This window comes from Misgurnus anguillicaudatus, chromosome 10 (assembly GCF_027580225.2).
Source record: "Misgurnus anguillicaudatus chromosome 10, ASM2758022v2, whole genome shotgun sequence".
NCBI lineage: Eukaryota > Metazoa > Chordata > Actinopteri > Cypriniformes > Cobitidae > Misgurnus > Misgurnus anguillicaudatus.
Window position 1 is genome coordinate 26,936,585 of NC_073346.2, and position 220,085 is coordinate 27,156,669.

Genomic DNA, 220,085 nt, shown 5'->3' on the forward strand with positions numbered 1-220,085 from the left:
TTTCTTGATTCCACACCCACCTCTTCTTCACCAGTCAGGGACATGTTCTAAAACAGCATGCCTTTGCAGCCGTCACACAAAATCGCCATTGTGAAAAGAGTGAAAATGGCATTCTGGGATTTCTAGTGACAGCAGAGGTTAATGGCCAACGATGTCTCCACAAAGACCAACAAGGAGAATTTTAAACTCAGTCAAAGACAACATTCAAAGGTTTCTCCAATTAAATGTATTTAAATTATCATCCTAAATCATTCAAATAAAATAATATTTCATTATGTTGACAAAATTCAAGCAAAAGAGAAGCTTAAAGAGCCCTGCAGTCACAGACACCACAAATACATGGTGTTACAATATCAGGCCAATAAGCTGAATGAATAGTATAGAAAGTAGTACAGTATATACAGAAATGTATACATTTGTATATTGCACCTTAAGAAGTTTAAATATCATTTGTGCTGCTGTACGATGTCATTTTAATACTTTGCTGAACACATGCAAATACAATCTCAGCCCTCAAACCGCAGGCAGTGGTGTACTTTAGTTTCACAAATCATGGGGGATAAAACAGAAATATTAAGGATTGTTTTTAAAGTCCATACCAACTTCATAACCATCGGAAATATGATACACCTCACAATCAGTAATAAATTCATAAAACCTTATTTTCTACAGGGGGTCATTCAAATCAATATCTGGTACTATGTTATGAACCCTACAGCTGATGATGTCTTGTAAACCACACACACACAAAAAGAAAATAACAAAATATTAAATTACAATTTATTACAGGGTAACCAAACTACTTAGTAAATGTAGTATTGTCTCTAAGCATATAAATACACCTGAATGCATTTATGTTTGTGTAATGATGTAATCCAGTGCAGAATTTTTTAATAGATCTAAACTGCTCCAAGCATTCGGTGCTTATTTGTCCTTTCACAAAAGAGGGTAGATATTCTTATGGCACAAAGCACATTCCTCCTATTTCCCTCTTATAATATACATCCTATACACTGACCCTGTGGCAAAATAAACTTTTGACAATCAAAAAAATAACTTAAATTCAGAATATTATTTTATATCAAGTAATACCCCTCCTCACCATTGTCCAATCCAAATTCAGAATATATTTGAGCAATGAATAAGTCCTGGGGCTTAATGTCCAAGCATGTATTCAGTACAGTATATAGAATCCCTCTTATATTAAAATCCAGGTGTACAGGGCATGCAGTAAGTCCCAGGTATTGTTCATGCTGATATTGCCAGCATTCATCCGGAACATATTAACACAATCCGGCTCTACAGCAATTCTTCATAGAAGAGTAAATAAGCTTGAGAGTTAAGCACTCTGGATTCCGGTACAGTCTGTACATTGGTGTCGCTAACATAAACCCACTGACCCTGTGGAGCTGAACTGGCCTCTCTGGGACCTAAAAAAAAACATACACAAACACATACATCATTATTTAAAGTAACACAAAGGGGCCACAAAATCCCACAACCTTCTAAGACACAAAACCCGCATGAACACAAGAAGAGAAACAAAATAGATGTTCAGGAAGCCTTTCACAGTATGTATAGAGCGCATAACCTCACAACAATACAGCTTCGAGTTATAAGATGTTGTGATTAACTACCAGTGAGTACAATGGTTTTCCTCAACTTGGTCATCTTGTGCTGAATGATAGGTTTCTCCTTGAGCAGAGAGCGAAGATGAACAGATCTATACTGTACATCAACACCAAACAAATCCCGCTTGGCCTTTACCGAACAAGCAACAATCTTCAAGGCTGTAGCGAATGGGGCTTCAACACTTTGTTTACCTACAGTACATGTTTCCAGGAGTTTTAAAGGAAGCTATAATGAAAGAACATTTAATGAAAACTCGGGTAGGTAGATGTGGCTTTGTACCTGACTGGTTTCTTCGCGGCTCAGTTCTGCGCTGAGGGGTGCGGACCTTCACATAGGCGGCGTAGTGCCCCCCTCGCATCGATCCGCTGTGTTCCACAATGCCATACAAGCTGTAAAGCACACGCTCCCCCGACCCAAGGTTCTGCCACATGAATACAAAATCAATACACAGTGATACATTGGAGATTTTTAATTTACAGGTATTGACTGATATTTACAACTATGATCAGTACCTTGCAAGTGGCAGAACAAAAAGGTGCCAGGTCCAAAATAAGAGGAAAATCCACATGTCTATTAACTTTCCTCAGATTCATCCCAGCCTGAAAAACACAGACTGATCGATTAGTGCACGGGCAGATAAACAATGGAGGACAAAACATAGGACCTTGCTGACCACAGTTATAGATTTTCTCAGCAAACTTTTCTGTCTTTACAAGTATTGTATTGTGTGTTCACTATTCTTTGTGTTCAATGAGTTTTGATTTAGTGGTCCAAACGAAGATATAGTCCCTCACCTGGTGAAAGCGTTTCAGGTGGAGCGTGACCACTGGAGGAAGAGCGGAGATGAGCATCTGTTTACGGGCACTGGTGTAGACCTTCTCAGACCTTTTATCTGAAACACATGAAACATAAAACACTGGATATAAGAGGATCTATGTTAGAGCCAGATAAATATTTTAAGAAAAGGTATATCAGAAACATGATGATGCGGTTTCCCGGACAGGGTTCAGATTTAACAGCGACTTGGACTTAAACACAAACTATCATCAGGACTTACATTTAAGTAGTTTTAAGAAACATAACTTACAAAAACTATACTGGTGTGCATCTTGAGACAAAACAATGGCACTGATATAAAGATATGTCAGCACAAGGTGTTTTAAATGAAGGCAGCTCAAACATGCATTTAGTCCGCCTCTATGTGAACTGTTGATATAGGGTACACATTTGGTACGCTCTAAAAATGCTTGGTTGTTTTAAAGGGACACTTCACTTTTTTTAAAATATGCTCATTTTCCAGCTCCCCTAGAGAGAAACGTTTGATTTGTACTGTTCTGGAATACATGCAGCCGATTTCATGGTCTGGTGTTACCACCCCTAGCATAGCCTAGCACAATCCACTGAAACCGACCAGATCATTAGCATCGCACTAAAAAAACCCCATATTTTTCCTATTTAAAACTCACATACTAAGACAGACAGGAAATTAAAAGTTGTGATCTTCTAGGTCGACATGGTCTAGTCTCATTCTGGCATAATAATCAAGGACTTTGCTGCTGTAACATGGCTCCAGCAGGCGCAATGATATTATGCAGTGCCCCAAAATAGTCCCCTGCTATTGAAAGTTACCAAGGGAACTATTTTCTACAGAAGAGTCAAGTTTTAAATAGGAAAAATATCAACTCTTTGGTCATTTTTGAGCGCGATGCTAATGGTCTAGTCAGATTCAATAGATTGTGCCAAGCTATGCTAAAAGTGGTACCGCCCGACCCGAAGATCAGCTGAATGGATTCCAAAACGGTAATAATCAAATGTTTAACTTCAGGGGAGCTAAAAATCAGTCTTTTTTCAAAAAAGTGGAGTGTCCCTTTAAAGCTATGGTCTACGATTTCAAAGATTGTTCATTATTAATAACCTCGTTTAGATGATGGTTATGGTTCTACAGTAACATCCTAACAATATGAAGAGAAAAAATAATTAAAAAAATCCATTCAGTCTATTGGGTGTATGGTAGCAGATAAGTTGACCAATGTAAACTGTCCGGCTGGATAGCTTACATTGGTTAACTGCTCTCATCCAATCTCTGCTACATTTGAAAATCCACCTCGTGCTCGTGTCTCCACCCCATCACACACCACCCCGCCCCTCTCCTGCCTGCGACATGAAATTTGTGTCAGTGTATGGTAGCTAGCGAAGCAGCAACATCTCACTAATGGAAAAAAAATAAACGACAGCAGCAAGCAGCCCCTGCTTGTCCCTACAGTAAAGGTTGGAAGAAAAAGGAAGTCTGTTGAAGAAAGAGCAGAGGTTAAAAAAATTTGAAAAACGCCGGACTCTAAGTAGAATCAATATATGGTCCGCCATTGACCGTTGAAGCTTCAGGGAGATTTGGGGCTGAAAACCGACGCCGACACGGCAGACTTTTGTTGAACAGGTACGCACTTATTTATACTTTTATTGTGTGAGGTGTTACATAAATATCTTTTTATGAGTACATGCTGTCGTTCGGCATCGGAATGTTAGCCGTTTAGCATCGCGTATCACGGGTCAAAATAATTATATTTCCAAAGATTGTGTGAGGTGTTACATAAATAGTATTATAATCTGACTACATGCTGATGCTGCCGGTCGGCATCGGAATGTTAGCCGTTTAGCATCGCGTATCACGGGTCAAAGTAATTATATTTACAAAGATTGTGTGAGGTGTTACATAAATAGTATTATAATCTGACTACATGCTGATGCTGCCGGTCGGCATCGGAATGTTAGCCGTTTAGCATCGCGTATCACGGGTCAAAATAATTATATTTACAAAGATTGTGTGAGGTGTGTTACATAAATATGATATTATCAGTCTGACAACATGCCCATGCTGCCGGTCGGCATCGGAATGTTAGCCGTTTAGCATCGCGTATCACGGGTCAAAATAATTATATTTACAAAGATTGTGTGAGGTGTTACATAAATATGATATTATCAGTCTGACAACATGCCCATGCGGCCAGTCGGCATTGGAATGTTAGCCGTTTCGCATCGCGTATCACGGGTCAAAGTAATTATATTTATAAAGTCATTTCTTGAAGCTCATGAGGGGAAACGTATGCCAAACGTTGTTGTGAAAGTAAATAACGTCAATTACAATCATAATTGTAATTGTTCATTCCTTCAAGCCTTTATGTGTTTACTGCTCGGTAAATCTCTGTTCTGATGTTTACTACCAGTGATCACAGCTTAAATGAGTGACGTTGTTCAGGTCGTTTCCCAGGGGGAGGGATCAGGTAGCACAGAGGGGCGGGATGAGTTTTTTAAAACTTACTAACCGTCTCAGGCTTTCTAGACCGATTTTCAACATCGTAGACTACAGCTTTAACCCCTATGTATTGTTGGGGAAGTTTTCATCTACTGTGGCATGTTCTTGAGTCTTAATTTGGCCACAACTTTCTTTGTGTTTCAGCAAATGGCATGATTTTTGGTGACAAATCTTATATTGACACATATTTTAAGAAAATACTTTGAAATTTTTAAAAAACTCGACAATAGAATGTGGGCAAATTCACTACGCTTTCATGTTGTTCGGCATGAAAACATCCACTAACACGCACACAATTATATGCTGTTATACACCATATAAGTCCACTATGCTTTTTTTGCACAGGCCTATCTAAAGGGTTAATGGTGTCACGTGGTGATCAACAGTAAAAATTACAAATTTTACCTCTTACCAACAGGAAAAACCACCAACAATCAAAGATGCATGATTATTTGTTGTCATGGCTTTGCAATCAAAAAAATGACGTTATAATGGAAGTCAATCGAGAAAAAACAGCCATGAACAGTAAATGAAGGTGGAAAAAATAAAATCTGCTGCTGCACAAAAACTAATAATGCATCAAAGCCAATGTTTTTACTAATCTTGCCCAAGACTGCGATAAAAGGTAAACAAAAATCAAGTCCACATTCACTTTTTATAATAAAATTTAAGTCATTTTGTGTGTTTTTTTTCACCAAATCAGTGACATAATTTATAACTTGGCAAACAGTGTTAAAATCCTGGAATTTTCGTAAACATTTAGTAGTTTTGCATTTTTACAGCAGTTTAATTTAGTGGATTTTTCATCCCGAACAACACGAAAGTGTAGTGAATTTGTACAATGCACAAGGGTTAACCCAAATATTAAATTCTTTCTGAAGTCTGTGAAGAACATTTCAAGAAAGTTTTTTATATTGTACCTACCTGCATATGGTTCTTGCACATAAACAAAAGAAATAAAGACATTTCTGCAATTTTTAAGTCATATTCATTTGTATTAATATTCATTATGTTTTGCCAAATTGCTCAAAATACCAATAAACCTGTCCAGGATTAACTTTAAGACATCGGGACCCAACAGTATGTGTGTGTTACAGACAGTATTCTAACCTGCAGCACTACTTCTCTTCATCTGTCTCTGCCTCCTCTCTGTGCAGTTTTCACAAAGCAGTTTGTTGTTGCCCATTAGCAGCTCAACAGAGGTAAACTGGTGTAGACAAGATTGTACAGAGCATTCTTTTGAACTGGGTGTGTAGCTGTGACAAAGGGCTTGAAAGGCCCCTTGATGGAGTTGCCGATCCCTCTCCCTTTCCCGGTTCTCGGCCTGCTCATCAGGGCTGTGACTGACCGGTAAAGTGTCAGTGGAAGTGTGCACCAGGCCCAGCTTGGACACGGCGCTGACAAGCTGCTCTACGGCACCGCCCTGATGAGGTCTAAGTGAGGGTAAGGGAGTCGAGCCCGGGCTCAGGTTGGGTTTTGGATTGTGCGTTGCTGTGGGTGTAGTCGCAGAGGCTTTATCAGAGGTGCTACTGTGACCGGGTGTGGATGGGATTCGAGGGGACCATTCACTTTCAGAGGCCTCGCTGTCTGCATCATTACTGCTGTCCTGTAAGTTTGAATCCTTCTCGCTGCAGTCTGATAGGCTGCCCATTGTGTCAGACACTGGGAAACTGGCTAGGCCACGTCCAGCCACACAGAGCTCTTCCTCTTGTCGGCTAGATACAGAGTCTGCTCCCCTGTCATCGTGAGACGTGGACGAATGTCGACTCTGTGGTTTCTGATTGCACACACAGACATGCTTGCGTTTAATGCAAAATATCTTTGTCTTGCTTCAGCTATTAAATCTAATGTCTTAAACATTCACCAAATTTAGATTAAACACAAAAAAATACATTGTCATCATCGCCTATTTTACAATGATTTAGTTGACTAGTAGATATATAGAGGGGCCATTTCCCAAACAGGGTTTAGATGAATCCAGGACTTGGCCTTAGGTATATTATGACATTTAAAGGGGCACTCTACTTTTTTTGAAAATATGCTCATTTTCCAGCTCCCCTTGAGTTTAACAGTTGATTTTTACAGTTTTGAAATCCATTCGGCCGATCTCCGGACAATGATATTACGCAGTGCCCGAAAATAGTCCCCTCCCATTGAAAGTTACCAAGGGGACTACTTTCAGGCGCTGCGTAATATCATTGCGCCTGCTGCAGCCATGTAACGTCAGCAAAGTCCTTATTACGCCGGAATGAGAGTATAGTTCCTAGCCATATCTGACTAGACAATCGCAACTTTTAATTTTCCGTTGGTCTTAATACACAATGTTACTACAGAAGAGTCAAGTTTTAAATAGGAAAAATATCAAAACTCTTTGGTTATTTTTGAGCGTGATGCTAATGGTCTAATCAGATTCAATGGATAATGCTAAGCTATGCTATAAGTGGTACCGCCAGACCCGGAGATCAGCTGAATAGTTTCCAAAAGGGTAAAAATCAAATGTTTAACTCTAGGGGAGCTGGAAAATGAGCATATTTTCATAAAAAGTGGAGTGTCCCTTTAAGTAGTTTTTACAATCATACCTCACAAATATAATACTGGTGTGCATCTTGAGACCAAACAATGGCAGTAATAGTTAAGATATGTCGGTGCAAGATGTTTTTAAATTAAAACATGCATTTTAGCCTAAAACTAGGATAAGTTCTATTCAGGACACTGCCCCAGAATGTTTAATTTTAAATACATTCTTCATACAACTTATTTCATACTAATAGCTTTGCCTACCTGTCCACTCATCTTCCTATTGTTTCTATTGGTCTGTGAATGAGAAGTGTCATCCCCCTGGCTGACCAGAGCATCTTGTTCTCGTCCACTCTTCCCCAATCTGCCCGGGTTTGTGGGCTTGGACATCTGAAAAAGCATAAACTTTTCTTTTTTAGACAAACGTCAAGAGGTTCTAAAACCATAAACAGGGTCTGATTATTTACGAAATGTGATAGGAAATAGAGAAGTGTGGACACAACACTATGACTAGTCTTACCCTTTCCTCTATAATGGGAAGTGAGATGTCAATAAAGGCTTCCTTCACAGTAGAAATCTTAAAGTAAACAGTGCCGACATGTTAAATAGTGTAATTCCAAGTCTCCGTAACACATATAAAAAAATAAAGACAGGCAGTAATGAATATGTTGTGACCCTTTCTGTGAAATCTCAGTCTAATTGAAATGAGCAGGATCAAAGTTTGATTTCACTCCCAGATTTCAATATTTGACATGACCTTACTCAGTTATTATATAAAACTATAACATATGAGACTGGGACACACACTGTATTAAAGTATTGGTAAAAAAAAAAGAATGTAAATGAAGTTTTTATGGTTCAGCTGGCTTTTTATCTAAACATTGCACATTAGAATGCTTACGTGTTCACACTCTTCACACATTATGGTGCTGGTTAGCTCTCCAACGAAAATGCGATCAACAAAATTCATTTTTACTCCTTCCTTCCCATACGCTGTAGATCAAAGACATGTAAAATGTAAATATTTACATATATTCTCAAATTAAAGGCGGAGTGCACAATGTTTGAAAAACGCTTTGGAAAAGGAGACGGGCCGACTACCAAAACACACTTATAGCCAATCAGCAGTAAGGAGCTTGTCTACTAACCGACATCCTTGCCGGGGATGCGTATGTGTGGGGCGGGTCTTTTAAAAGAAGGTCCAGATTCTATTGGGGTAGGGGCGTGTTTGTTTAGGTGACTTCAAATATCAACATTGGCTTTCAAACATTGTGCACTCCGCCTTTAACAAAGCAGAAATTCAAGTAATACAATTATTTTAAAGGGATAGTTCATCCAAAAATCCAAATTCCGTCATCATCAACTCACTCTCATGTTGTTACAAACCTGTTTAAGTTTTTTGTTCTGATGAACACAAAGAAAGATATTTTGAGAAATGCCTGCAACCAAACCGTTCATGGACCCCCCCCACCTCCACACTATTCTTTCATTCTACTATGGAAGTGAATGGGGTCCACAAACCGCCCGGCCACAAACATTCCCCAAAACATCCTCCCCTATGTCCATCAGAACACAAAAAAACGTGTGTTTGTAACAACATGAGAGTGAGCAAATGACGACAGAACCCTAATTCTTGGGTGAACTCTCCCCTCAAGTATTTTTAGTGAAGTGAACACAAGCTGTCACTAGATGGCAATATTGCTTTGAGTGATGTGAACGTAGGTGACAGAAGCAGAGATGAAGCACCCTTCACTTGTCGTTTTGTCTCCTCGTCAGCCGTCTTCTCAGTGGGGTTGTTAAAGGCTTTAAGTATGCCTGCTTTAATCCGCTGTCAATGTAAACACAAAGTGATGCCATTTTGTCAGATAATAAAGCAGTTGCTCATTATTGTCATGTTCAAAACATAGGTGATAAAATCACATCCCATAATAGTAAAAATTGTGTATGTTTATTCTAATGAAACTCAATGCCACAACCCTTTGTATTATGTGTAAACACACTAAAATATATTATAGCACAAGGCCATGTGCACATGTACACATGGTAAAGGTCAAGATGTGAGCTGTACTGCAAGTATTTTATAAAGGCACATGTACTATACATATAAAGACTTAAGGCGAGCGTTACTATGTTTTTAATGACAGGTGACATGGTCAGTGACTCTGTTGGTGAGAGAGCTGTCGCTCGACACTGTCACAGTAAAGCACCAATCAATACATAATTGGCCGTGGTGGTGTGGTGACTATGGGCCTCGGCCGGTTTTCTCCATTGTCCCATCCCCACGCTCACAATGAGCTATTTAGGTCAAAAGTACGGCTAATCCCTCTCTTTCAGTTACTCAGCCCCCCAAAACCCCCTGTCTGTGTCAGACCACTGCAACACAAACTAATTAAATACAAACACGCACCCTAAAATAACTAGGCCACCACACACTCTTAAGAAGTTGAGCTCATTTAAGGAGTCATTCTTAGCATTTTCATTTAACAGCTAATTGGTGATAATTCATTGAGGTTAATTAGCATATTGTGAGCAGTGATCCTATTGGCTGATCAACATAAATATTGTGGTGTCCATGTTTGGTGACTGGTTTAAGAGCTCTCAGCTATGTTTTTGTTCAGTGATTGATTATAATCGCAGTGATCTTGATTTCAAAGTAGTTAAAAAATTGAAAAACACTTTTCACATACAGTGGGACACAGAGGAGTGTGATCACACAGAAAAATTACATTTTAAATTAAATTTGTGGCATTGATCACTTTAACTCATTTGTATAAAAGCTCAGATTTCCTTGCATCCATAGAAATGCACCAAAAATTATCTTTAAAACCATGCTGGGATTACATGGCTCATCAGGTTTTGTTTAAACTTGCAAATGCCACACCAGTTCAAACGCATCAGCTCATAGCAAACACAAAGAAACTTAGAAATTACTGTAAATTAATCTATTTAACCTTGCATTTAAACTGTTATGGTGATAATATATATAATAACAAATGTAATGCATTTATTTCATTAAAAGAAATCCAAGAACATTTTTTACTAGTAGTTTGAAACTAACTTTTGCTTATTTAGATCTTTTAAAATCTTACTTGAATGTATTGTTTTTACACCCCTGCACACTAACAGAAATACAGTTGTCTTAAAATTAGCCAAACACACATGCTGAGATAACAAGAAGCAGTTAAAGCATTAGTCAATATTCTTTAAAAAAATCCAGATAATTTACTCACCACCATCTCATCCAAAATGTTAATGTCTTTCTTTGTTCAGTCGAAAAGAAATCATGTTTTTTGAGGAAAACATTCCAGGATTTTTTTCATTTTAATGGACTTTAATGGACCCCAACACTTAACAGTTTTAATGCGGTTTAAAATTGCAGTTTTAAGGGACTCTAAACAATCTCAAACAAGGCATAAGGGTCTTATCTAGAGAAACGATTGTCATTTTTTGCAAGAAAAATAATAAATATGCACATTTAAACCACAACTTCTCGTCTTCCTCCGGCTGTGTGACGAGCCAGCGCGACCTCACGTAATATGTCATCACGTCAAGAGGTCACGGATGACGTATACGAAACTACGCCCCAATGTAGTATTTTTTGCATATTTTTTTATTTTTCTTGCCAAAAATGACAATCGTTTGGCAAGATAAGACCCTTATGCCTCGTATGAGATCGTTTAAAGTGCTTTAAAACTGCAATTTTAAACTGCATTTTCTTAACTGTTAAGTGTTGGGGTCCATAAAAGTCCATTAAAATGAGAAAAATCCTGGAATGTTTTCCTCAAAAAACATAATTTCTTATCGACTGAACAAAGAAAGACATCAACATTTTGGATGACATGGTGGTGAGTAAATTATCTAGATTTTTTAAAAGAAAATTGACTAATCCTTTAAGCCAGATTTCCTATGTTCTTCCTTTCCAAGTGTGGAGGGAGGGAAGGAGGGAGGCGGGTGGGGATGGAGCGCCATCACAAAGCCTCAGCAAGCAGCTGACTTGTTTCCCAGGGTGCACAATGAGGCCAGTCGCGCCACTTGCAAGGTTTCTAAGTGGCACAACTGTCCACATTCACGGGTCTGAATGGGCCTGACTGGCCCCGGGGCCCGTCACCCTATTCTGCACCCGCTTTCTTAGGGCAGCAAGGTCCACTGGTGGGGCTGCGTGGGTCTTGGCCCCTGGCGCTGCGGACATCCAGAAAAAGAGACCCACAAGCCAAGCCGACAAACCACAGAATACTAGAAGGACCGCACTACTCACTTACGACACGACAGGGGTCAGCCACCCAGAAAATGTCTTATTCTTTCATTCTGTGTGACTGCATTTTAGGTTCTCACACACTCACCTTGGTCTCCTCGACTCTCACCGAGTCCAAAAGGTAGTGCAACAACTCCTGACTGTCCTGTTGCTGGTAACCTTTAAATCGAGGAGCCCTGTCGACACACACACACACAGCCATAGAGTCAGAATGTATGTCACAACAAACACATTGATACCAGTGTAAATACAACCACAGGGACAAAAGGAGCCGAAGCCATGCAAACACCAATTAACCACACACAAAAAGCAATCTGCAGCTTATAGACGTCTAAAGACCAGAGAAGAATGAAGAAAATCTTCTCTCAAGGCCTTTCTTTGATGACTCTTGCCGTCTCTCAGACTGGTTTCAGGTACCAAGAGGCAGTGTTTTCCCAATCACAACTTTCATTCAACCAGCTGTGAGGTCAGTCGCACGGAGTCACGCATTCTTGTTCATATGAAAACAAAACAACACATACAAGTATTTAAAGCTCTCATTTAACGAATTACACACCCTCGAAAAAAAATATAAAATTTTCTGCAATTCAAGGCATTGAAAGTGCAGTCTTACTGTAAATGGACAGCGCCGTGTATTGGTATTTAATTTCCATACTTTAATATTTAATGAAGGGCCTCGCAAAGTAATGACAGCTATAAGTCGTTTTGTTGATAAAAGTGTAAAACATCACAACAATATTTTGAACAGTTAAAAGTTTTCTGAATCTCTTGCAGTCTAAGTGTAAAATCTTAATAATGAAAAAGCTTAAATTGCATAATAAACTTGTCCTTCAAGCGAGTTCAATGCCTCAGGCCCAAATTTACTGAAATTGCAGACATACAACAGAACCAGACAAGGCCAACCCAAAAATTCCAGATTGCCGAACATAAATCCGTTTGTCCTTCCTCCAAGTTACCTCTGTGGTAAATCTAGCAGAAAAATGTGTTGGGCATTTAGGAGTCATCTACTTCTCTTCTAGGCAAACCTAGGCCAGATGTTGGCCAGCTGTGATGGACCATATGGGCATCTGGAGGAGACCCTGTACCAACCTGTTGTGCAAGATTGGCATTAGGGTTGGATAGCTGGTCAGGGTGCTGCGAAGGGCATTTGGCCTGGTGATTAACCCAAGAGTAAAGGGGCAGGTCAAGGTGTTGGGTTGGCTCAGGACAGTTGTCTGTCGAGCTGCAAAGTAAGCTAGAAATGTGTATGAGTTGTGCAAGGGCAGGTTGGGTAAAGCTGATGAGGTCTGATGCTTTGTCTCGCTCTGTTTGACCATGCAGAACATCCAGCCACCGGCTTTAAACACAGGTCTGGAAAGCTTGTTAAGTCACATGACAAAATAATGCTAAAATTCACTAGCTTTTTAAACCTACAGCATTGGTTTTACAACACGAGCAAGTGCTGCTGATGTGCACTCTTGTGAATGCACATGCTATTATATATTAATACAGCTATTAAATGTATACAGTATATAACATGCTTCATTCTATTCTGATAACCAAGCATGAAGAACCATGCCAAGCTACTTAAAGTTTATTCGAAGCATTTGCTAAAACAATGCTGTACCAACTGAGCTACAAAGCAATTACGGCAACATTTATAGTTTAAATCAACCATTAATTTTTATTGTGTTCTCACTACTGTCAGGTTGAGGGTTTAAACGGTGTTTGGATCAGGCTGTAGAAAGACAAGAAGCGAGTGAAGGAGAGCTAATGGGTGAGAGGAGCTCTGGTGCGATAGAGGTACACGAGAGATAAGAAATGTTCTGGAAGCTCATTCCAGTGGAAGTGAAGGCTGAAGGAGCCTGTAGCGGTGGACCCAATATGGCCCTGCCACAGACGGACAGCTGCAACCACTAACACAATTAACAGCGGATGAGTTAGTACCAGACGCAAGGCAGCTCAATCGCAATGTTACACACACAAGCGTAACAACATCAATTCAATACGTGCATCTTACACTGAGCACAAAATACACACGGTTTTATGAAATATGCAGATTTGATCAGGCATACACTGATTTATTAGCTTCACTGCCTCACAATGCATCTATCTGTTCCCGTAGAGCCCTTCATTCACAGTGCAAAGGTCATGGGTTCGATCCTACTAAAGGTCACTTTGGACAAAAGGATCTTAAATGCATAAATCCAGCAAACAAATAATTGAGCAAAGATCATTAAAGGATTAGTCCATTTTCTTAAAAAAAAATCCAGATATTTCTCATTTTAATGGACTTTAATGGACCCCAACACTTAACAGTTTTAATGCAGTTTAAAATTAGCCTGGTCCAACCAGACTCTCGTACATTCATTTCATTTGTACAGAGAGTCTGGCCACTCTCCATTGCAAAGCGTTACTTCCGTTAAGGAGGGTCCATTGCTGAAGTTTAAAACTATTGGATCTGCCCAGAGTCACTCAGGATCTGCCAAAGCCAATCGCTAACGTGTGGTCGTGACGTATATCATGCACCGAAACCGTCTGGAAACAACAAGTCAGAATAATCAGACAAACAAAACTTAGCAAACCTGGTTCTTGCTCCGGCTTTAACTTCTGTATATTCGGCAGTTTTGCAACAACGGAGCGAATAGCTTTTCTCACGTCTTTCTCCGCTGCCATTACTGAACTACAACTCAAACTGACGCACGACCTCAACGTCATCGTTCTTAGCCACCCCCATCTGTTTGCTGATTGGTCCTGCAGATTTTTGCAGGAGAAAACGAAACTATACAGAGCAATCCCAGACGTACTGCTGAAGCGAAATGAAAATTAAGCGGAAGCACGTCGGAGGGCGGAGCCAGGCTAGTTTAAAATTGCAGTTTCAAAAGACTCTAAACCAGTGGTTCCCAAACTTTTTTTAGCGTGCGGCCCCCCTTGTGTACAGTGCATTTTTTCGCGGCCCCCCGAAAGAAAAATTATGACAAAAACAGTTTTAAAATGTAATATTTTAATTAAACAAAACATATAAAATTATACCTAGTGCTGTTGGTTAGTTGTCTTATTATTTTTTAGGTTTAATTACACAGAATTCATGAATGTATCTTATGTATCCTGCGACGCACCAGCGTGACCTCACGAAATACGCCATCACATCAAGAGGTCACGGGTGACGTATCGAAACTACGCCCCAGTGTTTACAAGTGTGGAGAAAGAGGACCGTTCTGATGTTGTTGTAAGTCGAATGATACTAATTAATGTCTTTATGTTATTTTATTGTTTAAAATGGTCCGCAAATGTGTGTTTCATATACCAGTATGTATACGTGACCTTTCGACGGCATTACGCAATTATGTGAGGTCGCGCTGGCGTGTCACAGGACCGGAGGAAGACAAGAAGTTGTGGATTAAAAGTGCATATTTTTTATTTTTCTTGCCAAAAAGACAATCGTTTCGCTAGATAAGACCCTTATGCCTCGTTTGGGATCATTTAGAGTCCTTTGAAAAGTGTTGGGGTCCATTAAAGTCCATTAAAATGAGAAAAATCCTGGAATGTTTTCCTCAAAGAACATAATTTCTTCTCGACTGAACAAAGAAAGACATGACATGGTGGTGAGTAAATTATCTGGATTTTTTTTTTATTTATTAAAAGTTTGTATTAAAAGTAAAATTAATAAAATATATGTTAAATCATGTTAAACACCCAAAAAGTACACACACACACACACAAAAAATGGAAAGGATGTCTTAAAAGATAAGGGCCGAACATTTTTAAAAGAAATTTTCCCTGAACTCCTCATAACTTAAAAAAGTATTTACTAGACTATTTATGAAAACCGTGCTGCAAAAATGAGTCGGTCAGAAATTATGACAGTAATGTAAAAACCATGAATATATTAACATATGAACATTCAACCGCTATTCCAACTGAAGAGCGACAGTGTGAACTATGCCGATTTGTGAAGGTTAGCCAACCCTAAGAGAGGTTATTTACCAAAGCATGTTTTAAAGCTACAACGAAAGGCTGCCTGTAAATTATCATTGCCTAAAGAAACCTTGACTTTAATTAAATTTACAAATGGAAATAATATGAAAGCTATGAAGGGTGTAGAATACAACTCTTGAAGCCGCTGCTCCTCTCAGCCTTCCTTTGGCAATTTGTTTTTTAAATCAGCACAGGTTTAACCTTCTGAGAAAGCATCTATACAACAGTAGCTGCGTTTCCATTATCCTTAAATTGCTCAAATTGACATTGCGAATAAAAAATACGGCCAATGGAAACACGTCAATTTAGCAAAAACTTCAATATATCGCAAAAACAGTTTGCATGAGGTGGTTTTTCACTTCAGAAAAGGTGTATATCACAAAACTGCAATGCAAGTCACCTGATGCAAGTAAGTCACATAATTATTATTTGAAGACGACACGGTATGTACTAAAGCCTCCCAGAAACATCTCAATCGTGTCTGCTTCCAAGTATAAGAGGCATTTCTTGTTTTCTTGCTTTAATATTTGTATAACACTCCATCTCTTTTGATTTAAAATAATGTAATATTTAGGGATGCTCCGATCAGGATTTTTGCAGGCCAATACCGATCAACGATTTGTTGTCTTCGTGATCGGCCGATACCAATGCTGATACCGATTTTTCAAAATGATATGCAAGCTCTTTGATGACTGTAACTTTTTACATTTTTTCTAGATAAATAATACCACAGATGTGGCCTTTGTTATATTACTTGCAGTAATTGGGTATATTATTGTTTTAATAGAGAATCAAATAAATTAGCACAACAAATATTTCTTCTTCAAAAAGAAATTTAAAATGCATTTAAAAAGGTTTATGTAAGTTAAAAGTAATGAAAATAAAATACTTCACAGTCTTTATTGTATGAATTAAATATACACGCATTCGTATGAAGTACAACAGTTCTTTAGTGAAGAGCAGACAGTTATTTTATCGAGAAATGAATTAGGTTACTGTAGCTTTAAGACGTGAGAGAGATCGCTCTGTACACGTGCACTGATGACAGGCTGCTTTGTGTGCGCGCGTCGGATGTACGCGAACGAGAGCAGCTGTGAGGAAATGAAAGTTTAAAGGCTCAAAACGCATGCAAATAATAAACGTTCGGCATGAGGATGCAATTGTCCGCAATAGATGTGTGTTGTACACGTTGTTTGATGGGGATGTGAAAACGCATCGCGCTGTTAGGACCGGAGGGCGTCCTCATAGAAAATACACATATCTCTGTAAAGGCAAAGAGAGAAATCCAAATCTGCACATCGCACATGAGCGACGGGTTATAGAAATGTTCGCACTGCGTAAAAATGGTCTCTAACAGCAGCCGCATTCAGAAACCCTATGATGACAAAAGTAAACAGAAAGATCGGCTCATGAGATCGGCAAATTTAGCGAGTACCAATCGAGTCATTTAATGACTTTATCGGCCGATACCGATCTGCATTTACTAGCATTCCTAGTAATATTACTTCCAAGAAACACCTATACGTTGTCGCTCCTAGGTATAAGGGGCTTTCCTTGGCATTAAAGGGCAACTATGGTCTGATTCACAATTTTACATTTCTTTTGGTGTGTAAGTGTGTATTAGCACATGTTAAGGATATCCAAAAGTACAAACCCCAAAGTAAACGATGACGTGAGTTATCGTCTCCAACGTAAATCTCTTTTCTTGGACTACACCAAACACGAATTCTAGGCAACAGTTTACTTCCTGGGATTGGTGACGTAGACAAGACCGACATTATCATAATTCCACCCGTTTGGACTCACAGCCGAAGTTAACTTCTGTTAGCAACCGAATTGAAAATAAAGTCAACATTTAGAAAATAACGCTAAAGTTTTGCGCAAATCTGCAATGGAAATGCAGCTACTAAAAGCAAAGTAAGAAGAACCTGTTTGTATGTTCTTAAAGTAGCATAAACCCTTTAAAAATGGATCTACATGGAGAATCTAAAGGAAATTAGTTAAACAGTACAAATTTGATGTCAGGATAACTATGCATGCGTGTTTACAGGCTGGGACCCTCACTGGCACCAGGAACAGTGTTGGTCGAGCAGGCAGTGCAGTTGACTTCTCTTTGGATCACTGCTGGCGCTGGTACCGCTCAGATCTGTCCAGCTGGCAGAGTAACCTGGTCCTCAATAAACCGTGCCAACAGCACTCAGCTGTGTAACACACACACACACGACTAGCTCTTCACCCATTTTATGGTTGTGGTGCTGGTCCCACCTTCAAAAACAGTGTCCTCCAAACCGCAATCTCTCAAAAGCCCTTCTGTCACTTTGCCCGAAATAGCAAATGTACAAAATGATGTGGTTTAAGAGCGGACCAGCAGATGTGACCCACCCCAGTCAACAAATGAATTAACAAACTGGATCTGTCCTGTCAAGGACATACTGAATCACACACAGATATGCCATGCTATGCAAGGCCCTCACTTGACCCCAGCTCACTGTATAAACCACTACTACACCTCTCAAATGCAGGTATCATGTGAATACTGGTGAGTGTACGTATGCGGTGCAGATGAGAGGTGTGCCGGAGATAGACTGGTTTGGTTTGTGCCAATGCGTTCACATGTTTAACACCAGAGTTGCGTCACAGTAGCACAAGCTTGTGTACTAAAGCAAACCTACAATTATCAGCCTTGAATCAGATATAAGTGGCTGAAACCATGATATCACACCAATAACCAACACATAATAACTTGTGTCATGTTTTGTGTGCATTTACCCCAGAACAAATTTATACACACTACTACACTTCATACATATACTCAAATGAATCTCTGTGCCAAAGGCTGAGATGGTGCCAGGTGAGCTGGATGCACATATGCAAACCCAGAGGTCTGATAAAGGCATAGTACCTGAGTTCATATCACAACAGCACCAGAGAGACACCCAACTGCCTGGCAGGCTCCAATCTGAGCCACCCAACCATTCAACATGTTCACACAACAGCCGGTGAACCGTTCAGCGTGCATTTGTTGTAAAACCAACTCACAAAAGCAGACCAATCAGCCGTTCACTAAATTTAAAGCATAACCTGGAAAATGCGTACAGTACAGTGCCTTTCAACTAGCAGTGTTTAGATTCAATCGTCTTGATGTAACATACTTAAAAAGTACCTTTCAATAAATATACTATGGCATTAAAAAAAATTTTTTTACCATGGTAAAAGAGCAATAACACCAAAGCACAAAAATCAAACAAATTATTATCGGTGCTGAGTCAAAGAAATATAATGGTGTAATTTTAAAGGGCGGTTTACATATCGCATCTTTTGCGCGCTCAAGTTCATTATTTCAAATGTAGGTGCGCGGTATGCGTGCTCATGAATGGAAGTGACACGGTCGCTAGTTTTTTCCAGGTGCGTCCGCACTGCATCGAGTTAAAAACATTTCAACTTTTCAGAATGACGCAAGCGCACCGCGGGGTCATGTGACAAGAACCAACCAACGGTCGCGTTTTACGTGCTTTTTAGACGCGAAATGTGTAGGGATGCACCGAAATGAAAATTCTTGGCTGAAACTGAAAACGGAAAAGAGGAAACCCGAAACACCTAAATAAATTATTATGCCAATTATTAGTACAAATGCATTTATGGCTATCCCTTTGTACTAACTTTACTAGGGGTGTGTAACGGATCACAAATCTCACGGTTCGGATCACATTACAGTTTTTGAGACACGCATCGGATTATATTTCACATCAGCAAAAAAGGGGTGGGGAAAAATCTAATAACAAATAAAGAAATTGCAAACATTTATAAAAATGAACAAAGTTGCACATTAATAAGGGCTAACATTAGTATTAGGTACAGAAATCAAATTAAATGAGTCATAACACTGTCTTTGTATTATTTTTAGAGCTACAGAAGTGATTTTCTCTTTGTCTTGGGTTGTGTGATTAAAGGCGGAGTCCATGATGTAAAAATCATCATATTGCATCATTGAAAGAAGGAAGTGCAATATCTTTGTTGAGGGAGTGAGACTACAAACACCCCTTTTCTTTGTCAAATAGGCACCAAATTCTAAATGTATATTACATTTCGACTACAAATATGATGCACTTTCAATAAAGATTAATGTTTCTACGGGTGAAATGCCCCTTTAACATTAATGACACAGACTTATTGAGGTTACTGTCTCTTTAAGACCAAATAAGCACAGACTGGTTTCTGACTGTAATCTATTCATACACTTAAGACATAAACAAATGTTTTTATTAGAAAAAGAATACTGTGGAGATAATTTTGTTTATATTTGTCCTGTCAATAATAGAACGATTTTATGTTCGCTTGTTTGCATCTCACTCGTGTGCGCACTATTGAGGGCACTTAAACGCGCGCGCACACAGAGACCGAGGGCGAATCCCAATCAGCGCAGCATAAAAACGTTGTTTTTCATTGCTTTATACTGTAGTCCATTAACATATATTTGCCGTATGAGACACATTTGCACGACTCTCTCTAAAGTTAACACATGAAGAGTTCTGATCTTTGAAGGGCAGATGATCACGTCTGGACCGGACACATTCAACCGCATGTGCCTCTGTGTGTACAGACAACTGCTCACTTTAGCGCCTTTTTGCGGTTATACATCCACACATACATGTTGCTTCAGACAAACACGTGCAGGTCGCGATTTCTGTTTGCGTCATCACAACATTTCGGCCATATTGTTTCGGTGATAAATGTCTTTTGGTGGCCTAATATTCGGTGCATCCCTAGAAATGTGAACCGCCCCGAAGGTTTTGCAGTGTGTATTTTTTAAAGGTGTGAGTGTAGTCATACTTCTGACAGAGTTGGTTGAAAAGGATCTTGGGGGAGATGGGTCCTTTGCCAGGCTCCTTAATGCTTTGAAGGAACAGGAACATGGCTGAGGTGAGGGGCTCAGGACTGGGCAATGTCACAGTTAGTGGGCCCTAGAAAAAAGCAGAACACATACGATGTTTGGCTGTATATCTATGAACATGAGGAGAGACTAATTTAGTCCATGAGCGGTGGGATGTAGAACATACCAAGTTATTTTCAGCAGAGGGGCAGATCTTTATTTTATGTCCTTTCTCCTTGACATCTTGAATCAGGTCATTCAGCATGTGAGTCTGAGAGAGATTCTACACCAAAATAATTTAAAAGTTGAAATCATTTCAATGCAATAATTTCTGTATTTTTTATAGCATCTTACACTGTAGTCTAGATGTTCATAGCAAATACCAAACTTAGCTGTAATGTGTGCGTTTTTTTGATCTAACATTGGTTCTCAGGATATTCTTTTCACGTCTCATTCACTTCCTCACTTAAATCCAGTTTTATTTAGATTTTGCCCTCAATTTTATAAAGTAAAAGTTTATAAAGTAATACATAAAAGTTCAGCATAAGCTACCTGCATCACAGCATTAAAGAAGCAAGTGTTGCCCAGGTTGCTGATGCCCTTGACGGGTATTAGTGTGCTGTTTGCTGGACTCTTTCCTCTCTGTTCAACATACTCTGTGGCTTCCTCTCTGAGCTTGATGATTTTAGAAGTCGATCCTAAAGACAGAACCAAATTCAGGGAATTACTAAATGCTAAACAAGTACAGTGAGGATGAAACAACATTAACATTTTTACTGATGTCAAAGGGCAAGTTGAGTAAAAACTCTACATGAGGATCTGTTCTGGACAGAACCTGGCCCAGTGTCTCCTGTCTGATTTTTTGAAGCAGAAATGGGTTAACATGCTGGGTAGCAGCTGGGAGAGGCTGCAGATGACAGCTGGATTAAAATACGCTGGTTAGGGAGCGTGGAGCAAACCCAGCTGCTCCCCGCTACAGCCAGGACTCTCTGCAGGAGCTTCTCGGCCCAAACGGCCAAACACAAGGCCCGCAGAGAGAAAAAAGGGGAAATATCTACACAAACACAGTAAAACTCAGGAGAAATGACGGGTGCATTGCTTTAAACACTTAGGAGACATGAAAGCAACCTGCGTGATAATTCTAAGTGAGTAGTCGGTCTGTTATATTGCTCTCAGAATCCCACAACAAAAAGCATGAATAACAACATGGGTACAATAATGTGACTTATTTTATAATATTATAAAATATAGATCATTTCAACAATTAGATTTAAGGTTAACACAAAACCTTTAGGGGTGGTTTCCCGTACAGGGATAGGACTAGGCCTTAGTTTAACTAGGATATCTAACTAGTTTTAAAAAACATGCCTTACTAACATTACTGGGGAAAAAAAACAAAGGGCACTGATGTATTTTAAGATATGTCAGTGCAAGTTGTTTTCAGTTTGGACAGCTCTTTTATATACATTTATTTTAGTCTAGGACTTGTCTAATCCCTGTCCGGGAAACCGCCCCACAATGTAATGGCTATGAAAGATTTGTGCAGAATATTTAGTGAGTATTATACACATTTTAATTGTTTACATCACAGACCATCATACTGTATTTACAGTACTTATATGCACCTATAACAATTTCTACTAGTCGTGGATATGCATGTGGCAATGCTGTATTTAAAATGTAAAATAATAAAATAAAAAGTCATTTAAAAAAGAGGGTAGATTTTGTTATGTAAACCTATTTAAACATTCTATACACATAGAAAGCAACGTATAAAAATATTCAATATGTTTGTAAATCTAATAGTTTTCATGCATCTGTTAACACGATTTTTATTTTTTTTTAATACATTTTGTTAAAATGATAGTAAACGCAGTATCCAACAAGGGTTTGTTAATGTCATAAAAATTACTCTTTTCATCTTTTTAAACTGGCACCATTTATAAAAGAGAACACAAATGGTGTTATGTCAAATGAATAACAAACAAAAATACTACAGGTACCACGGGCCCTGATGTCAGCTCACTTCTATTACATTTACAAGCGTTTGCATTGCTATTAATGTATCAGCAGCACCATTTTAGGAAAAAAAAAACATAAATGCACATGCTCCTTAACCAGCACAATCCTTAAGTTCAGGGCTTTCAAAATGGGTCGCACAGTGGGATCAGCTGGGTCCCACAAAGTCACTTGGTTGTTGTAACGAATGACACAAAAACGTTTTGTCCTATTAATGACAAAAAATGGCATTGGTTTTGATATCAGGTAGTTTGGGATAGCAATTAAACTTACATTCAATTCATACAATGACAATGAAAATATAAACAACTCTCTTAAATTTCTAATCGTATTTTTCTGCATATTTCTATAAAAAATATTTAGGTGGGTCCTGAGATAGATTATACCCATCTAAGTGGGAATAAAAAACGTTTGGGAACCACTGCAGTTAGATTTAGATTTGCAGATTTAGATAAGTATAAATTAGATTAAGATATAACTACAGGCTGCTATTTGAGTCAAATAACTTCTTAATGACAAAAGTAACTCATATCATACAGATGTTTGCAGGTTTTGTTCATATCTCAAGTCAGTTCTGCCGTCAAGTGTAATAATATGGCTTATTCTTATGCCCCAATTGCTTCATTCCTGCATGGATGACTTCTGTTGAAGAATGTAGAGAAAGCAGCGTTGTTTATGTAGGTGTGATGTTTATTTGCCCTAGTGTACATCGATTTCTGCATTGATCCGCAAAGAGCAGACAAACATTGTCATTCTGTATACAATTGAAAACGGTAGGTTAAAGGTCACCTTTTGGACAAGCTACACAAATCCATAGCACATATATAAACCATACATTAAGTGTCCCTATGCCGAATACAATCGACGGCAATAAGTACAAAAGGACGCTAACTTACAACTAAAGACTGTTAGACTGTGAATGCCTGTGTAGATGGAGATGTTTGGATGTCAATCAGGGTCAACTCAAGACCTGCCTTAGGCGAATCTCTGTAGGACAATACACCAAGAGGACAGTGAAAGCACGCAAGCTGACACATAGATGTGTCTAAGGTCGCAAAAGTGCTTTAGACACTTGTTACCTTCTCAGCCAATCACAAGCAAGTACCACTGAATGGTGGAAAAAGTCATTTCTGAGAACCAGAATGCAATGGGTGAATAAAACACAACACTACCTTTTACTATATATTTGAGACCAAACTGACATTCCTGCGTCCACAGCTTCAGCTTGTTCCCACCACCAATCCATATTGTTGCATTGCCACATTTAAGGGAATAGCTCAAGGTCAACACACGTTCTCTAATTCAGGAAATAAATTGGTTTTTCTTTAAGCAACAATGCTCTCCAGAGACCAAATGTTGGATGTAGATCCAAAGACGTCCGCTGTACAAACTGGCCCGGTATTAAGACATAACATGACAATGGCTTAATATGGAAAAATGTATCTAATTAATTCTGAAGTATTTTGCTTCTGATTTTCTCACAGAGGTTAATCAGGCATCAAAACAATAGATCGGAGCGCTGCTATTCCTAAGTGGACCCAAAAGCATCTGGAGCTCTACACAGAAACATCTGGAAGGTTGTCTGTGCCCATTTCTCCCATTTGGGAGGGGGCCCATATGTCCAAAAACACAGTAACGCAAACAAGTGTGGACAACAGCAATGCACTGTACAGCCTGTACAATGGGCAAATGGGAAAACAAGCAAAGGAGAGTGAAAACATTTTATCTTTTGTACATATTTTAAGGAATAAATGCAAAGTGGGAATGCCTATGGAGCAAAATCGCATCTGGGACCGTCGATCAAGGTAAACAATGTTCAGAGTGCCATCTGCCAGTGAGCCAGGGTAGGAGATGCATAGTGGGGATTGAGGGAGGTTAGGAGGAGGTGGGTGGGGGGACAGTGCCCTGAACAAACATATGGAAAAACAGACTTTTCCTCTCCCTGCAGCAGTTAGTGAAGGCAAATGTCAGCACGCACCACAGCCACGCTTGACTGTCCCGCACTCTGCACCACCACCTGGTTCTCCTTGCTCAGCCACCGAATATGGGCAGGAGTGACACTGTGGATCATGTCCCCGGGGCGGACTAAACGATGTACTCCTGCCCACCCAAAACCTCTCCAAACACACAAGTGCCAGAGAGAATAGGCTGCAGACATGTATATTACCACTAAAGAAAACTATGACCAAAAACCAATCCAGACTAAAACAACGTAAATTTAAACAGTAAACTTTACATTAGTTTGGCATTTTAAATGAATTATAAATGCCTTCTTTAATTTATCTATCAAGTCTGGCTTTTGACTATACAAAAAAAAAACACCTAAACCACACAAAAACTAAACATTAAAATGTAAAAGTCAAGAAAATTAAGTAAAACTAAACCAAATGAAATTCAAACCAAAAGGCAAAAATAAAATGTATTAGTTTAAAAGACAACAAAATAAGTGTACCTGGACTTCTGATAAACAATGCTGGGAGCCAGTATTAAAATAAGCATTATGCAATATACAGCAAGCTTTTTGGGTATATTTGAACAGCAAAAGCAGGGCTGTTTATCCAGCAAACTGGTTTCAAAGAAGCTTTCGGAGAAGAGTGAGGCATAAATTAACAGCACCAAATGTAATGAATTTGCTATTTATTCAAAAAGTAAAAGACAACTCTCCTCAGGCTGAAGATAACAAGCAGTCATGAGGAAGACCAAGCAACACCAAATGTCTTATTAATTTGCTAATTTGTTGTGACCACAGGGCATGAAAAACTGCACTGCATCGCCATCTGAGGCCAAAGCTATCTAATGTCTTGTTATTTTCAGTGAACACACATACCGGACTGACCTAAATATAAGAGCATTCACGTACCCAAGACAAACTGTCTTCTTTAATCAACAAGCTGTTAGACCCTCAAATATGTCCGATTTCATTTTATGTATTAAAATTTAATTTTAAATTTTGGAGCGGTGGTTTAAAATGTACAGCATGTAACTAGAGAACAAACATAAAAGGTATCTTGATTGACATGCCAACATTAAAGGCCAGAAGATAGGCCACCATGCTACCATTAGATTTGTTGTTTTTGCAATGTTATAGTAATCATATATAATTATTTCTCAGTCTCTTTATTAGAATACAACCAGAAAATACAGGAAATGTACACTCACCTAAAGGATTATTAGGAACACCTGTTTAATTTCTCATTAATATAATTATCTAAAAAAACAATTACATGGCAGTTGCGTCAATGCATTTAGAGGTGTGGTCCTGGTCAAGACAATCTCCTGAACTCCAAACTAATTGTCAGAATGGGAAAGAAAGGTGATTTAAGCAATTTTGAGCATGGCATGGTTGTTGGTGCCAGACGGGCCGGTCTGAGTATTTCACAATCTGCTCAGTTACTGGGATTTTCACGCACAACCATTTCTAGGGTTTACAAAGAATGGTATGAAAAGGGAAAAACATCCAGTATGCGGCAGTCCTGTGGGTGAAAATGCCTTGTTGATGCTAGAGGTCAGAGGAAAATGGGCAGATTGGTTCAAGCTGATAGAAGAGCAACTTTGACTAATAATAACCACTTGTTACAACTGAGTTATGCAGTAAAGCATTTGTAAAGCCACAACACGCACAACCTTGAGGGGGATGAGCTACAACAGCAGAAGATCCTACCGGGTACCACTACAAATAGGAAAAAGAGGCTACGATTTGTACGAGCTCACCAAAATTGGACAGTTGAAGATTGGAAAAATGTTGCCTGGTCTGGTCTACATTCAGATGGTAGAGTCAGAATTTGGCGTAACAGAATGAAAACATGGATCCATCATGCCTTGTTACCACTGTGCATGCTGGTGGTGTAATGGTGTAGGGGATGTTTTCTTGGCACACTTGCCAATTGGGCATCATTTAAATGCCACAGCCTACCTGAGCATTGTATCTGACCATGTCCACCCCTTTATGTCATTTATTGTCATGCAAACACAAATTAATAAAAATAAGAAACAACTGTAAGATATTAAAAGCAAAATACACACATACCCTACCATTATGAAATATGAAGTGAAGAGTGTAAAATAAGAATAAATAAAATCAACCCAGATGAAAAACCAATATCAGAAAATAAAGAATCAACTGCAGTACGCGCCGGACTCTGAAGCCTATTGAGTGCAAAACATTTTAATTTCCTCCAATAAAGCCACCCCAGCTGTGTTTCAAGCACAAGCCTGGCTCTCTGAGGTCAAGTCTCTTTCCACCCAGTCTCTGGTACTTGAGCTGAAGGCCTTTTTGGTGAGAGAGCGCAGTTAATAGATTTTCTTTCTTTTCCCTGCTGTTGTTGTGGAAAACTATTATGGATTCTGGAAAATTCTTGCTGGGGCTCTTTTGTGTCGTTGGTCTACGAGAAAAAGCGAATGCGACAATAGCCTCTGTCTCAAAAAAACCTGGCCTTCAAATATTACAGAAATGCAATTTCACCAGCTCCTCTATGCCAGCGCCAGTCCATTTTGCAGTCACAATGGCTGCCCGTTTCTCCCTCATTTAGCCAGCCTGCCAGGAACAATGAACAGGGAAGAATGGAAACAGGTAATTTAAAGAGCCGAGTAAGAAGGACGTGGGCTGGAGGTGGCACAACTCTGGCCCAGTACCACAGACCACCACCAGCTAACTTCTGGTCCTCACCAGAAAAATATCACCCAATGCGACTGGTTGTTGGTTTTCTGCTTTCTCAGTGATCATCGAGTTTACCAAAGTTATTACAGAAAGGGATTCATAACAAACATCAAATGATGAGTCGACCACTAAGTTGGCCTGTAATGAAACTTAAAGGTGTTAAAGGTCAAAGTAGGTAGGGCTACCTGTCTGGATTCAATGAACAGTTATATTAAAAAATATTTGGAGCAATAACGGCTATTTCACACAAGTTTAAAGTCCATTCTCACAACATTTGCCCTATCCCAAGACTCAAGAAGGAATCATGGGGACATGTGGCAGGGCAGGGGGAGGAGCAAATCCAGCATCCCGTCTTTACACAGCTGTAGCCGTTCTTCAGGGAATCCGGTCGGGAGCAGCACTCAAGCGCCTAATGGCATTAATGAACGCAGCCATGCGGCATTAAAGGAACTGGAGCACAGCTTCTGCAGCAAGACCCTGGCTGTGTAGAAACGTTACACAGCCCCTAGAGTAATGGGAGACCAGTCACACTGAGCTAAGCATTGCTGCACCAGAGCAGAAGGGCATGGACAGGCATAGAAACAAGCTGAAGAACTGTTAAACATCGCAAACTCAATGTGGTAGAACATGTCATTGAATTTCATAAGTGGTGCGCTAACACAAAAAAAACTTACGATACAAAAGCTGCCTCTTATATAAAATTTCCGTGGATGAGATTTTGAATCTTTTATAGCAGAAAACACCAGATGTCTTTCATGGTATTTAACTAACACTTGAATGAAGAGAATGAAGCTGACAAGCCTATCCACAGAAACCATGAGCGAGTGGTTCGACTATTGAATATAAAGCAGTTACTTCACAATTATCCTTCCACATTAACACATTCATATCTCATTCTAATACTGTACACTTGATAATACTTACGATTCGAACCAAGGCCTTCTTCATATTTCATTACAAAAAGCAAATAGGAAACAAAAGAAACACAAATAATAAATGGCATTGTGCAATGTTTTCTTTTGATTTTGTAGTGAAAAAAAATGTGACTTAATAAATTTTTTGACAGATTTCTTTGTTTTAACTGATTAAAAAAACCTTATAAGATTAAACCTTGGGCTTGGGCCAGTTTATGCTGGTTTTAACGTATTCCTGCCATTAATGCATAACCTCTATAACATATTTTTCATGAGAAATTAAAACTTGGGCTGGAGACTCATACAAGTTCCACTGAGCATTAAAACTATTAACATTTGTGCATGTGGCTAACAAACGTAATTAAAGGGGGTGATTCCATTAGTTGTTAAAGGCAGTAAAGCTGCTGTAATTCTCTAGGTGGTATCAGGGAGCTATAGCAGAGTGACGGGAGCCAGTTCTGGCTCAGAGACAAACCAAAAGGAAATCCAATAAATGTTTACACATATGCTTTTGGCTGATCCAGGGTATATATTTACATGCTCCAGCTGAGTGACAGCAACACTGACTGCAGTCTTGTAATATCAGAAATGAATACCAACAGGGTTCCCACTCCAAGTCAAATGTTAAATTCACTGACTTTTCCCTGACTTTAGCCCTACTCGGACGGGATTCGTTTTACAGGGGGACCTCTTAGAAAATGGTGCTTCTCAGAGGTCCTCTGTGTTTTTAATCCCATCTGAATTGGCCATGTCTGTGTTTTTCTCTGACGACCTCCGTAAGAATTCCAGAGCAATTTACCTACTGTTTTTCACCGAACTCAAAGGTCCTCTGAGAAATGTAATCCCGTCCGGATGCAAATGTCTGTGTTTGCCTGCAATATCTTTTGAAAACGCGGATGATTTCGTGTTTTGGCCAACATGATCTGCCGTATATTGTATTTCCTGAGTCACATTCATTCAGATATGGATGTTTTTTCGCATTCGGCAACATAAAATAATTAGATCAAGACGAGCTGAATATCAAACACTGTTAAGACTGGCCTCTGAAATATCATTAACGCTATAAGAAACTCTATTCAAAGTTGTTCAACTCCGGAATGGTAATGTTAATTAATAAAGATAATAAATTGTTATTAATCATTATTTCTTCATTTCTTTGTGTTTATTATAAGCAGACAGTTACATAAAACACGTAGGCTAATGTTACTTTAGTAGGATTTATATATTTTATTTTGATTTGTTCAAATTAAATTAATAAATTACATGTTCTGTCATAATTTTACATTTAAAGCAAAATATTAAACATTACAAACGCGCGTATCCAGAGCACATGGTCTTCTGCAACGCCCAAATGCATGAAACAGACACTCCCATCTCTGGAATAGCCTGCATCATTTTAATTCCGTCCTAATCGGTACATAAAATCAAAGACGTCCTGGGGGACACGTTGAAACTCAAACGTCGTTTGGAAAACTAATCCCGTCTGACTAAAAAGCTGATTTTCCGTGACCTATGTCAAGGAGGATGTGAGCCTTATGTAGTGTACAGGCTGAGTTTATAAAAATATAGCTTAAATGTGTAAAAATTAATAAACAGTGCCAATAAACAGCTGTTTAAATTCTAGTCAGCTGAAGCTTGGACCCAGGTCTTCCTTACTGTACGTTCACACCACCACCGACTTGAGCTTCCAAAGAAGCTCAGGCCGCCAGTCAAGGACGCTTGTCAAAAACTATGGGGAAGCTTGTTGATGCTTTGGTCGCTCTGAAGTCTATTTTCTCTGAACAAATGTTTTGGTAGGAAAGAAAGTTTACATTGTATGTTTCTCCGGAATCAGACAGCGAAAAACGTCTAGGCTATATTCCGATTGGTTGTTGGTGTTTTGCCGCTGCTTGTGGCTGAACCGCGTTATAGCTCGTTACCATAACGCTGAGCTTCTTTTAACTTTCTGATTGACGCTCTGGTCGCTCAAAACGTGACGGCGATGGATTTAACGCTCCTTGCAGCTGAGAGAAGCCAGCTTCCATTGTAAATGAATGACTTCCAGTAACTTTGGAAGCTCAAGTCTGCGGCGGTGTGAACATACAGTTACGTCACAAGTTAACAAGTGGATTACATTTTAAAGCAACACTAAAGAGTTTTTGCTCTTTGCTCCCCCTACAAGTTAAAAGCGTAATTGTCCATTACCACTGTCGTAAATGCTCTAGCATAGCTGGCTCTGATTGGATTGTATGTCTGCCGTAAAGCAAGTTTTTGTAGTTTTCACTCGAACTACAGGACCGTGACCCGACGGTTGGAAACTTCTTTAGAGCGGTTTTGGCCGATAGAGGGCTGCAAAGCGAATGTGAAAGGGCCGTTCACCCTGTTTCGAGTAGATGAATGCCTGAAACTTTTTGGAAACGTTATTTTAAGGTAAAAAAAACTCTTTGGTGTTGCTTTAATAAAAGGAAACTAAAATTTAAAGCAACAAACAAATCTCCCTGATATTCAATGACTTCTACAAAAGAATCCCTGACTGTCATTGTCTGGAAAATACTTTTTAAAATTCTATGATATTCCAGAAATTCCATGACCCGTGGGAACCCTGATGCAAGACAACCTAGAGCAGCTAAATTAGGGGGAAAGACTGAAATGGGTCTTTGCCGAGCAGAAGTTTTCCAAAAAAGATGGACCCTCAAAATGTATTTTTCATCCATTCTACACATAAGTAACTTTCTTGATGCCATTGTCAGTTGTACGGCACTGTTCTTTGAAAAGATGTTTTGTAACAATATGTATTGTGAAAAGTGGCATACAAATAAACTGTTCTGAACTGAATTAAACAGAATACAGCAGACTTTTATATGTAGTTTTATATGCCCAAAACTTGTACAATGAAATGTTTGTCTCTTCATTTTTTGTGAATAATGGTTCCGGCATGAATGTATATTGTCTCTATCTCAATATGTGACTCTGTCTGTGAAAACCTAGCTAAGGTTGGTTTTGTGAAGTAACTCAAATATTAAGGTGTACATTTAAAAAAGAATGCATTACTTTACTCGTTACTTCAGAAAAGTAATATTACGTAATGCATGTTACCCCCAACACTGATCAGGAGCATACAAATATTTTAGAGCTCCTATCTGGGCTTTCAAATTCTCTGAAAATTTTCAGGTTTCAATTTCCAGAGATGAATTAAGCCGAAGGTATACTAGAGACGTCCGCGTATGCACACCATGCGCATGACGTCATTTTCACCACCAAGAAGTACATACAGTCCGCGTACAACAGCGCATGCTACATTTCTTTACCTATCCTAAATGTTTGAATGTACTGTAAATGTCGCCAAATCAGTGCTGCCCTGATGGCCTGGTAGAGTAATAATTTGAACAAGAAATAATTTGTATTGTGTACATGTAGAACCCGCGCGTAGCCGCCATGAGTATACTTTGAAAGCTGTGGTGAAAAAAGTATACGCCGGCCTTTAGACCCTGCCCCAGTGTAATGACTGTCACTAAACTATCAGATAAAAATCAGAGCTGTTTTCCTTTAGTTAAGATTGAGACCACATTTTGAACTAGAATTACAGTACCTGAGGTGGCCTTCACGGAGTGCTTCTGGAGGAAGTCTAGAGTCTGAGCGAGAGCCTTCCTATTGCAGTGAGTGGACAGCTCTTCCTGACATTCAAAACACCTGTGATAGATAGCATTTGGAAGTTAATAAAATGAAAGTCATGATAATTTATAAGACTTATAAGAAAATGACAATTAAATGCTGCATCATAGAGGTGTTATCTTACCAGGCCTTCCATGTACTGAGGCTAATGGTGATACAGTGAGAATCAGAGTGATGGGCTTGCTGGTGTTTTGTGGAATGCTGAGTTTCTGCATGGTTACATCCCTAAAACAGTAAAATGACCTTATAATCTTTCTTCAGGGCAACTTAGTTACTCATGTATGTATGCGGTGTGTCAGGCAATTGCAAATAGGTCATTTTTACATTTTATCAAAATGTCAAAATAAAACACATGCATGTATTTTAGCTATAGATTAGTTATACATTATTATTACATTTCAAAATTAAAGTGCTTTGACGTAGATGCTGTGCTAGTGTGAGCTATGCCTTTAACTGCATGAAATGCTATACTATTATAAAATGATTTATTGTATTTATTATGAAACTTTTACCTGGAACCCACACTTGAGACACACAAGGATGTCATGTGCTCCTCCAGACTCCCCCTCAAACATCTTCCTTTCTTTGAGGCATTCATTGCAAACCGACCACAGGCTGCCTGTCACCGCTTTCTTCACTGAACTGAGATCCACAGCCCTGCTCACATGCTGACACGTCAGCCCTAGAAGCCAGAAGAACATAAATCTTTACTGTTGATCTCACACCTCTATGTGAGCATTCTTACATACATAACCTGTTATAACTGAAAAACCACAAGCATGTTAGATCCTGTGATGAAGGCTTGTCTGTGATTTTGAGTATCAAATGCCCCTTTAAGATCATAAGACATTACTTTAAATCTTTCCTTACCGCCAACCTCATCGGACGAATCTTCATCACGAGGCTTCTTTGGCTTGTTGGACCGCTTGGTCATGTCTGCGGTTTTTAAAGAGAAGGGGTCTTTCAGCCGCATTTGTATCTAGGGAAAAAGTTATTTTTTGATTGCGTTACTGAAGACTTGAGAACTTACAGTACAGTTGTTTGACAATAATTCCACTTTGTTTTTTGTACAAATTATTGTATTGCTACATGAGAACAAGGCAGGAATGTAATATACTGTATATATATAATAAACTCTTAAGATTTTCTAAGTTCTCTATTCTTGTAAAGGCAGAAACAACTATTAAGACTTATGAATCATCACTAGGGCCACAATATGTTGCTAGTAGAGTATTCCAACAAACTGCACGTGACAGAAAGTAAACAGCCACAAAAGTAAAACATGCAGATGATGAATCTCTAGATTGCGGTTTAATTTCACATACATTAGCCGTACAGACTCACAACAGCAACAGATAGTAGAGATATACGATAGAATGAATAAAAACAGAACCACAGCTTAGTTAAACAAACAACTGGCCCAGGCATACAACACATACACATAACGTTACAACTGGCTAATACAACACATCAGAATGTGCTAACTGACAGCATGTACCGGTTGGGAGGCCCTTCCTTATTCAGCATTAAGCCACATCTGTTTATAGCATATGGTTATTTGAAAGAACAGTTGCTACAAATGTCAAAAAGCCCTGGACTGACAGTCATAAGCACATCTCACCCCGTTTATATTCCCCTCCTCTCCAGGCTCGCAACCAAGTGACCGTCAGATGACAAGTGAAAAGCGAGGTTGGTAACTTGTAAATCCTTCCAAGTTTCTAAAAACGGGGGAAATACTGTTGATAATTTGATTGTTTAAGTGTTCAAGTAGGCACTTAAACAACTAGTAACTGAAAAATGCCGTAACACAACTATTATTTTGACTAACGGAGTTTGATAGCATAGTTGTTGGCATTTGAAGAACAGAAAGCACAAGTATTACATGGATCACGTGGTCGCATCCTCAGCGACGCACTACGGATGCTTGTATGGCCAAACTCGTTTGTATATCCACAATACGTGAGAGTAATAAATGTCATGTTTCTATACAAAATATGAGCAACAGTTGCATAATTACTTATATATTTAGGTGATTATTTAATGAGGGGAACTTTAAGATCGCCTAATATGATATTAAAGTAAAAAAACTAAAATATTTTTCTTTTAATTATTAATAAATATATATAATTATTAAATTAACTAAAAACGTAAAATATTTTACATTCACTGTGTATTTGGGTGCACATTTTTCATATTAATATTAAAATCCACTTAAAGGTCACAGCCATTATTAAATGACCCATGCCAAGATATCAAGTAGTCAGGGGTAAATTGAAAAAAAAAACATTCAAATAAACACTGTCTTCAGTCCAAATATGTAATTTAAAATAATTTTCATAAAAACAACCAGTTAACCACGCTGTGGTGTTCAAAAGAGTAACAGCGTACCTCACTGAGGGTCCTTTAAAATGATCCGTAGTTTTGCGCATGCGTACAGCAGTGAGACGGCGCAAGCTGGCACGTAACGTGAACTCGTGTTGTTGATATTAAGATACAACAAACAAGACAGAAGGAACATCGTCACCTCGCAGCTTTCACGACCATATATCCGAGCATGACATCAAATGTCTGCGCTAGGCTCACGAGGGGCGTTCTCCGAGTTTTAGCGAGCAGAAATGTTACTCCTGTCACAAGACCGCTGGCTTCATGCTGGATACATTTACGATGCGTACAGCGTGAGTGTTTCAAAGTGGAAGTCTGCATTTAAATGTTGTAGATTTTGTTGACATTTAACTTACTGATTATAAAAAACACTCCAAATATGCATTAATCACACGGTCCCATGTACCCAAAAGCTTTTGGTGTGTAAGCAATATTATTGTTCCTGTAAAGTAAACTGACAAGCGGAAGAGATCATCCTCTGTTGGTCAAGTGACGATGTTATCTTTCAGATACCCGTGTTATGCGTTACGAGCGTGGTGTATTGCGAAATTTCAGCTCATCGAGCCAGCCTTCAACAGACGTGTCATATGAGCAGCTGAAGAAACTGCTGGTGTCCCGGTCCGTTGTGGTTATAGACGTCCGTGAACCATGGGAACTCCGGGAGTACGGGAACATACCGGGATCCATTAACGTACCATGTATGTGTTTCCTATTCGCACGTCCTCTTGTTTAGATCCTTGTAGCCTACTTCAAATCTTTTATAGTTTTTAAGAAGCTTTCATTTTAAATAGTCACTATTGACTTTTCCTCTGATTTCTCTCATCGGCAGTGGCACAAGTAAATGGAGCTCTCCAGCTCAGTCCTGAGGAGTTCAAAGAGAAATATGGTGGAAACATGCCATTACAATCCCAAAGTATTGTTTTTTCCTGCCTAGCTGGTATAAGAAGCAAAACAGCACTGGAAACAGCAGTGTCTTTAGGATACACCAAGTGAGCATTCATTACAGAATAATAAAATGTGATACAGTTTTAAACAATGGGGAAATACAGTTTAAAATGTTTTTTACAACCCAGTATAGTCAGTCAGTCAGCTTGACTGACAGTAAATGTGCCATAACAGCTTCATAGTATAGTGATACCATAATGGACCATATTATCTAGATTTCAACAAAGGGTTTTAATACCATATGACTTACAATGTGTCAATTATTATTTAATTTTTTTGCCAAATGTGTTACTAATCCTCACTTCATAATTTTCTTTTTGTATTGTATGGCATTTTGTCTAATTGCTTTTTTCACTCCCATAGTGTCCTCAATTATCCTGGTGGGTGGAAAGACTGGGCAGAACATGAAATAATACAAACCAAAGAGTGATCCTCACGATATTGTCATGGTAACACTGTGAAAGGAATTTAATTGACCTGTATTAAAATCAGATTTAAGCCAAATCAGATTTTAATGAATGTGCCACTAAGACAGAATGGTTTGCCTGTATAGAACTGTGTTTTCCATTTTAAGCCTAAGAGATGTGAGCAGTGTGCAGTCCACAACGACATTTCATTTCACACATATTCAAATGAAATAGAAAGTACAGAGGCTTACAATGTGCACAATTCTGACTAATACAGTATGCATAGTGCTTTTGTACTGTTGCCTAATATAATTGTAATAAATATTTTGAGAAGAAAATCCAAATATTGTTTTTAAAAACTGAGTTTTATATACTTAAAAATAAAACTTTGACACTGTATTGTGTGTACTTATTTCAAAAATTGTATATCTGCCTTTTAGTATTGCAAAAACACCATAGACTTACAGGAAAAGAATGATTAGATTTCATATAACATAATATAATGAAGGGGTCTCCTTTGAATTACTGAGTCAAAAACTTCTCACAGCTTCTTCATATGTTGTTTAATAAAACAACAGGGACATCTCTAAATTAAAATGGAAATTTCTACATTTATGGTTGTAGGGTACATAAATTAGTAGCATATCTGGAAACAAAGATGAGCAGTGTAAACAATTGTAGTATTTACATTTTTATGTGAACTATTCCAGCTGTGTATGCTTAACAGTTTCACGCCTATACATAACAAGACCTTATTCTAGCCATACATCATCTGTCTGGCATTTCTTGTTTCTTCGTGACAAGGTACTACCATTAATCATAGAAAAATTTATCGTGTAGCAGGTTCATTTTTTTAAGCCAAGAGAATTTGTACCATGCACTGTAAAAAAAAAATGCAGCATAAAGTTAAAACAACTTGGTTTTGTAAGTCAATTCAACTAACTATTTTAAGTTTGGACATGCATATAAAAACAAGTTGAAATTGTTTAACTTAATTTATTAAGTTAAAGTAACATAAAAATATATGTTGAGATACACTGTAAAAAGATCTAACTTACAAAAAGTAAGGCAAGTGGCTTCATTGAATGTTTTCAGTTGGGTCACCTTTAAGCCTTTTTTAAGTATAATAAATACTGTACTTGCGTTGAAAAAAAATGCAGCACGAAGTTAAAACGACTTGGTTTTCCAAGTCAATTCAACCTACTATTTAAAGTTTTGGCTTAAAAAAAGTTTATATAACTTATAAATTCAAGTTGAAATTATTTAACTTAATTTTTTAAGTTAAAGTAACATAAAAGTATGTGTTGATTTGAAAAAATGCTGCAATTTGTTTTTACACACAACAAAATGGAGTTGAGATAACTTATAGTACTAGTATTACTCAGTTAGTTTAACTTACTTATCTTGTTACAGGTAACTTTTTATAATTGATTTATACTTCATATTTCTGTGAGAGTTGAGGGCACGTAACGTTTATTCAATCAATGAGCATCCCAGTTTCGTTTTGGGCAGCTCTAAAGTGCAAAATTCTTATAGTCTCATATTATGCAGTCTATGCACAAGCTCCAGTCTTCTGAACAATGGTAACTACAAAACTTAAAGAAAAAACAGAAACTCTTCTAAATAGCGAAGATAAATGAACATTAAACAATAACAAGTTTAACACATGAAATAGCGTTTAAATTCACATTTTACTCTCCAAATGCAGTCTCATGCAAAGTATGCTGGGAACTACGAATCTACTGCCTAGTTAGTTATTTTTACCAAAATCATTCTTGTAGTTTCAACACAAAATTATGAAGTTAATTTTCTTCTTAAAATTTAAGTGCATTATACATAATAAAATGAAGTTGAATTTACTCAATAATGTGTTCATTTAGAATTATTCAAATTATTCACATTTTTATGTTATTTTAAAGGTGGAGTGCACAATGTTTGAAAAACGCTTTAGAAAAGGAAGTCAGTCCGACTACCAAAACACACTTGTAGCCAACCAGCAGTAAGGGGCGTGTCTACTAACCGACATCCTTGCTGGGGTTGCATGTGTGGGGCGGGTATCAAAAGAAGGTCCAGATTCTTTTGGGGTAGGGGTGTGTTTGTTTAGGTGATTTCAAATGTCAACATTGGCTTTCAAAAATTGTGCACTCCGCATTTAACTTATTCAACATTTTTAATACAGTTTACTCATTTTATTTTTTGTTAAATCTACTAATGCTACATTTTTTGCAGTGTGAGCATTAATGGATGTGATAAAGTTGTCCAAATATATTAATATTAATATTTTAATAAAATCTAAGCAATATAACTCCAACAACCACAACAGCAAAAATAAAAATGAACAAGTTACTATGTCTTACTACTAAAGACACATGCCTTTACCAGAGCTGTTGTTTTTCCATTTGAGCACATTACTACTGGGATGACTAATGTACTGTAAATGAAGGAGATAGCAGAAGTAAAATAACGCCTCGGTGTTTAAGCTCATTTCGCACTGTTCACATCACAGAGAAATGCAGACCCAGCCTTCCTCCCACATGCTTGATAGCTGGGAAGAATCTCATAAATCAGGATCTGGTCAACATTTAAAATAAAACAACTTTGAACAGCCATGGTCTGTAATGACAAAAGATGGAACGTAGACAGGTTAATCTAATACAAACCCTTTAAAGAATACAAATGTCTTTAGGACCCCGATTAAAGGGCCCAAATCCAAGACTGCTGTAATTCCCACTTACATCCTTTAGTCACCTCAAGCATGAATTTCAGACAGGCCAGAAAAAAATGTAGTTGTTAATCCCCCTTCCATTTCTCATTTTTACACACATTCATCTAAATAGGGTTAAATTAATGTCTATTATTATCACATCTCTCACTGAGTATCTTTCTGCAGATTGACCTCATGACATCATTCCATGCCCCGTCTAGAAGCATGTGTAATTAAATCCCTTCAAATCAAACCACATCACATCACAGACTAATGGACACATGCTGCCTCATAACTTCACTCCATTCAACACCTCTCAAGACCCTGACAGATGTTTGAGCGACAGGCCCATTTCTCGATGCTGCAGAGGCTCAAAATTCCACAAGCATTGGCTCATGTTTGGGGCCATGTATAAGAAGCATGGACCACTAGACTAAGAGCGTGCATTTGTGAGCAGAGCTTTGCAGAAGATCAACACAGCAAAACCTAGAAGTCCAGAAACTCTAAAATGAGTCGCAGTTCTGAAAGGATCTCTTCCTACCGCCGGCACTTTGAGGATGCAAGCACCTCTTCTTTCCAGGTGAGGGTAAGCAGCCCCTCTCCCGTCAGACGGGATGCTGGGAGGTGCCGTTCAGCCAGCTACTCCCGTAGTGCCATAGCTGTCAGCAGCAACATGGCGGTGGGCCGCAGGACTATTTCATCCTCACGCAGCCGTCCCCTCATGAGCGGGTAAGCAATGCTTATTTGGTCTGGATAGAATCATGGGAAATGACACTGTATCTACACGGGATAAAGGGACAGTGGGACAAGGAAATACACCATACACAAACATTCCGGAAATGTTCTTTGTTGGGCTGTACATTCTTTAAAAAAAATAAATGCTAAACAGCACTAAAAGTTATTCACTGGCTCGTAATCATAGGGGAACCACTTTGAGTGAGTGGTTCTACATAGCACTTATATTGGTTCCCCTATATGATTACGAGCCAGTGAACCACTTTTATTTAGCACCTTTAATCTTTTAGAGTCCCATGGCTCCATAAAGAACCTTTAGCATCTGAACCTTTCCGTTCAACAAAAGGATCTTTATATTGGAGAAAGGTTCTACCGACCATTAAAAAATTAAGAAATAAATGCTCCTTTAGGAACCTTTGACTATAGGGTTTTGGAAACTAATGCAAACTAAATGGTTCTTCTGGCATTGCTGCGAAGAACCCTTTTTACCCTTAATCTGTAGAACTTTTTCCACTACAAAGAATCTTTTGTGCAAGAAAAGGTTCTTTGGATGTTGAAGGCTCTTTATGGAACCATAATAAACATTCTAGGAACTTTGTAAAGAGTTTAATATACAAAAATGCATTTATCTACCTGGAGAAAGTTATTATAGATAAAGTGAATAAGTTTTACCATAAAATCCATAAAAACTATTTTCATATCTTATTAAATATCTTATTAACATTTTTTGCTAGCCAAAAATACAAATAAGTAAATGTTGAAATTAATTGTACTATTAAACAAAAATATTTTAAACGTTTAATAAATCTAAAAGATTTATTTAAAACTGTGAAATATTTAAAATAATGTAAAAACATTACTACTAGCATTTTTACGTAAATTATTTTGATCTAGTTTGTTTAGATTTAGATATCCTCTGAGATTTTTTTAAATATCTAATTTTAATCATTCAATAATTTATTTAGTCTAATGTTTATTGTTCAAACATAGTGTCTACATTTTGCTTTGAGTTATTGCTGCGTTAGAAATCACACACAGTCTCTAAAAGACGCGAGTACTTTCAATAATTGTCAGCTAATAAAACCCAACATGAAAATGTAATGAATCTTTGTCACTTGACATATTATTCATACACAACCCAAAGTTCACTTCCCAAGTAAGTCTTACTTTTTTTATATATATAAAAAAGTTTTGTCCTGAAATAACATTAAATCTCTATTACAGTGTCGAAATGGGGGTCATCTGTGTTCGTAGAGGAGGTTCAGCTGTCGATCTCGATCAAGCTGCTGCAGAAAACCGTGAATTTCTCAGTACAAGAACCAGTGAGAAAAAAGAGATGGTCTTGCTTAACGACCGACTGGCAGCTTACATTGACAAGGTCAGGCACACCATTTTTTTTTTTTTTTGATAAACAAGGTCAAATAAATAAAAATAAATTAACATATTTTAACTTGCATTTTATATTTGTTTTTTTTTGCATTTGCTGCATTATGAACAATAAAATGTGACCTAAATAAGTATAAATATATTGCATATAGCTTAAATTGTTTTAATAATTATGCTCTTGCAAGTGGCTCTCGTTTTGATAGAATTTGTGTGATTTGGTCACGCGTGCGTGGGTCGCGCAGACTGGCAGTGTGGAAATGCCACTGCAGGCTCAGAATATAAAGCGCATTATTTGCACCTCTATGGATAGAAGCCATTCAAGAGCATACAGAGAAACGGCACATATCACTTATTGTGTTTTCAAATTCACTGTCAAAAAGGTCAGATCGCTGGAGCAACAAAATAAATTGTTGGAGACGGAAATCGAGGCCCTCCAGAATCGATATTTGAAGCCCACCGGCCTCCGCCTGTTGTACGAGGAGCAACTGAAGGAACTGAGGAGACTGGCTGACCAAATGAAAATGCAACGGGTAGATATTTTATTATTGTAGGACAATTTTAAAAATAAACAAATAAATTAATTAATTAAATAAATTAAAATAATGCGTTCCAGCTCAATTGTTACAGTATTGTGTTAGCAACGCTAATGTTGATCCATGGGAACACACATAAGCTACTGATAAAATAAATGTATACAGATAATCGCTTTGCATAAATGCGTCTGTCAAATGCATAACAGTTAAAGTAAGGTAAAAGTATACATAAAAATTAACGTTGTATAGATTAAGACTATTTTTACCCTTTAAAAAACGTCAGATCATGTGCTGTTTTGACATCAACTATTTTTAAGGACCATGCTGTGGCTGCAAAAGATGCTATGGCGGGTCAGCTGGAGATGATAAAGGTTAAATACGAGGAGGCTGTGGAGATGAGGAAGAAAGCCGAGCTCGACATCGAAGCTTTCCGTCCGGTCTGGTTCTTCTTATTTTATATTTCTTGTATCACAAAAAAGCGTGAAAGCACTAATGTTTTTATCTTATCTACAGGACGTGGATGCCGCAACCTCCACGCGCATTGCTTTGGAAAAGCAACTGGAAAACTTGGAGGTGGAACTAGAATTCATCCAAAGAGTATACAAAGAGGAAATTACATAACTATTGAATAAATTAACATACTTAAAAACTCGTGTTTTATATTTGAATCTAAATGTTTGTGTTCTTGAAAGGAAATCGATGACCTTATGAAACAGATTTACGCAGCCCATGCCACAGCTCAAGACGCTTACTCCCTTCCCGACCTGTCAGCCGCTCTCAAGCAAATCCAACATCAGTATGATGACATTGCGGCAAAGAATTTACAGGTGGGAAATATTATTAAATTGACTTTTTTTATTATATACCTTTAAAAAAAAGTAATTCATTTTTATTTGTTATGCTAATAAAAATGAAGTGGAAAACATATTGTTATATAGGTTCAGTTTACGCTAACAAAAACTATTTTTTTGTTTTTCTCTAGGAAATGGATTCATGGTACAAAAGTAAATTCGAGGACCTCAACAACAAATCGACAAAACATGTGGACAGGACTCGACTCATGAGAGAGGAAATTGTTACTGCAAAGAAAGATGTGCGTTTTAAAAATCTTTCTTTAACAAAGTGTAGTATGATGTGATGAAATTAAATTTGGTGGGAAATTACTATTAAATTGTATTCATTTTATTTATTTTTTATATTACAATTAAACATAGTTTTTCGAAAAAGCTTTTTATTTGAGTAATGTCAAAACTATCACATTAGAATTCGTTTAATTTTTTATTTAAACCTTTTTAGATTCAAAATAAGGAGCAGGACTTAGAGTCTTTGAAAATCAAAAATGAGGCTTTGGAAGCAAAGATCCGGGAGACTCAGGAGAAGTACAAAAAAGAACTACAGGAGCTCCAGGTGAAATGTCAAACAAACATGCTTTTAGCCTGTATATGCAAACCTTGGCACCAAATCATTTCAACAAAATATCTCAAGAAGCTCAAATAAAATATAGTGTTTTTTGTCAGGCAAGAATTGAAGGATTGCAGCTGGAGCTCAAATCTACCAAAGAAAAAATGGCTTTGCTTCTACGTGAATACCAAGAGCTGCTCAATGTTAAAATGGGCCTTGAGATTGAAATTACCACATACAGGTAAAATTACATATAGCCCACTGCTTTTAAAAAGAACCAAGTGTTGTTTCAACCCTTTCTCCTTAATGAATGTATACAGGAAGCTTATTGAAGGTGAGGACTCTCGACTGACTGCCATGGTGCACAGCATGCAGACCATGTCCATTATGAGTGGCAGTGCATGCGTTGCAGGAGCCGTGGGCACTGGAGTGGGGAGAGGTGGTCTTATTGATGGAATTGGTGATGGAGTGGGAAAAGGTCTTGTTGACGGCATCCCTGATGGGGGTCCGGGCACCTCTTCTGACTACTCTCAAGAACAGGCAGTGGAGATGACTGAGAGGAAGACTGTTCTCATCAGGTATTAGACATTCTGTCATTGCCATGCTCACTAGTTTATCATCCATGAGAATTTAAATCAAATAAAATTTTATCTTTCGGTGGACAAAACTGCTAACAATTTCTTCTTCAGAACAGTGAAAACAGAGGATGACACAGTGCAAAGCAACACACAGGAGAAAACTTATTCCATCTCTGGAGCAGCAGATGATGAAGAGTAGTGCTGTTACCTGCCCAAATTTGAATCCTAATTGTGCCCTAATGTGCCTTACAAATCATAAAATGTAACCTTGTGTTATGCGTTGCTTGACCACAACTGGAAATAAAGCTCTGAGCATCATGTGTTTTTGTGGGTTTGATTGTTTGCACCTATAAGTCTGTGTCTTTCCTTATGAAAGTAAAACATGTTGTACAAAATGCAGTCATAATCCAGAAATCTAAGCAAATGCTGTACAGCTCATAAATAAGCATAAAACAGGGAGTGTAAGTGTGCCACTATAGGCTCAGTCTATCACATTGATACTTTTGCCAAAGGGAACCCCAAGCCATCACACACACAGTACTGCCACAACATGAAGTCACATTTATTGTATGGCCCCATTCTATCCAAATCTGCCCTGTTGATCTGCATTTGATCTATCTTGATCGTTTTCCACAGGAACATGTCAAACACTCATAACCATGGGGTGAGATTTGCACTTAAACAAAAGCTATAGAAGCTGTACATTATGGGTAAAAGGGGCATGTGGCTGACATAAATGATCACAGATTTACAAAGAATGGCATGTGGTGTCGACACAGCCCTTGCAAACGTGGAAACACCTTTAACGCATTTTCAAATTATCATTGAATTATAGCAAAAAATAAATGGAGAAATAGTTCACAAAATACTGCATGGACACATGGATATTTAAATATATTAAAACCGTATATGTTTCTATACAGTACAGAACTCTGTTGATACTCAAAACAACTTTCAGGTCTGACCCGAAGCACTGACAAGACAGCTTTAAACTGCTCTTCATACATGTCAGAAGATGGTCTACGGCAAATGACAAATAAAAATGTTTTGAACTTTTGCCACAACATATCAAAGCTTGATATAACATACAGTTTTTGAAAGACATTAAATGGCTCAAAAGGTTTTCCCAGTGTGCAGGATGCATGTGTGACCTTGAAAACCCCACTTTAATGACTTACTATTTTTATACATAAAACCATCATACAAAAATTTAACATTTTGCAAAAAATATAGCCTTGATGTCTTTAATATTAAATGAGTATCAAATATTGAAATCAATGTGAAATCAATTAAACTTTGATGCTTCTAATCTCCTAATTAGATTATGAGACGTTATCCTGGATTTCACAGACAGGGTCACATATGTGGACTGACTGACCAGGATAAGAAATGTTATTTTATTTAGCATTCTTTCTATTTTTCATTTAATTAATTTAATATTATATACACTATGTATACAAATCTAATATTAACCTCAAAGTTATTTATTGATTATCACCAAGTAGTTATTTTCAGCCTTTGTTAGAATCAGGAGAAACATGGGCTCTTTTTGATTATAATTAATTGGAACAATTTCTTGTGAATCAAAATAAATTTGGCTGAACTCAAAAATAGGTAAAAACAAGTAATTGAGTCATTAACTTATAAACAGGCTATTGTAACATAGCAGCAGTTAATTTTCAACACTAAAAAAAAGTATGGATTGCCGCAATTAATTGTATTATTATTATTAACAACAGCAGTAATATTATAATACAATCTCATCCCAGTTTGTTATAGACCCCTAATGATTTTGACAGCTCAAAGACAATTCAGGGTCTTGAACATATCAGGTTAACCACTAATCTCTCATTACTACTTTAGTGTTGGTCATCATTTCCACAAGCTCATCCCACCTGAAACAGAGGCGCAATTAATGACCATAACTTGCCTTGGATTTTTTCACAGAAATGCACTGGACATTATGGAAAACCCAGAAATGTCAATCCTGCCTATTAATGAGGTGGGTACAGACAGTCTCTAGTGATCATTAGCATGCCTTTTGCCAGTCATGTAATGTGCATCACAGGCTATATAATTTGTATAGCTCATATACAGGAGGAAAAAATAAATTGCCTCATAAGTAGGCTACATGCGTGAATTATTAATATAATTAGCCGGCATTTGCTTGAATGGCTATTTGACCTTCACCATTTCAAAGACAGGAGCTATCCAAGGTCCTGCCAGGTCTTTACTTGCATCTTGTTTTCCATTAATGTGCTCAGCTCACAATGCAATTTGAAATAAACTTCAATCCAATGCATTCCCGTTTTTATTCTTTCTTCCTTTTCTATAATTATTTATTTATTTATTGTGTTTCCTATGTGGTTGAATTAAAAAATAGCCTTGAAACACGTACAGAAAATGGAATGTCTGACCAGGACTCGGTTTAATTTAGAAGCTGTTTAATCCTTGTTTGAAGTCAATTTCTCTCATTAAGCAAAAAATCCAGACCTTACTTACTACCTATTCATCATGTCTGTGAATTCCAGGCTAGTTTCATAATTATGAAATTAAGAGCAAGTTTGATTTCAATTAATGATTTCACTTTAATTTCAATATTTGGCATAGTCAATATCAAGATATATCAATTTATGTAGAGGATTTTATGTAGAAAACAGTAAATCACTAAAACAAGACTTAATCAGGGTTTTCACAGTCAGGTTCACATATGTTTCAGCATTATATGATAGATTTCCTTCATCTTAATGGCTTCAGCAGTCAATACAGCAGGCCCTCGGTTTATTCAAAATGTTTCAGAGAGTGAATTAAGAATGGACTTTTATCAATGGAATAACTAATGATCTGTCTGTAAGCAGTAAACTTTTTTCCCAGCGTCTACTCAAATGACTTCAAGAATCAAAAGGGCCAAACATTTGGCGCTCTTTAAAACCTGAGAAATTCTGTCACTTTCTGCATATGTTTTTAGTGCCTTAATCCCAATTAGGCCCGGCTGACACACAGATCTATTCATTGAAACCCTTCCCTGAATACATTTGCCTAAAAATGAACTTCGCAAATAGAGCTCGCGGTAAAGGCGTTCGACACCAGAGAGAATCGGATAGACTGAATGTTCATTCCTGCGCGTTCGGGTGAAAAAGGGTATGAATTTATAAGGTACACCGAAACATTTCAATTCAGACAAGTTTACACCCCATTATGCGAGCCCTTTCAACTCGGACAAGAGAGTTTAAGTCGGGGAAATTCGGTTCAAAAGGCAGAGCTAACTTTGTTCAGGCTTTGAATACTGAAACGAAGCAACCCCTTCCTTTTGAAAGCATTTAGAAATGTAAGCACGCATGAACAGAGTCGAATCGGTAGCCACTTATCTCCCCACTTTCTAATGCGACTTTGAATATTAGCCTGGGTTAAAATCCCAATCATGTCATCTGGTGGGACTCCCATACAAGCATAATTACTATTCAATCGCATCACTAATGTCCCACCCGCATCCCCTATCTGCGACGCAGCTGGTCCGTCCATTGTAAACCCTGCACTTTCCCGCAGCAACAGCAAGTAGGTTAAGCGCATTAAAATAGTCATTATTTTTATGTAACTTTAAATATACAAATTTGTTTATACATATCCAATATGTATAAGAAATTATACATTTTAGAAGATTTTTAAAACTTGTTGAACCTAATAGGTTACTTTAGTCCAAAAGTCATGGAAATATATTGGTTTTCTTTTGTTTCACTGTCACAGACACGATAATATAAGTGGGTGAAAATAACAACAAAGTAAGTTTTGTCTATTAAGGGACTTTGTATGGCAAAGCGTTTATGGTTGGCGTAAAAAATGTTTTAGGGAGCCTAGCCATTGTGCACTGTTTAGATAGAGGGGTGAACCGTTGGCATTCAAGCGCAGTTTGGACGCATGAATGGAATCCCCTGGTGGGACACTATCCCTTTAAACCACAAAGTTAGTGTTACTTTATATTCATGCTTCAGTATTTGGCAACCTGTTAAATCAAATCCCACATTTAGCTCGAAGTGCTACGCTGAGACCATGTCTTCACCACCTGACCAGCACTTCACAATTCGACTCTTTTCCTTTGATGAGAAGCGCAAGAAAGTTTCTGGAACGCTCCGCTTGGGTCCACAATATTGTTAAGAAATAAAGCCGCTACCATGTAATTAATGTGCCATTTAAAAGGCACCGAACAATACGACTGTTCAAGCTATTTGATTTCATTTAATTTTCCATCCCATTTGCTCTGAACACTGGTTTTGCTCCCAAAATCGAGCTTTTTGACCGCTCTCACCGTGCACCAATGAGCGCTTTGGGATGACGATGATTCACCCCTGCTTTTCCCCGTTAATAGAACAGAATAGAAACGTCCCCGTTTCCGCCTTGGTGAACAATTTATTAGCTGGACAACTTTGACTTTAAGACACAAGACAAGAATGAGAATCGGCCCGGCTGGTGTGAGCGCTGTAGAGGCCGAACCCGCTGTTGCAAAGCGGATGGGAACCAGTCACAAATGGCAACATTAATAAATAACCCACCACACAGCCGGCCTTTCCATGCGCCTATTCAAAAATTGTTCGCGTGTCGTTCACGCTCTTTGACTCATTAAGCAGCCAAAAGAGAGGGCTCCCGAAAGGACCAGTGGGGTACCTTTTCCTGAAGAAAGAAATCCCACCTCTGCATCTCTAATTACAGCGGAGTGTCATCGCGGAGTAGCCAGGGCAGAGGTTAGCAGGACATGTTCATGGCTTAAATTTATCGCCCACAAATTCTTGTTTCTATCCCTAGCCCTCTGTTCAGTCATTGAGGACCACGATCAAAGGGGTCAAATGAAGTTTTAAAACCGCTGGAAACAATGCAACTTCAAATGATACCGAAGGACCCTAGGTGAAAGCAATGGGTTTATCGCATGTCAGAACAGCAATACAGGATTTTTGTTTTAATTAGTAAATCTTGGCTTTGGCCTACCCTGAGAAACGTGTTATTATTTTTGCATAAAATATCCATTTAAGTAGCGGGATAAAATATAATAAAGTTATGATATTATTAAAGTTTTAACTGAATGACGCGTGTATAGACTGAGCAAACTTGGGTGAGAAAATATTGACAAAAACATTTTTAGTCATGTACAAGAATTCACGTTATGTGGAGGAAGAAGAGAAAAAAAAAATTTTCATTGCAGTATGCTTCATCAATATGGCCTTGCTGATTCATGACCTGTTGTCAAAAAGTGTGAAATGATAAGGTGGTGCTTATTTTAAAAGCTGTTACTTTTTGCTGGTTCTCCCGTTGAGTACCTGCCCGGTCCCAGCACGGCACACGCCGGGAGTCAATAGAAGTTAACAAGTCTCCCAAACATTCCTGCTCCTTTTGTTAAAACAGCAACAGACAATACAGCCAGAGAGAGGATAAAGAGCTTTGAAGTATATAAAACCTAAAAGGATGCAGCCAAGTAGATTTAAAGTAGTCACTGATTTCCAAAAACCGGTTTGTATAGGAACAATAAAAGGGGAGAGAATTTATGGAGAAATTATACAGTGGATTTGTCACTTAAAATATCGGAACTGTCTGGCGGACAAAGCCACATGCTGAGGATTAATGGTTGCGCCAGACCTTTGATTCTGCACTCTCTTTTCTCTGCCCTTGACAAATTGGATTTTGGGGATGGGAAGGTCGCAGGGCCTATTGTCTTTTGACCGTTTGGAGCGGTTCATTATGTGTGAGTGTGAGGGAAAGTCTCCATGTGACCATTTCTACAGCTGCTAAAAGAGCGCAACTCTCTCATCGCGCGCTGCTCGCCCTTGCGCATTAATGTGCTGAGGGGCAGCTTACCGCAACATAAGAAAAGCCGTATCACACACGCCACGGCGTCACTTGGCGGGCGGATATTAGTCTGTCCTCATCTCAGACTCTCTGCTCATCTCAATCAGTGTGCATGCTTGGTCTTCCTGGTTCTGATAGCGCCGCGCACGCAGAGCCAGCCATGCAAGCGACTCGGACACCCACTATCAGTGTGTTTGCCGAATGCAGCATCCCAGCAGGGCTGCGAATAGGACCAGTCCCGGGCATCTTCAAACTGGGAAAGTATGTTTCGGACCGCAAGGATGCTGGAGTCAAAAAGAAGGCAAGTTTGATTTATTTATGAACTGTCCATGAAGAAAGTTTATTGTATAAAAGTTGCTTAATTATGAGTTCTTAAGTCAAACTTTATTTATAAAGCACAACCGTAGATTATGTTTTACAGTAGAATATATTAACTATTGATCAATATTACACAAATTTTATATAACACAAGTTATAAAAAGCAATATGTTTAATTTACATAATAAACAATAAGGTAATAATATACAATGTAGATATTACAGACAGAAAATATGTCCGCATTACATTTTTATTTTTTATTTCGTTATTTTTTAAATACCTTTATTAAATATTAAATTAATATTTGCAAATGTCCCTGTTCATTTATTTTTATTTTATTAATTGTTCGAATAACTATGCACAACTGTAAGCTATTTTTATCTACATTTTTTTTTATAACTTTTAAAAGGCATAGCTATTATAGCTACATTTTTATTGTTTACTTAGTATACTGGTTAAAATGATATCTAAGCCTGATGTTGACCTGTCACTCTTCATAAAGCATCCTCGTATTAATTAGTTTGATCTGTCAGGTTGGAAACAATTGAGTTATGTTAGCAGGACAACTTGTCATTCTGTGCCTTAACTTAAGCGCCTTAATAGGGTGACCTAAGTTTTTGGGCGAGATTTCTCTCCTCTTAAAATTTTAAAGGCTTACGGGCTGGTTATTCAGACGCACTATGAAAAAGAAAGACAGCTTATTACACAATAATCTAATAATTAATCCAATTAAATTGTTATTAAACTAATTATGTAAAATAAAATGTTTATATAAAAAAGGCAATATTATAAAAAGTGTCCATTTATTTTACATTAAATTCGTTTTTTTTAAATATCTATCTAAACTATTAAATAGCTTTAGTTTTTAAATTTAGAACATCCGTAAATCATGGGGATTTAATAGGATTCATATATAAATGGTATTTACTTTGATAAATAAGTTGTAAATAGACTGAAGCTCTTTACGCTGTCTGATTCTGTGATTGATGCGCGTAAATGCAACGCCCCGGGCTATGGGCGATCATCAGGTGCAATCTCTGTGTCAAATGTCACGCTTTAATCTTTAATTTGTTTAAACAGAATAGAAATGCTTTGACACTCTTCAAATTCGTTTCTCATATCAACTCAATTATAACGCCTGTTCCTTGAAAATTATCGTTATTGTCTAATAGACCGAATAAAACCACATTAACGGGCTATTGTTTGAAATATCTTAGGATGATATAATTAATGAGCATAAAGAAGGGAAAGTAAAATATATTTATATTGTCTTCTTTCCCTTCTTTTACACATTAATTATATCATCCCAAGATATTTCAAACAATAGTCCCGGATTAGCATTGTAATAATTTTTTAACTAAACATTTTGATGAGATAAAATATTATAAACAGCTTTAAAAAAATATTATTCGATATAACATTCGATATTATTTTAAAATCGTAACTTTATTGAATAATTTGACCATTTACTTTACACTAAGTTAAATAAGGTTAAAATGTTAATGTTAAATTCTGTATTTGTAGATTCGCCTGTTAAGAGGGGAGTTTGTGGACGAGTCTGGCTGTCCAGTTCCTGATTGGATCGGGTTAATACGAGCGGCCAGAAACAGTCAAGAACAAAACCTCGAGGCAGTCTCCGATTTACCTGGAGGACAGGTGAGCGCAGACAGCAAAATCGAATTAATTAAATCTTGTTTATATAACCATTGCGATATATTTATTTATTAAATTTTCCTCATATTATTTCTTTTTTTAGATTTTCTATCGAGTGCCGAGAGAAATTCATCCTGGGGAAGAATTGTGTGTTTGGTACTCCAGCGCACTAGCACAATGGTTTGACATTCCTACGACTGCAACTCCGACGCATGACGAAAAAGGTAAGACGTGCATCATAATTTCGTTCAGGTATGAAATGTGTAATATTTACAAATATTTTTCATAAAAATGAAAAATACCGCCTTTATTTACATTTAATAAAACTACGTAGAAATTGTATCCAAACATTTAAAATATTTTATTAAATGATAATTAAATAAATATATTTTCCCCATCAAATAATAAAAACAATTTATGTCAAACGAAATGTCCAAGCAGAGGAAATGTTAAATGTGGAGTTATAACCAATACTGCCACCAGCAGAATCAAGGCTAATCCTATTAAAATCTAATTTAATAGGCTTAGCTGAGAATGATTCAGATTATCCGCTTTTACTTAATAAATCGAAAAGTCTGTCGTCTGGTTTATAACACACATTGATTGGTTCCGATTATTGAGCAGCGTTTAAGAGTAGGCTATACCTAATGTATTCATTGATGACTGATCATAGAACCAAAACTCCCGGCCTGTGGCAATTTCGTTTATTCACTAATAAATTAAAACTGTTCTCCTAAACAATCATTGGGGCCGATGCAGCTCAGTGAGGGGAAGAGGTTAACAAATGTCATCTTGTCATTAATATTCATGTATTCAAAAGCAAATAAATTCAAAAAAGGTGCTCTACGGTAAATTAGCTGGCTGGGTAAGGTATTGTTGGCTACTGAATACAAACTTTTATGTGGGATGTATATTGCCCTGATTTGCGACGCTGAACTGTGAGAGCTGCTCTCTGGCCAATGCACGGTGCGGTCCTTGACATACGCTTCCTATTCTCCAGCGTCAACAGATGGGCCAGCTTCATTGTTTTACGCGACTTGCGATTTCAAGCAACAGCTGCCGTCAATTCCACGGGAAAGCACACAGTGAAAGTCTATTCAGTGTATTGGTTTGTAAACGCCAGATTGGGCCGGCGCTTGCTCTTTTGATGGTGACAATAAACAACAGGGTTGTGCGGATTACAAAATCATTACATCTATATAATTGACCCCAGACTGCCCCTCTGGTGTCATGCCAACGTGACGAAGACATTTGTAACATTTATAAGCATGAGCGGCATTTAATGGCTTTTTCTTTTGCATCTTTCAGGTGAGGAGCGCTACATTTGCTGGTATTGCTGGAGAATATTCAAATACCCTAACACCCTGAAAGCTCACGTGCATTTCCACTGTGCATTAAGCAATGGCAAAAGCTTTATGAGCAACGAGCAAGCGAGAGGCACAGACAACTTCAACAGGTCTCCAAAATCTGGGGATATCCCAAATACTTCGTCTTCTCCAAGGAATGGCCACAGCACCTTGATGTCAGATTCTGCAAAACGGACATTGTCAACCTCACCCTTCGCCAACAAAGCGGGACTACCGAAAAAAAGGTCAGAGGAGCAGGACAGAGCCCTTGACATGAGTGTGACCTCGGCCCGGAACCCAGGACACATCGTGGGTCTCGGTGGGACATCATCTGTACTTAACAGTATGGGCTTTCATCCCGGGGTTCGTTCTGCTTTTAAACCAATGGGACTTTCAAAGATCTCCTCGGCTGAAGTGGCAAGAGATGAGCCTCATGGGAAGTCAAACAGCATCGGTTTCAGTAAACTGTTAGGAAGCATCAAGTCAGTGCGTTCCCTAAATGAACCTTTACCCAATGTGCATCCCTCAAAGTGCACGCATCCTATTGAGACCTCACCGCCTGTGATTCCTTGCACAAACACTATCCGTGGGTTTCCTTTACTGCCACATTATGAGGAGACCTCTGCTTTCAAACATGTAGACAGTCGCATGCACTCTGCGCTTTCCCCTTCAAGATACTCGCAACTACCGAGCGCGTTTCATTTTGAGAGGTTCCCTTTGCCACAGTTTGATGGGGGAAAATCATACAATGGAGACTGCAACATACCCCTCATGCCATTCACTGTTTACAATGGAGAGCTCCTTTATAGTTCGCCATACTATCCTCTAAAATTTCACTTTGGCAACCTGCTTAAATATCCAGACACCGTTTCCTATTTTGGTGCACCTGCTCTTAATCCAGATCTCAATTCAATAACGAACATCGACAGAGAAATAGCAATGCACACGCAACAGTTGTCAGAAATTTCCGTAGAGAAAAACCGTTCAAGGTTGGAGTCCATGCCCGCATCTAACCCAAGCTCAGGCAAACCCAAAAAGGGACATTTGTGTCTTTACTGTGGCAAACTATACTCTCGAAAATACGGACTAAAAATTCACATGAGGACTCATACAGGTTACAAACCTCTCAAATGTAAAGTCTGTTTTAGGCCCTTTGGTGATCCCAGCAATCTCAACAAACACATCCGACTGCACGCGGAAGGAAACACTCCATACAGGTGCGAGTTCTGCGGGAAGGTGCTGGTGCGCAGGCGCGATTTGGAGAGACACGTCAAATCAAGGCATCCAGGTCAATCTATAAAAAAATCCGATGACAAGATGGAAGATGTCTTTGAAGATGGTGAACAAAAAAGCGACAATGACAGCGACGTCGACGTTTGTTTTACAGATGATCAGAGCGACCAGGAATCGAGTAAAAACAACGATTAATGGACTAATTAAATTGAAATAGATTTAGCTCTTATACGTAGATAAATTATGCATGTACATAATGATTGTGAAATTAGGTGAAATTGTTTATTTTATAATTTTATTAAAAGAAGAAACAAGAAAAGACGCAGAAAAGCAACACATGGTAAATTAAATTCCATTAAATTAAATATGAATTCTGATAAAGAGACACTTGTGAATTTATTCCCATAATGTAATCGTTTATTGGATTTCAGCACCCCCATTGTGGAGCTGCACTTTATAAAGACAGGTTATTGGCATTAAAATAAGGTATATACCAACTTTGCTTCATTTATTTATATGTTGTCTGACTATTCCTATAAAACACAACAAATAATAATTACCTGTCAAATTCGCACTTTTTAGCATTGAACTCATTTTGTAAAATTGTATTTGCAAAAAAGCGGGCACCTATCATCAATAAATATGGTGTTTCAAAAAATGTGTTTATTTAGATAAACAAAATTGTAAAAATGTAATTATCACATAAATAACTGTTAAGTGAGAGCTGTGGGTTGTTTTGTTTATTAATGAATAAATAATGTTTATGATTATATTCCTCAACAAACCCAAATTTCTTTCATTGTCCGTTTGAAATAAAATTTAAATAAAAAGAATTCAAGTTTTGATCATTGATGTGTTAATCCGACTAAGATTATACTAGCCAGTCTCACGAAATTACGTACCTATATCCATGTGGAGGAAGCTGCGGGGTGATATTTTCAGGGTAGCAGCATGCACGCGGCAGTAAATCGTCTCGCGAAGACAGTGGTGCTACCTGAGAAGATTTGGCAGACAGGTGAAGCCTGAAAACCTGGCATGTGACGCAAAACAACACATTTTGAATGAAATACTTCAATGTTAGAATGTCGTTTAAGGTGGTTACAAAATAATAATATGTAAGAAATACGCGGAATTAATAACTGATGACTATGCGCAACCTTTTTTCATGTTAAGATTTAAAACCTTTTTTCATGTTAAGATTTAATTAAAAATGTAAAAAAAACATTATAATATTTTAAATGAATTTGCATCTGAACAATGATTTTCTAACATTTATGAATATTTTTAACGACAGATACAAAAATAATAAAAATCCAAATCGGCATGATAACACTAATTAGGCTATGTGTATGATATTTAACACATTGTGTGTCATTTCGTGCAAATTTGTGTAAAAATAAATAAAAGTGACAGCACAAGTTGTTTAAAGTAACACAAAATGTGATGTTCCAATAATAACAAAGAAATGGGTATATTTTGGGACAACGCATTGTCCCAAAACACTGATTTTGTTGTTTTTAACACATCCGTTTTAAACCCGCTGAAATGAACTGAATTCACTGATAGTAGTATTTGTTTGCTTAGGCATTTCTCAGCCACCCGAGACAAAATAGACAGGATAAAAACAGACACGTAGTAACTTTCGTTATTATTTGTCACTGTCAATATATTTTTAACATTTACACATTTGGCTGACACGTTTTAGCCAATGCAACATGTAAATAAATAATAATATATATGTATATATATGCATGTATGTATGTGTATATATATATATATATATATATATATATATATATATATATATATATATATATATATATATATATACAGAAATACCTACTGTTAGGATATGAGGATTTGGAGGATGATTTAAAAAAAAACAGCCGCCTCTATCCACACAGTATTATTTTTTTATTATTCCATTCTCTGGGTCTCTGCATTGGTTTGTCCTTGATATGGTGCATTCATCGTGTTCTCTGTGAAAACGCCTTGGCTCTCTTCACACTGTGGACAAACAAATGTGACTTTCTTTTTCAGTTCTAGGTTGTTACCAGTCGTTGCCTCTGTGTTTTCAAGGTACTGGCAACACTAAACAGAATGTTATGGCAGCAGTCTATGACCAATAATTTTTTGTGTCCTTTATGCTTTTATCCGGGTATTGTGGATCAAATTAAAGGGTATTGTTCACCTTTGTGTAATTAGTATTATGTAAATGAATACTTTTGTGCAGGATTACACTGGATAAAGGTTTTGTGAAAGTTTTTATAAGTATTGTCGTGGCCTAGTTGTTAGAGAGTCGAGCTTGTAATCCGAAAGTCACCAGTTTAAGACTCACGGCTGGTAGGTTGCAACTGTGGTGCCCTTGAGCAAGGCACCTTAACCCCAACTGCTCCCCGGCACTGTACCTGCCTGCACCACTGGGATGTGCTATGCAGAGGCCACATTTCGAGAATGGGTTGCATTACTTGACAAACGTCTCACTTTCACAATTTGTTCACTTGCTCATTTTAGTGTTAAAATTGAAAACTTTTGGAGCTGGTTGAATGATGACCTGCTCAACTCCTCCCCATTAACCCCCAACTCACCCACCCGCACCAGTGTTCAAATCAATTAGTGCCGTTTTTTACATGCACCAGAAAGATTGATTGAAAAAGAGACTTGGCTTTTCACACATTCTGGACAGAGCTATGGCAAACCTTTAACACATCAAATACAAACTTAAACTCCATCAAGCAAAGTGTGTAACTTGCACTATAAAGCAACATACATCTGTTAAATGGCATGCAAAGTATGTGAGAATTGAAGAATTTTATATTAATGACCTACGCAAACATGCTGGAGTTATGTGGCTCTCTAATGAAAACATCTGCTCTTATTATAATCTGAACCGATACCATAAATTTATAACAACTGTACCAAGCTGTAAACATAAAAAAATAAAGCACCAGGTTGCCTTCAATTATTCTTTTTACCATCTGATGCCAGTTTTGAAAGTACACACTCTAAAAAATACTGAGTTATTTTATTGAAACAACCCAGCATAGGTTAAATTACAACCCAATGGGCTGGGTTCATCCCTTTTTGACATTAAGAAATAAAAACATCAACAATATGCTTACCCACTGTGTGCCCTGTGCACTTTAATCCATTATAGAGGCTTTCAATTATGTCAGTGGGATTTATTATTTAAAGATTTGCTGTATGTCTGTGTTGTATATGAGCCACAAAATGCTAGGCATACACATCACAAAATACCATGTGACAATCTATCACTTGTTTGAAAGACATTACGTTCGCTCACAGAGCCTGCAAGACATAACAAAGCAGATATCCTGAAGCAAATTCACAGCATTCCCATGACTTTACCCATATATGTGGAGAACACAGGATTGGTTTCTAATCAAAGGTGCCTGCACTTTAAAATGTTCTGCACTTTAGTTTGAAAGCATGATGATTAGCTGCGATTCTGGTTAACAACATCTCATCTGTAACCACTTCTGATTCATCTTTGAAACATTCTTCAATCCCCATTCAACTTGCTCTCATTCCACATGCTTGCTTCATCAGAATACCAAAGTGCGGTGTAAAAAAGAAATAATTCTTGGGCAAATCGAGAGCAGCAAATAAACACTTTTGACAGCTATAAAAGAGTTACTTGCGCTATAGTATATCCTTGAAACAGTGATGTGCCATGCGTGCTTAAAGACAAGTAAGCGACAGAGGAGAGGAGAAATGAAAACAGGTTCAATGGTTTAGTGCATTTTGCATGCGTGCATTTGTTTCCACAAGCATCACAGACTGAATAGCTTTGGGTCAATGACAAAACAAGCACCTAAAACGTATTTTTACATAATCTTTTAAAAATGCATGTACAGTATTTTTTAACAATATGTTTAAAAAGTTTGTTTATTGAACATTTCAGTACATTTAATGATATTTTACAATATTTTTGATATTGCCATTCAAATAAATGTCAGATGGTATAACCAATTTGCCAGATACGTTTTAATGCGTTCCATTTGTCATGCTGGTTGTTTGTTTATTTGATAGTGGCACTTAAAATTATAATTCTGAGAATAGTTTGAAAGTGTAAAACAACTTTACTTTAAAACTTGAGAATAAATTTAAGAACTAATATATATATATATATATACATATATATATACATGTATATATATAATATAAAAGCATTAATAATTAAATAATTTTATTAAGCTAATAATTAAGATATAATAAAATTATTTAATTATTAATGCTTTTTAATTTCTTAGGGGCATTCATAGCAGTTGCACCCTTTGACTTTCTGGTTGCACCACCTGACCTCTGCAACGAATTTACATTTAAAGCAACACTATGTAGTTTTTTACCTTTAAATAATGTCTCTAAAATTATTTCAGTGTTAGAACAACTTTTAACTGGACGAATTGTACTGTTGCTGCAACCTGAGCAACCTCCTAGCTGCTACAAGCACACTCTGAAAGTGGCGGTGGAGGGTAGAGCACACAGCCCCACCCCTCCCCCTGCCTGCAGAAGAGTGTCTGATACCAGGCACTGTTGTGCTTTTCAACCACATGGGGGAGCTGTAAGTCATTTTTACATGGAAACTACATAGTGTTGCTTTAATAGACTTTTACTTGGATGCTGGTATAATCTTTTGCCTGTGATATTAAATTCATAAATATACTTTTTAATATAATTAAAATGCTTGATAAAATAGCTTTTTTAAGTTTAATATTGATTGTACCACTTGACACAGTAAGTCTACTAGCCTACTTATATTAAAGTAGGGGAGAGTGTCACACTTTTTACACTGTAAGTACCATACATCACAATGGTATATATCTCATACCAAATGAAAGAAGGAAGTTTTGGGCACATATGTTATATTCGTTACATTTTCATATCTTATCTCATTACGGAGTTGTAGACTGTTGAATAGAGAATGTTCACTTGTGCCAATTTGCCCCATCGGCGGGTAAGTTATCACACTATTATCTAAAACGAAGAACACAAATACTTACTTGTGATTATTGATTTACATTTTTACATATTAACTCTAGCTTTTCATACTGCACTAAACCCTGGGTAATCTCCGTTCTAAACCCTGCTTAGAATCAGGGTAAGCCTTGCTTTAGTGGGGTTAAAACTAAGACTCTTCAGAGATATGAAGCATGTTATACTACTATAAGATTAACATGAGATAGAAACATGTGTTATGGGAAAAGTTTAACTGTTAATTTGTATGGACAGTGCCCCACCTGCCATTTTACAAGTTTCAGATATCAAATAAAAAATCAGTTTTTATTATAAAAAATACTGAAAATGTATTTAAGCTAAGTAGGTTTTATAGAATAAAGTGACACGTCATAAATGTATAATGTTATTTTTACAGTACACAATGCCCCGGACACAAAAATACGCATGTCATGTCACTGACCCCTTTATTAAATTAATGCCCATAACGTGGGCAAGAAAAGCTCTCCGAGTTAAAGTGTGAACCGTACAATGTCGCGCCTATTTTAGAAGATGTAATAAGTTTTGATTGAATTTCACTGCTACTAAGAAAACAGAAGTACCCAACAGACCTGATTTGAAAACTAAAGCTTGCGCTCAAGAGACAACCTTGAGTCTAGATAAAAACAGAGAAAACAGTTTGCCTTTTCTGAGCCTGACTGAATGTTTAAAAGCAATTGATAAAACGCAGTGAGAGACAGTTAGAAGCTTAAGAGCACAGAGCCTTGGTTAGGTTTCTAAAGCTTTTGTTTGATCGCACGTCTTTGTCCGCAAGAGAGTCTGTGTGCTGGTGAAACATCTATAGGGTTCCAGGCACATGCCACGCTTTCTGTTTGTGATGTGCAGGGATGCTGGAGACAGATCTAGTTTGGGGTAAGACATCCACTCGTTTCTAAGGCAACCAGGATGTCAGTGCCTATCAGGATTAGAATATGCTCCCATAAGGAAATAATGGCCATTCTATGCCAATGGGGGAAAGCGTTGGGTGTGGAGCTGTTTTGCTGGCTAAACTCGATGGTATGCTCGAATAAAATGAGAGCAGATAATCTTTACCTCAAACATACAATTTTTAACTCACTTCCTTTTGCTTCTATACAGTGCTTTAAGTACACACAGGTTGTGGCTAAAACCAAGGCATATACCCAGTAGGTATCGATTCAGATGTTCCAGATCGATTCAATTTCGACTCACAAGCTATCAAATCGATTCGAATTCGATTCTCGATTCAATTCCGATTCTTGGCCCGATTTTTATACTCGATTTTCGATTCAACTCAATGAGTATAGATTATATAGAATATTATATTATATTAGAATATATTAGAATAAAGACTGAATGAATGAATGAATGACAGGCTCGCCTCTCGCTCCTTGGTAACATCGCGCAAGGAAAAAAAGAGGGTGACATCTAGTGGAGAAGACTAGTAATTAGATTAACGTTAATCTTACATTCAATGTTTGCGGAAATAAATATGAAAAAAATAGATTTGTGGGCTTTGAGAATCAATTTTGAATCGACCATGTAAAAAACACGATTCACGAAAAATCTTTTTTTTTTGCCCAGCCCTAATACCCAGTCAGTCAATGAAATAACAGACAGCATCTCTGTATTAAGGTTACCTCCTGTACCAGACTGATCTCCCGGAAAGTTGTGTTATAGTCACGCACATTTTTTATTTATTTATTCGTGTCCATGGCACGGAATTCACCTTATTTTTGTGCCTTGAGCACAAATGTCTTTTTCATGTCAGTCGCATACATTTCTATAAATAGTTTTTCATGTCCGTTGCATGACTTTCTTTTTCGTTTCATTTTATGTATTGTTTTCTCATTGTTTTCTCTTATTTCCTTACCATTGTCTCTTGGGGTTGGGATTAGAATTACTTTCTGTTACATTTTTAGACATCCTAACCCAAACTCCAACTCTAACCCCAACTCCAGGTGAGAATAGTTTTAAAAGCAAAAAAAAAAACATGTAGAAACCAATACATAAAAGTTCATCCTAACCCAAAACCCAAATCTAACCCCAAGCGACAGTGATTTAAAAAATGAGAAAACAATACATAAAATGACAAGAAAAAGAAAGTTGCGCCACGGACATGAAAAACTATTTATAGAAATTTGTGCTGGTGACACGAAAAAGACATTTGTGCTCAAGCCACAAAAAAAGCTGAATTTCGTGCCATGAACACAAATAAATTAATTAATCACATTTTTTTGTGACTATAACATGACTTTCCGTGAGATCATGTTGCCTGTACTATTTCCATCAAACCATGAACAAAGGATTGTGGGATATGAAAAGCATCTTAGCCTTGATGTCCTAATGCTATCTCATAGCAATTCATATAATGTGGCTAATTCGTACGACAGCATTCGTACATTTTTGTATGATTTGCCTTTGCCCCATCCCATTGGGGTTATGGGGAGGTTTCGTTATTGTTTATTTTTAATGATAATCAGATGTTATTTATACAAAACAGACAACTCGTTAAATACGTACAAATTCTGATGAGTTCTTTGTATTCTTGCTAAAAAGGCAACATTTGTCAGGTTTCAGACACAGTCACATTTATAATCCTTCTTATGTTCGTTCTTTATTCTACATTTCTTCTGTCTAATTGTAATCTTGCCTGCAAGGTTCCCTTGTCTTAATTTAGCCATTAGAGTTGTATCTTCTGTAGCTTATTAAAATCACAGCACACAGACACAAAGACATTCATCAAACAGACACACATACAAGCTCAGTCAGTACTGCATAAAACCACCAACATCACCTGGATGCCTTGTCACCTGCAAGGACAAGTGTCTCCTGCAAAGCATTTCCACATCCTATTATGAATATTACACGCAATCTCATCCCCTTTGACCCTTTAATAACTTTAAGCCTTTATCCATAATGATTTAAGTTAATGTAATTTTTCGAGGATAAAGTACTTTCTCATATCATTGCATAACGTGTGGAGACAGTAATGCACCATTCGCTCATTGTTCCTAGGAAAAATCAAGTTATGTCTTGCATTTCCTTATACATCTGTGATTTCTCTCAGACGTTTGAAACCGTTCTCATATAAACACTGGTAAAGGAATTCAAAATAGTTATACTTTTGAAAGAAATGCTCTATGTGTTCTGCGATGTGACTATTGTAGATGCACACATTGCGATGTCGATGCTAAAATTGTATATTGTGCAGCCCTATTCAAAATTAAACTGGTGTAAGCGCATACTTTTGCTAGAACTACCAGTGTAGTGTCCTTTCACAATAATGCCTGTAAAAGGCAATGAAACGAATAAAACTAAAAATTCTCTCCCACTCATTTTTCTTTATCTTATGCTTATGTCTAAACCATTCCAACGTTCTTTGCCAATAAAGACCGCAAGTGCACTGAACAAAAAAAGATACAAAAGTACCATAAACTGTACAGCAACAACCTGAAGATACATCCGTCAGAAGAGCAGAACAATTTTTTTCTCTCTCCTGGCATCCCTCTTGATCTGAGGTTATTGTTTATGGTGTGCGTACATGAGAGTGGATGTGACAGCTCTCAGGGTTTGAAGTTGATAGTCTGTATTCCTCGAGCAGGTAAACCAGAGGAGGAGCACAGGTAGAACACACACACACAGCTGGTCGCCACATCCAAGTGAAGGACATGGACATGAAGGATTTAACATGGAAACACACACACATACACACACAATGAATCTGCTCTTCTGGTTGTCTTGTACTACTCTATTAACCACGGCTTATTGTGTTTAGTGGTAGTGGTCAGTAACCCACAGTTCTTGTCCTTGAAGGTCACTGACCTTCTTTCACCCATTCACACCAATAGAGATCCATCAGATCCAGTTTTCTTCTCTAATACAATGCCAATTATCAAGGTCCTGTTTGAGATGTCTCCATCACAGCGCCGCATTAAGTTCCTCTGTTATGTCACTGGGCCGTGAGAAGGGAGCAATGCACATTAAAATTTGTGGTACACTGTAAAAAGTGAAAAGCTGGATCAACTTTAAAAAAAATCTACTTAAAAGGAAAACACCACAGTTTTTCAATATTTTGCTGTGTTCTTGCCTCAGCTTGGACGAGTTGGTACATATCTATCTTTGTTCAGTGCGTGCACTTAATCCTTGTATAGCGCGTTGTGAATGTGTTAGCATTTAGCCTAGCCCCATTCATTCTTTAGGATCCAAACAGGGATGAATTTAGAAGCCACCAAACACTTACATGTTTTCCCTATTTAAAGACTGTTACATGAGTAGTTACACGAGTAAGTATGGTGGCACAAAATAAAACAAGATTTTTTAAGCGGAGAAAATTGAGAACTACATTATATGGCGGAAGAGGACTTAGTTTGCAGCACTTTGACCTCGGGTGCAGTAATATTGACGGAAGTTTGAACGAAAGGGGGAGTGGTCAGGAGTGATGATGTTACTGCGCATCCAGGTCAAAGTGCTGCAAACTAAGTGCTCTTCCGCCATACAATATAGTTCTCATTTTTTTCCACGTAAAACGTTTTATTTTGTGCCACCATACTTACTAATGTAACTACTCATGTAACAGTCTTTAAATAGGGAAAACATGGAAGTGTTTGGTGGCTTCTAAAGAACATAGGAAGAACATAGTAAAATATTGAAAAAACTGTGGTGTTGTCCTTTAAAATGTCACTTTAGGTAAAAAATTAAATTTGATTTTTTTTTGTTAGATGTTACCACTTGAAGTATTTTTTAAGTTGATCCAATTTTTCACTTTTTACAGTGTAAACCTAAACTCACTGTAATAATTGTGACGATGCCATTGTGCATTCTAGTCTGGTGATGATGGCCTTCAATAGTTGTCCTAGCAAGAAACAAGCAAATGGCTCAATGAAATCACGATAGCAAACGCGCACGTAGAACGGCACAGCTCAAGTCTTGCCATCTCAGCAATAACCTAAAAAATCTGATACTTTACCTTACATACATCTCTAATCTAAAATGATTCAAATACAGGAGCACACCATTCACAGATCAACCGAGTTTAGATCCAGTTGCTCTATCACAACCTTATCTGTGGTGATCATGATGAGACTGCGGTACCTGCAGCTGTGTTCTGTTGGTATCCTCTTCATCATTCTCTGGCCTGCACAAATAAAAACATGCTAATCACAGCTCCGTCTCACAGACCCGGCTCTCACATTCAGCTGCAAATGAGGTCAGGCTTTGGCCCTTTCCCCTATACCCCTGTTTGATGTAGGCCACAATGAGAGGGTCTTCTGGGCCACAATCATGAAACCTTAGCAGGTATTGTGTGGCCGAAGCATACTGCATATAGATAATTACTGTGATGAAGAAAAGGTGCTATGAGGGGTGCATAGTGAACTGTAGCTCAGCTGTTTTGGGTTCGATCCTAAGAACACCTACTAATTAAATGCACAGAATGAATATCCTGTTAGTCAATTTGGATATGTAAATGTAGTGTGTTGTATACAAATTAGAGTGATTAAAGGAATAGTCTACTCATTTTCAATATTAAAATATGTTATTACCTTAACTAAGAACTGTTGAATCATCCCTCTATCATCTGTGTGTGTGCACGTAAGCGCTGGAGCGCGCTGCGACGCTACGATAGCATTTAGCTTAGCCCCATTCATTCAATGGTACCATTTAGAGATAAAGTTAGAAGTGACCAAACACATCAACGTTTTTCCTATTTAAGACGAGTAGTTATACGAGCAAGTTTGGTGGTACAAAATAAAACATAGCGCTTTTCTAAGCGGATTTAAAAGAGGAACTATATTTTATGGCGTAATAGCACTTTTGGGAGTACTTCGACTCGGCGCAGTAACACCTTCCCTCTCCCATTATGAGAGTGAGAAGGGGAGCGGACTTTTCAGGCGAGTCGAAGTACTCCCATAAGTGCTATTACGCCATAAAATATAGTTACTCTTTTAAATCCGCTTAGAAAAGCGCTATGTTTTATTTTGTACCACCAAACTTGCTCGTATAACTACTCGTCTTAAATAGGAAAAACGTTGATGTGTTTGGTCACTTCTAACTTTATCTCTAAATGGTACCATTGAATGAATGGGGCTAAGCTAAATGCTATCGTAGCGTCGCAGCGCGCTCCAGGGCTTACGTGCACACACACAGATGACAGAGGGATGATTCAACAGTTCTTAGTTAAGGTAATAACATATTTTAATATTGAAAATGAGTAGACTATTCCTTTAAAGCTGCATGATAGGTTGCACATCTTTCTAAAAAAAAGTTAAAAATCAACAAATATAATTATGTACATTAAAAAAATCTGTGTCATGCCTTACCTACACTACAGTAAGGCTACAAATGAAAAGTTTGATTCCAAAACGCGATAAACGATTTTTTTTTAAAATAGTTACCGCCAAAATCTGTATTGTATCTGGTCAGTATTAAAAATCCAATATCCACCATGTTATTCTGTCATCTTTTCTCCCTTTTTCCCAAAAGGCCATAAACGCCAGTCCTCCTTCTCTGCAGAATGCAATAAATCCGCTCAACAAATCACAGCGCACCATTTCACGCATTGTAAACAATAATGGCGGAACGTTCACGGAATCCTAGTTTTCCTCATCTACTTTGTACTTCGTGATCAACAAACAAACAAAAACAAAATAATACTTTGGTTGGCATTGATAAACCTGTGATGGTTTTCTGTGGCTAGGAAGAAACGTAAGCCATCAAAATCTAGTAATTTACGTGAGAGGCACTCGGGAAACGAAAAAATGACGGCTGTTGCTTGTTCTTACCATACAGCATCAAGCTTCTGTCATGCTAACACATTGACCCCAGGGGATCTTATGAAAAACTGTCCCTTATTTTACTCGAAGTCAACGAAAATCAAGCAGGACCAAAACATTTTACAGCTGATCACTGTCAAAAAAGTTCAGCGACTACGTCCCAAGGATGACAGCAGCAATGACAGTGTTCTTAATATGACAAAGTAAGTGTTTTGATTAATGCCATTAATGTTTATTTTTTTAATCAGTGTATAGCACTAGTCAACTTAATGAATAAACAAATGGCAAAGATGAATGCACATTTATATATTGTTTCATAGATTTATAGCATTTTGAAAAAAAAAACTTGACATGGAATTATTGCATTTTGCTGAAAAAATAATCAGTTTTTATAATAAATCTTTAAAAATCAAATTATGGATTTGAATATTTAATGCTATGTGAAAGTTTGTAACAGAAATAGTTGTTTTCATCTTGTCACTTTATAGAAAACACATTTTTACCGAAATTAGTCAAAATGGATTTATTGCGTTTTGAAACCAAACTCTTCAAATAATGTCATACATTTTGAGTTCTCATTGAAAGGCTTTCATTTACATTACATTCATGTATTTGGCAGATGCTTTTATCCAAAGCGACATTCAATGCATGAAAAGGTCTGTGGTTTATTAGTATGTGCATGACCTTTTGCGCTACTAACGCAAAGTAATTGAGCTACAAGAACATGCTACACAGTAAACATCTCTACAGTTTTCTTTACCTTATTGACTTTTCTATAGACGCTTTACATTTTAATTATGTGCACCAAACCCTCACCTTACCCACGAGCACAAAAGTGTTTAATGGAAATGTATTTACTTGTGGCCATGCTCTCTGTCAAAGTACAGCTAAAGCTGGGCTAAATGCGTTCTATTGATTTCCTCATTATATTCAGTCTAATAAACAGGTAGGCTGCTAATGTACCAGCAATTATAATCCAATTTAAATGAATCACTTTTCATTGAATGCTACTTTAGCTTTGTGTTACATTTATAAATGCTTTTTAGATGCTTAAATCAAAAGCTTAGACTGCATTTAAGGTATATATTTTATCATTAGAAGGACTGAACTCCTGTCTAGGTCTTGTCAGGACAAAAACACAGCTCATCAGATCTGATTTGATCCACAAACGTCAGAGCTTCATTTTGTCATGTTTTTAATTTTACTGTTAAAATCTGTCAACTCAAATGTTTTGCATTAAAATTTAGAGACACAAAGTTTAGATTAAAACTTTTTCTTTGCAAATTAATTTTAATAAAAGTTTTGTAGGTTCGTACACAAGAAAACATAAAATGGCTGAATTTAAAAAAGTGAGTGAGAAAAGCAAGCGAGTGACAGACAGAGAGATCTATTGGAGTGCAGTGGGCTATGAGACAGGTCTATTCACACAGATCTAAGCTGAGTGTCAGGTTGTGCTTCAGCGCACTCACCCGGGCAGCGGCTCATACACCACAAACACAAAGTTAACCAGTCAACTCCATTACAGTGCAGGGGGGCGTGCCCCAACCTGCCACTCCAAAGAAACCAGGCAGGGTGACAGAGAATATTAATTACCTTTAAATGAAGTGGAAGTCTTTTTATTGGATGTCTGGTGCTGGGTTTGTTATTGCTGGTTGAAAAGGCCGAACGATCCTTTGGTCTAACCGCCTTTGAAATGCTCTCACTATGTTCGGCAGGCTAAATTGCAGGCCTGACTTTTTGGGACTTTTCCAAAGACAAGTTCAATAAAATTCAATATGGAATCACTGTGCTTACAAAAAACTGAAGCAAGATTCTATTTAAATTTAAGGTTGTAGGATATCAAAAAAAACGTTATGCTCCTGATCGAAAACAGGGCGTTTTTTAATCACATTACAATGAAAATCTCAACATAAAATGTAACTCGCTCAGAAGGCCAAGAAGCAGATACATCAACATCTCCACTGCTTGTACCGTTCACATGGTTGTCTATAGACAGTTTCAGCAGTAACAACATAAACAAGCGGCTTTCGTGAAAAACACGTAACTTCAGGTAAACTCCACGAAGAATACATAACAACAAAGTCCATTTAAAGTAGTTTACTTGTATAACAAGCAAAATAAACAACACACAGATTACCTAGAAAACCAAAACATTTGTTATTTTCGACGAGGTATTTGTTCAAGAGTTCAGTTTAGCAACTCAGACCATTAAACAAACAGACACCGGAAGTTAAGTTCCGACCAGACGCGCAATTACGTCATGACACGAGCGTCCAATGAAACCGTCTATACGGTAAGGACAGGGCTTATTCTAGTCCCAGACTAAAATGCTATTTTGAGCTGCTGTAATTTAAAAACACCTTGTCCTGACTAATTTTAACAAGATGCACACCTGTAGCGTTTTTTGTAAAGGTATGTTTGTAAAAACTTCTCAAATGACCTAATATAAATAAGGCCTAGTCCTGTATTAGCCTAAACCCGATCTGGGAAATTTTCCCTAGATGGTTAATCTAAATGTCAGTTTTTGAAAGGGTGAATGACTGAACATATTACCATACATCCAAGCTCACCTAAACACCCCTCCCCAAATGATAGTGGACATCTCACTGCCACAGCTCAATGTCCATCATTACAAACACACTGATTTAATTGCTCAGACTCCTCAAGTGAGAGGAGCAAACAAAGGCCCGGACTCTGTTCTTAAGATGACGTCTGGGTTTCAGTGTGTCTGAATGAGATTACATATTAATCCTACCAATGGAAAAAGAACATGCTACAGGTAGCCTTTTAAGCATCTTTTGTAAGAGGCCTTTTTTACACCTCTTTTCTGACCAGTGAATAGACTCCTTTCCTCTCCTTTTTTATTCTGTTTCGCTCTATTGAAGAAATTGTTCCCTAAATACATGCTATTAGAATATGTGTATAGGTGAGTAATAACTTATTAGTTGCAATTACTGGTCATCTATTAGTGGAGAATAATAGGCTGATTAGCCGCAAAGCCTTTTAACTTCAGAGGAAGTAATTTAAAGGCAGCTCTCCTTTCACAAAAGAAGAAAAGAGCTGCTCTATGAATGATACACCCGCCTATTGTACAATAGCGGGAAAAAAACCCCATCATAATAGGATAACCAGGATGCCGCATAAAACCGATACAATCAATAGGAAAACGCATCCGTATAATTTTCGGGAAATATACTTCAGTGTGCGAGACGGGCTGGGTACAAAATGTATGGCTACCGCACTGCGGTACAGGTTGACAATGCAAATGCAAAAAGCATGTCTGCATCCTTTTTGCACAATGGGAATATCTACAATATCCAACTCTGATTTAACTTTAGTGCTCGTTTCAAAAACTGCCTGGTATTCTCGTACTCGGTAATAACTAATTATGCAAAGCACAAAAATGAAGCCAGCACCTTTCAGAAGAAACAATGACAAATCCTTCACAGATTGTTTCCGGAGACCTGTCTTTGTGCTCCAAGGCCATCTCCTTACCAAAGACTACAATCGTTTCAGGTAGAGACCAAACATTCTTTATCAATAAACAACAGCAAACAGACTTGAATTGGGATATTATTTGTGCTTCTGCCATTGTATTGTAAGAATGCAAAATTTGCTTAAAATAAAAGTGCTTGACTAATTCTGCATAGTTTACAACTTTAAAAACTTTAGAGTAGAAGTTATGACATTATTTGTAGCACCTATCAGATGTCTTACAAAGATGATTGCGTTGGAAAACAGATTTTAAATTTGTTCAAGGCTAAGTGTGACACCGTTCAGTGTTTCAGATTTACATTTTTGTTTCATAGTTCAAAAAAGACAGCCAAGATAGTTAACTAGCATAGCTTGGATTGAAATGAGTAACTCTTCTTGTTGAAATGTATTTGGCAGTAATGTATGTTTCAGGGTTCCCACACCTTAGTTAACTTCAAATTCAAGGACCTTTCAAGGACTTTACAGGTCCAATACCCTCAAATTCAAGGATTAAATATGGGGACACATTTCAAGTGAGATCAAGATTACATTGTGTTACCTTTTAAGATACATTGTTATAGTTCCCTTTCGAGGGAACTCACGCTGTGTCACTGCGGTGACACTTTGGTGACTCCTCCAGGGGTAAGTGTGTCTTAATGCGTATATCAAATTCAATCAATGGTGAGGCTTAACGACGAAGACAGGGTGAAGCGGGAGCCAGGAAATATATCGCTATCTATAATATTGCCAAAGACGACGTTACAGGGATGCAGGAAGTATGGCAAGGGAGACAGCGTCTCGTTCCCTTCTCAGGGAACAACAGTTACATACATAACCCGAGACGTTTTCATGTGTTAAAGCATTTTGGTATGAATCAACATTCCCATACAGAAGATATAAGCACTTAAAGTGAACAGTTTAGCACGTGTGATTAAAAGTCTATGATATTTTTATGATATTATCCTACACTACACAGGGAATAATATGGATAAATTTTTTCACCCCAGAGTTGGCTCAAACATTCATGAACCCAACCCGATGGGTAGTTATTTAACCTATGCTGGGTTGTTTTAACCCATTGCTGGGACAAATATAAATGTTTTCTGGGTTAATTTAACCCAACATATCTACAATTAGATATGTAATTTTGAGATTGATGATCAGTCCAAAAACTGCTCAACAGCATCTACAAAAATGGTCACCTCTCCTAGCAGTAGACGCCTGTCTCAAGTCCTCAATGCACACAGGCTCCTTTATATTTCCCTTCACCATTTGTTTTTGTTTGTGTTCACTGTGGCGAAGGACACAGCTGATTTTGACAAGAAGCTAATGATTACACATGCACTGGAGTGATATGACAGTGTGCCCTGCTGGCATCCATTGTGAGATCGTCTGCAGATGACAGGGCTGCCTGTTGCACCAGCTTCACAAACATGGCTTAGCCTACTAAGCGTACCAAATACAACATGCATACTAGCCTACTGTGTATAAGGCTGTATTTCTATTATGTATAATTATGCTGTGTTAGCTGCAAATGTACTTTTTAAGTTGCCCTTACAGCCTAAAGATGCTGTCAGTGCTTGATCAGTTGGTCAGGAGGCGCTTCATCGTGTGTAGCCCATCAGTTTACCAATTTCCTCAGCGAGTCACTCCTGCGATGCACTCAACTGCCAAGTACCGCCGGCATGTCCATTCACACACACGCAACTGTCTGTCGGAGGGCTCGCAATTCCCCCTGATGGTCCAGTTTTGATCTCACGGCCGGTAATTGCTGCGGGAAAGTGAGCCACTCCAGATGAATGGAAAAGGAACATCGGTGTCCGTGATGTTGGATGCACCACGCTCAGGTAATAGCCTCTCTTTTCCAGACCCTGTTGGCCTCTTGTACAGAATGGGAGGATGAAAGTGCTAAGAGATGTAGGAAGAGGTAAGGTACGAGTGGTAGGGGGGTCAACAGGCTCTGCTCGGAGACTGGCAAACCATAATTACCTGTAATGAGACTTTTGTTTTGAAGTATTAGGAAGATATTCTTGAAGTCACCCTGGCTGATTGGAAGAAGTGGCACCATACGGGATCCTAGGACCCTTTTCGATTATGATTTGCGCTTGGCGTAATTACTTTTGAAGTCTCAGTAACCCACTCTGGCTTTTTCCGCAAAGTGTTCCTCCTGAGCTGCCCGCGAAACTCTTCACGCTCAAGAAAACAGCTGCAACACTTTGATATTTTTTAACTATCATTTCACTTAATGGGTTACCCTGACAACTGGCCTGAACTGAGGTTAAGAAGAGTAAAAGATAAGAGTCAGACTATTTTCTCTTGGAGATTTCTTTTATAGTAACTTGCCATAACCAGTTGAACTCCTTTTTAACTGGCAACTTCTTGAGGTACAATGGGACCCAAAAGTCAAAGGTTGAAAAATAGATATTTACATTTGAACCTGGAGATAGATAGAGTTTAAATGTAAATGTTTTTACATAAAATGAAGGAAAAATATTTAGGGTTCTGTAGTATTTAAAGGTCACTATTGAAATGTAAACAAAAAACCCAAATGAACATCTGTAACTTTACTGCTTTACCATGAGATGCAAACAGCTGCAGGAGGCAAAGGGTCTGAAAGGGTCGTTGCACCGTTTATTTTGGTAAGGTAGGTACGCGATATGTTTGTATTGAGATGGATTCAGATATTCTACTTTGATGAAACGTTGTGTTGCTTATGAAATTTGTGTTCGTTTACGGATTAGCATAACGATATAGTTACTACGTCTACACAACCGAAAGTGTGCTTAAACTAATTCTGATGTAAACCAGTTGTTTATGTTGGTTATTTTGGAAATGTTATTCACTTTGTACTGCAAAGTTTTCTCACTGGTGAATGAGACATGAGATGTGACCGTCTGATCTATGCGTGTTCATGTGTTTTGAAAGAGGCGTGACTTTGGATGGCGATTTGAATGGAGGGTGGGATCGTGATTTCATTGCTAGGCGGCTACCGTTAGCATTTTTCAAAATGTGAAATTCTAAAAGAAGGGTTTGCTACATTTTTTGAGTAATGAATTAAAATGTAAAACAAAAGGGTCATACAAGCAACATTTTGAAAATCTGTGAAAATATTTTAATGATAAAATCGTTGAAAATACTATTTTTAAAAAATTGCATGGAATTAAAAGATTCAAAACAGACATTTCTCTCACAATCCAAACATATTAGATGCCACTGTGTATTTTATTAATTAACTGTAGGTCACAGTAAAATAAAGATTACTGACTTGTAATAACATTTTATGGTACACTGGTTGCAAACAGTTTAATCCGACTACCTGGATTCCAACAATGTGATTCCCTAAAATTCCATTATTCCTAGTTCAGAGATTCCATATTGTTCAACAGATTGATGTTCCAGCTGGCTGTCATGGCAGTGCCCCAGATTGTCTGTTTAACACTTAAACCACATTTTTAAACCTCCCAAATAAAGCTTCTGATACAGATTTATATTTTATGTTTTAAATGGGTGGGTTGTTAATCGTTTAACCAATTTAACTCTGTGGACCCTGTACCAAGTCCAGAATTAATTATTATGACTTAATATAAAATATTCCTTTAATTTTTAATGGTCTGTCATGGACCCAGTACCACATATGAGATACTGTTTGAAAGCTACTTTCTGCAGATATGCAGCACTTTGACATATATTTTACTGTAAGAAAGTTATTTACACTTAATTTACACTATCACCCCCCCCCGTATTTTTTTATATAATTTAATATTCACATAATTTCATATTTTTCAAGTATGACAAACATGGACAAGTCAAGCTCTCACTCTCATGGATAAGGCTACGTTATTTTTGTTCTATTATCATCACATATCCAACAATCGTCGAATGAATAATAAGGTTTTAAACTTTTAAATTAAGTTTATGAAAACAATAACCTCATGGCTGTGCGCTACAGTGATTTAACAACAGCTGAAGTGGTTGGGGATACAACACTTTACTACACGGTCCCTAATAACATAACTGTAAAAAATATTTAATTCACAACAGATATATGTTAGTTAGCTAAAATAAGATAATACAAATGTAAAATAAAAAAGTGACACACAGCTATTTTCTGCCAAAACACAAGCAGTCTAAACGTCACGTGTACACCTTATAAGATAGAGGAAGAGGAGAAACACAGAGAACGCAATTGCCTGATGATGACTGAAACCCACTTCTAAAGGACACTTGAACAACTGCAGGGATGAAAAGCTGCTCTATTTTTCTGAAAAATGCAGCGTACTGAAGGGCATTACAGTGGTTAATGAAAAGATGAATAATTTGTAAATGAAGCATGATTGCCTTCGCGGGGAGCGTGGGGTCTGTTTGGTCAGGGGTCTCAGGTGGGCTCGTGAAAGGAGGGCTTTATGTCTCTACAGGAGAGGGGTATTCAAACTCAAACCGCTCCTCCCGCACTATAACGTTCAAGAGATCAGACCACACCTGAGAGTTAATGTATGACCACACAGCGCACAACCCATCCCAGAAGCAGGTAGCAATGTTCTGCCTCTAAACACACACACACATGCACACTTCAATGGCAATCTCCAAATTGGTAAGACTAGTCTCCCTTGTGTATTGTAGATAGTGAAAAGTTACGGTGAAAAGGCCTCAAGAAAGAGTATGTATATGCGTGTGTGTGCGCCATGTGGGCCGGTTCCCATTCCCCACTCAGCAGGGCGGTTCATTAGCATTCCTTTGTGCGTGCATAAAGGGCCACGGAGAGCCACCTATTCTGCGGCTGGACTTTACCAGCTGCCATCCAGGGCTAGTCCTCATTAAAGCCCCGCTGTTCGGCTGAGAACACCACCACATGTTCCACACGCGCCCGCTCTCATCGGCACACACGCCGGCGCAAGCGACCGAACCAAAGAGAATTTCACACACCAAGCGCTCAATCGTGTTCGCACACAGGCCCGCACACTCCACCAGAAAAGGCTCTATTGTGCAGGCCTACATCTCCATATAAACACAAGGTGATCATGTCTCACATGAGCTCCACGCTAACCAATACACACCATGAGAAAGTCTACACACCGCGGCTCAGGTTCAGAACCCCGCAGATGGATCTATTCAACAAACGGCCATCGGTGTAATTGCTGTTGGTGAATAATTGTAAAGAAGATAAAGCTGGTGAACACGCATGGTGAATTTGATTGCATGAGGTATGCAAACAAGATTATTAGGAGATAAATGTATTTTCAGCTCGGGGATACCAGCATGCAGACCCTTTCAGCTTATCCTTCCAATTCACATCTTTATCCCTTTATCGCTCGGCCTTTTTGAAGACATTTCAAACGTGAATGCTTTAATGCTAGAAAAATAAGACGAATTTATATGACCTGGGCTCACTCTGGGAAACCTCTGAGGAAACGGGGCCACATGTGAGACCACATGCTTAGACTGGTCTTATGAATACATTGATAAGAGTTAATTTGGAATTGAAAGTCTTATGAATTCTCATATTTCTCAATCGAAAGTGAATACAGGGCATGAAGTTTCTAAAATGCCAAGCGCAATAGCTGAAACAGGCTAATCTGTAAAAAGGCGATGTATTTTAGCCCTTTTCTTGAATCAAATTGGTGACCTTCCACACAGACATCTTTCTGAAAGACCTGGAGGAACCAAAATCATGGCCTTGTGTTAAATTAACCATGTGCATGACTATGTACGTAATATGCTTTAAAAGAGAAAAAAAATCTGCAATGAGATGAAGGAAACCTATAAAAGAGGTATAAAAAAGACATCTGTAGATTATGTATGTGTGTTGATTGAATACGCTGAGTGGCATGACATATCCTTCCTGGAGGCAGATCAGAGCCTACGGCAAAATGCTACACCTGTTTCACAATATACTGTAGCTTTACAATATTTCACAGAAACAAACACACACAGATGTGTTTCACTTTATCGCATAGCTTTTCATTTCTACCAATCTTCACACAAACCTGTTGAAATAAAAAATTGAAAAGACTTATTATTGAGTTCATTTAATAATCTTCTTAACACAGAGAGAACCACCTAAATGTTCTCAAGCTGTTGCTTTCATTTCACTACTTTTCGCAATAAAATTGAAAGGAAAACTGCAATTTGTTTTGGAATATTGTGGTTTTTTTTTTTTTAACTTGTCTGTGAGCTTCATTATTTAAAAAAAAAAATGTATGTGCCTCATAATCTTTAATCAAAAACGTAAATCTCCTTCCCTCCTCGAAACGATCTCTCTTTACTTCCGGTCATATGGTATGGCAGGTGGGCGGGGTCCAGGAAAAGATTGCAGCGATTAGCAAATAGCAACATGACTCAACTTCAAACAATCTAATCAGTTATCGATGGACGAATTCAAGTCCAGTCCTACACTGGTAACACTTTACAATAAGGTTCATTAGTTAACTACATTAGTTAACATGAACTAATTATGAACTGCACTTCTACAGCATTTATTAATCTTTGTTAATGTTAATTTGAACAATTACTAATACTTTATTAAAATCTTGCTAACGTTAGTTAATGCACTGTGAACTAACATGAAAAAAAAACCAATTAAAACCTTTATTTCTATTAACTAACAATAACAAAGATTAATAAATACTGTAACAAATCTATTGCTCATGGTTTGTTCATGTTAGTTAATACATTAACTAATGTTAACTATGAACCTTATTGTAAAGTGTTACCCCTACATTTTTTTTCATTTTAGAAGCACTTAAAGGAATAGTCTACTCATTTTCAATATTGAAATATGTTATTACCTTAACTAAGAACTAGACGAGCAAGTTTGGTGGTACAAAATAAAACGTAGTGCTTTTCTAAGCGGATTTAAAAGAGGAACTATATTTTATGGCGTAATAGCACTTTTGGGAGTACTTCGACTCGCCTGAAAAGTCCGCTCCCCTTCTCACTCTCATAATGGGAGAGGGTGTTACTACGCCGAGTCAAAGTACTCCCAAAAGTGCTATTACGCCATAAAATATAGTTCCTCTTTTAAATCCGCTTAGAAAAGCGCTACGTTTCATTTTGTACCACCAAACTTGCTCGTATAACTACTCGTCTTAAATAGGAAAAACGTTGATGTGTTTGGTCACTTCTAACTTTATCTCTAAATGGTACCATTGAATGAATGGGGCTAAGCTAAATGCTATCGAAGCGTCGCAGCGCGCTCCAGCGCTTACGTGCACGCACACAGATGATAGAGGGATGTATCAACAATTCTTAGTTAAGGTAATAACATATTTTAATATTGAAAATGAGTAGACTATTCCTTTAATTTCACTCGGATATACGTCACTACAAGAAAAACAAGACAATTGCTACATCCTTTCCATGACAACTTTAAAAACATTTTCTGCTCCAATCCGTAACTTTTGCCTCTCTCTATTGCCATCTCAATTTGAAACACAAAACTTCAGGTTGCCTTACATACTTACATTTGCGTATAAATTTTTTTAAATTAAAGGTCCAGTTCTTTCTGTGTTTTTGAAGCTTTGATTGTGTTTACAGTGCGCAATGTAACGTGTGTTCATGTTTCACGTGTAAAAAAAATCTGTATTTTTCACACAATTTACTTATCCTTGTTCTATGAAGTACCTCCTTCAAAAATAGGTATCAAGTTCTGATTGTTCAGCTTGTTTTGTGTGTTGTGATTCGATAGCAGCTTAGCTTGCCGTTAGCTTAGCTAGCGACTGATGTATTGGGCGGAGTTTATTCAAAAAACTGTTCTAGTGATGTCATTAAAGCAGGAAGTAGAAGGCTGGAGTCCAAAATGGCCGTTCGCTGTAGGCTTTGAAAGGCGAATTCTGTTAAAGAAAATATATCGCCTGGCTGTGAACTTTGAGCTTCATCATTTTACAGGTATTACTTGTGCTATTATAACAACGTTACACACTAACGTGGGTTTAAAAAATGGGATCAGGAAGAACATAACCTTTAATAAATCTGTTAAACTACTAAAAAGCATTCCTTCTGCTGGAAAAATAGTTCCTGACCGATCAGGGACAAGAGAATGTTTCACATCTTTACATTGCTAAGAGTGGTTGCTAATGTGCGATTAATACTTTTGCATAGGACCTATGATATAGCCTATGCCATAAGCAGCGCAGCAGTTTTTATTTAAATTTCTGCGTTATTGTTTGTCTAAATACATTACACTTGCTTATAGGTAGTGTCCACAGGCATGTTACAGTATTGTGGCAAAAGCCGACGAAGCAGTGAATTGTGTACATTTTTAAAAAAGCATCAGCAGTGATGGAGACTGTGGAGAGTTCCTTCCACACACAAACACAGAAAATTACAAGAAAAATACCATTCAACACAACCTCATACTAGTGTCAAAAAGAAAAGGATCCATTCGCTCTGAGGTCTAGCCCCTAAACCTCATCTAAACCAACCTGTTAAAATCTGCATGATAAACACGTGCCGTCTGCTAGCTTCCCAGAGCCGTGTCTCACCATCCACCTGCAGTGGGATCTGGAACTGACTGGCAGGCCTGAACAAAAGTGAACCACTGAGTGCCCTCGACAACTCAAACCGCTTCACCCTCAAGGACCATTGATTGACAGCACATGTTAGCGACACCCATTTAGAGTGCGTTAGCACAGCCAAAAGAGATGACAAATTAGGAGCGAGGACAAACCGATGGAACAAGAGGAAAATTAGGGATTATTATAGCTGAACCACACCCATTAATAAAACGTGGGCAGGCCTCTATAATCCCCTGCAAGTAGACAATGATTGTTAGAGCATGAGAGGAGCCTGAAGCCTATGTTTTAACCTGGCCAGGGAAGAGAAATCCCTCTTATTCTCAGCATGTGAATGACTATCCTATTAGCTGGATGGTTTTGCTAGGCCTTACATAGCAAGGAGCTGCCTTTGTCAGCCACCGTCTCCTTTGTGCATCGGGCCCCTTGCGAGCATGCAATGGGATTCACACCGTTGAGAATGACACCTCCCCATTTTCATGTGTAGCCCTTTCAAAGGTTCTCATACATTTGTCTGTTTTCTCAATAATTGAGTCTTGGTTATACATCTATTTGTATGTGGGCAGGGTGTAAAATTTACTTTTCTATTGACCAGACAGTTTAGATACAATTTTTGAAGTTACCAGAAAATACACTCAGTAGTTCTACTAGACAAATCTGATATGCAATTTTAATAATCAATTTTATGTTTTTATTACATTTTTTTTATTTAAATAAAGGCTTCCTGTTTCCCCTCCCATTCACCCTCATGTTCTCGAATGCATTTAAAGTCTGTGAACCAACCAGAAACTTTTCAGCACACAGTACATTTGTTGTCAAAGTTATCCTTAGTTACTGTATACATTGTCTGACTCGTATTACTTGTATAGATGATCTGTAAATAAATAATCTATGAAAAATAATCTGTCACATTTTAAATTTCATGGTTAAAATGTTGCATTGCATTTTGGATATGACTGTGAAATGTGAATGAGATCAGGAGCATCTTAGTTTCAGCTTCAATTTTCAATCATTGATTTCACTTTAATTTTAATATTTGACATGGCCTTGGTAAATATTAAAGGTATTAAGGTTATATTTTCACAGAATGTTCTTTACATTAAGTAGAAAAAAATATATGTAGAAAACAGTAAATCTACAAAAAATGACTTTAGAAGAAAAAGCTGTATTTTTTTAAATTAAAAAAATACAGTAAATAACACAACTTTGCAGTTAAAACTGTACAAACTATGGTGGCTTTTTCTTTTTCATTACAGACAAGTTTTTAATTTCACAATTTTTACCTGTATTTTTTGGTTAACTTCACAATTCTTAACTGTGAATTTAATTACCTGATATATTTGTCTGTTATTATAAATCTGCTTTGTACTTTATAATATACAGCTTACCACAATAACACGTGGTAAAATGGACGGCCACATGCCAATTCATAGTTTATCTTAAGCGGCTGTTTCCATAGATCATTGTCAATACATGTAGAGATGGTTGTTGCATAGTGTCATTCACACAAACACAAAACACCATGATGGTAACAAAGTGACATGAAAATACATTTATTACACAACAGCAAGTGTAACACAAAATCCCCTAATGTATGTAACTAATAGAAATGCAAGAGGAAACAATAACTTCAATGAAATATTAAATGTAAAGTCTCACATTGTGGGAATGTCCTTTTACCAATGATCACTGTAAATTTAATGGTGACTTGTATTTTTAACTTATAGAAACCATAATTATATCTATAATGTCAAGATATCTCACAGTCATTAACATAAGATTTTTTCTTTATCTTAATTTTTTTATTAAACCAAAGCTTGTTCCTAAATTAATACTTTTACGAATTTTCAGCAGACTGAAAAGTAAAATGTAAAATATTTCCCGAGGACAAATCGTCACATGGAAATGTGGTTAAAATGAGAGAAGCATTTTTAATTCATAATAGCAGACTGCTTTAAAATTTACAGTTATTACCAACTCTTATCCGAATATTACGCAGTTTCAAGGACATTATAAATGAGCCACCGAAATGTGCTGGTGAAACAAGGCAGGGAGTGACCTGCACTGCTAGTCTATATCAAGGCCAAAACCTTGAGAAAAGAGAATTAAGAAAAGAATCTCTGTGCATTCAAATTGTTCATAGCTCATCTCTCTCTCATACACATTCTTTCAGACTATTTTTCCTACAAACACATGCATACACAAAACAAAGACTTTTCAGTCTCTCTATACAAACAGGAATAACTACAAATCTTTAAATAGCTATTAAAAAGCTAGGATTATGAATAGGTATATCGATAACGTGTGTCAAAGTGTAGGTCACTCTTATCTGTGAACTGATCCTCCACTTAGCTATAAACCAGCTAAACCGGATGTTTATCATCATGTGGCCTGATCGAAAGAGAAATGATAATGTAGACATACCAGCTAATGAAATTTAGGAAGAGGATAGTTTATTTAGCTGACTATGACATAACCGCACATGCTCTTTGTCAATTTTCAACATTTTCTTAAAGGGACAGTAACAAAAAAAATCTGTAATTTCCTTATCCCTGTGCTTTTACAAAACCACATTAATTTCTGTCCTCCATGAAGACAAAAAGCCAAGGTTAAAAGAATGTTACAGATCTAATCTCAATTTACTTTCACTGCATGAGAGCAGCATCAACATTAACAAAATTTCAGTTTGAGTTCTTTGGATAAAGTCTGAGGCTGAAAAAAATGTCAGAATTATCAAATTTAGGTGGACGACCCCTGGACATACTGGTGTACCCCACCTGCTTACTGGGGAAATATCCTGTAAAACGGTCCTAATATGAGCCTTTAGGTTCAGATTTACATTTTGAAATACTTTGAGATACTAATGCTGTATGTATTTTTCAGGTATCATAAGCTCTCTTTGGAACTAATATGTACCTCTGAGGTACTAATATGAACTCTTTAGGGGCAAAGCTGTACTTTGAAAGGGGACATATCATGAAAATCTGACTTTTTATGTTTAAGTGGGTCCTCAGTGTTTCTATCAACCTAAAAAATGTGAAAAAGATCAACCCAGTAACTTAGTTTTGGTAAACCATTGTATGCAAACATGTGAAAAAATAGGTAATTGAAATTCTGCTCCCCTTTTGATGTCAGAAGGGGATAATACTGCCCCCCTTAAAGGAAAACTTAGATGAATTAATACATACCTATCTTTTTTCAATCCGTGCACTTTTAATCATGTACAGTGCTTCGTGAATGTGTTAGCATTTAGCCTAGCCCCATTCATTCCTATGGCTCAAAACAAAAGTTTTATTTTGTGCCACCATACTTACTGGTGTAACTACTCATGTAACAGTCTTTAAATAGGGAAAACATGGAAGTGTTTGGTGGCTTCTAAATTCATCCCTGTTTGGAGCCATAGGAATTAATGGGGCTAGGGTAAATGCTAACACATTCATGAGGCGCTGTACAAAGATTAAAAGTGCACGCATTGAAAAAAAGATGCATCTAATATTAGGTAAGAACATAGTAAAATATTGAAAAATGGTGGTGTTTTCCTTTAACCTGCACTATCCGACCACAGCACTGCCATTTAGTGCAGAGATCAGCTCATTTTGCTTACACCTACAAAGTGGAAATTTTAATATGCTATAATAAATTATCTATATGGCATTTTGAGCTACTTTGGGACACCAAATAATTATTTTACATCTTAAAGTCTTGTGAAATGCTCCCTTTAAATAGAGCGCATAATATTTTGATAATTCCAGGTAATATGATGTCCAGGTAATGTGATGAGTTCTGGCTGCTCTAATAGTCGTGACAGTGGGAATGTTTGGTGAAAAAGACGCTCTTCTTTTTATAATTTTTTTTTTCTGTGGAATAAAAACTACCCCTCCCCACCATATTATTTGCCTGCAACTAATTACTTTAATGACATCCCTGCAGCTCAGTCATCGTGCCATGAGCAAAAGAAGGCTGACCACAAAATAAAAGTTCAATGAAGGCACATGGAGGACACAATCATCTCATTAAAAGATCCAGAGTGGAGGAAAGGGGAAAAGCATGGAAAAGGCTGTTTCTCACACACGATGCATGAGCCCATTAGAGGAAATATTATCTGGGACACTGTGTGTGCCATGAGACAGTGGATGATGTAGACTACTTGCAAAGCAGTAAATTACTTGGAGATATTTTAAAATGTGCCAATAGTAGGTTTATCTAAACCATAATGATCTAATTCAATGTTCTCAATACCCAATGTATGAGGATGCATCTTATTACTGGCCTCCATAGCAATGAATGCGACAGCTCCTAAAATCGCAGCAGACGTGGTGAGCGGTGAATTGCGCAGGGGCATTGATATCCACAGCTGTTCTGTTTCATATCTGCTCGCAGGGACAGAGATCCAGGATTTACCCTCACTGTCCAACCCTTACCTCCACAAAAACATACGGTTAATGTAATTTGATTTCAATTGGTCCTGAAAGGTAGACGGCAGGCTTTGCTGTAACAACAACGACATCCACGCGCTTCACCAGGCTTTCACGTCAGAGGGCATTGCTACGATTTAATTATTAATATGTAACTTTTTTATTTCACCACAGCAAGTCATTGTTTGGCTTTACAGTCTCGAGCTGGAGCGCATGCAAGGCTCCCTTCCTGTAGGGTGGAGGGTAACCGAGGGTGTGCATGAACATGGGAGGTATTGAGACATTGGAAGTCATTTATTTACATTTTACATCTGCATAATGAGCCAGGCAGCCAATGACGGGGGAAGGCTGGCCGGAGACAGGGTAGCATGCCTTCGGATTTAATGGCTATGCGAAGGAAACTTCCAATGCTTTCTGACATCTCTTATAGCAAAATAAATGTGCTCTGGGTCAGGGAGTGTCTATTATGAAAATAAGAGACGAACAAGTCAATTATACTTCGCTGACTGCATCGCCAGGGGTCCTCATTAGAATGATCAGGAGGTCCGTGCTGCTGTGTTCCTCTTTCCTATGTAGCTCCTGATTAAGCTACGGAGAAATGACAGGACCCTGTTCTTCAGTTTCTCATCTCTAAAAGATGGAGTGCATCTGTACAAACGTGTTCACAGAGTGGAATCAAATAGACACATGCAGATACACAAACAAACCTCAAAAGTTCAGTGTCTTCCGAGACGGTAAAAAACTGTTGACGGGCTGGGATAAAAAAAAGTGCCAGACGCAGAATTTAGAGGTCAGAAAGCTGATAGCGTCAAAAATCACGATGCATTCAGGAAACGTTTTTGGCAGGGAATGTTGAAAACTGTCATGCACAGCCTGGATTCATGGCCTAAGGTGAGTAGGCGGGGCGATGCGATGGATCCAAAAGAAAAGCCTGCGGTTTGGTGGGCGGATTTGTGCACACTCTTGCCCGCATGGCTGGGCCGTTTCTCAGGGCGAAGAGCATTGGATCTATTGACAGTGACAGGATCTATGAAGACAGGGTGCAGGCAATGTAGCTTGTTCTTTCTAGTTCTTACATCGTGCGCATCACGGTTACCAAGTCCAGCCTCTGAGTAATTCATTTGAGTGTTTACGCAGACAGATAAAAAGCTCTTGTAAACTCGCTGCATATAATAAGGGTGGGAAAGTATCTTTAAAACAATCTGAACAAGCTAATTTTTATTTGGTGTATCTCTCAACATTATTACGGTTAAGGCCAAACGCTGACACTACAGACACTTATATATGCACACTGCATCTTGTACATCTGTCTTTCTTTGAATACAGCTTTGATAAAAACACATTAAACTGATATGAATGAATTAAATTACAAAGTTACAGTTCAATATGTCTGAATTTCTTTGTCTCATGCTCTGCATTGTCTGCAATGCTTTGCATTCAACTGCATGACAGCCAATGTCAGTTCTGAATACAATTTTTTATTTCCTTCCTTATATTTTTAAAAGAAAAGTATAAATTGAAACGGCTCCCAACATATTGTTTGCATATGTCTTTCAAACAGCATATTTGTTCTGGCACCAAATGCACTAATAATATAGTCCCCCATAAATTCGTCTTTCTAGGGGTTTTTAAAAGGGCCTTGCTCTTGTGTTACCTGAAGAAAGATTAGCGTGTGTATCTGGACAACCCAAAGCACATGTATCTCATGCGCATGAACAAAATGACAAATCATTCATAACCTTTTATGCTTTCTTGCAGACTTAGTACAATAGCTCAAGGCTACGCAAATACACGTCTTGACCTCAAGTTACCAAATCATGCAGAATAAAAATGAATATACTCTGCTGCTCTATGACTTCATACAAGAATATTTTTTACGATAATAGGAAATTCAATTGTGTCTTTCTCAAGTGTACTTCTTGAAGTAAGAGCCACCGTGTGCAATTGAACCAACTTTAACCAGCATTACAACCTGTGTCTCATCATGATAAAAGGCTTTTTAAGTTGAGTTGATTTGACTGAATGGCAGTTTTTTATTCAGTCCTGCAATTCAGGAGGTGATATTTAATTAGTGAACTTAAAATAAGCTCTCTATAAAAGTGCATTTTAAAATAAAAATATATATTTTTATATTATTAATTTAAAATCAAGCAAAATGGGCACATATAAAACTTTTTAAATAATGCATTTTAAACATAAATAAAAAGTAAAATGTAATAATTAATTAAGATTATTATTACTGGTTAATATATTTACAATAAAATAATTTTAAAATTATTTATATAAAATACATTTCTATAAAATTCTTTATTGTTATTCATGCATCAAGATCAGCCTGCCCAGGTCACAACTTATTTAATGAGGAAAGCAAAATCATCTTTTATACTCCACCTACGCTTGCGTTTACACCTCACAGACCAGAGAACCAACCTGGAGGGGAAACGCACATGCATTCATAATCTCCCAAGAGTGCAGTTGTCACAAGGAGGACAGAGAAATAAACAGTAATCTCTGTAATGCGGAGCATCCACTGTGGACTAACTTTTCTTAGAGTCACTCCAGGCCAAAGTTCTGTCTCTGCATGCAGTTCTCTCAAGCTGGGTAAAAAATGCTACAAATAAAGAACAAACTAATGCCAACATTAGCAATGCAACATCCAATGCAGCCAGAAATACAAAGGAGGAGGACAACAAACACCTCCTGGTGAGCAGAGGAGGATTATTAAGGAAAAGGTTTCTCATCATTTGGCTCAAAAGTGTAACTGTTGTTTCACTTATTTTTTAAAGAAATAATGTTCTTGTACATACACTCTTAAAATGCTGGGTTATAACTTTTTTCACCCACTGGGCCAAAAGAGACAAACCCAACATTTGACCCAACAATGGGTTTAAAATAAATAACCCAGCATTTTGGGTTGAAATAACCCACCACATGTTAAATTACAACCCAACAGGTTGGGTTCGTCCCTTTTTGACCCAATGCAGAGTTGAAAATAACCCAGCATTTTTAGAGTGTATAAAAATATATACAATATTCAAAAGAAATAAACTGCAGAGAAAGCAGCATTCCTTTCCTTTACATATGAGTTTTGTCTCAAATAAGGAAAACTGGTGATGGTCTATCCTATCAACAAATATATTTCTATTTACTACAGCAGACCTTAGTATCAATACGTGATACAATGAGTTACAAGCTTCCCCCTGGTGTCATTTTATAAAAATAAAAAAACTGGACCCAATGTTTGCAATCTAACAGCATTGCCCTGCAGTAAACAAACACATCAATAACTTTTGTGTGCCATGTTGGTGTTTGATAACTGAAACATGTTTGATTTTCTGACTTGCATTGTGCAAATTAAATTAAGAAAGGTTTTCTAACTTTTATTACGTCATATTCATAAATGTATTAGTGATAATATTGATATTAGAGATATTAATAATCACCCGTTTCTGTTAATTTTTATTGTTTTGTGTTATGCTATTTAACACATTATGTGTCATTTTGAGTTGATTTTGTGTACAAATAAATAAAAGGGTTGTTTTAAAACAACACAAAATGTACTGTCCTTAACTAGACACAAGATGTGTTGTTTGAACTGTTTTAAGAGTGTGTTTCTAACATAAATTATAAAAATACATTTTTAATGTTATTTATTTTTTATATTTTTGCCTGAAATGGTCTGACAAACACAACATCACAACTACAATCTGGATGAAAATGAAGGTTTGTCAGATAGAAAGGCTTATGAACATAGTACAGTGCTGTGCGTGGTACAAAGCACACCACTGCAGTCTCTATTTATTTATATACAAAAATTCATTATCATTACACATTTAAACTGCATTTACTGCCCAAACCACACACACACACACACACACACACACACACACACACACACACACTTAATTTACTTATTTAAATAAGGACTTTACAAATTGTAGACTTAAATACTCATAGACTTTTATTGTTATTGTTTAACAGAAATTTCTGTATTTTTAATAATTAATAAAACTTTATTTACTATATTAGTATATAGCGTTTTTACAAATGAGGACGCGTTTGTCAGCTTTTGCTCACTTTTGGGTACACATTTCTTCTTAAAATATAAGATTAACCAATATGATACACACACAGACACATACGGGTTTTTATACGGGGACTTCCATAATGGTTTTCTATAATGGTTTTTATTCGGTTCAAACTGTATGTTGTATATCCTTCCCCTAACCCAATCCCTAAACCTACTGAAAACTTTCTGCATTTTAAGATTTTTAAAAATCATCATTCTGTACAATGTTTTAAGATTGCTTACCTGTGGGGACCTCAATTTACACACCCACAGTGATATAAGTGCCCATGAGTAGGGGTGTGTTCTGGTTGAAGTCCCCACAGGGATACAAAACATTCCACACACACACACCTCATACACACACACACCTCCTCATGTCCTATAAATCCTACCCCAAAAAAGGGGTTTCCTCAACAAACTAATTTGCAACCTGATCGGAAGTCTTTGTCCGTGACTGTATTTACTGCACAGCAAAGGTATTTATCCAGCTTTGTGGTTGCGGTCTAGTGGTCCTGTGTAGAAAGCTGTCTGGTCCAGATTCTTTCTAGACATTTAACTCTGTTAATGGCCTCGCTGCTGCACCAAATTGCCCTTCTCTCCGCTCCGCCACACAGCCGTGAAGCTGATATGCTCTAATGTAAATATTTGGACCTGCACCCCTGCCCCCTCCGAAAGGACAAGGGGAGCTTTTTAATTGATATATTGCTCTCAAACTGTTTGAGGTTTTTAAAGAAGAGGTGGAAGCCACAAGCAGAACAAAAGGTCACACAGTAGAATAGTTTTTAAAGTAGTGCTGATATGCACTTGACCTTATGTGAGAATATTCGTCTTTCTACTCCTCTAGATCGCAGGATGATATGACCTGGTTTGTCCCAACAAGGTTCAACTCAGGGACAGGACATAACAAACAAGTGACAGTGAGAAAATGAGGGTCATGGAAAAGGTCTACTATAAAGATCTCAACCAGCCACTACAGAAATGCTATTGCTTTTTTTTGAAGTTTTACAAATGTAATTTCTGAAAGGCTTTGAGAAGTTTATTTGGGGTCAGGCAGATAATTTGGTGCCTTGTTTTAAAGAGTTCTCTTAAGGGTGAGATCGACATGGTTTGGGGCATCTTCTACTTTTTTATTAATAAAATTTTTTTATAAACAGCATTGTTCTGATGAATAAGTGTAATATTTGTTAAAACTATTTTAAGGTGTTGATATTAAATATTTCAACATATGTGACCCTGCCTGTGAAAACCCAGCTCAAGTCATTTTTATGATTTACTGTTTTCTAAACAAAATCATCCTATATAAATGTAAAGAACATTCTGTGAAAATATAACACTGATATATTTAACATGAGGAAGGCCATAATATTCAAATATTAAAATCAATAACGAAACTCTGATCCTCTTAATCTAATAATTAAATCATTAGACACAAATGGGTGATTCTCGCAAAATTAGACTTGCGAGGTGTCATGAAACATTTTGATAATAAAAGTAAATGCTATAAAAATAATATACAGTTACAAACATCTCTTCATGTACTATTTTGAACAGGATTTCAAATGAGATAATAAAAACCAATTTTGTTGTTTTTTCCACATTTAAGGAAAAATTTTCATTACCACGTGTCCATTTCTGGATTTGGGTTCTTTGACATGGAAATATTAAAAAATCTAAAAAAAAAAAGCTTGTTATAAAAGCAGTGCATGTTATACTATAAACATTTCAGTAAAGAAACATGTGGTGTTTGGTGATCATTGGTAAATGTATAGTGACAATAATAAGGAATATAAATGTGTCCAAGACCAATTTTCTCATCCTCCATAACAATTTCAATCATTGTTTAAGCCCTCAAGGAACTAACATTTTCAAAAAAACAATTGTTGGAAGGGACATAATTGACTGTGACACTCAAGATGGCTACCAGGTAAGCAGTTCTTATTTTTTCTCTCCAGATAAAAGTTAAAATTGTGTTTGTCATTGTACAGACAACTTTTTAGTTCTCATTACCGAAACACGTAATTTTGTAAGTTTGTAAATCAGTCCCTCCAGAAAAACGCGATTGTGCAATCGCGCGATATATTGCATAATCAGCCAAAGTCCGCATATTTATGCGGGGCTGCATTTTTTCCAAATACGACGCACTTTCACCGCATTAATTACATATTTCCGCGCACAAAATTTGCGGGGCTTGCTTGATTTCATAATCTCCGCATTTTCGTAGCAAAAAGTCACATATATATTAGCAGAAAGTTGAAAAATGTTGCATTTACTTCCCAAAAGCGCAGCCGTGTCCTCTATTGCCATGGGAACGTTATGAAGTGACGTGATTATGTGACGTGAACATCATTGCAGCTTTTGCAAGTTTCCGCAGTTTTTGCAAGTTCTGCAATTTTCGCAAATTGCCGCAATTCCATCACATAAATTGCATAAATATCCTGCATATTCCATCGCATTTTTTAAGAAAACGTGCAGCAAAATCGAGGATTTTTGCCCGCAACAATCACAAAAAACTATTTTCTGGAAGGACTGGTAAATGCATATATTTAATGTACTATCATGTTGCGGTAATGATCATTTTTGATAATGATAATCTAAAAAATTTAAATAACTTTATAGGAAATATTTTTTTAAATCCTCCAAAAATAATGATTATAATAAGTTCGTAAGAAGAAATCTTATATGTGCAAAAAATTGGCTTGAAGGGCTTTTTAAAAATTCTGATGCATGGAACCTTCTAAATCTGGATTTCGTAAGAATCATCGAGTTAGGGTCACACGTTGTATTTTTTAAATAATAGAGTATTATAATAATTAATGGAGCCTAGAGCGACTGCCACCATTGTCAACTGTTCATGAAACACCTCCTCTGGGTAATCTAGGTCAAAGTGTCAGAAGACTCATTTGAGGCGTGTTGCTTGGGATCGCCTTCACACCTCTCCGTGCTTGGGCTAATAGACCATAATTACCAAATTTACTGGTCAGTAATTCAATTGTGGTTGTTTTTTTCCTCTATTTGCTCCAGTGAGTTTTGGAGCTCTCGCCCTGCACTAAGTGTCATGTCCAATCAACCTGGTGTGAGACGAGACCCAATTAGCATTGTGAGACGAAGCCAGAAAAAGGGGCCTAAAGGGTACATGTCCTGAGGACATAACTGAATGAGACACCAGCTTTCATTTGGTTCTTCATAACAAGTGAGATTCTTGACGATACAAAGTAAAGCCAAAGATGTTTATGTACTCATTCTATTAATATATTGTTTGAACACTTGAGACATTTACTATCTAAATTTACAATACAGCAGGGACATGAAACAACAACTTTTGCTTAAATAGTTTATGAAGAGATCCGAAACTAATTTCTAACTAAGCTGCCTAATTCCACAAATTTAGCAGCTGTGAGATTTAACACACAAACCTGGTCAGTTTAGTTAAACGGTTACCAACACCTTACCATAAATGTGTTTGTATAAGAAAGCCAAGTTTTTCAAAACCTGCTCTGAGCAAGTGCTCCAAGCATCTCACTCTCTATTATTCTAATAATCTTTATTGCAGTGTTGAGTCACGGTAGGAAAGACCTCACATCACCTCAGGTCAGTCCACATTCACAGCCTAAACTTCTAACCCGATATGATCCTCCTGGCTAGGTTAAATGGGGCACCAGAGTTCCAACCCGCATCAACCAGCCCAGCGTATTAGTACCATTCAGAGCCAATAACTTACGAACCAAGTAGCGAGGTCTATCACAGGGACTTGCTTAAATGTAACGTGGCACTGCTGGGCCAAAGACCTGCCTTAGTTTACCACTGCCTTAGGTCATGGCCTATGAGATCTCTGACCAGTGTTTTTTGCCCCAGGTCATCCTCAGCCGGACGACCCAGAAACCAGCAACACCGCCACTGTAATACATAACCCACTTCAAAACAAGTGGCGGATGTCAGTAAGGGCATTTACGAATGAACTCTTCAGTGGAGCTGGCAAGACCTTACGAGCGAAGAAAAGGCTGTGTTGGCTTCTTAGCTAGAAGCACCTGCTACAACATACAGTGCTTTCTCTCTCTCTCACTTTTAAAGTGGTACTTATGTCCAAGCTCATGTTTAAAGAGAAGCGATGTGCAAATTCATCATTCAACACCTTTGCTGAGTATTTTCGCCATAAAATCGGAGATGGTCTTAATCCTGGAGTTTAAAATCGCCTTGATTTCCAAGTCACAAACATGTAACTAATCATATCAATACAGTAGATATGCATGGAACGTATCGATCAGTAGTTCCAGTTATATATATTTTGTATGGATATGCCGCATAGACTCAGTGCTAAAATTATTGCAGCACAGCTGCTCCAGCTCTGCTGCAACTTACTATTTTCAACTTACATTTCAACTTACTATTATTTATCTTGACTAGAGACGCGTTGTTTTAACTACAGGTGAGTTGTTATAACTTATAAAATTAAGTTGACTTTTCTCAACTATATTTTATAAGTTGTGACAACTCATCTCTGTTGACATGACTTGTAAATCTGAGTTGATTTAACAAAAAATGTTAAGGCAGCAAAGTATTTTTTAGAATGTAGCAGTTATGTGTCTGAAAATGCAGCATCTATTTAACTTATATATCTATGGTCCAAGGTGGTGCAAAAGAGTGGAGGCAGGGACAAATTTGCAATAGAACCGTGTATACTAAATGAGACAAGTGAGTAGAGTTACATTCAAGCAAAACCATAAAGAAATTACTGTAACAGGTAAAACTTTTATATATGCTATCATAATGCTCAAAGATGAGTTTTAAAGGGGATATATCACAAAAAATCATACTTTTTCCATGTTTAAGTGCTATAATTGGGTCCCCAGTGCTTCTGTCAACCTAGAAAATGGAAAAGATCAACCCAGTAACTTAGGTCAAAATAGGTCATTGAAATATTGCTCTCCTTGTGATGTCAGAAGGGGATAATACTGCCCCTTAATCTGGACTATCCAACCACGGCACTGCCATTTAGTGCAGAGATCAACTCATTTGCATTTTAAAGGACAGACCCCGAAACGGCATATTTTTATCAAAACCTAAAAAGTGGCAATTTTAACATGCTATAATAAATTATCTACAGTAAGGGAAAAAAGTATTTGAACACCCTGCTATTTTGCAAGTTCTCCCACTTAGAAATCATGGACGGGTCTGAAATTGGCATCGTAGGTGCATGTCCACTGTGAGTGACATAATCTAAAACAAGAAAATCCAGAAGTCACAATATATGATTTTATTTTATTTTATTTTTTAATTTATTTGTATGATGCAGCTGCAAATAAGTATTTGAACACCTGTATATCACCTAGAGTTCTGACCCTTACAGACCTGTTAGTCTGCCTTTAAAATGTCCACCTCCACTCCATTTATTATCCTAAAGTAGATGCACCTGTTTGAGGTCGTTAGCTGAATAAAGAAACCTGTCCACCACCCCATACAATCAGTAAGAATCCAACTACTAACATGGCCAAGACCAAAGAGCTGTCCAAAGACACTACAGACAAAATTGTACACCTCCACAAGGCTGGAAAGGGCTACGGGGAAATACCAAGCAGCTTGGTAAAAAAGGTCCACTATTGGAGCAATCATTAGAAAATGGAAGAAGCTAAACGTGACTGCCAATCTCCCTCGGACTGGGGCTCCATTTAAGATTTCACCTCGTGGGGTTTCAATGATCATAAGAAAGGTGAGAAATCAGCCCAGAACTACACAGGACGAGCTGGTTAATGACCTGAAAAGAGCTGGGACCACAGTTTCAAGGTTACTGCTGGTAATACACTAAGACGTCATGGTTTGAAATCATGCATGGCACGGAAGGTACCCCTGCTTAAACCAGCACATGTCCAGGCCCGCCTTAAGTTTGCCAATGACCATTTAGATGATCCAGAGGAGTCATGGGAGAAAGTCATGTGGTCAGATGAGACCAAAATATAACTTTTTGGTCATAATTCCACTAAACGTGTTTGGAGGAAAAAGAATGATGAGTACCATCCCAAGAACACCATCCCAAGAACACCATCCCTACTGTGAAGCATGTGGGTGGTAGCATCATGCTTTGGGGTGTTTTTCTGCACATGGGACAGGGCAACTGCACTGTATTAAGGAGAGGATGACCGGGGCCATGTATTGCGAGATTTCGGGGAACAACCTCCTTCCCTCAGTTAGAGCATTGAAGATGGGTCGAGGTTGGGTCTTCCAACATGAAAATGACCCGAAGCACACAGCCAGGATAACCAAGGAGTGGCTCTGTAAGAAGCATATCAAGGTTCTGGCGTGGCTAGCCAGCCTCCAGACCTAAACCCAACAGAGAAACTTTGGAGGGAGCTCAAACTCCTTGTTTCTCAGTGACAGGCCAGAAACTGATCTAGAGAAGATCTGTGTGGAGGAGTGGGCCAAAATCCTTCCTGCAGTGTGTGCAAACCTGGTGAAAAACTACAGGAAACGTTTAACCTCTGTAATTGCAAACAAAGGCTACTGTACCAAATATTAACATTGACTTTCTCAGGTGTCCAAATACTTATTTGCAGCTGTATTATACAAATAAATTTAAAAAAAACCATACATTGTGATTTCTGGATTTTTTTTAGATTATGTCTCTCACACAGTGGACATGCACCTACGATGACAATTTTAGATCCCTCCATGATTTCTAAGTGGGAGAACTTGCAAAATAGCAGGGTGTACAAATACTTATTTTCCTCACTGTATATCCCAACATACATACTGTATGCTGCTACTCCTCCTTAAACACCACAACTGGATGTTGAAATGCCATCAACTGGTAAATTAAACTGGAGAAACTGCAATCACACATGTACTGTCCATCACCAAGCTTCTATAATTTTGATATTATGCACCTACACAGGTCTATTATTGTTATGACAGCCTGGTGATCCCAGAGGCCAGTTTCAATTAAGCCGCTAGGTGTTTACAGGTATTGTGCGGGACTTGTTGTACTCATGTAGACGGCGCTCTCGGCTATTGTACCAGGCCACAATGGTTAATGAGCCATCTACCCATGAGCACCTAGCAGAACAAATAGACAATGTGCTCTTCTCTCCTACAAAACTCTCTCATCTAACACATACACACAGACAATACGCTCCACCTCTACCACCTAACACACCAATCTAAGACCGACTACTGTAAATATAGGCCACTGTGAGATCTCTTATTTGATCTCTGTTTGCATTTCAACATCAAATAAACTGACCTAACCTTCTTCTAGGTCCATTTAAATGGTAATGTGTAGCAGGGACTGGTCTGGAAGGCCATTCTTCTCAAGGTCAAGAGGGTGATCAGATGTGCTTCCTCCGGGTTAGCACAAGACAACAAATGTGATCTTAAAAGACCAATTGCTTTGTGACCTGCATTTCGGCTAGTGTAAGATTGCATAAGAGATGCTCTGACCATGACTGATCTCGAGTCATGGAAGCTCTTTAACTCCAGGTACGTGGTGGACACCACTGACAATAGATGTTTCAAGCAAGTTAAGAGTTTATTAACAGTGCAAAGATCATGGGTTTGATATCAGAAATAACACATGGCACGCTAAAAAAAAGTATACCTTGAATGCACTGTAAGATGCTTTAGCATCTGTTAAATTTATAATTTAATAAACATTAAATAAAAGAAAAACGCACACATATATTAACATTCTTCAAAAAGTCTTTCTGGTTGGCTCACTGGGTAGCTCACGTGATGTCAGAACTACAAATAAGTGCATGCACCCTATCTGAGCAACTCCAGTCACCCCTTGAGCAGGTAAGGGGATAAAACGCTGCCTGGATTTACATGCCACAAGTGATGCAGAGAAAGAGCCACCTCGCTCCACAGTGCCACATCAAAGCAGACCAGGTTATTAACAGGGCATGAAGAGCACTGGAGATCTCACTCATACCACACACACTACCTCTGCCTGATCTCACATGAACACACACACATAATATATTTAAGGTCTAATTCTGACATTAATATGAGGCTCTGTCTGCCGTCAATGCCCCTCATAATTCATTAAGCAACTTATTGGGCAAAAGATTCAATATGCATGTTAATTTAATGGGGTTTTTGGTTAGGGGAAAATGATTAAAAAAGCTTTGATGTTCACAAAACTTGGCAGTCAATCATTTTGCATTGAATTACGGCATTAATAAAGAATGGAAAAACAATTGGGAAAGCTATTGTTTCAAACACATGCATGTTAATGCGCTCTATTAGAATGCATGTAATCGTTTGAAAACCATTAAAGCAGTCCAGCTCGTATTCTGTACAGGTGATTTTTTGCGCCCTTTGTCTTCTAACCTGCTGCTAGGGTTAATCTGATCACATACAGCCTAAGTTGTGTAATGTAATACAAAGCTTTTATGGTTACAAAACCATTCACTATTCAATTCACACAAAAAAAGTCTATAAACCAAAAAGAGCTTTACCAGTAAACTTTAATCCCATAAAGCTTAGGGGCAACTTGAACTTTCACAGGCAAGCATGCCCATAGCAAGAGCATGTCAACAGGTTAGAGCAATGTCCTCCCTTACTGATTCAATTAACATGCAAAGCAAACAAACTCTGATGAGGCTGTTAAAACCGATTTAAAAGATGACAACACGATTATATTTTACGAAATCTGAGAGTGGAAGCAAGCTGACATTTACAGCAGAACAGAAGTGATAGATTGAGGTCAGATGGAAGAACGTGTCTTGGTTTGTCGCATTTTCAGCATGTGTTGATCCATCTGGAGTCATGGAGGCTGGATAATCAGCACAAGCCACACGAGCATGTGCCGAAGGTTTAGGAGCGGGAAATGTGCAATGTGCACCATGCTTTTGCACAGACAAACCAACATTTTTGCCCCACTAAACATCACAGTTACTTTACACAAACTGAGCAGCATAGTGATATGGAAGAGCAAACTGTATGTGGTAATAAGGCCTCTTGACTCTATATTAATATTATCAGTTTTACTAATTCAGTTTTTGGTTAGAATCATCCTGCAGTTTTAAAGCTCATCTTTCAAGTACAATACAGTATAGTACAAATACCTACAGTACAATGACATCAGCTGGGACAGGCAAACAAAACATGGGCCTTTTCTCAATCCAAAGGCTGCAGCCTGCCCTACGGAGGTCGCATATGCAGGCTGCATACGTCATCAAGCCTGGTTTATTAAAGTTAACTGAGCATTACATTCGCAAGTAATACGCATATTAAAACTATTTACGAATAAATAAGAATTATGGTCAACTTTATAATTGTTAATAATCTAAAATAAGACTTGATGACGTATGCAACCTGCAAATGCAGATGCGACCTCCGGAAGGTGCAGCCCTCTCGGATTAAGAAACGGTGACCATGGTGGGCTTGGTGAAAAATACTTTTTTAAATGGATAGAGATGCAAAATCAAGCAATTAAATCTATTTCGATACCTTTTTTCAAATATGACCGACAATATCACCAAAATCAGCTTTTGAAGTCGAGGACACATTCGTGATAATGACAACAAATTTACCGTCAACTGACGTGCTTAATTGCTTCTGCCATGTTTTCTCACGGACACGGTCCAACATTGACAACTTTCCACACCGTCATTTTGAAGATCGTCAAGTGGAAGATGGAAATTTATTAGGACAGACCATCAAACCTTGATTTCGACCTACCGAGGAAACGATGTATATCTCAGTCAGGCAGTTCCTAGGACACAAAACAACACGGTTGTGACGTCACAACATCTACCCAGTAGAGGTACGTTTGTAAACTTTATGGTTTTCTTCATTCTACAGTAGGCCAAAATTAAACAGAGTATTAGGGAACTGTACAAACTGTTAAAAAAAGCTACAATTACCTGTTATGTCTATGATTATGACTGGAAAAGTATCACGTTAGGTCACTTGAGAGCACAGCACGGATCCCCAAAGAGAGAGGAAATTAATTAAACTCGACTCTACTTCGTGCTCACACTTGTCATCTTGTATATCAGGCTTTCAGCACACAAAGCGAGCAGCCTGTTTCAATTAACAAAGCTGCTGTCAGGACTTTCACTAGCGCGTGCTCTCCGTGCGCGGTACCCGCCTGAAACTACAAAGCTGTCGGAAAACCTGCGCGCACCATTGCATTACAAGAGAAAACCTGCGCGTGTATCTTCACACACTGTGCACTGACAAGTCGGGAAATATTAATCTTTAATAAATACGATGAAATGGGTCATTGTCAGAGTGCCAAACTGCAATAACTTCCCAGTTTTAAAGACGGGTATTTCCTTTAATTAAGTTAATCGGAATTTAGTTTATGGTGAAGGAGGCCTATCAATATAGTTGCTTAAAAGTCCTTATAATTAACATAACATAACACTATAACTTAATATAAGTGTACTATAAAATTACATTAATTATTATAATTTCATTACAAGTCATGATAATGAAAAAAAAAATCATATTATGAAACTGACCATATTAGATAGAAAAAAGTATTACGATATATTTTTGTATACAATACTTAAAGAAGTGTTTTAGATGTTATAAAATACGTTAAACTGGTTGACTAAACGCTTGTATATTTAGCATATTTTACAAAGCATCGACCAACACTTAAAGCTGGCAAAATTGACAGCACATGCCATCTACTGGTGAGAAATCAAATCAGTTTTATCTTTTTTGCATGTCCAGCTGATGGTTCAATGTAGTCCTTTTTTATAACAAGAAAAAGAGCCTATGCATGAAAGTGGAATTTTATTTTACAGTGAAATGAATAGGAAAAATGCATTCGGTTCTCACCTCTACATTATTACTAATGGAAATAAATAAGATATTTAAATTAATCTATTATAGCAACTACAAATTATGTTAATACATACACATGGATTTCAAGTAAAATGAAATGTAAACATGATAACATATTAAGAGGAAATACATTTCTACATTTAGCTCATGATGTTTACAATGTAGTTAACTTTTGTGTTGGTGTTAAGAGCAGTAGAATAAGTCAAGTGCCATAACTGTTGTTGTTGTTAGGTTGCTAAACTGTTGAGGTGGAAGTAACAAGGTCAAACAATGTCACACTGCCCACAGCAGACAGTCACCACTTGCATAGTCCAGAATAATATTTAGCATTTAAGAAAACTGGTAATTAGAAAAAATAAAAAAAATTCTCATACCCTTTTTAACAAAAGTTTAAATGGAACATAGTGGGGGTCTTGGGCTTAAAGCCTCTAATATAAACAAAGACAATTTTTTAATCGTTTTATCTATATTATAAGATAACATTATATTAACATGTCAACAAATAAAACAGAACTCGGTCAATGGCAATGTATTGCTTCACTGAAATCACTTACAATAACAGTTTGTGAAATATTTTATCGAATACTGTTGAAATGCATGGTGACGACAGGCTATGTTGACACTGAAACACTGTTATTGACATGTATTTTTGTACACATGAATTGGTCTTTTCCTTTTGGCAAGCATGGGGGTTGAGTTTCCAGCCATTGCTGACAGGCATGCTTCAGGTCAGACGCGAACCCTGTCTGTCTCTGGTCTGGTCTAAATATTGATCCCAATTTTTTTGAGCTGAGCTGGCAGCAGACCCCCTCGATCTCTGCCCGTCTGGTCAATGAACCTACACTTTATGCTGATCAGATGCCATCAGCTTTATTATTACTGTAGGTCCAGCACACATCAGACAATCCCAAACTGTTATTAAAGATTTCTGCACATTAATTTCTCTTTTTTGTAAAAATGATTGTGCAGTCTGTAGCATGTAAATTCCCTTATCAATGAACCCTTGTGCCTCACAGCCCCAAAACATACAGCAGTGTACATTTGCAGTTATCTTACATAGTGGATTCTTAAACAGTTTTTTCTTTTAAAAACTGGAACAAAAGCGTGGAACAATAGAGAAAACTGCAAAACATTTAACATCAACTTATAAATAAAAATATAAAAATACTGTGCCATTGATTGTAGATTGTAAGCAATGGCGTAAATAATTTATTTGTCCTTAAACATTATTAATATTATTATGTTTTTAAATGTTTGTTTTCTTTGTGCACACTATAAAATAATGCACTATGAAATCCCCCTTATAGCATTTAAAACAAACTTGACATGCAGGGATGCTGCTGTGAAAACAATTACTCAAAAGAAACAGTAGAGGGAGCAACAACATCACAATGCACAATAAACCAAGCAATATAATAACATAGGTTTGCTGCAAAAAGAGTAACCATGCATATTAAACATGCACACTTTAAACATCCTGTTTTACCCGTTTTTTTTTTTTTTTTTTTTTTTGCAACAGCCTGGAGAAAACATTTGTGCACCTGTTACTTTTTTTGAGTCTTGACTGTGTGTAATTGTGGGATTAAAAACTGGAACGTGGCTGAATCTCCCGTTCCACACTTGGCATGCTGGGTGTGTCCCGACAAACCAGTCTGTGGCGAAAATGTCCGCTAAACAGAATATAGATGAAGGGATTTATACTGCTGGCTGCGTAGCTCAGGCACACCGATAGGTAGTAGCAGGTGTGGTATGCTAATGATGGACGAGGTACACTCAGGTTAACAAGCTGAAGCACATGGTAGGGCCCGACACTGACCAGGAAAACAGCCACAAGAACCAGAACCATTTTAGTGAGGCGGACGATACGTTCTCGAGGCAGGCTGGTGCTATACCTGAAAGTGTGCAAGACAAAAGAACATAGGTCAAATGTAGCCAAAATCCTAAGTAATGTTCTATCTATCTATCTATCTATCTATCTATCTATCTATCTATCTATCTATCTATCTATCTATCTATCTATCTATCTATCTATCTATCTATCTATCTATCTATCTATCTATCTATCTATCTATCTATCTATCTATAACTCTTAAGTATTTAATAAAACCTGTGTTTAAGTTTTTATACCCACTGCATAACTATAACTTGAAGTGGACATCTATTAAATACAAGTTTACAGTACATTTGGCAGGTGCATTCATCCGTTAACTTGCTGTGAAAACAAGGTATACGTTTTACCAGTTTATGTGTTCCCTGGAAATACATTTTCATGCCCTTGGTGTTTGTAGCGCATGCTTTGATAAAGCAACCTTGTAAATTAATTGCGAATTTTTAAGATTCTAGCTTGAAAGGATGCTGTCATATACAGTGCTAGCAGTAATGAAGATTTATTCACCTGTGAGCCTTTTTATTCTTGCGATACATCTTCCAGGTGTAACACAGAATCAGTATATAGCAGGTGAAAATTAGAGGTAATGGCAGAAAGAAAGAGGTCACGGTTTGGTAGATTGTGTACCTAAAAACACAAAGGCCTGTCAAACGTATAATGTCAATCTGGGTAAAATACACATAGATAAACCCTTAAAGGGAAAGTTCACCCAAAAATGAAAATTCTGTCATCATTTAATCACTCTTTTGTTGTTACAAACCTGTATAAATGTCTTTGTTTTGATTAACATAAAGTAAGATAATATTTTTGAGCCCCATTCACTTCCATAGTATTCTTTTATCCTACTATGGAAGTGAATGGGGCTCACAAACAAAATATCTTCCTTTGTGTTTATCAGAACAAAGAAATTTAGTTTGTAACAACATGAGAGTGATTAAATTATGACAGAATTTTAATTTTTGGGTAAACTATCCCTTTTATCCTTTCTCATGTTCACTTATTATTTCAAATAAAGATTAATTGATTGTTTAGAGTGCCAAATTTGCGAATTTCTGAACTTTCTAAAAATGATAACAAGAAATCAAAAATTTATATGGCACAAAAGAAGCATTTATCTGCATTTCTCTCATTTTTCCTATCCTTTAATTTTTTTAAGAATTGTTGTCAAGGACATCCGATTCCAAAAATGCTCTTCTCCGTAGCCTACTGCCAGGTTTCATAAAAAACCTTCAACATCCACAGAACCATGTTGTACAAACGGTTATAGACTATATAAAGGTAAAAAGATAAAAAGTTCTTCTATGGCATCACTGAAACCGGACGGCCAAAAGTGCAAGACAGACTAACATCAAAGCAGCACAACTGTACGGTTATTAAAATAATAAATGATAAGAGATGGGATAATGCACAAGTTAAGCAGAACCACTTACCAGAGCACCTCTTTAGGAGAGACCAGGTTCAGTGAGCAGCTTTCCAGTCCATCCCTAAAGCGGATAACTTTGGAGTGGATCCAGGCTGGTAGGACCATTACGAGGGAGGCCGCCCATACGAAGAGGTTAATACGAATTGTCCTCGATCTGGTTCTGAGGCTCAACAGGCGAAATGGATGAACAAGGGCCAGGTATCTGGAGTAAATAAATAAAATGTATACCGGTATGCATAATATAAACTTTATTGCCAGACCATCAGAGAATAAGTGTTAGACAACATTTTGTGATTGTATATTATTGTTTACATATATAATTCAATTTTTTTATAGTTTCTATAATAATTGTACTTGACTTTTGCTAATGTTTTTAAAAATCTGTATAAACCGACTTGTTTTCAAAGGAAAAAGTAGCAGGGAATGAGTCCACTGGTAAACAGTGTATGATGAAAAGGTTTTGACTTTATTCGTTTAAAATTGTCTTTTTAAACCCAAAAATAACATTCGTTAAAAGAATACATTGCCAAAGGTTCCTGCTGATATTGGGATATAAGGTTGAATATGGAAAGTCAAATGCCAAATAATTGCGCCAAGTGCGCCCTCTTGTGGTTTACTAACTGCCTGGCAGATCAAAATCACACTGTTGCACTTACAGTATAGTTTTGGCTGAAAATACAAATATTTGTACTGCTTATTTCAAAAACATATTTAAAATGTATTACAGACTGCTGAATGGATTATTTGCAATGCAAACAGTAAAACAATTATAATACACCCTATTCATGATACAGAACCCTAAACTAATAACCCTTCCTGACATGAACAAAATGCCTGGGGATACATATAACATTAAAAAGCTATTTCTTGTTTGACAACTGGCACCAGTGGCCTTGCTGTACCCCCTTCATTGAAGATTTCACAGCATGAGCAGTTAATCTTGGTGCAAATTTTAAATTGAACATCAATGATTCAGAGAGGTCATTTCACTTTTTGTTGAATATTTATAACAGTATGAATAAGTATTAATAATCCATATTAGAATAAAAATGAGTAGCAATCATTTTTCATCACACGAGGGTGCACAACACCTGCTTGACTCTCGGCTCCAAGCACCTCATTAGAATTTTATTAGGAAAAATCAATTTTGATCGACCCCAACTCTCTCTCTCACACTCACATTTTGGGATTTCCGTAATCATTTACTTCCCCTCATGTCCAAAACAGAATGAGATTCTTTGTAATGTGGTGCACAATTCCAAAATTGTAAAGGATGCTTTTCTTTTGACCATACAAATGCCAAAAGATATTTGTGTCTTTTAAAACTTTTTTAACCCTTTTTTGGCTCACACGGTTTAAAGAAACATGATTCTATTAGGCTACTCTTTGTGGATGATTCAACCATAATATGTCATGATTTAAGGTAAATAATGTGAAGAAAAAGCCTTTGAATTGGAAAGAATTGCATAAAGGATGCTTTGCAGACAAAGCCCGGCACTGGATAATTATGTATTTGATTTCAAACCTGTCCAGGCTCATAGCAGTCATGACTGCAGCACATGCCACCTGGTTGCAGTTATCCAGAGAGGTGATGATTTTGCAGAGGGTGCTGCCAAAGACCCAGTGTCCTCCACGTGCCCACTGATGAATCAGAAAGGGCATGACGGTCACGTGAACCAGGTCGGCTACAGCCAAGTTACCCACATACACATCTGGTACGGTCTTTTTGGCTGACCTGCATTAAAGACAAAAAAGAGCTTCTTGTAGGAATGCAGAAAGAGTCAAGAGAGGCGTAAGAAATAAAACTGTTGCAAGCAGCAGTACACATGTCTGCATAACATCCAAGAACTCATGGGGACTGAAACATTTAATTTTTATGAATTTTGAAGGTCATGGTTCATATGTATTGTTTCATATTAGATGGATGGACAAGGTCGTGGGTACGATTTCCAAGGAACACTTAATAAAGCACTATAGTATTGGTTAAAAGTGTCTACCAAATGCATAAATAGCTTGTCTTGTTATCTACCTGTATGAGTAAATGGTTAAAGCTAAACAAAATACTAGACAGTTTTATATTTCACCAACCTGCAAACCTACCTTAAAATAGTGACCAGGACGAGAACATTTCCAACAAGCCCAGTGGAACACAGAAATCCAACAAACGCGGGAAGGATTTTGGTTTCCGTGAGGTGAACAATATTATAATAATCATCACTTGAATATCCAGATACGTTCTCATTAGTGTTTGATCCATTGTCCAATTTGAGCGTAAAGTTCCAAACAACAGGGTCCAACTCCACCATGGCGAAAACGCAGAGCTGGAGGCTGCTGATGGGTTTAACAAATCATTTCCTTTTCATTCTGTACGAAAAGAAAGCTGTGAAACCTTACAGTATCCCTGGCACTTAGATTTTTATGACAGGTCGATTTCAGCATCCTCCTCACCGGCACTGCGCACTGATGTCTCCACTTATGCCCGTGCGCGCATCGTCTCGCGCGCTGCCCATGACGCACTCCATATGTCGACAGGTTGCCTACAAAATAGCTACATTTAAAGGTCTCTTCGCAGTGTTGAAACAGTACTAAAAGAGATTTGGCACTGCTAACTTTATTAACAAAATAATGATTCACAAAATATAAACATCCCTACATACGCACAGTGTCTTTTCTGCCATCATAATATTAAAAATTCTAATTTTCATTCATTATTAGCAAAATATAGTAGGAATTCAGGTAGATTGTGATACTTTTGACATTGAGATGACTGGCCAAAAACTATCCCTATCTACCTGAAGTCACCCTAGCACAACATACTGACGCATTCTCCTTAAGAACGCTCTTTTGGAGGAGAAACGCTTTTTAATACCCTCATAGGACTGCATTAAACCTGCATTGAAATCTTCTTTTGTTTCTTTCAATAAGCACAGGACTGCAACGTTTATTGAACACAAAAACTCCCTAGTTACTACTTTAATGGAGATGTCCTAATGAAAGGTAAACTCTTGCAGTGTTACCTTGGTTACACCTACATAAGGTGTTTCACAAGGGCACCATAAAGAATACATTCAATTTAGATCACAACCTTCTGCCTTGTTTATATATCAGCATGTAAAAGATTATAAGAGATAACTTTTTTTGTTCCCACACAGAAATCTGATGTATTTGAATATATACAGGTATATCGCAATATAAATCAGATTTATGTATTGACTGCAAGATATATTTATATATAAAAAAGATGAAAAGCCTTTGGTATGTTACCAAAGACTCCTTAAAGATCTATAGATCGTGTATTATATGTTCTCACCCACACTGAGAATTTCTTTGACTTTTCTTTAACATAAATCTGTAATTCAGCACCTTATTGACACAGCAGCAATACTTGCATACTTCATGTTCAAACACTGTAATTTTTCACTGTAGGCATGATGTAAACGTGCAGAGGAAACAATGAAGATCGTGGCATTCGAGTTGGTCTATGTGAACTCCATACAGTATGTGGTGAGTGTTCTTATGAATCATACACCAGCACTATAGATCTAACTTAAGCTGTTCGGTTAAGTGCTACAGATAAATGTAATCGAGGTAAAGGGAGGAAATGAGCATGTGTGAAAATAGGACAAAATGCTGTACATCTGAATCTGTCCTCTTATGAACATTTTTTATCAGTGCACTGCACAGCCTTTATCAAACACACCAGCAGGAATACATTTCCTTAACAAAACTTTGGCATGCACTGTGGGGATTTATATTAAACTGCTGTATTAGTAAACTGACCACCACAATGTTGTAATTGCTTATTTGCACTGTTGACAGGAAATTAGCATGAAGCAATGTACTGCTTTGATAATGAAGTATGGTCATAAGTAAATAAGCTGCCTATAGATATAGTGTAGGTGAAAGACCATTATAGAGAGACAGTGTTTTATAGCTCAGCTTTGCATTCCGTTTTGTTTATTTTAACTAATAGTGATTACTAAAATGTAAGTTTAATCAATTTGAAATTACAATTAATTAAACTTTCATAGTGATGTGAAGAGTTGCTATAAATTATAAACATTATAAAACAATATATTTATTTATTTTATCATTTATACAACTCTAAGTAATCAAGAAAGTTGAAATGAATTGTAAATTTAAGTTAATTACTCAAATTAACTTTTATGCAGAAACACACACCAACAGATTTGTTTAATAGACATTCACCAGCTATTTGGGTAAACATAGCCGTTGGATTAAATTAACCCAGAAAATGTTCACATTTGACACAACAATGGGTTAACACAATCCAGCAATTTGGGTTGAATTACAAACAAACAGGCTGTGTTCGTCCTTTTTTGAGCCAGTGCAGTGTTGTTTTTTTTTTGTGTATCCTAGGTTCCTATTTCTCTAACTCAAGCATTGTATTAGCAATGCAAAGCTCATGGGTTCAAGGACACACATACAGTAAATCAACACCAATGTATAGCTTGAAACCACTATACACCTTAAAAAATCCTGGGATATATATTTTTAACCTAGCATTGGATCACAAAGGAACAAACCCTCTGTTATATTAAATAAACCCAGAAAATGTTTATATTTGACCCAACAATGGGTTTAAACAACCCAGGATTTTGGTTTAAAACAACTCAGCATGGGTTAAATTACAACCCAACGGGATGGGTTCGTCCCTTTTTGATGTTTTAATGTAATGCATTTAACCTAACACTCACACAAACTTGTTTACATTAGACTTCATTTGACCTAATACTCATACTCAGCAGGTGTTTCACTGTGAATGAAAGGTTGCGTAATTAAAAAAATCCTTGCTGAGTACAAGAACAACAAAGCAGCACATCACAGAGTCTTGCAACAAAGATATTACAGATAAAAATTCTTCTCTTCTTCTAAATACAAGACCTATTACATCCCATTTACTTGTAGCAAATAAAGGAACCACACAAAGGCTTTTTTGCTTAAGTGACTTAAAAGTGTATCCAAAGTCTACAGTGCATTTAATCTATACATTTCTTTATTCTAGTATGCGTGTTCCTTGAGAATCGAACCCATGATGTGCATTGTTAATGCAAAGCTTAACAAACTGCACTACAGAAGCACATACCTGTATTGATAAAAAGAACCGTTTTATTTTCAATAAATACCAACAATCGATCCCAGCAACTATGTCTGTCAAGCTTTGGTGAAAAATAGTGGAAATGTTGTAGTTTGTAGCTCTCGGGTATCTCAATTTTTAAATGTAAAAATATCCCTGCAATTAAATTCATATGGTGAATTGCTACAAGACAATAAAAACACCACAGTCGCCTTTGACTTGCTCACTGCATGGGGTACCAAACAAAAAACATAAAATCTTTCAAAAAGGTTTTTCTATTCAAAACAGTGACTCTGAGACATATACAACACTATAACTGTACATTAGGATTTTCCATAAAGTTGGTAAAACAAAGTGAAAGGCTCTACAATAAAAAGTGATTAAAATGATTAAAGTGTCTTGATAAAAATATTTTAAATCAATATGCAGAATTATTAGGGGTTAGCTTAGCTATCTTCTCTGACCACATGTTCAGTGGAACCTTTCAACCTGTAACCTATTCCACACTATGAGAAAAATGGTCCCTAGCTGTCACTAGGTCTGTACCCTTTCAATAATTACACCTTTGCACCTAAAGAATTTATAGTACCTTAAAGGTGCAGTGTGTAAATTTTAGCGCCATCTACTGGTGAGGTTGAAAATTGCAACCAACGGCTTATTCCACTGCTCACCCCTCACTTTTGAAACACATAGAAAAGCTACGGTAGCCGCCACTGGACAAACATGTCATCGTCGGAGACAACTTGGTAAAAAAATTGTCCGTTAAGGGCACAAAATGGCGACTTCTATGTAAGGGGACCCTCTGTGTATGTAGATAAAAAGGTCTCGTTCTAAGTTAATAAACACATAACGGTTCATTATGTAAGGTCTTTATACACCACTGATAATATAGTTTTGTATATTATTTTGAATTTCTGTCAAGAGATCCTTCTAAAAATTACACACTGCACCTTTAACAGTGCATATTGGTACCAAAAGTTTGCATACAGTATCTGTACCTACTTACCATTGTCCATTTGTTAGTGCAAGAATGAGAAAAACTAGAATTCCTACCTTTCACATCATATACTGTGGTAAAACATGTCAACTTTATAAACATCAATACATTTAATAATTTAGCAGGCACTTTTATCAAAAGCAATACTAGCAGTACTGCTACACCAAATCATCAGAGTAAACCAGGGTTGTATTAAAGGGGTCGTAAACTTTTTTTTTATTTTATTATGTTCCTTGATGTCTACTTATGGAGAAAAACATAAAAATTTAAGTAATTTATGACCATTTTCCACCATGTTTTCATCCTCTGACTAAAACAGTCTGATCTGTGTTTCCCTTTAAATGCGTTCGTCTGGCTTTGTGCCCCACCCACTTCTATGATTGACAGCCTGCTGCTCCTACTGCAGTTTCACTGATACACCTTCTCAAACGCATTGTGCGTTTATTTATCTCGACCACACGAAATGAATTCTAGTACCACACAATCTGTTGAATGAATTGTGCTAGTATAATTTTTAAATGAAGGTTAAATTGGCATACACTGTAAAAAGTAAAAGTTGGATCAACTTAAATAAAATTACTTTAATTACTTTCCAACTGACATTCATAATATGAGCATGTTCCCATAACTATGTTCCTACATTCATCCTTAATAATGAACAATGTGCACCAAATTAAATATCACTGACGCATAGCAAAAGTTTCTTAAATAAAATAAAACAAACAATATAACAATGCTCAAATCCAGCCTGCATTAGAGTATATCCCAATCCAATTTTTACTCCTTGATCTCTTTAATTAAAGTCTAATAAAAGCCTGTGCAGCAACTGGGACAGATGAGTCATATTGGAAGCTTACAGTAGTTCAAAAACTCTATAGGTACTTACAGTATACTACTTATTAAACATTATATTATTCTGTTAGATTATATATCCAGTGAATGTTGTAATGAGAGACACAACCTCAAATATATGATAAAAGACTTAAACATTTTATTTAAAATATTTTTGGTTTGCAGATAGGTTAATAAACACTCTCATTTGCACATTTCAAACGAATACATTGTGAATAAATCTCATTGTGGTTTGTGAAGGTGCTGTAGGGTTAAAGTTTGCAGGTCTGAACAGTCATGGCGTTCTCAGGCCAGCTGTATGAGTTGACTGCAAATTCTTCATAGTCTGTGCTGTAGACGAGCGAACGAACGAAAGCCTCTTTATCCTGCGGCTCCGGGTAGACTGTTGCCAATTTGTGTTTATAGGCGTATTCCACAATCTGTCAAGCAAGGTGCATGTAAAACAATTACGGTAAAGCTGACACAGAATCTGTATTTTGTAGTTACATGAATTAAAGAAAGCAAATGATAAAAGCTGAAATGTCATTGAGATGTCATTTACAATTTGAGACCATTTTGAGTTCTCACAAACCTTCACAGTCAACCTGAAAGAAACATCCCGAATGTTACTGAGAGGAGGATACAGACGTCCCTCTTTGAGATGCTCCTCGGTCACCAGCTCAGCAATAGTCTACGGAAAAAAACAGGCAAAACTGATGATTATAATTAATCAGAACTAAAAACACTCAATTATACTGAACCCACATATTTAAAGTTTAAAAAGTTTAAAGCTAATTAGTTTCTTTGACAACCTTGCATTTAGTATTCTGCTGTTGTCCAGTTGTTTACAGGCGTGGGTTGTTTAGATTAATAAGCGGGTTTGTTTAGTCTGTGATTACATCAAGAATTGACAGGAGACAAAAACAATTACTAAAAGCTTTATCTCTCTAACAGAGGGTTTGACTCTGAGGTACAGAATACTGCATGGTCTATCTATCTATCTATCTATCTATCTATCTATCTATCTATCTATCTATCTATCTATCTATCTATCTATCTATCTATCTATCTATCTATCTATCTATCTATCTATCTAGTCTGCCTGTCTCTATCTGTCTATCTATAGTCTATTTATCCCTCTATCGATCGATCCATCTATCGATCGATTCATCTATCTTTCCATCCATCGATTCATCCATCCATCCATCGATTCATCTATCCCTCTATCGATCAATCCCCCATCAATCGATCCCCCTATCGATCAATCCCTCTATTGATCCATCTCTCTATCGATCGATCCCTCTATCCATCCATCCATCTATTCATCCATCCATCCCTCTATCGATCCATTCATCTATCCATCGATCCCTCTATCCATCCCTCTAACGACCGATCGATCCATCCCTCTATTAATTGATCCCTCTATCGATCCAGCCATCTATCTATCCATCCATCCCTCCATCGATCAATCAATCAATCAATCGATCCATCTATCAATCGATTCATCCCTGGATTCATCCATGCATCGATTTATCTATCCCTCTATCGATCCATCCATCTATCGATCCATCCCTCGATCGATCCATCCATCCATCTATCGATCCATCCATCTATCGATCCATCCATCTATCGATCCATCCATCTATCAATCCATCCATCTATCGATCCATCCATCTATCGATCCATCCATCCATCTATCCATCCATCTATCCATCCATCCATCCATCCATCCATCCATCCATCCATCCATCCATCCATCCTCCCATCCATCCATCCCTCAATCGATCGATCTCTCTATTGATCCATCCATCTATCAATAGATCCCTCTATCGATTCATCTATCGATAGATCGCTCTATCGATCCATCTATCTATCCATCTATCCCTCAAACTATCCATCTATCAATCGATCCATCCATCCATCTCTCTATTGATCCATCGATCAATCCCTCTATTGATTGATCCCTATATCGATCCATCCATCTCTCTCCATCCATCCCTCTATCGATCTATCCCTCGATCCATCCATCCATTCATCTATCATCCCTCTATCGATCCATTCATCCCTCTATCGATTGATCCCTCTATCGATCCATCCATCCATATATCGATCCATCCATCTATCGATCCATCCATCTATCAATCCATCCATCATCTATCGATCCATCCATCTATCGATCCAACCATCCATCTATCGATCAATCGATCCATCCATCCATCCATCCTCCCATCCATCTATCCATCCATCCATCCCTCAATCGATCGATCTCTCTAGTTATCCATCCATCTATCCATAGATCCCTCGATCGATTCTTCTATCGATAGATCTCTCTATCACTCCCTCGTTCCATCCATCTATCCCTCTAACTATCCATCTATCAATCGATCCATCCATCCATCTCTCTATTGATCCATCGATCAATCCCTCTATTGATTGATCCCTATATCGATCCATCCATCTATCTCTCCATCCATCCCTCTATCGATCTATCCCTCGATCCATCCATCCATTCATCTATCATCCCTCTATCGATCCATTCATCCCTCTATCGATTGATCCCTCTATCGATCCATCCATTCATCTATCATCCCTCTATCGATCCATCCATCCCTCTATCGATCTATCCCTCGATCCATCCATCCATTCATCTATCATCCCTCTATCGATCTATCCCTCGATCCATCCATCCATTCATCTATCATCCCTCTATTGATCCATTCATCCCTCTATCGATTGATCCCTCTATCGATCCATCCATTCATCTATCATCCCTCTATCGATCCATCCATCCCTCTATTAATTGATCCCTATATCAATCCATCCATCTATCTCTCCATCCATCCCTCTATCGATCAATCCCTCTATCGATCCATCCATCCATCCATCCATCCATCCATTCATCTATCATCTCTCTATCGATCCATACATCCCTCTATCGATTGATCCCTCTATCGATCGATTTATCCATCCATCCCTCTATTGATCGATCCATCCATCTACCTCTTCATCTATCCCTCTATCGATCAATCCCCCTATCCATCCATCTATCATCCCTCTATCGATCCATCCATCCCTCTATCGATTGATCCATCTATCGATCCATCCATCTATCTATCAATCCATTCCTCTATTGATCGATCCATCCATCCCTCGATCGATCGATCGATCCATCTATCTATCCATCCATCCATCCCTCTATCGATCGACCCATCCATCTATCCATCCATTCATCTATCTATCCATCATCCCTCTATCGATCCATCCATCCCTCTATTAATTGATCCCTATATCAATCCATCCATCTATCTCTCCATCCATCCCTCTATCGATCAATCCCTCTATCGATCGATCCATCCATCCATTCATCTATCATCTCTCTATCGATCCATACATCCCTCTATCGATTGATCCCTCTATTGATCGATTTATCCATCCATCCCTCTATTGATCGATCCATCCATCTATCTCTCCATCCATCCCTCTATCGATCAATCCCCCTATCCATCCATCTATCATCCCTCTATTGATCCATCCATCCCTCTATCGATTGATCCATTTATCGATCCATCCATCTATCTATCAATCCATTCCTCTATTGATCGATCCATCCATCCCTCTATCAATCGATCCATCCATCTATCTATCCATCCCTCTATCGATCGACCCATCCATCTATACATCCATCTATCTATCTATCCATCATCCCTCTATCGATCCCTCTATCAATCCATCCATCCCTTGTTCGATCAATCCCTCTATCCATCCATCCATCCATCTATCTATCATCCCTCATCGATCCATTCATCCATCCCTCCCTCTATCGAATGATCTCTCTATCAATCCATCTATCTATCCATCCATCCCTCTATTGATCGATCCTTCCATCCATTCATCCATCCATCCATCCATCCATCCATACCTCTATCGATCGATCGATCCATCTATCTATCCATCCCTCTATCGATTGAACCCTCTATCGATCGATCGATCCATCCATCCATCTATCCATCCATCCATCTATCCATCCATTCCTCGTTTCATCAATCCCTCTATCGATCCATCCATCTATCTATCTATCCATCCATCTATCAATCAATCAATCAATCGATTCATCCATCCATCAAACCATCCATCCATTTATTTAGTAATTTTCCTGTTTTCCATGTTCTTTTTCATGTAAATTTGCATTGAGACAATGCAAGATTATAAAAAGTCCTATATAAATAAACTTAAATTGAATTGAATATATTGGTCTTCCACCTGTCTGTCTGCCTGCGTGCAGGTTTATCTATCTATATGTAAATTTAAATGTAAAAATGTATTAGCATTAAATAAACCTCATGAAAATGACTAAAGAATTTTTTACTTGATACAGTATACCTTAACTCATGTAAGATCAACAATAGACATTCTGGGGTCCCAAATGGCACAAAAATTGGAGACCAATTCTGCCCTACAAAGGCAAAAGACCTTAACTCGCTAGAGTGTGAAACTGAGAAAAATGACTTTAAAGTTTAGACTTATAGTGAGTTTCAGTTGTCAGTTAATTGCTTCTTCATTTTTATTTTCTCGAAAAAACATAAAATTGACTCAAGATACTAATGCAAATAATAAAGGAGGTCTTGAATGTCTCAAAAATATCAAAAATATGCCTTTGTAGGGCAGAATTGCTCCAGCCCTACAACTGACGGTTCAGTCGAACACTGACCAACTGCACAGCATCATGTATCACCAGAAATTATGGAGAAAGAACGATTCTGCCCCTGCCCTTTGAAATTCTCTCTTCCATGACTCATCTACAGACCACAGGAAACGTGATCCAACCCATGCTGAGAGAACATCAGTCTCTGAGTAAGAGCTGCTCTCTGAGAGCATAAAGCCTTTGAGTGGAACTCAAAAATTTTCTTTACATTTATCAGCAAGTGGTCCTGTTTCCTCTGCTTTCAATGCCGAAATGGACAGTTTCAGTCACAACAGGACAACGGCTGACCGGGATTTAAATCGTCTCTCTTGTTTAGACCGTCTAATGCAACCGACTAATGCACCATCTGACTGATCTTAGGTGAAGCATGGCACAGCTTCCCAGATAAGTTTAACAGACTATGACATGACAATGAAACAGTCACAGCACATGAGATTAATGCGGGAAAGAGGTGGGAAAAGCTGAGTTTAGAAGAATGAGAAAAATAGGAAAAAACACAAAAGCAGTCATATTTGCATGGGCATATTTGTAGCAATAGCCAATAATACATGGTATAGGTCAAAATATTTGAAAAATCATTAGTATATTACAGATTTTCTCCATTGGTTTGGCTCATTTCTTGAAACAGAAATTACATTCTCAAAACTCTAAGATCATTTGGCAAAACAGTCTTACAGTTTAGCTCAACACTATAGCTCACTTGCAAAAGCTCATTTATTTCCCAAAACTGTTCACTCATGCTTCAAAACTAAATTCCTTTCCCATATAAAGCGTCAGTGCCACAAAAATGGCAAATATCCTTCTCAATTGCTTTGGCTCATTTCTTCAAACAGACTGGACATTCTCAACACTCTTGGGGCTCTATCTTACACCCGGCGCAATGCAGCGCAATGCGCAACGCAAGTGTCTTTCGCTAGTTTCCACCCTAATTTTCACGTTTAGCGCCGCGTTGTTTAAATAGCAAATGCATTTGCGCCCCCTTTGCGCCCATGGGCGTTCTGGTCTGAAAACGAGGTGTGTTCAGGCGCATTGTTGGCGCGTTGCTATTTTGAGGCAACTAAAATAGACTACGCCATTGACCAACAAAAACCTGGTCTAAAGTCTAAAGTCAATGGCGCAATGTGTTTTATGTTATTTAAAGAGCGCATTAGTAATATGCGCCTATAAACGAGAGGACAACGCGGGTTTGCTTATCACAAAGTACATGAATGCGCAGCAGCACAAAAATACTTTTAAATATGAAAGATTAAAGGATTGAATGTAAAAGATTATTATTGAGTCTCTTGGACATAAATGAGGACTAATTATGAGACATTAGAAGGCGCAAAGAGCTGCTTCACCTGCAGCCTGGTAAGTAAATAAATGCTTTGCTTTAAACAAATGCATCTGTTTTTAAATGTTTTTTTTAAATGCTACCTCACAGATTTATTATATGATGACTCTGTACCTGTGGATATGGTGAGATGAAAAACATTTTTAAGTAATGCTTATAAAAACACTTTGCTAAAAAACGCTGTCCAAAGTGCTGAAACGCGCATAGAGCCGTTTGTAAATTCTTTATCTCCTGTTTGTTACAAATAAAGTATTTTTAGAGTACAAACCTTATCTTACATACTTGTAAATTATTTTTGGATGATATTGGATAGCCATACATTTAAAGCAATTACAAGCCTGCTTTTTACTTCCATGACTAAAAGAAAACGGGTTTTAAAGGTTTTAATAAAAAATAAAAATTTCAATACAAGTGAAAACCAACACAATTATTTTAAATTAATCTTAAACTGGGGATCTTCTTCCTCCACTTAGTTTTTCAGTTTACAAAGTCCGTCAGCTAAATAGGGATTAGACATAGTGCCAGCGCAACTTGCTTTTAAAGGGAATGAGAGCTGTGACTCTCATTGGTTTACTGCACGTTACGCCCAAAATACTCCCATTACAATAGGACCTACCCTTTTTGACCATGCGCTCGGCGCAAAAACCATTTTTCCCGTCGTTAAATTAGCAAAAGTGGATTCGGACACGCCCATTTAGAGGTTGCGCTGTGCGCTTTAAACAATGCGCTTAGATCTTAAAAATAGGCCCTTGGTGCTTTTGTCAAAATAACGTGGATGGTTCGGCACAACACCACGGTTCACCTGCAAAAGCTCATACCTCTCAAAAAACAGTTCACTCATGTGTCAAAACTAAATATCCTTTTGATTTAAACAGTCAGTGCCCCCAAAATGCTTCGTCCCTTTGGTATTGTGTAAGCACTGCAAGTCAAAATGTTTAGATGTTTTGTCACTATGGCGAGTACCATTGAAATATCCCTTATGTCCATCTTTCCGTCTTAGCGCCCAGTCCTTTATTGACAATGGTTACTATACTGTTTTTTGTCTAGCTAACAGAATACAGTTGTGTATAAAACAGAAAAAAGAATTTTAGGGTAAGAGTAGCCTCCAAGGTTTGACATCACACATTGCACTCATACTGTCAAGGAAATTGTAACCACTATTATTCCCACAAAGTAACTTCCATACATCAGAGTAAAAAGAACATATATATATAGCATAATATTCTGTAATATAAACACAAAAAAAAAATATGCAGCCTACATAATTCTTTACTGGTCGCTGTCCTCACCCTCCTGGCCATCCACATGCTGCTGTCTGTCTGGCCACAGATTCTCGTCCACATCACAGTGTATATTCTCCCTTGCGATGCAACAAGGGAAGAAACAGCATGCATGTCGCAACCATCCCCTACACTGATCTTCTGTAATATCCTCACACACTGTGTTCATTGCATGGAGCAGGGACCTCTGATCTTGACCCGATGCTCATACATCCCACCTCCAAGCGGAGAAAAACTCATTAGGATTGAGGAAAGGAGAGTAAGGTGGTAGGAACACCATGACCATCCTTGGATGAGTAGTGAACCAAGCCCTGATGAGCCGGCCACGGTGGAAATTCACATTGTCCCATACATTGACATATTGTGGTAGAGGCCCTACGAGACCTCTCTCATTTTTAGGGATCAAATCAAAATGAAGGCAGTACTATAAGATGAGGAGCTTCTGTGTATAGTATGGGCCAAGACTGGGGATGTGAGTGGCCACATCATTCTCAGATATGGCAGCACACATAGTTATATTGCCCCCTTGCTGGCCTGGGACATCCATCGTGGCCCAGTGGCCAATAAAATTACGGCCACGTTTTCGGCCACGTTTTCTGCCCTAAGCCAGCTTCATCTACAAACACGAGGATGTGAGTGGTCTCATTTCCTTCCAATGCCATTATTCTCTACAAAAACGTAAACTCCTCCTTCGTTAGTCAAGTTTTAGTTTCACCTAACTGTCAATTGCTGTAATAAATGTATCAAATGTTCAAAGGATTCATGGTATTCATGATATTATGTTCTTGACTCATTTTGACAATTGAACAGACTATTATGCATGTGATGACTTATACATGAAATTACGCTGACACATTTTGGAGCGAACAACCATTAGACTGAGAATCAACCACTAAGTTTAGATCAACAAGATCTATTCACTTGGAAATTGTGCTAAATGTAGGCTTCATTTGCAAAGATGTACTGAGATATTGATAGATGTACTTAGACATTTGCAATTTGATAAAATAAATGAGAAATTCAATTATGTTGCGAACAATTGCCAAGTGGTTTGGAGGTTTGTTGTTTTGAGAATGTAATTTCTGTTTCAAAAAATGAGCCAAACCAATAGAGAAAAACTGTAACCCACACTGGCCGTGGGCGGGCCCTAGGGGTGTATCTATGGGTTTCTTTACTTTGTTTCAAATATTCAATCAACAATCATAAACTTTGCATTATTTGAAAGCTAAAACATTCAAAATTCATGTTCTGAGCTTGTTTTTGCCATTAATACACTGGAGTCAAAAGGATTAAATGAAATGCAGACGGACCGCATATTATTATGAATCTCTGTACTTATATATATATATATATATATATATATATATATATATATATATATATATATATATATATATATATCTTGTCCTATGGTTCTGATCATTTCAGACAAATCATTTGTCCAATCAGATAAGGTTTAAGAACTTAAAATGTCCTGGAAGCGCACATTGGGTAAGCGAGGTGTCTTTAGCGCACATCAGCCTTTGACTGATTTATGCCAAAACGATGCCAGCCAATGCAAAGCCAGCAAAGTTTGGATGGACAGGGGTAGAAACCAATCATGAAACGATTACAAGGATTCAAATTAAACCACAACATGGTCAGACATTCAGTTTACCTATATGGTGTCCCCAGATGTTTGACATGACAATTCATACATTTCAAGTCATTTCATGTATATTTTACCTCTGTTCCTATACCTATCTGAGTTGTTATGCCTTTTGGGCAAGATATGTCAAGTGTCTAGTTTCAAACAAGGCCAGAATTATAAATATAGACCATGGAGTTAAAGAGCTGCAGCCGTTTTAGTTTGGGCTTGTTGTTTTTCAGAAAATGCTCAAAAATAGGGATGCCAGTATAACAGGTTAAGTAAAGATAATGTTTCATAAAGATATTTTGTAAATTTCCTACTGTAGATATATAAAAATGTATCATTTAATATTAATATGTGTTGCTAAGGACTTTCATTTGGACAACTTTAAAGCCGATTCTCTCTTTTTTTAACCTAAATATTTATGCGATAAAATATATTATCGCCTAAATATTGTCCTATCTTAAAAATACATAAATAAAAAGCCTATTAAAGGATTAGTTTATTTTCTTAAAATAAATCCAGATAATTTACTCACCACCATGTCATCCAAAATGTTGATGTCTTTCTTTGTTCAGTCGAAAAGAAATTATGTTTTTTGAGGAAAACATTCCAGGATTTTTCTCATTTTAATGGACTTTAATGGACCCCAACAGTTTTAATGCAGTTTAAAATTGCAGTTTCAAGAGGAATCTAAACGATCTCAAACGAGGCATAAGGGTCTTATCTAGCAATTTTTGGAAAATATATAAAATAATATGCACTTTTAAACCAGAACTTCTCGTCTTTCTCCGGTCGGTTGACGAGCCAGCGCGACCCCACGCGATACGCCATGACGTCAAGAGGTCACAGATGACGTATGCGAAACTACGCCCCAGTGTTTACAAGTGTGGAGAAAGAGGACCGTTCCGACGTTGTTGTATGTCGAATGATACTAGTTAATGTCTTTGTGTCAGTTTATTGTTTAAAATCGTCCACAAATGTGCGTTTCACATGTTACACGTGACCTTTTCACGGCATTACGCAATTCCGTGAGGTCGCGCTGGTGCGTCACACAACCGGAGGAAGACGAGAAGTTGTGGTTTTAAAAGGACATATTTTTTATTTTTCTTGCCAAACTTGACAATCGTTTCACCAGATAAGACCCTTATGACTCGTTTGGGATCGTTTAGAGTCGTTCGAAACTGCAATTTTAAACTGCATTAAAACTGCTAAGAGCTGGGGTCCACTAAAGTCCACCAAAATGAGGAAAATCCTGGAATTTTTTCCTCAAAAACCATAATCTCTTCTCAACTGAACAAAAAAAGACATCAACATTTTGGATGACATGGTGGTGAATAAATTATCTGGATTTTTTTTTTATAAAATTGACTAATCCTTTAATTCAGCTTTCAGATGATGTAATCAATAAAAAATACCCTTATGACTTGATTGGTGGTCAAGGATCACAAATAAACAAAATAATAGAATGACCTATAAGACAGATGAGTCAGGTATGATATATTAGCTCTTTCTGCTTAACAAAAATCTATGATAGTGAGCAAAATAAGTCTTTTGAGATACAGAGCCCACTAATCTTCTTTCTCTTTACTGTTGAAAAAAGACGTCACAAACCTCTCATATCTGACAAAATACCAAAGTCTGCAATCGTGTTTTTAACAGTTTTAAAAACTGAAAGATTTCTCATCAAATTCATATTAGACCTAAGTATCTGAGCTTTGCTTTCCACATCAACTTTACAGCTTTATACTTTCATGATATATCAGCAAATGCCTCATTTACTCGATATGTCAAAAAACATTAACTCCATTAAATCTAAGTTATGAAGGAGCAAACGCTGAGCTACAGTATACAATTCCTCATATGAAGCAGGTGGCTATAAAGACTTAAAGAGAGATTAGTAGAAATATAAAAGGATTTTACTGTATCACCTCAGCCGTAACAAGGAAAATATCCTCAGGAATATGTCTCATAGCACAAGCGGTGACCCCCAACCCCACTCCAGGAAACACATAGGCATTGTTGCCCTGACCAGGGTAGAACTTTCGGCCATCTGGAAGGGTAACAGGATCAAAAGGACTCCCGCTAGCAAATATACCCCTGCCCTGAAATGTAAAATACAAACTGTACATAAAAAACAACCTTTTTACTTTCTCACACAAATAAACACCTCTAAAATTACCTCTGTAAGTGTGTAACACTGCTCAGCAGTACATTCGGCTTTGCTGGTGGGGTTGCTCAGAGCGAAGATAATTGGTCTCTTGTTAATGTTTGCCATAGTTTTAATGATCTCCTCAGTAAAAGCCCCCGTGATGGCCGCCACCCCTGAGGAGATAAATGGAGAGATATGGTACTTGTAGATTTTAGCACTGTTATCAAACCCGAGTTCGATTTCCACCTCCTCGCTTTAACACAGCAGGACATTTCATTTGTTTGCTCCATATTCTACTATTTATGTTCATTGTAAGTATCAGCATGATGCAGACGTTTACCACTTTAAGTGTGGACTTCACACAGTACAGACCCAGAATTACTACGCAATATGCAGTATATACAGTACAGTATATTTTTATATACCAATTATAGCAGTAGGCTTCAGTTCCTTCACAACATCCTCAAGCTTCCTCATTTGTGCATGTTCATGGGCAAACCTCTCTTTCTCATGGGTGAGGTTATCACGACCCTGTAGGAGATAAAGAGGGGAAGACAAATTGGGATTATCAATGTATGCAAGTCATACTGCACATATCAGACAGAGAACTGATTGTTTAATACTTCAGATAGTTGTAAGCAAGAAAAAGCATCATACAAGTGCCTTAAATTTACAGTGATTGCATTACACAACAAACTCATTATTGTTTAAAGAGACACAGTTCAACTATCAGGTTCAAATTACTTTGGGAACAGAATTTTTAATAATTGGAAAGAAAAATTAAGCTATTTCAAGAAAAGGTTTGCATCCTGCACTTGTTTTTTACTCTTTGGGCTCTATCTTACACACCCGCGCAATGCAGCGCAATGCGCGACGCAAGTGTTTTTTGCTAGTTTCCACCCTGCGCAATTATCATTTTCACGTTTAGCGCCACGTTGTTTAAATAGCAAATGCATTTGCGCCCCCTTTTGCACCCATGGGCTTTCTGGTCTGAAAACAAGGTGTGTTCAGGCACATTGTTGGCGCGTTGCTATTTTAAGGTAACTAAAATAGACTACGCCATTGACCAACAAAACCTGGTCTAAAGTCTAAAGTCAATGGCGCAATATGTTTTTTTGTTATTTAAAGAGCGCATTAGTAATACGCGCCTATAAACGGGACGACAACGCGGCACATTACATGAATGCGCAGCAGCACAAAAACGCTTTTAAATATGAAAAATTAAAGGATTGAATGTAAAAGATTATTATTGAGTCTCTTGGACATAAATGAGGACCGATTATGAGATGTTAAGGCACAAAGTGCTGCTTCTCCTGCAGCCTGGTAAGTAAATAAATGCTTTGCTTTAAACAAATGCATCGGTTTTTAAATGTTTTTTTTAAATGCTACCTCACAAACCATTTTTCCCGTCGTTAAATTAGCAAAAGTGGATTCGGACACGCCCATTTAGACGTTGCGCTGTGCGCTTTAGACAATGCGCTTAGATCGTTAAAATAGGGCCCTTTATGTTACTTATACTTTTTTGCTTTTAAAGGCTGAGTCCACGATGTTTGAAAGCCAATGTTGATATTTGAAATCACCTAAACAAACACGCCCCTATCCCAATAGAATCTGGACCTTCTGTTGATAGACCCGCCCCACATATACGCAACCTGGCAAGGATGTCGGTTAGTAGACACGCTCCTTACTGCTGATTGGCTATAAGTGTGTTTTGGTAGTCGTCCCGTCTCCTTTTCCAAAGCGTTTTTCAAACATCGTGGACTCCGCCTTTAAATAATTAAAGCACAAATCCATTGTACTTCAAAATTATTTACCTAGAGCAGGGGTTTCCAACCTTTTTGTGAGCAAGGGCTACCACAATAGATAAAACAATCTGGATGGCTACTTTATTTAAAAAAAAATTGTTTTACTTATTTTATTTTACTTGTTGATGTTTTATCATTGTTAAAATGTTAACATACATAAAAAACAAGCTAATATAAAAAATATGAAATAAATAAATATTACAATTGAAGTTATTAATAGAATGTGCTTTGGCGGGCACCTCACAGACTCTGTGCGGGCAACCTGGTGGGGGCACCATGTTGTAGACCACTGAACTAGAGTATATGTCAATAGTACTTAATAAAAAATAAAGGTCGAAAGAAACGATACCAAATGTAATATTAAAAAAATAAAAGAGCGCATGCAATATTTCCTCTGTTTTCATGAGCTGAAGAAACAACACATTATGTAACTCAATCACGTCCTTTCACAGATGCTTTCAAGTTTCAAGTTTGATTCATATATTTTCATGCTTAGAGCTGCTAATCCAGATGGTGACTGTGTAGCAGTTTCTCATGTAAGATGCTTGTCGAGATGTTGGGGATTTAGCTCCAGGCTGCAGTGCAATGAAGATGAGCGGTAGCATGAAAAATGACAGAGATCACAGACCTTCTCCATCACCATTTTACCTTTGCGCAAAATTGTTAGTTTATGGGAGGAAGGTGTGTACACTCTAAAAATGGCTGGGTTATTTTTGACCCATAATGGGTGAATATTGGACAGAATACATGCTGGGTTAAAAATTGACCCAAGTATTGGGTCAATTTTTAACCCAGCATGTATTCTGTCCAATATTTACCCATTATGGGTCAAAAATAACCCAGCCATTTTTAGAGTGTACCGTGATACGTCTATGAAAGTGACATGTTTGTCAAGATTGGAACGCATACTCGAAATGTGATCTCTGAATTTAACCCATCCCAGTAATGTACTGCTGAAACCGTCAATGCGAGTAAAAATTCCCAAACAAACAAAATAAGGTTCGGGTGAATGTTAACATGATCTGAAATACTCTGATATAATCTAACCTTCACGATAAGTCCTTTAGAGTCCACCATCCAGATCTTTTTCAAACACTGCTCTTGAGGAAGCCCCTCCTTCTCCATCGCCATGACGATGAGGTCAGCTATGCCCATTGCAGCCTGATAACATGAAAAAGCCAATATGTCATTTGAAAATCCAATATTTGAAAACTGTGTGATATACTGTTAATCTAAAATCGTCCTTCATAGTGTAAAGAAGACTGTGTGAAAAATAACCTTGATATCTTTAATATTGACTGAGTAAGGTAAAAATAGTGAAATTATAGATTGAAATCAAATTTTAATGCTCATAATCTCATATCAGGATTATAAGACTTTATCTTGGATTGCACAGACAAGGTCACAAATATATACATTCAGTCATCTGAACAGGCCAAACTTGTGTGAACTTCACTACGCTTCTATAAAAACGTTTGTTTGAAGAACATAAAAAATAGAGAATTCAACCGAGTGTTAAATTAGTAAATACTTGTTGTTTTATTCCTATACAAAATAATTATTTGTGCCTTTGTGCTGGGTGTCTATATAAATATTTATTTACCTTTCAAGTATTACGGTTTATTTGTACAGTATGGTCCAGCTCTACAAAGTTTAGTTACAAAACAACTGCTCTGTAGAGATCAATTAAACTCCCTTGTTTAAAATGGAAAACTGACGTCCTGGGGTCTCATTTATAAAACTGTGCGTAGGATCCTTACTAAAAACGTATGCACAAAAGCCAGGAATGGCATATGCCAAAAAATACTTAAATGTTCTCTTTATAAATCAAAAATCACCTGCAAGTGTGCGTACATGAATCATTCTCAGATCCCACCCTGCAAGCCCATTCTCCCATCAAGTTTGTTTTTTTATAGATCACAACCTTTGCGGAGGAACTGGCGTACGCACGTTTCCAGCCCTGTTTTGTGGAAAGCTTTATAAATGAGGCCCCTGGTCTGTTGTTAGCAGCGTTGTTAGTAATCATTATGGGTTTTTTAAACACTGTAATGCCGAAACACAATTTGCACATGTGTAACAAGCACACACACCTCTCCAGCACCTTGAAACACAATTGTATGGTCTGACATTTTGCTCTTGGTAATGCGAAGGGCAGCCAGCAGTCCGGCCACGGCCACTGCAGCAGTACCTGTAGGAGGCAAACACAAATACATTTCTGTCATAGGTTTTTATGATCTAACTTTTTAGGTAAAGTGGTAGTTGTTTTGGTTTGCAATTTGCTAAATTAAGAATAACTGATTAGAGACTTCAGCTATATGGATTTGTTAAGGCATCAAATTTCCAAAGTTTGGTTTAGTAGACTGAAATATATTTAGCTATTTTTAAGTCTGAACAGCAAGAAAGGTGTAAAATCCCATGCATATGATCCCAGACACATCCTAAAAGCATGCAAATGATCCCAAACACGTGACAACACATGTATTGTTTACTGTATTAAAACAGCTGCTTTCATTTGTATGAGATTTGTTTGTGTCTTGTCAATGCGCTGATGCTCACATCATTACTATAGCAACCGCTTAACATTTACCGGATACTACTGATTAGACAGGTCTGATTTGATCACTTACAGTACAAAATAACAAAATTATCTCAACATGACAATCTAAGCACCCAGCCTGGAGCCATAATACCATCTGCAATCGAATCAGTTCGAGAGGTAGTTTGATTGATGTTTGGTTACTTAAAATGTTTCTTTTAAAAATCCCTGAATTCCGTAATCAGGTATAATAAGACTACTTTAGCAATGTTATTTCACATAAATCACCTACATCCAGAGCTTCATTCATACTGACTAATGATGTGGTAATGGGATCTCCATTAGCACAACACTGAGTCTCAGTTATACTGAATTTACTGTGGGTGTTGTGTAATTTGTAAAATGAAGACGATTGAAGTGTATATGTGTCCATCATGTTCGCACCTTGTATGTCATCATTGAACGTGAGGTACTTGTTTCTGTATTTGTTTAGAAGACGGAAGGCGTTGACGTTGGCAAAGTCCTCAAACTGGATTAGGCAGTTCATCCCATACCTGTGTATAACAAAAACATCCACATATTTATTTTATTAATAAATCAAATACACACACACAAAAAAAATAGCTGGGTTATTTTTAACCCATAATGGGTAAATATTGGACAGAGCACGTGCTGGGTTAAAAATGACCTAATGTTGGGTTGTTGTTATGCAACCATGGGTTAATAACCCAGTCGATTTTAACTCAGCTGTGTGTTCTGTCCAATATATACTCATTATGGATTAAAAATAATCCAGACATTTTAAGAGTGCAGCAACCTTTATGTGGCGGTTTCCCGGACAGGGATTAGCTTTATCCAGGACCAGGCCTTAGTTTAATTAGGAAAAATAAGTAGTTTTAACAAACATGTCTTACTAAAAACATTACCTGTGTGCATTTTGAGGCAAAACAAAGGGCACCGATGTATTTTAAGATCTATAAGTACAAGTTGTTTTTAGTTTGGACAGCTAATGTTTCTGAAAAGCTTAAAGTTGTTTTTTGCATTTTAAATGATAAATTAAACTGTAACTCTGCTAATGTAAATGGTGAATGTTGAATGGACTGTAATTCACTTTAGTTTGAAGTATGTGCTGAATTGATAAAATGTAAATGTTAACTGCACTTTTCTTCAGCCTGCAGAGGGGGCCATTTAACTGCTCCTCAGTTCAGTACATGCGGGGTAGTACCGGGTATTCAAAGGGCTTTTATCACCTTCTCTAAAACATTATTATTTTCTTATTGATTTTTCCAGCCAATCTTAATAGTCAATGGACAGAAAGAAAGTTAATCTCTCATGTGATCAATTACCTGTAGATAATGAGAAGTAACTGTGGTCGATATTTGCCCCAGTGAACTAAAAACGTGCTTGGGGGGCACCTGCCAGCAAACAAGGGTACTGCAATACTTTGAAATTACCGAGAGAGTTGTTCATTGTTTTTTTTACAATTTAAAAAACTATTTAGCCTTAAGTTACTGTCTACACTGTCAAAATTAAAGGTACAAAGCTGTCACTGGGGCAGTACCCTTTAAAAAAAGTCCTAATATGTGCCATTTAGGTACAAATATGCATCTTTGAACTGCTAATATGTACCTTTGAAGTACTAATATGCACTTTTTGGGTACAAGGGTGTACATTTTTTGAAAGGGTTCTGTCCCAGTGACAACTTTTGTCCGTTTTTTTCTGAGAGTGTACCTATTACAAAAATCATAATTGGCTCTGGTCTGGGGGCAGTGCCCCCAATAAACTCTGCCTATGCGATTTGGGGAACAGTGCAGTAACAATACTACTGTGATGAACTACACCTGTGGTCATTCTACATGTACATTATCTAAAACAGCACCTAAGCTACGTAGTTCAAGAAAAGGTGTCTTCATCTCATGCAAGTTAAATATTATTCATTTCTTTCATGTACAGAAACTTTGCTGACGACACTTTAAATGTTTAATAATTTGGGGGCCACTGGAAACGAAAAAGACTGAATGGCGACAAAGGTAGTTTAGTACAATGATAACTTACAAACCCTCTGCAATATTTTCAGTCAGCAGAACAGAGATAGATAGATCCACTATTGATTTCCCTATGGAAAGGAAAGGCCAGAGATTGCCATCAGCTACTGATACAATATCAGAAGTAAAAGACACCCAGAAATAGGAAACAGGATATGTTGACACTGCAATATGCTACTGCAAAGGTATGCCATTAAACTCAAAGCAGAAGAGTCATCAGCAGTTTTACACATCACACAAACACAATGCATCAAACTTGACAGTTGTTTCTTGATGCATTTCTCTCTCTTTCTTTTAGTGTCCCTCGTCTTATACATCGAATGTATGCAATTTTACAAGATCTTTAGGATATTGAACATGATCTCTTTTGAGAAATATGGGTCAAGTCCATAAAGGCGATAAACACCTTTTTTATTAGTTACTACCAAATTCAGTATTGTATCAGGTCAATATTAAAAAGTAAATTCTTAAATTTTACGCAAAATCCAACATCCGCCGTGTTATTCTGTCATCTTTTCTCCCTTTTTCCCAAAATGCGATAAACGCCAGGCTTCCTCCTCTGCAGAATGCAATAAATCTGCTTAACCAATCACAGCGCACCATTCCATGCATTGTAAACAATAAGGGTGGTGCTTTGAATACACACAGAATCCTAGTTTTCCTCATCTACTTTGTACTTCGTGATCAACAAACAAATGAAAACAAAATAATACTTTTGATGGCATTGATAAACCTGGTTTTCTGTGGCGGAAAGAAGGAAAAATCAGGCGAAGGAAAAATGCTGTCGTTGGTTGTTCTCCCTACAGCATCAAGCTTCTGTCATGCTAACACATTGACCCCAGGGGATCTTATATATAACTTTCCATTATTTTACTTGAAGTCAACTAAAATCAAGCAGGACCAAAACATTTTACAGCTGATCGCTGTCAAAAAAGTTCAGCGACGACGTCCCAAGGATGACAGCAGCAATAACAGTGTTCTTAATATGACAAAGTAAGTGTTTTGATTTATGCCATTAATGTTTATTTGTTTAATCAGTGCATACCACTAGTCAACTAAATGAATAAAACATGGCAAAGATAAATGCACATTTCTATATTGATTCAATAGATTTATTGCATTTTGCAGAAAAAAATAAGTTTTTATAATAAATCTTTGAAAATCAAATAATGAATTAGAATTTTTTATGTTATTATAACCTAAAGATGCTATGTGAAAGTTTGAAAATAGTGGTTTTCATCTTGTCAATTTCTTGGTATAGAAAACACGATTTTACCGAAATTAGTCAAAATGGATTTATTGCAATTTAGAACCAAACTCTTTATATACTTTGTCAAAAAAGCTACAGAACAAGTTCTGCAATCCAGTGTTATATTTGATAAACACAAAACGGTTTGTAACTTTCGCATTAAAGGTGCACTGTGTAGGTTTTTTGCGGCATCTACTGGTGAGATTGTGAATCGCAACCAATAGTTTATTCCATATAGCTCACCATTCCCTTTTAAAATACAAAGCTACGGTAGCCGCCACAGGACAAACATGTCATCGTCTGAGACAACGTAGTGACAAAATGCGCTCTAACAGTTTAGGGATGTGACGACTTCCATGTGAGGGGAGTCACGGTGTATGTAAATAAAACATCTAATTTTAAGGTAATTAAACAATATAGTTCTTTTTGTCAGGTTTTAATACACCACTAATAATATAGTTATGTATATTATATTGCACTGCTGTCAAAAGATCCTTCTAAAAGTTACACAATGTACCTTTAATTTGTCCTAAGAAGCTTTTTCCACAAGCAAGAAAGTTAAAACTTTTTATTTAGTGAATTATGTGAATAGGCAATATTATTAGGTATTATACACGTGATCCATAATTTCCTCGTATGTCTGCCTAGTATCTACATATTTCTTGCTAGTGTACTGCCAACCTCAGACAGTCCATCAAACATTCAAAATAGGCCACAGGTTCCCAGTAAAACAGGCCTGTAATACATTGATAACAGACTGCTCTAGTTTCTGAACAAACCACTTCAGCTATTTAATTCTTCTGCAGTTTCTTATCTAAGACCAAAAATCTTTTTTCCCAAACAGCACCCATTATACTTTAAATTAAATCAGTTAAACACTAAAAAAAGCAAAGCTGAGCACTCCTTAACCCTAGGATCTCAATATAAGTGGTAGCCAGAAAAAAAAAACACCATAAACTGTTCAGTGTGTTCAGAGACTTGCAGCACCCTCTTAAGGCAACAAGGTTAACCGAGTTAACCAAGTCGCGGCATAAGGTTTTCTACAGGTTTTCAAAAGCCTCCACCCTGAGACCGCTCTCAGATCTGTCTTCCTAATCAAACTGTAGTCTAAACTCTGACATCTCTGTTGGGAGAGGTGAGGTGGGAATCCAGCAAGACTGACAGAGTAATTACCCGTGGATTTGGAGGAGAACTTGACGGATATAAATAAGGGGTAGAGAAAGTGAGTCATAAAGACAGCATACTCTTAAAAAGATGAATGAGATCATAACCTCACGGCCTGGCCTATGAGCAGCATCAAAGTATAATAACAAGAAAAATCTGCATTTGCTTACTCTTCAATAGAGTTAGTTCTCACGGGTTTGAATAGTTGTGTCCACACATTAGCCAGCAATACATTGGTTCACTGTGTTCTTAATTCCCATTTTCACCAAAGCCTGTTGACTTTCTCTGGTGCCTGGCCCAATGGTCTTTAACACACCTCTGCCTCTGCTGTACAGCTCAACCAAAGAGCTGGCCGGAGATCAGCTCCACTGGTTCTCCCCATGCAGCAAGAACCGAACCAGACAATGCCAGACACGCCCAAGGTCAGAGAGACCAGCAGGCACCAAACAGACTCTCATTCTCTCTCTTCATCTGCCCTTACCTCCAGACAGAAGTGGTTTGGTGTGTTGAGAAAAGCTCTTCAAGGCAATGTTAAATCAACTTGGTGCTCAGGGGCAGCTGTGCTATTGGAAAGAGGCTTTTATAAACATAAGTGTGAAAAAAACTCATTCTGTGTTAAAAAAGAAATAAGCAGGCAGTTCATCACTGGACAGTTTATCGCTTTAGTGAGAATAGGGAAGCATTTTGAAAAAGCTTTCTGAACAAACCTGCACATTTTTTATACGTTTAACTTTTCAGCACTTGTGGTTAAGATACACCTGTTATGCTCAGATTTAGGATATTTCCCACCTCAACCTGAAAATAATGTCTGAAATGGCGCTCTTTTAATGTTAGTTGGATTAACGTAAAATATTACTTAATTTGGTAAAAAAAAGACCTAAAATACTTTAATACCTAAAAAATAAACAATTAAACTTACATGTTCTCACTTCAAGTAAAAATTTTAAGTGGAAAAGCAAACGAAAACAAACAAACAAAAAAACAAAAAAGGCATTTCTGTAGCAACAGTAACAACACCAAAATTAATCAGTGTCAAAGAATACTGTTGGCAGCTGTAAAATATATAATTACAACATTAACTTACATTTCAATGCTTCTGCTAGTCTGTCAAGTAACAATACTGGAAGTGTTTCTGCATGAGGTTCACTGTAAAAAGTGAAAAACTTAAAAAACACTTCAATTGGTAACACCTAAAAATATAAAGTTCTTTCAACTAATATGTTTAAGTAAAAAATACTTTAAAGGGGAGATATCATGAAAATCTGACTTTTTCCATGTTAAGTTGCTTTGTAACGGGATGTACAGTCAAAACCAGGAAAGGACAAGTAGTAAGTTTACATCATTTGCCGGTTTTGACGGTTTATAGATGTAAATATAACAATCATAGCTCAGCTGACAGACGTGAAAAACAAACAAATTGCTCACTTTATAATCAGTGTTGAGAGTAACGCATTACAAAATATAATACATTACAGTAATATATTCGTTTTTGCTGTAACGCAGTAATATAACGCATTACTGAAAAATTTTTGGTAATATTTTACTCGTTACAGTCTTAGTAATGCGCGCGTTACAACAATGCTTTTCAAAAATAGACTGTGTTATTTAAATTTTTTTATTTTCGACCAATGCGCGCGACCAGCATCCACACAGGAAAAAGCGGGTAAAATAGCGTTCGTATGTCTGTTTCTGGGTGCTGTATGCAGCATGTTCATTTTTACTTTAATTTTGTATTTGAACTGCGATTTGGACGCGGTGCGCGCCAAATATAGACGCATTTCTTAATGAGCCGCTTCTGGGAAGTCCGCGGCTGTATAAACATTGACTAAAGTGGTCGCAATCAGGTCTGGTAGCACCGCACACGCATAATTCTGCAAATGAGAGCACTAATGTATCAACAGAAAGTTTCTATCAGTCTCCCCTGCTGCTTGAACCTTAGAAGTAAAGAGACTTTTAAAAAGCTTCCCTGTAAAATCCATATCAACAGCAGCAATGACAAGGTAAACCTACGTTGCTATGGTTACCTAAGCAATATCGCTCGAGTAGGAGCGATAAAAAGAAAGTCCGTAGCAGGGCCACAAAAAAATGCGGAGATCCGTGAGAATGCCACGGAAAAATTAGCACAAAATTCCGTGACTATCCCACGGAACTTTGTGAGATCATGTTGGTTATAAATGTTTACTGCTGAAAAGAGAGAGCCTTAGCGAAGATTAAAGATGGCTGACTCTCGTTTTGATTCATACTTTTTCGAATGGACTCGGCAGTCCAACCCCTCTGGGCGGGTTAAAAACATGCGTAAATAAATCCTACTACTGTCTGTAGTCTTTGCCTCTGGCCAAAAAGTCCTCAGATAACGCAAAAATCATAATTTTGCGTCATCGGAAGACTTTTTTCTAGAACCAAAATACAGATATCTCTCCTTTCAGGGGGACATGAGGAAGGGAATCACGATCATTCAAAAATACTGACGGGTTTCTACTGATACAAAGCTGAATGCTAAATCGGTGAAGTATCCCTTTAAGTGCTATAATTGGATCCTCAGTGTTTTTATCAACCTAGAAAATGTGTAAAGAACAACCCAATAACTACGTTTTGGTAATCCATTCCCTGCAAGCATGTAAAAATGGGTAATTGAAATTTGGCTCCCCTTGTGATGTCAGAAGGGAATAATACCGCCCCTTAATCTGCACTATCCAACCACGGCACTGCCATTTAGTGCAGAGATCAGCTCATTTGCATTTTAAAGGACACGCCCAAAAACAGTACATTTTTGCTCACAACTACAAAGTGGCAATTTGAACATGTTACATTAAAGGAACAGTATGTAGGATTGTGGCCAAAACTGGTACTGCAATCACAAAACTTGTGGCTAAAACTGGTACTGCAATCACACAAATGGTGGCCAATACACAACATAAACATCAGTTGAGGGCTGCAACTCCACTTTTTAAATGACAATATCCTGGCCGGACCACTGTTGTCAGTGATATAAGTATTTGAAATGAAAATGATTTCAAATCATAAAATGATTTATGATTAATTGATATAAATATCTTACATACTGTTCCTTTAACTAATCTATATAGTTTGATCTAAAACTTCACATACGTACTCTGGGGACCGAAAGACTTATTTGACATCTTAACAAAGTCTTAAAAATGTCCCCTTTAAGTAAAAAATTTAACTTAGGTGTTACCAATTGAAGTATTTTTTTTTACTTTTTAAAGTGTTGCAGCAGTCGCTAAAATCTTATGGTAATAACAGTAAAATGGCATGAATGCACCTTAAATACTTTTAACTTAATTCAGATGTTATTTCCAGTTTTGAGGTGGGAAATATCCTAAATCTGAATAGTCTGGAACACAGCATGAATGTGTTGGTCAGCAGAGGCGACCCAATAATGCATCTTTTCAGCATTTATGCATTTACTACAGTAAAGGGGTCCTATTACACCCTTTAACAAAGTCTTTGTTTTTCATGCTTGATATTAATACACACGCACAGCATCTGTAAACAATTGGTTCACTTGTACATCTGATATACATTGCACATGCATACATATTGCTCTGAACACCCATTCCTTTAACCATACCTTTAAGAGTTTTTAATCAATATGCTATTGTGTTGAAAAATACCAGAGTGCTTCTGAAAAAGAACTAGCGTGCTGAAAAGATCAGCTTCTGGACCAGACGTTATGCTGCAAGTCAAAAATCTAATGCACAGCCAACTCCTTATAGGCATATCATTTCATGGAGACACGTTAAAACTATGTCTAGCATGATATTAGAGGATGAATGCTGAAATATCTCACAAATTCTAAATCTATTCAGACACGGAGATGATGAGGATTCTAGCCAGCAAATTATATGGAAGCCACAACAGATTTTCATCTGTCCAAATGATCTTCGGACATAAACCCAACTCCATCACTCCTGAGAGAATGTGGCGAATGCAGACTGCTAAAGTAATCTCAACGCCATCACAACACAATACAACAATCCCTTTGTGCCCCTCGTTCATTCAGGAATGATTTATTACTTGAGGGGTGGTTTCCTACGGAGGTAAACTGTTTGCTCAAACAATAGAGCAGGCAAAAGTCTCTTTTAATTAAGCGCCTACGATTCACACTGGTGCAGTACAGGAAGTAATTCTGAAAGTAATTCTTCGCATTGTATTGTTAAACTAAAGCATTAAAGGGACACTCCACTTTTTGAAAATAGGCTCATTTTCCAGCTCCCCTAGAGTTAAACCTATTGATTATTATCGTTTTGGTATCCATTCAGCTGATCTCCGGGTCCGGCGGTAGCACTTTTAGCATAGCTTAGCATAATCCATTGAATCGGATTAGACCATTAGCATCACCCTAAAAAAATGACCAAAGAGTTTCGATATTTTTCCTATTTAAAACTTGACTCTTCTGTAGTTACATTGTGTACTAAGACAGACGGAAAATTTAAAGTTGCGCTTTTCAAGGCATATATGACTAGGAACTATACTCTCAAACTGGCGTAATAATCAAGGACTTTGCTGCAGTAACATGGCTGCAGGAGGCGCAATGATATTATGCAATCCCCAAAAATAGTCCCCTTGGTAACTTTCAATAGCAGGGGACTATTTTCGGGCACTGCGTAATATCATTGCACCTGCTGCAGCCATGTTACTGCAGCAAAGTCCTTGATTATTACGTCTAGAAAATCGGCCTAGATTATTCGGCCTAGAAAATCACAACTTTTAATTTTACGTCGGTCTTAGTACACAATGTTACTACAGAAGAGTCAAGTTTTAAATAGGAAAAATATCGAAACTCTTTGGTCATTTTTGAGCACGATGCTAATGGTCTAATCAGATTTAATGGATTATGCTAAGCTATGCTAAAAGTGGTACCGCTAGACCCGGAGAATGGATTCCAAAATGGTAAAAATCAAATGTTTAAATCTAGGGGAGCTGGAAAATTAGCCTATTTATTTTTTAAAGTGGAGTGTCCCTTTAAAGTGAATTTAAATTTTTAGAAAATTGTTTCAGTTTGGCAATATTACGGCTCAAGATCTCTGGTGGACAACCTTGAGGTCAAAAATCTTAATCAGTTTAAGTTCAGAAAACTCTGGGCCATTTCAGAAACGCTATGTTCTGCTAAAGCAATTTAAAGTCCATTTACTCCTGTGCTTTGAGCTGTTGTCCTGTTGCAGCACAACTTGTGATTAGCGACCAGATGGCCTTACCAAAGTCCTGATAAAGTCAGGAATTAGTTTTTCTGTAAAGAAAAACACACACACAGAACTGTACCTCTGCCCTCACTGTTACTCTTCAGCTCAAGCAGGCTCCCAAGGGGCCCATGGGGCCCAAGAGGCTACTCTTTCTATTAAAATCCCCAGCTGAAGCATTCCCTAAGGAACCCAAGCCTTTCAGCCAACGTCATTCCACTCGGAAGTGAGAAAGGCCAATGACTGTCCCCTCCATCTCTTGTCCTTTACACAGTTTGCCCTGAGATGGCCCATGTTACCATAGCGATAGCGGGAAAACCGTCACTGCTACAGCTCAATGAAAAGCAATGAGCTCTAATGAAATAATTTGACATGGGAATTGTGCCTCTGCACACAGGCTACAGAAGAGAGATACTTTTCAAGCCGTTCTCAGAAAGCTCAGTCAACCCCCCGCAGACTATTTCAGCACCACAAAGCCTGAGGAAAATTGATTCTTGAATTAAACAGTCCATAAAAGAGGTTAAAGTGTTAGAAGCAATGCAGCTTTTTTCAGTGTTCTGAGTTTATATTTAGCCAAAAATGACCAACTGTGACTTTGCTGTATCTGCTTTGGTTTCTCTTTTAAAAGTCACTGTAGGAAAGAAAGTTGCCTGATGGGAACGGTGTCATTATTTTTCATCATTTGTGTCTAGTCTCACACATACAGTACGAACACATTAACTGTGTACAACTCAATGGAAGCTCGTTCTGATGGCCAAACACCAACGAAAAGAAATATGCTGTAAAATGTAATGATTTACTTTATTCCCTTCGTCTATTTTATATGTTATTTCATATCCTAATTATCACAGATACACTGCACAGACTCCATTCATCTCTGTTATTAATCTGTATTTAAACACAGCCAGACGTTTCCCATTTACTGCTCCCCACAGTTCACTGATGGATTGCGAATCAAGGTGTATTTTTCATAGCTTCTTCAAACACTTCGTTGGATATGCTAAACTACTCGACGACTCTTTTTCACAAATCTGACTGATGAGGTTCTGCAATTTATAATAAGGAGTTTTATTAAAAGTACCAGAACTGTAATCATTTCTTCAGTCAGCAACCCACAATCTTTCATTTTCCACCAGCACTGCAGTTTTAGGGAAAAGTGATGCTGTTCCCTGAAGTTTGCATGTCCACCCCGTTATTATGGAATCATGGAGATATTCTAGCCAACTGGAGGGAAAACAGATACTGGGGTTTTTGAGTTCTGCTTTAAATAGAGCCATGTGTGGTACTGGGACCATACGACAGCCGCCATCAAAGCCAGTCACACCAAAGCTTCTGAAATAGACTGTAATTTGCTACATAGCATCTGCTATTTAAAACAGGTAAAGTTTCTTTTTTAAAACTGCACTAAACATGTTGGGAAGTCTATCATGGCAGCCTAAATTTAAAATGAATGGCGCTAGTGCTAGGATATTTCAACTGTACTACAATGCAAACTCCGGTATACATTAATACTGGATTAATTTTTATACTGTAACTGTTGTTTTGATGCAAGGACATTCTGTAGATTCCGAGCTGATTTCCAGGGTCTTTAAAACATTCCTTCATTCTTTTCCTTATTAGCCAAAAAAGAGAAACCAGATAATGTCAGTAACCCTAATTAGCCCAAACTGCTTTCCTCAGAGATAAATGCTCTTGAAAAAGCACAAACCCATAAACTACTCTAAATATCGGACCGCGGAGCCATTAGACTGTGGAGGACAGTTCGAGGCCGGATTACATCACTTCATGGCTCGGTGCAATGTGGATATGTGGGGAAGAACTTATGAGGCATGCAGTCTGTGATACGGTTCGGGTTCCTGCCACAGGAGTCAGGGGTAAGAGATGTCCGCGAGCCCGCAAACCTAGAGGCATGCGCTTTCCACCACATTCCTGCAACGCAACGGCTCAGTTATGCATTTCCATCAGTGGTCTGTTGGAGGAAAAGTTTGCTGTGTGAGGCGGAAGGGCTTGGTAGATGTTCTTTACCTGTCTGTCACAGCCTTCATAAATTCCTCCAGCAGTTCATCGTAAGCCTGTCCACGTATTCTTTTATGTCTCAGACCGATGTACAGAGGGTCTTTAAGGAGCTCCTGCAGAAAGAGAGTGAGAAAGAAGAAATTAATTTAAACCAAATATAATACTTTTTATCAAGTGGACGCCATTTCATGACATGATGATTTATTATTACCACTATGACATGTTTACAGTAACGGTACATTCACACGAGGCGTAAGCATTAATGCTTGATGGAGTGTGGGTTTGAAGCCTGGCCAACAGCCAATAACAATGGTCGCAGCACATGCTCCTCTGTTTTCCAGTCTTGCATAAACGTAATTGGTTGGCTCTGCTAAGGTTATTTGCATAAGGCGATCTGATTGGCTGACGCACACGTTGGCACTTGAAAAGTTGAGAAATGTTTAACTTCTGCCGCGAGCAACGGCAGTGATGCGACCTTAACGGATCCAGAATTCAGTTCGGCAATGCATGACATCACCATTAAAAGTAAACGAGAAGCGTTAATGCTTACGCCCCGTGTAAATGTAACGTTAAGTGTTTACAGTGTAAGCTTTCACATCCCACTGCAAAATCCTTTATGCTGCGTTTACACCAGCTGCGGCAGAGGCATCAAGCGTGAGTGATTTCAATGTTAAGTCAATGTGAAGACGCGTTGACGCGCGTCTGGAGGTCTCGTGGCGCGGATAAGGCATTTGGAGCGGCGCGGCTAGTTCGAGCAAAAGGCGCGAATTGAGCAAATGGCGTGGTACACGCGAATGGTGCTTTTTGTGCATTTGACGCAAATTTGCAATTGACGAGTTGAAATTTTTTTACTTTGCCGGATTTTCGCGCCACGTTAACCAATCAGGAGCCTGCTTGCTGCTGTGGTGGCAGCCCCGCCTGGAGTCACTCATTCAGCATGAAGGCTTGTTATTGTCCATGCGCACTCGGAGCTATACAAGTTCTTATTTCTATAGAGACAGCAATAAAAAGGACATCGCTTGGAAGAGTGTCAGTGAGGACATTGGGCAACCTGGTAAGTTGTAAATACACATTTCACTTTTGAGTCACGTGACGTTTATCGAACCCCGGCCTTTATTTTCCCCCTATAGTAAGGTGACTAAATACAAACCGGTAACTCTCTCGATAAATGCACAATCAACATCGGCCATCCTGCAAACAGACAACCGCATAGCACTTGCCACCTCCCACATTTATGTATGTATTTAAGAAACATTTACATGTGTATATATAATTATTTATATTTTTATATATTCTATATGATATATAAATAAATAAAAAATGATATATAAATTTAAAAAAATTCTGAAATGAATACATGTATGTGTGTGTGGTTAAATTTACATAATAATTACACACAGTACACAGCAAAAAAGCACTTTTATTTTTTTATGCGATTAATCGCGATTAATCTTTTCCCAGTACTATAAAATATATGTTATACTTTTATGTTATTTATCAAAACAGTATTTCTATTATATATATACAGTAGAAGCATTGTATCTAAATTTGACTTGACTTATGTTATCGTAAAATGTTAAATCATAATGTCCTTATAATATCAAACATTATCGTTACCCAACACTGTAACCTTTAATTATAAATATAGACTTTAAAAACTGCAATGCATGTAAAAATAAGAAGCAAACATACAATACGCCCACGTCAAAACTTGTATGATGTGCACAGCGCCGCTTTAATTACATTACACATTGTAATCGGGTTCCCCGCTTCTGAAAACCTCCCACAATCCTTTGTGCTTTTTGCCTTTCAGCATGCATTAGGAAGAAACCACGCAAAAACCAAGGGAAAGAAAAATGCATAAATGCATAAAACAAGACAGAAAGAGGCCAACACGTGAGGAAAAACAACTGAACAGCATTCAAAAGCAAAGCAGCTTTCGCTCTCGTACGAATCTGCGGACATTGTCGAGTGCTAGAAGGCTATGGAAAAACAGAAGCATGACAGGAGAAAAAAGAGAGATCTGTTTTGGGCACTTCATCGCTGTTGTGTGCCAGTAATCCATAAAAAATACATGACACCTTCATCTGTCTCAGTTGCACTTAGACTTCACATTGTGCGACTCAGATTATATGAGCCTGAAATGCTTTGGTGATGTGAAATGGGACAAAGAGGAAAGAGTTGTGTGGCACTAAATGAGGAAGGAAGAGGTAGCAGGTATATTACTGATTTAACATTCAAAAACTGAAAACATCAAACGACTCTGCATAGATGATAATAATCCATAAGAACTTTTTATCTGCTTAATTTAAATGAAAATACAATTTTTTGTAGTCACATTATGCAGTAGCGTGACATTTTGTATGTTGGACATATATTTTTGCACTATATATACAGCATCAACATTTACAAAATACATACATACACAGCTTCTCTTTTCATTTATTTTTAATGGCCTGTGTTATTACTGTAACTGAAGAACCGAGTCAGTATTGAGTTCTTTCAGACTGGCCTGTAAAACTACGCAAGATCACGATACAATAGAAACACTGTGTAAGTGTAATGGCATGCAGGCTGAAAAAAACCCTGAAAGATGAAGGAATTTTATTAAAGGAGATATTTCACCTTCAGCACGTCTTTGGATCATTCTCCTCAGTACTTTTACGTGACTATTGTGCTTTTAAAACGGAGCACTGTCTGGTTTGAGGAGCGTAGACAAAATCATCAGTCTGTAAAAAGAAATGGAGAGCTCAGATATGAGAGTGCGAGTGAAGTATTCATGTCTGCAGGCTGATTTATTGTGTGTCACTTTAAAGTGCATACTTAGAGACTGGCTTCTTTAAAGAGTCCTATAAAAGAACCTCTTTCAGGACCATATATTATACAGGGCGAGAACGGCTTTGATTTAAGCAGAAACGTCAAACTGACACTGCTCCTCAGTGTACAATACTATCATGACATGATGGTCAGTTACCTCCAAGGGGTGGAGCCAAGACAAACGCCTCATATACTGAATTTATGGGATAATTGTAGCCCATATAGAGACAAAAACGTTCTATATCATTTGACTCTGACCGTAAATTACCTGGATCAAAATGATGAAAAATAGCCCTAAATCTATTGAAACACAAACCAATAACTACTAAAAGTAGTTATTATTAAAGCAGAATCTCTTTATTAAAGAGAAATAAAGCAACAACCTAGTTTTTAAATCCAATGGTCGCCAAAATGTTTAAATAAAAAAAATTCTGATCAGCACCTTTTTGTCAGATCTTGCCCTCACACAACCATAATCTTGATTTAACTCATTCCCCGTCAACATTTTTTTTGTGATTTTCACAAAAGTTTTACAAAATGCCTTCCAGGAAAGTTTTCTTCTAAAAATATATAAACATACAAATATATCAAATGAAAGAACAGACCCTCTGCTTTCAAACAAACAATAAACAAACAAAAAACGAAAAAAAAAAAAGTTTAATCCTATCTATATTTTTTCTCTGCGCATAAACTCTTAAATATGGGTATTTTTCTTAAAAAAAAAAAAAAAAGCAAAAAGCCGAAATAATTGCTTTTTTGTGAAGGAATTTTGATCAGATTCAGAATGATTATCAAAACATACACAGAGTTTGCTTCAGTTTTTTATAAATTGAGTAAGATCATCTAGTGGATAATCGAGGTACACTGAAAAAAAATGATTCATTGAATTTAATCAATTTTTTTAATGTAAGTGGTTGCAATCAATTTATTTAAGCTACATTTAAACAAAAAAGATTAATAACGTAAAATAAAATATAAAACTTTGTTTAAATGTAGCTTAAATAAATTGATTACAACCACTTACCTTAAAAAAATTTATTAAATTCAATGAATCATTTTTTTCAGTGCACGCCTAGCGCCCCTAGAGGCCACAAGCGCCGCAGCACTGTCGCAAAGGAAAAGAACTGGCCAACCTTAAAACTAAACCTTTAAAACGCTAAATAATCAAAATTTTGAGGCATCAGGGATGTTACAACTTTCTGATGAGGAATTGGCAGAAGCCATTTCTCAATCTGAAGGTTGCAGCCTCCGGATGTCGTATTTCTAAGTATTTCTAAGCTGCATACGTCATCAAGACTGTCTTATTTCAGAATATTAACAATTATAAAGTTGACTATTATACTTAGTTAATCGTAAATTGTTGCAGTATGCTTATGACTTGCGAATGTAATGCTCAGTTTACCTTAATAAACCAGGCTTGATGACGTATGCAGCCTGCATTTTTGACCTCCGGAGGCTGCAGCTTTCCAATTGAGAAACGACCAGAAGTATTTCCTTGCCTTTTTCGAAACAAATATTGTTGCATCGTCTCTCTCTCCCTCGTCACCAGGATTTTCGGCAATGGCGCTCGTTTTTCCTCCCTTTTGTGTGACAATTGTCGCTCCAAATCCAAGTAAACTGATGTGTTTAGGTCTGCCGCTTTGTAATACGTCAAGCAAATGAGGAAGAGAGAAGAGAGAAACGCTCGGATCTGATTGGTGAATGAATAGGGATTGGTGAATTAATAGGGTTTGGTTTTACACTGTGTGAGTTTGAGCAAGTTTGACTGACTGCTATAGCATCCTGGATTGTAATGTAAATACCATAGACAGTAAAAGAAAGGTAAATATGCAAACACGTTAATGCAGAATCTGAATACAGGGAACTATATGCAAGATAATCGCCGTCATTTATAAAGAAGATCGCATTTATGTATGAATCAAGATCGTGAGTTTATATAAAAATTGCCTTAAAGGGGAATAGAACCCGGGTCGCCCATGTCGCCCATGTCATAGGTCCATGACACTAACACAAAAAAAAAACACGTTACAAAAATTGTGTTGAGGAAGTGGAGGAAGTGACGTATGCCGTAAAGCAGTCGAATTTTTGTAGTTTTAAAGTACTAGTAAAATTTAATCAACTTAAATTGATTAAATTCAATGAATCATTTTTTTCAGTGAAGTTAGGATTCAGCTTTTTAAAATGAGGGGTTTACATGCAGATTAACATTCAGGACGGGAAATGTCTGCAAACTGGACTGAAGCAGATATCAGGTAGCTTGTCACTCTCTGTGCTGAAGTGAAGAGATCATTCAGCAGCATATAAGAAAAGCGTGTCAGGCACTCATATGAATTTATAATAAAAAAATGCATGTGCGTCATCCCAACAAGATATATCATTCAGCTCTTTAAAACGGGGTTTACTACACATTAACAATCATGATGAGAGATGTCTGCAAACTGGACCGAAGCATATATCAGGTAGCTCATCACTATCCGGGTTGAAGCGGAGATCATTCAGCAGCTTAAAAGAATAGCGCATCACATGCTTTTTTGACCATTTTATCTGACAGTGTGTGTTCAGAAGATTCTCAAAATGTCAGAAATACATCTTAACAAATTGTGTGTCATAATAAATTTGTGTGTAATACATTTTTGGTGTAAAAATCAATACGAAATATTACAAGCTCTGAAGTATATCACAAGGTACATCATAGGTAAAAAAGTTGTAACTGGGATGGTACCTTTTTATGTACCATTTTAATACAGGTATGTACCTTTGAGTTTCCCTAATGGCGCTTTTCCATTGCATAGTACCCCACTGTTTAGTTTAGTTTGGGTCGGGTCAGCTCACCTCACATTGACGTGGTTAGCTTTTCCATCGAGTTTGGTATCACTTCGCAGTGGGAGGGATTATAGGCGTGTCGTTATATTTGCGCTGCTGTGACAATAAACGTTTTGTCACAGACAATAAACGTAGGTGTCCCGCTCACGGGACAGCGCCAGTTAACGGGTTAAAACTTATTTATCTATTAAGGACTGCAAGTAAATAACTGTAATTTGGCATTTCAATAAAAATGTAAAAAAATATATTATTTTAAAATGATTTATTATTTGTTCTGCCTTTCTTCTAAAACAGTAAATTAAAAAAATTATGGATAACAATAATTTTATCATTTTTAAATATTTTAGCGTTAGAAATACTATACTGTGACTAAAGTGCTTACACTTACTGGTGTATAAACCATTCCTGAGTTTGGTAATCATCAATACTGTTTAATAAATTTGTTAAGCATTGTATATTATAACAGATACACTCACAAAGTTCTAGAGTAATTCTTGTGAAGTCTGTGGGTCTTGATAAGTCTGTGGGTGATGAGAGAGAACAATTTTCCTTTCTAGAATTGGTTTTGATGAACCATGCTTTGTGTGTATATACAGTATATAGTCTTTCAGGTGAGATTAACGGAAAGGAACAGAACACAGTCAGGGTCTGTTAGTCACAGTCAGAGAAGAATAAGAGAACGAGAGAAGAGAGAGGTGGGACTTAGACCCGTTTCATAGTTTTCTTTGCCTAGGCCACCCACAACAAACAGCATATTGTTTGTAATGACATCATAGTTTCCTTTCAGCGTATGTGAATGTACTGTATGTGTGTTTGTGAGGTCACACGAGGCATTTTCTGCATGTCAATATCTGCAGAAGATGGTAATGGGATTATGAATTTGCATCCTGAGAACAAACATCTTAGCTCATTTTCTATATTTACACTAGATACACAAAAGCTAATGCGCGATTATAAGCCGCTGTATGGTGCTTTGTGTTTGGGAGCCTGAAATTCTCCTTATGAAAGCCAGGCCTGTTTAGATTGGGCACAACACTCCAGCAAACACTAACATGAGGTGTTTACGAAGAGACAAAACAAAAAAGGAAGCTCACAGATAGTGTTTATGTGACTTCGGTTGAGATTCATGAGCGACTTTTAGTGTAGGAGCAACCTTGACACTGCAACTACAAGTTACTAGACTTGTGTTCAGATGGATTAACACAAACAGGGTGAATAGTTGCATCCAAGGGTAAATATATAGTACACTGGCCACACAGTCCCATTATTTGGAGCAGTCAAGCTGAGAAGGCTATGATAAAAGGCATATGCCAGAAACACAGCCAGGAGGATTGTGTATAAAAATAGTAAATAAACCAGATTTAAACTCACATACAGTAGTAGCACGAACGCTGTGTGCATGTTCTTATTTTATCTTATCTATACAAAAAATATTTTCAGTGCCATTCAACTCTTAAAATAAAAAGTCAGCTCAACATTTTCTTCAGAAAGACCACATGCGTTTTTCTCTATGCGGATTAGAGTTTAACCGAAGCGTGCAGAACCTGGATCAAGCGTTTATAAATGATGCATACAGATGGTGATTCAGATTTCTCTCAGTCTCTACTAACGTTACTGAGTGTGTTTAAAAGAGACAAAACTGATCCAGGAGCAATTGTCCTACTCCCTCTGACGGGTCGAAATACGGTAGACAGTCTGACCTCAGTCAGTAGGCGTCTTGCTCCCTTAGAAATAACAGCAGGCATAATCCTTTAATAACACCCATTTTATCATCTGACTGCACAGTCTTATAAAACACACACGCAGCTGTGGGGACGTACAGTAAGTCGTGAATGAATCTATCATTAGATCTGTCATCTCTTTAGAATATCCTAAAAATGAGGTCTTAATAACCTCAGGCTTCATACAGAGCCAGCCAACGGTGCAGCATAAAAGGCCTTTCGTTTTAAACTTGTAAAGAGAGGGAAGAATAAACCGGACACTGAGCCACATGTGCGGGTATAAACTGTCGACACACTGCTATGTCAGAATGCATGCGTGTGTATACAGAGATCATTTACAAACCTTCATTCTCTCTATCACACACGCAATATTAACCCCACAAGCGCAAAACGTCAGCACATATGAAAAGTGTAATGAAAACAAATTAAATGAAAAATAAATTAACCCAATTTATCTGAACACACTTGCAAACACAAACGTAAGGCAACATCTTGAGTCTAATTGTGTATTTTGATGCCTGAAGAGATCACAAATTAAGCATCACGGCAAAAAGCACACGTGGATCAGGCCTGCAGGATACTGAATCAGGACTGAATGGGAAAACTGAGTCAGAGCAGTTACGCAACAGTGTCAACGCACTTTTACGCCCTTACTTTTTATAAGCTTTTCTACAGACCTACAAGCGCATCAAGTGGTTTGATGAGTTGAACTGATGCAAAAGCAAGAAATTATTCGGGCAGTTGACTTGACAGTATTGAGGGAGCAATGCAATACTCCATCTGAAATAGTTTTAAACATCTATTTTTATTTAAAACTTTTTTTTGACGTCTCATTAATTTCGAGACTACATGGAATATATGTACTTTTGGAAAATGTATGTCACACTGGAGGACTTCTTAAGGGAACTGCGAAGTAAAAATGCTGACAAATTTGAATAGTGACTAATTATAGCATCTAAAAATATACACTTTCCATTATACACTTAGCAATTAAACAATTACAGATTATTTAATACCAGTTTTGAGGTCTACAGCTTCTGTACTGTACTCTAACAATTAAAAATTTATTTATATTTTTTTCCAAATTACAAAGTAATAATAAACTCGTCCAAACTATGCCATAACCAAAATGTAACTGGGAATTATGTTGGTGACTAATAGCATCCAAAATAAATAAAAAAATCTGTCAAATTTAATTATCTGTTCACATTTATTCTGTGCTCTTATGGGCTGCTTTTCCTTCAATATTCAGTCCAAGTCATCTATTTTAAAAAGTAATGTAACTATGGGAATTATGTTGGTGACTAATAGCACCCAAAATAAAAAAAAAATCTGTCAAATTTAATTACCGGCTCACATTTATTCTGTGCTCTTATGGGCTGCTTTTCCTTCAATATTCAGTCTAAGTCATCTATTTTAAAAGTAATATTCAATATTCAGTCTAAGTCATCAAATTTAAAAAGTTATATTTTAAAATAAAATTTTAGTTTTATAAAAACAGAAATTAATCTGTTTGGCACAGCTATATTTTTGTCTTTTAACCAGCACTTATAAGCATTTAAAGGATTGGTCAATTTTCTTTAAAAAGTCCGGATAATTTGCTCACCACCATGTCATCCAAAATGTTGATGTCTTTCTTTGTTCAGTTGAGAAGAAATTGTGTTTTTTGGGGAAGACATTCCAGGATTTTTCTCGCTTTGATGGACTTTAATTGACCCCAACACTTAACACTTAACTTTGCAGTTTCAACTGAGTTTCAAAGGACTCTAAACAATCCCAAATGAGGCATAAGGGTCTTATCTAGCGAAACGATTGTCATTTTTGGCAAGAAAAATAAAAAATATGCACTTTTAAAGCACAACTTCTCGTCTTCCTCCGGTCCTGTGACGCGCCACGCGCCCTTACGTAATTGGCGTAATGACGTCGAAAGGTCACGTGTTACATATATGAAACGCACATTTGCGGACAATTTTAAACAATAAACTGACACAAAGACATTAATTAGAATCATTCGACATACAACAACATCAGAACGGTCTCCACACTTGTAAACACTGGGGCGTAGTTTCGATACGTCATCCGTGACCTCTTGACGCACTACGTTAGGTCGCGCTGACGCGTCACAGGACCGGAGGAAGACGAGAAGTTGTGGTTTAAAAGTGCATATTTTTTATTTTTCTTGCCAAAAATGACAATCGTTTCGCTAGATAAGACCCTTATACCTCGTTTGGGAAAGTTTAGAGTCCTTTGAAACTGCAATTTTAAACTGCATTAAAACTGTCAAGTGTCGGGGTCCATCAAAGTCCATTAAAATGAGAAAAATCCTGGAATGTTTTCCCCAAAAAATATAATTTCTTGTCGACTCAAAAAAGAAAGACATCAACATTTTGGATGACATGGTGGTGCGTAAATTATCTGGATTTTTTAAAGATAATGGACTAATCCTTTTTAACCAAACACCTTCAGATGAAAAGATTTTTAAGATCATAATTAACATTTCAGTCAAGCCTTTCAAAACTTTTGACTGGTAGTGTATGTGGATATATTTACTTTATTTGCCCTTTTAAAAGAACAAATTTCACTACATTAAATCTAGAGAAAATTATGGTTAAAACAAGTAAAGTAAGACTTACACACTATTTTGATAATATTTTTGTTAATATTTTTCCTAGCAAGCAAGACAAAGTTGTGCAGTCTCTCTGTCCTACCTCCCTTTCTTAATTCGAACTTTCTACCTCTCCTTCTCCCTTTACAGATTTGGCATCTATTACGGCAGGCATAAGTCGCGGCCTTTGGCAGCAGAAGAGGAAGCACCAGGTGTACCCTGGCACAAACTCTTGGCAGATGAGCCAGTGGTTTGTTATTCCTGTGCTGCCACACCCTTGGACCCGCCGAGGGTGACACAGACTAAATTTACCTCAGCGCTCAGAGGGCTATTCTTAGCCTACAGCCATTGCCATAACGTCAGCCTTTCTGCTACGACACTGCAGTGCTGCGACCGGTAAAAACAAACACGGTAGGAAATTGTCTTTGCAGAGAGGATGTGGCCGCTAAAAATAGTTACGTCTCTCTTTGATTATATCCGAATACTGGAGATGGAAGCAGGAGTCAGCTGTCACGGTCTGGTAGGCTGTGGTGCCACGGGTCCGCTCACCTCATTGTCTGTTCCCACGTCCAACATGACAGGCAGGCACTGCTGAGGCGGCATTCCCCCACAGGCGGTGTACAAGGCCAGTTTACCCACAGGGATGCCCATTCCGTAACAGCCCAGATCCCCTAGGCCCAGAATCCTCTCGCCATCTGTGACAACTATAGCCTGCCAAAAAAACAACAAAATAGTCAATGACAAATTCTATGCAATCCCTTTTGGGAATGCAATGAAACAGATTGTACTGACAGACAGCGTGTCTGAAAAGCTTTGTGTGAATAAAGCTAATTTCGAACAGATATTAACCGGGTTTCCCAAAGGATGAGCTGTATTGCATAGTGTCCTTTTTCCTTGGAAAAATCTAAGTTATTATTGAAATGTCAAAGCCACTGAAATATCATTATGGAGGATACATCAGGCATCTTTTAAGATGAGTTGCCTGGAAACTATTATGTTTGTTTAAACTCAGCTTGTTTTGTTTGTTTGTACACAAATGAATGTCAGCCTTTCACTTGAATGTTTAAACATTGAGGCAGACGTTTGGTGTACCTTAAAGTACCTACAATTGGTACTTTTCTTTAGCCTACTGAATGGAATAGCATGCCGTGTAGGCTGCTTTTTTCATTTATACAATTCATTTTGTTCTAAAATCCTCCTGACTGGTCCTTTGTATCTTATATGTGAGCCTGTCTGTGAAATCTAGGCTAAAGTCTCATAATCTAATTGTGAGATTTGGATCATCCATGCTTTATTTTACTCATCGATTTTACTCTTTAACTCAGTCAATATTAAAGATATCAAGGTTATTTTTCACCGAATTTTATTTACATTATATAGGATGATTTTATGTATCACAAATTTAGCTGGGTTTTCACAGGCAGGGTCACATATGTGATGGATTTAAAACTGGTGAAAACTCCATTTTCACATATTCCCAATAACCCAACAAATTCAACACGACAGCGAAGGCTGTTCAACTCCATTTTTCGGACACAATTAATTCCAAACACGTTTTTTCCATCAACTGCGTGATGCAGATTGTGGTTTTAAATATTTTAACTGGTCCATATCATGCCACCCTGCATTCTTTCCCAACACGCCGAAGCCCTACAGGGTGTGACATCATTACTTTAATAACTTTTAAAAGCTTAACAGGCAAATTACTTTAACATTATGACACTGTTTTCACAAAGCAAGTCATTTACATTTGGATTCAATGCCTTTGGATTTGATAAACCCCAGGAGTCTTTCATTTAAAGTCTGCCTGTGAGACTTCTGGTACATTCTGTAATAGTACAAGCTGGTGTAGATGTGAGTGGGCAGTACTTACACGAACATTTTCCTCTGGCCAGCTCTGCAGCATTGTGGAGATGTGCGAACGATCATGAATGGTAATGAATAGACCCCTATCGAAGAAAGACAAAATTCGTAAATTTAATTCTTTACATCGTCTTTCCATTCAAAATGGCCAAAATCAAAACATTTACATTTTAAAATCAGGAGGTACAGTCTCATTATACATTTTATTACCATTTGAGGTCTCTGCAGTTTTATTGCTTAAAGTCACTTGGAACAGAATTTACATACACACTTGGGACTATCAACAAGAAAGCAAAGCTATAAAACATTTGTATGTTTATATTACCAAAAAATGGAACAAATCAAAGTTACATTAAACACTGAAAAAACAAATCATTGTTGATAAAACCAAACTGAGTCTATTAAAAAAAAAATTACTTTGAAAAAGACATTTTACATGACAAAACCTTTTCTTCAGTTTATTATCTATTATTTATTTTAGCCTTGCTTGACATCTCTTGAAATGTCTATGAATTTAAACAAAATATACAAGAGATAAATAGGAGACCGTTACTAAATAAGCAAGGCAAGAAAGAATAGTTAGGTGAAACTACTGACTGTGTCCAGTATCTACAGCCCTATAATAAAAATAAAGATTTAAATATTAAAGCCTAATGAATCTATTTTCACACAGTGCCCATACCCATTTTAAACAACTCAGGGACCCCTGAAGAACCGGAAATTCAAATACTTTGAATAGAATTTTGCCACATTAAATAAAATGATCATCACTTATAAAATTCAGGACACCTGACTGTCCAAACTCAAACCTGTTGCACTATGAGCACTTTGTCATGCCTCTACCGTGTGAGCTCCCATGTAAAAAAGTAGTATACTTTATGTACTTCAATCATATTTCTAATACACTAAAGTATAAAACAAGTATGCTTCTACTTGTTGTGCTTTATTTAAAGAGTATTTAAAAGTATACTTTCAGTGTACGCACAAAATGTACTTAAACATAACTATAATTTGCACTGCATGCCTTTTTAAATGCATTTCCATTAAAATGGTGATACAATGCAATTGTACTGTAAGGGTGCTTAATTGCTCATGAATCTTGATTTTCAGTAATGTATTTTAGTGCACTTAAAGTTTAAAAAAGTTGTTCCATTTTAGTATATTATTTACACTTAAAGTGTAGTCAAATAGATGTTAAGTTGAAGTTAATACATAATTGAAAACACTTAACTATACTTGGATTTGACGAAAATAGTGCAAAATGTAAAAAAAATACTTATTTTTAAACACCTGTTCAATTTCTCATTAATGCAATTATCTAATTTAACCAATCACATGGCAGTTGCATCAATGCTTTTAGGGGTGTGGTCCTGGTCAAGACAATCTCCTGAACTCCAAACTGAATGTCAGAATGGGAAAGAAAGGTGATTTAAGCAATTTTTAGCGTGGCATGATTGTTGGTGCCAGACGGGCCGGTCTGAGTATTTCACAATCTGTTCAGTTACTGGGATTTTCACGCACAACCATTTCTAGGGTTTACAAAGAATGGTGTGAAAAGGGAAAAACATCCAGTATGCGGCAGTCCTGTGGGTGAAAATGCCTTGTTGATGCTAGAGGTCAGAGGAGAATGTGCCGACTGATTCAAGCTGATAGAAGAGCAACTTTGACTGAAATAACCACTTGTTACAACTGAGGTATGCAGCAAAGCATTTGTGAACCACAACATGCACAACCTTGAGGGGGATGGGCTACAACAGCAGAAGACCCCACCGGGTACCACTCATCTCCACTACAAATAGGAAAAAGAGGCTACAATTTGCACGAGCTCACCAAAATTGGACAGTTGAAGACTGGACAAAATGTTGCCTCGTCTGATGAGTCATTCAGATGGTAGAGTCAGAATTTGGCGTAAACAGAATGGATCCATCATGCCTTGTTACCACTGTCCAGGCTGGTGATGGTGGTGTAATGGTGTGGGGGATGTTTTCTTGGCACACGTTAAGCCCACTTAGTGCCAATTGGGCATGGTTTAAATGCCACGGCCTACCTGAGCATTGTTTCTGACCATGTCCATCCCTTTTTGACCACCATGTACCCATCTTCTGTTGGCTACTTCCAGCAGGATAATGCACCATGTCACAAAGCTTGAATTATTTCAAATTGGTTTCTTGAACATGACAATGAGTTCACTGTCCTAAAATGTGGTGGAACACATTGAAATAAAAAAAGTGAATGAGCTTCGTGCCCTAAACGTGCATCCCACAAATCTTCATCAACTACAAGATGCTATCCTATCAATATGGGCCAACATTTCTAAAGAATGCCTTCAGCACCTTATTAAATCAATGCCACGTAGAATTAAGGCAGTTCTGAAGGCGAAAGGAGGTAAAACACAGTATTAGTATGCTGTTCCTAATCCTTTAGGTAAGTGTATATTAATACAAGTAATTTAAACAAATAAACAAAAATGAACCCAATAAATAAATATAAATGACATTATTGTCATTGCAGGAGTGCAATTTGCTGGTTGTCCTGCAGGTGAACTTGTAACTCTGTTGTCTTACAATGCACTTATGAATTAACGATCACTCCAGAGCACTCATAGATCTACGATGATTTTCAAGTGCTACGAAGCTTTTGGGAAACGGCCCGTAATTCTAAGATGATTCGTACGATCGTTTTTACGACCTACTTAGCCTTACGATGCTTTTGGGAAACCCGGCCCAGCTCAGTAATGCTTATGAAACACCCTAAAGCCTTTAAGTAGTTTGAAAAATATGACATTTATTATGCTTTGGGTTTCAAAAAAGGCAACTCAAAAAAGGCTGGAGAGGATGATGAAAAAATCTCCAAAACAGCCTTGAGCATGTTTAAGTAGAGCTCATTCTTTTTAAGTTTGAAGCTTGATCTAAGCTAAATTGACACCACACTGTAAATCACTTTGAAATGGGATTGTGATGAACCCTGGTTTGGCCCTGGCCACTTCGACTTTCATACAGCAGACCTGAAGTTCCAGCAGATGCTTTAACCTTGTGGTTCCTTTTTTGATCTTTTGCAGTACTTACACAGACTCTCTTACCTTCTCTGCCCCTCAACCGGTCTTCTCTTCCATCTCTTGACCCTGACTTTTATTGGTCTATTTTCCTTTCTAATAAGACCCCCTGATCATAGCTGAATAAGTAGGACCCGCGAGGCATTGTCTGTCCTGACAATGAAAAGGTTCCTTCAGGACAAAGACTTAGTTGCTTCTGCACTCCACCCACACCCTTATGGAAATGTTCAAAACTTTCAGTCAGCTCGAGTTTGCAGATTCCATAAAAACAAATCTCTAGTACATCTGGAAATCTTGTACATCGTGTACATCTAAGAGTGAGCTTAATAAAAGATCTATTAATATTAATAGCACGCAACACATTTATCATAAAACAAATCTAAACATTCTTACAGTCAAACAGGTTATTTCACAAAATAATATCATTCTGAATAACGGAGTTACTTCTAAAACATTTTCTCAACAAAGTCTCCGCCAGCATTTTTTAGAGTTACTTTACATTAATTTTTCATGCTATGTATCAAAAGTTAACTATATTAATAGATCCTAGTTGCAAGAAACGGCAATGATATCTGCTGTTGTTTGCAATTACTTTCTAAGGAAGTTGAAAGGCACGCTCTCAATGTGGATTGTGGGATTGACAGTTGCGCAACGGAAGCATATTCAGCCCCCAAAGCTATTGTACAGCCCTCTGGCATTGTGAGCAACAGTGGACGGATCTCTTTCACAGCAGTGCAATTGTAAAATGTCAGGGAAAATGGTCAAAAATGGTCCCAAGCTGTCACTGTAGGTACAGATTTGAATCCATTACCAATATGTACCTCTGTGGTACTATAAAAAACTCTAGGTACAAAGATAGTATACAGTATAATAATGGTCTACCAGTTCAAAAGTTTAGTGTAGCAAATCCAGTTATTTAAGAACACTCAAGTATCTGAGAACACTCAAGATACATTTTTGCACCTGTGTTTATGTGGACACTCCCTATTTTTGGCTGCACTCATGGGTTGCAGTGATGGTCTGCTTTATGGAACTATCCTACTAAATGACTCTTACACAAGATAAGTGGGAAAACATCATAGCACTTTCAAACTACTTTGGACCATACCCAGACATCCAACGTCCTCTATGGCTTGATAGGAAAAAACATTAGTTTTACATTTAAAGCCCCCATGCAACATGAATTTTCTGTATGTACAAATCAGAAAGGTTACCCAAGTACCATCTATATTCTGCAATTATCTTGTTCCTCTATAATGTATTTATGCATCAAGAATACAAATAAGGATTCACTTTGTTCATCAATTCAAGCTCATTATTTAGTGTGGGAGGACAAATGGTTGTTAGATACTGAAGCACAGCGACCTTTAAAATAACATTTTTGTCAATTTACTGTCAATTTATAGCAATAATTGTATGATTTATGTGGCTCTGACGCAACGCGCTTGATATTACCGTGCAAACTGGTTTGCCATTTTGATGCTGCATGACCGAATCCATCACTGAACAATGTAATGTGTGGAGTGTGACCGGTCAAGAGTGATTGTGAAAATCAATTTCTTAAACAATGTCTCTGAGGAGAAATCACAGTGATGGAGAATTTAGCATAGAGGATTTGACATCAAACCCTAAATCAACTTCAATAATATTAAGGCCCAAAATTAAGTGGGTCACAGAAATGTACTGCTACAAGTGCCAAACCTGATTTATTTGTTTCTATTTAATGCTTTTACAGAGTCACGTCGACTCCGGGGAAAGCTGCCATCTCTAATAACTTTCAAATACCGCTACAACCAGAATGGATGCTCACAATTGTGTAAGGGGCGGGGACATGCGCAGTGGCTCAGGTGCTTCATTGAACCACTATTTTAACCCCACCCAAATACTAGTACTACATTACAGTCTTTTTGGCATGGTTCAGTCACCTTTGACCAAGGAACCAAAATGATTTTTCTATGGCACCTTATAAACACCTGTTTTAAGAGTGTAGGGGGGGGGTGTACACGGAAGAATGTTTTTAATTGTTTCCATGTTTTTAATTTGAAGCACAGCATTGTCCAGATGCAGAGCGATCCTTAAAGCATTCTTTCTCTTTCACGTGAGGCGTTACTTCCGTTTGTGTAAGTTGTGGATGTGGATAATTGCGGTATTGCGGAAAGCCGGAAATTCTCGTTATTGGCAGGGAAGCATTTTCTCTTAATTGACGAGTTAACTCATCAATGGCGGGGAAAGAGTTAACATGTATTTATAACAATTTCATCTGGCTCTGGAAACATTTTAAAACACCACAAAGAATGGCCTTCTCAGCTACCGTAGTTGCAACTCTTGCGTCATTAGAACAGTGTGCACACCAAAGCTTTTACGCCCGCGGTCGGCGCATGTTTTCAGTTGTTTCCAATGGAAGCGCTGCTTTTTTCAAAACATTCAGCAGCTGGTGGATTTTTTCCATGCTGAAAGACTGCGCTTGGCGGTCTTTCCGTGCTCAACGCTGAGCGCAGAGAGTTGAAACAGATTCAACTTTGGGTGAAAAGCTCCGCTCGACAATGTCAGTTATCACACGGCCGTCCAATCACAGTGGAGGAAGGGCGGGACAAATATCACAACAACCAACCAGGTCAAGTATCACAGCTACCAAAGTGCTCATCTGAAGAAAGCTGGCATTTGGCGTTTGGTGTCATGCCCCCTTCAAACTCAGAAGTTTGGGCATACTGAGCCAAAGCAAACATTTGAGGATAGGAAATGCATGGCATGTGCATACTTTACGATCATAGTATATCTGTATTAGGATATAGGGGCGGCACAATGGCTCAGTGGGTAGCACTGTTGCCTCACAGCAAGAAGGTCTCCAGTTCAAGCCCCGGCTAGAGCAAGTGGCTTTTCTTTGTGGAGTTTGCAAGTTCTCCATGAGTCAGCGTGGGTTTACTCTGGGTACTCCAGTTTCCTCCCACAGGCCCAAAACATGCAAGTTAGGCAAATTGGAGATGCCAAATTGTCCCACCTGTGTATGGATCAACTATGGTCTGAATAAAACTTGTGTATGGATTAACCAGTTCTCGCCATGAATATAGCCATAGATGCTGGAATGGCGTAAAAAATAAATGAAGAAGAAGAAGTATAAGGAAACGTGAAGATGTTTGTAATGAATTTTTATTTGTGCTATTGATTTAGTTAAACTAATCCCAGGGCTGTGAAAATCCTTGGAAGGCTTTTGTACACAAACCACTGCACTCCACTATTACAATTATTATTTCTGCTTTTAAAAGAGAGTTAACAAAAGTACTTCACCAGTTCAGAAGGTTGGTTAGAAACTGCTTTAATATGCATCCAAACCATAAAAATACACATTTGCTGAAAATATTAAGTCAACTTTCTGACAAAGAGATTGATCCCTAACCACAAAATGAACCCATCTATCCCGTAGAGACCATATATGATTTCCAACAAAACAACCCTATCTGATTAAACAGGATGTGATAGGAATGTGACAGGAGATTATTAAATTATGTGGCTAGATCTGACCAAATTCTGAGCCCAAAAATCTGACAACACAATATTTTCAGCATGTGGTTTGTGGTTAAAGAGTCTCCTTTTTTAATCCTGATCTGTGAGATAATAACAGGATATAAAATTCATCGGAGTGGAAAGTAACATAAAAAGAAGAGAGAAACCAAACGCAGGTATGAAGAACCCTAGAAATGTGACTTTAACTGTGTGCAGCGGTGATCATGGATTTAGTATTAGGAAGGAGATAAAGGGCAGATTAGTTTCTACCTTTTTAAACTGGCAGTAATCTTTACCGAGTTTGGTAAGTGGAAATGTGCCCAGAGCAATCACAGACTGAAACGTCATTGTGAGTCCGATATTCACTAACAATAAAATGTCGAGTTAAATGTGTGTGGGAGTGTTTAAGGACTCGCGTGTGCTCGGAGGGATGGAAAAGTGCTTGGCTGGAAAAGATGGAGGGATGCGGGGAATCAGCTGGACAAACAGACTGTTCGTTCTTTCCAATTCCTTCTCTGTGCGGGCCACAAGAAGCAACAATAGACTTCTCTCCACCCAGCTACCAATGGCTGCCAAACTTTCCTTTTTTCCAGTAAGAGGAACACATTGCATGAGACTTTCATCTTTCTGCACCCCACCACCCCTTTTCATATAGCCTAAAGAGAAAAGCCATTTCTTGGCTGACCTCAGACAATGAAAATACCAGATCCTCATCTTCAGACCCCAAATACAAAGGTTGGGTATTACAGTAGTTTACATCACTCTCATTATGAGCAGTCCAGACATGGTTGAGGTCTTCTAACTGAAACATGACAACAGCAAGGAATAAATAATGGGTAGGGGAGATGGTACTGGTTACCACGTCCCCCGCAAGAGATTTGTCACTCCTCTTCAATAAGATGTGGTTGAGATGTAGAGATGTTATGTGCAAGTGATTTTCTGTGGGTCAGTGCCTGTCTGTAAATATGGGACACAGTCAGTTCCTCAACCCACCGTTCAGACGCCAGAAGACTCGAATTACCCAAGATTACGTAACAGAATCAACAGTCCCTCACCGAATACACGCACACACACACCGTGAAATAAACCTCTATCAGCATATACAAATATATTACAGCAATGCAACATTTTTCCATTCAGTTCATTGTGGGAATCGTAACTTATTGGCAAGATGTTGGCTATCAACCTGCCAATGTTTAAAAGGCTGCATCTCATTTTGGGACGCCTATTAAAACAAGTCTGACTGATGGTTTACAACATAGGCCAGAACTGTACCAACATCCCATATGAAAATAGTATTAGTTTTGTCTGGCCACACAGACTGGGTTTCTTTCAAAGAAATTTGGAAATGAAATAAAAGATACAGTTACTGCTTTATTAAATATTGCTTTATGAATGTTGCAGATTCTGTATATTTTATAGATGGATGTGAATTACATTTTATGCCTAATAAATAAAAGTGTTACGTGGGACGATCGTACACAAAATCACTGCTAATGCAATCCACATGTCTCACTGGATCCATTTGACAGAAGATTAATGTGAAGCAGTAAAATAAGTATAATTTTATGATTAGGCTACATGAAAAATCACAATGGTTTTATAATAGCATATAAGCATATGGTGTATAATTATTAACAGGAAAGCATAATACAGAAGGATGCTATTAGAGGGGGTTATCAGGCCACAGTATAATGGTTTGTCAAAATGTCAAGATGCCTGACGTGGCAACTACAGTAATAAAACTTCTGTGAAACTTGCAAATCTGAGTTGGATCTTGCAAATGTGACTTGAAAGCACTATATGTAAAACATTTCTGTCACTTGTATTCAGTTCCTGAAAATGCGTGATTCTCATAAGTATATAGTCTGAGTTAGAGGTCAACCAATGGTGTATTTTTCTGAGACCGATAACTAAGTTGTTCCCTACTTGCCGATAACCGATCGTTTTTAAAATGGATACTGAATGTGTGTGGTTTTATTTGAAATTGTATATTCATTATTGTTTTTTAAAGTCCCCATGAAATTAAAATTAAACTTTTTTTCTTTTAGTATAAATACGTAGGTCTAATGCTGTGTTTACACCAACCGCGTTACAGGCGTCAAAATTGCGTCTATCGCGCCTAGTTTGCCGCTTGAACAGTTTGAATGCATTCGCACGTCTAGAGCGAAGTAGACATGCGGAAAAAGCAAGCATTTGACGTGCGTCAGAGGCAAAATTCGCTTCTTGTCGGAGGGGCAAGTTCTCTGCGGTTGTCTGTTTGCAAGATGACTGATGTTGATTGTGCATTTATCGAGAGAGTTACCGGTTTGTATTTGGTAACCTTACTATAGGGGGAAAATAAACAGCGGGGGTCAATAAACGCCACGTGACTCAACGGTGAAATGTGTATTACAACTTACCAGGTTGCCCAATGTCCTCACTGACACTCTTCCAAGCGAGGTCCTTTTCACTCCTGTCCCTGTAGAAATACGGACAATATCAAGCGTTCCTTCATGTTGAATGAGTGACTCCGGGCGGGGCTGGCGCCACAGCAGCAAGCAGACTCCTGATTGGTTAATGCGGTGCGAAGTTCAAAATTTTCAACTGGAGCGTCAGCTGCAAATTTGTGTCAAACAAAAAGCACCATTCGTGCGTACTGCGTCAGGCGCTCAAATCGCGTCGCGAGACCTCCAGACGCGCGTCAACGCGTCTTCACATTGACTTAACATTAAAAATCACTCGCGCTTCACGCTTCTAACGCGGCTGGTGTAAACGCAGCATGAGAATAAATATAAACTGGTGTGGTCCAAAACACTGACAAAATTCTCATACAGAAAATATAAGTAAGGAATAATTGACGACGGGCCATTGAATAAGAAAATAACGCACACCCAAGGTGGTTATGCCGTTACACCGCGGGTGTGCATTATTTTAAAATAATTCAAAGGACTGGATTCTTATACCACGGTTACCACAAACATTGCTCTGGTGCCTATTTTTAAGACATTTAAAAGTTAGGTGTGCGGTTATCGAAAAATAATGCATACCCATGGAACATTTCTCAACCAATCAGAATACAGCATTCAACAGACCCGTGGTATAAGCATTCAAAACCTGCAGTTTGGCACATGTGTTAAAAATGGATAGTTTTTATGACAACATCCTACAGTACACTTCAGCTTCTCATCAAATGTCTTGTCAATCAAATGCTTTTAAGATGCTGAAGTGTCCTGCCCTTTATGTTTTGTTACAGTACTTCTTTGCTGGACTGTGCCATAAATGAAACTCTATTGGATATTTTTTAAAAAAGGGAAGAGTCTTTTCAATACAGCACCACATCAAATAATGCTACACGTTCCAAGGCACTTCAATGGGCCTTTACAAAATTGTTACATTTTGGTGTGGCAAAACAAAAACAATGCATTCTGTATAAAAATGCTTAATATTTGTTGGCAATGATTCAAAATATTAAAAATGTATATATTTCATGAAATTTTTAAGTTTTGGAATGTGTAGCCTACTGTCTTATGATGCCATTTTCCCATGTTGGTCTATAGAACAAATATTTCATCATCTGTGGTATTATAGAGCACTCCAGGCAAACTGAATAAAAGATGTGGCTAAAATTGTGTCTGTGTGTTGTTATGGATGTCAGAGTGTGGTTTGCATGTGCGTACTGAAAAATGTATGTTTGTGAGTGTGTGCACAGTTTGAAAGAAGACATTATACTGTACTGCGAACTACAAACCCCACTCCGAATACATATATTTTTTTCGTAAAAAACAACAGAGGCGTCATGTAAACAAACTGGCATTTAAAGGGTTAAAATTCTGAAAAGGTACAGAAGTTTGGTAGTTATTATCAGAACTGATTCTGGTTAAAAATTGTCAATGGAAATAAAAAATTGGAATATATCACCTTTTTTTTGTATTAGGGCATGGACGTTTTTGTTCATTAAAAAAGTGTGAGCTTTATAAATTGATGCACAAGGATTAATAGACTGCCCATTATCAGGATAGATTTGACTACTAGCCTACTGTACACTATCAGAAAAAAATGGTCCCTAGCTGTTAGTGGTGCAGTACCCTTTCAAAAAGTACACTTTTGCATCTAAGCAGTTAAAATTAGTACCTCAGATTAACATATTGGTATCAAAGAGTGCATATCAGTATCAGTCAAAGTTATATAGCACCAAATGCATACATATCTGTACAGGGCTGGCGTCAAGGGGGGGCATTCGCGGGCAGTGCCCCCCCGAACAGGTTGTTGTGCCCCCCCTACAAAGTTTTTTATTACTTTAATATATATCAAGAATAATTAAAATAAATTAAACATTGAATGTTTCATGACTTTTAATGTAATCAAATGAGGAAAATATAGTTGATATGTTTTCTTTAATTAAAATAGACCAGTTTCTCTGATTGGATGTATTGCCGCGCCTCATGCGTCTTTAGCATATTTGTGACTTGATACTAGCAACGTGTTTTTTCGCGGCATTTTATGGATCATGTAAAATATGGATATTAGAACATTTAGAATGAACCAGCACTGCCTGCTTCATCTTCATGCAAACACAGACTGGCTCAAACTCAGAGATTAGAGGTCGAGGTGGAATTTACAAATCTACAGGACACTGTTTTAAGGAAGTTTAATGTTCTTACACGCCGTCTTCAGCTATTTTAAAGGTAAATTAGCGTTGTTTTAAATTACGTTAGCTTAAATGTGAAGTGTGGCTATAGACCGTTAACAGCATTACGACGTGATTATGGTAAAGCAGCTTTTTTAAAGCTGGGACGCTTTGTCTGCAGTGCTATGAAACCCATTCATTTCAATGGCTTGCGAGGCTTGCAAGGGCGGTTTGTTGTTGCGTCGAGCCAAGCCCGAGCGCAGCGGAGCTCAGCTTGCGCTCACGCCGCGGAGCTCAGCTTCGCGCTCACGCCGCGAAGTTCAATAGTTTTGCGCATAGTTTGTGGTCTTTTGCACTTTATACGGGAAATGAGCTGACAGTCTGTACTAGTTGTATGAGTGTGTGCTTGCTGTATTTGTTGTTTTAATGTCTTGTTTTTGCAAGTTATTGTTGCTATTGCGTGCCCCCCGTTGGAAGCCGAGTGCCCCCCTGTTACTTATGGTCTGGCGCCGGCTCTGTATCTGTACCTAAATTGTACATATTAGGACCTTTTAAAATGATTCTGCCCCAGTGACAGCTTGGACCATATTTTGGTCATTTTGTCTGACAGTATATACTCTAAAAACAAATGGTGCTAAATAGCACTAAAAGTGGTTCTTGGCTCATAGAGGAACCATTTTAAGTGCCATAGAGCACCGATGAAGTACCTGTGTAGAACCTGTGTAGAACCATATGTGGTGCTATAGTGGTGCTATATGGTTCTTCATTGGTGCTTCATAGGTGCTATATAGCACTAAAAATGGTTCCTTTATGTTTACGAGCCAAGAACCACTTTTAGTGCTATTTAGCACCGTTTGTTTTTAGAGTGTACATCAGGCTTTTTCCCTCTGCTTTCCAAATGCTCCCGTTAGGAAAACATTCAAATCATTTTAAACATCTGCACCTGTGTCTGTCTGTCTAATTAGAATAAATACTCAAAAGCCATCTATGTAAACAAAATACCACTGGCAAGGTGCACGGCATATAAAGCATGTTTTTATAATCAAGTACAAACATCTAGTAATTTGCGTAATTTGTGATGACTGAATACCATTGTAAACTGCCAAAGTGGTTGCCATATGCAGAGTGTGCCATGTGCACTCAAGTCAATTGTAAGGCTGGATGATGCTTGCATGGCATGATGTAAAAGAACTGTGCATGACATGTTTGTTAACCTATTCACATCTCTTCAAAATCTTGAGCACCACAAAGACGCACGTAAACAAGTCTGTAAGGTTTGACAAATGGCACCAAGATTTCGAAACAATAAACTCGCACAACAGAATAACACTCACGTCTGGATTGTGGTATTTTTGCCCGGGGAAAGATTACTTCTTGTCGTGCAATTCTATTTTCTTATTTTATTTTTTCAGGTTTTTTATTTAATTTCGTAGTCCTTATTAAATGTGTCTAACATCCACAGAGTATATACAACACACAGAAAAACTTCAAACATTAATAAAGTTAAGAAATAAGGAAAAGTCTAACAAATGAAACAGTTAAGGCCTGTGTAGTGTTTAATAAATAAATACTGAATTCTGAGCTTTAAACGCCCCCTAACGCATAATCACTTAAGGGCTTTGGTTCTGGAACCAAACCATCAACACTTCGGCTAAAGAGAAAATGAGCGAAATGACAAGTGAACATAAATTTAAAATCAAATGGAGCACTTCTGAGTTTTATCCCTGAAGGTTACTTTCCCACAGTTCTGAGTAAGATTAAATTGCCCATAAGCTTATTTATTTAACTAAAGTGCATTTTTTAGGCTCCCCACAAGAGTTGTTGGACTGATAAAATAATACGTCACTAAAATCAAACGTATAAGCATCAACTTAGTGCCCTCTTTAAAGGGCCTTTTTAAATATGACACCATACAGAGTTACAAAAATCTGCAATAGTGTTCTGCACAGTCTACAAAAAAGTCATTTTCCCCTTGAGAAAATAAGTGCATAGTGTTTCACAAGCTCTTATTAAACAGACTCTGGCATCTTCAATTTATTTCCAAGCTATTAAAAGCTTGCTTTATGGTCAGTTCGAAGACTCGATTATGCTGTGAGTCCCCTTTTTCACTTACTTTCAGAGAAACAGTGCCGCCAGATTGACATTAAGTCATTCAACAGATGCTTTTATCCAAAGAATGAATGTTTGTTAGACACATAAGAGGCACGTAATGTGTCTCAAAGAATCTACACTACCATTATGGCACTATAACACTGTCAATATGTGACACAATACCACTATATTACCACTAGCTTTAGCACATTAGCTAACCAGAGTCTGAGTTTGACATCCAAAAAGTGACTACATTTAACCTCACATTTGTAAGATGCCATCTTTACAGTCTTTGAGGTTTTTTTTTTCATTTGTCATGCAAGTATTACCACCCCATTTGCTACTGTAAGTAGGAAAGCAGCACACTTTTTTTTGATACACCATTATGGCACCAATACACAAATTGTCTTTTATTTTCAGTGTGCTTATATTATTCACTATGAATACTAAGGGTGTCACGATTTCGATTTTAAATCAAAATGAAGTCACAACCTCAAACTTCGAATTAAAAAATGGAATCGTCAACGCTGCCACGGACCCATGTCACGCCCGGTCGGCTTGCCAAGCGGAAAACAAAACATGTGTTGAGTGCTGCGAGTCAACCTCCTCATTCTTTTGACTGGCTGTAGCTAGCTAAGTTAGAGACACCACGTGAGCTGCTCTTAACATGGGAAACAAAAAGCAGCAAGCGCCTACTGCGCACGTGCGCAGCAGAACGGCGTCTGACAGGACCGGTCGTTTCTCTAAACTAAGATCTGTTTAAGTTTCACAACAACTTATTTCAGTTGCTCAAGAGTTATGAAAACAGCATTTAAACATGACTTTTTGGGGTATAGTCTCACAATCTTGTCTGACAGTAATAAAAGCGTTTTTTTAAGGTGCAAAGTACTGACAGGGAATGTTCATCTGACAGAAAGTTTAGTTTTATCAGGTTTGTGCGTGTACCATATTTTTCCACTGGCAGCACAACTAGCATGGCAGGGCATCTCCGGGTTCAAGGTCAGATATTATATTTCATAATAGTCTAGTCTAAAAATGGCATAGCATTTTTTGTGCTTTCAAAAAAAAATTTAAAACCGAGAATCGAATCGTGACCTTAGAATCGAAAATGTAATCGAATCGAGAATTGGAGAATCGTGACACCTCTAATAAATATGCCAAAATAGTGAAGATTAACTCAGAAATATGCAGACAGAGTCTGGAGCTTGACCTATCTAAGGTCTAACATCTGAGGTCTTCCTTGGTAAATATTCTAGCCATGAACTCTTACGGTCACTTTGAAAACCGATGAATTTTTTATGCAGCTTAACTGTGCTTGTGTCCCAAAAGAATGCTTTCAAATCCGACCATAACACTATTAAACAAAACAATTGCACACTGACACTGTATCTGATCCCTGTGCACTGATGTGTAATCTTAGAGCGACAGGCTACTATTTGCTTCTGGCATGGATAATGCTATAATGTCTTATCTCTGTGGTACAGGTAAAAATCCTTTCGAAACATTCAAAATATAATTTATTGCTAACAAATAATTGTGCGCATTGCTCAAAACACCTCACATTCATTCACAAAGTGAGGCTTTGTGTGATCTTTAATTTGATGTTATTCCATTCAGACCACTTCTCTACGGTTCTCCAATCTCGCGCTTGCTGATTTAAACACTCCTACCATTCACATAACGCTGCTGTATAAAAACAGGATCAATAAAGAGGCTAGATTATATATTTTTCAATGCTCTAAAATCAAACAAACCAATAGGCACAGGTTTCTTGCCAAGGTGACTGGAAACTTCGAGAACCTCTGAAAGCAAATCAGTGGCGTGGACCCAAACTAACACATCTGGATCAACAACTGACCTAAAATAAAACATCTGGGCTGTGCAGTCGTTGGCCTCCGAGCACCACCAAGTCGTCGTCAGTTTGGCATATTCGCACAAGAACCACAAGGTTTTAGTAGTACTGTAGATTCTTATTAGAACATTTTTGTGTATATCACATCTGTTTTTCTTGATTTCTCTCTGTCTGATTATAGTTTATGGCTCCCTATACATAAGTTGACACTTAAAGCTACGTTGTTAACCTTGAGGTCAAGACGCAGTGTGTTTCTACAGTATGTGGAACTAGAAAAATCAAAAGACAATGTGTCAAGTGCATTGACGCTCCCTTGAGTGGGAGATTCCAGAAATCCTTTCGGGATCGTAAAATGACTCGTAGCTTAAATGCCTCTTTAGCAGGTCTGGTGTCACATGGAGAAGTACATTTTGATAATAAATAATAAAACTATGCTAATTGCCTTATGCTGCGTTCAGACCAGCCGCGGTAGAGGCATAAAGCGTGAGTGATTTCAATGTTAAGTCAATGTGAAGGCGTCTGGAGGTCTCGCGGCACGAATGAGGCGTTTAGCGCGGCGCGGTAGACGCGATTCTGCCTCTTTCGCACGTCTAGTTTGCGCGAATTGAGCGTTGCCGCGGGAAACGCTGAGTTCAAAAATGAACTTTGGCGGGAAAACGCAGCGCTTTAACCAATCAGGAGCTTGCTCTAGTAGTGACGTGATTACAGAAAGCGAGCAGAAGTCGAAGAAGCCCCCCCATGATGCGAATTTCCACGTGAATGTCTTGATGACTAGAATTTCATGCGCGGCTTTCACATGTGCATGAAGCGAGTAAACTTAAAATGTTCAAGTGGCAAACTAGACGCGGTAGACGCGAATTTCACGCCATAAACCCGGTTGGTGTGAACCCACCCGGTTGGTTATGTTTTTCAGTTTCATGACTGTAAACAATGCAAACCACTGATAACTAAAATAATAATTTGGAAAAAAATCTCTATGTCCAGTTCAAAAGTTGTCAAATTTTGCTAAAACAGATGACAAAGCAAAATCTCACCATTTCAGTTGCTCCAAATGCTTTTAGCTCTTGAAGAAAATACTTTAAAACAATGTCGTCATTACCAAAGTCCCAAAAACCGCCTCATATAAACATTTCTTTTGGTCTGATCAATAACTCATTACAAAAAGAAAATGCCCTATAGGACCGACTCGGAGTTCTACTTGGGATAAAGTAAAAAAGCAGAACATGTCAGCATGTCGCTGTGGTTGGAAAGTGAGGTTTCTGGGTAGCTGGAGGACATTCACATCCCTCACATGCTGGTAAACCATTCAACCCCTTACCACCAGAATCATGAAAAGCTGAGGAAATTATTCTTCCCAACATGCATATGACAGTCTGTGCTCCAGTTAACTGCATACAAATGCACACACTATCTCATGTGAAGTACATTCACATTTTCTCATGCTAAGTGTAAAAGTTTGTTGCCTGCACTTTGACTTAATCGCTTAATAAAAAGCCAATTTCCCTCTAATTCATAGTATTATTTAATACTACCTCACATCGTTCCACTGGAAGATACTTCTATGTGAAAATAAAAAGCACATTAGGAACCAATAGATGTTAAACAAAACTGCCAACACCGTATTTCTCTCAGCAGGCTCTCTCTACATTTTTACTAGAAGGAAAGGAATTTCAACAACTCGGCCAATTTTAATGATCTGTCACAGGGAAACATTGACCTTGAATAGGGAGGTGGGTAACATTGAATTTTGCAGAACAAAACACATTACATTATGGCTTCAAGATACCATAGCAGGGGTGGCACAGTGGCTCAGTGGGTATATTGACTAACAGCAAGAAGGTCCCTGGTTCGAACCCCAGGGGGCATTTCTTGTTGGGCTCCCTGCGTCATAGTGAGTTTACTCCGAGTACTCCGGTTTCCTCCCACATGCCAAAAACATGCAGGTTAGGTGAATTGGACATGTCTAATTGCCCCTCCCCAACATAAGTATTGGTTAATTTGTTTATATTAATCGGTTTTAGTCATAAATATAGCCATAGACGTTGGTATGGCGTTAAGAATGCATTAATAACTAAATAAAACCATTGCATATTGCTGACACCCAAAAGTCACAGCACAGCTATATACAGTACTATAGGTGGTACTGTACTTTCTCCACAATGACTCGGTGAGCAAGTAACAGAGTCAAAAGTATAGTACTTTATTTACATTACTTGGGAAACAAGAGATCCATCTCATCCCAAGGCGTGCATAAATTGGTATCGTGAATGTCCACAGGCAAAGGACTGCAGTGCTAACACATTGTAATTGAATCCAGATAGCCCTTTATTTGAAATATCTCTTTGTGTTGTGATTACAACAGACGCCAAAGCATCACTGCTGTCTGTCACGATTATTTTATTTTATTATTTTATTTTATATTATTATTTTATTAGGAATTAACCCCCAGTTTAATTTAATTTAATTTAATTTAATTTAATTTAATTTAATTTAATTTAATTTAATTTAATTTAATTTAATTTAATTTAATTTAATTTAATTTAATTTAATTTAATTTAATTTAATTTAATTTAATTTAATTTATATTTTGTTCTATTTTGTTCTATTTTGTTTTATTTTATTTTATTTTAATTTAATTTAATTTAATTTTATTAAGAATTAACCCCCGGTTGTTATATTATCCCCTGTCCATGTAATATCTTTATTCCTGTTTAATGTTACTTTTAGAATACATTGTTGTGTCAAACACAAATAAAAAAACACTTAATGTGAGGTCTACAAACAAACAGGTACAAAAAGATCATCCTGATAATCCTGCATTTACATTTATGCATTTGGTGGAAGTTTTTTATCCAAAGCGACTTTTCAGTGCATTACAATGTATACTTTTTTATCACTATGCGTCTTCTATGGGTTTGAACCCATGACTTTTACGCTGCTAATGCAATGCTTTAGCACTGAGCTATACAGGAACAAGCTATAAAGTTTAGATCCCATCTGGACAGCTGATCTCATGAAATGGGGTCTGGCTAAGATAAACTAAAGGGGAGAGGGTTTTGCTAAGCTCTAGAAACTCATCAATTATAAGTACACTTTACATGCTTACTACATGCAGTGCTTGTGTGGCCCAATGAATGAGTGCAGATTACAGGTCTTAAATCTCTTCATAGAGGCCACAAACAGTGTCAAGAGGCACAAGTGCTCTACATTCAGTACCTACAGTATGAGCAATCTCCCTGTCATTACTGTAGCTCAGGAAGGAGGCAAACATTCCCAGCCACTCATCCAATCATAATTAGCCTTCAAAATGGGTCTCAAGTACTTTATTTAGACTCTGTTTTGATCCATCTATTTGAGATTTGTGGTTTTGATCTTTGGAGTTGCAATCACAAATCCTTCATACTGAAAATACATCAAAAACATCCTAGTTGATGATGTAAGTTTCACATAAGTCATGAATCTCAAGTACTCTTCTGAAGTAAAATGTGACTCTGTCTGTGAAAGTCAGGCTGAAGTCTCACTTGTGAGATGTGGAGCATCAAAGTTTGATTTCAATCAATGATTTCCATTTAATTTGAATCTTTGACATTGCCTTAATCAACCAAGGTTAGTTTTTGACAGAAAATCCTTTACATTATCTAGGATGGTTTTATGTAGAAAATAGTGAATCACAAAAAAAATGAGTTAAAGGATTAGTCCATTTTCTAAAAAAAAATCCAGATAATTTACTGACCACCATGTCATCCAAAATGTTGATGTCTTTCTTTGTTCAGTCGAGAAGAAATTATGTTTTTTTGAGGAAAATATTGCAGGATTTTTCATATTTGAATGGACTTTAATAGAGCCCAACACTTAACAATTAACTCAACACTTAACAGTTTTTTTTTCAACTAAGTTTCAAAGGACTATAAACAATCCCAAACGAAGCATAAGGGTCTTATCTAGCTAAATGATTGTCATTTTTGACAAGAAAAATAAAAAATATGCACTTTTAAACCACAACTTCTTGTCTAGGTCCGGTCCTGTGATGCACCAGCGCGACCTCATGCAATACGTCATGACGTCAAGAGGTCACTGAGGACGAGCGCGAAACTACACCCCAGTGTTTACAAGTGTGTTGAAAGAGGACCATTCCGACGTTGTTGTATGTGGAATGACTAATTAATGTCTTCGTGTCAGTTTATTGTTTAAAATGGTCCGCAAATGTGCGTTTCATATATGTAACACGTCCCTACGCATTTACGTGAGGTCGCGCTGGCGCTTTTCAGGACCGGACCTAGACGAGAAGTTGTGGTTTAAAAGTGCATATTTTTTATTTTTCTTGTCAAAACTGACAATCGTTTCGCTACATAAGACCCTTAAGTGTTATTTTTAAGTATTAAGTGTTGGGCTCTATTAAAGTCCATCAAAACGAGAACAATCCTGCAATGTTTTCCTCAAAAAACATAATTTCTTCTCGACTGAACAAAGAAAAGTATTTTCTGATTTAAGATTTGTGCACACGACTATTCAAAACTCTCCAGTCAGTTCTTTGGCGCCTATAGGTTAGTGATGAAACAAAAAGAGTCAACTAAAAGACCTCTCCCTTAACCTGATATCAAACGGTCATTTCACACTGTGTCATTATATTAGGTTCAAAGACCTGACATGAACCCTGCTGAGTGTTCATATACGAGGACAAACTTCGATTCCAGGCAATATGAAACAAGTAATATGCTTGTTAACCAACATGTTGCCTTTTTAAGATATTAGCTATAAATACATTTATAAAGCAATATACTGCACTGTAGCTTTCTACAAGGCTTCATAAAACCGTATTGATTAATTATTAATTTTATCAAAAGTGTGAATTTTAGAAACTATGTACAGTAAGTAGCAATTCAGTAGCAGCAATTTTCTGACCTCAGACAGCCCATTTATTTTCTAAAGGACTTTTCCTTCCAATCTTCACTTTCTATTATTGTGCACTTTTTAAGATTTGTACCTTTCCTGCTCTAGCACCTAATGAAACTTGACCCCTGACCACAAACTCAGTAGCACGCTGCTGCAGTCTTTAGTCTGCAGGATGCAAGATTACAGGCAGTTGAGCCCAGCATGATGAAGCCGCCTTACTGACACTATTTCACACTGTGCAGTTCATGCTGCTGTAATTAGGGCTCTCATCTAAATCGTTGCTTCACCTTGGTGGTCCCTTTGACACACACAAACACCCAGTAGGGAGTCTCTGCTGATGACCGATCTTTGCTAAATAGCTGTGTGTGTGCATGTAGAGGTCCTTTCTATCTGACGGGCTCATAAATCAGACAGTGTTATACTTTACATTTATTTTAAATGACAATTATGTTCTGTGAAGGTTAGCTTTAGGTCAGGGGTAGGCAAAGTCGGTCCTAGAGTGCAGACGTCCTGCAGATTTTAGTTCCAACCCTTATAAAACCTTGCCTACCTGTAGTTTTCATGTGACTCTTAAGACCTTGATTAGTTGTTCAGCTGTGCTTGATTAAACTGGAGCTAAACTCTGCAGGACATCTGTACTCCAGGACCGACATTGCTTATCCCTGCTTTAGGGTTTTTGGTTGTGAAAAATCATTAATTTATAAATTTTTTATCTTGAAGATGAAAACCATTGCATCTATGAGTTTTTACTCACTTTACTCACACCCAGGCTATCCGGCATTGTTCTCCGGAAGAACATAAACGAAAATTGTTAACACTTTACTTGAAGGGGTGTTCATAAGACTGACGTGACACCTATATAATCATGACACAACGCGTGTAATTTTAAATACCTTAACAAAACGCAACAGACATGTCAAAAGATTATACTTAACTTTATGTATGTGCACACTACATAAAAAACTGACAACTAACAGAACTTGATCTTCCTCACACAGAGGGTTCTGAAATTTTCTGACATAGAAGAAAAATCTAACAAAACATTTAATTAATTTAATTAATTCATGTAATGTGATTAACTGTTTTTGCAGTGTTATGGACCCAACACTGCATGGCTTAGCCCATTATTTTACTGTTTTCATTTAATTTCAGGTGAATCAGTCTCCAAATGCAATAAAATATAATTTAATACATTTTAATTATTATTATTGGATGATTGATTTTATTTCTTAAAAACATTATGAACCGTTATAAAACTATTTGACAGAGTATTAAAATTTGTACACTGTAGTCGAGGTCAAGAAAAATATTCATGATGCTATTATTAAACTATGACAGAGTATTAACACTTAATGACATTTTAATGACAAATTCAATTTGTATCACTGGTAAAAAGTGGTCAGTTATGTTGTCTTGGTAATGTCAAGTTGTCATAACAAAGACATTACAAACAATGGCATTAAAAATGACATAATTCAACAAATGACACTTACTGTAATGACAATTGTCATACAGTAAACGTGCATAAAATCTCCTTCATGCTCATGACAGGGTCATGTCATGATTATGAAGCTGTTGTGTCAGTCTCGTGAACACCCCTTCAGGTAAAGTGTTACCAGATTTTTTTTATTTTTATTTTTTGCTGGAGTTTTGGTCCTTGGTGATTTATAAAATCCAAGTCCACGGGTTCCACATCTTTGAAAGTTTAATAACCATTCACAGGCAACACAAAAGTAATCCCTACCGCTCCTTGCGATATATTGAGCTTATATGACGCAAATCAATCAGTCTGTGCAAGACACAATGTTATTTACAACATTATAAGTATAACAGGTATCCCATAGCATCAGGTAAATCGATCTATGCATGCATCAGTAACGCAGCAGGAAGGGCGCGTTTCCAACAACTTTTTTCCAACCTCAAAAAACACTGGGGTACAAGTTCACAGAGGGTCATCTTGGATAAATACTCTGTTCGCCAAGTATGATCCAAAAGGTTATATTTTAAAGATTAAAACTGCCCATTTTAAGTGCCCTTTTAAGTGAGTACGGCACATTGGCCCCAATAGCACTGTGGTTAGTGTGCCGACATACAGTATAGTGTCAGTGCGCTCATGGTGACCACCGAGTTTGATTCCTGTCTCTGTGGTCCTTTGAGGATCCTTCACTTCCCTGTCAAGTCTTTACTATACTCTCCAAAAACAGGCACAAAAAAACCCTACAATTTAACTTAAAAAAGTAAGTAGGGCACATGGATGTATTTCAAAAAATAATTTTGCAATTTTTAGGGTCTTAAACACACTGATTGTGCTTAATAAGACTTCGATTAATCGTAAGGAGCAGCAGGGATTATTTTTGTGTTGTCTGTAACTAAAGAGCTTAAATGCAAAAACCGTTTGACATGTTTTCTTGTAAATTAGCAATTTTAATGCTCTTTAGAAAGAAAGACTCTTAATGGATTCTGCCAACAAAGCTATTTCTGAATGGCCTGAGGACTGGATTAGAGGAGATTTGAAGCGAAAGTATTTCATGAACGCATCATACGCATCTAGAGTATTATTAGTTATAAGGTTATTATAATAATCTCCTTTTTGATGGAGGTGGCATTTAGCCTCTTTTTCATCCGAGCTCCTCAAAGGCTTTTGGAACTTTCAAAGACATGGAACCTGTGAATTTGCATTTTATAATATCACCACAGCCATGTTTTTAGCCAAAAATCTTCTACTAAAAAACAATATCACCTACATCTTGGACGGCCTGAGGGTGAGCAAATGACCAGCAAATTATCATATTAAAGTTAAAGTAAACTTTAGGTGGGACTGTGAGAAAGATCTTGTGTAACATGGAAATTCAATGACAAATCTCCTCCTTTGCGGATCCCAAGAAATTCCCTCAGAATAAAACTGGTAACAATGACAAGACTTGAATTATTCTGATGTCTTATCATATCCAGACCTACAAAATACACTAAGAAATGCTTTGCTAAACCAGCAGAGGAAATAGAAATGGATAACAATCCTGCAACATACGTCAGGCTCGTAATAGGGCTATAGGTTATGCTTTCGTATTTATATAATGCTGTATTATTTTTGGCATTTACTCCAAAGACTCATAAAACCTGGCAATAGTCTTCAAATTTACAACAGTCTTCAATTTACACAACAGATTTCTGTTATGACAGAATATATTCAATTTGTGTGACAGATGTTTCAACATTCCAGATTCAATTTCCTTCACCTGGAGGAAAAAATGTAACAAACATTCAGAAACAATGCCAAGGCCTAAACTAAAGCCTGACGGTTCGATGGTTGTGTCTGCGTATAGTGCAGAAGGAGAAAGAATTTTGCTGTGAAAACAAATTAAAACCGAAGAAAGGAACGTTCTCTTACCGAGGTCTCCTGAACGTGAGGCCATATTGCTGGCATGCAAGGCCAACGGTAGGTGTGTACACAATGGGCATGAATCTCTCTACATCTGAGGTCAAGACCCGATAGAAGAGCTTCTCATTACGGTCCTGGAGGCCCATCAAAAAGACGTATCTGTGGGGGGATAAAAAGAATTGTGTTAAAGATGCAATTTGGGACATTTAGAAGGATCTCTTGACAGAAATGCAATATACTTTACCATATTAACCATATTATCAGTGGATAGACACTACAAAATGTTGGTCCTGCCACACTTAATGCCCTGTCATCCATGGAGTTAAGCCGAGATGTGGGGACTGTTAAGAGGCATGTCAGTAGAGCGAAGGGTGTGAGAAGTAATATATGGAGTGAGAAGATCTAATAGGTAGGATGGCGTTAGATCATGTAAGGATTTATAAACCAATAGAATGTAACTGCTAAAGAATAGGAGTGATATGATCCCAGGACCTTGCACTAGTGAGTAGCCTTGCAGCAGAGTTTTGGACATACTGCAGACTATTTAAGTTTTTTTCCGGGATGCCGTAGAGTAGGGCAGTAGTCAAGCCTTGATGTAATGAATGCATGTATAAGTGTTTCTGCTGCAGATGAGTTGAGGGATGGGTGGATTTTGGAGATGCTTTTGAGATGAAAGAAAGATATTTTGGTGACATTTTAATTTGGGTCTCAAATGTAAGAGTAGGATCAAAAATAACTCCTAGATTTCTAATTTCAGCAGAAGTTGTAGTACAATAGCCAGGAATAAATGGCTGCACATGTTCGTTTTTTCAAAATGCTAGGGGTGGAAATAAGAATAGCCTCTTGTCTTGTCCTGATTAAGTTTGAGAAAATTTTGAGTCATCCAGTTGTTGATGGCATTTAAGCAGCAAATCAGATGAATAATGGTAATATGTTAGTGGGCTTGGTGTGAATATAAATCTGCGTGTCATCTGCATAGCAATGGAAATTGAGACCATAGTGTTGAATTATGTGGCCAAGGGGAGGGATGTAGATTATGAAGAGCAGGGGACCTAGGACAGAGCCCTGAGGGACACCATGTGAGAAGGATGAATTTGGAGATCTGAAATCCCCAATCGAAACAAACTGTTGTCTATCAGTAAGGTATGATTTGAGCCAGGATATTGAAACACCAGTGATACCAAGTACCTTCTCCAATCGACAAAGTTTATCTACATACAACGTGGGTCCCCTTACATGGAAGACGCTGTTTTTGGGCTGTCATGTTTCTACAGTATTCCTAAACGGGCAAACTGCGTGTTTTTTTACTATGTTGCCTCAGACGATGACCTGTTTGTCCTGTGGCGGCTACCGTAGCGTCACTATGTGTTTCGAAAAAGAGGGCTGAGCGGGTGAGAGTCTCACCTCTTGATGCTGCTAAAAGTCCCACACTGCACCTTTAATGTACAGTTTACAATAATGGTCAACAATTAAATCAAACGATTGCCTTCTCAAGATGTAAAAATTGGGAATGCACTACAAATAAGTATAACAGACTTCCTTTTAGTCACATATGTAATCCCGCCTGTGAATTAAAAAACGTTTTCTACACAAATACATCCTATACTGTATAATGTAAAGAAGATTCTGTGTAAATGTAATTTTTATATCTTTAATACTGACTGAGTAAGATCATGTCAAAGATTGAAATCATAGTAATATTAATAATTGAATAAAATTGCATATTGCAACGCAAACACTGCCCAGTAATGGGTTGTAATTCTGCTCTGATCATGAACAGCAGGAAAATGCAAGGCTAAATTTAACCATAAAACTAGAATAATGTCAAACCAATGAAACTTTTGAATTGTGCATAGTAAGAATAGCAAAATAATCAGCCTAGATTATATAACAAAAAACAGAGGCAAGTCTGGGTCCAATAAATATCATTATTTTTTCAAGTGAAGTTGACAATAGGAATGAACATACGAGGAGCACAGATTCAATGTATTTCAATTTTGTTTGCACAGTGCTTTTTTCTTTAATACTGGTCTGCTGCCAAAATTATGGATTGCAAAGGGTGACAGGCAATCAGAAGTATTCTGAGGCAGCCATTTCATTTATCACCCCTTTTCCATTCTTATTCTATTAATGTGCAAAATTTTTCAGAGACAACAGTCAGCAACTGTGACATCCTGACCAGTTTAAGTCGTTTGTATTCTGCCATGTAACACCAGCTTAAAGCAGGAACAGACACAATCAGATCCAGAGAGAGAGAGAGAGAGAGAGAGAGATGGGTGAAGTGAGACTAAATACTGAAATGATTTTTCATGCTCCGCTGATACAGAATAGTTTGTGCTGTTTAGTATGTGGTTTAAGTGATCAGATAGAAACTGTTTAAAATTGTTTTAGATATTCTGATCTACTTCATATTTCCAGGACAAGACTTAAAATAGATTTGGAAAAATAGAGATGATAGAAAAAAATGTCAAAATATGTGCCCTTCTATTTCATTGGCATCTAATATTCTTGATCAGATTTTTTAAATTCTTCAACTCCATGAATACAGCTTGTGACTATTGTCTATTCTTTTATGTATTTCTATTGTTCTGTTTCTCTTTTTTTTTTACATTGTGCAGCAATTTGACCAACTTCAGATAAATATTTTCTATATAAATAAACATCGTAATATATTGTATTGTATGACATTTACACGAAAACCCTTAAAAAACATATGTGGAGGACATCAACCTGTCATAAATAGGCTACAAAGCGTCTCATTGTGTCAAATATTTTGCAAGGGTTTTTCCTGCATCTATCAAAAATCCCAGGAAAAATATGCACAGTGCACACAAATGCCCTGAGAGATGTTAAACACAAGTTCCTTTTATAGAATACATTCAAAAGAAATACATTCAGGTTTAACATCTGACCCAAATTAACAAGACCACGTCACATTCCCCATCAGTGCGACCGTGCGAGCAAGCTTTCCTTCAAATCATGAGGCATAATGTCTCACTTGTTTGGCTCCGGAATAGCATGTCCAGCTTCCTCACGCAGAGGAAGATGTTTACACGGGCCGTAAGGTGTACAAGGTGGATATCAGAGTCTTCATGCTGTAGCTGACAGCCACAATGTGGAAATGCTCTGACAGTTTTGAAAGGGTGAAATGTGTAAATGACACTTGGCACCTCATTATTTAATTGCATCTCAGGAGGATCTAGCAGATGTCATTCTTGATGGTGGTGGATTGGTTACCAAAATCAAATTGTGTCGCGCTGATATAAAGCTGCACTGAATGCTTTCCCAGTATGCTGTTGTAATACACTAGTTAACATTTTCTTCCTCTCTGTCTGTCTCTCTCTGACTCTCTCTCTCTCTATTTTCTCTTTCCTTCCTTCTTTCTTTCCTCCTTCCGTCTTTTTTATTTTTTCTTCTTCTGTATTTCTTTCTTTCATTCCTTCTTCCATCTTTATTTTTTCTTCCTCCTTGTGGTATTTCTTTTTTCTTTCCTTCCATTTTCTTTTATTCTTTCCTTCTTCTGTATTTCTTTCTTTCCGTCTTTCTTGCCTTCTTTCCTCCTTTCATATTTCTCTTCTGTGATTCTTTATTTCTTTCCTTCTTCGTATTTCTTTCTTTCCTTCTTCCATTATTATTTTTTCTTCCTCTTTTTGGCATTTCTTTTTTCTTTCCTTCCATGTTTCTTTTTTCTTTTTTTCTTTCCTTCTTCCGTATTTCTTTCTTTCCGTCTTCCGTCTTTCTTGCCTTCTTTCCTCCTTTCATATTTCTCTTCTGTGATTCTTAATTTCTTTCCTCCTTCTGTATTTCTTAACTTCTTCCGTCCTTCAATTTCTTTCTTTTCTTCTGTCTTTCCTGCTTCCAGCATTCGTTTTTCCTTCTGTCCTCCCTCTGTCATCGTTCTTTCCTCCTTCCATCGTTCGTTTGTTCTTTTCTCCTTCTGACATTTATTTATTCTTAATTCCTTTCATTGTTCGCTTGTTCTATCCTCCTTCCGCTGTTTTTTCGTTTATTCTTTCCTCCTTTCTTTCTTTTTTCCTTCTTCCATATTTCTTTCTTTCCGTTTTCCCTCTTTCTTTCCTTCTTCCATATTTCTCGTTTGTGCTTATTTATTTCTTTCCTTCTTCCGTCTTTCTTTTTCGTTTTTTTCTTCTGTTTTTCTATCTTTCCTGCTTCCATCAATCGTTTGTTCATTCTGTCCTCCTTCCATCATCGTTCTTTTCTCCTTCCAAAGTTCATTTATTCTTTCTTCCTTCCATTGTTCGCTTGTTCTATCCTCCTTCCGCTGTTCGTCGTTCATTCTTTCCTCCTTTCTTTTTTCCTTCTTCCGAATTTCTTTCTTTCCATCTTCTGTCTTTCTTTCCTTCTTTCCTCCTTCCAGATTTCTCTTCTGTGCTTCTTTATTACTTTTCTTCTGTCTTTCTTTCTTTCCTGCTCCCATCATTTGTTTGTGATTCTGTCCTCCTTCCGTCATTGTTCTTTCCTCCTTCCATCGTTCTTTTGTTCTTTTCTCTTTCCAACGTTCATTTATTCTTTCTTCCTTCCATTGTTTGCTTGTTCTCTCCTCCTTCCGCTGTTTGTTCGTTCATTCTTTCCTCCTTTCTTTCTTTTTTCTTCTTCAGTATTCTCATTTGTTTGTTACTTCCTCTTTCCAATGTTTGTTCGTTCTTTCCACCTTCTGTCGTTCATTCGTTCCTTTCTCCTTCAGTCATTTGTTTGTTCTTTCCTCCTTCCTTGGTTCATTCGTTCTTTACTCCTTCCGTTGTTCGTTTCACATGTTGTCGTCTGTCCATCCGTTGTCGTCGTCCTTCCTTCCTTGACATGTCAGCATATTAAAGTCAAAGCCTGCCAATTCGCCCACTATGTGCTATGACAGTATTCGAATTGGGATGCACAATAAGACTTGACATTCACCAAACAAATGACAATAATGACTAAGTATACGGTATGTATTATTTAATGCAATTACAGAATGCTGTATGTTCTGGAATGTTATTCATGCTGACAGTCAAAACTGAATAGCAGAAAGGGTTTCAGAGACCTGTGCTTTCCCTATTCAAACACACATTGTTTTTTTTGACCTACTTTGCCTTTTGTATCTTACAAAAGCAAACGTTCAAATATTTTTCCTAAAAATGTTGGCATGTTGCCCAGTCAGTCCTTTAAAGCATTCTGGCAACAGAACGTCCAAACAGCTCTGGAAGTCTGGGAACAAATCGCTCATTACAGTAACTAGTCAGTAAATTGTACGCTGAGGTCAGGGCTTTTCATCTGAATGTGACCCTCCCAAAAATATTTCAAGTTCACTGCCTGGGAGAACATACCAAAGTCTGTTATGTTGAGATATGACAAGAACATCAGTTCCAGAAATGCAAGGCACATACAGACAGGCAAACATGGGAATAAACCGCTACCATTTTGGAAGTGGCATAAAAGCTCAGCTTACGGAATATGAAAAATGTTAATTTAAAAAACCTACTGATATGCCTTTGATGAGCTTTTTATGTCCTGTCGACCAGCAGGGGATTTTAATAGCTCTTTGCTTTGAAACTTTGTAACAAGGATAGCATTGAAATTGAAAACGTTTGAATGGGGAATACGGTTTATTTTCAATTTATAAAGATGATGTTAAATTTATAATTATGGTTCAAACTACATGAATGATTTTGGGAGACATACTTAATAGGGAGTGGATTTGTAGTATTCAGCATGCTTTGCATGAAACTGTATTTGTAGAGTTCCTTTTTAAATTAAACTCTATTTTTTACAAAAAGAAATACTTTATAGTGTTTAATGTTCTTTATCTTTGAAATTTAGAACAGTTTCTGTTTCTTCTTTGAGTTTTGTGGTTACCATTGTTTAGATCAGTGATTCCCAATCCCGGTCCTTGAGGACCCCCTCCCAAAAAGTTTTGGATGTCTCCTTATTTAACACACCACCTGATTTAACTCATCAGCTTGTTAGGGAGACATGTTTACCATTTTGGAAGGAGGCTGATAAGTTGAATCCGGTGTTTTAAATAAGAAGGCATTTAAAACTTTTTGGGAGGGGGCGGTCGAGGACCAGGATTGGGAACCACTGGTCCAGATGAGTGGTGCTTGTGTTTGGACTGTAGGAGACATAATGATAATCATGCTGTTTGTTTATTCACTTAATGAGCAATACTGTAGCTGTGCTAATGCCAAATACCGAAACAAATACCTCATCATGTTTTGGTATAATAATAATAAGGTGTGATAAAAGTCTTTGCTCACCTGTCCAGATCATCCTTTTTCAGCTCGTAGTTCCTGAGCACCCGTAACAGTTGTACATCCTGGCTGAGAAAACACGGAGGCAGCAGGCCATGAATGCCCAGCTGCAGGCGCTCCTCGAGGGAGAAGGCCATGCCCTGTTGGAGGACACAGGATTTACTTTACATGACACTATCAATTGAGACACTACCAATTGAGCTACAGGACAACATGATAGTCATTGCAAAACTAATTATCACAGCAATAGTTTTATTATATTATTTCATCGGACCCACGTGATACACGTCTGGATCCGAACTTTACTACCGGTTTCGTTTTTTTAATGGTCTGACTAGTTGCTAAACTGATCTCTTGAACAAATGCCTCGTCGAAAATAACAAATGTTTTGATTTCCTAGTAATCTATGTGTTGTTATTTTGCTTGTTATATAAATAAACTACGTTTAAAGTGCTTTGTTGTTATTTATTCTTAGCGGAGTTTACCAGAAGTTACGAGCGGGCCGCGACAGTCGCTTGTTTGTGTCGTTACTGCTGAAACCGTCTCTATAAACATACATTTTTGGAATTAAACCACTTCTGAGCACCAATGACTTCCATAGTATTTGTATTTCCTACTATAGAAGTCATCAGTGCTCCTGTTTTCTGCTTCATTACAAATCTTACTTTGTGTTCAGCAGACCAAAGAAATGTATACTGTAGCTTACTGGACTGTAACAACTTGAAGATGAGTAAATGACGACAGAAATTTTATTTTAGGGTAGTGATGGGGACGAGACCGCCTATGCCAAGTCCGAGTCAAGACCATGTCTTTGAAGAGATGAGACCGAGTCGAGACCGAGTCCGTTGGTTTTCAAATACAGTCAAGTCCGAGTCAAGACCGAATCTTTGAAGACCAAGACCATAAAAACATGTCAGTTTTCATATTCATGATTTAATATCACCCCAGTTAATATCAACACTTAGGCCTACAGACTAAGCTAGATTGGGAATTGTTTAGAGGAGCAGTCTTAAAGAGCCAGTAAGATGCCAATTTTAAGCATCCTTAAAGTGAAAAAAAATTCTTCAGATTATAAAAATGTATGAAGGAAATGGTTCTTTAAAGAATCTTTGACTAAATGGTTCTTTGAGGAACCAAAAAAGGTTCTGCTTTAAGCACCTTTATTTTTTAAGAATGTCCCCTTTAAAACAGTGACTAGATTAACAATTTAAGCTTAGCACCCCACCCTTTACCTCATTCTTTAAATAAGTGACAGCAATGTGCACTTTTAGTTTAAGCACATTTTAATTAAACCAATTTTATGCATTCCATGGAAGTATATTTAACCACAAAGTCTTTCCAATGGCTACAACTATAATAAGAAACATGAATGCCCTTTGACTTCACTTCAATAATAATCTTTACTCAACTAAGCCTCTGCAGCTGTATTATTAAAAGTTTGTTTTGACAAGTAACAAAATATATTTCCTCATATTTCCCCTCCATATTCTTTCAGATGGCCGGAATTAGGGACTTCTCTAAGTTTTGTCATAGACTGACTAACAATTCCTTTTGTGGGTCTTTACTGCAACCAAAACCACTTAAAGGTCACAGAGGTCACGGTTCACTGTGTAGCACCCTTACATTTGGCAGATGCTTTTATCCGAAGCAACTTCCAGAGCATAACAAGCAATACATGACCTTTGCACCTACTGCAATGCTCTCCAGCTAAGCTACAGGAGCACACCACCATGAGTGCACCAGCACATACTGAATCAAAGGGCAAGACATCTACTCTGACCCTGACCTTCAAAACACAAAGTTTATAGCCAGGGGGCTCTGGCATCAGATTTCACATGAACACATTTAAGGAAGCTTATATTCAACTGGGATGAAAGCCCATGTTGGAATCCATGGATATCTGTCAGGATCACAGCTGTAGATGGCACAGTGTGGGATTTAAAGTCAGCCTGCCATTTCCATAATGACAGACTTGCTTTACCATTGCTACGCCTCTGGCTGCTTCTTCAGAAGAACCACTTAAAGCGGCCAAAAACCCTAAAAGCCAGTGCTTGTCTTGCATTTTAAACATGACTATATATTTGCTTGTAAAATTATTTTCTTGCAAACCTACAACAAACGTAGTCTGCACACATGCAAAAAACTGTGGTGTTATACATGTTGTATACATCCAACCAACACACCCACATACAAAAATCTACATACAGTGGTCGCAAAAGCATTTAAAAATATAAAAAATGTTTCATTAGCTGTCAAAATCTTAAATGAGTACTGTACCTTCATACAAATGATACCAGACATTTTCTCATAATAAAATTTTCTGAGCCTTTTTATGCAATATCTTTTAATCAGTTGGTGTCAAGGACATTTTTTAAGTGGATGTGACTTTAATTTTCCTCATGGCTGTCTCACCACACTGACTTGTTTTACTAATGATTAACAACCAGTAAGTGTTCAGTACCATTTGTCTTCATTTTAAACAGTTCATTTATTGTTTTATAATTAATAACTGAATAAACAGTTTTTTTATTTGTGCTTGAAATGTGCAAACCTTTAAAGGATTAGTCCATTTTCTTAAAAGAAAAATCCAGATAATTTACTCACCACCATGTCATCCAAAATGTTGATGTCTTTCTTTGTTCAGTCGAGAAGAAATTATGTTTTTTGAGGAAAACATTGCAGGATTTTTCTCATTTTAATGGACTTTAATAGAGCCCAACATTTAATACTTAACTCAACACTTAGTTTTTTTCAACGGAGTTTCAAAGGACTATAAACAATCCCAAACGATGCATAAGGGTCTTATCTAGCAAAACGATTGTCATTTTTGACAAGAAAAATAAAAAATATGTAAGTTTAAACCACAACTTTTCGTCTAGGTCCGGTCCAGCGCGACCTAACGTAAATGCGTAGTGACGTAGGGAGGTCACGTGTTACATATATAAAATGCACATTTGCGGACCATTTTCAACAATAAACTGCCACAAAGACATTAATTAGTATCAGTTGACATACAACAATGTAGGAACGGTCCTCTTTCAAGACGCTTGTAAACACTGGGGCGGAGTTTCGCGTTCACGTATTGCGTGGGGTCAGCTGGTGCATCACGACCGGATCTACATGACGAGAAGTTGTGGTTTAAAAGTGTATATTTGTTATTTTTATTGTCAAAAATGACAATCGTTTTGCTGGATAAGACCCTTATGCCTCGTTTGGGATTGTTTATAGTCCTTTGAAACTCCGTTGAAAAAACTGTTAAGTGTTGAGTTAAGTATTAAATGTTGGACTCTATTAAAGTCCATTAAAATGAGAAAAATCCTGCAATGTTTTCCTCAAAAAACATAATTTCTTCTCGACTGAACAAAGAAAGACATCAAAATTTTGGATGACATGGTGGTGAGTAAATTATCTGGATTTTTCTTTTAAGAAAATGGATGGACTAATCCTTTAAAATAACTTTCGTTTTTAATGCAATAATCTTCATACTCTTAAGTGTGGCGTACATTTCTAAAAACTGTACATTTAAGTAGCCTACGCACTATAAATACACACACCTACACACACAAATATCCACTACACTTTACCTAATATTATTTCACTCTATTATGCTTGTTGCCTATTATCCATCATTATTGGGCGCGTTAAAACTTTGTTTTTAAAAGTAGGCGGGAGTATAATACAATATCCAAATAGCGCTGTTATTTCCGTGAGACATGATAACAGTATAGAGGATATCAGCGAAGTGACTGCTCTGTGCTCTCTAGTTACCTGGTGGGTGGAGACCTGAGTAGTGGGCAGGAAAATTCAAACGGAATGTGACGACAAGGCGTGTTACGTCACAACGGAGCTGATTTTGAAACGGTGCAATCTGAGACTCAAGGCAAAGGACATTCAGAAACCTGTATCTCACTCAAAACAGCATGGATGGATTTTTTCCAAGTTTATATGCGTGTGGCAGCACCAGAGACACAAAAGAACACCCCAAAACCCAGAAAAAGTGATTTTCTCATAATATGGGCACTTTAAAGGAGGTTTACAGATATTACAACACTGACGAAATATTTGAACTTTTTACCTTCATTCAGAAGGGACAGTGAAGAGTCACTGGAGAAAGATAGGGTGGGATTGGTGGTTTATGACAAAAAACATGCACTTAAAGGGTTTTGCAGCAAAAGACACTCAAATTTGTTAAATACCACTGAAAAACAACACATTATATTTACTGACTAATAACCTTTCCATTAAGTGAAATTACTTAACCTAAACATAAAAGCCTTATAAAAAAATGCTCATTTAAAAGAAAACATGTCAGACACAGTTAAACCGCAAAAACAGCATGTAACAAAACTATTCGGCTTCTAGAAAGATCCTGTGGCACAACTACAGATGCTCTGGATACATTGGATGTGGTTTGTAATGTAAATTCTGTGAAACTAACTGCAGTATGCCACTGATGGTCTGGAGCCTCTTAAACGTCAAAAAGGTCCTGCCAGGTCTGAATTGCAACCTTTTTACAATTAAAAATAACCATTTTATTTTTCTCGAAATGTTAGTGGTTTTTATGTAAGAGCATGTCAAGCTTTTACACGCCAACTATACCGTTTATTAGAGACTGCCGTTCTGTTAAATATATATATCCAGGACAACTGCGACATAAATAAACATTTCACTACCTCTGAGGAAATACACACTTGTTGCATACTCAGCAATAAGTGCATGACACAGTGTCCTCAGACAAAGAAAGACATAGGTTAACATATTTTGGTGATTAAAACAAATTAAAGATGATTTGAGAAGGTTTAAAGGAGTGGTTTAATAGTATTTCATGCTTTCTGACTTATTAACACAGTTATAGAGTTGTTTCCTCATGCTAAACGTAGGCAAAGTGTCAAAAAAGCAGTTGGGCGTGCTACAGAGTATCTCTGTGCTGAATGCACTGAATGCCAGGGTTCGTACAAATTTCGGAAATTTTTTTTTTCGGATTACGGATTCAGGGGTTTCTATATGCATCTCTTCTTTTTATGGGCACTTCCCTCGGAAAACCCTGCCCACCCATTAACCAGCGGGAGACGCTAGAACTTACAAATATCACATCACGCGACAAGCTTCGTTTAATGTCAAAACCCAACAAAGGCACAAAAGAAGAAGTGTGTTTTTGGATGTAAGGAGAAGAAAGCCAGCCTTATGGAAACAATGGATATAGTTTATTATCCGGGGTAGCAGCGGAGTTTTGCATGTGTGTTTGATGTGCTGGATTTCATTGAGAAGTCCCAACTGGGTCATGAGTTGCATGCGGTAAGTAAGACTTCTGTCTTATGTTGGAAATAGGTGCGTGCATATTATATAAATGACACGAACATGTAGTGAATCATAAGTTAAACAGTGTTGTATAGTGTTGCATGACTCGCTCCTCCCGCGGTAGTAACTCCTCCTTCTTCATTTTTTCGTACGTTATCGGAAAGATTCGGTCAAGCTAATCTTTCTTTTATAAATCCGATTAAACTAAAGGCTCTTCGCAGATATACAGGATGTAATACTGCTCTATAGGTACTCCAGATTAACATCAGAAATCTAGAAAAAGTGTGTGTTATGAGAGCTTTAAAAGCTATGGCAAAAAGCAGACTGATTGAGAACAGCTCAGTCTATTAAATATAATTACTCCAAACACTAAATGCTTCCTTGTTTCATTAATGGCTCTATACGTGTAATAGGGCCATCAATGTGATTATTAATTATCTGGGCACATTATAAATCCTGACAATAGAACGGCGGCCAGAGTTGGACTGGGAAAAGTGGTCTATTTAATGGCACGCATGGATTGCGAGATTAGAGCAACATGCCCCAGAGATGCCGGCGAGGCTGGCGTGGGAACCGGTAAGCAGTTTGGCGCTGATGTGAGAGATGACATCTTGCCAAAATGGACGAAAGACTCGTAGTTATATAAATATATATACACACTTTATTTATAGAAATGTCTTGCATACTACAGTAGCAGACTTGTTGTCATTGGAAGAAAATGAAAATGTTAATGACAGTAAAAGTAGTAAAGTGGAGGAAGGTTGCTAAAACGGATGCATTTTAATAAACCACTTACAGTCGAAATGCTATCGAATGCTTTTATCAGCAATTCCCAGGATGTTGTGTTTACATAAGTTGCTACATTCAAAAGGCTTTTTGTAGGAAAAAAATGACAGGCACAGAAGGTACGTGAATGTTTCCACATGTTCAACAGAACACATTAAAGGCCGTGTGCCAATGTGTGCTATGCCCATGCAATCTAACGCAAGCAGAGTTGATAAGCTTATCAACCGGTAATTTCACGATTAATGCCGAAACCCTGTTTCTATCAGTATGACCCGCAATACACTGCTATGTTCTTAACAGATCACTGTGGCAAAGCATGAAAGCCTAGATGCTCTAACCTGATGGAAGCCAGCGCACAGCCTCCAATAGCAAACAAGCCCTTCAAGATTCCAGGAGAAAGGTCTTGTTAAGGATTCCAATTCAAACAACCTGATTTCAGTCCTGGAAATCCCAGTTCTTGTATGCGGAAAATGTTGCAGCTGCTCCAAAGAGATGCCAAAAAGGCACCAAGGTTGAAGAAAAGCAAAGCGAAGCTGAAGCAAGCTGTTTGCAAATGAACTTTACAGATATTTCTTGAAGAGTTTGTGAAACACATCAACGTCTGTGACTCAGTTTTGGAGCCATTTCGGCAGAGCTATTACATTTGGTGCTTTCACAGCTGAGAAGAACTTGGGCTGGATCTTTTGCAAGATGACCTCCATGTGATTTTTCTTATCAAAATGATTGAATGTGTTTGGAGTGAGGCCACAGCACTGCTTTAACCACATTTCACACCAACCATAACTCCCATGTTCGGATTTAACAATGGTGTGAAGTTAATAAGGGGTCACTATTTGGCCTATTAAAGATTCTGGGAAAGGATGTGAGAAAGGAAATCTTTCATGTCGATCTTATAAACACACTAGCTCTATTTCTCAGAGAAAGACAGAGATCAGAGAAAAAGTTTTTGCTCAGATGATGCTACAGTTATGATCTCTGTGAAAACACTGGAAATGCTTTCAATCTTCTTGTAAGGAGGATTTTCCTTTAAACTCAGACTTGATGTAACAAGAAGGCAACAAGGGATCGGAGAGACTGCTTTATGTCTTCTGAAAAATATTGTACCTACAGACGGGACAAAAATGTGTTGGGAATGCTATAAATACAATGCTTAAAAGATACCTTCTATAATTACATAAAAATTAGTTACAATATACATTACTTTGCAAAAGTCTTAGGCCACCATGCCAGAATTAGATTTTGTTGTTTTTTACAGGAAATGTGTATATAGTATTAAAAACTGTATAAAAATGTAAACTGATGTGTCAAGTTTTTAGGGTAAACTCCCCTTCCACTTGAGCAATAGCAGGAAATGGCAGGATCTCTTAAACATAAATAAAAATAAATCCTAATTTCTAATTTTAAAGAAATTAGTCTTTTTACTTCATTCTGCTAAAAAACGCTCAAAATGTGTGTTTAGTGCCAAGAGAGGTCAGACTAAACACTGACGATGCCTAAAGACAACATTTATTAAATTTCTTAATTTTTTGTACATATTTCCTGTATTTTCTGTTTGCATCTTAAAGGGGACAGAGAATGAAAAAAACATTTTTACCTTGTCTTTGTTGAATAATGGTAGTCTACCTGCATTCACAAACTTACAAAAAGTGCTATACATTCTAAACATCTCAGTCTCAAAGAAATTCCTCTTTTAGAAATGTCAGCCAGAAAACAGTCTAATCTGAAAAACTAATGCTTATGACATCACAGGCATCTAACTGCCCCTCCACTTTAAAATAATTGGCTACATTTTTTGAGTGGCAGCAAAGTCAGCCAATCAGTAATGAGATAGCAAGTTAAGCCAGTAGGGGGAGCCAAATAAGTGCAAAACCACTTGTTTAAAATCCCCAACCTAATAGAGCTATCTGAGAGAGGTTTTTAGGAAGCTTCTAAAGCATTACAGACCCAAAACAAAAAATGTTTTGTCTACATGTCACATCACAGAACAAGGAAAAAACAAATATGGATGGACATTAAAACTTCTAAAACAACAAGTCTGGTGGTGGTGGCCTGTGACTTTTACACATAACTGTATATGCAAGCATATGCAAGTGTTTATATACATAAATGATACCTGCAAAATGTTTATTTGTCAGGGCTGGTGAGGAGGTGGATTATGGATCAGGTTAAAAGGGCAATTCTAAAGGTTAAATGATTTCAGTTTAAATAAACAGACAAGAAAGAAAAGCTGATCTCAGACTGGTGAGTTAAAAAAATGGCTGCTTGGTCTTGTTATGGTGTCTGATGAATTTTGGTAAAACTGCAAAAAGGTGTAGCTGTTCACTTGGCTAAGACTGTTATAGTTACATGGTACAATGTAGACTAGACCTTTCCAGATGACCAAACAGGGAATGAATGTACATGTGTTATTCTCATAAACACCCCCACCTCATAAATGCCGGCATCAATGCCCGAAGCATCTTCCCACGGTCTTAAAGGGACATCTAATCCAAAAATTACATTATTTAGTCAACCTCATGTTGTTCAAAACCTGTAAATGACTTTCTGGTGAAACACCAAACCAGCAATTTTAAGAAATGATTCAGTGTTTTGTGTCCATAAAGTGAAAATTAATAGACATCAATGTTGTTCAGTTACCAATATTCTTCAAAATATCTTCGTGTTCTGCAAAGCCATACGAGTTTGGAATGACATGAGGGTGTGTAATTATCATTTTTGGATGAATAATCCCATTTGATGAAAACTCCCCTTTTAATTCATACTGTACATCACCTACTGTATGCCAGAGTGCGTAAATATCCAAAACAGAAAATAGAGCTCACCAGGGAAAATAAGACATGGGCGGAAATCCAGGGATGGTGGTAAAGTGGTGGTCAAGTATGTAAAATTGTACAAAACCCTAACGCCATAGAAGGCCTTATCATATCATACTCCTATTGACCTTAAAGGGACATTCCACTTTTTTTGAAAATATGCCCACTTTCCAGCTCCACTAGAGTTAAACATTTGATTCTTACTGTTTTGGAATCCATTCAGCTGATCTCGGGGTCTGGCGCTAGCACTATTAGCATAGCTTAGCATAATCCATTGAATCTGATTAGACCATCAGCACCACGCTAAAAAACATAACCAAAGAGTTTCAATATTTTTCCTATTTAAGACTTGACTCTTCTGTAGTTACATCGTGTACTAAGACCGACAGAAAATTAAAAGTTGTGATTTTCTAGGCAGATATGGCTAGGAACTATATTCTCAAACTGGCTTAATAATCAAGGACTTTGCTGATGTAACATGGCTGCAGCAGGCATAGTGATATTACGCACTGCCCGAAAATAGTCCCCTTGGTTACTTTCAATAGCAGAGGACTATTGTCGGGCAGTGCGTAATATCACTACGCCTGCTGCAGCCATGTTACATCAGCAAATTCCTTGATTATTACGCAACTTTTAATTTTCCATCGGTCTTAGTACACAATGGAACTACAGAAGAGTCAAGTTTTAAATAGGAAAAATATTGAAACTCTTTGGTTATGTTTTAGCGCAATGCTAATCGTCTAATCAGATTCAATGGATTGTGCTAAGCTATGCTAAAAGTGCTAGCGCCAGACCCAGAGATCAGCTGAATGGATTCCAAAACGGTAAGAATCAAATGTTTAACTCTAGGGGAGCTGGAAAATGAGCATATTTATTTTCAAAAAAGTGGAATGTCCCATTAATCATACAGTAGATTAAGTATTGTGTTGTAGGCTCAAGGCTGTATTGGACTCTGAAAGGTTGTGCAGAAGCTAAATACCCCTCTTTTAACATGTTAAAACAGTTTTCAAATCAATTAAAGTAAACAAAATATGAAAACTGTATACAGCACTGATCAGGCCTTCACACCCTGGTTCCTATTGGGTTCTGTTTATATTCTGAGCTTTCTGAGTTGACAAGTGCTTCATGTTTCATATCAAAATTCACCACATAATATAAAACATGTCAGTTCAGAGAATCACTGTAACTATAAGAAATAGACCAGAATGACATCGTGGAAGGTGGCCAAGAGTAACAGCCTACAGTATGTGTTTTTCTAGACTTGTCTACTACAGATGAGCTGGTTGTACTAATCAATACTGGAATTAACAAAATTAATAGCATCAACAGCTGTAGATCACCGACCACATACACAAACAAACGTGCAAACTACAGCCACAAAAATGATTTATTACCTCAAATCCATCTCTCAACTAAATCTTAATCCATTTTCAAAACATTACACCACAATGTACTGGGAAATCCCTTCATCAATAATACACTGTCTGGTTGCAAGCCAGTCATGAGTTGTTGTATTTTCTTTATGATATCTTTATCTGGTTGGTAAGCAGAGTGTGATGCCAGGGGCATGACTCGGATTCTGTATTTCTAGCTTATTTCCACAGAGATCAGTCTAATACTGAATAACATTTCAACAACAAAACCAGATACACAAAAAACACCAACTCACTTGTCTTTCAACACCAGAAAAGTGTAAGGTAATACAGATATGAGAATGAGTCAGTGAAAGGCGCCAAAAATTGGCCAAACCAAACATGGCAGATTTCCTAAAAACTAGAAGAGCTAGTGTAGCCACTTACACAATACACAAGACAATATTTCAAATACAACTAATGCTTCTGCTTCTTCTTTTGTTCTTATGACAAATTTAAACTAATTAAGTAAAGGAGTTCACACACCGGACACGCAGCTCAGCGGCGCACATCGCTGTGCCGTTCAAAAAAACAAAACAAAAACAAATCGAACATATAGTTTTCTATGAGTATATACACACCTGCGCCGACAGGCAGCGCCCAGCTACGACTCATCCCTCGTTCAGACATCCAGCGGCATTATCGCTGTGTGTCGCCCGTCTCTTTCAATGAGGCGTGTTTAAAACTGGTTGTCATAAAAAATGAGTACCATCCACTTCAGTAACTGACGAGATAAGGATGACGTGAACTCCACTGCTTCGTTTTCATTGGACGTCGCTCCCGAAATTCGCTCAACATTTGCATAAAGTTAAACCTTTCTTAACTTTCTCGCGTCGCTGGACACGCCCATATGGTCGCCAACGGTCACTTTCGCTTGTGTCGCCGGAAGTCGCCAGGTTTCTATTGAAATTGAGATTGCATCGCTCTGCTACTTCTGGTCGCTGGCTGTCTGAATGGGGCGTCAGGAAGTTGCTCAAATCCCTGTCGAGCCACAGAGCCCCACTCACATAGTTTAACATTAAAGGTGCAGTGTGTAAATTTTAGCGGCATTAAGTGGCGAGATTGCGAATTGCAACCAAAGGCTCAGTCCACTGCTCACCTCTTGCTTTTGAAACACAGAAGCTACGGTAGCTGTCACCGGACAAACAGCGTTAAGAGCTTTTGTAAAAACATGGCGGCACAAAATGGCGACTTCCATGTAAGGGGATGTAGATAAAAACGTCTCATTCTAAGGTAATAAACACATAACGGTTCATTATGAAAGGTCTTTATACACCCCTAACAATATGGTTTTGTATATTATTTAACATTTCTGTCAAGAGATCCTTCTAATAATTACACACTGCACCTTTTAATAACATCATATTTGTCCCAAATTGTTAGCGATTAACATTGGCTGCTAACATATTTTTTGTGTAGTGAGTTTAAAGTAGACGCTATCTGACTAAGCTTGCGCTATTTAATGTGCACTTCCAGTGTACGCTACCACCGAGTTGTCCTACACGACGCGGCGCTTCTCGTCCAGTGTGCGACCCCTTTAAACATCATCATTAAACACATCCTGTTAATATTTAAGATTTGTAAGAACTTTTTCTTTAATTGCTTTCTCTGAGTTCTTATATAGCACCTGTCAGCTCAGATTACATCCTATATAACAAATATTTAAATGAACATTTAAATATGTATATTATTTTTCTTACAGTTGAAGCAGAGGCATAAAGCTAACATTACAGTAGGCATATCAAGTGTGCTGATGGCTATCATAACAATTCTTGAAAAAAATTCTTCAATATTTGAATAAATAGTCTGAGACGCATTTTTTCTGACAGCATTTTCCTGCAACTACTGTATATCAAATCACACAGTCAAAGGCTGAAAGCTAACATTATGCATACTAAAAATGCTGACAGATCCGCAAGGAATCCAGTGATAAGGTTATAATTTTTTTATTACGGAGACATCGCTATCAGACACTCAAGTTTGTGCATATGTGCGTGAAAGGAAAAACAAGAGAAAGATCAAATGAGAAAAGAATTCTGTTTGAACTTCTCTGATGTTGTATAAATCAAAAGTGGCCTATGATTGGTTTTTTCTCTCAAACAAATAATGAAATAAACCAGCCGAAGATAGATTTCTAGAGAAGACAAACTGAGCACCAGAAGTCAAACTTACGGTTTCTTTCTCATGTCATATTTCTTATGACTGCTGCAGGCACTTCATCAAGTTATTGGATGCAATTTATATTTTCTCAACCAGAGAAGGAAGAAATTAGAATAGCAATCGCTTTGCATTCAGCTGAATCAAAGGTGATTTAAAAGACCGGAAAAAAAACATGTTTGCATCTTTCAGCTATGGCTCCAAGTGAAAAAGAAAATTTTCAGTCAGTATTCTTCTGTTACACAAGCAAGTCAAGGCACTGACTCATTGGCATTTTTGCTGTAACTTACCCACAGTACCCACTGATTTTTAAAAGCCCTTGATAAAAAACCTTGATTTCTTTTCCTCAAAAAGCTATTAGGTAAGATTAAATACTATGTTTCCTTTTATTAAACTTCAACCCATATTTGATTTTAACTGAAGTGTCATAAAGAACAAACCCTTGAGAATGAACTTTTCCAAAATTTCATAAATTAAATCACGCCTACAAATCGACTTTGTTTCTGACTGTGGTTGTACTAATCATAACATACACATCTGAACAATGCAGCTTTGTATGCAGGTTTATCAGTCTGGTCCTGATCTAAACTCATTATCTATATCTGGGAATCCACAATAAAATCAGACAAGCGCATTTTTGTAAGACAACAATAAAAATCTGTTTTCACTGAGACAAGTGATTTTACTAAAGACAAAGTTTACAAGACAATTTCCTATGGAGATGCTCTTTAATCGCTAAAAGTTATTTTCTGACCTTTAACCCTGACATGTTGTCTTAGAGGATTATTAGGGAGGAGTTGCTGTAGCTCTGGGACACAAACAGGTCATGAACCAGTGAAATTCCCCTTCTCTACATCCAGTTCTCTTTTGGAAACTGTCACTATGTTTTCCACAAAGACAACAAGGTCTTGAATTGTATGAAAGGAGGTAGATTTGGGTATTTCTGGTGAGGTCATAAAATGCTCTTTCAGTCAAGCAAGGTCTAAGAAGAGTTTCATTCTTAACAGCGTGTGAAAGCTTTACAGGCCTGGACCCAGGTGTGGGATTATAAAAGTGAAAAAGCTGCACAGAATGTATTCGCTCATAGCCTATGTACTGTATGGGCTACAATGTTTCCTTATCATTTGCTTCTAAATTAGTCCTGAAAATTCCTTTAAGCAGCGATTTTCCTGTTTACATTAGAGTTATGTGATGGTTAAAATGACCCCAGAATTTGAAAGAGTGATAACATAAAATATATAAATTTTTAATGATACAAATAATATAAAAATTTTTTACTTCTCGTCTATACATTAATGCTGTGTTTTGGGAGATATGAAGTACTTTTGTACCTGTTTACCAGTAAATTCCTCAACTACACCATTAGCTTGCATGTAAAATATAAATTTTTATGAAACATTCACAAAAATTATTATCTAAATTTGATTTAAACGGTTTTAAGATATTGATGTAATGTGTTGAAATCGGCCATCTGCTGGTTAGAAAAACATAAAAGAATTACAGTTTAGAAAATAAATCATTTTGACCAGCAGAGGGCCATACAGACCCATTCATTTCACTGGATGTGGCCAACTGCTCACATCACTACTTTAGTGATACATTTTGTGAATTTATGTATATATAAACATTAGAAAGGACATTAAAAATAAATATTATTTCAAATTATTTCTAGTACCAGGCCTTCTTTTCTGTGTTGGAATTTTTTAGATTTATTCTGGATGCATTTATTTTTTGGCATTTCCCATTCATTTTTAATTGGGGTCATTTTGACCCACAAGAGCCTCTTTTGTAAAAAGAATTATACATCTTCAGAACAACCGAATCAAGCTCAGTTTTTTATATAAGTATTGACAGATAATCTAGAAAAGTCCCAAAATTGTATTCCACTGAGATGAAGAGAACCATTTTTTTAAATAAAGAAAAGTGGCGTGGGGGTCAAAATGACCCAGGGGACTTAAAGGGTTAAGTAAAAATAATGTCTGATGTATTGATGTTAAGGTCACAGTGATATGACAAATGTCTATGGGTCTCATTCATGAAACATTCGTAAATATATGAGTAAATATGTGAGTGATTTGCACGTAAACAGACCTTCCCGAAAACTCTCCTCCTGATTCACAAATACTTCGTAAACGTCAGATTTGATAGTTAAATGTGTGTATGTGTTAATGAATTCCTATCAGTCGTACATGGGACGCGCGTGCACGCGTATTCTCAATTACCATAAATCCCGCCCATTATATCCGACTGACAACTATATATGGGCATCATATTATGACACCAAACGAAGGATTTCAACATGTCTTCTTAAAAGCGAATGAAAAAGAAACATTTCTCAGATGCAGAAATTGAAGTTTTATTATCAGAAGTTCATTCAAAACGCCACATTTTATTTTCAAGCATACATAAAGGCGTCACATTACAGATGCTGTAAATGGAGTATCATCTGTTAATCGAACAGTCCAAGAAGTGAAAAGAAAATGGTTCAACATGAAGCTGACTGCAAAAAACGAATTAGTTCACTTCGAAAAAATCTTTTTCAAACTGGAGGAGGACCACCATCATCATCATAATCGAGCATATATATAGCCTATGTGATGAACGCATCATTGCATAATTTGCGAAACCTCTCTGTCGGGTATAATTCCCGATGGTGACAGTGAAGAAACCCCTTTGCAGGAAAGCACTTCAGCATAATCAGATGGTAAAGTTCACAATTTTTTGGCCAGCTGACATGGTAAATAAAAAATATAAGTTTAGAGGAAATAGACAAGCAGTTTACATTTGAGCAGATTTAACTTTTTACAAAAGAACTGGTCTGGGTAGCCTGAAACGAATTAACCAGTCTTCATTCTCGGCAAGTAAGTCTGCGCGGTCTCTGAAAATAACCTTTTGCGCAGGCTCTATCTGCCAAATCTATATCAGCCATCGTAAATGTCTTATGCCTGATTTTGGCCATTTTATAGGAAACAATTTCCGTAACAATTAAGGGGCTATTAGTTTGCCCAGCCCTGAAAATAATAACTTATTTGATAAAAGTGTTCCGTTTGCAGATGCTATTACTGGAGCTCATCATAAAAGTGAAAATAATAGGCTAAACGTATATAATTACTGTATATAAAATGTTTTCAAAATGCTGTGTAATATGTACATGATTACGGTGAATTGAAATACAGCCTTATTGGTGAGCAAAACGTTCGGATGTTAAACGCACACTTTACGCGTGGTAGGGAGCAGGTGTAGATTTCTTTCGTACCAACTAACATTTGGAAAATACGAACATTTTCATGAATCCGAAAATTTACGCCAAAAGGACTTTACGAACGATTTACACAAAAATTCGTTCTGCTCGTGTTTCATGAATGAGACCCAATGTCGGCAAATGTATGGTATTTTTCTTTCTACCCCTCCTATCCATCCTCCTGTCAGAGAAAAATTGAGGACTTGAGAAAGTCTGAATCGAAGCAAGACTTTAGCTTTATTTAAAAACTTCATGAACACACAGCATAAGTATTTATTTATGCAAAGCATTTTTAGGCCGTCTTCAGGGGTGGACAAGCCTTTTCTAAGTTTTTCTGAAGTACAACCTACTCGTTGAGTCAAGGAGAAGGGGGCGTACTATAAAAGCACATCTGAAACTTAAGTGTCACCCCTAATTTTGTGGATAAAACCAAAAACAGAATAGACAAATGACACAGACCAGACTCAAAACTTGGTCCTTGTGAAACAACAGCTCTTTATAAAGCATAAGCATGCACCCTATCCATTACACCGCAGTACTGACTGTGCTTTTAAATCAAAGCACTTTCTATTCTTAATCAATTCAAATGATACCTAACTACAGAAGATTATATCTTATAATGAAAAAAATACATTTCAGAATCCTCAAAACTGAGTACAAAAACCAGGATGCTCAAACTGACGCACGACTGGTCTCAAATACAATGATGCTTATTATGCAGTCTTGTGTTTTTTTCTTTTTTATTCTCATGCTTTCATTAATGAGAGCACATTTTTTCTGGTTATATATTAATGTGGTCTGTCATCATCTGAAACAGGCTTTATGCAAGGCCCTCAATGACATTCTCCAGCTATCTCTTTCGATCTCAGCACAGTAAAACAACAGACAAAAGACTAAAAAGGAACATAAACCACAATTAAATTATTTTAAGTACCAGAGGGAATGATCTGATGAACAAGACAAGCAAACGCAAAGAACGCTCCAGTTACAAAAGCTGTCACTAAGAATAGACATTATAAAATACGGGAGAGCGGGGCAACGCTTTTTGGTTTTGGCTCTATCATTTAAAAAAAAATTTTGTTTGATTAATTATATTTTTACACAAGCAACACACACATCGCTGACACACTGCCACAAATAAACATTTGAAGTTTGTTTCTATTACTTACCATTCTTGGACAATTACACCAAACATAACAGAAGTGCAAACGTAAGATTGCAGGCAAATATTTCAATAATATGTTATCTGTATACTTGAAGTGGATATTGTTTATATATCTGTCTATGATAGACATCCACACTGTATTCATTCATCCAGCCCTTTTCTAACAATAGTTCAATTATAAATGGATACAAATGTCTAAATATGTGAGAAAAGCAGCACAATTATGACAAAACATTTTTTTATGTGTGACCCAGTCTGTAATAACCATACTACAGTTTTAAAAGTCAAATTCTGAGATGTCGAGCATCAAAGTCTGATTTAAGCCATTCATTTCATTACACTCTAAAAAATGCTGGGTTGTTTTTAACCCAGGGCTGGGTCACTATTGGACAGAACACACTGCCGGGTTAAAATGACCCAACTGCTGGGTTGTTTTAACCCAATTGCTGGGTTATTGTCAATCAACGATGTTGAAACAACCCAGCAGTTGGGTTAAAATAACCCAGCGGTTGGGTCCTTTTAACCCGGCAGTGTGTTCTGTCCAATAGTGACCCAGCCCTGGGTTAAAAACAACCCAGCATTTTTTAGAGTGTATGATTTCATTCTTTGACGTGACCTTATTCAATCAATATTAAAGATATAAACAAAAATACATTTGACACACAATTTTTGATAAGACAGGCACATTTATTTTGTTGGCAGCCAGCAATCATTTGTGTGTAGCCCATTTAAAACAATGGCAAGAATTACGTTAACGTTAGCGGTTTTCATATCGTAAGTGCTGAGAGGTTAGTTTGGAACACAGCGTTACAATTAACCCTCTGAAAAACATTATACATTTCCAATCATTTGCATGAGATCGTCTTTTGGTAGCGTGAAAAAAATACTGAAAAACCAAAACGCTCAACCTTGTGCAATTCTCATGACCAGGTCATGGTCAATCGGCTGGTCAATAAAAACATCAATCCCTTGTTCAAAAAAAGATTTGATTTATCAGTAATGCTGAAAAATTTGCTTTTTGGTTACTCATGAAATTTACAATGTTACAAAATTATTATTTTTGGCAGATTTCATCAACATCTACACTGTAAAAAAATTCTGTAGAAATTACAGTATTACTGGCAGCTGGTTGCAACTTACTGTAGATTTTACATTTATGTTATTTACTGGCAACAGTTTGTTCAAAGTTAAATGAACATTAAACATTTTCAGTCTTTATCTTTTACAGTAAGTTACTGGCAACCAGCTGCATAATTACAGCACATTTTTACACTGTACCCTAACTAACCAGGCTGAATGTAGCACTTGAAACTGAACAGTGTCTGAGCCATGCAGACTGACAGCTAGCTGGTACATTTAATAACCAAAGAATGGACAAATGAAGAAAGCAGACATTATAAAACACTTTGTTCAAAAGGAACTTAGAATTCAAAATACAAATTATTACGTGAAGTTTTTACGTCACTTCATAGTATTGTGCACATTTTTTTTTGTGAAAAGTTATAAAGAACTTAGCAGACAGAACAATGAGTCCTGCAGCAGACAGTATAAACCCTATAGAGCCCACCAGTATAATCCCTATGGAGCCCTGATCTCAACGTGAGCAAGTCAGTCTGGGATTACACAAGAAATACAGTCGAAATCCACAAAAGAACTGTGATACTTTTCAAAGATGCTCAGATATCCTACAGCCAACCACCGTAAAAACTAAAATGGGATCAGTTCTCTTACACTGAAAAAAATGATTCATTGAATATAATCAATTTTTTCAAGGTAAGTGGTTGCAATCAGTCCACTTAAGCTACATTGAAACAAAAGTTTTATATTTTATTTTACGTTACTAATCTTTTTTGTTTAAATGTAGATTAAAAAAATTGATTGCAACCACTTACCTTAAAAAAATTGATTAAATTCAATGAATCATTTTTTTCAGTGTAGGTGTTTTATAAAGGCAAAGGAAGGTCACCACAAACGGTTTTATTTTTATGTTTACTGCACATTGTATAAAGTTAATTGATAAATAAAAACTATTTGTGGCATTATTTTTGAAAACATACCCACTTTACAACATTTTTTACAAGTTCCTAAAATGTTAACAAAGTATATGGACACTGAAAAAAATGATTCATTGAATTTAATCTTTTTCTTTCAAGGTAAGTGGTTGCAACCAATCCATTTAAGCTACATTTAAACAAAAGTTTTATATTTCATTTTACGTTACTAATCTTTTTTGTTTAAATGTAGCTTAAATAAATTGATTGCAACCACTTACCTTAAAAAAATTGATTAAATTCAATGAATAATTTTTTTCAGTGGAGTACTAAAGTTCACAACATGAATATAAGCAGCCGCTTACTGTACCCTAAACTTAAGACAATCTAACATCCCTCCACCACCACAACCCCATGTCTAAGATACATTTATGAGCTTCCACAAGTTAATTTCAAAGTAAAATGTGAAATTAATGTAGTTTAATACAGTATAATGTATTAATAATATGCTATCTGCAGATTATGGATATAATCAGAAAAAATATCTTTGGTATACAGCCTAGAGAATGCAAAACTGCCATATGTCTGTCAGATATATATATACTGCCCAGACACACAAACGGGTCTGACAAGACTCCATTAATCCAAACCACGGCTGCCTGATGTATTTACCTCTTGAATTTTTTTAGACAGAAGATGAAGTTTATCGGGGCTGATCTTACATGTTTTGGCAGCTTGACCAATGTTTGTGTGTAGCTATGCAATAAAATGTAAAATTAGGAGCTAAAAGAAGACAAGTTTGAAACACCCCATGTTAAGAGAAAATTTTCACTTGCTGCATGCTGTGCTTAGAGGACACCTAACCAATTACACCCAATCAATGACAGAGACCATCAAAACTCAACACTCTTCAAAGCCTCACAGAAAATGTAAACAAGCATGATGCCTCATTAAACTGTCTTCCATATGTCTGGCCACGATGTGATGCTCAGCATATCATGTTTCAAATCTAGACCTAAAGGGATTTATTCCTCAAAGTAGAAAATATAAAGTTCACTGCATCTTATTTCATTCTTTTTAAAGATCAATCCCATAAATCAGGTGTGGCATTTTCTGAATGCGTAAATGGGCTTGTTGGTTAAATTGCCCTGAAAATGGCTAAAGGCTGACGTGCGGATTAAAATGCTGACAGGCTCTTTAGTTCCATTTATGTGTTAAAATGTTACCTTGGAAAAAACACTACTTTCTAAATGGTTCTGAGAGCTTTAATCGTGTTTATGCTTTTATTTAAATTTGCAGTGTTACATGTTTTGACGTTTTCATACTTTAAGTTTGCGACTGTCTAACAGCTTCCACATATAAAGGTGCTTAAAAGCAATGCCATAAAAGAACCATTTTAGGTAGCCTACCATTCAGTCAAAGGTTCTTTAAAGGACAATTTCTTTATTACCTTTTTATAATCTGAAAAACCTTTTGTACCACAAAGAACCAGATGCACTGCAAAAAATGATTTTCAAGAAAAAAAATCTTAATATTTTTGTCTGATTTTCAGTAAAAAATATCAAAAAATTCTTAAATTAAGATGCTTTTTCTTAATGAGTAAAACGACCCAAGAAAATAAGTCTAATTTTTAGACCAAAAATATCAAATTTAAGTAATTTTGTGCATAAAACAAGCAAAAAAAATCTGCCAATGGGGTTGGTAAGCAAATTTTTCTTGCGTTTTTCTTGAATTTAGTGTTTAAGAAAAATTTTCAAGATTTTTTTGCTTACCCTATTGGCAGATTTTTTTTATTTTGTGTGTGTTATAAGTTTTTTATGGAACAATTTAGCCAAAAATGGTTCTTCTATAGAAACGTGAAGCACCAGAGTGCATTTTGTTCTAGGGAATTTAATCATATGAAATTGCCATGCGCATCTTATCAAGCTAGGCCAAATCGCATTTATAATATAATGCGATAATGATCAAGATACCGTATGGCCTAGATTTTCAGTGAACTATGGCTTTGTGTAGTAAATGCCGCTCCATCTGAAAGCAGGTGATGGCGATTTACTAATAATCAGGAAACTGGATTTACTGACAAGATGCGCATAAAAATTCCATATGATTAATCCTGCAGCCCTATTTTGTTCGATTCATGTTTTGTTGACTAAGTATTAGAAACAAAGCATGTTCGTTGGCGGCTTTTAGGGTTGGGGCAATAAATGCCGATACACTAATAATACCTGTCTGATATCGATGTTGAATCTCACACACAATATTATGCACAGCTTTTTCATGTAGGCCTACTATTGCTTTTTGATCAGTAGAAAGTCCTTATCAATCTAAAATCACTGTGAGTTTGAGTCGTTTATAACATGCATTTAAAAAAGCAACACTTGTCATCCTTATAAACATTCTTTATTATCATAAAAACCTGAAAAGGTTTTAAGAACAGCGATATTTATTAATTTAATAACGTTTATAGGCATTTCCTGAAGCTGCGTAAATGGTACTTCTTCTGCAGTGCATATTGAGTTTCTGCACGAGAGCGCCCTCTGGCTTTTGGATGTAGTGTAATTTCACCGTAATAAAAGCATAGCAAGCATAATCGGCTGATTTATAGTCACAACCATAGATATGTATAAACGCTAGATGTCTCGCCCACGCTGCTGGCCAATTGAGTGGAACATCCGCATTTGGCGGCCATCTTACCACAGGCAACTCGCTCACTCATGGCATTGAGTTTTAATGGTGCAGGTACTTTTAAATGACCATAACTCACTCAATTTTATACCGATTTTCAAACGTTTTGGTTTTTTATAAAAGTCAAGGATGTACCTAAAAAAATAAATTTCATGAAACATGTTAAAGCATCTAGAATTATAGCTACGTTAATAATGTTCGTAAGAAACCAAACGGTTTGAAAATTGGTAGAAAATTGAGCAAGTTATGGTCATTTAAAAGTACCTACACCATTTAAACTCAATGCTACGAGTGAGCAAGCTGCCTGTGGTAAGATGGCCGCCAGGTGATGACGTTAGAGACTCCGCTGTAAGACATCTAGCCTTTATACATACTGTATCTATGGTCACAACCCTTTTGGTTTGCTGGTTATTTTTGTCACTTTTTCAAATAAAGTACTTGAATACCAATACAAAAACAACATTGATTTACATAATGTATCACCAATTTTTAAAATTTAAACTGATACATACAAGACAAATACACAGACACAGCTTTTGTATAAACATAATGGGACAAAGTGCATTCAAGGCAAGCCATATACATTTTTATTGGTATGTGTTCTCTGGAAATTGAACCCAAACCTATGCCCTTTTAACACCTGCTTGTTTAACCAATTTAACATACTGAGCTACAGGAATATAAGAGACACATCTTAAAACAGGGGTGCTTTTCAGTTGATGCATTTTGCACTCAAGACAGTTTCAGTTCTTTTAGAATTTCAAGTTTTAACTTTACCATCACAAAAATCCCAAATTTCCAAATGAAAAATATGAATATCGAAAACGTACAACATACTTTGCCTTTCCTAACTTTGCAAATGGGAAAAAAATAGTAATGTCAAGCAACATAGCAAATGCTTTCAATATATCCCCGATGTCAAAGTTACCTAATAAGGTGGGCTACTTTATTTAGGACACTTTATTGAGCTAGAATGAAGCAACAGGTGTAATTACGGCATAAGGATTCAGACTATGTCTTTTAAAGCTCTTGGTTTTTGACACAGTGACTGTTGAACCCTCCTAACAACCTCTACACATATTATCGCCCCCTTTGGGGTTATTTTGTCCCAAGAGCCTAATTTGACACCATTCACATCCTCCTTAATGTCTATTTAAGCCATTCAGTCGCCCACCCACAGAGCGGGCAGCCATGTGAAAAAGCTGCACATCTTTAAGACAACAAAAGCCAAAAAGAAAGTAGCCTCGCTCCCTCGCCTTAAAGATACGTCTCTTTTTCTGTGAGCAAACACTGTGACCGCTCTCACATTGATCCCCATGGGAAGCGTGTGAGCAAAAAGCTAAGGCCCTAAAGGTGAGAAAGCACGAATTCAGAGCATCTCCTAAATCTTACAAAATCAGTTCAACAGTCACAAACCACCAACCTCTCATTGGAGGCCCTGCATGGTGCCCACCTAAGCTGTAATAGATGTGAAGCTTGTGACATTGATAGGAACTGGATTAATTTAAGAAGCTGGTAATGTTGGTGTTTTGCAGCCTGGATCATGGCCATCATATTCTTGGTAGACAACCGTTACTTCACCTTAATTTTCACACACAAAGGCTTTATAAAATAATTGTCAAAGCTTGTTAATCGACATGATAACTGTAGTCCAAATGACCGCACTGTTGAAAGTAAAGCTCTGTGGTAGGAAAATATGTTGGTTGACCTCCAATCACAGTGACTGAGCATATGCATCAGATTAAAGCCATCCATCATCATATAGCTTTAGGTTTGGCATACTTCATTTAGGAAATAATACAGGAGACAGCAGCAAGATAAAAACAAAGTCTAAGTAGTAATTTCGATTTCAGATTAAATTTGACAACTGGAGGAAAACTTCGTAACACCAGAATTTATTAGGTAATTATTCTGCACTAGATTAATGACATAGTTGAAAGTAATACATTTGATTTTACTGCTCAAGTAAAATTTCAGGTTCAAATGTGATTGATTTTTATAGAATTGTTCTTTAGCTGGCGGTGATATCATTACCATTTTGTTTTAATCATTTCATTTCATTTAATTTAAAATGGCACAATGTCTAAATGTTTTCAAGTCAATCATAATACTGATTTATATGAACCGTAAAGTCTTGTTGATTGATTTATGGTTAGAACTACCTCATAGTGTTCATGTAATGTAGCTTAACTGGTCACAAATAAATGTTGGTGTCCCCAGACCACATATGTACACTTGGATAAAACTGTTTGCCAAACAAGTAAATGTAAATGGACACGAGATTCAGACCAAATGAGGCAGCCTATATGTCTGGTTTTGAGTGCAGACAGCAATAAAAATAGAAATAGAAATGCGATAGAAAGATCAGCGCAGTGTTGCATTATTTAACAAGACACAATCAGTCTTTATTATCTCATAACATGATAGGTTTGTCTAATCATATTATAGTTTAACTTAAGGAACACAATTAATTATTGCTAAAGAGTATATTAACTAGGCTGTAATTTTGTTCCTCATTGGACCATCACATTGTGGAAGGATCAAACTGTAATAACGGTATGATTACTGTACTTATGAGATTATAAATTATAGCACTGGTTTATAACTTGGCCTCATGTGCCCTTTGTAGTTTTCTCAGGAACTGTTTTAAAGAGATAAGAACAAATCAATTCTGTTTGATCAGGTCTCTTTCTGATGATAAGTTTATCTTTATAGCTGAGCATAGCTGTGATTTTTTTTAACAGACCCCCAAAAAAATCACTATCAGTTTCATTCAAACAGTAAAACATTTATTGTTGACAAATCCATTTTTATTAAAAATTACTCAAATGTTTAGCATGTATCTCAACGCAGTGCATAGAAGATTGAATAGCATTGCTGTACTTGTATACATTATAAAAAAAACTTCCCATAGTAAGTGTCTGCCCTCAATATACTGTTTAAATTCTAGTGGTATGTCAAATGGAAAAATGTAAAAGCTAAATAAAAGTTTCAGGTATGCTGTCCATGTGTGCATGTATGCGATGTATATGGATGACTGGCACTTAATTTCTCCATGAAAAGTATAGAGCACTTTCCACATCTGACCACCTCAGTCAAAGCTATAGGGCTGGAACGTTTTACTACTAATCTGTGGGTGGTCAATCTTCTCTCCCATACACCTGGACACACCTGGGCTGTCATACACATATACACACTCATATAGCCCACCTAGATAGAGGTGACCGACAACAGCACCTGACCTGCTTTGGGAGATTAAATGATCTGAAATCCAAAACAAAGCTAGGTTTGTTCCATCAACCTACACTCAGACATACAGTACATCTCTGTTGCATGTATAAGCATTGTCCCTATCTTCTGTAGTCTCCACACAAACAGTAGAATGTGATTTTACTTTTTCCCCGCCAGCGTTTAAAATAAAAAAAAAGTTGCCACCGCCAGCACTTTCTATTTATCAACCATTCACAAACGCTGAATGCCTTCAAGAAATTTTCTTCTTTAAATATAGAAACATTCAATATATCAAATGAAAGAACTGACCCTATGCTTTCAAACAAAAAAGCCTACCTTCATTTGTTCTCTTTTTATCACCTCTCAAATATGGGTTTCTTAAAAAATACATTTTGAGCAAAAAGCTGAGATAATTCCGTTTGTGTACAGGACTTTTGTTAGAGATCAGATTCAGATCAAAACATACACAGGGTTTGAATTGTTTGCCCTAAGGGAATACTTCCAGATTTTATAAGTTGGGTAATAGCGAAAATATACGGATTGCCGGAAAAACTCGTCATTGGCAGGGAAGCGTTTTCTCTTAACAAATTTAAAAATGAACTCAAAATTTTGAACTAGTTCACAGTTCCAAATAAACTATAAACAAATGTATGGTACTTTTTACCCATATTTTTTATAAATGCCATAAAATCATTCCCTTTGTAGCCCATGCAAAACCACAGACAGCATTTATTTAATCAGTTTTAACACTGAAGCTATTCATCTTCATTTCCAACTGTAAATCCTTATCCAACCAGGGTTTACATTAGCATTGACTGTTTTTTAATTTTTGTATTTGCTTGCCCATACCTTGAAAGCCTAGCCAGGTGCTTCAAGGGGGACGCACACCGAGCAAGAAGCGCTGTGCGGCGACGCGCATAGGACATGATGTTATTTAATGTTAAACTATGTGAGAGGGATTTCAGCAGCGTCCAGAGTCAGTGTGTCACCTCCATGCTGCTCTTTGATTTGATGATGATCGCATGCAGCGATTAGAAACACTGGTGGCTGGTGTTGCCAGATTGGGTGTTTTTTCCGCTACACATTAAGGCCTGTTTTCAGCCGGGTTTTCGCCTAGAAGACTCTATAGAAATCTGGCACCCTGTTGAACGACGTTAAACTGAGAGAGCGTGCCTTTCACAAACACCAGAATGAACGAGTTCACAGTAACGTTCATCAGGCAGTAATGCAGTACGTTCAGTTCACGTTCGCCCAAAATATGAATGAGTTCATGAACTTTCGTTCAATAAACTTGTTCAGGCACAACACGGCAAAACAAATATCTGCTCATTTTAATATCATAAACAAACATATTCATGACTGGCTGGGGAAATGTTTACAATAAATAAGGTCGTTCGATGGCTCAGAATGTTTCATTAAGATTTACTACATGCATCCTCCACCGTCTGAAGTTAAAACACATTAGCATGAAAACTTCAGAGTTACACTACTACACAATTTTCTCAGCATGTCAAGTAATTATTTGAAGAAAACATCTGTCAAGGGTTTACATGTAAATCTAACACTTCTCATCAATCAACATTCATAATCAGACCGAATGATTTCAAGGAAAAAGGTCTTTGATAGGAGCATTCAATTTTAAAAAAGGCTACTGCACTACCAGAATAGAGCACCAAATATTAGATTCACGATTTTACATTTCCTTTGGTGTGTAAGTGTGTATTAGTACATGTTAACAATATGCAAAAGGTACATACCCCAAAGTAAACGATGACGCCAGTTATCGTCACTAACGTAAATCTTTTTTCTTGGACAACAACAAACACATGGATTTTAAGCAACAGTTTGCTTCCTGGGATTGGTGATGTAGTAAAGACCGACATTATCATAATTTCTCCCGCTTCAGACTCAGCCGATAAGTTAACTCCTGTTAGTGTTGCATTGTGACCGAATCTTTCAAACATGGTAAGGAGCGTCACATTTAAGGCTGATGTCAGGGGTATTCAGGCCTATCACAACGTACAGATTACCTTGCCAATCAGGGACACAGACCTTTTCAAATCCGTGCGTTTCATGAAAAGAGGGAAATCTGGAGCTACAAAAATGTACGGTATGTGGAAAATAATGTGTTTTTAACCATAAACCATGCAAACACATTGTATTAAACCAAAAACACAAAATAAAGTTGTTTTTAGCAATGAAATAGGTGCCCTTTAAAGATCTTCTTGACTGTACAGTGAAGAAGGAAACATGCTCAGGGCTTGGTTACACTTGACAGCTTTTGACAGGTTGTTTATTTTATTTTCCTCTCTGTTATTTACTTTAATTTGAATGCAAAATTGCATGTCATAAGGAAAAACTCAACCCCCTTTGAGATCAAACACACCACATTTGTTCCAGACACGTGTAAAGTGCCAGGTTTGTTGGACTAGTGGATATAAAGCTGCAGTTAATCAACTCTGTTACCAGTAGGAAGAGATGGGCTGGGACTAAACAGCCTGGGTTCTTTTAGGAGTACAGTAATATGATCAAAGAGACCTAGGTTCAAATTCTGCAAATTTTTAATAAACAGTGTATTTGATTGGATTTAACTTGATCTGTACTCCACAAAAGAAACTTTAAGTAGGTGCATTTCGGTAAACAACCATTACAATAAAGCAGTACTTTCATTAAAAATTAAGCTTATATCATTTACATCAGGATCAGCCGCTGTTGTTTGAACGGGCCAGCCTTTTTGTATTTTTACTGTGCACTCTAAAAATGGCTGGGTTAATTTGGCTAAATTGTTCTGTCCCATATTTACCAATTATGGGTCAAAAATAACTCCATAACCATTTTAGTGTGTTTGTTTTTAACAGCCAGCTTTTAAATTAAATGACTAAATTGGACAGTTCCCAGTACACACTATGCACACATTGCATTTTGTGATTGCCAAAAGTCTGAATGCAACAACCTACAGGACATTCAATGAACCTCACAAGATCCCTCCAACAAAGAATCAGTCCAAATTGTGACAATAGGCTCACATGCCCACCACAAGGGGGCAACCTAATCACCAACTCTCAACCCAGAAAGTGCCACATTTGCAATTGGGCTCTTGTTTTCCACAGCAACTTGAATGGGCATCTGTTAGTCACCTGTGCTCTCAAAAGCACATTACCCATGTGAAACAGGATCTGCGCTTGGATGCTAGGAGACTTTTGTGCTCTGCTGTTTTCGTATTCTGGCTCTGGCATGGCGTGGAGCCAGCGTCCAGCGCTGTTGGCCTCGATTCACACAGGCGGTCATTAATGAGAGATAAAACAGAGACACAGAGGAGGTCTGTGAAATGCGGGGCAGCTCCCTCTTTCTCTCCTCTGCTCCACAGAGACCTCTTTCTCCTCACCCTCCTCTCTCTCTTCCTGCAAACATAAGGATAATATCCTGCCAGGTTGACACAGGGGAGAGCTGTTGAGGAGAGAGAAGGTCAGAGGGGAGTTGCGAGTTAACCCCAACATGCGGATGTGAGGCCTCTACGTTTTAAATGCTCTCAGTGCCACTGCATCAATTAGCGTGTTGTCTCTCTAGCTGCGAGCGAAGAGGCGAGAACAGTCAATCCCTGTGATGGCTCGTCAACAATGCGCCACTGGAGAACCACAGGGTCCTTCTCAGGGGTCATTTCCTACCTTCTCTCCTAATTTCCTCGTTTAGGTTCACGTAGAGTTCTGACAGTAGATTTCTCAGAAAAGTGCATGAAAGAGCAAATGTTTTTACTCAATGTGGGACCGTCTGTGTGACTAGCAATCACTATCTAACCATGAACCTAAACAGAATCACAGGCATGCTCTGTTCTGTACAGACATATGATCTTTAGAGGGATTTATTACAGTGATGCTAACCTGAGTACAACCATAAAGCAAATACAGTAATTCGGAGTAAACCCACCCTGATACAGAAGGACCTCCTGGGTCCTGACCCAGCCAAGGCCTGAACCGTGGACCTTCTTGATGTGAGGCAACAGTTCAATTCACTGTGTCACCTCGAAAATAATAGTGTTAATTACATCTCACACAGTCTTTTTTATGCTGGTTAATTCTTTCTGCATAATTTAAAACGACTCTAGACATTTCTCATTTAAAGCAATGTTCCTAAAGCTTGAGCGCAAACAGCGCGAAACCCAGGCCTCCAATTTAATAATCCCATTAAATGTTGTGCCTGTCTATAAAACAAGACAACAACACTGGATTTGGCTTATTAGAAGCAGGGACATGGGTGGAACTAAAAAGCCACGTTATAAAAACATAAAACAACTTGGAATCGTTCTCACACCCCAACACGCCACATGGACTTTGGGTTGTGGCACCAGTCTGGCAATTTCCATTGCCACAAGCACAGGAGCTGCATTAATGAGAACCATTAAGCCAAGATTTTGCTTGAGAACAGGAGGGACATCATGGAGGGTTATTGAAGTGACACATCAAAACAAAAACAACTTGAAATCTGTAATTTTTAAATCATATGCTACAGTAATTCTTTCGAAAGCATGCATGCAGATGGATTAAAATTTGTTAATAAATCTGAAACCACTTAGTTGATTAAGGCCGTCCACACAACATGCCCCTGAGCTTAGGTCAACACTAGAACTTGTAAACATCTTATCCCAGTAGCTGAACATAAATATTTAACACAGTATCACTTTAAATCCTAACCTAAATTAGATACAAAAAGGCTTATTCATATTAAGTCATGCAAAAACGCTTGCCTACAACATCAAAAACAACATCATGACCTCTATAATGAGAGGGTCACTGCAGAGAAACAGCTTCAATGGCTAGTTTGGATTAAAGAGGGCCTATGCATAATTTTCTTGGCCTATGAAAATGTTTTCTTAGCAGGGGTCAACATAGCTCAAATTACTGAAGTATGCGCTAGAAAAAAGACAACATACAGGATAGCGATCTTCATACCTTAGCCTACCCTATGTACTCAACACACACATAAAGACACCTTTCAGAACTATCTGGTAGTGCACACCTGGATCGAAAAGATGACCTCATTCTGATCTGTCTTTCACGCACATATATTTTTAGATTAAGAGTCATTAACCTTAACGACAGGCGGTGCGCTATGTTGTCATCGGTACCTGACCTATGGCCGAGTGCCAAAAGACATGACGTTTGATCAGCCCAGACTATAGCCCCTCATTATAACAAGAGAATGGTTAGTAAGGATATGAACATCCTGAGTGCACACAGACACAATCGGTTTCAGAAAATGAAGTAGGTTACTGAAAAAGTACACTGAGAAAATCAAAGGTCAGTGATAATAAATTACAAATGAGGGTCAAATAAAATCAGATAAACTCGAATAACCATACAGTTTCTGCCAACAAGATACAGAAAGACTTTGATAGCATTTTCAAAGTCAAAGTGTACTATGCAAATGCGAAAACAGGTCCTGTACAACGGAAAAGCCGGTTTTGCCACATCATTTTACTTACAAACATAGCTACGGGAACACTTGATAAGAACAAGCTTTCATCTTGAATAGGTAATGACTCGAAATAGTACAGATTGAACAGATAGAAAGACAGACATAAAAAATTGGATACCATAAATATATTGCATATATAAAATGAATAACAAATCTTATGTGAATACCAAATCAAACCAGGAATCTCATCTCTATCTCACATCAAGTGTAACTGTTTTAGGTCATGCTATGGCAACAGCCAGTCAGGACCTTGGACAGAGGCTCCTGTTAATCTTATTTAAAGAAATTATGGGTCTTTTATTACTTTTCATCGCAAATAACAACAGAACTTGTGACTTAACAGTTTATGTGGGATCATAGTGGTAAATATACAGTATATGGAGCTGATACAACTCAAACATAAGGTGTGCTAAGCAGACAGGGTAACATTACGTTGCACACGTTTGTTTAAAGTACGTCAGTACCTATAAACTACAAAGGGATTTGCTTTAGCCACAGCAGCAACAAGTGTGCTGCGGCTTTAAATCTAAATATAGTTCCAAACTAATAGCCTGTAACCTTGCTGTCGTATTCGCGAGACAAACTGTTATTATTTTTTCAAAAAGGTCAAAAGTTTTCGAAACATCTTTCTTTTTACCTTATTGAGGTGAGGGTTTCGTGTAACATCATACCCCCGCTTCGTGGTGTAAACAAACTTGCTTTGCTCTGCTGACTTCTTCATCTCCCTGTCCACAGATTCCTGTTTGACTACAGCGCGTGCCATGTTGCTTCCCTTTAAATAGCGCACCGGTCACTGAAGTGCACGAGGCGATGCTGAATCAGACGTTACGCAGACAAAGCGTGAACAACGGTTGCGTGTTTGTCGTTATCGCAGTGAAATGATGAGCTGTAAAAGTAACGAAGACAATGAACTTTATTTGAGGCACGATTTGCGTAATATTATCGCATGTGGTTTCAAGGCAACTTTCCCAGGGTTGAAACAGGAAAAAGAAATGCACTGTGTGCAATTTTATAAAAAAAAAACAAAAAAAAAACGAGCGCAGTGCATGTTCAGTAGGCAGCACATTTTAGCATTTATTACTTCATTTAATACTTAATAATAAATAAATAAATTACTTAATATGTTTGTATATTATACTTTATTACACTGTAAGCCCGGATAAGTTGAATATACTTTAAAAAATGAAGCAAACTTGTTGCCCTAAAAACTTTAAGTAATGATTACTTAAACATATAAACTGTTCTAACAACAATTTTAAGTTGAATAGACTTCTTCAGATATTCCTGCACTCTTAACCCAGATTAGTTGCCATTACTAGAAATTTGTGAGGAAACCCCTTGCATATAACTTTATATTACTTTTGATGTTATAAATGGTATTATAACACAGAATTGATGACTGATTTTAAGTCAGTCATTGAATAAACATGATTCTCCACAAAAACACACAAAAAACTGTGTTTTTGACATGCTTGTCAGTACTGTGGAGAGACATCCAATAAAATGTTCTGAACAGGGTTAATGTATGGAAACACTGATCACGTGAACAGTGACTTCACAAAATTATAAATACAACAAAACAACATCAATAATATAAGAGCTTAAACCTATATGACATTTTATTAACAAATATTTTGAGTAGTGAAAGTTCTTATCAGTTTTTATTCTGTGAAAAAGCAGAAAATAATCAAAATATTCAGGCGCAAAGGATTATGGGTATTCCTCACAACATGAACTAATACTTTTAAGTTCATTTTACTTGAATGTTTTAGTTTAATGGATTTGTAAGCTTAAAAGTTATATCAACTAAACTTTTTTAAGCTTTGGCTTGAAAACAGAAAATATTAAGTGATGTTTATTTGATTGTTTAAGTAAAGACAATATCAGGGTTAACAGTGTAAATACATTTTATTTAAACCTTTATTATTATTTAAAATATACCCAAAATATATTCTAAATTAGAAATTCTTATGTGTGCTATTCACTAGGATACTAAATATCTGTTTAATCTTCCATTATTGATATACACACAATTTCACCTTAAAAATTAGGTTACAGACACATGGTGGTTGAATGTCAGGTGATAACTAGCAACGCAAGGTCATAATACAATACAGAGTTCATTGGATAAATTACGCAGGGTGAGGCAATAATAATGTGAAATTGATAAGGCAATGGGAGGACAAGGTAAAAAGTACACTAAAAGATCACAGAAACATGCTATAAATAGGAGACTACACATGGGTTGCAAAGTTTTCAAAGATATAATCATAAATTTGGACCCCAATTGGGCTGGAGTTTCATACTGGGCTGATCATTGGATAATCATTACATAAATACATTTTGCAGACACGTTATCTAAAGCGAATGCATTTTAAAAAATTCCTTTTTTAATCAGTATGTGTGTTCTCTGGGAATCAAACCCATAACCTTTTGCACTGCTAATGCACTGTTCTACTATTTGAGCATCAAGAACATCTTGTGCCGAAATCCCACAATACACTTTGTAAATGCCCTCTATAGATGGGAGTATACATCTATTAAAAATGATGTACAGTCAAAGACAGACTCTAAAGGATATTTTAGCATTTTACTTTACATCTGCTAATGCCAACAGGTTGTGTGGCCTGGTTAGGGGACATCATAGATATGTACACTAGATGTCGACTTTGGGTTCTAAGCATGCGCCAAAACCGCCGCCATCTTGGAACAGGGGTCTTGTTATAGGAAGTAGCTAATGCTATGTCCGCCTGTACTTCGAATTCATGGACGATGCCAGACTTTTGTGCTGCGTGTTGATGTAAGGCCTACTAGCACTATGCATTATAGTTAGAAAAAGTAGATAATATCAAAACTTGAATTTTTTTGGACTCAATGCTAAATACATGTCTGACTGTTGGAACGAACAAAAAAAAACTAGAAAATTGCATTCATGATGATTTATGGTGATTTTCTTTCCTGTACACCATTGCCTACAACAACGCTGATGCAGGGCTCCCCTGTTTCAAGATGGCGGCTCTATTTGACGCTTTCTTTCCAATTAACTGCCGTAGCCAAGCCGACATCTACTGTACATATTTATGAGGGGACATAACATATTGTTAGCCTAGCAGGATTACAATGGACGTCTTTGATATGTCATAACTAAAATAGTGAAATAAACTTGTGTTGGTTTGTCACTCTAAGAATTACCCCAGTCCCCAAGGCCACTAAATTAGCTTGACTGCCTTGTAATGATAAGAGGGATCATGTTTCACAAACGGGCATGTCTGAGAGGAGTGCTCGGTCTGAACCCTGGCCTGTGTGTGTGCGCTTACAAGTACGCAAGATATCTAGTACGTACAGTATGCTGGTATGTACATTCACAGAGACTCAGACAAAGGTGCTTAGTCACTGTGACTGCTTTAAAAGCCCAGTGCATGTGGGCCATGATCCAAATGCTTTGCCCATACCAATGACTGTTTTAATATTAAGAAGCATGCAGATAGGTTCCTATCTAGAAAGTTAATTTACAATGGAATTTAAGTTATTTTCTTAGGTTTAATTAAAAAGTTCTATAGGTAAAGCAAAAAGAAAGAAAGCATTTATGTATTCGTCCGTAAGTTCCTCGTGGATGAAGCTAATGGATATTCAGAGACCATAACACTTGCCTATATTAACTGCTTTGTTTTCCAGTAGTGCATTTTTGTTTAGCCCCAGGCCTCTTGAATCTTATCTTGGTCTAGCACAGGCTTAAAATAAAAGATAGCGAGTTAACACTTCCAAAATAAACCTCAAACTACTACACAGATAATGTTACAATACTGTTAATTTTAACAGACCTTCAATATTTTGTTATGTTGCGTTGCTGAAAAGCAGTTTTATTTAACAGACTTTATCTCCTTTCTCACACTCTGGCAAAATAAGCTTACTGTGTTTTATTATTGACAGTACTCTGCTTAAATGTGAAGGATATGATATTAATGGACTCAAATTAATAGGATTCAAGGATATGGTAACAAAAGGCCTTTCAGTCATGTGTATTAGCTACTGGTAAGAGGTGACTAACCATGTCAGAAAAAGACAGAATATAATAAAAAAGCAGTAAACAGATACCAGCTTTGACAGTGCCAGGTTCCTGAAGATTTATGTTGTTAAATATAATCCCCGTTGGAGGGATTTTTCAGAGCAAGTTAAGCTTCATAAAGTATATGACAAATACACTAACTGTCCAAACACTGGTAGCTGTGTTGTACAGAGTTAAGATAAATTGGGCAGAACCATGTGATATAGAGGCTCAGACAAAATCAAGATGAGGCACACTCAAAAGCAAACCAATTTATCATTGAACACTTATACAAACAGTGCAGGGCACGAAAATACATCAGTTTAACCCAGCAAATATACACTATGTCTTAGAACAGGTCTAGACACGGCAGCTCTGCACAACCCTTTAATTCAGTTATAAATGACTAAAAGTTGAAAAAGGGAAGTGATACTGTATAAAAAGTAAATCAAAAAAGGTTGGGACCCATGCATGTATAACTACATTTAAAGACCATACATTTAATCAAAGATTTGAAACCATATATTTATACATTTAAAACAGTATGTGCAAATACAGTAGTTTAACTCTAATACTGGTCATATATCTACAGATCTACAGTCACGTGGAAAGCAATTAAGTTTCCCTATTACTTTTATGCTATTGAATTCTATCAGTGATTGCTGGGAATAAAATTATCAGCTTCATTCTTTCCATGTAATATATCATGTTTATACAACAGTTCTTTCTGGTTCTCGAATCTGATTGGCTAAGAGCTATGCAATATTGTACTGATAACGGCACAGTAACCGTTTCACCTTTCGTATCATTCCGCCACCTAGTGAATGGAGTTCCTAAACAGGCTCATCTCTGAATGGAAAAACACAGACGAGCTGTTTTTAAACACTCTCCGTGTGTCTCACTCTCCGTGTGCCCAATCGGAAGTTATTATTCCGTTAAAGATCAGCGCTCTTGGATGTTACGTTAAACTTAATGGGATTAATGTCGTGTCACATCGTGTGGACGATTAACACTTGGAAAGAGGAATGTAAACACAGAGCAATATCTCTTATCAGAATGCGAAAAACACAGTGGAACTGCAGGTAAGCACCGCAGCTTTTAAATGTGGACATTGATCATTTATTTAATCGCGACGTGACTATTAAAACATGTTATGAGAATATCGCAACTGGTATATTTATAAGCAGCATGCAAAAACATCTCTCTGACACTTATAAAAAAATGTTTTATATAGTACTGACAAGAACAAAGTTTAATAATAATCGAGTGCTCGTATCGCTTTAAGAGTAAATGGGAAACCAATAGTAACATTAAGTATAGTTTTATAACTTTTACCTCGCGCCAAAACAATAACAACACAAAAGACACTAAATATGAACTAGATATTAAAGTTTGAAGACAAACTTTATGTTGGCTTGAAAAAGCGTAGCTTGAACGTTTAAAACGGTTTGACAGAAGTTTAGTTTAGTAGGCTATCTGGCTGTTAGAATGTTTAAGTATGAAGGTAGCATGATTTAGCATGATGTTAGCATGACTAGCATGAAGCTAACATGATGCTAGCATGATTAGCATGAAGCTAGCATGATGTTAGCATGATTAGCATGAAGCTAGCATGATGCTAGCATGATTAGCATGAAGCTAGCATGATGCTAGCATGATTAGCATGAAGCTAGCATGATGCTAGCATGATTACCATGAAGCTAGCATGATGGTAGCATGATAAGCATGAAGCTAACATAATGCTAGCATGATTAGCATGAAGCTAGCATGATGGTAGCATGATTAGCATGAAGCTAGCATGATGCTAGCATGATTAGCATGATGCTAGCATGATTAGCATGATGCTAGCATGATTAGCATGATGCTAGCATGATTAGCATGATGCTAGCATGATTAGCATGATGCTAGCATGATTATCATGATGCTAGCATGATTAGCATGAAGCTAACATGAAGCTAGCATGATTATAACATGATTAGCATGAAGCTAGCATGATTAGCATGAAGCTAGCATGATGTTAGCATGAAGCTAGCATGATGGTAGCATGATTAGCATGAAGCTAGCATGATGCTAGCATGATTAGCATGAAGCTAGCATGATGCTAGCATGATTAGCATGAAGCTAGCATGATGCTAGCATGATTAGCATGAAGCTAGCATGATGTTAGCATGATTAGCATGATGCTAGCATGAAGCTAGCATGATTAGCATGATTAGCATGAAGCTAGCATGATGCTAGCATGATTAGCATGAAGCTTGCATGATGCTAGCATGATTAGCATGAAGCTAACATGATGCTAGCATGATTAGCATGATGCTAACATGAAGCTAGCATGATTATAACATGATTAGCATGAAGCTAGCATGATTAGCATGAAGCTAGCATGATGTTAGCATGATTAGCATGAAGATAGCATGATGCTAGCATAATGAAAGCATGATTAGCATGAAGTTAGCATGATTAGCATGAAGTTAGCATGATGTTAGCATGATTAGCATGAAGCTAGCATGATTAACATGAAGCTAACATGATGTTAGCATGATTAGCATGAAGCTAGCATGATGCTAGCATGATAAACATGAAGCTAGCATGATGTTAGCATGATTAACATGAAGCTAGCATGAGGCTAGCATGATAAGCATGAGGTAAACATGAGGTTAGCATGAAGCTACCATGATTTAACGTGAAGCTAGCATGATTAGCATGATAAGCATGAAGCTACCATGAGGCTAGCATGATTAGCATGAAGTAAACATGAGATTAGCATGAAGCTAACAAGATTTAACATGAAGTGAGCATGATTTATTATGAAATTAGCATAAAGCTAGCATGAAACTAGCATGAAGCTAGTATGACATAGCATGAAGCTAGCATGAAGCTAACATGACCTAAAGACCCAACCCCCATGTCTCTATGATGTTCAGATCCAGAGATATAAGGCTTTGTTTATTATGTTGCTAGGGTGCTCATATTCGGTTGCTAGGGGCGTGGCTTAAAGCCTCAATAAGAATCCTATTAAGACTGATTGGATGCCTGAGTAAAATGAGCCCACCCCTATGTCTCTATGACACTCTGGTGTAAAGATATCCATCTGGGCTTTTTATAATGGTAGTCTATGGGAGATGTTGCTAGGGTACCCAAAATTGTTGCTAGGGGCGTGGCTTAATAGCTCTGGGGCGATCCTAAGAGACTAATTGGATGACTGAGTAAAATGAACCCACCCCCATGTCTCTACGACACTCTAAAGTAAAGATATTCCATCTGGGACGCTTTTATTCCCTTATATGGGCATGTTTCCTGTCCCATTATAAGTCAATGGGAAATTTTGGGGGCCTCTTACACCCCAGGGGTATAGCTTACACCCTATTTTGATGTATGTTCTTACAGAGCCTGTCAGCCTCCTTAAATGTGGTAAGCCACAAGTTTCTACAAGTTTCTCACTCGCAGCTATGACCCGTCAAAGTTTGTCTCAATGTTAAGTCAATGGAAATTTTGGGGTGTTCGAGCCCCCCGTTTAGGAATTCGGAAGGTCCCATCAGTTAGAAAAGATATAGCACACTAAGTCAGACCAGTCTGAAGGTTTGTGGAAAATTTGGTGCATGTAGCTTGAAAGCCCTAGGACGAGTTAGTGTCAGAAATTTTGGGGGGAGAAAAAGAATAATAATAAGATATAAGTTTAATAGCAATAACAATATATTGGCTTTTTCAAAGCCAACATAATAAGAAAACAAGTAATAGTTTTATCATGACACCAAATACTGCTGATTTGGTCTCATTTTGACCATCAAAAACAAACAAGGCGAATATCAGAGCCAGGGAAGGTCAGCGGAGCGAGTGAACACTGACGTCCGCTCATGCTTTGGTTCTCATACGTACCGAATCTCACTAAGCAAACGTTCAAACAGGCGCTATCTTTACTAATCGACTGCAGATTTAAATATAATAAATATATATTCTCGACTGAACTAATCTTAAAACTACACTTTGTGACCAAGAAACGTTAATATAAAGAAACGCCTATCCGTCCATTGAGTTATTATGAGATTCAAAGCAGCCGAAAGTGTTACCTGTCATTCTGGCAGCCCTCAAATCCGTGGGGAAGAAGTAGTTCTCAAACAAAGAGGCTTTTAAAATAACTCTGTTGTTGTTTTCTAGTTTTTGTTTTTCAAACGTGTGCCGTCGAACTGTTGTATAAAAGCAATATCGCTCTCGGAGTCGTGTGATATAGCTCTATATCATCACGGCTGTGATTGCCTCCGGCACTCGGCCTACGGCCTCGTGCCTCTGGCCTAATCACAGCCGTGATGATATAGAGCTATATCACACTCCTACTCGAGCGATATTGCTTAAATAACATAAAAGGGTAAGCATGCAGTTTTCTGTGAACACTCTGTGTTTGGTTATAAATAACACCACCTAGTGATTTACAGTAATTATCACATATTGAAGTGGCCTCCTATGTGGCACATGTATCTGTGGAATGTACACACACACACACACACACACACACACACACACACACACACACACACACACACACACACACGCACGCATGCACGCACGCACGCACACACACACACACACACACACACACACACAAACAGTCATTGTTCACCACAATACTTTAGACTTCCAGGAATGAGGAAATTGTACTTCTTGTTTCATGAAATAATGTGTGCCTGCCAATACAAAGTGGTAACAATGGCAAAATTACTCAAAGCCACAGTGGGTGTAAGTGGATTTCTCTGCATTGATAATCAATATTATTGTAGTCTATTTCTGTGATTCATAGTTGGTTTCTAGCAGTTTATATTGTGGCAAAGCCCATAAGTGTATTTTTCTTCCTGGTCACTAATGGAATATTATATAGGTTTATGCATTTTCTACATGTGTCTACACTCAAAGAAATGGGTTGTTTCAACCATATACTGTAAAAAAAGATGGACGTCGTGACGTCACTCTTAGGTTTCTGAAGATTGTTTTTGAAGCTTAATGTAGGCGGCGCCTGCCGTCACCACAGAGACAGAGCGCAGTTATGCTTATTTGAAAACCAAGCCCACCAGGGGAAAAACAATCTAACCGTCTCCATTGACTTGTATCATTTCTGGCTTATAACAAAAACAGAATAATACCTAAAAGCTGCTGTGTGACAATGTGTACAGCTAACAATCCAAAAAAAACAGAAATAAGTTTTTATAAGCTATAGAGTGTAAAACCCAGCCTTTAAGGAGAAAAAAGTGGATTACCATTGTTTCCCTCTAGTGGGCGCAGTTCTAGTAATAGTAGTACTATAAAAAGTTGCCTGTTTTCCACTTTTGTGTCTTTAAGCGCTCGATTTTTGGCGTCGACAGCTTATAAAAACTTATTTCTGTTTTTTTTGGCTTGTTAGCTGTACACCCTGTCACACAGCAGCTTTTAGGCATTATTTTGTTTTTGTTATAAGCCAGAAATGACAAGGAGGCAGCCTCTCGCAATACAAAGTCAATGGAGACGGATGGATTGTTTCCCTCAGTGGGCGTGGTTTTCAGGTTATGACGCGGTGCGCTCTGTCTCTATTTTGGCCACGCGTCACCGCACATCATTCGCGGATATCTGAAAACGGGTAAAGAGGCGGGATGTGGGTGAAGCTGAGGTGGTTGGTTGCTGAAACCACGCTCCCTAGCTCGACTCTAGTGACAGCAGTGGCTATTTAACCGTCGCTCAAGTGGCCACGCCCTTAACTATGCAGAACTTTAAGGCAGAACATATTTTTTCTACTGTAAAGTTGGGCCTTTTAACGTTGGGGTCTATGGGAATTGACTCCCTTTTGGAGCCAGCCTCTAGCGGCCAGTCGATGAATTGCAGTTTAAATCACTACATTTTGCTTCATCAGAGAGAATGAAGGTTGCCCCTCGGTTTCAACCCTAATGGGTTAAAGAGCCCATATTATGCAAAACCCACTTTTACAAGGTGTTAAGACATAATTGTGTTTTGGCAGTGTGTGAACACAACCACCCTACAATTAAAAAAATCCTCCTTTTTAACCCCCAGTCTCATTAGACATGCTGTTTTGATTCTCTTGGTAATGTGATGTTACACTGACAAAGCCCTTTCCATAACCACTGACTGTGGGCATGTTTTTAGATGAAACTTCCCAGACACATTCTAGGCACACCTGAGACTTTTATTACATCTTGTAAAAATGGGCATAATATTGGCCCTTTAAATTTACCTGTGCACATTTGACCCAACCATGGGTTGAAACAACCCAGCATTTGTATAAGCATAGACACTGCAATGTAGAAAACACATAATCCTTTTTAATGAAAGACATGGTTGGAATTTTAATATGTGTTTTATTTAAGCATCGTGCCCTTTTACAAAAGGTCATGCTGAGCTGTATCACCATGAGTCTATATTCAAATGCATTAGTTCCCTGTCAGGTATGTTTATGCAGCTTTTAACAAGCATGGTCATTATATCGCATTAGAGCCTTAGCAGGGGTGAACAGAAGGTAAAGCACACCTCAAATCCTGGTTAGTTTCCAAAGAATGGAGAGAACACACATAGATCATAACACAATGCCTGTGACAAAGAGAAAAGGAAGCGAGAGAAAGTGAAAGAGCATTTAAGGTACTATAACCCATCCAACCCACACACTTCTTTTCTTTCAACACCCCCCTCTTTTCATTGATAGCAGGGCACAGGGCACCACAGGTGTACCTTCAAAAGAAAGCTTATTTCCACTCAGAGCCATCTTCAAACTGAAAGTTACTCTTTCTTTTAAAGATATACTGGACAGTGATACAAGCTACTGTAACCCATTAGTTTTCAAACTGGAGGGCTGTGAGATGGTGCCAGGGGGGCCCCAGTTTTATATGGCATTTTATAAAATACATTAATTTATCATGTATTCTGTGTAATTAAACCAAAACAAATATATGGATACTAACCAACAGCACTACTTTGTATAATATATTTTGTTTAATTAAAATGTTACATTTTAGAACAAATTTGTCATACATTTTCTTTGGGGGCCGCGAAGGAACGCCCTGCACACAAGGGGGCCGCACACTGAAAAAAGTTGGGGACCACTGCCTTATCCCATATATTGAAATCTCTCTGTACCATGCATACCGACTGCAACTCCTTTATAACACAGCTGCCAAAACCCTACAGACACTAAAAAAGAGAAAATATCACGGTTTTGGCGAATCTCCGCCAATTTTATTCCAGCACAGTTTATAGTGCTATTGTTTGTTTTTAAACCTCTCCACAAAACACTGTTCATCATTTATCTCCCAATTTGTCCCCCTCTGAGACCTTCCACATAGTACATAAATCTGCTCTACACCAGTACCTCTAAATAGGGGTATTGCAACTTTCTGTGAAATAGTCTCATTTTTGGTAATTACACAAAGAAAAGTGCCTGCGTAAAATGAGTACTTTAAAACTACGAAAAAGCCACTTTGTCAGTGAACTGCATTAATCTGTTATTTTTTGCATTTATTTTTAGCATCCACTGCTTTTCAGCAACAAATAGGACGAACTTTACATCACCTAATTAATTTTTATAAGGCCAAGTTGATAAAGTTTATGACATACCCCCTCCAATTTTCAGATTGTTACCGTGATTCATCTATACTTTAAGTCTTTCAATCAGCTCTTTTCTGTCTTAATGGGACTTTTTCCATCTCTTTGTAAACAAAATCTTCAAAAAGAAACATGTCATAACGGCCTTGTTAAATTTTACAACAGTTATGATGAAGCTGAAAGGGTAACATTCTCACGTGTAAACAGTTTTTTGCACGTGTTTGGCGGGGACTGGGTAATCAAGCATGTCAGCGCACGAATGAAAGATGCAAAAAATAAAACAAGATGCAGAGAATGAGATGAATGGAGAGATAAGAAAGAGAGCGATCAGCCATGCAGTGGTCTCGTGTAAAAAAGTGGCTTGGAAAATGTGAGGTTGGGTCAAAGTCACAAGTGGAGTAAAAAGTGCTGCTTTTGAACTTGTGTGGTTCTTTGATCTAGCACAAAGAGGAAGGTCGAAATGATTGAGGAGCTTACTGTAATATGTCTTGGCTTTCTGCCAAACAAGAAGCACATTAGCCAGTCATATGGAGGTCAGAAATGTAATCAAAGCACTCAAAAATCTAATCTTTTTTCTGTATTAGCAAAGTTTGGGGAATTGAATTGTTTTTTGACCTCAAGGAAAAATCTAAATGTGTATTAGGGTGCTTATGGTGCTTCTGACCTATATATAAGTTTCCTGAAGACACCTAAAGTCACATTTCCAGAGCCGAACTATATATGAAGAATTCAGATGCAAAACCCTCTAAGTGTGTCTGAAATATTTTCTTATAAACAGGCATTTATTATCAGGCTCTTATATTTAGGTTCAGTAATTTCACTTTAATGGCAATAAAAAGGGTAATTCCATATTCGAAATGGCTTATTTTCTCAATTGCCACTTTAGTCATTTCATTGGTATTTAACCAATTAGACTGCCTTTCAATGAGCTCTTCAGTATACATTTAAATAGCACCAATGGTTCGATTCAGGATTTTACATTTACATGAGTAAGAGTGTATTAGTATATGTTAACAATATGTCAGAGCAGAGGCATTCACGCCAATCACAACGTACAGATTAGCTGGCCAATCAGAGACACAGAGCTTTTAAAATCCATGCAGACAATGAAATCTGGAGCTACAAAAATGTACGATATGTTGAAAATAATGAGTTTTTTAACCATAAACCACGCAAATGCATTGTATTATACCAAATACACAAAATAGCGTCGTTTTTTTAGCAATGAAATAGGCAGTGTTGGAGAAAGTTACTTTTAAAGCAACACTAAAGAGTTTTTGCTCTTTGCTCCCCCTACAGGTTAGAAGCGTGATTGTCCATTACCACTGTCATAAATTCTGCAGCATAGCTGGCTCTGATTGGATTGTAGGTCTGCCATAAAGCAAGTTTTTGTAGTTTTCACTCAAACTACAGAACCGCGACCCGAAGGTTGGAAACTTCTTTAGTGCGGTTTTGGGCAATAGAGGGCTGCAAAGCGAATGTGAAGTGCCGTTCACCCTGTTTCGAGTGGATGAACGACTGAAACTTTTTTGGAAACATTATTTTAAGGTAAAAAAAACTCTTTGGTGTTGCTTTAAAAGTAATGCATTACAATATTAAGTTACTCCCCAAAAAGTAACTAATTACGTTACTTAGTTACCTTTCATTACTTTTAAGTTACTTTTGCATTACTTTTTCTTACTTTACTGAGGCTTGATATCTTTCAGGCCTTGCAGGTGTTTTTTGTGAAGTTCTGCATTCAGAAATTGCATATTTCCATCACAAAAATGTCAAGCTCTGGCCTGCCATCTCCGTTTCTGACTTAAATTGGTGCACGCATAGAATGTGTAATTCTACATCACTACATTTAGTTTAATTCAGTACATTCTTTTTTTCATCAAATAAATTAAACTGAAAAGTAACTCGCATTACTTTTTTAAAAAAGTAACTCAACTATTAATGTGTACATTTAAAAAGTAATGCGTTACTTTACTTGTTACTTCAGAAAAGTATTACGTAATGCACGTTACTTGTAATGCGTTACCCCAACACTGGAAATAGGTGCTCTCTATTTGTTCATAATTACTGGTTGAGAAACTTCAGGTTACAAACTCCTGACACTGCAACACTTAAACACTTAAGGCAGTACTGTAGCCTATGACTTTGACGTTTAGCAGACGAAAGATCAAACTCGCAACCAGAAAGGGAAGCAAACTTGTTTTCTATCAAGCCGCTGATATACAAGCCACTGACAACAACAGTCGACTTGTAGGCCAAGTCTGGGCGAATGTTGAACTAGAATGCCTCCCTGTGCCAAATCAGCGTGTTTGCTTAGGAACCATTTCTGTTTACTTTGTATTAGCTGTTTGCATGCTTGAAGTGCTTTGCTCCTCTGTTGTGTACGTTGGCAACTTCGCCTCGAGTGCACAAGGTCATTTCTCTTAGAAAAGGTTACCCAAGTATCTCTTTATGTGGTCTACTTTTATCAAGACTGTAACATCCTTTTAACCTCGTGCAAGCATGCAAACATTAAATCAGGTATTCTGCTCTGAATATAACCTCCTCTACACGGGGAAAATGTGGTTTGAACCGCAGTGCATGATTTTGTAACAACTCAGACAGGGCCTAAAATAACAATTATCCAGATGCCTTGGAGAGATGAGCTTTTGTAAATATAATAATTTAATATGAGAACCACTAACATGACAAATACGTACGTAATGTGTTGTGTATGACGTTTATTAATTATGCTGTGTTATTTTCAACCCAGCGTTGGGTCAAAAAAGGATGAGCCCAGCCTGTTGGGTTGTTTTTTAACCTATGCTAGGTTGTTTTATCCCATTGTTGGGTCCAATATAAATATTTTTTGGTTGTTTAGCCCAACGGTTGGGATTGTTCCTTTTTGACCCAACTGACATTTTTTTAGCATGTAGTACTTGTATATATTTACTTTATGAATATACTATGTATCCATCTTAAAAGCCTAGTTGATGATAGCAGTGCAGATATTTAACATATTTGCTTTGCTGTATGTATTTGTTTGCTGTATAATAACACTGCACCTTTGATCTATTTGGATGTGTCTAAATATTTACATTCAACAACTTCAGTATGAACTCAAAGCTAGCATAAGAGGGAAAAGGAGGCGCTGGTAGGAGAGAGTCTCCCAATAAATGGC

The 220,085-nt window shown here is 37.4% G+C and overlaps 6 protein-coding genes and 2 long non-coding RNA genes across 12 annotated transcripts; 3 read left to right on the top strand and 5 right to left on the bottom strand.

Moving 5' to 3' along the window:
• Nucleotides 1–203: 203 nt before the first annotated feature.
• On the bottom strand, nt 204–34,307 carry usp45 (ubiquitin specific peptidase 45). 4 transcript variants are annotated; one of them, XM_055210455.2, is made up of 19 exons: nt 34,168–34,305; nt 33,401–33,497; nt 32,650–32,758; nt 32,292–32,461; nt 31,904–32,004; nt 31,697–31,797; nt 21,091–21,236; nt 20,726–20,821; nt 20,499–20,629; nt 11,800–11,887; nt 9,206–9,287; nt 8,361–8,452; nt 7,980–8,036; nt 7,724–7,849; nt 6,053–6,719; nt 2,427–2,524; nt 2,145–2,231; nt 1,912–2,053; nt 204–1,430 (listed from the first exon to the last, which is right to left on the bottom strand). In XM_055210455.2, exons 3-19 carry the CDS (start codon nt 32,750–32,752, stop codon nt 1,300–1,302), a joined length of 2,418 nt encoding a protein of 805 aa, XP_055066430.2. In that variant the 5' UTR covers nt 32,753–32,758; nt 33,401–33,497; nt 34,168–34,305; the 3' UTR covers nt 204–1,299. The 4 variants fall into 4 exon arrangements, with proteins under 4 accessions (XP_055066430.2, XP_073728375.1, XP_073728374.1 ...); XM_073872274.1 differs by lacking the exon at nt 33,401–33,497 and having other exon boundaries at nt 34,168–34,307; XM_073872273.1 differs by lacking the exon at nt 34,168–34,305 and having other exon boundaries at nt 33,401–33,655.
• Nucleotides 34,308–34,318: 11 nt separating this feature from the next.
• Nucleotides 34,319–35,910, top strand: tstd3 (thiosulfate sulfurtransferase like domain containing 3). The gene is made up of 4 exons (XM_055210463.2): nt 34,319–34,454; nt 34,671–34,859; nt 34,991–35,150; nt 35,470–35,910. Exons 1-4 carry the CDS (start codon nt 34,334–34,336, stop codon nt 35,534–35,536), a joined length of 537 nt encoding a protein of 178 aa, XP_055066438.2. The 5' UTR covers nt 34,319–34,333; the 3' UTR covers nt 35,537–35,910.
• A 2,503-nt stretch (nt 35,911–38,413) lies between these two features.
• Nucleotides 38,414–43,168, top strand: LOC129448243 (desmin). The gene is made up of 11 exons (XM_073872275.1): nt 38,414–38,946; nt 40,177–40,330; nt 40,719–40,868; nt 41,189–41,308; nt 41,385–41,476; nt 41,560–41,698; nt 41,854–41,964; nt 42,168–42,278; nt 42,389–42,513; nt 42,593–42,850; nt 42,962–43,168. Exons 1-11 carry the CDS (start codon nt 38,726–38,728, stop codon nt 43,047–43,049), a joined length of 1,569 nt encoding a protein of 522 aa, XP_073728376.1. The 5' UTR covers nt 38,414–38,725; the 3' UTR covers nt 43,050–43,168.
• A 5,477-nt stretch (nt 43,169–48,645) lies between these two features.
• prdm13 (PR domain containing 13) lies at nt 48,646–54,032 on the top strand. Its single transcript, XM_055210459.2, has 4 exons — nt 48,646–48,983; nt 50,525–50,656; nt 50,757–50,877; nt 51,962–54,032. The coding sequence occupies exons 1-4, from the start codon at nt 48,795–48,797 to the stop codon at nt 53,425–53,427; spliced, it is 1,908 nt and encodes a 635-aa protein (XP_055066434.2). The 5' UTR covers nt 48,646–48,794; the 3' UTR covers nt 53,428–54,032.
• Nucleotides 48,776–54,372, bottom strand: LOC141367275 (uncharacterized). The gene is made up of 3 exons (XR_012371580.1): nt 54,135–54,372; nt 53,123–53,293; nt 48,776–48,966 (listed from the first exon to the last, which is right to left on the bottom strand). It is a non-coding gene; the product is annotated as an uncharacterized lncRNA (long non-coding RNA).
• An 8,861-nt stretch (nt 54,373–63,233) lies between these two features.
• LOC141367276 (uncharacterized) lies at nt 63,234–95,678 on the bottom strand. Its single transcript, XR_012371581.1, has 3 exons — nt 95,326–95,678; nt 94,993–95,174; nt 63,234–63,364 (listed from the first exon to the last, which is right to left on the bottom strand). It is a non-coding gene; the product is annotated as an uncharacterized lncRNA (long non-coding RNA).
• Nucleotides 95,679–96,197: 519 nt separating this feature from the next.
• mchr2a (melanin concentrating hormone receptor 2a) lies at nt 96,198–102,218 on the bottom strand. The gene is made up of 5 exons (XM_055210462.2): nt 101,671–102,218; nt 101,096–101,305; nt 99,578–99,772; nt 98,655–98,774; nt 96,198–98,151 (listed from the first exon to the last, which is right to left on the bottom strand). Exons 1-5 carry the CDS (start codon nt 101,874–101,876, stop codon nt 97,842–97,844), a joined length of 1,041 nt encoding a protein of 346 aa, XP_055066437.1. The 5' UTR covers nt 101,877–102,218; the 3' UTR covers nt 96,198–97,841.
• Nucleotides 102,219–106,634: 4,416 nt separating this feature from the next.
• On the bottom strand, nt 106,635–206,219 carry me1 (malic enzyme 1, NADP(+)-dependent, cytosolic). 2 transcript variants are annotated; one of them, XM_055210465.2, is made up of 14 exons: nt 205,949–206,219; nt 175,067–175,200; nt 168,825–168,974; nt 145,449–145,524; nt 144,125–144,286; nt 133,619–133,722; nt 122,379–122,488; nt 121,489–121,586; nt 120,446–120,559; nt 118,019–118,124; nt 117,624–117,766; nt 117,373–117,546; nt 107,089–107,187; nt 106,635–106,936 (listed from the first exon to the last, which is right to left on the bottom strand). In XM_055210465.2, the coding sequence occupies exons 1-14, from the start codon at nt 206,072–206,074 to the stop codon at nt 106,769–106,771; spliced, it is 1,764 nt and encodes a 587-aa protein (XP_055066440.2). In that variant the 5' UTR covers nt 206,075–206,219; the 3' UTR covers nt 106,635–106,768. The 2 variants fall into 2 exon arrangements, with proteins under 2 accessions (XP_055066440.2, XP_073728377.1); XM_073872276.1 differs by lacking the exon at nt 205,949–206,219 and adding an exon at nt 181,483–181,626.
• Between the last annotated feature and the right edge of the window lie 13,866 nt (nt 206,220–220,085).

What these genes read in the sequence shown, in the direction of transcription:
- usp45 (XM_073872274.1), bottom strand. Translation starts at nt 32,752, where the DNA reads ATGCGGCTGAAAGACCCCTTCTCTTTAAAAACCGCAGACATGACCAAG. An exon ending in GAAGAGAAGTAGTGCTGCAG is followed by an intron (nt 2,525 to 6,052) that starts GTTAGAATACTG and finishes CATGTGTTTCAG; the next exon opens with ATAAAAGGTCTGAGAAGGTC. An exon ending in ACCTGAAACGCTTTCACCAG is followed by an intron (nt 2,232 to 2,426) that starts GTGAGGGACTAT and finishes TGTGTTTTTCAG; the next exon opens with GCTGGGATGAATCTGAGGAA.
- tstd3 (XM_055210463.2), top strand. Translation starts at nt 34,334, where the DNA reads ATGACATCAAATGTCTGCGCTAGGCTCACGAGGGGCGTTCTCCGAGTT. An exon ending in ACATTTACGATGCGTACAGC is followed by an intron (nt 34,455 to 34,670) that starts GTGAGTGTTTCA and finishes GTTATCTTTCAG; the next exon opens with ATACCCGTGTTATGCGTTAC. An exon ending in GGGATCCATTAACGTACCAT is followed by an intron (nt 34,860 to 34,990) that starts GTATGTGTTTCC and finishes TCTCATCGGCAG; the next exon opens with TGGCACAAGTAAATGGAGCT.
- LOC129448243 (XM_073872275.1), top strand. Translation starts at nt 38,726, where the DNA reads ATGAGTCGCAGTTCTGAAAGGATCTCTTCCTACCGCCGGCACTTTGAG. An exon ending in TTGCGGCAAAGAATTTACAG is followed by an intron (nt 41,699 to 41,853) that starts GTGGGAAATATT and finishes GTTTTTCTCTAG; the next exon opens with GAAATGGATTCATGGTACAA. An exon ending in AAGAACTACAGGAGCTCCAG is followed by an intron (nt 42,279 to 42,388) that starts GTGAAATGTCAA and finishes GTTTTTTGTCAG; the next exon opens with GCAAGAATTGAAGGATTGCA.
- prdm13 (XM_055210459.2), top strand. Translation starts at nt 48,795, where the DNA reads ATGCTTGGTCTTCCTGGTTCTGATAGCGCCGCGCACGCAGAGCCAGCC. An exon ending in ATGCTGGAGTCAAAAAGAAG is followed by an intron (nt 48,984 to 50,524) that starts GCAAGTTTGATT and finishes CTGTATTTGTAG; the next exon opens with ATTCGCCTGTTAAGAGGGGA. An exon ending in TCCGACGCATGACGAAAAAG is followed by an intron (nt 50,878 to 51,961) that starts GTAAGACGTGCA and finishes TGCATCTTTCAG; the next exon opens with GTGAGGAGCGCTACATTTGC.
- mchr2a (XM_055210462.2), bottom strand. Translation starts at nt 101,876, where the DNA reads ATGGTGGAGTTGGACCCTGTTGTTTGGAACTTTACGCTCAAATTGGAC. An exon ending in ACTGCTATGAGCCTGGACAG is followed by an intron (nt 99,773 to 101,095) that starts GTTTGAAATCAA and finishes TATTTACTCCAG; the next exon opens with ATACCTGGCCCTTGTTCATC. An exon ending in TCTCCTAAAGAGGTGCTCTG is followed by an intron (nt 98,775 to 99,577) that starts GTAAGTGGTTCT and finishes TTGTGTTTTTAG; the next exon opens with GTACACAATCTACCAAACCG.
- me1 (XM_055210465.2), bottom strand. Translation starts at nt 206,074, where the DNA reads ATGGCACGCGCTGTAGTCAAACAGGAATCTGTGGACAGGGAGATGAAG. An exon ending in GAAACCCTCACCTCAATAAG is followed by an intron (nt 175,201 to 205,948) that starts GTAAAAAGAAAG and finishes GTCCTCCAACAG; the next exon opens with GGCATGGCCTTCTCCCTCGA. An exon ending in CTTTCAGGTTGACTGTGAAG is followed by an intron (nt 106,937 to 107,088) that starts GTTTGTGAGAAC and finishes CTTGCTTGACAG; the next exon opens with ATTGTGGAATACGCCTATAA.